The sequence below is a fragment of the Dermochelys coriacea genome, chromosome 13 (assembly GCF_009764565.3).
Source record: "Dermochelys coriacea isolate rDerCor1 chromosome 13, rDerCor1.pri.v4, whole genome shotgun sequence".
Taxonomy (NCBI): domain Eukaryota; kingdom Metazoa; phylum Chordata; order Testudines; family Dermochelyidae; genus Dermochelys; species Dermochelys coriacea.
In genome coordinates this window covers 23030419-23240402 of record NC_050080.1, presented here as the reverse complement: position 1 = coordinate 23240402, position 209984 = coordinate 23030419, and the positions used below count along the sequence as shown (strand labels likewise).

At 42.5% G+C, this 209984-nt stretch overlaps 3 protein-coding genes and 2 long non-coding RNA genes across 15 annotated transcripts; 4 read left to right on the top strand and 1 right to left on the bottom strand.

Moving 5' to 3' along the window:
* The first annotated feature begins 6463 nt into the window (after window positions 1–6463).
* Window positions 6464–23186, top strand: LOC119841893 (protein FAM83D-like). The gene is made up of 4 exons (XM_038369677.2): window positions 6464–7053; window positions 17914–18081; window positions 19465–19589; window positions 20869–23186. Exons 1-4 carry the CDS (start codon window positions 6592–6594, stop codon window positions 21821–21823), a joined length of 1710 nt encoding a protein of 569 aa, XP_038225605.1. The 5' UTR covers window positions 6464–6591; the 3' UTR covers window positions 21824–23186.
* An 846-nt stretch (window positions 23187–24032) lies between these two features.
* LOC122456441 lies at window positions 24033–28819 on the bottom strand. The gene is made up of 3 exons (XR_006275377.1): window positions 28681–28819; window positions 25458–25591; window positions 24033–24328 (listed from the first exon to the last, which is right to left on the bottom strand). It is a non-coding gene; the product is annotated as an uncharacterized LOC122456441 (long non-coding RNA).
* LOC119842310 (protein FAM83D-B-like) lies at window positions 28109–37645 on the top strand. Of its 4 annotated transcripts, none has more exons than XM_038370265.2 (4): window positions 28109–28858; window positions 33338–33505; window positions 34358–34476; window positions 34747–37645. In XM_038370265.2, exons 1-4 carry the CDS (start codon window positions 28397–28399, stop codon window positions 35060–35062), a joined length of 1065 nt encoding a protein of 354 aa, XP_038226193.1. In that variant the 5' UTR covers window positions 28109–28396; the 3' UTR covers window positions 35063–37645. The 4 variants fall into 4 exon arrangements, with proteins under 4 accessions (XP_038226193.1, XP_038226195.1, XP_038226194.1 ...); XM_038370266.2 differs by having other exon boundaries at window positions 28112–28858; window positions 34364–34476; XM_038370267.2 differs by lacking the exon at window positions 34358–34476 and having other exon boundaries at window positions 28111–28858.
* A 3753-nt stretch (window positions 37646–41398) lies between these two features.
* On the top strand, window positions 41399–88859 carry DHX35 (DEAH-box helicase 35). 7 transcript variants are annotated; one of them, XM_043495727.1, is made up of 23 exons: window positions 41521–41675; window positions 43823–43956; window positions 44367–44459; window positions 48073–48150; window positions 54136–54240; window positions 55957–56018; window positions 57834–57903; window positions 58492–58551; window positions 59912–60024; window positions 61740–61836; window positions 63685–63843; window positions 65220–65430; window positions 66577–66636; window positions 68965–69089; window positions 70192–70246; window positions 74291–74386; window positions 75937–76031; window positions 76687–76764; window positions 78088–78217; window positions 78947–79028; window positions 79814–79885; window positions 81678–81789; window positions 87486–88859. In XM_043495727.1, exons 1-23 carry the CDS (start codon window positions 41636–41638, stop codon window positions 87528–87530), a joined length of 2172 nt encoding a protein of 723 aa, XP_043351662.1. In that variant the 5' UTR covers window positions 41521–41635; the 3' UTR covers window positions 87531–88859. The 7 variants fall into 7 exon arrangements, with proteins under 7 accessions (XP_038225900.1, XP_038225898.1, XP_043351663.1 ...); XM_043495726.1 differs by having other exon boundaries at window positions 81678–81816; XM_038369972.2 differs by lacking the exon at window positions 66577–66636 and having other exon boundaries at window positions 41399–41675.
* A 2068-nt stretch (window positions 88860–90927) lies between these two features.
* Window positions 90928–124633, top strand: LOC122456427. Of its 2 annotated transcripts, XR_006275351.1 has the most exons (5): window positions 90928–91046; window positions 92680–92684; window positions 99442–99607; window positions 118316–118734; window positions 122917–124633. It is a non-coding gene; the product is annotated as an uncharacterized LOC122456427 (long non-coding RNA). The 2 variants fall into 2 exon arrangements; XR_006275350.1 differs by lacking the exon at window positions 118316–118734.
* Window positions 124634–209984: the final 85351 nt, after the last annotated feature.

Here is a 209984-nt window from a genome sequence, read left to right as displayed (position 1 = left end):
TTTGACAGCTTGGGATAAGTTTTCAAACAAGGGCATAAGCAACTTGTTGGCTGGAATGCCCAGAGGGCCATGGGACACCAGCAGGGATACATGGGCAGGGCGTAGATAACTTCAACATGTGTGTGAAGTGATGATAGTAAGCACCGAATGGATAACTCGGAGCACAAAATGGGGACTTAATCCACCTGCAGGTATTTATTTGGTAGATGCAAATGCAGGTTTTCAGAGGTAGGATAGGTGCACAGGCACTTCTGTAGATATATTGCAAGTGCCCTCCTTTAATAATATAGTCCTTATTCACTTATAAAAAGCACTATTGCTACAGCAATGACGCTAAATCTTGTAATATCTAGCACTTGGGGGCCATTCCAGTAGGATGCTTTGATTATTTTGTGGCGTACAATAGCTGACACTCAGCTACTTCGTTGGAGATTTTAGTGCCACTAAAAAGTTGAGAATAGAAACCATCTCAGGATTTGCATGTCTAGCACTTAGGTTAGTAGAAATTTTTTCTTCTCTTTTAGCGTTCTGTTCTTGGCCAAACCATTCAAACTCTGTTCCCCCTAAAGCCTACACAGCTGTCTGGCCCTGCCTCTTTGGTACAATCCTCTCCTTCGTGCATGTTCCCTGTAGGTAAGGGCAGCCTGGCTCTGTTAAAATCTGAGTATCAGTGGGGAAGCCAGTCAGACTCTAGCTTTCTTAGACATGAGCCCAGGGTGTAAATTTCAGATCCACCTTTCCCCAAGCTTTTGAGGAGGTTGAATCCAGTCATCATCCAGTTATTAGTCAACACACCCTGAGAGTTGTGTATGGGCACAACCTTACTGCATGCAAGCCTTCATGATACACTGGGGCTCTAGGGCTGCTAGCAAGCTAATGAAGAGTTGGAGGGAGCTCCAGCTGCATGCTAAAGGACCTTCTTCAGATGCATAATAGTGCCTGGGAGCAGTCTCTGCCAGCTCTTGATCCAGCCAAGCAATATGCATAGCTATAGGCCATTAATTGTTAGAGATGGGCTTGAACTACAAATTTAGGTTCTCATTTCAGACCTAGATCCAAACTTTCCCCTTCAAGATGTTGAAATTTCTTGTCCCATTTGAGCTCTTAGAGCAAGGCCTCAGTATGGACCTGGATCTGAATTTCTTCCACAGTTTTGAGCCTAGTGTTCTAGCTTGGGCTCTGATGAGATGTTACACAGGGCAGAGCCTCCCCTGTGTTAGGGAAGGAAGAGGATGTTGGTCACAGGGAGAGTTCAGGTAAATAGCAATAATGAGACAGCGCAATACCCAATGAGTATAATGAATTGTTAATGCAAAGTGGCTTTTCGCTGATAAGTTTGTAGGTAGATGTGAGCATTTATAATCCCCTAAATTGCATTGAGCCTCATTCTTAGCACACTTCACCTTGATGTTGGGCATCTGTTCACGCAGCCTTCTATGTTGAAACACTATCGGTCATATACTGAAATAGGAATACTCCACCGAGAGAAGCACTAGAACTATTCTTTAAAAGTTCTCAGTGGCTTAATTGGGGTCAGCCTGCCTTGAGGTGTTCTCCCTGTCTATGGGTATATCTATGTATTACCAAGCTAGCTAAAAATAGCTAAGTGCACGTGGCTACTAGAATGTGGCTACTCTGTACAGCTGGCTTCAATTGTTTTGACAAAATGGCTTTTCAAAGGAAAATCTTTTTTTTTTTTTTCAAATGTTCACTTCCTATGAAATTTTTCAATTTGAATTGCAAATTTTTGTTTTGCTTCTTTTGTTCCCCCATCTCTCTTCTCTGCTTTTCAAATGAGAATCTTCCCTCCCTCCCACTCACCCACCCCCAAAATTGTATTTGAATTGAAATAAAACAGATTTTCAGCAGTCCTGTGATACCTGGAATAAAAGCATAATGAGTTCTAGTTTTGTTAGTTTGGGGCCATGGTCGAAGTTATACTCAGGCCTGGCATACACCTGAGTTTCAGCTCTGGCTCCTGTCCACTGGCCATGACTTGATTCCAACATCAAGTCTGGTGCCAGCATTAAAATCTTTATTCTTTCTCTAGCTTTGATGTCCTGGTGCAAGCATTATGAGCACTAAATGTTCTTCCTAAAGTATTATCTTACTAGTAACTGGCTGATTTAAAAATGAAAACTTGTGTAAGGTGAAAACTCCAGGTTAGCTTTGGTCTTCTCGGGTCGTAAGGGTACACAATGAGATCCAAGTCCTTGTGTATTTTAACAGATGGTGTTGGCACATCATGTTCTCTCTACAAAAAATGTTTAATTGTTGTACAGTAAGTACCCAAACACAATGGCAGTATTACGAGCTGCAGTCCATTACTACAGGACACTGTAATTTTTCTAAGGCAGTAGAATGGGGTTTGGAGTTACTGAGCAGTTTCCAGGCCTGATCCTACTGTCTTCATGCAGGTAAAGCTGCCAGTGTATAGTTGTCTACACAGGAAGAGTATGATTGGATTCTTTACGGGTGCATCTGCTACTGCAAACTTACAGCTTGTAATTCTCCTCGGTTGCAGTTCTATTGGTGGTAGCAATGGTGGAAGGTCTAGAAAGAAGAGTCAGGCGTTTAAGTTATCTGGTGTTCAATCCCATGCCTGAGCCCAGTCTATACTCCAGCCTCCACCTGAGCCAATGAAGAACAGGTTTTCAAATTGCCAGTGTGGATACTCTGTTAGTTGAGCCTTATCTGACTTCTCAGCATCTAGACTGCAATTTTGTCATTTTTTCCAGGAGAAGGAAGCAGTAAACCAACTTCAGTGGCATCTGTAGGCCTGATACAGCTAGGTTTGGCTGCTGCATATCCAGGACATATCAAAAGGATGCCCAGCCGTCTGCAATAATTCATGACTCCATTGAGCTGTAGTAAATGATGTACAAATAAAACTTGACAAAATGTATTTTATGTGAAAAAATAATGTAAGAGAACTGTATATTGTATTAGCAGCTTTGTGTATAAAAATGGCATTTTGGCAATCAGAGTAATATATTTAAAACTTTTTAAAAAAGGATATTTGATATTGTATGGAATTAACTTCATATTGCTATTGTAAGTATGAAAAGATGGTTTCTTAACATGTTGAGGCAATGCATTAAATATCAAACTGTACGTAAATCTCATGCCAACAGGATATGTCTGACAGTATTAGCATCTGACTTCTCAGTGTCTTTAATAGAATGATTGAATTTTTTAATTTAAAAAAATATATTAAATTTCTTTTGATAATACCAGGAACTGCAGATGGGGTCTTTATTTACTGGCTTAATGTGTTTGAAATCTATGGCATCTGATTTTTAATATAACAATGTACCACCACTGTGTGGACTGTACCTAAATGTGTTTCCTCCTCTGATGCAGCCATGGGCTTTGCCAACATAATCTGTCTGGAAGCGCGAGGCAGATGGATAAAATGTAGTGAGTTTAAATCAACCGATGTTCAACAGAAGTGAGCTCTTAGGATGATGGGAATTGACTAGTATTCAAGCCCATGGCCTGGTGTCCTTAATTACCAGATTTAACATTGCATGGAGCTTTGAGCTCATGGTGGACTCCTCGTTAATCCTGTACATGCAGGTTGCCACAGTAAGAAGGACTTCTTTCATACATCCTCAAATACCCAGGAACCATCACCCTTTTCTTTCACAATTGAGAACTCAGCAGTTATGTTTGACTCAGTGCTTAATTTGTGCCAGGGCTGAGCCCCAGCACCTCTGGGTTTGGCAGTTCAGAACCCAGGCACCTCTGTGCTTGCCACATCAGTTATAAAAGTAAAATATTGCTTAAGCCCCAGAACGTAATTCTTAAGCACCGGCACCTCTTTCATAACAAATTAAGCACTGCCTCAGCTCTCTCTACTGGGGCCTGAGGGTAATCATCACAGGTATAACTGGAGCAGTAAAAATCTGACCCCCCATAATGAACAGGCCAATGTGCAACTGTCATGCTGGTCCTTCATCAATTCCACTGTCCATTTGCTTCAGGAGAGGGGCTATTATCTCTCTGCAAGTTTGGGAACAGACCCTTGCAGAGAGAGGAGGAAGAAAAGGAATTAAGCCTCTTAAGGCTTGTCTTAATAGGAAAGTTTTACTAGTTACACCAGTAGAACGTTCTGTATGGACACTTTTTTCAGATTGGCTTATATTGGAAGAAGAGCATGCACACAGTTACACCAGTATAACTTTCCTGTATAGATAAGCCCTGGAGTGAGGGAAGATGTGTACGTTATCCCTCCCTTGATCACAAATACCAGCAGATCCAGCCACCAAAACGACTACAGGAGTTTTCTGCTGCCACTAAGGACTTGTCTTCACTAGGAAAGTTAGCTTGACAGCTGAAAAATGCACCCATGTTAATTAATGTGTTTAAACTATAGTGAAGACAAGAAATTGTAGATTGAACCAGTGGTAACCTACCTGAGGGGAGGAAGGGTCACATGCCCCTCCTCAATTGTGGGGGGGGGAGGGGGAAGGGCATTGCTAAGGACTTCTGCCCTTGGTGCAGGGAGTTTGTTTATAAACAGAGAACGGGTGATTAAGATAATTTAAGGGCAAGCCTTGTATTAAGGATCCTTAGGTGATCTTGAAAGCATTCCCAGGCACTCCAGTTAAAAGACAGGAAACAAAGGATAGGAATAAATGGCCCATTTTCAGAAGGAGAGAAGTAAACAGAGGTGTCCCCAAGGGTCTGTACTGGTCTGGGGTCAGTGCTCTTCATCATATTCATAAATGATCTGCAAAAAGGGGTAAATAGCGAGGTGGCAAAGTTTGCAGATGATACAAAATTACTCAAGGTAGTTAAGTCAAAAACAGACTGCAAAGAGTTACAAAATGGGTGACTTGGCAAGAAAACAGCAGATGAAATTCAATGTTAAATGCAAAATAATGCACAAGGCAAAATATAATCCCAACTATACATACAAAATGATGGTGCCTAAATTGTTACCCACCAAGAAAGAGATTTTGGACTCATTTTCAGTATTCCGGAAGCACTGTTTCCAGAGTACTGCAAATGTAAGAATCCTTCTCACTGTGCCTGTACCATCCTGAACTCATTCTCCAGCTTCAGAAGACTTAAAAATTATCTCCAGTCATCAATGGGGCAGACGCAACTGAATAATGTAGCTGTCCTTAACATGCAGGTCACCTAGGGGGGCATGTGCCCCCCCTTTAGCTGCTGCCCCCCTTTGTGTCCCTCCAACGTGTCACTGTCAACTGCCTTGTTTTCACTATGATTTTAACACAGGTGAAAAATACACCTCTTTTCCTTGTGAAGGCACAACTTCAGGGCAGAAGCAGCTGTCTGCAGAGAAAGCGTTTGCATTTAGCAGAGTTAGAGCTGGCAGTGAAATAAGAGAGACCCCTTAAATCTGTGCTACCTCTTCCCATCCAACAGTGTTTTCCCCCCTGCAGAAAGGTAATGCCCTTTTCTCCCTACCACTTGCTGCCATTGAAACATTAATTTGCCTCAGTGTTTCATCCGACGTAAAGCTTCTAGCCCTTTCTTCTCTCACGACTTTCCCCCCTACCTCTGCTAAATGCAACAGGCTCATAACAGGGGATGGGCAGTGGGGATTTTGGATGCTCTCACTTCTTTGCCCGTACCCCTCTTTTCAAGTGGCATAGTACAACCGTATTTTCCTTGGTTTATAAAGACGTGCTTGGTCTCTTGTTAAATGCAGCCCACTAAATAAGGAGCTCATCATGAGCTAAACAGGGAGGGATAGGTCAGTGGTTTGAGCATTGGCCTGGTAAACCCAGGGTTGTGAGTTCAATCCTTGAAGGGGCCATTTAGGGATCTGGGGCAGATGGTGAGGATTGGCCCCGCTTTGAGCAGGGGGGGTTGGACTAGATGGTCTCCTGAGGGTCCCTTCCACCTCTGATATTCTATGATCTATGACTCTGCAAAGAGTAATCAATCCACATTTCCAGATTCACTTTTCCCTTAGCCCTTTTCTAACCACCCTAGTAAAAAGCACAGAGAACTGGAAATGATCCAGCGACGAGAGAGCTGCAAAGTAAAGCCCGCAGCCAGCCTGGGAGGGGGGAAATGTTTCAGACTCCCCACGCAGCCCAGCCCCTGGCACTGCTCAGGGGGTCGGGCCCAAAACCTGGCTGCCCCGTGCTGCTGCCCAAACTCAGGGCAGTCCGGCTCAGCGGGCCTCCCAGCAGCAGCCGCCGCGGGGTGACCGGGCCAGGGGCGGGTTTACAAGGGCTCCCCTCGCCCCCCCGGCTGGGCCCCCCGGGCACCTGCGTCTCGGGCAGTCCCTCGGGCGAGCAGGGGGTGCGGAGGCAGGCGCAGCAGCGGCGCTGGCTCGCCCAGTCTGCGGGGCACAGGAGCTGGCGGCGGGCCGGGCCGAGCCGAGCCGAGCCGAGCCGAGCCGAGCCTCCCCCCCCCCCCGCCCCGGCGCAGAAGGGACGGGCTTGGCCAAGCACATTCAAAAGCAGCCAGCCAACCCCAGCGGGGGGAGGAGAGGCAGCGGCCTCCCCAATCCGTGGCGGCGGCGCGGCAGCGCGTTTGGGTTCAAACTCTCTATAAAAGGCCCCCGTGCGGCCTCGGCTCGGCGGTTAGCGGCGGCCGCGGCTCCCCATGGCGAGCCAGTCCCAGTGCCTGGAGGACGCGCCCGGCCGCGGGCCCCGCGGGGAGCCGAGCTCGCCCGAGCTCTACAGCGAGGCGCAGCGGCTGGCGCTGGAGGAGCTGGTGGCGGGCGGCCGGGCCGCTTTCCGCGCTTTCCTGCGCCGCGAGAAGGTGCCCGGCTTCCTCTCGGAGCCCGAGATCCAGGCCGTCCTCCAGGCGGCCGCGCCGCCGGCCGGGGCCGAGAACGGGGCGGCCGAGTCCTCGCTCAGCGCCTCGCTGGACTGCTCCTCGCTCACCTACTTCCCCGAGCAGTCGGACGTGGAGCCGCCCGCGCTGGAGCTGGGCTGGCCGGCCTTCTCCGGCGGCTCGTACCGCGGCCTCACCCGCGTGGAGGCGCTTTTCCAGCCCAGCTTCGGGGAGACCATCTACAGCTGCAAGGAGGCGGTGCGCAGGCAGATCCGCTCGGCCAGGGAGGTGAGTCCCCCGCCCGGCCTCCGCGCCCCCTTCCTGCCCGAGCCGCCGCCTCCGGGCACCGCGTCCCTTGCCCTGGGAAACCCGCGCGATGCTGCGCTGCACAGCGCTCCTCTGTGCCTGGGGAACTGGGGGTGCTGCGGGTGTAGCATCACCACCTGCCTGGCGGTGAAAGGAAAGGAGGACTTGTGGCACCCTAGAGACTAACCAATTTAGTAGAGCATAAGCTTTCGTGAGCTACAGATGCATCCGCTGAAGTGAGCTGTAGCTCACGAAAGCTTCTGCTCTACTAAATTGGTTAGTCTCTAAGGTGCCACAAGTCCTCCTGTTCTTTTTGCGAATACAGACTAACACGGCTGCTACTCTGAAACCTGCCTGGCGGTGGCTTCCGTCACGTAAAGGGGGGTAGAGTTTGGTTTGATGGCGCTCGGTCACTACCCTCGCTATACAAACTGTTCCAGCAGCACCCCATGGAAGCTGGACTGCAGGCGAGAATTTAACCCGCCCTACTCTTGTGTCCTTCAGCGTGAGCAACCTCTAGCCCCTGGCTCTAATGAGCGGGTGAGTGTTTAATCTGGCAAAAAGAAAAGCAGGACTTGTGGCACCTTAGAGACTAACAAATTTATTTGAGCATAAGCTTTCATGAGCTACAGTATCCGATGAAGTGATAAATCCACTGTAGCTCACGCTCAAATAAATTTGTTAGTCTCTAAGGTGCCACAAGTCCTGCTTTTTCTTTTCGCGAATACAGACTAAACAGATTTCAGAGTAGCAGCCCCGTTAATCTGGGAAGTTAGTGAGGATGAGTTGTTGGCAGGGAATGAATAAATCCCTGTATTCATACTGTACACATTATTGCAGTACCCTTTGTACAAAGTATGCCTTGCCAGAGGTATCATTTGAAAACCCATACTTTTCTGGTGGTCAGTGTTATCCCTGGTACAATGTGGCCACACATTCTCTGTGAAGTTATAACATTCCTCTGTGTGGGGGTTAACACATGTTGGAAACCCCACTTCCCTGCACAGGCAGAAAGCAGGCCTGTCCTAAACAGAAGAGGGAATGTGTGCTTGCTTTAATTTGCATTTAAGCCAAAAACCGAATAATTAAGCAGAGAAGAAAACCACATATGTGGGGAAAAAAAACAAGCAGGGCATATCCTTTCACATAGACTGTCTCTTTGGGTCTCTGCTGGAAATGTTTTTCAAGAGTGGGACTGAAACTATAAAAAGGGGAGACAAAGGCCCCTAGACACCCCATCCCATACACAGATCTTGTCCATCACATTCACTGCCCTTAAAGAAACAAAGGAAGCAGCTGTTAAACTCTGTGGGAGGAGTCCTGACCTGTGGATTGGTCCTTATGACTGCAGAAAGCATGTGGTGAGAACTTTGCTTTGAATTTAATATAGTTTTGTTAGGCAGTGTTTTATCTTGTAACCATTTCTGACTCTTATGCCTTATTACTTGTACTTTGTAGTTAATAATAAACTTGTTTTGTTTTATCTAATCCAGTATGTTCAAGTTGAAGTGTCTGGGTAACTTCCTTTGGGGTAGTAAGTTGTGTGCCTAATATTAAGACTATGATTGTGTCACGGAATCTGTGACTTCCAGAGACCTCTGTGACATTTTCTTCCTCGGGGCTGGAGCTATCAGCTGGCAGGCTGCGCAGCTCTCAGCTGCTGCTGGTGGCGGAGCCCCTGCTCCCTGCAGCTCCCACCTGCTGAAGATGGTGAAGGAACCTCCCCCACAACTCCAGGCAGCAAGGGAACCTCAGAGCTGCCACTCCCTGTGGGTGCTGTCCAGCGGAGGCGGGGCCCCCCAGAGCCCCCAGTGCCTGTGGGTGTTGGATCCTCCTTCCTCTCCACTTTCTCAGGGATATTTTTAGTAAAAATTAAAGGTCACGGGCAATATACAAAAATCCATGGAAGCCTTTGACCTGCCTATGATTTTATTAAAATATTCCTGACAAAATCTGAGTCTTGCCTATTATTCTCTTAAAGGAATAATGGACTTAATCTTTTTGTGCTGTCCAGGAGAGGGCTTGGCAGTACAGGACATGTATTCCTGGGGATAAATGTGGGAGTGTGTTGGGATCACCCTGGAGTAATCTTTAAATATGGCAAGAGTCAAGGTGTGGCTGGCTGGCTACAGCGCATACAGACATAGCTGGGAGTGATTTACATTCTGGAAGCTGTTTGAGAGCAGTCTAAGTTGCAGACTGCAGCAGCAAGGCATTGTAACCTGAGGTGCCCTTTACAGGGCAGGGATAACACAGCTACTCATTGGCCTGAACTACACCCCTGTATGTCACACCTGGGGCTAGTCAGACTCTTGGACTGCGTCACCCTTGCCAGTTCTAACTAATGCTCTCCAACATCATGGTTTGAAAAGCATCCCTTAGTGTATTTCAGGGTATGTATGTAAGAAAGGGGAATTTGTGGGGAAGGGGTAAGGCAGCACTGAAACAAACCATGACTATAGGAAGCTGTGATGTACAAGAAAGCAAAACAAATCCTCATAAGCCTCCGAATGCAGGCAAGGGATTCCCTGCAACTTTCATACTATGCTTCCAGCCTGTGCTGCTTGTAAGGAGCAAGGCTGGATTGAGGTGTCTGAGTCAGGGACTTGATCATCACCAAGATGTCCTCTGAGCTGGTTAAACGTGTAGCGTAGCTGGGACCAATACTGCCCCAGTGACTGGGCTAAAACCTTGGACTGTCTGATAAGCTACATGGATATGGACCTGTTGATGTTGACTTCTTCAGTTGATGTGGATTACAGTAGGAGAACATCTTTAGCACTGTCATGGCCTTCGCTATGCAAAATGGAACAGCTTTTCTGCTATGAGGAGAAGGAAACTTCACATGAGACCAGGTATCTAATGTATGCCCAGCCCTTGTCATTGCTGCACTTATTCTTGCAATGCTGTACCAGCAATATGGTTAATTATACCTGTTTAAAATTGGCACTAATGTGATATAAAGGTTGAGGAAACAATGCACTTAGAAGTCAGAAATTGTAGAGTGAAGGTTGAATGGCCCCTTGTGCATATGCCTTACTTAGCATGTAGTGTCTGTCACTTTCAGTTTGTAACTTGTCAAATATCTCACTTTCTATATAAACTGGAAGCTTTTACATAACCATGCATACAAGCTGTACTACTGTATAAAACAGACTATGCATCTAACATGCTATCTTAGCCAGAATATTGGGATGTATGTCTGCACTGATATGACACAAAGTCAAAAGATTAGGAGAAATAAGTACATATTTTTAGTGTTAGGGTCATAATGACTTCTTGATTCGCAATAATTTCTGTATTGTGGAAACGGTAAAATTTAAAAAATGCTAAACCTATTACACAATATATTATGAATGTACTGGTCTCTGTCTGCCTTACCATCTCTTATCAAAAACATCATGTACAAACTTGTCCAGTTTTAAACAGCTTAAAAATTTTTGTAGGGATCTGTTTGGATCTGGGCCACACCCATTAATTCTTTCCCTTCTAGCAATGTTACACAGTTACATAAATATTAAACTACATCCTCCCTTTATACTGCTTGCCAAGACATTCCAAATCTTTTCACCCAACCGTTCCACTGCTCATGAGCTGAAGTTTGTCTTGTCCAAACCAAATGGACCCTTAATTGCTCCCATATCAAGTTCCTAACCAATTTGTCTTGTGTAGCTGTAGTTCCTTAATAAATGCCATGTTGCCTTTCAAAGTTCTTGTACATGTAGCTTCCCTCTCTGATGCAATAGGATTTTATCTGCAAAGACAACCCTCTGGCCATAATGCTGTGATTATTATTTTTTTCCCCCTCAACTCCCTAGTCTGTGAACAGCTGATGTTCATAATTTTTGCTCAGCAGCAGTGGAGTTAAACTTCACCTGATGCTAGCCAGTTTCACTACTTCTAGTGGGACACCCCCCCCCCCCCCCGGCAGCTATGAAACTGTCAAATGTCCATTTTACACTGATGTTTGTGGGGAGCAAAAGAGGCAGGCATTTGGCTGCTTGGTGGGTGGGTCTGAAGATCCCAAAACTGGGAAGCTGGCAAAAGGATGGCCTAGAAGTTCTGTCCTGCTGCATTTGGGGGTGTGTGCTCCCTCCCTGTCCCAGCCAGAAGGCTCTGTGGTGGGGAGAAGAAAGCAAGCTCCATCTTTTTTCAGCAGCTAGTATCGGAGGTAAGGGGACGTCCCTCATCTTTGCCTCCAATTTCTACTAGTGAGGCTGGTAAGCAAGACTGAGCCCCTGTGCAGAGTCTAGGGCTAGCAGGCTTCTCAGCAGCTGAACATGGCACAGTAGCTGGGCTTTGCACTAGAGGCTGAGCCAGTGGGAAAGTATTGGTTTTGTTGGTTAAAGTTAGACATTTAAACCATGCCCTAGACCTAATCTAGTTGATAAACACCACACAAACATGCACTTCTATCAAAAACAATTGCTAGAGGCAATGGGCCAGATCATGTTTTGTCACAGTAACGTAACATCCAGAATAGCTGTTTATCTCTACTGAAGTAGTGCCCAGAACTTTGGGCCCCATAGCTCCTATAACTTGTATCTTAGGCCTGGTCTATACTTAAAATTAGATTGATCTAGCTATGTCACTCAGGGCTGTGACATTTTTCACACCTTGCATGCTATAGCTACATCAATTTAACTCTTGGTATAGGTGCATCTGGGTTGATAGAATTCTTCCATCAACCTAGCTACAACTGCTTGGAGAGGTGGCTTAACTACGTCAATGAGAAACACCCATCCGTCAATGTAGGACGCATCTACTGTGGCACTACAGCAGCATAGCTGCATCACTATAGTTGTTACTGTAGTCTATGCATAGTCTAAGATGTCCTACAATGTTACGAAGACCCAAGCAGCCATCAAACAACCGAAAGAGAATGTCTTGCTCATTTTCTCCCTTGTACTCCAAGGTTTGACAGTGGCCAATACCTGAGAAGACACAGGCAATATCTCCTCTTCTCCCCCCCCCCCCGACCTTTCTATAATTGAACAGTATTTTACAGGCACCTGGAGGAGGGTTTTTTTTCTTGCTTATTGGTAACTTACACTCAAACTAACACCGCCCTCCACCCCACCCTTTTCCAACTTGAATTGGTTTCTGGTTGCCATTTGAAGGTATGCGTATTATGGGAGGGAATACAATGAGCATTTGGACAATGTGTCTCTGGAATGAGCGAGGTCAGGCTTTTTAATCTGGGAGGATCATGTTTTGAATATGCTTCTTTTGGTTGCTAACAAACAACTCTAAAAATACAACTTGGAATTTAAAAAAAGCAACTTGTCAGGTCAGCTGTTGAACTGTATGTGCATGATAACCCACAAAGACTTCATTACCCCCCCCCCCCCCAAAAAAAAAACACAATAGAACAGGAAAGGCCAAGTGCTATGGGGCAGAATTTTTAAAAATGTGTAGTTTTGAGGTCCAGAATTCCATGTCAATCAGTGGTCAGTTATGAAAGACAGAGTAACAGGTAAGATTTTTTTTTTTTTATGCTGCCCTACAATATGAGGGGAAACGGGTCACTTGAGGGGGGAAAAAAGGACAAGAGAATTTAGAATGAATAAAAGAGAATGACTTGAAATGGTGTGTAATCCACCTAAGGAATTTGCAGCCCAAGAAATCAGTCAATTACTATAGCTGAAGTTAATAAAAATAGCCTAGATAAAATTAGGACCAATAACGTATAAAGACACTAAAAGCAGTTACTAAATCTCACACTTCAGGGCATAAATTGAGTTAGGAAGAAAGTTATTTTCTTCCTTTCCCACCCCAGCGTACAACACTGTGTACCTGGCTCAGTACAATGTGCTCTGTATAGAGGTTGGGGGTGGGTTTCCTCTGAAGCTATGGGTATTAACTACAGCCAAAGGCAGGATATAGAATTAGAAGATGGACGAGTGGTTTGACACTTCTTCAATAATAATAGCAGGCTCCTGATTCAGATTTTTCTTGGTGGTTAAAGACTACCTGGAAGGAAGTGCCAGGGGTGGCTGTGAAAATCTAAAATACGTGAATGGAAACATTGCTCTACTTGTGTTTGGCTTGGAGTGCTGGTCTGTCCAGTGCAGTAGGAAAACAGCATCTCTTTTCATATTCTTATACCTGACAGTAATGGGAAGTGGGAGGATTGGAGTTGTGTGGCTTAGAAGTAGAAGTGGACCTACAACAAGAAACTTGACCTTGTGACTAGTCCAGTTGAAGCATACATGTAGCTCACTGAGGAAGGGAAAGTCCAGACGTGGTGGTGGTGGCTAGAAATACATCACAGTACTCAAGAAATTGGCTTAACTCTAGCATGTTACTATAGCACTGATACCCAAATTCTGGAAATCTCAGATTCAGTACAGGCATGGTTACTGCATAATCCTATCTGCTAGGGATAAACCCACTTCTTCTACAGGTGCCAGAGCTACTTGAAATCAGAATTGCCTGCTGTAACTTGCATACAACTCAAACTACTACATGAGACTAGCCTCTTCTTCAGGGATTACCTCTGTCACATAATGCCCTGGGTCTGCATAGAAACTTCCAAATGTTGCGAGGTATTGTGCATTTCTTTATCTTGGGCTTTTATCACAAAGGAAAGTTGCTGATTCAGGACAGGTCTCGCAGTGCCTTCAGGGGGCTAATCAATTCCAGCTGGTGTGGTTCAGTAAAGGTTGCTGATGTAGCATTCTCTCTACTTCTCTTCTGGGGTTTTAATCCCTCCCCGTATAGAATAAACAAGTGATCCAGGTACCAGAAATATCAAGGGAGGTGTAGCTATAAAACTGTATTGTTGTAACGTGCATAGCTGGTGCAATGAAGGGAAACGACAAGAGAATGAATAACTTATACCCTCCTGTGCCTGTACGTGCACCCTTCCGTGGCAGAAACTAGTCACACTGCTCACCTGAGACTAAAACATACTCCTGTGGCCTAAAACACACACTAAAGCTGAGGCCTGGATCATCCTGCAGGGATCAAAATATGGAGAGGGTCTACTATATGCCCATCCTGCATGTGCGCATGCATCCCTCCTGAAGCAGTGAAGAATGAAATTTCATGAGTAAGAATAGGTGACGGAATGCAACTACACAAGTGGGTATTCTACCCTTATTCGGGTGAACAGTCCCTTGGTCTCTCTGAGCACTTAAGATCCTCCGTTCCAAGCTTCCTCTTGAAGACCAAGTGTGGTAAAAAGGAGAAATTGCTTTCACTGGGTTTCTCTTCCCTTCTAGAGTTTAGAGAAGTTCTCTATTTAAAATTGCAGTTCAGAAATGTTTGAAGGTCTGATGAATTCAGCACTTGGTTTAAAGACTTGGATGATAGGGGCCTTTCCAGTCCGTCCATAAATTTGGATGGATTGTGCATTATTTTTAAAAAGAGAGACACACTTACCCCCTCCCAATTTCCAAGCAATTTCTCTGATCTAGTATGTATCTATATCTGCATGTTAATAGCTTGGTATGGTGCACATCTGTAACATGCCATAATTCCATGTAAAACCCCAGGTTCAGAATGAATTTAGCCCAAACTGTACATGTGGTCTTTCTCTTCGTAGACTTCACTTTTTCTTTCCCCTCCTTTCCATAGCCTTATAACGAGGCTTAAATATCTCTGGAGGCATGTGTTCCCCTCCAAGCTAAAAAGAAAGTTAAGGTGGTGGGTAAGTGGTTCTCTAACACTGGTGGATGAGATCATGGTTCCAATGCCACTTCACTTCTAGGTGAGCTCTACTGTTTGCTGAATTGGGGAGCTCATTTGCAGTAGAGGTGACCACCTGGAGGAAGAAATGCTAGCCAAACACTTCATAATCCTCTTCAGTCCAATGAGTAGCCCTGCCATCTTCCTAGTTATAAGGCTATGTAGCTAGGCAGCTTTGATGCATGGCAGAAGGACTAGTGACACTTGTGTATGGGGTGGGGGAGGGGGGAGTGGATGGATAAACTTTCAGCTTGAGGTCATGCACCAATCCCAAATGAGGGAAGGGTGTAAATGTATTAAACAAAATGAATTAAACAGTGAGAGAGATGACAGCAACGGATTGTTATTGTCTAATGACTAGTGAGTCAGTATTTGATTTTGATTGAACCTTGGGGCAGCTAGTGACTGATGGACTGGTAGAAACGCCCTGAAGCCAGAACGTGTGATCGTAATGCATTCACTAGCATCTAGCTTTCCGAAGTAAGTCACTTGTACCCTGTGAACCAGAAAGGTAGTTTCAGTCACTGGTATTTTAGTTTCTGCCACTGTAGTTCCAGGCATACAAAGCAAAAGATGAGGACAGTGCATCAGGAGTCTTTGTCTACACCAGGGGTGGGCAAACTATGGCCCACGGGCTGGATCTGGCCCACGGGATTGCTGGCCCCATGGTGCAGCCCAAGACCTAATGTCTACACCACACCTTAGTCTGAGCCCTGCAAGCCTGAGCTAGCTGGCATGGGTCAGACATGACTTTTTAATTGCAGTGTAGACATACCCTTAGAACAGGGGTGGACAAACTTTTTGGCCCGAGGGCCACATCGGGGTTGTGAAACTGTATGGAGGGCTGGGTAGGGAAGGCTGTGCCTCCCCAAACAGCCTGGCTCCTGCCCCTACCAGCCCCCTCCCACTTGCTGCCACCTGACTGCCCCCCACAGAACTTCCAACCCATCCAAACCCCCCTCCCCTACTCCTTGTCCCCTGACCACCCCCTGGGATTCCACCCCCCTCCCCCAACAGGACCCCCAGGACTCCTACACCAATCCAACCACTCTCTGCCCTCTTCCCATGCCACTCAGAACAGCAGGAGCTCGCAGCCCCACCACCTGGCTGGAGCCAGCCCCGCTGCTGCGCCGCTTGGCAGGAGCGGCGGGCCAGAGCGCTGGCATTGTGGTGAGCTGAGGCTGCGGGGGAGGGGGGACAGCAGGGGAGGGGCTGGGGGCTAGCCTCCCAGGCCAGGAGCTCAGGGGCTGGGCAGAATGGTCCCACGGGCTGTAATTTGCCTACCTCTGCCTTAGAAGCACCTTCACTAATGACACCTTTCAAATTGCAAGTGTTGGTGAGATTACAGCTGGGTGAATAAAGTGCAGCCAATAACTTGTTTGACCGATTTTAGAATGGGCTTTTCAATAGCGGCCATTGTTGGTTTAACTGCTCCCCTTGAATTAAACAGGAGTTTTCTAGCATTGACTTAATGGGAGCAGAAGTAGACCAAAAGGGAATGCTTTTGCTAAATACCTTTAGCCTCCCTCTTCTGGCTGCGCATTGTCACAACACCTTATTGTTTCCTCAAATTATTCGCCAAACTTCTGTGAATAATTCTTGGACTGTAGCTTATTGCTAGTGCTCAAGAGCTAAAATTCAAGCTGTTTAACTTTCACTGGACACCTAAATCATAGGTACTGCTTATCTTCCTTGATCTGATATGCATGACTTTTTTAGAATTGGGATTCTTGTGAAAATGTGGAGTTTTTCAACTCTATCTACTTTCAGTGGATATTTTCTAATATCCACTTAAGTTGTGGTTTCTGCAAATGCTTTCTACGGTAAACTCTTGTTAGGACACATGCAATAAGCAAATCTGTTTTAAAAACACTTGAGTATTTCTGCAGACTCTAATTACCAGTGCTTTGGAACAGAGTAAAATGGCAAACACAAAAAAGTAAATATCTGTACTTGTGGAAAGTAACTGTGTGTGTGAGCAATACCACACAAGTAGTGGTTATGCAGCATGCCTATACACACCTTGGGGCTGGGTTACACCTGATAAGTGCAGCTCTCATACACCTGCATTACTTGTACAGCCACTTTCCTTTGATGTGCCAGTACTTTGGAATACGGCAAAACAAGCCATCAAACTGATATTTTTTTTTTTTTTTTACTCATCTCCATCATCCCCAAGCCAGATGCACTTCCTCTGAATGATGAAGGGCTAGATATCTAGGTCTGTGATGACATTTGGAGTTAGCTAGGTGGGTTTCTAGAACACACATGGCTGTGGTCCTAGTTCTTAGTGGCCTGGAAGAGAAGAATCTTCCTGTCTTGGGCCCTGACTACACTAGAGGAATTAATAGCAGAAAGCATGCAGTGGTGCTAATGCTGGTGGAAGTATGATCTTTTGGCGAAGGCACTAGACTGGGATTCAGACTATTAATACCTGGCTCTATCAGGGTTCAGTTCCCAGCTCTGCCCCAGACTCCCTTTGTGACTGTGGGTAAGCAGCTTCATCTCTGTGTGCATGGGGATGATGTATCTATCATGCAAGGGTATTGTGAGGATACAATCAATGAAGCTTGAGAGATGCTCAGATACTACAAGGATGGAAGACATGTTAGATTGTCCAGTATAGACAGAAGCGTCCAGTATAGATGGAAGCTTTTATGTCTGAAACTCTCTCAAGCCGCCGTGAACTGATCAGCAACTGTAGGGCTAAGACAACCCCCTGGAGCAGGAGGCATTCAGCCCAGAGTATCTGGGAGCAAGGGAGTGGAGCTAACTCTACAAGACTGCTGACTGTGCCACGCCAGCTCCCCAGGTGCTGAAATAAGATGTCATTATTGCAAGGTTGTGCAGAAAAGCAAACCATAATGTGAGAGCATTAATAGGTGTGGGAATAATCCATCTGGGATCATCCTGTATACTCCAGGGCATAGTGAGTTTGACTAAATTGTGGGAACATTTTGCATCTCTCCCTTCCCTCCCCCCCCCCCCCCCCAAAAAAAAAAGGCAGCATGATAGAAACATGTCTGGCTGTACAATACCACTGAATGAGAACTGACTGGGGGAGCTACTGATCTAGACAGGCCAAGTTATGCTTATTTGTGTAATGAGAAAGTCAGGCTCTGGGCCTAATGGCTTCTTCTGTTTCTGCAGGTGATCGCTCTAGTTATGGATTCCTTCACAGATATTGATATCTTCAGTGACCTTCAGGAAGCCTACAGAAAGCGGAAGATTCCAGTCTACATCCTTCTGGACCAAGATTTTCTACCCCACTTCATGGAAATGTGCAGGAGTCTGGGAGTCTGTCCTGAGCAGGAAGGTGTAAGTATTAGAGGAGTTTTCTGTGGTAAATTCTAGCATTGCCTTTGAAAGACACACCAGTATTTCACATGCTGCCTGTAGCAGAACATTTTAGGTACTCTTTTTTTTTTTTTTTTTTTTATGTTTGCTTGGAAGCCTCTGTGTATTCCAAAGATTGGGGATTTAGACTGCAGGATTTGAATATGGGCTCTGCATTAACCCAATGTGATAGGCTCCCAAAACCAGCAAGAGCCATGTAGAAGAAGCATATTGGCCCTTATCCCAACTTGTATGTATTGTATTGCAATACTATACAGAGGCCACAGTTGTAGTGAGCAGTCCCATTGTGCTGAGTGCCATACATGCATATAAGAGACTGTCCTTGTCCTGAAGAGCATGCATTCTAAATCACTACTTGCAAACAGTCTTCTGCTCAAGTGAGAGTTGGCTAAATAGAACAAGCCAGCCGTCCTTCTGCCCAGGAAACAATAAGACATACTATACACACGTGGCTTTTATAGTGTCTGTTCTACCCTCCCTGCATAACATGCACTTCTTTTTAAATGAAGTGTCAATTTCAACAAAAGTGTTAATGTCAGACCCATGTGATGTAGTCACGTAGGTCATGTGACATATTCCGGTTCTTCAGAATCAAAGCTTTAATTATGAATAAAAAAAAAATTGTAGCTCTCATGGTTGATGAATCTTCCAAGCATAAAGCTATGCAGTGTTGCCTTAAGTTTTCAGATATCTTGAAGTGTGAGCTCCCCTGCCACTGATTTACTCTCACTGAGAGGTTGATGTTAAAGCCCAATGAGGACATCCAGGGGACAGAATAAGGGAGGGGGTAGGATTTGGAAGTTCCTGCAGGGCAGGAAATGCAGAGGGACAAAAAGGGTGGTGGGGACAAAGGTAGGGAAGAAATAATGGTATTCCCAAAGATGAGGCTATTTTCCCAATAAGTGTTGCTGAATGTGAAAATCACTAATGATTAAAAGGTCAGTTATTACAGACAAGGCCATTTCTACCTTTGATCTTTGTGCAAACCTTCAGCTGACATCAGTGTGAGTTTCTTTGTAGTCCTAACCTATGCCCTTACTAATGACCCATAATTAAAATGGAATTGGGCCATCTCTGCAGATTGAGTTTGACATCTATGATCTGGAATGTAAGCTGTGTAGAGACAAGGACCTCAATCACATTTATCTCTATAGTGTTTAGCACAAATTTGCTGGTATAAACGGTTAATAATAGTATCGCTTAGTATTAACACTTGCTGGACAGTGAGTGGTATTGACCAAGTCAGTTTCATTCCTCTCTCCTACACTGCATGGTTTATATGTTGAAGAGAATTGTTGACTCTGTTATGAAAATCAGGGAGTTTTTTTGTTTTCTTTTAAACAGCTGATGAGAGTTCGAACTATAACTGGGAACACTTATTGCACGAGGTCAGGAGCTAAAATTGTTGGGAAAGTCCATGAGAAGTTCATGTTAATTGATGGCATTAGAGTGACTACAGGCTCCTACAGGCAAGTTCTGGGGTCCTTTGCATTTCTTTAGGTCTTCGTGGGGAGGAGACTTCTGCAAGAAGTGAAAACTAACTTGAAAGGTATAAGATTGACTCAAAAGCAATATTGGTGGTTCATCTATTTAATGCTGTATGAACTTTTTGAATCTGTATCAGCTTTGAATAATGTTGGGGAATTGATCCAGAAATTGACATTAGTTTAAAGTTTGTCTGTTGGCAAACTGTCTCTAGAAATTCCCTCCAACCTTTGTGGAATGCCCATATCAATCTGGGCTGTTGCTAACGCTGTAGTTGGTTCACTTGGGACAAGTCTCATGGTGTTTCTGCTATATCCTTGGTGGGCTTGTCCCCTCTCCGTGTCTTGGGGATAGTAGGTTGGTTTCTCAGAGTGGCTGCATTTCAATTGAGTACTCAGATCCATAGAGGAGGGTCATGGGGAGGAAAACATTGGTCTCATTGCTTCTGTTTCTGGCAGGCTGTGGTCCCTAGTACGCTATTTCCTGTAACGCCCACCATTTTGGGGAACTTTCTATCATTTTGTATTATTCAAACACCTACAGCCAGTTGTGCAAGGGCAAACATATTTCTCCCTCAGTTTTTGTTGCTGCATCAGAGATGAAACCTAGTTGCATGGTGGGTTCCTGAAAACCAGTGCACAACTACATTACTGTACATTAGCTCAATGGTTCTCAACCAGGGGTATGCATACTCCTAGAGGTACACAGAGGTCTTCCAGCGGGAACATCAACTGATCTAGATATTTGCCTAGTTTTATAATGGCTTACATAAAAAGCACTAGCGAAGTCGGTAAAAACTAAAATTTCATACAGACAATGACTTGTTTATACTGCTATAGATACTATACACTGAAATGTGAGTACAATATTTATATTCCAGTTGATTTATTTTATAATTATAATAGTGTGCTATGACACTTCTGCATTTTATGTCTGATTTTTGTAAGCAAGTAGTTTTTAAGTGAGATGTAACTTGGGAGTACAAAAGACAAATCAGGGTAGAGTATTCTGGAAAGGTTGAGAGCCACTGCATTAGCTCACCAGGTTTCTGTATATTTAATTGCAAGATTAGATGACTATGGCATAAAGTGTCATCAATGGCATAAGGACTAGATATGGATAGCCCTAGTGGAAAGTTATACCTCACCTAAACACACAACCCTCCTAATGTGTACTTGTCACTTGGTGTATATAGTTGTACTATTCATTCTAATGTACCAATTAAAGTGAGTTTAACTGTGAATCTTGGTTTGTTTTCAATAGCTTCACATGGACTGATGGGAAATTGAATAGCAGTAACTTGTTGCTGCTGTCAGGTCAAGTGGCTGAACACTTTGACCTGGAGTTCAGGATCCTTTATGCACAGTCAAAACCGATCAGCCCTAAGCTGCCATCCAGCTGCCGGAGCAGTGGAATATTTGATCACCTGGTCAGTGGAACAAAATCACCTAAAGACCACACTGTGGGAAACCTCTTGAGAGCAGAGTTGGCCAGACTGTCAAGCACCCCCACAAAACCACTGAAAAAAACAGATTTGACTAACAATACTGAAGGAAGCAAATCCTATAACCTGGGTCCTTCCGATACTGGCACAGAAGAGTGGTTTGGAAATCTGGAGGCCATAGTGGAACCAAAGGAGGTGAATAGCATGTCTACTCAAACTGAACCATGGGAAGAGAAGCCCACAGTGACTCTATCTAATGCTGTCACGCAAACCAGTGTTGTAATGGTAGCATCTGGAACCCAAACCTCTGTTGCTGCTAGAATGGCTGGCACTCAAACAGTGGTGCCACGGAAGACAGCTGTGACCCAGACGGACAAGGAGAGTGTGGAAGAGCATCTACTTCTGCGACAACAATCGAAAGAAGGATCTCCTTCATCTGGAAAGTCCACATCAACTTCTTCTAGTCTACGGTCACTTTCTTCATCATCTTCCCAGTGCTCTGCGGCAAGCTCTACCAGCTCACTGTCCTCTCTGAGGTCCATTGAGTACTCTGGCAACTACAGGGCAGAGTACTTCCAAAAACTGCATAAAGAGAGGCAGTTCCACTACTCTGTTATCCGATCCAAACTTAACCATATGGTTGCTATCCTCTCCCGAAGGGGACGTGTGCCTGAAAACTATACGAGCTGCCACGCTGTTAGCTGCAATGTAAAACAGAGGCATGAGATCAGCACCAGCCTACTCAGCCTCAGAGATGTTTCTCTGTTCAAATAAATGACTGCTGAGTTGGCTGTAAGTCCAAGAGCTCCAGGCTCACTGCACATTCCTTTTAACAGCTAGTGATTTTTATAGTCCATCCCGGTACCGTGTGTGTAGGGGCTGGTAACTTACCAGCACTGTAGTCTCATTCTATGCAACTTGTTAAACGATGCACTGAAATATTTTTAGATATTTTTAATGCCATACATGTCTTCACTTGCTTTTTTTTATATGTAATAACACTAAAATTCATTCTATCTATTGATGTTTACCCCTCAATTCCTTGTTAGACCGTCACCGGCAAAATATACTAGTTAGTGCTTCGTAGTGCTGTCAACATTATGGTTTTAACTTATTTATATTTAGAAAAGTTGTTACTGTGTCAGAATGATTCTGTTCAAACTGAGTTCTGAGATCTTATTCTGACTTCCACTTGCTAATGTGAATTATGTTAATGCTGGGTTTTATTACAACTTTATTTTGAAAATAAAACAACTTTAAAAAACCAAAGTGGGGAAATTAGCTTCACATATCTGCACTAAACAAGGCTAACTTTGTTTGTAATCTGAATTCAATGATGAATTTAGATTATTATGGGTTTATCACTCTTGCATGATAGTCATAAGGACTCTAAGAGCTTAAGGGTGTTTTTGTGTTTGATTATATCCCCTCTGTTTAACTACAAACTAATGAAACTCACTGAGTGGTATCTAACTAGCCAATCTTCCAGCTTCATCATTCTTTTGCACATTTTTTTATATAAAACCAAGCTTCTTTAATAACTTAGTAAACAACCCTGATGAACAACCAGAGTTATCAGAGTACAACTCCCATCTTTTGGGAGAACTCTCATAAGTGTGACAAGCCTTAAGGCCTTTTTAGGGTCTATGCTACAAAAAGTGATCCTATGGGGCAGCAAAACCAATAGGTATGTATTAGCATAAAGTTTTCTTTGTGGGATATTCTGCTGAAAAACAGGTTACTCCTGTTAGGAAGGAGAATGTGTCCTTATTACTCACTCTCTGTAGTTGCCCCTCAGAAGAAAATTATTCCTGATGACTAGGCACCTGATTCTATTAAATCAATGAAATCTCTGAGCAATGGCAGCCCTGGCCAGTACTGACAAAAGTTTCTAGTGCAGTAATGTTCAGGGGTATGATTATTTACAATGTTTTTACACCAGCAAAAATCCTTACTGTAGATGCAGTTGTACCAGCAAAACAGTCCTTTTGGCTGTAGTTCATTTTGTTCAGGTAACTGGTATAAGTTTTTTATAAGGGCAAAAGAACTAGTCAGTATAAGCTACTTCCCCACTAGGGGGGTGTTGCTGGTGTAGGCCTTATTTCAATGTGCCTCTAAAGGGCCGCTCTAAACTTTTTTCTCTATAAGGTATATAGGACTGGGGCTGTGTGAGGGCAGGGGGTAGCTCAGGGTGCAGGGAGAGGGACTAGGGGCTGCGTGGGCAGGGTGCAGGAAGGGCATAGCCTCAGGGTATAGGGAGAGGGGTATTGGGAGCTTTGTGCTTGGAAGGATCCCCTGCAGTCCTGTTCCCAGCGGGGTTTGCCAGCCACAGAGCCAGGTGTCCTCACTTGGGCGGCTCTTATTGACTGCCTCTGCTGGAGCAAAGGAGGCTGGGAGCCGAGGAGCAGCTTCAACCTGGAGCACCAGCCAGAGCAGCAGCTGTCCCGCGCTGACTGGTTCCAGCTTCCTATCTCCAACCTGCGAGGGAGCAGGGAGAGGTGTGGATTTGCCCCGGGACTGCTGTGCTCTTGTGCTGCAGTTTAGGGGGTGGAGGGGGAATGCCCTCCATGTCCCCAACTCTGCCCATGGGCTCAGAGCTTCTGCCCCACAGGGAGCATCGGGGCTCTGGGATTCAGCCCTTGGCTTCAGCCCTGCAGGCAATGCCGAGGATAGGAGCTTCAGCCCTGTACCTCCCAGCTACAGCCCCATGGAGGGAACCACAGATTAGCGCTTCAGCCTTGGGGCCCTGTGGCCCCCTGGAATGGGCTCATGGAGCCCAGGGGGCCACAGACCCCCAGTTATAGGGTGTGGCCGTGGGGAAATACAAATAATTGCAGTAGGTGTTCTGTCATCTGTCCTAAAATCTAGCCGACAACCCTGCATAGCAATAAGAAAAGGAGTACTTGTGGCACCTTAGAGGCTAACAAATTTATTAGAGCATAAGCTTTCGTGAGCTACAGCTCACTTCATCTAAGGTGCCACAAGTATTCCTTTTCTTTTTGCGAATACAGACTAACACGGCTGCTACTCTGAAACCTGCATAGCAATGACTTCGCACAATGACATTGCATAACCTTTACATTCATATAACTTAAATTTTTAGGTTGCAACAAGTGGATGCCACATCTTAATTACACTTGTGTGAAGATGTTACCTACTGTTACAAATAATTAAGTAGGAAAAACAGTTTCTTTCAAGCGTGGTAACTGATAGCACTTTATCTGCAGCCAGTTCCATTGTTTTCTCCAGTACAGTTTGTTTCCCGTTTGTGTCTTTCTCCTACCAAGAACCAGAGAGAAACACTTTTTAAAAATTAAATAAATAAATAAAAAAATTAGAAGCCTACAACAATTGGCAGAGGGATGTGGGGGAAGTATAATCCTTGAAAGTACCACACCTCTAACACTGCTGCCCTTGTTTCAGATTAACTGTATTCCATAAATCTTTCAGAAGTGAGGAACTGTTACTAGTTCTGATCTATCATCATCACCTGGAGATATGCTGAGACGGACGAAGACAAGACCTTCTAACCTACTATGGGATGTTTATTCTTGGCAAGCTATAACAGCAGATAGTTACATGGACAGAACCTTCACTGGCCAATCAACTGTACCTTCAGGTCTCAAACATACTACAGCGTTCTCACTTTCAGGGAGTTTGTGTGCAACAGGTGGAATAAGGCAGCTTTCTAATTGCATCCTCTCCGATATGCCAATGCGTGGAAAGATATGCCCTAAATCTAATTTGTCTACAAAATAAAATGGCTCAATGCAGTAGCATTATTTCTCTTTCAGCATTTGTTCTATGATTCTTGTTGGTAGCGGGACCTACACCTATGCTAAAAAGTGGCTACTTTATGCATTTCAACCTTCCTAGGTGGGGGAAGCTGACAATTCATTGTTTTAGACTACCATGCAACTATGAGGAAAGCCCTGGCTGCACTAGCACTTTTTAAAGGAGTGTGGTGTGTGGGTTTTCTTTTTTTAAAGTGGCTCAGTGGTAAGAAGTCCCCTCATCAGTCATTGCAGGGGTTGTAGAGAGCTAGTCAATGCCCACTTCAGCAGCCACGTGAGGGATTTACTCCATGCTTCATTTACGGTAGCACGTCTCCTTTTTAAAGTCTATGTGAAAACCTTCCTTATTTCATGTCCTTCTTACAGTGTTACACTAGACTGCTGCTACACAGTATTTTCCCATCAGCAGAAAATATTTTACTTCACAAATTAAACAGTGACTTTGTAGTGTGGGTTTTCTTAATTATAACTTTTCCTTATCTGTGGTTCTTCCCTTCTATTTGGGATTTTTACTCTTCTTCACTTAATTAAACATTTTCTATCTGGATTATATTTTCCAGCTACCAGGAGAGATGGGAATTAATTCTAGTGCTATTAACCCCCATAAACAGTACCTGGAAGAAGTCAAAGTTACCAAGATGTAGCATATTCTTTAGACACTAGACTTCTTTTGGGGAAAGAACAGTGCTGCCGAAGAGACCCTGGCTTTATTCTTGCTCTTTCAAATGTTCCTCTGATATTGTTCACTCTGAAGAAAAAGGCTAGAAGGACAGTTAACATGACTACAGCTGTGGCCTCTGAAGCTTTAGATTTCACCCAGACAGCTCTTGGCTAAAGGGGGGGGGGGGGAATGCCTTGCTTTTATTTTGTCTCCTTGCTACCTGGGCCATAGGGGCTCACCACCTTTTGGAAGGGCTCCTAAGAGGATGAGAAATCAAATAAAATTACAGAGCCTTTTCTCTCTTCTTGCCCTCCCCCCCATGCAGGTAGGTAAATGCAAGAACAAGATCGGTGCAAGTCTTTGGTAACAGGCCTCCTGTGCTGAGTGTGCTTTGTTTCTACAGGTTTCAGAGTAGCAGCCGTGTTAGTCTGTATTCGCAAAAAGAAAAGGAGTACTTGTGGCACCTTAGAGACTAACAAATTTATTAGAGCATAAGCTTTCGTGAGCTACAGCTCACTTCATCGGATGCATTTGGTGGAAAAAACAGAGGAGAGATTTATATACACACAAACAGAGAACATGAAACAATGGGTTTATCATACACACTGTAAGGAGAGTGATCACTTAAGATAAGCCATTACCAACAGCAGGGGGGGGAAGGAGGAAAACCTTTCATGGTGACAAGCAGGTAGGCTAATTCCAGCAGTTAACAAGAATAGCAGAGGAACAGTGGGGGGTGGGGTGGGAGGGAGAAATACCATGGGGAAATAGTTTTACTTTGTGTAATGACTCATCCATTCCCAGTCTCTATTCAAGCCTAAGTTAATTGTATCCAGTTTGCAAATTAATTCCAATTCAGCAGTCTCTCGTTGGAGTCTGTTTTTGAAGCTTTTTTCTTGAAGTATAGCCACTCTTAGGTCTGTGATCGAGTGACCAGAGAGATTGAAGTGTTCTCCAACTGGTTTTTGAATGTTATAATTCTTGACGTCTGATTTGTGTCCATTCATTCTTTTACGTAGAGACTGTCCAGTTTGGCCAATGTACATGGTAGAGGGGCATTGCTGGCACATGATGGCATATATCACATTGGTAGATGCGCAGGTGAAGGAGCCTCTGATAGTGTGGCTGATGTGATTAGGCCCATTCCACCATGATTTCAACAATTTCCATCCCACCATCAACCTCACCCTGGACCAGTCCACACAAGAGATCCACTTCCTGGACACTACGGTGCTAATAAGCGATGGTCACATAAACGCCACCCAATATCGGAAACCTACTGACCGCTATTCCTACCTACATGCCTCTAGCTTTCATCCAGATCATACCACTCGATCCATTGTCTACAGCCAAGCGCTACGATATAACCGCATTTGCTCCAACCCCTCAGACAGAGACAAACACCTACAAGATCTCTATCATGCATTCCTACAACTACAATACCCACCTGCTGAAGTGAAGAAACAGATTGACAGAGCCAGAAGCGTACCCAGAAGTCACCTACTACAGGACAGGCCTAACAAAGAAAACAACAGAACGCCACTAGCCATCACCTTCAGCCCCCAACTAAAACCTCTCCAACGCATCATCAAGGATCTACAACCTATCCTGAAGGACGAGCCATCGCTTTCTCAGATCTTGGGAGACAGACCAGTCCTTGCTTACAGACAGCCCCCCAATCTGAAGCAAATACTCACCAGCAACCACACACCACTAACCCAGGAACCTATCCTTGCAACAAAGCCCGTTGCCAACTCTGTCCACATATCTATTCAGGGGATACCATCATAGGGCCTAATCACATCAGCCACACTATCAGAGGCTCCTTCACCTGCGCATCTACCAATGTGATATATGCCATCATGTGCCAGCAATGCCCCTCTGCCATGTACATTGGCCAAACTGGACAGTCTCTACGTAAAAGAATGAATGGACACAAATCAGACGTCAAGAATTATAACATTCAAAAACCAGTTGGAGAACACTTCAATCTCTCTGGTCACTCGATCACAGACCTAAGAGTGGCTATACTTCAAGAAAAAAGCTTCAAAAACAGACTCCAACGAGAGACTGCTGAATTGGAATTAATTTGCAAACTGGATACAATTAACTTAGGCTTGAATAGAGACTGGGAATGGATGAGTCATTACACAAAGTAAAACTATTTCCCCATGGTATTTCTCCCTCCCACCCCCCCCACCCCCCACTGTTCCTCTGCTATTCTTGTTAACTGCTGGAATTAGCCTACCTGCTTGTCACCATGAAAGGTTTTCCTCCTTTCCCCCACCTGCTGCTGGTGATGGCTTATCTTAAGTGATCACTCTCCTTACAGTGTGTATGATAAACCCATTGTTTCATGTTCTCTGTGTGTGTATATAAATCTCTCCTCTGTTTTTTCCACCAAATGCATCCGATGAAGTGAGCTGTAGCTCACGAAAGCTTATGCTCTAATAAATTTGTTAGTCTCTAAGGTGCCACACGTACTCCTTTTCTGTTTCTACAGCAGTTTGAAATAATTCATTGCCAGCCCCGTGGGCAAGAGTAGCCCTTCCAAGAGTGCGATGGGGCTACACGAGGGCTTGCTAAGTGGGGCGCATCCGCGTGGGAAGAAAGCAGGCACCCGCAGAGTCCCCGAGACTCTCCCTTGCGTCTCTCTGGCCGCTCCAGCAGCTGCCCCGCCTGAGTCAGGGCATCTCCACCTGCTGAGCTGGGGTATTCGGGAGCCTACCAGCCGCTTGAGCGCAACGACCGTCGCTCCCTTCAGCCCGGGAAGGTGCAAGAGGAGGAGGCAGGGCCCGGCGCTGGTTGGCCGGGGGAGGAGAATCGGGGTGAGGGGGCCTGGTTTAGGGGCCGCCCTTGCGGGCTGGCGGTTAGCGGCGGCCGCGGCTCCCCATGGCGAGCCAGTCCCAGTGCCTGGAGGACGCGCCCGGCCGCGGGCCCCGCGGGGAGCCGAGCTCGCCCGAGCTCTACAGCGAGGCGCAGCGGCTGGCGCTGGAGGAGCTGGTGGCGGGCGGCCGGGCCGCTTTCCGCGCTTTCCTGCGCCGCGAGAAGGTGCCCGGCTTCCTCTCGGAGCCCGAGATCCAGGCCGTCCTCCAGGCGGCCGCGCCGCCGGCCGGGGCCGAGAACGGGGCGGCCGAGTCCTCGCTCAGCGCCTCGCTGGACTGCTCCTCGCTCACCTACTTCCCCGAGCAGTCGGACGTGGAGCCGCCCGCGCTGGAGCTGGGCTGGCCGGCCTTCTCCGGCGGCTCGTACCGCGGCCTCACCCGCGTGGAGGCGCTTTTCCAGCCCAGCTTCGGGGAGACCATCTACAGCTGCAAGGAGGCGGTGCGCAGGCAGATCCGCTCGGCCAGGGAGGTGAGTCCCCCGCCCGGCCTCCGCGCCCCCTTCCTGCCCGAGCCGCCGCCTCCGGGCACCGCGTCCCTTGCCCTGGGAAACCCGCGCGATGCTGCGCTGCACAGCGCTCCTCTGTGCCTGGGGAACTGGGGGCCTGGAAGCTGGTGTTGCACTAAAGACCCCCTGGTTTTGGTCACCTAATCGCTAGCCAGCTAGGATTAAATTCTGAAACCTGCAACTTTGCATTATTATTTATTTTTTGCATTTTTTAAAAAATCATGACTTTAATGTTTTGCTCTTGCAGCAAAAACTTGTGACAGTCATGGTTGTGGTGAGCTTTCTTCTCTGGATAGGCCATCACTACCATCCTGCAGGAGAATGAAGGAAGGGAGAAGAAGCTCCTCAGGGCAGGGATCCTGTCTGCTTTGTGATAAAATCTTTCCTACTTTAGAAACTAGTCTTTCGGCAACATATGTGTTATATGCAGAATAAATGACAGTGTAGTGTGCTTATGGAAACTCATTGGTCTCGGTTAGTTCACGTGGAATTTTGGCAATTATGAGGAGTGTGGTCATCCCAAAACACATGCTTGTAGCACTTTAGTATCACACCATCACATAGTGTGTCTTTTAAATAAAACCTGATACCTTAAGTCTAACACACACTGCATGCTATGTACATACTACACCTGGAGATCACTCATGCCACCTCTAGGATAGACTATAGCAGCCTTCTGCCTTGTAGTCATAGAATCATAGAATATTAGGGTTGGAAGAGACCTCAGGAGGTCATCTCGTCCATCCCCTGCTCAAAGCAAGACCAACACCAACTAAATCATCCCAGCCAGGGCTTTGTCAAACCAGGCCTTAAAAACCTCTAAGGATGGAGATTCCACCACCTTCCTAGGTAACCCATTCCAGTGCTTTACCACCCTCCTAGTGAAATAGTGTTTCCTAATAGTCAACCTAGACCTCCCCCACTGCAACTTGAGACCATTACTTCTTGTTCTGTCATCTGCAACCACTGAAAACAGCCTAGGTCCATCCTCTTTGGAACCCCCTTTCAGGTAGTTGAAGGCTGCTATCAAATCCCCCCTCACTCTTCTCTTCTGAAGACTAAATAACCACAGTTCCCTCAGCCTCTCCTCGTAAGTCATGTGCCCCAGTACCCTAATCATTTTCATTGCCCTCCTCTGGACTCTCTTCAGTTTATCCACATCCCTTCTGTAGTGGAGGGACCAAAACTAGACACTACTCCAGGTGTGGCCTCACCAGTGCCGAATTGAGGGGAATAATCACTTCCCTCGATCTGCTGGCAATGCTCCTATTAATACAGTCCAATATGCCGTTGCCCTCCTTGGTAACAAGGGCACACTGCTGACTCATATCCAGCTTCTTGTCCTCTGTAATCCCCAGGTCCTTTTCTGCAGAACTGCTGCTTAACTAGTCAGTCCCCAGCCTGTAGCAGTGCATGGAATTCTTCCTGCCTAAGTGCAGGACTCTGCACTTGTCCTTGTTGAACCTCATCAGATTTCTTTTGGCCCAAACCTTCAATTTGTCTAGGTCACTCTGGACCCTATTCCTATCCTCCAGCATATCTACCTCTCCCCCCAACTTAGTGTCGTCTGCGAATTTACTGAGGGTGCAATTCATCCCATCATCCAGATCATTAATAAAGATGTTGAACAAAACCGGCCCCAGGACAGACCCTGGGGCACTCCACTTAATGCCGGCTACCAACTAGACATCGAGCCGTTGATCACTACCCGTTGAGCCCGACAATCTAGCCAGCTTTCTATCCACCTTATAGTCCATTCATCCAATCCATACTTCTTTAACTTGCTGGCAAGAATACCATGGGAGACTGTATCAAACTTTGCTAAAGTCAGACTTTGCTAAAGTCAAGATGTATCACATCCACCACTTTCCCCATATCCACAGAGCCAGTTATATCATCATAGAAGGCAATCAGGTTGGTCAGGCATGACTTGGTGAATCTTTGTTAACTGTTCCTGATCACCTTCCTCTCCTCCAAGTGCTTCAAACTGGATTCCTTGAGGACCTGCTCCATGATTTTGCTGGGGACTGAAGTTAGTCACATTAAGTTTTTCAGAAGAGAACTGAAGAACATCTCTACTGAGATTTTATCCCTATGATATCAGCTATGAAGGCAGAGTGTAATTATCCAAGCTGGATCTTGGCCAGGCCATCTAGACTAATAATACTTCCTTTGTTCAAAATGTCGTGGGATCCCACATTGTTAAACAACAGAATACCAATTGAAGTTTATTAAATATTTTTGCTTTTTTCCCTACAGTTTCAAATATATTGATTTTTAACTACAACACAGAATACAGTGTAAAGTGCTCACTTTATATTATTTTGATTACAAATATTTTCACTGTAAAAATTATTAAAAAAAAGAGTGTTTTTCAATTCACCTCGTACAAATACCATAATGCAATCTCTTTCTTGTGAAAGTGCAATTTACAAATGTATTTTTTGTTTGGTTGTTACTTAACTGCACTCAAAAACAAAACAATATGAAAATTTAGAGCATATAAGTCCACTCAGTCCTACTTCTTGTTCAGCCAATCGCTAAGACATACAAGATAGTTTACATTTTCGGGAGATAAGTGTGATTAATTTTTAATCACTTGACAGCCCTACTAATGACAATACATTGAGGATCCTCAGCATTTCTTCTAACCTAAAGAAATGATAGTAAAGGGGAAACCAATTCACATCAGTGAAGATACTTGCTGTGATGAGAAGTTCCTTTTCCTTGCATACTCAAACCCTTTGCAGATAACACTGGTGAAGTCAGCGATCCTTTCCAAGTTTTGGAACTGAAGCAATCCTTCTCTTCAAGCAATACATTTGCAGGAAAAGGACACAATCCCACAATCTCTGATTTAGGATGTGTCTCTCCTATTGGAGGTCGGACAAGATGATCAGAATGGTCCCTTCTGACCTTAGTATCTATGAATCTATCAAAATGGCTTGCATTTGTGTTGCATCTCCAACTTGAGGTACTTCAGTGTAAGAAACTTCAAGATAAGAATTAACCATCTTGCCTAAGTTCTGTTTTGGACTGAATATTTACTCCCCGTTCCCATATCCCAGTTTATTAAGTGACTGAATGGTATCAAAGGTCAATTATTTGATTACGGAAGGCTGGTGGTGAAACACCCATCTTTAAAAAAAAAACACATTTCTAAGTAAGCGTCTTACTAGCCCACTCATCTGGTGTTGGAGAACAGTCAGTGGTCTCTGACTGCCCTGGTGGGTCTTGGGATCAATTTAGAGGTGGGGGAAATGAAGGAATCTTAAGACCTGTATGGCTTAACCTTGAGGGTGAAGTCATGCAAGCAAAAGACGGAGCATAGAATACAAATATAATTAAACAGTGAGCCAGATGCTGCTGAGCAAATGACAAACGGAGATAGTGTTCCCTGATAAGTGATGATACAGTACTTGATTTTGAATGTATATAAGATTCCTTTTCCTGAGTAACTTATCCATTGCCAGAAAGGACTGACAGCCAACAGTCTCTTTCCCAATTCACTGACCTGCCTTCAGCTATTTAATTATGTTGTTTGCATCCTAAGAACCAAAGAGAAGTAGTCCCTATTCACAGACTCTCTAGTTCCTGCTATTGTAATTCCAGGTGTACAAAAGGAAACCATGTGGATGGAGTAGCAAAGAATCTTAGATGTACTTTCTTTTTATGCATTATCAAATGGTAAGTGTCAAAGACAGAATGAATACTCTGAGAAGCGGGCTCCCATCCTCCTATGAGTTCAATATCTGTTTTTCCATTTTACTGTATATGACTTTGTGGAAGCGATGATATGCAAAGATTGATTATAATGGGTATCCATATACCTTAGGTGTACTGTGAAGCAACATATTTGACACCTAATATAGAGGTATAGTACACCTGCAATACCTATGTATTTTTCCCTTTGAAGTGCTGTTAGCTTAACCTAAACTCATTCCCTTACCCTTTCATCCCTCAGTATCATGGTCTCCTCTCTCACCTCTGATACAGAGCAATATAAAAAGCCTTCCCACTGTAGAGCCTGCATATACTGCTCTGGTTCAGCCAGGGATTTGTCTGTCATCAACAAGTTGATTCAATAAGATATTACGCCATCCACCTTGTGTCTCTAATATCCAGGGACTGATGCAGCTAGAACATTGCATATCTAAATTATCCAGTACTTGAGACACTTATGGAATGCTGCTAAGAATGGCAGAACATGTTGACTATGCCACAATGAAATAACACTTAAAAAAAGTAGCAAGGAAAATGGAAGCTTGTCTAGGGAATATGGTATCGATAAAAGAAAACCAACCAGGGAACTACTTAATTTGGAAGCTAAATTGATTCATACACCCCTCTGCCCTTTCTAAATCTTCCCTGGGGTGCTGAGAAAAATAAGACGTAGGTCACAAGGTTTTCTTGAACTAATGGTTTCTTCTGTATTTTTTTCAGGTTATTGCTGTGTTTATGGATACCTTCACAGACATTGATATCTTCAAAGATCTTCAGGAAGCCTGTAGCAAGCGGAAAGTTAACATGTACATTCTTTTAGATTGTGCTTCATTTCCCCGCTTTCTGAAAATGTGCAGAAATCTAGGAGTTGATCTTGAGCAGGAGAAGGTAGGCACTGTGATACTTATGGCAAAAAACAATTTGTTATTGGCCCTATTGCAACCATAATATCTGAGTTTTCAAAAGAAATATGATTTGTGTAGCTCTTGCTCTTTTTTGTAAGTTTTAACTGATCTTGAAAAAGAAGGCATTAACTGCACAAACGATGATGTCTTTAGAGGTGCACTAACACCCACGTATTACATTGAAGTGATTGTTTTGTCTTTAACACTTGTTATGGGATTGCTGAAAGCACTGCAGACACTCTTTTCTTTGTTTAAATATCTGTAGCTTGAACCTTAATTTTCTGGCCATCTCATAAAGTAAATTGACTTTCCTTAGAATGGGAATCTTTCTGATGAATGTCTTAATGTTTCTGGCCCAGATTATTAAAGTTCTCTTCCTTCTTCTAGGAAATCTGTTGAAAGAGAGGTTCTCTTCCCACAAACAAACTATTTAAAGGGGGAGGGGACTCATATTGTGTAAACACATAATCCACTATATTTTAGCCACTCTTTTGTAGGGACACAAAGGAGGGTTCAGTTCAGTTTAATCCATTTCTTATTCCCTTAAGGACAAATATGTTGGGTGGTCTTGTTAGCCCAACTTACAGAGACGGAGACTAAATTCTGGTTCAAATTTTGACTTAATGTTTTGCTCCCTAAGCCACAAGAACCCTTTAGAATGGTCATTTTACTCCTTAGGAGAGTGAATCTTATGCCACTCAGCAGCATCCTGTGTTAGCTGATCAGCAGTGGTCTTAGGACGCTTATCATTTATGTTTATAAGTTTTCCTCTTAGGCAGAATCATTTTCTTTTGATATGTCAAAACTTAATTTTTTTTTCCTCTTTCAAACACATGATGAGAATTCGAACTATATCAGCAAACACTTATTGCACAAGGTCAGGAGTCAAAATTGTGGGGAGGGTCCAAGAAAAGTTTATCTTGATGGCATAAGAGTGACAACAGATTCCTACAGGCAAGTACCCTATTTCTTTTCATGTCCTTGTCTCCTATGACTTCTTTGGATTGTGGGGTGAAAGGGAATAGTACAAAACTGTTTTTCTTGTGAGCTGTTGATCGTATGTGATGTTTGCACTAAAAATTATGTTGCTAACTATCCATAGTATAGTAACAATCTAGTTTCTTGTATTGAAAGAGAACATGTATTGGCACTATTTCAACCTTTGTGTGGGTGTATTATTTGTTGTAATAAATTAACATCATTGTGAATTTTCTCATTATTAAGTTTCACATGGACTGATGGGAAACTAAGCAGCAGTAACATCTTGATTCTGTCGGGCCCAGCAGTCGCACACTTTGATCTGGAATTCCAGATCCTTTTTGCACGGTCAAAGCCCATCAACCCCAAACTGTCATCCAGTTGCAAGAAGAATGGAATGTTTGATCAGCTGGTCAGGAGAACAAAGGCTTCCAGTGACTGGATAAAGGAAAACTTCTTGAGAATGGAGTTTTTCTACCTTAGAGCATTTGTAGAAAACATGAGAAGGAAACAGAGCTTCTTGTATGCCTCCAGGGAGGCAAATGTGAGTCAAATATCATAATGCAGGCATCTCCACTGTTGACTGAGAAGAATGTCTCTGCAATCATGAGGCCATGTTGGAGCATAGAGAGGTGAGCATTGTCCACTCAACTTGAAAGATGAGAAGAGCCCACTGTGCCCATATCCAATGCTTCCTTGCAAACCAATGTTGTAATGGTAGCCACTGGAAAACAAACCTCAAATTGAGAGAAGGCAATACTCAAACAGTGGTTCTACTGAAGACCACTACAACTCAGGCCAGCAAACATAAGACTGTGTTATTGTCTCTGCCTCCTAGGTGATAATATGTGGATATTATCACCAGCATGTGGATAACTCTCTTGTTAACTTCTTCTAGTTTTCAGTCATTTTGCTGCACTTTCACATCCTCTACTAGATCAGTATCCTTGTATCTCAATGGCTCTGGTTATTCTAAAGACTCTTGCTACCGAAAAGAACACTGCTTAAAGAGCTCCTTCTGAAAAATAAATGGGGGAAGGGGCACTCTTCTGCTCTGAAATCAGGTCCAAGCTCAAACTTGTGTTTGGCAACCTCTCCAGCCAGGGACATTTGACTGAAAAATGACATGGATAGCCAAACCATAACATATAACCTCAACTAGATGGAAAAAGATCTATGTCAGCCTACTGGGCCTCAGACATCACACCCTTTCTTCAAATGAATGGCCGCAGCTAGGTGGAGCAAGTTGGTGCATCAGCTGCTTTTAAGCATTGTTGTTTGCAGTGTTGTTGTGGCCATGTTGGTCCCAGGATATTAGACAGACAAGGTGGGTGAGGTAATGTCTTTTATTGGCCCAACTTCTGTTGGTGAAAGAGAGACGTTTACATGGAACACTGTTGTGGTTCTTCCTATGCAACTTATTACACAATACACAGTGAAGTACTTGAAGCATTAAATCATAAAAGTACCTTAATTTGCTATTTGAGTTTTGCACAAATTACATTTTAAATGTACACTATCCTTTTTTGTTTTGTAATAAAGTATGGATAAGGTTGCAAAAAGATTTTTTTATAATCTTTTTTAGATATTCATTTCTCTAGAATACTTTTTTTCTACACTGAAGCTTTCCCTATTTGCTTTTGCAGAACCAAATGAAGGCCTATTTCGTTATATCATTGTACATTCACCATACCTGACCTGACAGACACAGGAGCTGTTGCTTTCAGCCTACTCCTGGGACAAGTTTTATGAGAGGTTTTGAAACGCAAGGGAGAATTCCCCCCTCGCTCCCTCACTGCACACATTTTCCCCAAAAATCAAAAAAGCTCACCTTAACCTAGGCCAGGCAAATCATATGTGCAAAAAAAAAAAAAAAAAAAAATCAAATATCCTGCCACTTTAAGGTCTTCATAGAAATTCAAAGCTCTCATTTAAAACATATCTAACCTTTTCTGTTGCAAAAATAGTAATTTCAACATATATTCTTGCCCTGTGGTCTCATTAATCCAGCCTGGTAGAAAATTCTCTTCAATCAAACAATGGTAGCTGCAGTAAAGTAGGAACATACTCTTAACCCACTTCATTCACTGAGGCCTTGATTCAGCAGAGCATTTAGGCATGGGTTGAGTGCTTTACTGAGTCTGGGCCTGAAGTGTGAATATCTAAACCTAACTGAGGAGTTATGTATGTTGTTAAGCATCGCAATTAAAAACAAAAAACACATAAAACTGGGGGCAACCCTATTTTATTGCATTAAGGCTGTTTTAAATCAGGAAAAATGTAATATTCTAGATTGACATTAATTTGCACTTCATATAGCCTGTTATACGTTATAAACAAGAAAAAATCTGTTGTGCAATAAAGATAACCTAATTTATCTTCTGCATTTATTGTAACTGAAACTTAATTTGCCTAATCTAAGAACATTCAATAATCATAGGTGTCCATGATGGGTTTTTTTTTTAATCCTTGTGTGCTAGTATCTTAAGTGTGGGTTTGTCCTTTGCTATGATATGTATCTCTTCAATGCAATAATCCTCTTAATGCCACTTTTGTGATCTATGCAGAATGTTCCTGTCAGACTAATTTACTCTTTCAGAATTTGTAAGTGTCTGGCATATTTGTGTGTTCAAAATTGATGGTGGACTTTTCTCTTGAATGAGCTTTTTCGCCTCTTTTTCTTATGCAAAGGATTCTAAGTTTACTGTAACAGTGTTTCTTGTATGGGCTACTGTTGCTGTGACTGAAAAAAGCAATATTTATATAATAACTGTTTTTAATAATAGTGGGAGATCTTTTTATTATTTGTAATTTCAAAATGTATCCAAATAAACAGCCAGGATTTTAAGATTACATCTCTTATTACAATCAAGGACATAATTTTTCTCTAAAAGAATTTGCCAAACAGCCATTGGATTATAATAAATAAAAATTAATTGAAAGACCATATTAACCAGGTAAGGTATAAACACATCACTTAAGATTAATTACAACAGTCATAGTGCTGCTCTATCACATTATTTATGTGCACGATAAAGAGTGCTAGAGATTAAGAAGCAAGTGAAATGTGGCTGGGGATTTTGTGGTTCTGTGAGTTTTTCACCCTCTTTTGTCAAAGATTTAATAAAGCATCAGGGTAATTGAACTTAATTGTCTGGTGATTCTTTTCCCAAACCGTCAGCTGCCTGGTATAAAGTGCAATGACTTTGGTGCATATATCCTTGTGGTAGATACCACTCATGGTAGGGAAGATACTTGACTTGGTTGTAATGAATATAATGGGGATTCTTTATTGAAGCTGTTGGATAAAGATCCTGTGGCTCTCCTCAGGTTGAGCCACCACCTCAAATACAGCCTGTGCTGCCTTTTTCTTATTGTACAGCAGAGGTTCTCAAACTTCATTGCACCACGCCCCCCTCTGACAAAGCCCAAGCCTGACCACCCTGGGTGGAGGGGGCGGGGGCAAAGCCAAAGCTCAAGGGCTTCAACCCCAGGCAGGGAGCCTGTAACCTGAGCCCCGCTGCCCACGGCTGAAGTCCCTGGGCTTCAGTCCCGGGCGGTGGGACTCAGGCTTTGGCCCTGGGCCCCAGCAAATCTAAGCCAACCCTGGGGACCCCATTAAAATGGAGTCACAACCCACTTTGGGGTCCCGACCTACAGTTTGAGAACCACTGTGATAGAGGGTTTTCTTAAGGTTTGGCTAGGACTAATGAGTCATGCAAGGGATTATGGCTTGCATCATATATTTGTTTGTTTGTTTTTTTCTTCTGTGAATTTAAGGAAACTTTTCACAAGTCAAGTTTTGGGCATGTGTCTTAAACTGGGCCTTGAGCAGCCCTATCCATCCTGCTGTGCTTCGGTTTCTCCTGTGCTGGTGCTGCCTAAAGTTACATCCTGTGACTGGCAAACATACTGGATGTAGCTTCTAATGCTGTCCATAATACAAATGGTCACAGCAGCAGCCAGTTTGCTAGCTTCCCTGCCTTTTTACCTTGCACTGCTGAATTCATTTTTAAGACATAACAGATGAGATCAAACATAAGGAGCAATGTTGACTATTAGTCATCAAATTTAGGTAGGGCTTAGCTAACATGTGGTAGCTAAGGTGAACCTGAACTCAGTCTCTTTTCCTAGTTGGCCAGGTGAAATGAAATCTTGCACTCAGTGCGGTGGCATTTTCTATGCTTGTCCGCAATGCAATAACTTTTGAATATTGCATTTCAATCAACTCCAAAATTTCAGGGACTGTTGCAGGTATCAGTGGGCAGAACCCTATTGCTTTGGATGAAAATAAAAAAAAAAAAACAGCAGGAAGAAAAAGGGGGTGCACAGATCCTCTGGCATCTGGTTAGCAGACTAAGCAACTTCAACCACCGACTGTGTCTATAGATCAAATAACCAGCTGAAGCCAGCCTTCCAGCATAGCAATACCCCAATCTCAGCTCTGCTGCTGTTCCTAGTACAGTTTAAATATATTGACCCCCTGAATTACTTATCTCCCAGAGAGAAAGAAAAAAAATGGGTTAGAGGTGGGGGTCTGGGGCGTACATACACTGTCCTTGGCATGGGCAGGGGCTCCTGGGATGGGGGCCCATGGAACCGCAAGGGAAGGGGGAATGAGGGATACAGAATCACTAGCAGGAGGAGGAAGAATGAGGAACCTGGATATGGGATGTGGAACACACAGCCCTTGGCATGGATGGTATACAGAGATCCTGCATAGGAGGGATGGGGAATAGGGAGGCACACTAAGCCCTTGCCATGGTGAGGGAGGGGGAATGGGGAGAAGGCAGAAACAGTGCCCCATGCCTAGGGGCTAGGGGAACTATGAGTATACAGAGCTGCTGGTGTGGGAGGAAGAACGGGGGACAGACAGAGACCCTGGCTTGAAGTGAAGGGGAACATAGAGACTCTGGCATGAGGGAAGGGATAAAGGGGTTGAAGAGAGTCTCTACAACAGAGGGGGAGGGGAGGATGGCACACACAGAACTTGTGGCTGGGAAGAGAGAAATGCAAGGACCCTCGAGTGTGCGCAAAGTGCTCAGCCTAGGGAAATAACAAAGTGTGCAACTCTCTAGTTATGAGTGTCATGATGCATGGTATTTTTCTTAAAGCTCCAGCTCCTAGGAGCAAATTCTTAGGTGTGAATATGAGATTTATTTTTTTCTTAATGAATGTTTCTAGCTCACCTGGTTATAGAGGAAATCTTGAAAACATTATCGAAGTGCACCCTAAAGGCTCAGGCCAGAGATATACATAAAACTTTTGCCAATATAGTAATACCAGGTGGGGGGTGGAGGGCTGATTTTTATGACATTTTTATACCTGCAAAAGCCCTAGCGTAACTTGTTTTGCTGCGGGAATCAGTACAAGCTATACTAGCAAAAAAACTCTTTTGCAAGTATAAAAAACCATGCCTACACTAGGCGGCTTTGCCAGTGTAGCTATACTGGTATAAAAACACATGCAACCCTTTTCTAGTCTAGACTACAGTCAGATCTACACTTGGATCTGGTCTATACGAGAAAGTCTTACTAGCATAACTGTTGGTTAGGAGTGTGAAAAGAATCACAGTGCTAACCGACATAGCTATGCTGGCAAAAGCCCTAATGTTGATGCAATTGTACTGGCAAAAATGTTCTTTTGCTGGCATAGCTTTGTTTTGGTTTAAGTTATACCGGCAAAAGACCTGTATAAACTGCATCTGAACTAGAGGGATTTGTTGATATAGCTCTACTGTTATAGCATACCTGTAAAGCACTCCTCGTGTGGACTCAGTATATACTGGCAAATCTGCACTTTTGCATGGATAGTCCCTTTCAGCCCCTCCCTCTGAAATAAACTATACTATCAAAAGCACAATTTTGCCAAAATAATTTTGTCTACCCTAGATGTTATTGCTGGCACAGCTATGTTGGTCAGAGATCACACCCCGTACCTGATATAGATGTGAAAGCAAAACTCTGTAGTGCAGACCTAGTCTAGATCTGAGAAATCAGCAGGCAAATAAACAGAATCCAGGACATAGCATCTGTTTAAAATGTAATGATTTTTTTAAACCATACATGATTTTCTGGGGGCTCAGCACTGGGGAACTGGCAGTATGGGAATATTTTGTCATGGGGTCTCTGAATACAGCATTGTCCTCTGTGCCCCCACTTATTAATAGGCTTGAAATTGATTTAGATTAGAGAGAGAGAGAGAGAGATGGCTAATATCAATGTTTACTTTAAAGCTTTTTTCTTTTATTGCTTTAAATTTTCACAGTTATGGGAAATTATTGGGGGTGGGGAGGCCAGACAATAATTATTTAATGGCAGTTGGCACTGAGATGCAAAAAGTTAAAGCTTCATAACTGTTACACAAATAGCCAACATCACACATCAAAATCTATCAGGCGAATTTCCTTCAGTCAAACACAGGGATACTCAAATTGAGGCTCAGGAGCTGCTAGTGGGTCTTTAATGTATCTCCAGACATGGCTCTTTGCAGCACACATTAAAACACAGTGTGATTTAATTGTTAACCAATCTAAGTTATTAACCAGTCAGGCTGCTTTTAGTATGTTATTAACCAATTGTAGTTGATAAAAATAATAATGCTTGGTCAGTCACTTTGCTGTGAGAATATATATATAAAAATAATGAATTCACACTACTATGGCTCTTTTGGGTACTACTGATTGCTAATTCGGCTCCTGTACCAGGAGGTCTGTCGCTGATCTAACCATATTCCCAAGCAGCATTTTCCTGACTTGGCCCAGCTGTAGATTTCCGTCATTATTGCTTGAAGTATTTTCTCCCAGGTCTGGGGATGGTGAAATCACCACTTACCGCATTTACCCATGGAAGTCCTTCCACGCCCCGCTAATAAAGATCAAGGCACAAAGCCCCAAGGAGTCCGCGCTCCCTCTGCTCCTGCCGCCCCTGAGGGGCGGGGCCTTCTAGCTAGGCTCCTCCCCGGGCGCCCATCACCCTAGCCTCTGGGCGCTTCCTCTGGCGGAGGAGGGAGCTGCCTGGGAAGGGACCGACGCCATAGCAACGGCCGGCCAATCGCACAGCGTGTCACGTGACGCACAGCCCCGCCCCTCGCTGTGGGCGGGGGCGTCACTTCCGTTTTGACCTTTCACCTCAAGATGGCGGCGCCCGTAGGACCGATGAAGTTTTGGAAACCGGGTGAGGGGCGAACGGGCCCTGGAGGGAGGAGGCTACTGGGGAGCAAGGCCGGGGATTGGCACGGCTGGTGCTAGTCCCCTCTGCTTCCCTTCGCCGGGGCCGCGCCGCGCCGCGCCGCCGGGCAGGAGCCTCCTGTGCCTCCCCTCGTCCCATCCCCTCATGGCGCTGCCCGGGGCGGGGCTGGGGGCAAAGCTGGTCGTTTCTTACCCTTCCCCACCACAGTGACCAGGAACTGGTGATTTAATGGTCTGTGATTCTCCCCCCCCCTCCCTCCCTCCCTCCCGCAGAGTCTGAGGGGGGCATTTAAGTTCCCCTTGACCTGGCAGGGTTACAGTCCGGGCGCCCCCAGCATCGGAGCTGCCGTTCTCCCTGCTACTGCCTGGCCCCGGTCAGCAGAGATGCTGAGGGTGGATGGGTCACGGAGTCTGAGCTCTGCTCGTGCAGCTGAGGGTGGGCCCTGGGCTGCAGGGTAAAGGCACATCGGCACGGGTGCATTGAGGGGGCGGGAAGCTTGTGCTTGTGCTCGTGCTCCTGCTGCATGGGTTGAAACTCCCCTGTGGATAAATAGGGTAGTGGGTGTTCAGGGAATCTCAAACAGGCATCTTTCACCAGCACTAAATTCATGTATACCTCTAAAATAAAATAGAATTAGTCATCTTGTAAGCAAGGGATTCCCAACCTTAACTATAGCAGAGCTGCAGCTCCTCTAGATTTGCTCTCTGCTTTGCTTTTATAATAACTGAAACACAAAACTGTTCCTGAAAGAATTATACTATCTTATGCTCCATGTTTTCTGTGACGAGCTGAAAACAACTTACTATCACCCAGAGGCTCCAGTAATGCACTTGCCCGAAGCAGCAATCAGTTCATGGAAGAGCCAGAATTTATATTGATTGATAGTAGAGTGGGGGAGAGAGAGGCAGAAACATTTTGAATTCAAGTAGTCAGTTTCCTGGGATGTACTGAAATCTCCTGTGTGTCCCAAGTCCCCTGTAGCATGGTCACTGTACAAACGCATGGGAATATGCAGTCCATACACTGAAGATTAATGAGAAATGTATACATTGCTGTAAAATTAATCTAAAAATGAGGAAGTCTGGATGAGCCTTGGCAAGTTGAATTAGTTACCTGATTTAAATAAATTATCTGTCGGGTATGTCCAGGAGTGTGGTACCAGAAAGCATATGGGTGATGAGAGGAATTATTCCCTATCTTTCTGTCGGAATCCAAATGTTATATGATACTGATGTTTAAAGCTATGTCTACAATGGGGATTACATTCTTATTGGAACCATTTTTAACCCTTCTTTGAACTGGTCTATGTTAATACAAAATGTAAAGAGTTTGTTTGTTGAATGTGGATGGGACCTGCCTGTTTTAAAGCAGGACTGAGCAAATATCGTTTAAATCCTTCTGTGGACATGGCCAATAATGTGCAACACAGATCCTACAAAATGAGACATCTCAACTGAATAGCGGAGGAGAAAACTGCAGAAGATGCATTACCTTAATGAGAAAATCCCCCCCATGATTGAGCATTTCCTGCTGTCATGACTTTCCCAATTACATGTACTGAGAGTAAATAGATTTGTGAGCTCAATTTAGTGAGTGGCATGGCTCATAAGCAAGTAGGGTTAAAAGTACACCTTAGAATTAATCTCAATCAAAAAGGTTCCATTGGAAAACTTATTCTAGTATTGTGTGTTGATGAAATTGATTCTTATTTCCTGTTGCTGGTTTTAAATGACTAGAGGCATTCCTGGGAAAAACAGTGAGAAATACAGTATGTCAAAAACCTTTCTTTTAAGTGAAAGAAAAGGAAAAAGAGAGGTGCCAAAAGTTAATGCTTTTGTACATTTCTCATGAAATGTTTCATAGAAGTTTTTATAATTTTCTTTGAGAGAGATAGATATATTGTGCCATGTTAGGAGACTTTAAAAAATGGACATTTATATTTAATTTGGAACAAGTTCCTGTTTATTAAGCATTAACTACATATGTTTATGATTATTATGTTAGAGATGCTTAACAGCACATATTAGAAGGCAGAGTTCCTTTTCCTAAAGAACTTATTTGTCTGAGCTAGATTGAGATATGCCATGCAAATTTCTGTCATCCTCCTATTAAAATTGTCTCATGTCATGTAGGCACGGAAGGTCCTGGTGTCAGCATCACAGAAGAGAGGCAGAGTGCTGCTGAAAGTACTGGTGTTTCTGTCATCTATAATCCCTATGCATCTCTTTCAATTGAACAACAGAGACAAAAGTTACCAGTGTTTAAGGTATGAAAGAACTTTTTGATATGCTGAATCTCATGCCTGCTGTGTTTCTTTTATAAATTGTTTTTGATCCTCTCTCTTAAAAATCACTTTACAACATGAAAGTGATGTAATGGAAGCCACCATTCTGATATTTGATGAACTTTATTCTTTGTGTTTTATAGATGTTGGCAAAAGTGAATCTGCTCTTTTTTATTACAATCTTTATGTGGACTTATGTTCAAATATTATATGTTGTGCACTGCATTGATGGATTTTAATGAATTGTTTAGCTGTCTGACATCAAGCTCTACACATAATTCATACCTTATACTGAGTGTATGTGTATATGTGCATTGCTCTTTGCAGAAATGTATTGAAAATTCTGTTGTACAGATTTGTTCTCCTAACTTGAATATGTTCCGCCCTTCCAGCTTAGAAACCACATCCTTTATCTGGTGGAGAACTATCAGACGCTGGTGATTGTTGGAGAAACAGGATGTGGAAAAACTACTCAGATTCCACAAGTGAGTGTGCATGTGATGTAGCAAAATTGTATTCTTCCAAGAGATCTTGCATACGATGACAGCCAACTCTTGGGAGCAGTGTAGAGACCTTATGGGGCAAGGGTGATACCTTAGGCCCAGTCCTGATATTGCAATGTATGAGAGGTATGAGAAAGCCTTACACCTTGTCTCTCTCTTGCTATCAGCCAATAGGTTCTGGCATTGCAACAGCATAAAATCCTTCTGCCACATAACATATTGGCCTACGTAACAAAGGACCATACTCAAAAATCAAACTTGGCTCCACAATTCCCACTGCAAAAAGCTCCTCAACTAGGAGGTCAACTTTTCTTAAAATTATTACTCCTTCAGAATTCTTTTAAATTCATCACCATTTGTAAAGTGTGTTTTTTGTTTTTGTTTTTGTTTTTGTTTTTAAAAAAAGAAAAGAAAAAATTTCAATCAGGATTTTTCTAATTCTTTGTTCAAACAGTGACCATCTTTATTTCCTGTGCTTCATTGCCAGAAAATTGTAACATGATGGGAGAAACATATTGCATATTTGTGTGGCACCTTTTCATATTCCATTAAAATATTGGTTGTCTTCGAGTGCTTGCACATGTCCATTCCACATTAGGTGTGTGCATGCCTCGAGTACAGTATGTGGAAATTTTTCTGTCAGTGGTGCCTGTCAGGTCAGCTCTAGCACGCTCTGGTGCTGCGTGCTCATGGTGGAGGTATAAAGGGAACGGCCAACCCCACACCCCCCTCAGTTCTTTCTTACCACCTGTGATGGTTGCTGGAACTGCTCTTCTTGCTACAGCAAGCTGTACTCAGTGGTCTTCATTTTTCATCCATTTCCCCTGTTTCTTTCTTCACTACTTATTTATTTTTTTGTTTGGACTGTAAATAGCTTTTGTACATCGTTTAGTTGGAGCTTCTTGCTTGTTAGTGGATTTTCATCTGCCCCTGGTGCCAAGGCATGCCTCAGTCACCAGGCTTCAAGCCCTGCACCAAGCCTATGCCTTTGAGCGACCTGCATGTCAATTGCTTAAAGTGCTTGGGTGAGGCTCATGTCCAGGGCCATTGTCATAATTGCCGGGATTTCAGTCCTTGTACGAAGAAGAACCAGGAGGCCAGATTGAAATTCCTATTGATGGAAGAGGCACTCAGACCCTCTTCGGAGCCAAGCCAGTCAGACTCGACACTGAGTATTTCAGCGTCGGTGCAGAGTGCTCCTTCCACCATGAGGGACTCTCGGTACCATTCCCCGTCCCTGGTGCCGAGAAAGAAACATAAGAAGCAGCTGGCCAAGAGGGGGCATTCCCCGACTCAGAAAAAGGCCAAACATGGGGAGCGCAGTGTAGTGCAACCTGAGTCAGGTCACTGCCATGCCTCCTCTCCATGCGTGATACCATTGATTCCATCCTGTTTGCAGTCTGTTGAGTCCAGTACCGGATAAGCCGGTGCCAGAGGGACAGCAAGGCTCTGGCGTGATCGTGGTGTTGGCCACACTGGAAGCATTCATGGCAGGCAGATACTTGCTTGTGTTATTGGTACTGCCGTTGACGGCAGTGCAAGCGCCGGTGTAGGTGGACAGAAGGGAGCATGTCATCTCAAACAGCCGCTCGGTACCTGACCCCTTGGTACCATCTAAGGGGAAACTGTCCCTGCTATCCTTGATGCAGGCCTCCCCGCCTCAGCACTGGTCTCTGGAACTGATGAGTACTGCACCGCTATGGTCCCCGGAGGAAGGCTCATCGTCTGAGTTGGAAGTGGGGTCGGATACCCAGCAGATGGGTCGCTGTTGGGCGCAGGGGTACCTCCAAGTGCTTGGCCCAGTGGGCACTGGCCTGTGTCGATGCAATGGCCATTTTGGAACCTTTGGCGTTTTCTCCTGATGTCAGGGGCACTTTCCAGATGCTTATATTCGGTGGCCTCAGAGAGAAGGGCTCTTCCATCCCATCGCACAGCACCCGACCTGGACTCTGATCCTGGTACCAATCCATAGGACCTAGACTTGCGGGACACGGTCGATGCAGAAGGAGAAGAGGAGGGCCCCTTGCCAGTGCAGGCTTCCTCCTCCTCCCTGGACAAGGCAGTGTCAGAGGCGGGCATGTCACCCCCCACTCAGACAACTTCAAAGCTCATCTGGAGCTGATCAAGAGGTGGTCTTGAACTTAGGGCTGCATGTGGAGGTAGTCATAGACTCCATCCACAGCCTTGTCAACATTCTTGGCTGCGCTGTGGCTGTCTAAAGTGGCTGCCTCTCAATTAGGCCATCATGTGACCAATTAAAGCCTTGTGGTAGACAGGGGCTGCATGCCCTAAGGCGAAGGACTCGGAGACCTATTTGGTAGAAAAGTTTATTCTACAGTTTTAAAGCTCTGCATATCCAACTAACAGGCGTTATTAGGGAGATACAATTTTAATGTCTGGGACTCCATGTCAAAGTTCAGAGACTTGCTTCCCCAGGAGTCTAGGCAGCACTTCTCTGCACTGGTGGAAGAATGGAAGTCGATAGCCAGGGCCTCTCTGCAGGCTGCCGTGGACACAGCAGATTTGGTAGCTAGATCCATGGCCTCAATTGTGGCTGTGTGCAGCTGTTCTTGGCTGCAGTCCTCAGGCCTACCATTGGGAGGTCCAGCAGTCTCTCCTGGACCTTCCGTTTGAAAGGACCTCACTCTTCTCAGGGCAGACAGATGCAAAGCTCCATGGACTGAAGGACTCCAGAGCTACCCTCAAGTCCCTCGGCCTTACACCCTAGTGCCTTCTAGGAAGCATTTCAGGCCTCAGCAGAGCGCCTATTTCTATGCTCCACCATCCCTCCACCACCTGCAAAAGAAACAAAGCAGGAGTTTTAGGCACAGGCAGCTGCCCCCATACACCTCAGCATCTGTACCCGCCCCACCCAGATACTTGGGGGGGGACTCTAAAAACTTTTGACAGAACATCTGAGGGGATGCAGGGTTGGCCGGTTCCGTTATACTGGCGCCATGAGCATGTGGCACTAGAGGGTGCTAGAGCCGACCCAATGGGTACCACTGAGGGAAAATTTTCCGGCAACTGTGCCCGAGGCGCGCACACACACCTAACATGGAATAGACATGTGCAACACATCCGAAGTACAACAGTTTCAGAAACTTAGTGGCTTTTTTTTTGTGATGAGTATTATTAAAAAAAATTGATATTTGCTAAATATATAAAATTAGCTCTTCTTGCCAGACTACATAGCTACAAAACTAGTGAAGTATATTAACTGCTTCAGCATGAATACTTGCTAATGCTATTCAGACATTTTTCCTGAGACAGGACTACTAAATGAGAGGGGCAGGAAAGGAATCAATAAGAAGAAATACTTTACAGCTGTGAATCTTCTCTCATCTGAATATCTTAAAATGCTTTCTAAATGCTAATGTACCTGTGAGGTAGGGGTAGTAGTAGTATACCTATTTTATAGAGGGGTCAACTAATGCACAAAATCTTTGTGTTTTACCTGCGGTGTCACAGAGAGTCAATGTCAGAACCAGGAATAAATCTTAGAAGCCCTGATATCCAGTACAATGCTTTAACTGCTGGATACATTGTGTCATGTATGACAAATTCATTCCCTGTCTTCAATGTTTGTTTGCAGTATCTAGCAGAAGCTGGCTGGACAGCTGAAGGGAGAGTAGTTGGAGTGACACAGCCTCGCAGGGTTGCTGCTGTTTCAGTGAGTTCCTTTCTTTTTTTGCTGTAAAAATTAACCTTGTTGCAGCTTCAAGTTTAAATGATTCTTCTACTGATTTCTCCATAAGCAGAATTTACAAAAGTTCTAAATACAGTATCAGATCTGGCCCTACCACAGAAAATTTTTACTAATCCACACATTGGTTCAGGGTAATTTAATAGCAATTTCCTTTTAATGGATGTATTGATTCAATTTGTATCAGGTTATATAACTGAACGTTAGTTTCCATTTGTCTGCATCACTAAACTAGTAGAGAGACAAGGTGGGTGAGGTAATATCTTTTATTGGATCAACTTCTGTTGCCCTTCTCTGTACTTTTTCCAGTTCCGCTGTATCCTTTTTGAGATGGGGTGACCAGAACTGGGTACAGTATTCAAGATGTGGACATACTGTGGGTTTATACAGTGGCATTATGATATTTTCTGTCTTATTATCTGTCCCTTTCCTAATGGTTCCTAACATTATTAGCCTTTTTGATCCTTTAATGACTTCTCTGTCTTGGATTCTTTCATTCTCTCTTGTATGAAATGGTTGCCCTCGCTGCTAGTTTTGTAGCATCCCCTTTCTCCGTACCACATAGAATTGTATGTACCTCAGTCATGTTCCCTTCCTGAGGTCCTCTTTTCTAATGACTATAAACCTAATTTTCACAAAATCTCAACATATGGGACGTTTTGTTTTGTTGCTCTTTTTCGTGTCATTTCATTCAATATCCTTCCTGTAGCAAGGTCCCCATTACTCAATATGGGCTCTTCCTGTCTTTAATAATGCTTCCATGATCATTTCCACTGAGTTGTGCTCTTTTCTTCTGATATGCCCCTTGTTCTTTTCTTAACTGCTGCCAGACATTGCGTTTCTGTCCACTGCAGCATTCTCCCCTCAGCAACAATCGTTTTCTTCTGTGTTTTGTAGCTTCTGGCCATTTCATACACAGACCTCCTTGCTAGTCTATATCCTGTCCTAATTTCTTTGTTACATTGTATGTGCCACCTGTCAACCTGTATCTATGGTAATGTGCTATCTTAGAAAAATAAATGCTTGATGGATTCCTGTTGCCTTTTCATACTGTATTAGATCATTTATCTATCTAGTCCAGCATCCTGCCTCCACAGTGACCTGAGTCTAGTGCTTCTAAAAGAGAGATTCTCACCTTCATCTTTTCTCTCCCAACCCTCATCTAATATGCCTAACTGACTGTGTAATTCTGTACTTGACAGACTTTGTATATTGTAAAGATTAATGTTAAATTATAGTCCTGTGTTCTCAATGGTACCTCTGCTTTTACCCCCTTTCCTCTTAAGCCTCAGAGACTGCGATTGCTTGATTATACTTTAGCGTATTGCCACAATGGGGTCTCAACCTGGGAACACCCTTGAAATTTCTCCTGATTGCTTGGCCATTTGAGGGGGCTCGGAGGCAGGACTGGTGTTATTTATTAATTTGACTAATTGAAACAAATTTTTTTTTAAAGAAGACTGTTCATCTGCTCTCCTCACTAGAGTATAGACATTGCCAGAGGGAAAAGAGGAAGTTGCAGAACTATAAAGGGGAAATAATTTAGAAACTTTAGGACTTCCATTTGAATTAGCTTTGCATTGTCAGCCCTGGTTATCTGCTTAAATGCTTGGTTTGAGAGAGGAAGGGAGCTGAAAAGATCCCAGCCGAAATAATGGGTTCATGAAGGAATTCATGGAAGAGAGAATAATAGAGAAAATGGGCCATTGAGAAAAATGCATTTTTATGTGCAGGGCAGAGACAAATGTACACATGTGGAGATTATTTTTAAAGCCTGTCAAAACAACGTAAAGAGTGTAATTCAAATGACTGTTAAAAACAATGTAGTTTTGACCAAATTAATAGGATTAAAATGCACATTGTTTAGTTTTTCATGAAAAGTAGGTGTTAGACAGCAAATCTCTGGGTTCAGAAAACCATTAATGTAGAATAGGATCTGATTAATCAAGATTTGAGCTTTCATCCCTAGGCTGTTGGTTCAAAACTGGCTCAAGTTGGTAGTGTCCCATAGTCATTGCCGTCTGATAGTCATTCAGTGACACATGAGAAATATTTAGTCAGTTCAGTTCCTGTGTGTCACTATCACAGAACCGCCATCAAAACTAGTTGATACACAGTCTCAGAAGAGAGACCAATATTGGAAAGACCATGATGACAGAGCTAACCTTTCCCCTTACTTACTAATAGTCCTCTCAGTTGTGTCACATTGGCAAAACAGTAGTGGGTTAGCTTGAATTACTTCTGCCCGTTCTCTATCTGTCCAGTGGGTTGAAGATTCTATACTCAGATTATTTTTTTTTAAAGCAACATTGTCATAAGAAATCAGTCAGTGGTGGGTCAGTTGAGGGACAGATAGGAATAATTGATGATTTATTTAATTATAATACTAAACATATTTGCTTGCCTTCCATTTTGTGTCACTTGTATTGTTGGCCTCTGATCCTGCAATTGATGATGTGCAGCAGGCTGCTGTGCCCGTATGGACATGTGAGGGCACAGCAGTCTGCCTGCATACTCTCAGTTTTCAGACAGGGAGCTTAGACTGCAAGTTCTCTTGGGTAGGGATTGTTTGTTTCTAGGTGTGTGTACAATACGTAGCACAAAGGTGCCTCAGTTCTAATTTAAAGATTTTATTTTAAAAGCTTTTATAAAATATAAGGCCAATAGAAATGTATTGAGAGTTTATGTAAAATTCCAATGCAAGCTATTTTTAATTTAACATTCCCTTGCAATGTTTGAAACACAAATATTACAGCGCTAAGGACATGCAGGTGAAACTGAGCGTAAACAAAAAGTGAATTGCATAGAAATGATTTTTTTTCATTGTCCAACCTGAGAGAAATGCAAAAAGTGTATAAATAAGTAAATTGGATTTTTAAATTAATTTCAGTTTTTTAGGTAGAGAAATTTGGCTTACAAAGTATGATTTTTAAGTTGATCATATCCCTTTTTAAACAAATTGAGTACATGATTTCTAGATTTAAGAAAGAATTTTCAGCAACTGTATGCACAAATTAGGCATGCGTCTAAACTGTTTACAAATGTGTGCCTCATTTTCTGGAGTGATTACTCTGACATCTTTCATGAGCACTGAAATAACTTAAAATATTTCAGCCTTTGAGGGTTTTACTAGATACAATTCTTCTCCCCCCAAATGTATCTGCAATGAATTTTTGTTAACATTTCGGTGCCTGAAAGAGAACTCGGAGCAGAAGGGTAATATTCTTGTCTATTTTGGTGTAAATCAATCTCTGGCATTCTGTCAACTTTTTTCTTTTTCCTCTTGATGAAAGGAAAGGTTCAAGCCTGCACAAAGACATAATTTGGGTCTTAAGTCAACTTACAATTGTGATAGTTTCTATTAACTTTATTTTTGCTTTTTGTAGCAGGCTAATTTTCTTATGTCATCATAGCTGTCTTCCATCTTCTTTATTAAACACAACAGTTAGGGTTTCTCCAAGCAACTTGCTAAAGACTATGGCAGAAATTTTGTTCTTAGTTACACTGGGTGAAACACCCTCAAGACTGAGCCTTAAATGTTGAAAAATGCAGGTTTTAAACTGCACATCTCGTGTTTGTTACTAAATATCTGCACATTGCAAGATAGATGGGACGTTTTAAGTTTGAACCTTACATGAATGTCTTAAATCTTCATCAATAGAAGATTAGATATCAGAAATAAGCGCTCCAGTCCTTCCCTTGGTTTTTGGGCCAATTTAGATCACCCATTGATTACAATAGTAGTTTTACAGCAGGACCTGCCCACCTTCCCTACATACATAAACACGCTTATGTGTGCACATGCTCGCGCATGTGCGCTCTCTCTCTCTCTCTCTCTGTCTCTCTCAAGATTGCAGGCAACCGCCATGAATTTTTCTGAAATTGGCATGTTATAAATATGGTATAAATTGGAAGTACCCATTAAATGTGTGAAGACTTTTATAATAATTATTACTGGAAAACATTGACTGAAAGCATGAAAAAATATTGACAAACCTCATGTCCATATTTACCAGTGTTGATCATGTGGAGAAAAGAGAGACTAGTTGAGTAGCCATGAATGTTGCCACAAACAATAAATTACAGATCTCTTTCCATTTACCCCAATAGGAAATTCAGCTAAAGCTGATATTTCAGAGGTTATAAATGTTTGCACTGGACATGATTGCTGTAAATTGACTCAGCATGTTTGCAAACATAAAATATTTGTCCTTGCAGAAAAAAGATGGTAAAGATGCTGTCCATGTGCATATGATTTTGCAAGTGATAACTTGTTCCTGTTTCATGGCCACCTGACTTGGATTCATGCACACTCTATTGAAATAACTTTTAAAAATTCAGTTTCAAATATTCAAGCATGTTTTCTTTGGTTAATGGAGGTTGTTTCCTTCCATTCTTTAGTGTCTTTATTTTGAATTTGGTAGTGAAAGCTGTAATCTCAGAATTACCAGAGAAAGATTGTGTTTTGATTAGGGAAAAAAACCTCTTCTAAAACCCTACCTGAAATAAGCATCTAAGATTACAAAAATTGTAAGTAAAACAGGGAAATGCGTTAGATTATCTATTGTTTTAGCTTGTGAATTTTCCCTAAGCTAAGAGGGAGGTTTATTCCTGTCTTTGGAATTCTGAAGTTGAGCCAAGAGGGGAATCCTCTGTGTTTTAAAATCTTTTTATTACCCTGTAAAATTACCTTCCATCCTGATTTTACAGAGGTGCTTCTTTTACCTCCAAGTTGCCTTTTCCCTTGGATGTTTTTCTAAATCACTTGGTGGTGGCAGCAATACCATCCAAGGACAAAGAAAGGATTTGTGCCTGGGGGAAGTTTTAACCTAAGCTGGTAGAAATAAACTTAAGGAGTCTTTTATGCGGGTCCCCACATCTGTACTCCAGAGTTCAGAGTGGGGAGGGAACCCTGACATGGTGGTAACACGGTGGGATCATTTTGAACCAGAAGCACAGACCTCAGGATATTAAAAGGACTTTTTTTTTTTTTTTCTTTTAGGCATGAAAACCAGGGAGGATTTTTTTTCTTTTTTTAAAGGACGCTTTTTAAAAAAAAAAGCTGAGGAGCTGGAGGTTTTTTTTCTCTGCCTGAGGGTAGAGTAGTTAAGTTTCTGCAAGAAAATTCAAAAGTTAAAACAAAAGATAATCTAACACATTTCCTTGCTTTACTTACAATTTTTGTAATCTTAGATGCTTATTTTAGGTAGGGTTTTAGGAGAGGGTTTTTCCCTACCTGGTCCCTCTCTCTGTCCCAAGAGAGCACAACAAAGAGAGCACAAACAAAACCTCCCCCACCCCAGATTTGAAAGTATCTTCTTTCCTTATTGGTCCTTTTGGTCAGGTGCCAACCAGGTTATTTGAGCTTCTTAACCCCTTACAGGTAAAGGAGGGATTTCTGCTGCAAGGTGGTTCAGGAAGCCTCTGCCTCCAAGATTTGGCAGCCAGCTGTGTGTGTTTGTTACTCTGTCCTTCCCTGAGCTTTCTGTCTGTTTTGAGGGGCAGTCTCTTTCCCATGTTTTCCGTTTGAGTTCTCCATCACAGAAGATAGCTCCATAGCTTTCTCAAACAAAACCTGAGTGAAACTGATCTGTTCGTTGTTGGTTTCACTATTATCTACAAGTAAAGTGACCATATCCTGTTTTTTTTTCATCTGGTGTTCTAATAATTTATTTTGGAAAAATTGAAATGTTCTGTTTTTTTTTTTTTAATTTAATTAATCCTAATGTGTTTTTTTTTAAAGTAACTACAGAATGTTAGTTCAGGACATATTGCTATACAGAATAGAACTTGAGTCCAGTGGAATCAATGCAAACAACATTATTTTCACACTCCACATTTCCTGACAAACCCCCCTCCCCGACTCCCAAACAAGGATATGAAAAGGAAATATGTTGTAAACCATCTCCATTGTACTGTCTCTGTTGCACTGAAAGACCTCTCTTCTCTTAGGTTGCAGGCCGAGTGGCTGAAGAAAGGGGCGCAGTGCTGGGTCACGAAGTTGGATATTGTATTCGATTTGATGACTGCACGGAGCCACAGGCTACAAGAATTAAGGTGAAACTTAAGCAGAGTGCTGGTATCCTGAAATGGTTAGCTGAAGCTCTTAAAGCACGTTTGTGAGCATTAATTAAGCTTTGTAACACCCAATGAGTGGGATAGATAGTACTATACCCATTTTGTGTATGGTGAAACTGAGGCACAGAATGGTGAATTGCACAGAGTGATACAGTGGGTCAGTAGAAGAATGAGAAACAGGCTCCCAGCTCCCTGTCCCAATCATTATTCACACTGCCTTCAATATTTTTAATGTTTTAATAAAGGAAGTGGTGTATCACTTTATTATAATCCTAATTTCCAGGATGGTGGTTTAGCTTGTTGAAAGGAGATGTGTGTGTGTGTGTGTGTGTATATATATATATTTTTTTTTAGGGATATAACTTGAATTTTCATTCTTAATTTTGTATTTTTTTGCTCATTGTTAAGGACTTTGTCAGCTTATTTAATGTTCTTGATTCTACACTATTTGTGCATTTGCATATGTTTAAAATGTTTAAACGGTTATTTAAATCTGCTAATACCAGCTGCCCCCACTCTAAACCCAAAGGAACTTTTCAAGGTGGTTACGATCAGATATTGCTCCAGTGCTAGTGTAACCTGAGATACAGTAAAATGGAAAGGAAGGGCTGCAATGAATTGAAGCTAGGCTATCCTAGCCAACTTAAAGATAAAATTAGATTGAGAGAATGAACAAACTAGCTGAAGGTGACTTCATGTGAGCTGTAGCTTTCTGGTATCCCCCCCCTCACAGCTTTGTCCTGTTATCACATTGGGGAATATTGAAATTATTTGTACTATGTGGAGAAGAGAGTTTGCTTTATTTTCTATGGAATAATAACAGTGAAAAGGATTTATCTAATACTTTATCTTTATTAAAAGTATTGTCAAAAGCTTGAATAATTCAAAGTAATTTTAAAAAGCAATATAACACAGTGGGAAGATGTGTATTTACAAAACAGTTCTTAAATATTTTTTAGTACTTGGGTGCTTATGGGATTGATAAGGGGAGAAATATGGAGCCTTTTGCCTCAGTCATCAGTTCATATCTACCTCAGGGTCATGTCCAACTCATGAGTAAACTGAAAAGGTTTTGTTTCTAAGTCCTGAGTAGCCAGAAATCATTATCTGCTTGCTGCTCAGAGGTTTTTGTGAAAAGATGGTGGTTTCATTAGCAAATAAGAGGAAAATGTCCATATCACAAAACATCATCCGTTTTCTGTTCTGATCTACCTGACACTTGTTAAGAAGTTTCCTTAGAGGTGCCGACGACTGTATGGACACAGAGAATGAAGAACCTTTTCACTCTACATGTGGCCTTCTTTAAAACAGGTTGAGGCATGATGGCAGGCCAGAATGAGGAATTGCTGTCTTTAATGCTGTCAGTCCATGTTTTTGCACAAGAACTAACTTATTAAAAAATTAAATACAAATTTGTGTAAGAAATTCAATCTGCTTATACGTGGATTGATTTAGAATCCCGTACTTGTAACTCTTACTATTTTTCAGTACTAGCATTCAGAAGCACATGTCTGTAGCTGACACCGTAGAGTGAAAGGCACATAGAAAATGAGTCAAAGGCAATATAAATGGAATTTTGTAATCCGGAATACTTGTTAGTTTCTTACAAACAGGTAATATAAATATCCTATCCAGCTGAGCTTGTTCCTAGAGGTAGGTTATAGATGACTCATTTTTCTTGGTGTTTGATTTTAGTTTCTGACTGATGGTATGCTGGTGAGGGAGATGATGGCTGACCCACTATTAACGAGATACAGGTAAAGACATGTTACATGGAGCAGATCCTCACTAATGCATGCTGATGACTGGCAGACCCATAGCAAATATCTGAATTTTTGCAGACTAAAAGGTAGTTAATAAACATCCCAAAGACTGAAGTCGACCTTGGCATTTGAATGTCAGCCTTATTAGGGAATTATAGGAAATAATTTATATGCAAACAGCGCCCCACCAATGGAAGGTTTCTAAGGTAACCAAGTAAAAAACAGTGTTTCCTAGCCTAGTGTAGGGTTTGCTTTTCTTCATTTAAAGTTGAACATTTCGCTCCTCTGACTACTGTCACAAGCAGCCATTGGACGGATGCACCCTTGCTCGTATCTGAATCTCTGCCTCACAGAACCGCTATACATGGCAGCACCACTTAGCGCCTGCTTCAAGAGGTCAAGAACCAGCAGCACAACTGTGGGAGAAAGTTTGTGTACTGTGACATATGCTACACTAAGTTCAGGGGAGTGCATGAAACAAAGACTTGGCATAAGTACAATTTTGGGCATTTTGTTTCAGTCCAGAGACGTTTAAGCAGAGTCAAGATATAAGCCCCCTGGAAAATGAGGTTTATAGTAGAAAGGGAAAACATTTACCTTACAATGAGGATGTACTTGAAAAAGTCTCTGTGGCTAGGTAGAAAGGCAGTGGTAGAATTCAGTGTAGGTTTGGGGTTTTTTCAGTTTCTTTCAGCTCAAATCATTTTTTCCCCTTACTGCCATCCCTGCAGACACAATCTGAAAGTCAAGCTGGGTTCGTTGCAGCCCGTGCATCAGTAACAATAATTTGCAACCAAAATTTAAGTTAATCTTTATTATCCATAAACCAGAATAGAATACATCTCATGCTTTTATAGCTGTGCTGGCTCTGCAGGGTCAACAAAGAGTAAAAACTTGTTTTGGCTGGTTAACTAAAGAGCTGCAGTTTTTAATATAGTGACTTTTCAGAGCAGAACTGCACTTTTACTGCATAGACTGAGCTACTGAGAAGATGGTGCAAACAAAAAACAAAATCAAAAGAGGAAAAGCAGCAGTCCATGTCCCTTATGAAAAAATAAATATAGATAATGTTGAGAAGCATCTTTGGATGCAATGGCTTTGTTAGTAGGGATAAATGAATCTCAAGGAGTTCTGTTAACTTCTCGTTCTTGTTTGGATTTGCTAAATTAGTTTGCAAACCATTTAGTCTGCTAATTTAAACCCACGTTTCCCCTCAGGATTATCACTAAAAAACAAACAAAATGCCTAGCTCCGAGAAAGTCTGTATTGTGTATTAAGGATAGAAGAAATTCCCTCTTGCACCTCTTCAAAAAACTAGCCGGCACTGACGATGCTTAATATACAGCGTGTGTGCTATTTTCCCCCTCCTGTTTCTTTTCCCTCCCCACTTCATTCCATGTTTCAATCTTTATTTTCCCTCCCCACACACATACACAGGATTGTTTTTTCTCTCTCTGCTTCTCTTCTCTCCACAATCTCACTTAAGCAGAATGTGAACAGTAATATCTGAGTAAACTTTCAAACCCATGATATTCAAGAAGGTTTAAAATTAGGGAAAAGAAGCTTGCCTATCCCTACTTGTAATGCCCGGTGTTATGGTTAGTAAATGAAAGCGTTTATCACTGGTAATTTGCTGCATTCCCTCTGTTTTTGGAGGACTTTAGTTACAAATATATGTTGACTTTAATGAGTGATGTGCCTAAAATTCCAGGCACTCTGAAAGTGTAGGGATTTTGAGACAGGATGTCTTGGTTCCAAAGTCGGTCAGATCTGATTACTGAAAACTTGTCTTTCTGCTTTGATTAACAGTGTCCTCATGCTGGATGAAGCCCATGAAAGAACCCTGTATACAGACATTGCCATCGGTTTATTAAAAAAGGTATTCCTCACTAGCTTCCCTTCTTATTTTTTTGTTTTGATTTTCACCCTTCATCCTTTAATCCTGATGCATGGCTTGGTGGCCCTATTGGGAAAAGTTTCATGAGCAAAGGTTTATAATGCATCTATTGGGCTAAACCCTTTCTCTATATACAGCCTTCTGCCTTCCCTCACTGGCGCTCAGGTTCCACCCTGTTGCCTCCACAACACATAACTCCTCTTTTCTTTTCTCCCACATGGGCATAAATAAGTCTATTTCCATGGCAGCTGATAGTGCTTCCCTATGAGCGATCTGGTATGAAGTGATTGGTATCCTTGGAGATACTTTCGCCTGATTTCTCTGGCATGAGGAATAGAATTACCAAGATCATTCTGGAACAGGCACTAGTTAGCCTATCCCAGTGGTTGAAAAAAAGAGTCTTGCACACTCCTTGCTGGCTGAGCTTTAACTTATTCAATTGTCTTGTGGCTTGTTAAATATTTTTAACTAAGAGTTAATGAAGGTCAGGATGTTGTAGGACATCTAATGTCTGTTAATCATTCCTGGGTGAGTGGCTTTTATCCATTAACTTCTGACTGTCTGTCTTAGATTCAGAAGAAACGAGGGGATCTTCGAGTGATCGTAGCATCAGCCACACTGGATGCAGAGGTACAGTTTACGAGTTTGGTTTAAAAATTAAGTGATCTCAAGTGGAAGTTTCACTTCTAGCAGTAAAGACATCTCGTCCTGCATGGTCTGCTTACTTGGAGAATTGTCTGAATGGTGGTGATGGGCAAAAAGTACCTACAAGTAGAGAAATTGCTGTGTTTCTATTTCTTTGCAGTTTTGTTCATTACGTAAGCTCATTTTTTGGAGGGTTATTTTAATATGAATCAGTTTCTGTCGTGTATTTGTGGCTATTTCTTTCCTAAATGGCTGTTTTTATTTAAAGAAGATGTTCCTTGTGCTTAATCTATCTTGTTTCCTGTCTAATAAAACCAAATGACTTAAGACCTATATTGGTGATGACAAATTGACGCAATCATTGATTATTAAAAATGTAAGATTATTAAATGATCTACTGCAGTAGAACCTTGCTAATTCTCACTAGTGACCTAACCGTCCATTGAGAATTATAGAATTTAGTTAATTAGCAAAAAAACACAAAACGAGACTAATGCATCAAAAAAAAATACATTGTTCATTTAGCCTTTAAAATTAAGTTAGTGCCGATAATGTGCCATACTTGGTAATATTCTACATGTATATTGTAATATATTTTGTAAAAGTAAGAGATATCATTACAATACTCCATTAAATCTTTGAGGAGTTGTATACTATCAAAAAAAGTGTTGAATTTCAAATATTTTGTAGTTGAGATAGAGACATATTAGCCATATATTAATGTGACTAAATGTTATGTATATGTATATTATATCTAAGTATGTTATATTTATATACAGTATATTTGTTACTAAATGGATATATTTTGAAACATTGAGATGTAGTTAACTGCAATAATTACAGAATCCCTTATGTTCTTAATGTTTTGTTGATAACACGTATATAAGAAATTTAATATATTAAATTAATCCATTAATAATTAACATGTTTTAATAAATATAAATCAATTCTTTTCTGAAACTCCTTAACTCTGTTTTTTAAAAAGAGAGCTCCATGTGCTTGATTACTGTGACTGAATGTGTAAATTGTTAGGTCAGCTGTAGGTGTACAAAAGTGTTCATGTAATAACCACACAAAAGAGCTATAGGCAGGGATTTCCAAAGGGTCTCAAGGGATTTAAATACCCAACTCCCACTGAGAGTAAATAGGATTTGGGCACCAAAACCCCAGCCTTAATTTTTTAAAAACAAGGACTTCAACTTTATTAAAATAACAAATTGTCAGATTTGGAAAGATGAAAGATGCAAGTGACATTAACTTGACATTCTTCAGTATTCTCTGGGGTCTGCCTCAGTTCTTTCAAAAACTGACTTCAAACAGAATTTTTTGTATTTGCTTTATCAAGAAATTTAGAGATTTCTTCAATCAAAATGAGACCAACGACCCCAGTAAGGATACCAGCATGATCCTTACCGTGGAAGGGAGAACATTTCCGGTGGACGTTTTTTACATACAGAGGTCTGTTCCTGTTTAATCCTTGTAAGTTGTGACTAGAGGAATGTGCACCTATGACTTCAGATTACCTAGTTAATGTCTGGGGAGTTTTCAGGGGGGAATTGAGTTATTAAGGGGACTTCAGTCATGCTTTCAAAATATTAATACATGGTCTCGATACTAACACATTAAGGTTGTAGAACTGAAATTGTTTGGCAGTTGAATGTGTCTTTTTCCTATTTTGTGAGCATCAGGAGCAGACTTCAGTGGAGAAGGGCTTCCCTGTTCCCTTCTCTGCTGGAGCGGATTTCAGACAAATGCTGCAGGGACTCAGTAGCATCTTCATGCTTTTCCTCCCCTTGAGGGTGCAAGCCCAGTGGTATTTCATTATTTACCTCCCCTCCCACCAAGGCAGGGATATGGGCAAACCTGGCAGAAGCTTCATGCTCCCTCTCCTCCACAGAATGGGATGGACAGGTCTGATGGCAGCAGTCTGCTCTTTTACCTCACATGTATATGGTGCTCAGTTTACATTCTTGTGAGCAAAGAAATGTGGGTGTGATTGGTACATTGTCACATATTAGTGAGTTATGTACCCCTCACCCCGATGCTGTTTGCTCCAGATGCTATTGGTGGATGCTTAAAATCAAACAGTAATAATAATGAACTGCAAGGAGAAGAACATTTAAGAAGTAAAGGAATAGCCACTCAAATCTAGGTAAGTGTTTTCATGCACCATGATGGGGATGAACCACTACACCTTCTAAATATCATCACCACTTCTGCTGCATTTGGGTTTTATCTAAAGATCTCCCATTCAACTAATGGCCATCCCCCATCTTGGGCACAGTGTGGCCTGGCTACCATGATGAGACATACAGTCTAGGTTACAGACAAATTGGTGGGTCTGGATTGTTGGTTTTCCCTCGGTTTGCTTTGAAAGAAATGTGTGTAGCCTCTTTCAAAGAAGTCTTTTCTTAATAATGTCTAAATTTTACAGGCGAGTTACACACTTCTGGGGCAGAAAAGGCAGCCCCTTGATGTCAGTAGGGTCACTCAGGCAGCAGTCCATTAGGATCAGATGTTCAAATGAGCCTTCTAATTTATGCATCTCCTTCTTTGAGTACCTGCTAACTCACATTTGTACAAACACGCCTTGACATGTTATCACATTTAGTATGGGAAAATGTCACTCTTCCTGCATGTAAATGGGAGCATATCCAAATTTTACAAAGGTCCTATAAAATAAAGCCTGTAGAATATTAGGAAATGGAAATGCTTATGGCCAGATTTTCAAAAAATTTGCATACAAGGCTTGGGCAATTAGGAGCCTTTGTGAGTGCATTTTCAGTAAACAGTTTCACCCATGTTTGAAAATTTAGCCCATAGTATTTGCATTATAATTTCACCTGAGTGAGTCACTTGTCATTTGTTAGAAAACAAAATATTTAAAATATTTCTTTTTATGTACACTTTTTTTATTATAAAAAGCATATGTAAAAAAGCTTATGATAGTATGAACGGAACAAATGGGATGCTTCTGATTTGGTGGATATGGGATTCAGGAAGGCCCAAGGGTTGACTGGTTAATTTCATGGAGATACATAATGAATTAAATTAACATGTGACTGATTTGTAATGTCTATGCAAAGTTAGCAGTTTGTTCTTTTCTTACTAAAGAGAGAAGATTGTATTGATGCATGTATTTAAGTCTTGGTTGTTTTTTTTCTCCCTCACAGCCCTGTTCCAGATTATGTCAAATCAACAGTGGAAACTGTGATGAAAATTCACCAATCAGAGAGTGATGGAGATATATTGGCATTTCTAACTGGCCAGGTATAGAAAAAAGGGATGCTGTTCTTTTTTGCTCAAAGTCTCTACTTTGATGTATGCTGGAGTTTTCAAAGCACTCATCCTTGGTGTAATTCTGCTTCCATTAAAGGCACTGGGATTTCTGAAATGAATGGAGCAGAGTTAGGCCAATGCTGAGCCCTTCTGAAAATCCTACCTGAAGAGTAAATTAGATTTCTCAAAGTCAAACACTTGGTGCTATGGTGAGTTATGTCCTATGATTTTACTGTGGACTTTCATTCTTACTATCCAGATAAACAATGCAAAACTTTTACGTACTAGTCTAATCACCAAGTTATTAAAATGGCAGTAAATCCTCATTAATCAGTAGAAATTCCAACTGTGATGACTATTAAGGTTTTAAGTTTGTAAGATTGTGTCAGTTAAGTTAAATATCTTTAAAATGACTTGACCAGTAATATTTCAACCTAGCTGGTACTTCAGGTAAAGAAATATTTTCCAACTTGCTTTTTAATTCCTGCTGTTGTATAGATTTTAATCCCCTTCTGACAAGCTTTTTATTACTCTATATGGGTGCTATGGAGCAACATGACTGCAAAGTCAACAACTGCACGGTAACTATTGCTACCTTGTTAGTGTAGGTTCCTGCTTCAGATATGAGCTCTTTGGGACAGGGACTTACTCTTACTAAGGGCTTATCTACACACAAATTTATTCAGGAATAGCAGAATAGGAGTCCACAAATGAAATTATTCAGGAATAGCTATTGCACTTTAAATTAATATCCTACCTTAATCTAAATTAACTTTCAAGTGTGGTCAAGTCCTATCCATGTGTTTGTATAGCGCTTAGCACCAAGGGGACCCTGATCTCAGGTGGCTCTTCTAAGTGGTACTGTGATGCACAATAATAAAAAAAAAGGTGGTTTAGCCAGTGGTAGGCAACCTGTGGCCTGTGGGTCGCATGCAGCCCGTCAAGGTAATATGATTGCGGGCTGCGAGACATTTTGCTGACGTTGATCGTCTGCAGGCACATCTCTGCAGCACGCCGCTTCCCGCAGGTCCGTTTGGCTGGGAATGGTGAACCACAGCCATTAGGAGCTGCAGGGGGCTGTGCCTGCGGACGGTCGACATCAGCAAAAGGTCTCGCGGTCCTCAGTCAGATTACCCTGATGGGCTGCATGTGGCCCGCAGGTTGCCCACCACTGGGTTTAGATATCCTGTGTTAGGAGTGGGAAAGATTGCAGGTGAAGGAAGCCTGTTGCTGTCTTGCATGCCAAATTTCTTGTTTAATCAGTTTCTTTTCCTGACCATGTAAATAAAGGGCACAAGCAAAGCATTATGGGTAACATATTTACATCTCATTTTATTTCTTTTTAGATTGTTTACATGCTTTTCTTTTAGGGGTTGAATTGGGCTGGCTCATGGAAGCCTGGCAAATTGGTGCTATTTGTAGTGACTGACATCTTGTGCTCCAGATTTCAAGTTTTTTTTTAAAAGAAAAATTCTCTAGCCTCTATTGTTGCTAAATTAAGTTTTGAAAAATGGAGCTAATTGATGCAGTGGCGTTTTGTCTCAGTTTGCAGGCAGCCTGAAACAACAGTTTTGAAAGGAGTCAAATGCCATTAATCTCAGTTGGGTACAAAGTCTGGAGCTCAGGCAGTTCAGATGTCAGTATTGTTACTATTTCACTCCTGATCAAAGCACAAAAGAGAGAAGAGGGATGATTGCAATATGAAGTTCTTCACAATCTAGTAACAAGATATTCGTGACAAACTTTCTCTGTGTACCTTTTTCTTATGCAACTGGGAGTGAGTTGTGCAATCTTAAGGCTAAATCTCTGTTGGTGTCTTCTGGTTTGATATGGTTCTAGGAGGAGGTGGAAACCATAGTTTCTATGCTAATAGAACAGGCTCGAGTCCTTTCTCGCTCTGGGATGAAGAAACACCTTCGTGTTCTTCCCATGTATGCGGGGCTGCCTTCCTCGGAGCAGATGAAAGTCTTCGAGAGGGTTTCACACAGTGTCAGAAAGGTAAGGCTGCCATATGTAGTACGGCTGTAGTGCCTCTCATCCGGAAGGATTCCAAAGCTCTTTATAGATTGTGTAGGCACTGCCCACCCATCATTAGAATGAAGCAATCTCTGATTTTGCTCTAGGCAGTCTTTATGCACCAGCTGTCATTGTCTATCAGTTTTCAGAAGGCAAGTGAAGACTATCAGTATAGAGGGAATCATTTCATGTTCAGCTACTGCAAACTCTTCTGGCTTCCCTCTGTTTCTTCCAGGTTCTCAGTCTTTCCAGAATGTGATGGCTATAATAATCTTTCCCTTCCATCCACCTGATCAGTTTCTCCATTCTTAAGTCTCTGCACTGGCTCCCCTGCTGTTTTGGCAGTCACTTCAAGCTTCTCATCCTCTTTTTTTAAAGTATTCTGTGCTTGCCTACTTTTCCAATTGGATTTCTTCCTTCAGTTTATACAGCTGTGGTGCTATGTCCGTACTAAAAGGAGGCTTGGTGGCACACTGGGATAATGCTATAGAATTGGATTTGAATAAATTAGTTAAAACTTGTTTGCACTTGTTTGACTCCTATTAGCCTGTAATGGACACTTTTCCACATCACAGAGCTGCCTTGCAATTGGGAACAATTGGCTTTTCTGTTTCGGTGAGGCCTATGTCTGAAACTGAGATATATTGGCAGAACTGCCTGGGGTGAGCTATCCTAGCTTTTGCCTTTGCTTGGCTTTAACTAGTGCTATATCATTGATTCGCTGTTGGAGGGAGATGAGCAATTGGAAAGTTGTCATTATGGCTCCTGGATCTGATACTGGTCAGTAACTACAAGGATTTAATTTTTGCTGTTTCAGATGAACTAAAAATTAAACTTCTCTGTACTTTGCTATGGCATTTTCTTGCTGCTCTTTACATCAAAGGTGATGAGTGTAACTTTAAAGGGAAACTGTCAGCTTAAATCAACCATCCCCATTTTTGTTGTTATCACAAGTGACACCTGAGATGATAACAGCCGGAAATTAGAGAGAAACATTTTTTCTCAGTTTTCCATTTGTTTTGTTATTTGTTAGCATTTTGTATATAGTCAATTTCATGATTTTCCTTGTATTGGCAGTTTCCCCATTTTTTTGTTGGGAGAGAACAGCAGTTTAAATAGGAAAATGCTTCTAAAATCATAAAAATCAACAGATTTCAAGTTGTCAATGTCTCTTTAGTGTGATGTGAACTGCTTCATCTATGTATTACCTCTTTTTGCTCTCAGGTGCATTCCGTGTAGCTTCTTTAACTGAGTTATTTCCAAATTGTTCCTATCAAAGTCCTATTGCACTGACTGCAGGTTTTAACACTAATAGGAGTGAAAGGTCACAAAATAATTTTGTTCTCCAATACGTTTAGGTGATAGTGGCCACCAACATTGCTGAGACATCCATCACAATTAATGGGATTGCATTTGTGATCGATTGTGGCTTTGTGAAGCTTCGGGCCTATAATCCAAAAACAGCAGTCGAATGCCTTGTGGTTGTCCCGGTATCTAAGGCATCAGCTAATCAGAGAGCAGGCCGTGCGGGCCGGAACCGCTCTGGCAAATGTTATAGACTTTACACAGGTAGGTGATATGTTGCACAGGAGATCTTGCTTTTGTGGGACTTGCAGCTAGCCTTACCAATTTCTATTCACAAACATTAGATCACGAAGTAAAGAATTGGAATCTATGTTTCAGCAGGAACTATGGACTTCCCTTCACTACTCACGTGGATTTGTTAACCTAGGTCTCTAAACAATGCAGTCTTCACTGGCTCTGACCAAGGGCCACAGACCCCTGTCTGAAAGTGATTCAGCATTTCTCAACAGGAAGTATAAGTCAGTAACATATTCAATCAGTAATAAAGCAAAGCAGTAGCATATGGCAAATACAACATTTATTTTGGTATTTGTTTTACATTTTCTACTCTTGTGATGTGTGCTCGTGCTTCATCCTGGACACCTTTATAAATATTTTAGTTACAACAGCTGACAAAATTAGGTCTCTTCACATCCCACCAATTCATTTCCAATTTACGCTTCCCACCAGACCTTCACCAGCAAAAACCTTGCAGCATGACCTGAACGTCAGCAGATTTGTTGAACAGAGGCAGGAAGCAAATTCTGTAGTTAACTTCTCACCGAGAATGCACTATCTCCATCTCACTCACAATTAGACCAGGGTGATGTTAGTATAAAGTTCCTTAACTAACCCTGATGGTCTTCGCATCATGTGGACAGAAAGGTAATCATCCACCAGAGGCCTCATACTAGTAGGTGTTAATCAAATTCATCAAGTTATACTGTATTAAACTGAACAGTCACAAAGGAACAAATATGTAATAAATAATTAAAACTTTACAGTCAAATTTTCCAACAGCTTCAGAAAATCTTCCCCACAATATATACAGGCACTCCCCTTTGTATGCAAAGAAACCCACCCTTGCATGCATGTCATACAGGTTTATAGACATAGTACCCCATTTGTGCTGCACTTTCAGAGTCTCTGAAATTGAGGCCCTTTAATAAAATGCAAAGCAGGCTGATAGGGAGACATGCCATGAGACCAGCAGTGATTGCAAACCTAAGGTGCTGCTCTAAGTCTGGACCACAAAGTCCACTAAGCAATGCATTCTTGTTGATATCTCTGGGCTGCTGTATGCTGAGAATTTACTCCAACTCATTCTACCTATTTATGTTATGTTTTTTGTTCTGTATTATGTTTGAAAAGGCTCTTTCAGATACTGTGTCTACCAAAGACGCATGTCTGGAAATCGTCCGAATAATAAAGGTAAAATTCCCTGCTCATGTGATTCTTCTTGCAACATTAGCTGTCATAAACAAATGCTTAGCTTGTTGAGTGAGGCTCAGTGGGACTGGTGTAGTGAGATTAGTTGTTATAAATGATTCAGTTAGTCAACTGGTAAGATTCAAAAATCTGCAGTCTAAATACCTTAGCTCTTGGCTATTTCCTTTTGTGAGGGAAGGCTTTTCAGTAAAACAGAATAGCTACTTGCATGTTTCAGATTTCCTCTAGTTTTACTGAAGCTTTAAGATTTAAATAGGCCGAGTGTGTCTTTAAAATTTCTTTAAAATTTCTAGGCTATTACCTACAAATGTAAACCTTGGTCTATTCTGTGTATTTATAAAGAGCCCACTCCTTGCAATCAGAGTACTACCATGGTTACTATTGCCTTATTTCTGACGAGAGTGTTCCAGCACTGTGTGGGAGTAAGAGTAGGGGGCACATGTTCTGTGTGCGGTTAAGATTAATTATCATAGTAAGGTTTATGTAATACCATATTAAAAGGCATCTTTCCAGTAGTTTGTCTGTACACTTCACTGTGTTAGGTCTCTGGTTATGCTGGTCTGTGATTTAAAACGCTCCATTATTATAATGTATGTCTTGTTAACTGTAGAATGTTTTTTCACTAATGTAGCCCTCATTCTTTTGAAAATCAGACACCTGTTCCCAGATTCCAGGGGACAGCCATATTGAGAGCTCTTTCTCATCTGTGATCTCAGATCTGACTAATGATTTCTTCCATATCTGAAACAGCATGTAATGCACTAACTGGGGAGACAATCAAAACAATACTGTGGATCCAAGATCAATAAACCATAGTTCTTAGTGTGTTTTATCAATACTGTGACTTAGTAAGCTCAGTGGGGAGAGCAACTTTTCAAAATGACTTGTTCTCCTTTTGTGTTTTTTCTAGCCACATGCAAAGACTGTCTTTTTTCTTATGTTGAACAAATACTTTCTACCTCTTATATATTTGTTCCACATCGTATGACTTTTGAAGGTTGAGTGTACAGTGGGGTTGGTTGTACTCATATCCATGCTAAATTACATTATTGTAGTTTACTTTTGAACTTTGAGTTGATACAAATGTCCACATGGCTGCATACCTGGCTGGAGTAAGCACTATTCTACTGTGAAAGCCAATTGTGGGAGTCTTGAGTAGGAATTCTGAAGCAAAGATCTTTATTTGCATGTCAATATACAGTGTAATGTTCCAACATTTTTCATGGAAGCGCCAATATCTGGACTCTGCACTCCTAAATATACTCCAAATCTTTCAAGTTATTCCAGAGTTCTTTTGGATGTTACATAGATAGCTCAAACATCATGGCTATTGTAGTGATTTTTTTTTTAAGGGAGTAGTGCTGGCACAAATGTGTAAAGTTCTTATTGCATATGAATTACTTTGTGAGCTGGGAGAGCTAGTTTAATTCTGATAGTTTTAGCTAAGTCTTCACTGCAAAAAAGGTTTGTTTTTTACATCAAAATAGAGAACTGGATGTAAAATCCTAATGGAGACAAGGCACAGGTAGTTTTTACTTTGATGTAGCTAGTTGAGGTTAATACCAGGTGTGGGCAATAGGTTTGATGAAGTCACAGCATTAGAATGGCAAGTTAACTGACTAATGTAAAATACAGCTTTTTTTTGACCTTGTACAAAATATTTTTCCTGATTTGGGCCTTATAAGAAAAATAATTTAAAAGGGGGGCTGTAAAATAGCAAGTGGGGGTTAAAATACAAAAACCCAATAGTAATGCTGAATATACTTTTTAAAAAACTCATTGCCCTTGTATTAATAACAGGACCATGAGTTATTCTTCCCAGTGTGAACAAATATATTTTCCTCTTTGTAAAAAGCCTTTGCAAGCTTTTTTCCGTTTAATAAAAATGTTTGCTTTCAGAATGTGTGCACACTTGTTTGTTATTGTCTGACTGCTTAGAAACACTGATCTGTTAAGAAAAAAAGTTTAAATATTTGTTTTGAAAATGTGTATAAAGTTATTACAAAGTTAATTAAGAAGTAAGTCAAATGTGGAGCCTATCAACCCTGACAGTCCCTATTTAAATAGTTTTATTTTTATATTTAATAATCATTTTGCCTACTAGGATTCAAATTGCATAAATGGGGTAGTCAGAGGTATATGTTTATTTTATTTGACTTCCGGTCACTTTTGGTGCAGTTAGCACCTCAGTAATATCTACACTCCCATTAACAATGCTAAACTGGAGACAGTGAGAGGATATTGGCTCAATCTTATCAGTGTTTGAATCGGAAACATCATCACAAGGAGCTTTGACTTCTTCCCCCACAGAGGAGGACTTTGAGAAGCTGCCGCAATCTACTGTTCCTGAGATGCAGCGCAGTAACCTGGCCCCCGTTATCTTGCAGCTGAAAGCTTTGGGGATAGACAATGTGCTCAGGTTCCCCTTCCTGTCTGTAAGTCCTGGATTCCTGTTTGAAATTCTGTATTACAAGGGTTGTCAAACTTCTTCATAGTGTAGACCACATAACAGAAATCAAGTAACATTTCTGTGGCAGCTACAGTAGTGGCTTACGTGCTTGGTTGTCTCTTCCTTGTTTCTTGTTGATTCTACAGATATCCAGGCTCTTCTTTGCAATAAAGATCCTGGATGCCTGTAGATGCACCTGGAAACCAAGACAAAGATCCCATATTATGTGACGTACCTGCTCTCTGTGGACCATCAGCAAGTGCTGTACAGACTATCTGAGGCCCAGGGGTCATTGTTTGCTAACCAATACTCTTACTTTGGAAGAAGCAATTGATGACCTATTGCTGTGTTATGGAGGGAGTATCAGGCTTCCATGATTCTGCCAGCACTACTGAAATGCCATTATTTTTAGACTGTTGCACAGTTTGTATTTGAGAACAAAGAATGAGCAAGAATGTCTTTGAACAACTTAGAAGGTGAAAACCCTCAATTTGTAAAAAGTAGAGTTGTGGAGGCCTTTCCGTGAAGTGGAGAAAAAGATAAATCAACAGTATCAAGTCTGTGCACTTGCCATTAGTTAATAAAAATTAAAGTAAGTGACAATCATTAGACTGTTTAGTGAATCTCCTTGTAATGTTTCCAGTTGCATCTACATTGATAAACCCCATACAATAGAATTTAAATAGAGAATTCAGGAAGCAATCGGTCTGACACTATAATAGTATCATTATGTTTGACAATCCAAGTTTGTGTTTTTAGCTTGGACTTATTTCATGTGGTAACAGGATCTTGAAAGCATCATAGTGGGGATGCAGGAACCTGGAGCAGGTTTTGAGTTGTGGGTCTATTGAGCCAGGCTGATCAGTTGAGGACATCAGGTGATGCTCTGAGACATTTTCCACCCTTCTGTAGGAGCAGGCTGGGGGGAAATACTGCATCTAGGAAAAAAGGAATGTCGAGGGCTAGAATTGGTGCCTTTGAGGCAGGAATACTCCTTGAAGATGGGTGGACTTAAAAATTCTTACTAAGAAATTTCACGCATTCCCATATGAGTGACAGCTTAAAAAAAGTTTGTTTTTTCTTCACAGCCGCCCCCTGCGCAGTCTATGGTGCAAGCATTAGAGCTGCTGTATGCTTTAGGAGGTGAGCATGCTACACTTTCATTGTTGTATTTATAGTATGTTACTAGAGAACAAATGCAAATCCATGTGTGTTTTACAAAGTCATTTTTTTAATGTGTGCGTGGATATTAACTTGAGTATTAACCAGATCTTTATTTTCGAGACTACTGTTTGTACTAGATGCTATTGTGGTCTCAGTCCACGACTTTGTCAATGTACCTCAGTCTTGACTTGTAAGTATCTTCTATTCCTTTTCCAAACAAGAATACCCCAGGAATTTTAAAGGCTATAAACTCTCATGCACCGAGTGTAAGCCAGTCTTTAACTGCTGTGATTTAGGAAGGAAATATTATTCCATTATTGTCTAGTGCATAGTTTCTTGCATTTGCCTCTGAAGCATCTGGTTGGGCTAGACAGACCACTGGTCTGGCTCGCAATGGGAGTTCTTGTGTTCCTGATTTTACAATATTACGAAGTGCTCATTAGGAACTAGGTTGAAGATACTAAGTTGATCAGTACCTAAAGTTAGGCACTTAAATTGACATTTGTTCACGTGGATAAATTGCTTGGCACTGAAGTTCTTAATTGGTACAGTGGATATGTCTTTCATTTTGTGTTGCATGCTATAGCAGTAACAGAAACCTTTTTCCAGTAAAACGATGCCACCTTCACACTAGCATTAAGAACTTTTGACAAGAAACCTAGGCAGTAAAACAAACCAAAACAAAAACATACCTGTGCTCATTTCAGAAGTATCTGAAACAAAGACTATGTGCTTCCCAATTGAAACATTGGGAAGCGGGCAGTAAATTTGAAATACATTGTGCAGGCTTTTGCGGCTCCAAGAGGCTTGTGTTTGTTTTTTTTTTCCTTGGACTCATGGATGCCATGCTGTGACATACAGCAATAGAGCTGTAAAGTTCTTTTGTGATTGTTGGCAACCCTTTTGAGCTGGGAGCCAGTGCTCTCCCATTGGCTCAGAAGTGTAATGCAAGGGTAGATACACAGCAAAACCACCTTAGGGAGGACTGAGACTGAGAGGGAGAGGTAGATAAGATTCCTTATTAGCTCTTTGATGTTCTGCCAAAAATCCTGCACCCTTGGACAGAATCACAAAAAGGTGCAGAGATGTTCTCCACTGGTTTCCCATATGTTTTCTAGAAGTGCAAGAAATGCTGCTAATGCTGCCATTGGAGCAGGTTGTGTGTTTTGTTCAGATTGAAACTGTTACTCTCAGATATCCAAGGGTTTTTTTTTTTATTTTATTGTGGAGGCAGTAACTACAAAGTTAAAGTTATGTTGGCGTCTGCAGTTATAGTAGGGATTAAATCCTTTTGTTATGTGAGTAAACTGATGTATATCTGCACCACATTTATATTATTAATTTTTTTTACTGCGGGAGCATCAAGGAGCCCATTCATGGATCAGGACCTCATGGTGCTAGGCATGGTACAAATACCAAACAAATAATGGTCCCTGCCCCCAAAGAGTCACAATCTAAGTAAAGAGGGTAGAGAATGAATTTTAGTTCTTCAGGTAGAGCAGAGGTGGGCAAACTACAGCCCATGGGCCACATCCGGCCCAGCCTCTGAGCTCCTGGCCTGGGGGGCTAGCCCCTGGCCCCTTCCCTGCTGTCCCCCCTCCCCCGCAGCCACCCCGCCGCCCAGGCAGTGCTCTGGCGGCGGGGCTGCGCGCTCATACAGGACAGTGCGGCAGTGTGTCTGGCTCCAGCCGGGCAGCACGGCTCCAGACAGGCTGCTCTGAGCGGCTTGGTAATGGAGCCGGAACCGGGGGGGGGTTGGATATGGGGCAGGGGGTCTTGGGGGGCAGTCAGGGACAGGGAGCAGGGGGCGGTTGGATAGGGCAGAGGTTCTGGGGGGAGACGGGGAACAGGGGGGACTGGATAGGGGGTGGGGTCCCAGGGGGCAGTTAGGGACGGGGGTTCTGGGAGGAGGCAGTCAGGGGACAAGGAATCGGGGGGGGGGGTTGGATGAGTGAGGGTTCTGAGGGGGGCAGGAAGTGGGAGGGGGTGGATGGGGGCGGTGGCCAGGCTGTTTGGGGCGGCACAGCCTTCCCATATAGTTTCGCACCCCGATGTGACCCTCAGGCCAAAAAGTTTGCCCCGCCCTTGAGGAAGACAGTACTTAGATTGTAAGCTGCAAGTCTTTTTTCTTTTTGTAAAATAACATAACTCTGTGCTCAATAATAATAATTTGAAAATCAAACAGTCATCCTTCTGTTCTGTGCATCATCACCAACAACTACTATTCTTGAGCTAGAATGTAGCTGCTTATTTAGCTACTGATGCATGAGGCAGAACAGATTGCAGCTAACTTTTCCCGTAGCTGGAATAGGTGCTGTAGTGCTGATGGTATAACATTATTTTTGTCAACGAGCCAAGTAGATATGACTCAGAAAAATCACCCCAGAGACTTGTTCTGTATCTGCTAGCTGTGACGTTCTGCTCTGGTGTTGTCTGGACCAGTGATCTGCTAGGCCACTCCAGTCCTTGACTCTGGGAGCCAGCCTTACCCTGCTCTGCTGTGAGAACCCCCACTCCTGGGCTGTTTACGCACAACTTCTGGCATGAAAGCTGCTCCCAGCTACTTGCAAGCGAATGACACTAGCCAATATCTCCGGTCCCAGATGCAACCCTAGGAACCTTGCAGTCTTGCAGTGTTCAGTAATGCCCGCTGGATGCTGCAAACTTATATAAGTTCGTCAGTTTTACAAAGAAATTGATATGTACCAGGCTCGTTATCCCAAAGGGAGTCTGACACGCTTCAAACCAAATGTACTGCTTCAAGTAGAATAAACAAACAGATTTATTAACTATAAAGATAGATTTTAAGTGATTATAAATTAAAGCATAACAAGTCAGATTTGGTCAAATGAAATAAAAGCAAAACGCATTCTAAGCTGATCTTAACACTTTCAATGTCCTTAAAAACATAGATGCTTCTCACCACAGGCTAGCTGGTTACTTTAAAGTCAGGCTCTCCCCTTTGATCAGCGTTTCAGTCACTTGGTGGTGGTGGTGGTGTCTGTAGATGTAAGTGAAAGAGAGAGAGCATGGCAAATGTTTCTCCCTTTTATCATGTCCTTTCTTTCCTCTTGGCTTTGCCCCCCCTCCCCCCTTCAGATTCAGGTGAGCATTGCCTCATCGCAGTCCCAAACTGCCCAAAGGAAGGGGGTGACTCCCTCGAGGGTCTTACAGATTCTTTTGTTGCTGCCTAAATCAGCGTCCATTGTTCCTGTGGTGAGGCTGTGCTGGGTTTGTTCCATTGATGAGGTGTGAACTGCCTCTCTGTTCTAGGAGATTTTTTGCACTTTAAGGTTGCTTTAAGCCATGAGGATACGTTTTCAGCCTCATAACTATATACATGAAATTATAACCTTACTATAACATTACTATAACAATTACTGTAATATCACTATAACAACCATGCTCTGTGCATTATGAGCCTTCCGAAGACACCCAACATGACAAACTTTGCATTGGATAGCATGCAGTCATTTTATAAAGATGAACATGGGGGTGTAGGGTGTTCTCACGAGGTACAGAGTGTCATGCTAGCCATTCCCAATCTTTTCATCTCTTATCAATGCTCCTTTTTTCTAATAACTTGGAAGCAAATTCCAAAAGGGTAGGTGGAAGTTTTCCTGCAAAACTTACTTTGTAGAGTTAAATGGTTTCCAAATGGTGTTTACAAAATGCATTATAGAATGTATTTCTGTGACCATGGTATTGCTGCATTGACCTTGGTGGTTATATATTTCCTGAATGACTGGAGGTGCCAGTAGAACTTGATCATGAATCGAGTGGCTTGTGTGTCTGGCAAGAAGCCAGTGTTTATGTAAATATAGTGTTTGCTAAAGAGTATTGAGGACTCATGGGAAAGTTAATGGGTATTTATAAGAGCTCTTGATTTCTCAGTTGGCTACTTGCTAGCTCAACAAACTTTTCTGTGAGTTTCTGCTACATATTAGCTGATGGCACAAAGATTAAGATAATTTTCTATGCTATTTTGGTCTGCTTTCTAAATACTTAGTATTATTCTTGCAGGTCTGGATAAACATTGTCGCCTAACAGAACCTCTTGGTATGAGAATAGCAGAGTTCCCTTTGAATCCTATGTTTGCAAAGATGCTGTTGGAATCAGGTAGGTAAAAGGCAAGGTGCCATCAATAGTCTTGTGCTGAGTATAAGATACTGTCTACCCAGGAACAATAATACTCAATGTATCTAAAAGAAGCTATAGTCAATTTTGGTGTGATACATAGTTAAGAAGTCAAGAAACCATTTGGTACATCAGTGCATCCCATGGGCCTTCCTGTAATCTTAACTTCAGAGTTAGTCTATCTAGTATAATTTGGCATATTTATATTCTTGACATGCAGTATTGCACCAATGTACCTTACAGCGTTTGAAAGTAATTGGTCCCCTTGCCAGCAGAATAATGCTTTGGGGTTGGTTGTATTTTTGGATCAGGACAACATCTTTTACAGATTTCAGAGTAGCAGCTGTGTTAGTCTGTATTCACAAAAAGAAAAGGAGGATTTGTGGCACCTTAGAGACTAACAAATTTATGTTTTTCCACTGAATGCATCCGATGAAGTGAGCTGTAGCTCACGAAAGCTTATGCTCAAATAAATTTGTTAGTCTCTAAGGTGCCACAAGTACTCCTTATCTTTTACAGAGTTGTTCAGCTTCCACAGGGCTACCTCTTAGGTAATAAACAATAAATAATAGTTCCCAACTGCAGGGCTCAGTGATATAATAGGATGCCCAAAATCCTGCAAAGACTCATGGATATGCGTAGTTTTATGCATTGAGAATAATCCTATTGAAGTTAATGGGACTAGTTATGACGATAATTTTAAGAACATGTATGAGTCTTTGCAGCGCAGTGAGTTAATGCTTTAACCTCTTATTTCTGATTACCTGGTTTGAAGTGCTTGCTAAGGCCACCAGTGAAATAAGTTTATCTTCAATTTAGTCTTCAGTGAAAATATATATTCATCACAGAACCAACATACATTTCTTTACAGTTCATGGGCTGTTTTCAAGAGGGGCCTAGGACTGAAATATAGAGAATGGGGTATATTAGCAAAACTGTGCATTGGAGTTAATTTGCCCACACTGTACTGCAGAGCTGATTTTTGATATCTTTCACAAGCTCCATAATTTGCCAAGTTCTCTTTTAAAGGAAAAGAAGGAACAAACCTTCTTAAGAAAAGTTGTTTTTAACGTATGCCCAGTACAGACAAGCGTACTTTGTAACAAAGGTCTCTCGTAAATATGTAAAAAATCATACACATTCTTTATTTCTGTACTTTAGTATAAGTGCAGACAAAAAAGTAACAGGCATTTGCCAATCCTTGATTCTAAGGTCTATGTATGACAACATGCAGATGTGATGGCAGAGCTGATTGCATGTACCTGATTGCTGCTGCAGGGACTGAGTGATCCACTGCTGAGAAATTCCTAAATATCCCCCCTCCCCATCATATGTTACGATAAGGGGTTTTTTTTATCAGCAAAGTCCTCCTTTGCAATGAAATAAGGGTTTTTTTTCCCCCATCGTTGCTGTAAAATACTTTCTTCTGGAAAATCTAAGAGTAAATTCCTCCTTCCTTTTTTGTGGTATTATTTATGTTTCATAATCTTGAAAGCAAGAAACTTCATTTTCTTTCACCACTTATTTTACAGGAAACTTTGGCTGCTCCCAGGAGATCTTGAGCATTGCTGCCATGATGCAGATTCAGAACATCTTTATGTTCCCTCCAAACCAAAAGGCTCAGGCTGTAATTCAGTCTCATAATTTTCTTCACTTATTCCACATCTTTGAGTGTCTGCCAACTCTGTTATTAATATCTGTTAGGGACATGCAAAGTCTGATGTGCTAGATTGGAACTGAGGGTTTCTGTCCTTGCCCATACTGTTTGGTAATGGAGAAAGGGGAAGCTGTATGGTAGTGAAACCTGCAGATAATCCTTTGCTAATAATGGAGGCCTTGTACTACAGAGTGTTAGGAAAGTATTTGGAAATGTTAGGATCATAAGTTGGTATTAGTCAGTTTTGGGGTGCGTGGAAAGGAAGTTTGTTCATTTTGAGCTTCCCTTTGAGAGAAAAAGGTAAATTTATTTTCAAGCTGATAATTATTATTTAATATGAAATGGTTAATTCAGAGGTAGAAATACTACTGAGTCTAACCTTACATACAGTAAGTAAATCCCATTTCCTTTGTGCAAATGAGTTTTAATTTCAGTTTTAGAACTCTGCCTTGAAAATATAGTATGTTGGATAGTGAAACATTCCATATCAGTTAGGGGAGAGTTGTAATATGATAAGAGTTAAAGGTCACTAAATACTCAAGACAGTAAGAACTGAGGGTAGCAGGAACGACCTTTGAAAAAAACTAATTTCTGTATAAAAATACATTTCTTCTCTTGTTTCCAGATCAGGAAACACAGAAAATTTGCTGTGGAAGAGGGAGATCATCTCACTATGCTTAATGTTTATGAAGCTTTTATTAAAGTAAGCAGGTTAGAGTGCATGTGGAAGGGGAGAGGGTGGGTTCCAGTGGTTTTAATGCCTGATGCTCAAAACTAAGGGCAGGTCTACACTAGAAACCCTTCTTCAGTGCAGCTGCAGCGCGTCTGCTGAAGACTCTCTATACTGACACAGGAGCATGCTCCTATCGGCATAATTACTTCACCTCTGCGAAAGGCGGAAGCTATGTCAGAAGGAGAGCATCTTCCCCCGATACAATGCCAGTGTGGACGGCGCCTAGGTCGCTGTAACTTGCGTCGCTCCAAGGGTTGTCTTTCACACTGCTGAGCAATGCAAGTTAGATCGACTTAAGCGGTAGTAGACCTGCTATAAGAATCCTAGAAGCTTGAGCCTATGTAACCCAATATGGACCCAAGCGTCTAATATACCTTTTTGTTTAATTAATTAATTGTCACAGATGCTCACATAATCCCACTGAGGTTGGCAAGAGATAAAGTCTGTGGCTGTGTAATGCACAGGCCCTTAGCTATAACCTCCATATCTTCAGTTATCCTGGGACATTCAAAGGAATATGAGAAATTCATGTTCTCATTTATTTTCTGTTGATAGTTTTGAATTTCAATGAAAGTTGGGCACCTAACTCCTGAAGGCTCCTTTTGAAAATCCCATCCCTAATTATTATATAAAGTCTTGTCAATGGCTTAGAGTGCTTGGTGATCAGTGAGGTTTAATTGAAATCTTAGTGCTTGTCTAAATACTCGGGTTGTATATCTTTAACTATACCAGGATAGTATATGTGTAGGGAAAGGTAATAAGCAATACTAATGTAAAGCACATAAATAGCTGTGTCTGCTCTAGAAGCTCTGCCCTAACCGAAGTTTGTTACACTGGTACAAAAACTGTGTAGACCAGTCCTTAAAGGTGTTTTGAACTGATTGCCTTTGTGCATGTTGGAAAACAGAGTACAGAGATGTCTACTTATGTCTTGGGCCCCCCCAAAAAAAAGTATGGACTCGGATTTAATTTATATTGAGATAAAACACTTTTATGTGATAGTATGAAATAGCTGACACTATTCTTCCTCGCCACATCCGAGGAAATGACTCAAATATATTAGTAGGAAATAAGTGCTGGAAATGTTTATGAACTGGAAGCCATTATTTCTATTTGAAATACACTGTGCAGGCAGTGGCAGTTCATATGCATGCTGTCTGCAGTTAACTTCCCACTGTAAACAGGCAAATACCAGAACAAAACACAGTAGTTGGGGAACAGAATTAGACTACACTTTGCAGTAGGGAGATTTAGTGTGGCATTTGTAACTGTTCTTGTATTGTTGCTATACAGCACAGCAAGAATTCTCAGTGGTGTCAGGAACACTTTCTAAACTACAAAGGGCTTGTCAGAGCAACAACTGTGAGGGAGCAGCTGAAAAAGCTTCTTGTCAAATTTAAAGTACCAAAGAAATCCAGTGAAGGTAGGAGCCACGGAATGAGGATTTTTTTGTCTCATACCTGTTGGAGTTTATCTGAATATTGAGTCGCCCAACTGTCAGTTTATTTTCTTACTATATTCAAGAAATACTGTGTCTTGTCAGCCTAAAAATAATGTATGTTAAATAAAACTGGGATTTCAAAATATACTTTTCAAGAGCAGCCCCTGAGCTCATTTTTACAATTAGAATTTCTTCAAACCTGGGTGGCTTAATTGATAGCAGCAGTGTTGTGTAGTGATAGTTAATAATAACTTCATAGATATAATCTAATGGGAGATTTTCACCCACCCCTCATTTATACCTTTGAAAATCTCTCATTACGATCAAGGCACTGTATAGACATTCTGGAGCTGACTTTCGATTGTGCTGAAGACCCCTAGCTCCTGTTGATTTCAGTTGGAGTTGCACGTGCTCAGCACCTCTAAAAATCAGGCTGCAGCCACTTAATCCTTGTGAGATAGCTGTGGTTGGTACTATCTCCAGGGTAGGTAATCTGGCACTTTTGTTTTTTACATAGTAATTGAGATTTATTGTGAAACCAGAGAGAGGAAAATAAAGAATCCTGAGTCTCTTGTCTTAAGCTTTTCCTCTGAAAGCCCCAAAATTGCTTTTGAAGACAGAGCAGTATTTAGGGGATTTTTTTTGTCACTGCATCAGCTCTTAGTTTATCAAATACACTTTGCAGAATAACATGTCAATTCCCTTCTTTAGGTGACCCAGATCCTGTTCTGAGGTGTATAGTTTCTGGATTCTTTGCTAATGCAGCTAAATGCCACTCCACTGGAGCTTATAGGTAAAATATGTATGTAGATCTATATAATTCCTTAGAACTGTCCTTTTATTTAGCATGCTTCTATGAATTGACAGATCTGGATAGTCAACAAACAGATGCTTCTCTAGAAAGACTAGCAAGAAAAGTTTTGTCAGCTCATTAAATTAACGAGGTCTTGCAGTGTCACATGTAACGGTTTCCAAATGCTATTTGTTTGTTTATCGCCTCTCTTGTTGGTTAATTGATGACCATTAGTGAGGTTGATAGTGTGGAATTGTTAATAGTTACTAACTAATGTGCTAATGTGAGCAGGAACTATAAATGCTTCAATTCCATATCACCTCCAGTGCACCTTAATCTAAGCCTGCAGGACCCTGTTCTTGTGATGTGGGCAGAACACCATTCAGTGTTAGGACTTGTCTAAAATACATGAAAAGTATTTTGGAATGATGTAGGATATGAATATAAAGTGAATTAATTATTTCTGATTAATTCCATTTGTTGATATTCTTATTTTGGAATAAGAATGTCTATGAATGGAGTTAATCAATCAGGAATAACTCCTCCTGTAGACAAACCCATAGAATGATAACTCCAAACTTTTTCACTGGTGTCTTGGCCAGAATTTGGGATGAACTCTGCAACTGAAAGATCAGTGCATTAACTTTGCACCTCTTTAACTTGCTCCAGCTCTTTCAGTACTCAAATTTATTAGCATTTTGACTGGGGCTGAAAGGTCACAAATAAATACATTTTTAAGAATAAATTTACAATTGATAAGTCTGAAATAATACCCTCTCTTCAAGGACTATCCGTGATGACCAGGAACTGCACATCCATCCCACCTCAGTGCTGTATGCAGAGAAACCTCCTCGCTGGTAAGCTAGAGCTGCTTTCGCTTGTCTGCCTAGACCAGGAGGCACTCCATACCAGGCATTGTTAGGAGATTCCCATTAATAACTCTGTTATGCATCAGTGTAGCAACACACCTGGAAGATCCTGATTCCCAGATTGTAAGTTCAAAGGAGGCTTCCTCTGCAACAGTCTTTAGGTAACACCCAAATAAAACTGCTAGGTGGGGAGCATTTGGAAAAGTGGCATTAACATCATACTAAAAAAGTGTTAAGAGCTGTGAAGGCGAGAGAGGGGAGCCACGTGGCCCCTTCCTAAAAAATACCAGAATCAAAAGCCTTATGATGCAGGTAAAATCACTCACAGGAATTGCTCTCTGAGGAGGGTCCCTCAACCCACTGGGAAGACTGTCTTAGTTCAGTGATGCTGAGGTTAATGTGGAGGCTAATGATGCCATCCCACTGAAAGACATATTTGAACAATACAAGGTGGTAGTTGCTTTTATTATACACTTTTATATAGTTCAGTAAATGTACATGGCAAGCTGGGACCCTGTTCCTCCTCCAGGAAGCTTACGTTTGTACAGTTGTAGCTGATTTGGAACTGAGCAATCAATTCTGTTGATGTTCAGAATGGAGATAGAATTCAGATCGCTCAGTTTTAACTGTGCTGGTTCTATTAGAACTTACCTCGTCCATCTTTCTTCCACCTCCACTTGTTTAGTTGTGGTTTTAGGGCACGTTCATGTGTGAATCAATATACTGGGCATGGACAGTATTCACTGGGTTGATTTGGTTTTACTCTTCCTTGTTAGTAAGGAAAAGTGTAGTCTCTTGCTCTGTGTTTTGTCTATCAGCTGTGAGTATAGTGACTTCTCACTTCTTGTTTTAATTTGGTTTTCCTCAAATTTTAGATGCATTCAAATAGGTCAGTGGTTGTCTTGGGGAAGAAGGGAAGAGTGAGAACTTTCCTCTTGCTTCAATTCACTAACCTTCTGCTCTCAAGAGTTCCCCCCCCCCGCCCCGCCCCCCCAAGCAGCATGGCGATTGCTTTGTCTTTTTTGTTGTGTATGGAAGATGGCTCCGCGTGGTGGGGTTATGAACTGGATGAGTGAGAGAGCAGGGTGTGGGTCTGGAGATGCTTTAGTCCCTGTGGAGGGTGATTGGAACAAGCCTGAGAGAACTTTCCTGCATTCTTGGCTATGGCTGCCAAGGATGTAGCAGATTATTTCTAAACTGTTGTGCTTGCTGTCTAAAGCTCAAAGCAGAGTGTGTCTTTGCCTTACTCAAAACATAGTCTTCCTCCCGGAAGCCTTGTCCTGACTAGTATCTGCAGTCAGGGATCCCACTGTCACATTAGGTTGTGGATCGTTACTAAGCTCTGATAGGCCTAGGATTTTGCACTCACCCCTCGAGATCCTGCTCAGTCATGCTCTGCCCACAGCACCTAAAATCTCCCCTTCCGAGGTGTTTAGTATGAAAGCTCTTGGCCCCATATTTACAAGTGTCCCCTCCCTTTTCTTCTTGTTACACCCTCCCCTTGGTCTGTTCTTCCAGATAGCTTTGTGGAGATGTTTTTTACTGGAATTTTAAAAATCTTTTTATTGCCCTGCTATACAATACTCTGAGCACCTTGGTGGGAGTGGGTCAGAGGGCATTTTATAATTGACTCTCCTCCCACACAGCAGAGAGTACCCAATGACATCTTACATATCAAATAACTCTGTAATCTTTATAATGTGGAATGTTCAGACAGTCAGAGCCAAATTCCTCTCTGCTATATAACATGGTCTCGTTTTTTTTTCCTCTGTGTTTTCAGGGTCATCTACAATGAAGTCATACAGACCTCCAAGTACTACATGAGAGATGTGACGGCTATTGAATCCACTTGGCTATTAGAACTGGCACCTCACTTTTACCAAGAAGGAACGGTACGGACTCGACATAGACACCAAATGGTATCATTGCTGTATTGACAGCTCTTGTACTTAAAGCTTTTTTTTTTTCAGTATTTTTTCTTTTGTTTGATGGGAATAGAAATGAATTGGGGTGTAAGTCACTGAAGGGGATTTAATATATAAAACTCTGCTTTGCAGTACCCTTGAAAGAACTCTGTTTGTCATACAGGAGTACAGCCTTTCTAGACATTAACTCAGAGTTGCAATTCTCTATTTGAAATCCATTTGGAAATTCAGCACAGAGCTAGTCTATCCTCAGATATGTGTTCAATAGCACTTCTCTCAGTGGTTCTGTTGACTTGCTGTAGGTAAGTGTAAACTTGAGATGGCCCGAGTCTTATGTGCGTTGCAACGTCTTTCTGGGCAGTACCCAACACTTCATTATTTCAAACAAATAAATGATAATTGCTCTTACTTAGGAAAATAAATTAGAGGTTAAAATTCAGAGTCATGGAGAGGAGCGTCTTTTTATAGATAAACTTTATACAAGTTCATTTTTGTACTTAGCACCTTTACATTAAGGAGATTGGCTCAAGACCTGAGGTAGCTGGATGTATGGTTATATAATGTGTATTCCTGAGGCCCCAAGGCACCATAACAATTAAATAGCAAAAATTAGGCTTCAAGCGGTTAAATTGGAAGTTGATTAGAGCCACAGGACTTGAATGAGGAGTACTGGCTTGTTCTTTCGCTGTGACCTTTTAAATAGTATATCCTTTATTTTAGTTTAGTTTATTTTAAAAGGGTTATTGTTTTGCTTCCCTGTACACAAAGTGGCTCAAATGCACAAAGTGAAATAATTGAAAAATGAGCCAGGTTGGCAGGTACACATAATGATAACAGGCACCACATTTTCAGACAGATGTTCCTTATTTTTTCCAGTTGATGCTATCCTTCTAGCTAAAAGCCTATTTAAAAAAAAACAAAAGCTTTGCTCTGGGCCTGAAAGTAACCAAAGTCTGGCCCTAGCCCCCTGAAAGGAGTAAGTGCCACAGGCAGGAACACTCAGCAGAGAGAGCCCTGCCACCAGTTCTGAACAGCAAGAGCATCCAGCAGATAACTGCTTCAATGGGGAACAGAGGAAGAGGCGAATTCTTAGGTAACAGGGTCCTAGACCAATGGCACATCCTTGAATAGTATCCAAAAGTGAACAGGTAACTAATGCAGAACATGAGGCATTTTCACAATAGCCTTGTAGCATCTCAGAGGCAAGTTGCTACATTGTGTTACAGTTAAAACTTCTGAATCCTCTTCAAGAGTAGCCCTAAGCAGAGCTTGTTGCTGTAATGTAGCTTGGGAATGATGGGTATGTATCAATCACTGTGGCAAGGTCTCTCTTAGAGAGAGGAGATGCTGCAGTCTCTTGATTGACTCTGCGTGAATAAAGGTCCTACAAGTTCATGCTATCTGGGAACATAGAAGCAGTGACGATTGAATGTGGCCCCTAACAGTCATGAGTCATATCCACAAAGAGCATACATGTACATCTTCAGTCACTGCCACTTGTTCCTGCGAACCTTCATCACCATGTCTTGTTTAGACTTTGCTCTCGTTCATCTACCCACCTTCATTAGGCACAATCAGAGCGGGCTCGATGGAGAGTGGAATATTATCTCTGTGCTTGTGACACTGAAGCTAGTCTCTGCAATAGCAGACTATACATAAACACTGAACAGTGGGGATGACCAAATGGATGTCACGTGTGTGATCAAGCAGGAAGGAAGACTAATTACTGAGTCCTAACCTTAGTGGAATTTGAGCGGTACTAACTATAAAGCAGTGCCAAACAGCCTCATTCCATGTGCGTCATGAGATTCTTTGGGAATCTTCATAAAGCTCTTCTGTGGGCAACATTCCAGGAAAACAGTGATGTGGGAGTATCAGTGGCAAAGAGTTACATTCTGGTACTCCTCGGGGTGGCCATAAAATAGGCACACAAAGAGCAGTATTATTGTGAGGCTGTATTCAGGCCAGCCACTACCATCTGTGCAGGAGTAATCTGCATGGAATAGGAATATGCAGCTCCCCTTGTGGAACAAGTCTCTTCTGATGTGGAGGGATCCAGAATGGAAACCTTCTGTGTTAGTCTGTATTGGAATGAGATCTGGTATTGCGATGCTCAAATGCAGGACAATACTGTAATAAAAGCTTCAGACATGATTTTTCAAAAGATCAAGTGAAAATTATGTGCCTAATTTAGTTGAGCAAATTCCACAACTGCACAGGCAAATAAGAGAATTGGATGTGGAAATGTAGCTAAATAGCCATGTGTGTTTGGTGTGGGGGTTTTTTTTTGGTGCACATAGTTTTGCATGTATATTTGTGCGCTTGACCTCTTGAAAAATCTGATCCCTATTGTCCAGATCTCTTCCTTGGCGACACTGAAGGAGTTTTAGGGAAGTTTATCCTCTTAAAGATTTGATATGTCTATGAGAGCCTCTTATTATTAAATGACCTTGCAAGTTCATTTGTTAGCTAGACATAGCGATGTGATTACAGCAGAGCATTGGCATTATGTTCATGTAATAGATTTCAGAGATTTTTTTTAAAATGTCAAACTTGGATAATTCATCTGTTATATAGGATACTTACCATGCTATAGATTTCAGAGTAGCAGGGACTTCTCAGGTAATTTGTAGATTTCCAGGCCAGAAGGAAGCATTGTGATCATTTAGTGTGACCTCCTGTGTAACACAGGCCAGAGAACTTCCCCAGAATGATTCCTAGATTGAAGGGTTTCTACCTGGTATTCCATAATGCACTTGGCTGAGGTGGTAACGACACTGCAAGGCAGGCCTTGTGCTTCTGTTGATGCTGTTCAACACATGTGCCTCAAGCATGGCATTAGAAGGAAATGAGACAACACTCCCACTGTACCAAATCTGCCTGTGGAATCCTTGTGATTCAGATCTTTACATGGATTATGTACATGGTGTTTTAACACCCTGTAATCTAACATCTCCATGGGACAAAGCTTTGGGACGAGATTTCTTTTTAAGTGGGAGTTGGTTGGAAATCTGGTGTAATTCTCAATGGCTTGTGCAAAGGACTGTTCCATTTTAAAAGGTTAAATTATTTTTGTAAATTAAGCTAGTTTGGAAGAGTTGTTGTTTTACACTATACCGATGGTTTAGGACCTGCCTATCTGGAGTGACCATCTCTCTCCCTGTATGATACTGCCATCATTATGATTGAAAATGCTTGATCTAAAAGCTCCTTTGGTTTAATAGAGAGGGAACTGCTAGCAGAGTGTTCTCAGGATGACTTTAGGACTTCACCACCACTCTCTTCTTTGGTCTTAAAGAGATCAAATCTGTTCAGTTTTGCCACATGCCCTAAGAATCATTTTCATCCTCAGAAGGGGAAGGTTTTGTTGTTTTTCAGCTTGCCTTTCCCCCCTTGCCCCCAAAGACTTAGGTGAATTTGTTGAGTGTATAAAAGATAAAAATTGTTTTATATTGGATCTGTGGTGCCTAGAGCCATGGTTTAGTTTCACGTAGCTTTTTTTGGTAAAAATCAGAATAAATGAGGTACTTAATTTTGTTACAGCATATTTCACTAAGGACGAGTCTACACTGCCCTTAAGTTTGAGCTATGGGAGTGTGAATAGCGTGCGCACCAAAGTGCTGTGCTGTAACTTCTCCATGTTGACACTGTGAGCACCAACTAAAAGGGGTTCCTAGTTTGCATGAATGTAAACCTGTGTGAAGAGGATTGTTATTGTAACTAGGAACCTTTTTAATTGGCACCCGCAGTATCCACACGGGGAAATTACAGCACAGCATGTTGGTGCATACTGCTGCTCACACCCACTGTGGGACAGTGTAATCATAAGCCTAATCTCAAACCCAGTGCGCAGTTCATACAGAGTTAGTAGCAGAGGAAGCGAGAAATTACAAGCAACAGGCAAGGAATAAAATACATTAGTTATTTGAAGGGGAAGGAAAGACTTGCTATGGCCCTGTGTGTGTGTTCTGTAAGACAAACAGGAGCTGCAGGGGAGAGACCGAATGAAAGGACAGGGTGGTAGACAACACTAGCTGAGCAGGGAAGGGTAGAGAGAGGAGGTTTGTGAGGTAAGATTGGGCAAATCCATGGAGGGTTTAAAAAAAGGAGCGTGAGCATGCTGAAAAACTCATGAAGCTGCAGAACGAGAGGGGCGGTCGCATCTTTTTGCAGGACATCAAGAAACCAGATCGTGATGATTGGAAGAATGGGTTGACAGCAATGGAGTGTGCCTTGCACCTGGAAAAGAATGTGAACCAGTCACTCCTTGATCTGCACAAGCAGGCAACGGACAAGAATGACCCTCATTTGTGTGACCTCTTCTGTTAATCATGAAACATGTTCGCATGACACTAATATAAACCCACTTAGGTGATCTCTGCATTTTTTCTGTTCTCACATAAGTGTGATTGTACAAGCTATTTGATCCCACACAAAGACAAGTGATTATGAACTGCGACACACTCATGTGAAAGAGTTTTTGTTGGCTGCATATATTAACATACAGTTAACTATGGATGTTTGAAGAATAAGTTAAACTTCCCTCATTTTTAAGGAATAACAACATTTCCCCCACTGGTGGTGATAGAAGAGTCCACAAGGGTATAGGGAAGAACGTCTTTCAAAGAGTGCACTAGTGAGCTTTCCCAATGCCTATCTTGCTGAAGTGTCTTAGATGCTTTTTAAGACATGCAAAGGACAGATGTTAATTTATAAATAGCTCTGCTGCTTTCTCTTGGATGGACTAAAGGTACCAGAACCTCTGTTTTACCCTTGTTGCACCATAAAAACATATGAATGGATGCTTGCAGAGGCAGTGCTATTTGAGTACTGCAGGCAAAGAAAAATAAATCACCCAAACATCTGTAAAGTTGTCTCATGTTGAAAGCACTTAGGTCAAGATATCATCAACTGAAAGTGCTTAGCAGAGAAATCTCTGCGGCACACTAAGAAGTTCCAGAAACATTGGAACCTTGATACCTTCAGTCACTAGATCTAAAACAAATTATCCCTGATCAAAAAGCTAATTTATGTTCTTATTTTTATTTTTTTGTTTCCTGTGGTTTGGGCACAAGCATGGGCAGTAATCACCCATGCTTCACTCCTTAAAGTTAATGTACTTTTGAGGGATTATACCCTTTCTTGGGTCCTCTTCAGTATGCACTTTCTCCATGGCACTCTTTTCCTTCCTATTAGATTTTAAAGGTGAAATATTCAAAGGGCCAACAGAACTGCAGCTTCAGCATTAGTAAATATATCGCTTTGCATGCACACATCTGGTAATTGCACCTTCAGGCAGGTAGCTAGAGGTAAATACTATTTTGTGCATACAAAATTTACATTAGTAGACACTGACGAGTTGCTTCCTCTTGCAAATTGTTTAAGTACTAATGTGTGCACTAGGACCAATTAAATACCTTAGGGAAAATTTGGTTTTGGAGTTTCTGCATTTATTTCCAGAGGAGCATTAAGATTTGATGCATTTTAACAAAACTAACAAAAAAAAAACCACAGGATTTACTTTTTGTTGAGTCTATAAAGTATTCTGAAATACAGATATGGAGACTGATTTAACTAGGAATTAAAAATTCAATACACTTTACTTGGATTTTTATGAGTGTGTGCCATATGTACTAAGCACTTTTTCTTTCTTTCTCTTGCAGCATCTTTCCTTGAAAGCAAAGAGAGTTAAAGTAGATGACCACTGATTTGGTGTGCCTGTTGAGCCATGTGACATCAGATGCAAAACCTACTGCTAATTCAAAGCTGGCTACAGTCCATTCAGCAGTCAGTTCATTAGCAACCTGACCCCACATCAATTAAATGTTTAAATGCCTGCCAGGATCCTGTAGGGGTTTATGCATGACCAATACATTGTAAACCTAAGTAGAGCTTGTGTTGTGGACATATTATTCCTTGGCCTAATTGACCACTCTCTGTAACCTGGATATGTTGCTCTTTTTAATAGGTAGACAAATGATCAGAATATAAAGGGGGGGGACACAGGACCACAAAGAATCAGAACTTCCAGAAAAGAATCCAAATGCTTAGCGTGGTACAGCACCCTTTGAGAGAGAGGACCAGGGTTCAGGATGCCCTGTTTCCCATTCCTTGGAGCACTGTGAATATTACTGGCCATCCTGAGACTGCTTGCTGAAAGTGGGTAGATGGAGGGCAATGAGTTGGCCCTTAAAATGTAAGGGGCTGCCATGGAAACCTTGATACTGTGTTTAACTGTGCCTAATTGGTATGATGATGATCTGAAGCAGCAGAATCCTCCTCTCTGTGAGTCAAGCTTTCCCCATCCTGTAACAATTGTTCTGTAGATAGTGCTGTATTTGAAATTAATGGTTTCCATACTTCAGAAGCACTATTCACCAGTGGGGAAATCTCTTTGTGTTTGCTGCTGCTCAACCGTTTAGGAAGCGGCTACATTTTGATCAATCATGTGGGATGTTTGCATACGTTCTGTTGTGGAACAGGATTTATGCAGACTCACAGATGGGGCTTAGCTTTATTTTCTGAGTAAGAATAAATGTGTCAGCCTCTCTTAACACTTAGAACCCTCATGAGATTTCAGAAGGGACACCTCATAGGAATGCTGCTTTTAGCAAGATTCAGCAAGATTAAAATGCTCTGTACTTCCCACGATCAGGAACATGGTCCTTTATATATTTTTATTAAAACAATCTGCTCTTTGCTGTTGAGGATTCTCCTCCTCTTATGCCAGTGGGATGGGTATTGTCAGCAGCTAGTGGTTTAACTGGGACCCCATGGCTGTCTTTCATAAAGAACGTTACCCCCTTGTGTTTAAACACAGTCTCTTGGGTACATGTGTATTTATTTTTCTTACCCTTTTGATGATATTTATTTTAGAAATGTGTTTGAAAGTTTTATTTTTGTAAGGACATTGGTTTGGTTGATGTGCTTCTTTGGAACATGTTAACTATAATTTTATTTCCATTTCTAAGAAGTGTGTAAATAAGTGAAACTTTCTACATAGAATAAATGTCTTCTTGCCATAGGACTACCTTGCACATAATTTCTGAAAACTTCATTTACATTGCTGCTTCCCCCAAAGCTTGTTCTGTCATGGGAAATGTGTGGTCTGTGCAGTGTCTAGGTCCTCATCACCAACATAAAAAATAGATACGTTAGCCTCAATGTATGGCACTGGGAGTATGACAAACTGTCATCCCCACCCTCCTGGATTTCCCAGTGCAACCCATCTTCTCTGTATCTTTCTCTTAGATTGTAAGCTCTTTGGGGCAGGGACTGTCTCTGTGTACTGTACAGTGGGAAGAACACAAAAAGCACTAAATAAAAAGATCCAATGTACTTTTTTCCTCTAAAAGGGGTAGAGAGAGAGAGCTGAGTACAAAGACTTGTAAACTTTCCATGTTGCTCTGTCCTCCAGAAACAGTCTCTAGAAAAATAAAATCATTGAATCAAGAAGGCTTGAGAACGTATCCCTTCCCACGCATCCAACTAGCTAGCTAGTGATTATTGCCACTCTGCCGTGATTGTAGCATGCTGATCTGCCTTGTGATGTGGCCGTGCAGTAAGCATCCAATTAATTTGGCATTTCTCGGAATACCAGGTGCACTTGAACTCTGTGCTCCAGAGACTGACCCTGCTACGTGGCCAACGTTTCTTCCTGTTGCAAAATAATTTGATTCTTGATCATTTGAGTCCTTGTACCCAGCATGGCCTCTGTGACTCATGCAAAGTTAGGGGCATAGAGATTTGAAAGTGGTGTTACAACATGTAACCAGTTACATCTTCAGTTAAGCAAGTAGAATAGGTCTGTGTAAGAAATCCCAGTCTCCCCAGTAGAAAAATTACTTAAGTTTCCTCTGTACTGACAGTGCTAGAGGCAGCACCCTGTCAGAACAGACACACTTGATTCTGAAGATTTGGGCCAAGAGTGACTAATGATACTGGCTGCCTTAATATCTTGGTATCCAAACTGAGACAGCTTAACAGAAAAGAATAGAGTATAACACCCCACCTGTCTGAAAATCAGGCCCTTTTAAAGGGCTTTCACCCACAGCGTGAAGCTACTAAAATCACTAGTTGATTTGTGAAATTCAAGCCTAAGGCTTTGCCTGCTTGATTCATAGCACTGTGTTTAAAGTAAGTTTGGTTACAGAGACTAATAATGCTGGCTTGTAGCAGGCTCTGCAACACAGAGAGTCTTAGCAGAAACATCATTGGTGCTGAAGGGAGGGTGATTCAAGGATGCTGCCATGTGTTCATAAAGGGATTTACTGAAAAATGCTAAGATTTGACACCAGTTCTCCAATGGGATGATGATAGAGTATTATGCTCTTGCATCACCAAAGCTGTATTTGAAGAGATGTTTTCTGTAAAAATAAAGCAAGTTATAGCTCACTCACTACCCGCTGAAGTTAGATGTTAAATCACCCTAAAGCAATAGAAGGTGCTGTTAGTATTTCTGCATAAGACCGTCACTGAACTGATGGCTTACTATAAAAAGGATTGCCAATGGTAGAAATAATATGAAGCTAATTGGAGTAGAAATTCAGTCAAAGCAATAGTAATTGAAATGCAAATCACTTCCCAGAGATTAATGCTGGCTGTGACAAACTGATGGGGAAGCAGTCACAGCTGTGGCCCATTCTTCAGCCAGTTGTGGGAAGAGGCCTGGGCTAAGATGAAAATGAGAAGCTCAGGCAGACAGATTTAAAGTGATGCAGTTTCCATTAGTTCTGTAGCCATGCCCTGTTACACAAGTGCCCAGTATATTAACCAGATTGCCTGCAAATTCTAATTGGCTTATTTTATTTAAAAAAAAACCCAACCCACTAGAATATTCCTTTAATTTCAGGATACAGTGCTGTACCTTAACTCCATTTTGTGCCCTTGTTCCTGGCCACGACATTCACCATCCTTATGGGAACTTTACGTAATCTGTTCATTGCAGATTGGTTTGCATGTATTCTTAAACCAAAAAAAAAGGGGGTTTTGTGCATTGCTAGAATCAAAGCAGTTGAACTCTACTCTATTTCTATATGCCACCTGACTAATGAAACACCAGGATCTTCTCTACTCCTCTATCTAATTGGTCAGTGCAGACAGTGCATGTTTATCCTGTGCCAGCAACTGGAGACACAAGACCAAGAAGTGAAGGACTGGCAGCATAGGGAACCCCTCCAAGCACTTCTGTCTGAAGGGAGACAGGCCTGCAAGAAGTTGAGGTGGTCGATAAAGAATTTTAACATAACACCAGCCTGACCCTTTTTGAAAGGGGGAGTATTTCTGAATCCTGAGAGAAAGCTAAGAAGCCATCTTGTATTGAGTTCAGTGAGGAGAATGGGAGAGTCAGGAGAAAGGAAGCAGTGAATCAGGAGATGCACCTGAGGGGAACAAGATTAGCTTAAGGGTGCATAAATTTCTTCACACCAGTCAAATAACTAATAATTAATTGTGTACATAGAGGACGAAGGCGGCAGATACCCTATTGAACCTGGACATAAAGGCTGTCCAGCTGATTGCACCTTTGTTATGAAAGTGTTTTAGACTCCCTAAACCGGATCATGATTCAATGGCTCTACCCTCACACTAAATAGGTCCTCATTGTTTAAACTTGGCATTTTGTAATAGCAGAGGCACTCCACTGTTAGTCAGCTGGCAGAGAGCAGGTAGCAGAGCAGTATCATTCTGGACACTTACAAAGGTGTAGAAGTTGCCATCATTTCAATGCTATGCTTTGAGGAGCCTGTTTACCAGAAACAAAGCTCTCTGATTCTCCTCTGTTAAGTGAGATCAGTCATTCCCTGTACAGTGAGGATCAGATGTTTCTAAACAGTATTTTAAAGATCTAGCACTAAAGAAATGCTAATGATTACTACAGTACATTGTTTGGGGGAGGGGACATTACTACCCTGTACTGTAATATTTAATTTAGGAGGCTCTTCATCTAATTGATTAGAGGCTGTTTTGTCATCAATCAACACAGAGCCTGGCTTGTGGGGAATTCCCCCACTCTAAAAATGAAGCAGGTTTGCAGCCTGTCGGACATATCCACAAAAATCCATTCTGATCTGAAAGTGTGGTTCTGCTATGAAAATTGCAAATTCTAATCTCCTTACATTGCAGATCTGCTCCTTTGTGCATCAGTGTCTAAGTTGCTTTCTTTAGTGACTAAAATCAAGGTTTTTTTTATGTCACTTTACTGCTATTAACTCTTCAGATCCAACTCAGCTATGCCAGTGAGCTTGCAGCTGTTCCTTCTCAATATTGTTATTACTAAGTATCAGTTACCAGGCCAGACAATCATTCTTGAGCAAACCCAGTGTAGGCAGTAGGTTAGGATAGGTGTCATTAGGAGCTTAATTGGATGAGTTTAGGTTGCATTGGTTTTACCTGAGGGCTGATTTTGGTAGCAATCTGTGAGAAGGAAAGAAGCCAGCTTGACTCTCAGATCTAAGGATGAGTTTACAGGACTGGCACTTATGGGAAAAAAAAAATCACGTGCAAGCTGAGCGCATTTGACGGGGAAGTCAGAGAAACAGCCACACTGTCGATTTGTACAGTCCCTTTTCGGAGAAATGAACTCTGGCTGCAGTTTGAGAAATTTAACAATAGGTGGCAGCAGATCACAACTTCCAGAGCTAGTTTCTTACTGAAAAGGTTTTTGGCCAATTTTTTAATCTCTACTTCTGCGGCCCCCCCAATTTGTTGAACTTTAGAAAAATTGACAGGTTCAAAACAGTTGAGTGATAAATAGAAGGAGGGGAAATTGAAACAATTTCATGGGTGCAGGTAGTACTAAGGAGTAGGAAACCAGTGGAAAAGATGGCCCAGATAGCTAGGTAATACCTCTGGCATCAGACAGGGTAGGGGGAAAAGTCCATAAAACACAATTTGTTATCTAGGTGGACTCTCCCAACTATCCAACAGGTCATTAAAATGGCAGCTGTCATAGGCTGTGTAGGGAAGAATATGCTGGTAGAGGAGTGAAAGCTTTTAGTACTGCTCATTTATAGTTGTTGGCTTGTTTGACTTATTAAATACCCAGAATGTTTAGCCTGCACAGAATTAAAAAAACAAAACAACACATTGTTCTTTTGTTTTAATACCTTGGACTTCTATGGTGGCTTCTAGTCCCAGATCTCAGAGTTTACAATGCATTAAGCTTTGCAGCCTTCCTGGCCAGAAGAGGTGGTATTCTCATTTTACAGATAGGGAAACTGATCCATAGAGAGGTAAACTGACTTCCTCAAGTGCCCAATTCCTGAAATTAGTTTTATGGAGCTGCAGGAGTCCCCCTGTGTGGAACTCATTGCAAGAGCTGGACATGCATGAGGGAAAACCAGAAGCAGAAATAACTCATGGGCTAGGTATTTACTAGTATATTGATGTAGTACCAAGCTCAGGCTCCCATATGTTTAACTAGGCCAGTCTTCTTTGTCTGTGTTGAGATAATTGGTTTCTTTTCTCTCACAGCCCTTAACTTAGTTACAAAATACAGCAATACGCTTGTAATGTTAGAATGGTGAAGCTATTTTGTTGAGAGCTGAGCATTAACCCCCTTGATTCACCCATGAGGCTGAATTAATTTTGTCCTGTAGAGCAGTGTAGTTATCTTATTGCTTCTGAGTCCTACTTGCCTCGCTATAGCAAAAGAGAGGCAATCCAGCTGATCCCCATAGGACTCCCTTTATCTATTGCTAACCTCTGCAAAGCCCTGTAGTATCTAGTGTCTTTCTTCTGAGAATCTCAGTGTTTATCTCAGCAAACCTTAATTGAGGTGTGGATCAGCCTGGACTCAGCAACAGCAGCCCCACCCAGTTGCATCTGTTGTGGTAGATCACACAGTTGGTCATCCCTAGGACACGGAATCAGGTCCAAAAGTGGATGGGCAGGTAATCTAGAAGGCAAAGCATTGGTACAACATGCCCTTTTCCCTTTGTCGCTAGGTAGGCAGGCTGCTGCGAGTTGGACTATTAGTTTATATATAACCTCCACTGTCAAAGCCTGGTAGAAAATGTTTTGTATTAGTCCAGCCTAGAGATGATGGCATAAGTTGCTATGGCTAGGTCTATGTATGAACAGAAGGGGTGCAATCTTGTAGAGAAAAGGCATTATTGGCTATGGCTATGTATGTTGTTGGTAGTGTACATGTACAGGTACAGCCAAGTACTACCAAATACATTGCTCTAGTACTACCCTGTACTACCCTGTACATGTTTCCATAGTGACTGGATTTTCAAGTGTTCAATGTATTGGATACTGAACTGTGCAGGTGAGCACCCCAAACATAGGAGGGTAATTTTTGTTAACAAATTTTTCCAGTGCACAACCTTTGTCTCTTTAGCAGTAAGGTGCCCTGCCCTACAGAACAAACTTTTGTAGGACACTTCCCTAAAAAGCCAATAACCTGTATGAGGGCAAAAGTCCACTTATACTTATTTGTACACATGCATATTCAATCCTACACAGCCTCAAGTTCCTATTTCCCTGCAGTACTGCCCTCTCTTTCATCTATTTCATACAGAAGAGTTTAGCGTGTTAGCACAATAGAGGCTTCCTGTACAGTACACTAACTGAAGGATGCATGAATAAAACTAAACTTGACACTAAAGTCCTTTCACTATTGCTCTTCAGTGACCCAAATGTTGAGCTTTGAACCCTCCTACCCACAAGAACTTTTCTCCCAGGCCATTCTTCCTGCTTGTGCAAATTCAGGGCTTGTATGAGGAACCAGGCTAACAGCTCTGAAAACAGCTCATTTATAGCTCAGCAAATTTAATGGCAGCACAAGCTCCTCTGTTACTCCTTACCAGCAGCCCTCAATCCCAACCTAGAGAGGGTACCTGTGGAGGCTGAGTGGGGAGTTCAATCTCCATGCACCATTTGCTGCATGGCCTCTCCCCCTGGACTGCCAGCAAAGGGGTCAATTACTACCAGCTGTGATTGTTTTGGAGCTGTGGCTCCTTGACCATTGGGAGCTATACTGAGACCCACAGAACTCATTCCATGTGGGTTAGGTCATCTAACAGCCAGCAAATGCCAATGTTTTTCAATCCCTAGTAACTTGACTGGGTAACTAGAGGTGAAAAGTTATTATTAAAACGAATACAAGTAGATCTTTAAGGAGGTCAAATGTAAGGCAAGGAGTTGCAAAGGTCTCAGATTTTCTAAGCTTTTTCAGATAGCATGAGACTTTTCCTGCACACCTGGTGGCCAACAGATTGATCCCACCAGTTAGAATGGAGCAAGCTTCACAGAACCAGCTGAGATGGATAATGCTTAAGAATCAGATATTGCTCTCCTTCCCTTCTCCAGGACATAACAGGCTATCAGGAGTTTTTAAATGACCCAGAGACTTAAGTGGCTAGTAGCCCTACTTATCTGGAGCCTGCTGGACAGAGCAAGGATAGTCGGGGTTAGGGCATTGGCCTGGAGCTCAGGAGATCTAAGCTTAATTGTCACCTCTGCTGCAGATTAAATGTGACCTTGGCAAGTGTGACTTAGTCTCTGTGCCTTAGTCCCCTCCCCCCATCTGTAAAATGGGGGTAATCCCTCCTCTCCCTCATCCTTTGTCTTGGTTATTTAGGTAGCAAGCTTCCTGGGGCAGGGATCTTTGCACTGTGTGTTTGTACATCTCATGCCAAAGGGCTGGGATCTGAGTTGAGGTCTCTAGATGTCAGCGTAATGCAAATAAGTACTGGGTGTAGGAGGTGTGCACAGAGTCACTGAGGAAACTCCTATCTTCAAGGATAAAAAGAAAATGAGTAAAAGTGCTAAGAAGTTACTTAGTACTAAATGAAAGAAATCAGAAATGTGGTGTCAGCATCTCCATCTCACACAGCCTAGGAGCTCTTTGGCATTTTAAGGACTGACTGTTAGTCAGGGAGCCAAACCCTGAGCCAGAGACAACAGGCCTCTGATGTTATGAACTTGCCATAGATTAGGGTTAGTGTTTCTGCAAAGCACTGATCGCAGCGGTAGGCCTGAAGTGAAAATACAGGCTCAGACAATATGAAGTAGTGTTGCTAGTAGCCACTGGTAACCATCCAATTGGTCTGAACACCAAGAGGGGCTCTTCATTGCTCCCTTGGGAAGGTGCTGGTCGGGGAGGAGAACCAAGGGACGTATTTCAGAGCTAAATTACATGTGTGCAGAGCTGGAGAGCAGGCAGGGGATGAATTTGTCTTACTAGAAACTGTTTCCGTTTCTTGGAAATTGCAGCTATTGATCACTTAACCCTTGCATGGCAGGAAGAAAGGGACTTTCCAAGATCAGGTGCCAGAGAGGGGGTTGATCAGAGTGGCTGCAAAGTCCTCTGGTTTTAGAGAGACTTATGGTTAGATGTGAGGAGGCTAGTAGGGAAAAGTGTCCTGTTCTGCTTGAGTGTAAGTCTTAGCAGAGCTGTTAATTTCCAACTACATGTAGGATAAGAACTGCATCCCCAGTCTTGTAGATCTCCCTTTCCAGCTCTAAAAAAAGCTCATTCTAGCACCTCTATAGGCATACTTGGGGTGTACTTAACTTCAGCTGACTTTGGGGGTGGTGTGCACAGGCCTTTGTGCTCTTTAAGTTCTTAAAGACATTAGTGCTGGTGGAAAGGCTGGGTTACCAGCTCTGCAGAGTGAAGCCGTCTGGGTTTCCCCAGAACAGGTTCAGTGTATGCAGTGCTAGTACCAGCTTTGCATAGCACCCTGCACCTACAGCTTGGATCCAAGCTGCAGGGACCATGTATACAGAGGGGAGGATTTAGGGGCAGTTCAGGAGGAGGGACAGCTGGGGGCCACTTCACCAGCCCCTATGTGTAGCAGAATCACCGATTCAGTCGAGCTACATTTCCCTGGCCCCAGTCCCCCCATCTCTGCCCCACACCTAATACCTGGATGCTGCAAGGTGAGAAATAGAGCAACTATGGCTGTCATATAAGAAGGTGGGTGTGACCAGTGTTCCCTCTAATTTTTCCCACCCATGTGCAGAATGAATTTTATAATGTGCACCAATATGGACACATCACCTCCACATTGGTGCACATAACAAAATTAACGTGGCAGGGTGGGGCCGAGGGATTTGGAGTGTGAGACAGGGCTCAGGGCTGGGGCAGAGGGTTGGGGTGTGTGCGGGGGTGAGGGCTCTGTCTGAGAATGCGGGATCTGGGGTGGGGCTACAGATGAGGAGATCAGGGCAGGGCCAGAGGGTTGGGGAGGAGTGTTTGAGGGCTCTGGCTGGGGGTGTGGGCTTTGGGGTGGGGTCGGGGATGAGGGGATTGGGGTGTGGGATGGGGCTCAGGGCTGGGACAGAGGGTTGGGATGCAGGGGGCTGAGGCCTCTGGCTGTGGGGTGCGGGCTCTAGGGTGGGGCCACCCCAGGAGCTACAGCGGGGAGAGAGGACTCAGCTTACAGGGAACCTAGGGCGTGACTGACAAGGCCAAAGATCACCCTCCAGTTTGGGAGGCGGGGATTTGGGCTGCAGAGGAGAGAACTGAATGTGACTGGCTGCGGCTCACAGCAGGTTCTTCTTTGAGTTTTGTCCTGATGGGTGCTCCACTTCAAGTGTGCGTGTGCCTCTCAAGCCCTTGATTAGAGATTTTTAGTTAGCAGTGCCTGTATGGCCCACGTATGCACCCTATGCATCTTCGTGCTGGATACTGAAGCTATATAGGGGTGCGCAGGCAAACCGTCCTCAGTTCCTTCTCAACTGCCTCGTCCTGAGACAGAGCCCTAGAGTGTCCATCTTGAGTGTGCCTCAGTTTTTCTAATATTTCTGTTGTGGTTACAATTGTTTTTATTATTAATAGCTAGTTGTTTGTATGCCTATAGTTAGTCAGATAAGTAGTGGGATGATTGTTGTCCTCTTCTTTCCCTTGGAGAGACATATTGTTTTCCTGTCAGGGCATGCCTAGCTTGCTACATTTCAAACATTGCATCTTCTGCTGAGAGGCTATACCTGTGAGCAACGGCCACTCTAAATGTGCCTGTTGCGTGGGGGAATCCCACATCACCCAGAAGTGCGACTTCTGCCTGGCACTCATGTCCAGGGCAAGGAGAAACAGTGAGATTAAACACAGACTGCTAATGATGGAACAGTCCCTTTGGCCAGCTTCTGAGTCAGGTCAGGAGACATGTCCCCCTCTTGTACGTCTGTCTCCAGACAGATCCAGTGCCCCTCCTACCTTGGCACTGGCTTCCCCTAAGAAAGGGAAGACTCTGGAGACTTCAGGGAAGACTTCCAAAAAGAGGAACGTTGACTCTCACCTTAAGGAGCCAGCTCTGAAGAAGTCCAGGTCCCTGCCAAGTTCTACAGTCTCTGGAGCTGCGACTTCTTGACTCAGTGCTGTTGAGTTGAAGGACTCCTCCTCTGATACCAGCAGGTCTGTAAAATCCCAGAGCATGAAGGAGAAACATGGCTCTGATAGGGCCTTGTTACCTTCTACCAGCAAGGAAGGCAAGCAGAGACATTTAGGACTGGGATCCGAGGGGTCTGGGTCTGCTCTAGGGGGTCTGGGCCATCATTCCCTGGGAGGTGCCTTTCTTCTGTCTTGGAAGAGGGCCTGTTCTATGCATTTCTTCCAACACTGCTTACAGTAAGGGTGACAAACAAAATCAGACAGGACAGAGCCAGACTTATCCTTACAGTCCTGATGGGGCTGAGACAAGCTTGGTACCCTTACCTGTTTCACCTATGTGTCCAACCATTGTTCAAACCTCCAACCATTCCTCATCTCCTGTCACAGGGTGCGAGTTGTGTGCTGCATCCCAACCTAGCAGTTCTCTGCCTCAGGGAATGGCTCCTTGATGGTTCATGGCGTTAGAATCCTCCTGCACTATAGAAATACAGTGGGTGTAAATAGTAGAGAGGGCAACCCGCTCTACTTACGTGCAGAATTGGAAGAGATTCACTGGTGGTGGTGTCACTGCCTCCTGCCTGATTCAGTTCCACTTTCAGTCATCCTGGATTATCTGCTGTATATAAAGAAATCAGGGTTATCAATTAGTTCAGTTAAGGTCCATTTGGCCGCAATATTGGCCTTTCATCCTCTGGTAGAAGGATTCTCCATATTTGCTCATCCAGTATTGTCTACACTTATTAAGGGTTGGGGAATCTCTATCCACAGATTAGAAACCTTATCCCCGACCTGAGGCCCTAGCCTTGTACTCATTTACCTTATGAGACCTCCATTTGAACGAATGCCAACCTGTTCTCTGTTTCATTTATCTATGAAGATGGCCTTTTCAGTAGCCATCACATTGGCCCATAGGGTTGTAGAGATTGGAGCCTTGATGACAGATTCCCCTTTTATGGTGTTCTTTAAGGACAAGGTCTCTTTACATCCATACCCTAAATTCTTACCTTATGTTCTAGCAGAGTTCCACCTTAATCAATCCATTCACCTACCAGTGTTTTCCCCCAAAGCCACACAGTTCTCTACAGGAATCTTCTTTACATACCCTGGATGTTAGAAGGGCATAGGTCTTCTACCAACCAAGTTAGGAAGTCACCTAGGCTCTTCATTTCCTTTGAGGATATATCCATGGGGTCCCTGATCTCTTTCAAGATGGATATCTGGATGTATTATCATTTGTTATGATGCTGCAGATATGTGTCCACCACCCAAAAGAGTAATAGCCCTTTGGAGAAGATTTCTTGGGTGGGGCCTGCATCATGGCTTGTCAAGACAATTGGTGCTTTGGAGCCCCCTGCTTGGAAAATGCTGCTGACCCTCTTCAGTGAGTCTTCATCTGGTGGAGTCTTCATCTGTTCTTACACTGAAGAGCAAAGAGCAGGGATAAAGGTAAGTTTGTACCGAGATTCTGTTTTCAGTTTTGAGTCGGGGCTGTTTACCTGCTGCCTTAATGTCAGTGCTTCTGTAACAAGTCTGGGGACGGTCATCCATGCACACTTGAATTGTGAAGGCCAGCTGTAGAAGGTTATATTGTAAAGCTTTCGTGTTTCAACAGGTTACCCAGACTGCTGGGAAAGACCCCAAATGGTCAAAATTGGTGCTGGGAATACTACGGTTAGTGAAAGCCTTCTCTATAGCTCCTGCCCCCTGCTTTTCCTCCTCACACATTCTCCCTCTGAGAGTCTGTTACCTGTACCTTTTAGTACCTGTCCCGCTGCCACAATTTGCTCTTAACTCTATTTAACAGAGGTTACAGTTTGCATGAAGAGTGCTCTAGAGGGGAAAGATGTATTGTACGGGCCAGGAGGAGAGCCAGTAGACTGGGAAATATAGTAGACTGAAATATATGGGAAACTACTACTCAGTTCTTGGTCATTTGAGTGAAGTTTCCATTAAGGCTTGGAATTCTTCCAGGAGACCTTGTACCTAAAGTGAGCAATAATTCCTGCCAAGGCAGGTGTTTCAGGCTGAACTAGAGTCCCTGCCTCAGGTGCATTGTGAGTCACAGTGTCCTGGACAGGACAAAATTTGTCCATTCCCAGGCAAATACTGCAACTGGACATAGTTACATAGAGAACTCCAGGACAGCTTCCATAAAAACAACTATGGATGCCCCATTGGTCTGCCATCCCCAAGGCTGGCCCTGAACTGTCAGGCAGTTCTACAGCCTTAGAGAGCTTTGCGGTATTGATTTCTATGGATCATGCCTCGCTTCTTGCCATTTCATATGTACACAGCCATGTGGAAGCTTTGATTACATGGGGTCCTTCTTCCACCTCCCAAGAGTTTTAGCATAGAGGCTGGGACCTAGTTAAGAATTCTGGGTTCTCACCCTGGGTCTGTTACTTAGTGGGCCATTCATTTGCCTGCTGTACCTTATGTTACTCAGCTGTAAAAATGTGTGCAATATTTATCTCCTAAGGGACTGGGGGACTTTAATGTTTGTAAAGTACTTTGAGATCTGTGGATAAGATGCCTTATGGAAGAGCAAAGGTTTTTTTGACAAGTTGGCCTGAATTAACAATGGTTCTATTTAGAGCTGGTTGAAATCGTTCAAGTGAAGATTTTTCTTGCTGAAAATGGGATTTTGTTGAAAACTAAATTTTGTGGGAAAGTGTCATGGGACAAAACGTTTTGATTTTAACAGAAAAATGGAATGAATGGTTTTGTTTTGAGTTGCACTTTTTGTTTGTTTTTAAAACGTTTTTGTTGTTTGAGATTTTTTTAAATTTTTTTGTGGGGAGGTTGAATATGTTTTTACTCCCCACCCTTTCCCATTATAGAAAGGGAGGGAAAGAGGAAAAAAACCACTCCCTTGTGCCCCTCCACCCTCACTTTGCTCAAGTGATAGAAAAATGGGTGCAAAGACTTTTTTCCATTGGAAAAGTATGGAAAGATTTACAGTGAGAGACAGTGAGGTTTCTCTACTGCTCACCTATGTCCACCCCTTCCTTCTCCCACTGGAAAAAAAGTGATAGAAACAGGGAGAACAATGACCATTTTAATTAGGCACAACATAAAAATTTCCTGCTTAAGACCTAACCATTTTGAATGAAAAGCTTTCATGAGCCAGCTCTAGTTCTAGTGACTGAAGGCATTGTATAAGGCATTCAGATTGCTGAGATTGTAAGCAGCTGTACTATTACAGTGAAGCAATACGAGCAGATCCATGTATGACCTGTTGAATTGCTCTACTGATTATCTACAGAAAATCAGGGTACTAGCAGTTAGAATTACTAGCTGGGCATCTAATCACCTATTCTGATCAAGGCCCACAGGCTTCAGCTCTGCAGGTTTTCTCTGCAGCCCCACATAACCAACTCTCCACAGCCACCCGCTCCACAGTCCTACTGGCTACAGCCCTTCTGGCTTCAGCTCTCCACAGCAACATTCTTCACACCCACACATGGCGCGACAGCCCTCCAGCTATTTAGAAGGAAATGAGATTCTAGGCTGTGGGAATTTTTCATTTACTGATTCTACATTGGCTGGATTGGTCCAAATTTGTCCTGTGAAGGGGCCTCGGCAGGAAGTGCTGAGAAACTCCTTATTATTAACTGGCTGCTATAAAAGCTTGGTGTTTATCACCCCCTGGTGTACATATTTATCATGATGCATTCCCTATGTTCCTAAAGGAGGAATACTGCCATACTATGGAAAATATAACTAATGAACGTGGCCAGTGTATCAGGATTAGCAGTAATGGCCGTAGGAGTTTTTGTTAAAGGGCCAGCTTGTTTGTGAAGCTCAGTCCCCTGGCTATGAGAGGAAGAGTGGTCCAGGGGTTAGTGCACCAGGGACTTGGTGGACCTAGATTCAAGCCCTTTCTTCACCACCACAGACTGTGTGAACTTAGGCAAGTCACTGAGCTTCTCTGTGCTCAGTTCCTATTTTGAATAGGGGGATAATAGCACCTCTCTTGTTCATTAAGAATACTGTGATACTATGGTGATGGGGCCATAGAAGTACCTAAGATAGATAATTTGCCTCCCTTTGTGTGATCCAGTCTTACTGGGTGCTAGGATGCTTTCCTGGAATCACTGGCTCTCACCACTTTTTGTGCTGGCTCTGATCCCCTTAGACTTGGGGAGTTAAACCCAGGCACTCTGGGAAAAAGTGAAAGCTACAGAGAGTCTGGGATGCTGACAGCAGAGACAGCCAGGCTCGGAGGCACTCAAGTAACAAATTGAACAAATTGAATATCTTAAGACGACTCTAGTTTATTGTCCAGATCAGGTCAGCAGAAAATATATTGGGAGGCTGAACAAAGAGACAGGCTTCTTTAGTAGATAAATGGACTGATCATTTCATATTGAGGAACAATCTCTAAAATGTAGTTTACTGCGCAGTTGAGGGCTGAGGCATTTGCTGATGCCAAGAGCTCCTCCTCTGACCCTAGGCACAAGTGGAATTAACTAGCGCAGTGTTTTCTGATGGTTAAACTCCCCGAAGAAGACACTCCATTTGTTACCAAGGCTCTGATGAAGTAAAGTGTGGTTCATATGTACAAGGCTAGCCTTCAACTCAACTCAGAATGAATGGAGAGGTAAAATTGAATTTTACACTCCTGCTGCTATGATTAATGTTCAGGATGCCAGGTGCATGAGCCGACCACTAGGGGGCGGTGAAGGTTCACTTTGTGCCCTTCTGTAGAGACAAGAGCCCTGCCTTAGCCCATTTATGCACAAAGATGCCAAATAAAGGGGAGTCATAAATGAATAGCTGGTGTACGAATAAACCTGTTGGAGCAATAAATTCTCTGCACACTCGTCTCACCAATGCCCTTTAAGAGGAGGCTGCCCCTGACAAAGGAATAAACTTGTTTGGGGAATAAAAGAGCACATCTACATTAAATCAGAGAGTGTAATGCCATGCCAAAGATCCAGGGCCACAAGGTGCAGGCTCTGCAACATGAGTGCCACCCCAGACAAGAAATATTAAACCCAGTGAAGCCGTTCAAGGGAAATGCCAAGTGTTTCCTGTGGATGTGCTACATGGGATGGAAATCTCCCTCTCCAAGCCGGGTGAGCCATGCCCATAGTGAATGGAGAACTCTCTGCAGAGGCCTGTTTGAGGGTGAGCACTTAGCGCTTTTCTAGCCCCAGAGGATCTCTGTGTGGTAGGTCTGGTTCTAGGAACACTTTAGAGAAGGGTAAAAGAGGGCACAGAGAATGAGTCATTCTACAGTGGAAAACACTATCCCCTAATTGTCCCTTCTCTGCCCCCTTCCTCCAGCCTGCCTGGTGAAGACTCAGCTAGATGACCTATGAAGTTCATCCCCTGAAGCTCTCCTTCAGGTGTTCCCATGGGAGATGAGATGATCTGGTCCCAGTCACAAGAAAGTGTTCCACATACCCCTTTCCTATTAAACAACTATCTGTTTATCTAGTTTTTAGTAGCATAAACCCCCAATCACTATATACTGAAACACGATAAGGTTAGTGCAAATGGGTACTCTCATACAGGAGTAAACTCTCAGGGCACCAATCAGTGAAATGCAATAGAAAGTTGACCTAAGATAACTGATCTTCTCTGAGCCCCAAGACACAAGTTTCAGAGTAGCAGCCGTGTTAGTCTGTATTCGCAAAAAGAAAAGGAGTACTTGTGGCACCTTAGAGACTAACAAATTTATTAGAGCATAAGCTACTACAATACCCACCTGCTGAAGTGAAGAAACAGATTGACAGAGCCAGAAGAGTACCCAGAAGTCACCTACTACAGGACAGGCCCAACAAAGAAAACAACAGAACGCCACTAGCCATCACCTTCAGCCCCCAACTAAAACCTCTCCAACGCATCATCAAGGATCTACAACCTATCCTGAAGGACGAGCCATCGCTCTCTCAGATCTTGGGAGACAGACCAGTCCTTGCTTACAGACAGCCCCCCAATCTGAAGCAAATACTCACCAGCAACCACACACCACACAACAGAACCACTAACCCAGGAACCTATCCTTGCAACAAAGCCCGTTGCCAACTCTGTCCACATATCTATTCGGGGATACCATCATAGGGCCTAATCACATCAGCCACACTATCAGAGGCTCGTTCACCTGCGCATCTACCAATGTGATATATGCCATCATGTGCCAGCAATGCCCCTCTGCCATGTACATTGGCCAAACTGGACAGTCTCTACGTAAAAGAATGAATGGACACAAATCAGACGTCAAGAATTATAACATTCAAAAACCAGTTGGAGAACACTTCAATCTCTCTGGTCACTCGATCACAGACCTAAGAGTGGCTATACTTCAACAAAAAAGCTTCAAAAACAGACTCCAACGAGAGACTGCTGAATTGGAATTAATTTGCAAACTGGATACAATTAACTTAGGCTTGAATAGAGACTGGGAATGGATGAGTCATTACACAAAGTAAAACTATTTCCCCATGGTATTTCTCCCTCCCACCCCACCCCCCACTGTTCCTCTGATATTCTTGTTAACTGCTGGAATTAGCCTACCTGCTTGTCACCATGAAAGGTTTTCCTCCTTCCCCCCCCTGCTGTTGGTGATGGCTTATCTTAAGTGATCACTCTCCTTACAGTGTGTATGATAAACCCATTGTTTCATGTTAAAAAAAAAAAAAAAAAAAAAAAAGGCATCCGATGAAGTGAGCTGTAGCTCATGAAAGCTTATGCTCTAATAAATTTGTTAGTCTCTAAGGTGCCACAAGTACTCCTTTTCTTTTTGCCAAGACACAAGGTATTTCCAAGCAGCATCTCAGACCTGCCTTACCTAAAGGAACAGGCTTGTTAAGAAATAGGTTGTGGTTTGTAAGTTTAATGGGATTTTCCTACAGTGCTGTGTATCAAGTCTTTGCTAACAAATACAGGGACTGATCCAGGAAATGTTTGCTAGTGATTGTAATGCTTGCTACTACCACTAACATGCTAGATAGGTAATCCATCCTATATGGCAATGGTGGGCAACCTGTGGCCCGTGGGCTGCATGTGGCCCATCAGGGTAATCTACTGATGGGCCACGAGACAGTGTTTACATTGACCGTCCGCAGACCCGGCCGCCCGCAGCTCCCAGTGGCCTCGGTTTGCCATTCCCAGCCAATGGGAGCTGCGGGACGCGGTGGCCAGCATGTCCCTGCAGCCAGTGCCACTTCCTGTGGGCAGCCGTGCCTGCAGATGGTTAATGTAAACACTGTATTGCAGCCTGCCAGCAGATTACCCTGATGGGCCACAGATTGCCCACCACTGCTTTGGAAATTCACATGAATAGAGGTGCATTTAATGTGGGTGTTGTTTTTTTCTAATAACAAAACTCGTCTAAATGAAGGATGTGTGAGACTCTTTCTGCAGGTGCCAAATGCGGGGAGAAGAATCTGCAATTAAAGATCCCGAAGTTCTGGGAAGCAGGAGCATTTGTGGGCGGTGACATTCGTGCCCTGGGATATTTCTCAGCCAGACATATTTCATGAGAAATATTGATTTGATTCTCCATGGGCCAGCACCTTATTAGTTTTAGAACCAACTATTTAAAATTGATGATGTAGCGTGATAGGTAAAAGTTCTGCCATGCTCCAACTGTCTCAGGACAATATACAGTGCGATTTAAACAGATTGGGGCTTGGAAAGTCCTGTGGGAAGATCTGTGCTTTGTGAGTTTCCCAGGAGATCCTTCATAGTTGGTTTAAGCTTAGATTACTTTAAAGTAGAGAGAGGAGCTTGGGAACAATTTGCCAGGAGGTTCAATATTTTTCATGGAACTTGAAGTGCGCTTTATTTTGCATATAATGTTGCAAATAATGTTGCAGGAGAAAGGTGAATGTAAGAATTCCCCTCTTGGCTAGGAAGGTAATTCCCCCACTGTTCATCTTTGATTAATTAGCTAGATGATGTTTAATCCTATGCAGTATCTGCAACTGGGCACCTCTGCTAGTACTAGACAGATCAATGTGTCAAATGACATTAGTGGATCTTTTTTTTGAGTATGTGGTTTTAGTGCTAGTGTAAGTTACAGTCCTTGTGAATCAAGTCATTTTGTGGTACAACACTAGCAATGGAAGTGCAAGCTTCTCCCATGCCCTACCACAGCAATGTGGTGCAGAGTGAACCCTGACCAAGAGAGTCAACTCTCATCCTCTCAAGTCTCAATTATTGCAACATCTCTCTCTCTGGCCTTGACAAATGCCACCTTGTCCTGCTCAGATCTGTACGGAATGCTGCTACTGCAAAGATCATTCTCCTATTCTGTCACTCTGGCCACCTTGCCCCTCTTTTTGCATCCCTCCACTGGCTCCCCCTTCTCTATCGCGTTAAAGATAAGCTGCTTGTCTTCGCTTTCAAGGACATTTGTGGCCTATCCCCATCCTACCTTCTCACATTCAGTATCAAAAGATTGACTCCCACCTCTGATGGGCCCTTGATGCCTGCCTCCATTATTAAATTTTCGAACAAGCACCTTCGTGCTTTCTCATAAACATCCACAAATCTCCTTCATCCTCCTCCTTCAAAACTCTCTTTTGCTGCGATGCCTACAAAAAAACATAACAAGGGTTAGGCCGCTGGTGTGCGGAGATCACTGTCTGCCATGCTGACCAGTTCTGTCTCGTTGTTTTCCCCAACTGTTGTCTCTTGTCTTATAAGGAATTGTAAACTCTTTGGCTGCAGGGACGTCTTTTGTTCTGGGTTTGTACAGCACCTGGCACAGTGGGGTGCTGGTCCACGAGTGGGTCTCTTAGGTGCTACTACAATAAAAATAATAATAATAATTCATCATCATCATAAAAAGGCACAATCTCTAGGCATGAGATGGCAGTTCAGTCTGCAGGCCCATTTGGTGTTTAGTCTCTGCTGAGACTGCTAACAAAGGTGTCTGCTTGAGACAGGATATTTCCAAGATTGAAACTATCAGTCCATTTGTCACAGATTCCCCCAAGAGGGATTTCTATCATTTACATTTGACATTTACATGGCAGTGGTGTAATGTATGGCAACAGGCAGTCCCTGCCGCAAAGAGCTTACACCTAACAGCTTGTGCTTACTACAAACCTGGGCTGGCATCCAGCTGGGGGTGATGGGTTCTATAGTCACTACTTGGCCTGACCCAGCTGTTACCATTACACCGAAATTAATAGCAAATCTTAGCATATTAATTCTAGGTAATGAGGAACCCAGAAGCATCTGAATCATGTGGTTTTTCTCACAATAGAGCATATAACAGGGCAAATCCTGTCCATGATAATCTCTCCCGGCACTCCCAGAGGTAGTTCTTCACTGATAGTTTTCAGAGTAACAGCCGTGCTAGTCTGTATTCTCAAAAAGAAAAGGAGTACTTGTGGCACCTTAGAGACTAACAAATTTATTAGAGCATAAGCTTTCGTGAGCTACAGCTCACTTCATCAGATTCATTCAGTGGAAAATACAGTGGGGAGATTTATATACACACACAGAGAACATGAAACAATGGGTTTTATCATACACGCTGTAAGGAGAGCGATCACTTAAGATGAACTATTACCAGCAGAAAGGGGGGAGGAGGAGGAAAACCTTTTGTGGTGATAATCAAGGTGGGCCATTTCCAGCAGTTAACAAGAACGTCTGAGGAACAGACGGGGGTGGGGGGGTGGGAGAAATAACATGGGGAAATAGTTTTACTTTGTGTAATGACCCATCCACTCCCAGTCTCTATTCAAGCCTAAGTTAATTGTATCCAGTTTGCAAATTAATTCCAATTCAGCAGTCTTTCCTTGGAGTCTGTTTTTGAAGTTTTTTTGTTGAAGAATAGCCACTCTCAGGTCTGTAATCGAGTGACCGGAGAGATTGAAGTGTTCTCTGACTGGTTTTTTGAATGTTATAATGCTTGACGTCTGATTTGTGTCCATTTATTCTTTTATGTAGAGACTGTCCAGTTTGACCAATGTACATGGCAGAGGGGCATTGCTGGCACATGATGGCATATATCACATTGGTAGATGCGCAGGTGAATGAGCCTCTGATAGTGTGGCTGATGTGATTAGACCCTATGATGGTGTCCCCTGAATAGATATGTGGACAGAGTTGGCAACGGGCTTTGTGGCAAGGATAGGTTCCTGGGTTAGTGGTTCTGTTGTGTGATGTGTGGTTGCTGGTGAGTATTTGCTTCAGGTTGGGGGGCTGTCTGTAAGCAAGGACTGGTCTGTCTCCCAAGATCTGTGAGAGTAATGGGTCATCCTTCAGGATAGGTTGTAGATCCTTGATGATGCGTTGGAGAGGTTTTAGTTGGGGGCTGAAGGTGACGGCTAGTGGCGTTCTGTTATTTTCTTTGTTGGATCTGTCCTGTAGTAGGTGACTTCTGAGTGCTTTTCTGGCTCTGTCAATCTGTTTCTTCACTTCAGCAGGTGGGTATTGTAGTTGTAAGAATGCATGATAGAGATCTTGAAGGTGTTTGTCTCTGTCTGAGGGGTTGGAGCAAATGCGGTTATATCATAGAGCTTGGCTGTAGACAATGGATCGTGTGGTGTGATCTGGATGAAAGCTAGAGGCATGTAGGTAGGAATAGCGGTCAGTAGGTTTCCGGTATAGGACGGTATAAAGTCACAAAGTTCAGCCACCAGGTTTGCCGTGACATTATTGGGGATACTGTTCCTGACGGCTTGTAGTCCATCTTTGTGTGGAATGTTGGTGTAGAGGGCTTCTACATTCATAGTGGCTAGGATGGTGTTTTTAGGAAGATCACTGATGGATTGTAGTTTCCTCAGGAAGTCAGTGGTGTCTCGAAGATAGCTGGGAGTGCTGGTAGCGTAGGGCCTGAGGAGGGAGTCTACATAGCCAGACAATCCTGCTGTCAGGGTGCCAATGCCTGAGATGATGGGGCATCCAGGATTTCCAGGTTTATGGATCTTGGATAGCAGATAGAATACCCCCGTTCGGGGTTCCATGGGTGTGTCTGTGTGGATTTATTCTTGTGCTTTTTCAGGGAGTTTCTTGAGCAAATGGTGTAGTTTCTTTTGGTAACCTCAGTGGGATCAGAGGGTAATGGCTTGTAGAAAGTGGTGTTGGAAAGCTGCCTAGTAGCCTCTTGTTCATATTCTGACCTATTCATGATGACGACGGCACCTCCTTTGTCAGCCTTTTTGATTATGATGTCAGAGTTGTTTCTGAGGCTGTGGATGGCATTGTGTTCTGCACGGCTGATAGTGTTACAGAAACCCCAGCCCTTTTGCATTCGCTCTTTAGGAATGAGCAGGCGCCAGCAGGCTGAGTGACTTTTGGACTCTGTTGTAAGTGGGGTAGTTCATGGTATTATGGCAAGCCCGTAGCCTAACACAGTAGAAGAGTTCAGCACCCCTGGTTTACTCCTGGTGTCAGTGAGGCAATATTTGTGTGGGTGCTTAGAGCAAAAATGTGGCCATTGTAAACACTACCATTTTTTGAAGGAAGGGTCCTGAACAGTGACTCTTGCGCTAACTGCGGCATTGTGAGCCATTACTGTAGAGTCTGAAGGAGCTGCTGGATCATGTGGATGGTGGGGGGAAGTCTGAATGTACGGCAGAGAGATCTAAGGGACAAATGTGAAGAACGGAGTCCTTCAGAGTAGGGTTCTGTGGTGGCAGAAGGTTTTGCACCCCAGCATGGAGAACTGAGGATTAGAGTTATGTGGGGGAATGGCTGGATGAATTTCTAACAAAGGTTTCAGCCTACCAGTCTCCCCATTTCAAGCGTGCGGGGGTGGGGTAGGGGAGAAAGCAGGAGCCCAGATGACAAAGAATAAACGGGCTGAAGGATAACAATGAGTCAGGCGAAAAAAGGAAATTGTTTTTCTGACAATCTGCTATTGTGTGTGTGTGGGGGAAAATCCCTGTAAGAACGAGGCACCCGAGAGAAAGGGATAAGTTAACATTAAATGGGCATCCAGTGACAGGGGAGGAAATGGTGGGACAGCTGGAAACGCAGTTGGAGCCCAGAGAAAATCGATACAAGATAAGCATTCCAGGGGTAGCGCTGTTCATCAGGTGACAAAGTTAAAGGCAGCCAGACACTAAAAGTGAGAAAATATCACTGACCCCCGCAGTATTGATCAAAGAGCTGAGATGCTCAAGGCCAAACTCACTAATAAAGTGAGACGTATCAGCAAGGAGCCCATCAGAGCAGATGAGTTGGCTTGTGAAGATCATAAAAATAAAATAAAAAAATAAAAGCATAGAAAAAGCTTAGCTTGTGAAAGTTCTTGTTAACCACCTTGTTCGTCTTGTTAAGTGCAAAGGGAAGAAACAGAGCCTGGTGGAGAGGCTTAGTCAGTGGATTTAATCCTCCTCCCCCAGATTTCAATATGTTAATAAAACTCTCTGCAAATTGGGTGGATCTGATGTTTGTGAAACAGAGGAGCTAATAGCAATGTCTAGAGTCAGGCACTGTGCCAGCTTCTCCTGCAAAGAAGCACCTGTCTGAGCAGAGCTAAGCCATTTTGTCCAATTTTGTTTACGGAGCCTCTCTGATTGAAGTCCCCCCATCCTAATTACTCTTGCCCATTTAACAACGGTGTTGGTCAAACACACCCAAGTTGTGGCGTGGACATTGGGGCTTTCACATGGAAATGGTTAGGCTGGTGTCCCATACACAGCAGGGGACATACCCACAGACAGGAGCCCTATGGTTGTCATGGAAACTCAGGGTAGACTAACAGTCACAGCTCACTTGTACCAGCCCAGTAAGGATAACTTTTAGACAAGTGTCCTGGACAGAGCCATTCTATGTTGTCTAATGGGACTAGTCTGGGGACTTCCTGTCTTGCGCTCAAGGTTCTTTTCCTGAAGGCCATGCCCTTGGATTTTGGGTTTGTCACTACACCTCTGTCTCACTTTCCCAACCTGAGGAACTGGGAGAGTGAAGCACCTTTATGAGTGCCTGCAACTCCTTTTGGGAGTTCCAGGCCACACTTGACTTTGTAAAGCTAAAACCCTTCCTCCCATTTTTACCCCTCTCTAAGAATGGGAGCATGACCCACACAGAGGCTAACTTTGGAGAGCATTAGGTGATGACTACCTTAAAGGTTGGGATCAATGGGCTTTGAATCAGGCCCTTGGTTAGTGGGCTTGTCATTCAATTATGAGTTGTCATGTAAGTAGTTGGGCATATTTTTAGTTTCCTAAGAGTAACTAATCTTATGGTGATTGAAAGATTTATTTAAATTTCTCAAACCATTTCTTCTTACAATCTTCTTAAGACTATCCAGCTCTGCTTGTGATAGTGATCGTGTGTGTAATGATAGGTCTGCCATAGAAAATGGGTACAACTTCCAATGGGGCCAATGAATCAGCTAACGTCGGTACAAATCTCTTGTAAGTGTCCTTGGATGACTGGATCTAGAGTCATAGCGTTTAAGGCCAGAAAGGACCATAAGATCATACAGCTTCCTGTGTATCACAGCCACAAGTGCAACAACCAGAATTAGATTGAAGACAAACTGCTATGTGCCACAGGCAGAAAACAGGAAGGACCGAGGTGCACCAGGGCCTGAGCTCCCTGAAATGGCGGGGAATTGATTTAGTGAACTTTGCTCAGATGATTCTAGAAAGTGACCCAATTCATTCCTTCCATTATCTTTTTGATAGGGCTGTCTTTGAAGAGACTAATTAAGCAGCAATTAGGAATACCTATAGAAGCTGCAGCACAGAAGGGGATGGATGGGACAGAAGTGGCTGTAAGCCACCTTAGCATTCTTGGGTTTCTAGGCTTTTTAGGGACCTGAATAGCCCCCGTATAAGTTAGAGAAGCCTTGGGGCTGCTCTAATTTATGACAATGTCCTGATGGCTGCATATTGGATGCTGGAATGTCTAGAGCAGCCCGGAATATCCCATAGCATCATGTGAAATTACTCCTTTTCAACATGTCCCTTACCATCCCCTGTTCTGGGGCTTGCCTGGAAGCCTGCATAGGGTACTTTTGGCAGCTCTGTGCTGGGAGAATACTTCTTTGGATCTTTGAAGCCTGGGTCTGGCATCTGAATGCTACTTGCAATTTATGTAGCGGCCCTGGAGCAATCTTTTTTTTCCTTGCAAAGCCCCATGTGTCCATCTGAACTAGCATCCATTTGGCTCTGACATTGATTTTTCTTAAGGAGGAACAGGTAGAGAAAAGAGGTAGGCTGAAGAGGGAGTAGGGATGTGCTGGGAGCCAGTGAGGGTAAGGTAGAATCAGGTATGGAAAATGGCTCTGTAGTGAAAGGTGCAAAATGAAACGGGACGGGTCTGTGACACACTGGCACCCCAATATTCACCACTGTCATGTAATTAGGATATGTTTTGTACAAAATATGCCTTGTGAGGTATCATTCTAAAAATCTTGATCTGCTAGACATTAATAACTAATTGGATAGTATGTGCTACTGTCATATGTAACGTTGTGAAGTTCGGCTATGTATGTATTACTGAAACATGTTGTGAGGTTGAAAACATCCACAAGCAGCCTTTCAGGTACAACAGTAAAAAGGCCAAACAATGTTAATGGCTTATTGAGGAAATGCACACAAGCACAATGATTACCCCAGGAACTGTCTGCAATTGAAACCTCTCAGAGATAGCACTACACAATGCAACTGTCTCACCCAGTTCACAGCAAAAGAGCTTTCCAGCAAGTGGGAAGAAGGTATAAAAGGGGTAAAACAACATCATGATGGAACCTCAGTCTCCCTACAACAACACACCGAGGGCCAAGGACTGAACTGTGGGAAGTAATGGCTCCAGGCTACAGGGATTTTTATCCTGTATATGAAAACCTGGGAAAGCCAAGGCAACTTGTGCCTTAAAAATCTGCCAGCGGATTTATCACTCAGGGTGAGAGTTTGCTAATTCATATCTATCTAGTTTACGGTTTTGTTTATTTACAAAGGTAATCTGCTTTGATCTGTTTGCTATCACTTATAATCACTTAAAATCTATCTTTTGTAATTAATAACCTTGTTTTTGTTTTGTCTGAAACCGGTGTGTGGAAATTATAACATGGGGCAGAAGCTGTTGTATATCTCTCTCCACATTGAGGGAGGGGGCAAATTTTATGGGCTTACACTGTACAGTTCCCTTTGCAGTGCAAGATGCTACAATTTTGGGTTTACCCTCTAGAGGGGTGTGTGCACTTGAATACTGGGCAATCGTTGGCTGAGCCTTCCCATGCAGAGCTGATCTCAGCATCTGTGCATATAGCTGCAGCTGGGTGTGTCTCTATCTGTGTGTATGCTGGTGAAAGCGCAAGCTTGGAGAGCTTGGCAACTTATCACTGCACCACAGTGTGAAAGGGAGCCCAGGTTGGTAAGTCAGGCGGGCTCAGTGGTACCCCAGTTCCAAGTGGCACCCTGGGGAGAACCTATCCCAGCGTCCATTTTCTGATGCATATAAAGAGACTTGGATGGGTTTTCCTCCTGCTTTCTTGGTTTTAGAAAATTTAAGAGTATCTAATCTCCCTCTGGAGGACACCTTGGCTGACTCAGATATGTATTGAGAGGTCTCTGTCCCTAATTAAAGGGGGAGGGGTACCAAATCCTCAGAGCTTTTCTCCCAATTGTCAAATTAAATTGGGGTAATAAGAAACAATTGCATGTAAACAAGGCCATGTCTACTAGAGCTGTGTGAATAAGTGACTTGTTTCAGTTTGCTGGAAGTTCCAAAAAATTAAAGAAAAAATTTAGATTTGAGTTGAATAAAATGTTCCATTCAACCCCAAACAAAATCTTTTGTTTAGATTTTTTTAAAATAAGTACTCTAGTCTCTTCACATGGGAATCTCTCTACCTGTCTCAATTATTCAGCTGCTTTTCTTCCGGCTGCTGTTATGTGGACACACTCAGGACTAGAGGCAGCACTGGTAACCATGCCTATAGTTAGGGGATTGTCTGACAATTCTCATTTTAAGATTATTTTCTGTTACCTACAAGTTTGCCAAACTTTAACCTCCAGGCTGAAATTTTCCATGCTGGGGGTTTGCATCTGGCTGATACATTTGGAAAAAAAAACAACTTTCAGAAAAATCCTGCTCAGCTGTTTTCTAGAATCAGGAAAAATATACCTTGTGCATGTTAAATTCTTACAACAGTTTAATTTAAAAGCTTTAGTGCCTCCATTCCCTGGAGTGGGGACTCAACATTTGGCAGGGAGAGGTTGTCCTGCAGTCAGAGATGTGTCTCTTGCTGTTGCTGTGAAAATGTGCCTACATTTGGCCAAATTACAAGCCTCCAAAAATAGCACTTAGCACATGCTCATTAGAGGTTAGCAGCATTATTCTCTGAAGATTTCAATGGCACTGAGCATGCTCCATTCACACATACAGCTCCTGTGCACTTATAGGATTATACAGTTCCCTGTGCAGTGCAAGATGCTACAATTTTGGATTTACCCACTAGAGGGGTGTGTGCACTTGAGTACTGAAAACGACATCATGTACAACCCCTTGTTCAGTTGTTGCAGGGGTTGGAAGGTATCTAATGAATGAAGCAGGGCACTGTAGGAAGAGAAAGGAAGGTGCCATGGTTAAGGATGTTGAATGTCTCCCTAGAAAACTGGGTTCTATCTTTGCATCTCCCAAAGGATTCCTATATGATGCCGGGCAAACAACTTAAACCAAAATTTTCACAGGTGGCCACTATGTGCCTTGTTTTCTGGATGCCGAACTTGCATGAAACAGCTTGGGGCCTGATTTGCAAAAGGGAACCATTCAGATACTATGGTGAGGGGTGCCAGAGAAAAGTCCACAAGGAAAGGAACACTTCTGTATTCAGTATAAGGTCTGCATAGTATTTAGATTCAGATGCTTTAAAGTGGGGAAGGAGGAGTGGGGGAGAGAACCCTTTATTTTAAGACAGCCAAGACAACATAATCTTTCTCTAGGATCTCCAGCTCGTTGAGCTATTTACTCAAATTTTGCCACAAATCAGTTAAATAGCTTTTTGGAAAAACGTTCCTAGAAGTGGATCAATGTTCATTGCAAATCAGTAGCAGGCTGCCTGTGTTGTAGGTTAGTTGCAGCTGTCCTCCCTTCTTCCACCTATGCTTCTAAGGCAAGCTTGTTTGTCCAGACTTGTTGGTTAATATCTGATTGGGAGTGAGATTTTTCAAAAGTGATCTCAGGGGTTTCCATTTTTCGTTACCTGACTTGAAACATCTTGAAGGGGCCCGATTTTCAGAGGGTAGGGGCTCAGCACATTCTGTTAATCAGGCCTTTTTCGAGATGTGTGAAGTTGGGCACCCAAAAATCACAAGTCTTCAATCTTGAGCATTGCATTTTGTTAGGAGAAGTAAGGTACGGGGGAACAAAGACCACACAGGCCCCTTTGGGGTCCCAAAGGGTCTGTACTAACCATCTCAAGAGACACAATTCTCCTTTACTGAAGTAATGGTGGCTTGTCCCTATGACATCATCTAGAGGTCTTACAATTCCACCAGTTAACTAAATACACAAGGAAAAGTTGCTGATCTAGTTCCCAGATCACCCTTAGCATCATCTTTAAAGGAATAGCATGAACCTGCCTGGCCACATTGGTCAGTGAATCGGAGTTTACAGCTGCTTTGCATCGCCACCAGAGCAGTGCATGTCAGCAAGTGTAGTAATTAATCTGTCTCTTAATTTGCTATTAACTTAATAGCTTAGTTATCTGAGATGCAGAGTACATTGTTTAATATTTAATTATCTTAAATACACAAGTAAACATCCAGAACATGAAACTGGAACTCATCTGTCATAGCTAAAGGGAATATCCGTTTCCTTTTGATGGGGTTATCTATAGAAATCTGGCCACTGGCTGGGCAGCAGAGAGGCAGGTGGTGGGGAGAGCAAGGCTGTAACTGAGTAGCATTGATGGCAGGGGAGGAGCTGGTCAGGGTGTGAGAAGGGATGGAGTGGCATGCAGGGGACTGAGTGGTAATACTGGGGGCAGTGGGGGAGGCCAGGGATGTATATGAGCCTGGCAGGGAGTGGGGAGAATGTCATGTTGGGAAGACCAAGGCTATGCATTGGGCAGAGGGTGGGCAGCCCAGTCATAAGGGTTCCAAAGACTTGCCATGGCACTGTTACTTCAGCTGCATCGTGTTCCCAGGTAGCATTGCTGAGGCCACAGCACAGTGAGTATCCTTGAAGTGCAGAGACATCAGCACTCAGAGACTGGGCTCCTTCCGCCCCCACATTTTTAGACTATGCTGGACTTTCCAAAGCAGGGGCAGATCTACCCCTCCAGCTGCACACCCCAGAACTTGGGTGGAATTTTGGCCACGGGCTTCTCTTGATTGGGTTTCAGCAGTTGTTCGTGGGAAGTTCCAACTGGGGTAAGCTACACTGGTGCAGTGCAGGAATCCTCAGGGATTTCACCAGTGCAGAAACCAAGTGCAGAAAACCCCTAAGCCATCCAGAATTCTGCTGGGGGTGCCAACGGCAAGGTGGCCAAGGCTTGTTTAACACAAAGCCCCTGGGTGTGTCACTGGTCATGAGAATCAGTCCAGGATCTCTGGATCTAGAAGGATGAGCTTCTATTGCCTGAGCTAAGCGACTTCAATCTGTTAGCTCCAAGACTGTAGCATACTCAAATGTCTCGCGTGGCCCAGCCACTAGAAGGGGACAGAGCACCACACTGAGTAAGCGTGGGTTACATTTGCATTCCCCCTCCATTATGCACAATAGACTTCAGCAATCCAACCCAGCAGGCTGAGCCTGTGGTTAACCACCTGAGCCCCGGCCAACTCCTGCCTTGTCAGCCCTCCGATTTAACAGGGCATTGGCATTAATGTTTGCTAACTGCCTGGGAAGAGCCCAAGATGCTTAATCCTCCCCCCCCCCCCGCCCTGCGCAGCGCTGAACTTCTGCCTAATTTGCTGTTACTACAAAGGCTTTCCCAATTCTCCATAATAGGAAACAATAGTTCCCCTCGACTTAAACTGATGGGGCACCTGGACATGGGCAGCGTCTCGTGTCTCCGAGAGGCCAGACCAAGTTGTTGGATAACGGATGATGTGCCACTGCCTGAGCGCCTGTGAGCTCTGTTAGATCAGCACCCTGCCCGCTTGTTGGTATGGTAACGGCCCTTTATTTAGTGGAACACGCCATCCATATCACCATCTGGCTATTTGTACTTGTCTCATTATTATTACTCTTTGCATTTTCTTCCAGTGGATGAGTAATGGAGGAGGGTTAGAGGGAAGGGAAGGTGCAGAGGGAAGAGAGCGGTGATTTGTGGGATAGGTATCTCATCTCTGAGAGGAGAGCATTTATCTTGCTGAGCTTCAGCTACAGGCAGGACAGTCCGGGAACACCAGTGTGTGTATGTGTGTGTGTATGTGTATGTGTACATATGTACATGTCAGCCCCCTGGTGAGTGACAGTGCGGGGGAACTGTTTTATTTACGATTATTTCATAGCATGAAGCAACAGACAATATTCATTCACATTCTGTTTTCTAAAGTTCATATTCATTTACATAGAACCTAGGAGGTGTTCTGAACAGAGCGGTACAACATTTTTTGGCTGAAATATTTTTTCAGCAGAAAAATGAAAATTTGGAAACATCAAAAAGTTTTATGAGTTCTTGTGGTTTCACTGAATTGTTCATGTAGCAAAACAAATCAAAACCATTTCTGAATTAACGGAAACGTTTCAGTTTGACATTTTGGGACAAAACAATTTGATTCTTTTTTGTTTGAAATGACTTTTCATTTAAAAACTTCCTTTAATTTTATATAGAAAATTGAAAAATGTTTAAAAAATGGTCCAGGTCTAAGTGAAAAACACTTGATTTTGTTAAATGAAACATTTAAAAAATCTGTTTATATGTACAGCTTTAGTTCGGAAAGTAAACCACCACCTTCTATCAAGATCCAAACAGTTGCAAACTGTATGGGATGTTCTGATCCTTATCCAAATTGTAGTTTCAAGCCCCTTCCTCCCAAGTGTTTTATTTTTAATTTATTAGTTTAGTAGACCTTTTAATAATAATAATTAATAATAAAAACTTTGAGATTATTCAAGGCAATACTCTGGTGTTAATTGGGACAGTAGAAGTAGTTTTTTAACCAGTCTTGGTGAAGTCAAGTATGTCATCATGCCCATTACAGCATAACCAATTACCTACCACCCTTTCTCCTAAAGTTGTGTGAAGGTATCTCACTGTTTTCTCCTTCTGTGCAGGTATAATGATAGATGGATAAATGGTACTTTTACCTTTCTTTATATGCCATGAGGAACAGACTGCAGGGTAGTTTGACACCTGACAGATTTTGGAAACCATTATTTCCTATTACACAAAGGGCAAGAATAAATAAGCATAATGCTGTGCATGTCAGAAGGAAGCCACCAGGCTGTGTCAGCTGTACTGAGCCTGCAATGTTTGATCACGCACTAGTCATCAATGGTACCACGTAACACTGCAAGCTGTTGCAACAAGTAGAATCTATCTGGGTGACACAGATAGTCCAAAGCCCCATGTTGATTGGCTGGTTAGGCCTGTGTTGTCACAGCAATGAACCAGTTCTCTCCAATGCACAGTGGGACATTGTCTCTGATACCAGAAGATCGCACCGATTGTGAGCAACAAATATTAGGAATGGGTGAGTAGTATTTAGCACTTGCTATTATTTTCTTATCCCAGTGGCCACAGTTCGCCGTTCCTGGCCAATGGGAGCTACAGGAAGCAGCGTCTGCCGCAGCCATATGCTGGTTGAAAGGGGACGATACTGTCCCCACATTGTTGCTGCATTGGAATTGGGCTATGGTGCTGGTCTGTGTTCTTTTTTTGGGATCCACCCTACTCTTGCTTGTGGCCTGCACCAATCTTTTATCAATATCTAAAATCTGCTTTGCATTTGGCTTGATATTCAATTATCAGTGAACTCCACCATCCCCATTGTGCTGGGCCTTGAAGTTCTCTCACTTGGTTGCAAAGATCTGTTTACATTTTTGTACTGAAGTGAGGGTTTTCAATACTCTGAATTAACTCCTTTATGTCAGAAAGATCTTTACTTGGAGTTAATAAAGAGCAGAAAAACAACTCTCTGTCTCTGTGTATGTGTGTGTGTATAATATAAAATATTATATTATTAAAATGTTAAGGATTAAGAGAGATCTCCAGTGTTTGACATCAGAGAGCAAGTAAATGCAGTACCTGGTCTCAGAGTAGCAGCCGTGTTAGTCTGTATTCACAAAAAGAAAAGGAGGACTTGTGGCACCTTAGAGACTAACAAATTTATTTGAGCATAAGCTTTTGTGAGCTATAGCTCACTTCAGCTGTAGCTCATGAAAGCTTATGCTCAAATAAATTTCTTAGTCTTTCAGATGCCACAAGTCCTCCTTTTCTTTTTGCGAGTACCTGGTCTGACACTCGACTTGCATGTCCAGAAGATTAATGTGTACTGTCTGTATTTACAGGATTTCATGCAGAAGCATTGGAGGGTACTTGGCAGCCATTGTAAGTGAAAATCAAAATAAGCCACTGCTGCAATTAGAGCAGAAGAAACCAATGTATTATCAACTAAAATGGAGACAACAATGCTCAAGGAAGTTACAAATGTGAAAACCCAAGCTCTGAATTTATGCATTGTATTTCCAACACGTCTCAGATTCCACTGCAACTCAGGTGCCCAAATTCACAGCACTGAGGGCCACATTGGCAGCTTGCCTGGCCCCTAAAGCATGCTCTGAATTTTTATATACTGGCTTGGAGTCTTAAAAATTCACCTTCAGGATGCGCCTACAGGGATTTTCCTTGGCTGTAGGGTCAATTGCATTGACTGACAGAGTTCCTGTAATATGAAACCCTCCCTTCCTGCAGGGACAGGAGGAGTTTTAAAGCTCCACGACTGTAAAGCTATATTGTCTATTACAGTCAAAAATCAATGCACTCGACCGTAATATCTGCTTGTACTTGTATGTTCCTTGGTAAATGAATTAGAACTTGCTTGTTGACTGAATTTGCAAGCAATTACAAGTCATAGCTGATCATTTTTGTCCTCCCCTTGCACTGATGCATAGAGGGGACCTTCATCTTAGAATTCCAAAGGCCATGCTTTGCCTACCCCTTGGGTTGCAAAACTCAACAGGGGGAAAACCAAAAGACCTCAGATAAAAAGGCCACTAGAACAAGCCAATCAGAGGGCAAACTGTGATAACGGCCAATTATGGCAGTATTATAAAAGATGGCATTACAGCACTGAAAGTATTGATTGAACCTTTGGCTGTTGCAGACATTGAAAGAGAGGAAAAGAATGAGGGCAAGATCAATATATGCATCTTTAGACCTATTTATCTCTGGATGATTTCTCCATTCCCTTCCTGTTCGATATGGCATAATTTACCTTCATAAACTGTTCAGCGTCAGGGGTCCATTATCAGAGTAATCAGTTTTGATTAGTAGAGAAAGGGTACAAAATTGTTTAGCCTCTAGATAGAACTGTGAAAAGTGAGTAAACTATGCTTGACAGCACCTAATGCAGTTAGAATGTAGACTTAATTTGATTCCAATTCTTTATGGCTTTCTGTGATTTCAAGCATCTATTGGTTTGTTAGAAAAATATAATAGGAAATGGGCCGTGGCAGGTGGGAGGGGAGAGGGAAGAGAGAGATAATTTAAGTTTGCAGGATGCAATTTTCCTCAGTATAAACATTCTAATGCAATTTGATGCCCATTGTGTTTTGGTGCACCAGGCGGGGAGCTTTTATTCTGCTTATTTATTTTTAGAGCTTTGAGTGTGTACATGGGATAACCCAGGCTGGATGGTTTGCTTTTTATTTCCACACTGCTTGCTGAGTTTTAGAAATGCTAACTGACCGTACACGTCTGGGAGTCAGGACTCCTGTGTTCGCTTCTCATCTCTTCCAGAGATTGTGCAACACATTGAGTTAGCCTCTATCTGCCTCAGATTCACCATCTGAAAAATGGAGACATGAGGCTTAATTCATTGTTTCCATAGTGCTCTGTGATCCTTCATGAGGCTTGTAAGTCATTCATTCATGGGAGAGTGATTAGTCCTATTGAGTCTAATATCAGTGGAAGAAAAGCCAATTAAGATTTCATTAGACACAGTGACTTCTCAGCAGCTGATTCACTCACTGCTCCAGTTCTTGATACTTGGAGGCAGAATCAGAATAGTGGCATATTGGAAACATCCATTCATTTCTCTCCGTTCCATAATTGATTGGTCCAAATCAGCAGGCCTATCAATCTAGTTATGAGGACAAAACTGCCTGCCTAACGCAGCCACCACATAAATTACTCTTCTGCCTGCTCCCCATTAGAGCCTATATGTATAGTACGTTAGCGAATATGACCCAATCTTTTCCCATCTTTAATTCAGTTTAAGGGTGTTTTAATTGGATTAGTTCATCTGCAACCTCCTTTTGTCCTTGTGAGTCAAGGAATGTCAGAATTACTGTTTAAAAAGTTTGTAGGCAACTCCAATCTGTTTTGAACTGGAGGCATGTCTGTTTGAGCATTTTTCATGTACTTACTGCAGCAGGAAGTCAAATATTGTAGCAGGATTCATAACAGGAGAGGGTAATTTTGTTAACAGTAGTATCACTAGTATTGATATAAAAATTCAGAGCAATAGTAGTATTGCTATTTATACATGTAAGGATAAGAACTATTAAACCAGATGTAGGAAGGGGGATTGCATTCCTTTGAGAAAGGCCAGAGACAAGATACCAAGATGGGCCAACCTGGGATATGTTAAGATCAAAGGACTTTTTTGTTATTCCATACTCCTCTGTGATAAGAACATCTGTTCCTGTACAATTCCTTTACTGCCTGTTTTGTTGCTTGGCTTTTACAAGACAAACAAAAGTGGTAAATCCTTTAAATACAGAAGGAGATTAGAGGAAAGGCAAATACTGACAGATAAGAAAAGTCTTTGTAGTTGTCCAGCGGAGTCCCCTATTTCAATCTCATCTCAAATCACTCCAAATATGCCACCTGGCACATGGCAGGCTTGTGAGAGCAGTGGTGCCAACTAACAGCTGGGCACATCTGTTACATGGGGATAAGACTATTCCACTAGCAGTCCGTCCTCCACTGCATTTTGCTTGCCCCACAGCGTCCACCCTCACTTTCTTCCCCTGATCTGGAGTCTTTACCCCTCTCAAACTGTGGGAAGTTCTGGTGACTGCAATCAGTGTGTATGTCATATAACATTCAATCCCTGCATGCATAACATTCAGCACCTGCTGCAAATTGTTCCGCTTAGTTCTACAGTAACTGGTCTTTGAACAGCTGGTCTAGTGAATGAGGAGACAGTCCTTTGATGCTGTGTAACTGGCTTGCACTGGGCTGGGCTGTGTTGCTGGTCCTTGCAGGTTGGCAGTCAGCACTGATACCTGCATGCAGCTCTGCTTGCTCTATTGGAATTGATAAGCAATATGTTAGGGGCCATTAGCCATCATTTCAGGGTTCAGAGATTAGGTCTATAAGACCATACATCCAATGGTGAAATCCATTCTTTATTAGATGTGTTCCAGTCCTCTCCACCCCTTTCTCTCCTCTTACCGTAAACTGACATGAAGATTTAATTTCAGCCTTGCATTAGATAAATAATCAATTACGGAGAGAGGCAGGGAGATGTGTGAGCCGAGCTAGGGTGGCGGGTAGGTCATGGCTGGTGTGTGAGCAGTGCTGTGGCACAGACACACACGCAGGGTTGCCTGCCACTGTAAACTTTTAGGTGAATGTAAAATTGACAATAAAACCTGAGTGCACCAACTCCCACTGTATTTAACTGAAGCTTTTAAACCCTTTCCAGATACCCAGGTTCTCCTCTCTCTCTCTCTCTCTCTCTCCCTCTCTCCATTAAGGACATCAGCAGCTAGAAGGAAAGGAAACAGACCTGCCTAAACAGACCTGGAGAGAGCTGGATGTTACAGCCAAACCAAGAGTCTGTCTTGGCTTCTACAGCTACAGAGACTTGTTCAGTGGGAGTGAGATTTACCCCATGTAGTAAGCCAGTGTAGGTCTATACACCACTACACTCTTCCTCATCAGCAGAAAGATTACTTCCCCAAAGTGAGTCAGAGAATAGTATTTTACCAGGCATATTTACCTATAGAGCTTTAACTATATAATTAGAGCTGGGCAAATCAATTTGTGTCATAGGTTTCCTAGTCACAACTCCTTAATATTTAGTGTACGTCCTCTTGTGAGCAGAACTTTCAGCAATGTTGCCAACTCTTGTGATTTTTATCAAGAGCTTTGAAATATTTGGTGATGTATTTATAATCCCAGCTGCTGGAGGCAAGTGATTGCAGGAGAAGTTTTGCTTTCGTTTTAAAAAGCTTCCAGCCTTTTTGATTGTGGAGAATAACTTGAAAATGCTATCCAAATCCACCCTAAAGGCTCAAAAGCCAGATGGCAAATAAAAACCTAATGGTGACAAAAAAGCCTCATGATTTTTAAGCCACTTGTAGTTTTTGGGGTCCAGAATCATGTTTTTTGAACATTTGCGGTTGGCAATAATGGAAACTTGGCTCCAAGGAATGAAGTGGCCAAGAAGTATAACTGTTCGTTAATGGTGTTAGAAAGTCCTCACTTTCCACCCTCTTTGTGTTTCTATGCTATCTCTGAAATCAGGATCTGCTATGGTAGCAGCACCAGGAGTCTTGGAAGCTGCCGTTAAATGGTGAATTTATTTCCACCTTGAGAACAACCCAGAGTTGGCTATTGGACTTCTACAGTTGGAATTTAGTCCAATACAGTTACGGTATTAAGAAATGAGCTACATCCATGGATCAGAATTGCTAACTAGCTCAGATTCAGAATCCATTCTTGAAGGTTAGACCTGGCAGAATACAGGCAATATTTTTTCCAAATTTCCTTCAATGGTATCCATAACCCTTTGAATTTGCTTTTCACAAGTGTGTGTCAAATTTGTATTTGCATAAGTATGTGCTCCAGTGCTAATGTGGGAATCTTAATATTCTTTAATTAGACTAGCTCCTGTAGTCAGGGAACAGAACCAAGCAATATAGGTAACCTATCACTGCTCAGATATCAAACCACAAATACTAAATACTTGAATTTTTGAAGTGAACCATTCACAAAGCAATCTATAGGCAGGCTTTTGTTTGATCACAACATGGTATTTATGGATGCTGTGTATTACTGCATTTTTATCTATTCATAGTGAGTTTTTAGACAATTCACAAACCAGGAAAAAGGCTACATGTATCTAATGAATAGTTCACATGAGTTATGCTCCCAGCTCTAGAGATTAGCAGAATAGAAAAAACAGAACTTGATTTCTGGAAGCCATTGTGAGTATACAGCCCAGACAATAAGAAAAGCCTTGCCTGATTCCCAAATTTAATCTGGAAGCTGATGTTGGAAGAATAAGTATCAAGAAATTCTTACTGAGGTACTAGTTTAAAAGCAGCAGGACTTTGGTTTTGGCTGTGTCGATAAACTCTAATGTCTTAACAATGGTTGTTAACTCAGCAATGGCAGAGCTGTGCTGTAACATTGTTCCTGTGTGGGTATGGAAGAAAATTGTTAAAACAAGCGTTGAGTGAATAATGAAATAATTCATGTGACTATTCATGGGGCTCCAGTTCAGAGTATTTAAGCACGTGTAACTTCAAGGACATGCTTAAGTGCTTGGTTGAGAAGGCTTAGTATTTTAAATGAATTTGCTTCAGCTATGTGCAAGCCTTTTTGTCAAGCACTTTCCATGAACATTTGGACTATAACATTTTGCTGGCATAAAAGTTTACAGAAAGCAGAGTTCAAAGTCACGTTCAGGAAAATTGCATGTACCAAATTAATAGTTGTCAGGTGCAAGTTTTCATACAAAAAATGTCTGGGCTTAACCAGACAAACACTATGTTACTTATCTGATCAATCACAAAACTGTTACATTTTAAAGTTACAATCCATGGAATAAAGAGGTACTGGCTTGCAGGTGTTCCCATGAGAAGAGGCTAAATTAATGGAGTAAGTTATTCACTGTAAATTACTGGCTTATCCCTAGTTATAACCAGGTGAAAATCAAACGTGTTTTATTCACACTTGAGCAAAAGTTGATTATAAAAAGCTTGTTTATATCCAGAGGTGCACCCAATTCCTGGATTTGAGGAGGTTCATCTCTAGTCCCAAACTTCATAGCTTTCCACTCTTTAGAATGGGTGAAACCCAATTCCTGGATCTGAACACCCCCACGTTTGAGGGAAATTTGGATCCAAACTTTGAGGCTGTGGCCTATCTCTTGCTCTATCACAAGACCTACAGATGGCTGGAAGTCACACTTATACTGAGCAGTGGTCACCAAACCTATCTTCATCAAGAGTTACTAGCTCTGACTGTAGGCAAACATTCATCTCTTGGCCTGCAGGACTTAAGAGAGGTAACATTTTTCAGTAGTTATTTCAACATGTCAACAAGCCACACCACTTGCATCTCTCTGACTTGCCAAAGTTCATCTGTGATAACATGACTCGTGGCATTTGGATAATAAATCCATAAACTAAGGGCCCCCATAATCAGGTTCAGGAATTCAGAGAGAGACACTAATGATACAAATGTAATAACCTTTGAAAACATCTCTGGAACAAACAAAAAGCAATCAAGTGCAAGAGTGAAGCAGCATAACATCATCCGCAGAACCCTCCATACACACTCCCCTTGTGCATCAGAACCCACTATTAGTTTACTTGGTGCCAAAACTTTGGGAAAAAATCCATCAACTACACATCTAAGAATGTATACTGGGCAGTATGCGATAGGAGAGAAAGGGACACATTTTCCAAGTGGTATTTCACCTGAATAGAGTTTTGTGTGAGACTGTATCGCAAGTGAAAAATAGCATTGGCCTTAAACTGAGTATTTGAGGGCTTATCTGCATAAGAGTTGTACTGCTTTTACTATCCTGGTATAATTAAAGTGGCATCACAAACCCCCAGCCCCCCCAAGTGTGAGTGGAGTTATACCGGTATAATGGTGCTTTATACTGATATAGCTATTCCCATATAGATATAAGGTGCCTTTATTCTGGTATAACTGCATCTGTACTAGGAGCTGTACTGCTTTAACTTGTTTTTAAACTAAAATAATCCCCCTCTGCCCCCACCAAAATAGTTACACCAGCACAAAAACTGTGTGTAGGCCAGCCTGTTAAGAGAAGTTTCAGCCAGGGGGAAGGGGCGCTGGGGCTTGGGGCTTTAGCTACAGGGGAAAAGCTGGGGCTGAAACTGGCACCTCCCTTGTAGCTAAAGCCCCAAACCCCAGTGACCCCCCACAGGGCTGATGCCAGGAACAGAGCTGCGGGGCTGAAGCCCCGAGCCCCAGCACTCCCCACGGGTCTAAAGCCATGAGCCCTGGTACTTCCGAGGGTCAGAAGCTCTGAGTCTCCTCCTCCCCACCCAGAATCCTGATCCCCCCCCACTCTGCAGCTGCAGCCCCAACTCCCCATGGCTGAAGCTCTGAGCCCCAGGGCTAAAGCCTGGAGGCGCAGTATAGTACTTGCTGTGTTGGGGGTTTTTTGGTCTTTTCATTGCTGCTGTGATTAATCACTTCCAGGGCCACAGTTGACCGGTAAGTCTGTAACTCTGGTGTTCATATCTTTGAGGTTCTACTGTATTTCCAATGCCAAGTGTTAAATATGATACACAACCCATAGGATCAGTGACAAGCAGTGTAATAATCATAAGTGTACAAATGTACATAAAGCACTGCAAAATTAATAGGTGCATTGATAGTGTTATATTCATAGACATCCATCAAGCAGCACACAATTCCTAACAGGCTCAAAAATAGCAGGGCCAGGCAGAACACAGTACACCACTCTGCATTACTGTGGCTCACTTTCCCCCCTTTTCTTCACAGACATTGTGGAGGACAGTGTTCAAATAGTAAACGTAGGGTTCTTTTTATTTACCTCCTCATTTTTGAGCCCTTAAGGTGCACTTAGGTCACATTGTCAAGCTTTTCTTGGCAACCATAAGACCTAGATCCTTTTATGAAACACGTAAATTGAGATTCTCACATAATCATGTGACTCTAAGAGGTGGGGCTTTGAGGAAAAACACCAAATGTCACACGACTTGAAATCCCACAAAAGATAAAAACCAAGCCCTGCCTATTCTCGAGCACCAGAGTTTTGGAAACAGCATACTCAACCCATGGAATGGAGAAGGTAAATGGAATATTGCAGTTTTTAGCAGTCTTCTGACCTGATCAACTAGTTTCAAAGGAAGCTAGACCCAGACTGAGGAGGGTGGGGGTAGAAATAAAGAGGGAGGAACAGCTTTTTTGATATAGCACCTTTTGAAATCACTTTACAGAATGTATAGTTACATGCAGAATACCAGCTCTCTTCACTCAGTACTAAAATGCAGCCATTTCTGGGATGAAACATGGCAAGTGTTTAACTGTCCACAGCAATGTTATGTAAGTGTAGGATAGAGAGGGAAGATGACTATCTTTTGTAATCAAAATTGAGGGGTGTATCAAGCTGTCTGGAGTGGCTCCAGAGCATGAGTACGAAGCTCAGGGCAGACTGTTACAAACCCCAAACTGCTTGGGAGTTCTATACTGAGCCCCGGTCTACACTACAGAGTTAGGTCGACACAAGGCAGCTTATGTCTACCTAAATATATAAGTGTCTACACTAAATTTTCACTCCTGCTGATGTAACTCGCGTGCTACACTGACTCAATAACTCCACTTCCATGAGGCGTGTAGAGCCAATGTCGATGTAGGTAGGCTGATGCAGTGTCAGTGTAGACACTGCTTTGCTTACATTGACTATTGCTGGCTTTCAGAACCATCTCACGATGCCCCACAGTGACAGTTCAATCAGTGTAAGAGCTCTTGGTGAGGACATGCACTGCCGACACAAGGAGCAAAGTGTAGACGTGCACAAGTGATATAATTATTGTGGTGACTGTATGCTGATGTGAGTTAGGTCAACTTAATTGAGTACTGTAGACATGCCCTTCGATTTCACCAACCAAGTGTCAAGTGTGAACTTCTCAAGCACTATAACAGCTTTAACAGTGGAGTCACACAAAGTCCCCTTGGGTACTCTGGTCTATTTTGCCACTTTGACAAGCTTGCCTTTGTGATAGATGGTCCCTTATACTAAAAATCACAACAATATTTAGGTTACTCCCAGACCCAAAGGACCAGTCACTTAGCCCAGGTCAATTGCTCTTTAGATTTAGTCATGGGTATTTTTAGTATAAGTCATGGACAGGTCACAGGCAATACACAAAAATTCACGGCCTGTGACCTGTCCAAGACTTATACTATAAATATTCCTGACTAAATGCTAGCGGGGGGTGTTGCTGGAGGGGGTACCTGGGGGTCTGCTGCTGCCGGGGGCACCCCGACACACAAGCAGTAGGTGCGGCTGGCTGCAGAGCTGCTCCAGCAGCAGCCGGCATGGCTGGCCCTGGTGTCAGCCATACTGGCCGCTGAAGAAGTCATGGAGGTTGCGGAAAGACACAGAATCCGTGATTTCCGCAACCTCCGTGACAGACACGGAGCCCTACTCTTTAGATCTTACACTAAAGACAATGTTTGTAGCCAATCCTATAATTAACTAAAGATTTACTAGCTAAGAGAAAGAAATGAGTGTTATTTATAAGGTTAAAGCAGGCAAACATACACATACAAATGAGTTACAGTCTTAGGTTCCAAAAGGTAATAGAAGTTGCTGTAACATGAAGGCTCTATATGTCTTCTAGGGCTAAACAGCTGGGAATCCCTTCCTTATGATTAGACATCTTGCCTTCCCAAAGTCCAAGCAGCACAAAGATTCAATTTCTTCTTGTCAGGGATTTTTATTTCCTTCCCCCAGAGTGCAAGCTGATGGGATGAGTCCACATGGACTCCTCTTCATGGGGATGAGGGGGAGCAATTAACATACTTTTTTGTCTTCTGATGTTCCACAATGGTTTGTTTGGTGGGCCTCTGGGCCTTCTGTTGTTGGCCAGGATATACAACTGCCTGTGGCAAATAGTATTTCACACCTGGCAATGCTTCTCTCCTGACTTGTGGTTTACAGTTTCAGAGCAAACACTTAAAAATTACCTTATAACATGGGTTACAGTGGTTATAACATGGTTACAAGTGAGATTAATGCATGCAGCAGCTTACAAGCATTCCATAAAGTCTAAACACTAAACACATTTTTGTAAATCTAATACCTATTTTAACAATGCTAACATACAGGTGAGCCAGACTGGGTTCCAGCTATGCATTTGTCAATGTTGAGTTGAGGCCTAGGGGCCTGGGTGTGAGCCCAGCATCACAGGGAGTATTTCAGGTGGCATAATGGAATTCTGAATTGAAACTGTGCCAGATTAGGGTTTGCCTCCCATGAGATGTGCCATGTGCTTTTTTTAATATCCACAAGTGCTCAGGGTCTTGGATTTGTCTCTTTGAAAAAGTGATACTGAAGCACTGTGCAGTTCCTTACTGACTCAGAAGGAAGAGCTGCAGCAAACTGGCTTTTCTTTAGAAATCTCCCATCCAAATACTGGCCTGGTCCAAACCTGTTTAGTTTAAGGGAGAACAAAATGACAGCTCTAGGTTACATGGTTGCAGAAGAAGGACTTACTCCATTCTCCCCCACAATATGTGTAATAGAGCAAACAGAATAAGTTAAAAAAGCATTGAACTCTCTAGTGATAGCGCAGTATGCACTAAGGGGTCTGCATTGAGTTAAAAGGATGTCTCATATTCGAGTGAACAGGTCTTCTCTGATTACTATGCTCTTGCAGAGCCGTTATCCACATATCTGGAGCTTATGACCACACAGTCAGTGTGAACGTAGCACCTGGAATGAGCCCATCATTTCACCCCGTGTTTCAGTCACACATTCTTGGCCTACTGCTTGGTCTGTAGTTCAGGAATTCTAAGACCTAGGTGGGGCTCAAAGGAAATGTACAATGCCAGAACGTCCCCTGTATTTTGAAAAATAAGGAAACTAAAGGGCCTTGTCACAAACTAGACTGAATGGCACAAACTGAAACCACAAATTGAAACTGAATCTAATTTTGGGTTTCTACGATCTGTTGAAACATATTAGCTTTTGAGTGTGAGCTAAACAAACAGCCACCCTTTCACTCCACCCCCAAAATACAAAGAACTTAAAGCAATTCAATGGTTCATTTTAGGACAGGTACCTAGGCAGTTTGTGCAGCTACTATATTTCCCTCATAAAACTCAGTTTCCACACCTCAGTGCTGGCATCCTCCCCTTTTTAGTTCTGGGTATCTCTAAAGCAGGCTACAATGGCACCAGCATTTTATGATGTGGACAGAACATGTGGCAAAGGGATGTAGAATGGAAACTCCATAGGGACCTGCACACATTTCTGCCGAGTCATTTCAGGGTTTGGCTCTGCTGTTGCAATGGGAAAGGAAAGCTGTGTTATGACAGCCATACCAAAATGGATGTCTAAAATCTTCAGAAGGGGTTGGTAGCAGAAGAAAGTCTTAGAATCAAATTTATAGGAGCATTCCCTCTCACTGCTGAGAATGATAGGGCATCAAACTCTACTCCTCTACTTAAGGACAAAGTACAGGTCTCTAGGAATTCAGCAAGCCTTCAGATGAGTGGCTCAGATGCAATTACTAGAAGGTAGGCTAGTGGGGTTTACTGTAGGATGGTTCTGAGATAAACCAAAGCTGTCCACTCTCAAGCGAATAGGATGTGGAACATGCATGTAGGGATTGGCTGAAGACACAAAGTATGGATCTGAACTGCGACCCCTTGACTCTGAAGCAGAGTGTTTATATCAGGAAGCTCGTTTCTGCTTGCTGTATGCTTAGTACTGTATATACTCGTTCATAAGCCAAATATTTTTGGTAAAAAAGTGACGCATCAAAGAGTGGGGGACGGCTTATAAACGGGTCTACACCAAAATTTGATGATTTTAAACTCTGTGAAATCATTGAATTAAATATCTAATGCATTGTCATTTTGTTTACCTGGAGCGTCTGCAGGCATGGAGCCCCTCAGTTTCCTGTGACTCTCTTGGGCCCATAACTGGGCAGAGAATATCCTGCCACTTCCCGAAGCTCCCATTGGCTGGGAATGGCAAACCGCGGTCACTGGGAGTTCTGTGCCTGTGAATGCTTCAGGTAAACAGAACGTCCCGACCTGCCACCGGCTTACCCTGATAGGCCGGGAGCCGAAGTTTGCCAAACGCTGAAATATAGGGTCGGCTTATGAAAGGGTCATACAGTTTTTACTAGTTTTACCTATCCATCTTGGGGAGTCGGCTTATAAACGAACCGACTAATGAACAAGTAGATACAGTAATTACTAACTCCTAGGAGGAGAAGCTGATGAAACAAAAGTAGCTATAGCAGCTATATGTTAAACTCGAAGTATTCTGCACGAGGTAAGGAAAAGACTATGGAGAGTGTCCCCACCCTCACAATCAAACTATTTGCCACTCTAAGTGCTGGAGATGGTTTGCTGTGGTGAGTCAGATGAAGATTATCTTCCCAATACTGGACCAGAGGAGGCAGTAATATCTGCTTCTCCAGAAATCTGGAATTCTAATGTTTCCATGACTAGTAGAAGAACTGAAGATGAGATTAGTGGCCAATGACTCTTGAAGGGTTCAGATTTGGGATTAATTTGACCAATCAATAATTTGTGATCTTTGTAGATGAAGTGAGCTGTAGCTCACGAAAGCTTATGCTCAAATAAATTTGTTAGTCTCTAAGGTGCCACAAGTACTCTTTTTCTTTTTGCGAATACAGACTAACACGGTTGCTACACTGAAACCTGTAGATTATCTGACTCTCTTGGGCCCATAACTGGGCAGAGAATCTCAAGAAAGCAGGGAACAAGGCAATTTCAGATTTCCTTTGGACCAGAAATGCAGTCACTGTACTTAACTGACTTTATCCACAGCTCCCCGGTAAGGGTGGTTGAAAGTTTTCTGTTGAAATGTTCCTTCAACAAACAATTGAGCTGGACAAATCATTAATTTTTCACAGGAAGTATCAGCTTTCCTCTAATTTTTGTTTTTTATTGGAAAGCCAGAAACCAAAATGTTTTGACTGAAAACCAAACTTTTTGATGATGAAAAGTCAAAGTTTTCCCTGGAAAAGACTCATTTTCCAACCAGCTCTACTTCTGGTTATTCCATTTTGACAGATTGTAGTGCAATGCCAGGGAGAAATTTACTCTTCACTGCATTTCTGGTTCCCCTACCCTGGAGCGTGCAAGAAAAGCCTCTGATTGGCATGTCCAAAGTTAGACAATGCTGAAGACATGAGCTGAGTTTCTCACATCTGGAGTACAGTGAAGGCTACTTCTCATCTGGCCTGGTCCCCCATTTTACAAACTCTCATGCTACTACTGATGTTTTGCTTTTTTCAAATCCTCTGGTGAATCAAGGCTGGAGTGTACTCCCAAGAAAAGCCTTTGCAAACTCTGACCCTCTCCAGGACCTGAAAGTGCAGAGATTGAGTCAATGTGAACAAAAAACGGGCTGTGGAGAATTAACCCCTTTTGTTTCAAATATCTAAATAGATTGATTGAGTTTTGGATGGGCTCTTATTTTAGCCAAGCTTGTTTTTGAATGAGTTAATATTCATGCAGCACTTTGGAACTGCAGAGCTCTGTAGAAGTGACAGAAACCTTGGTTAGCTCTACTTGCAAAGATACAGTAAGATGCAAATAGGGGAAAGCAAATGTATAGCTGCCCCTCCAGTGGAATGTGTGTAGCCTGTGTAGGGCTATCCTATCACTGCTGAAGCAAAAGAGAGAAAAATCGGAATTCTAGCCCTGTCTGAAAAGTAAAAGGGACAAATTAGTTTCTTGTCACTGTGTTGCAATAAATACATTGTCATTTTTATACCCCAGTGAATCACATTCTCCATTTCCCCATAACTATTATACAGTCTGCTGGCAGTACATCATTTTTTGGTAATTTTATTTTCACCAATTGTTTTATGAAATTTTTGAGTTTTATGGACACTAAAACAAATCTAGCCTGCGAGTGTTATAGCCCTTTAAATCACCAGCAGGAAATCTCAAGGTTCCTCCAGACTGTGAGAGAAGAAGGCTTTAGGAAAGAAAGATTGCCCCTGGCTTATAAACTGAGCAAAAATCCAGAGATAAGTTTGTAAAAGGGACATACATCATCACTGGCAAAAACTGGGACGTAAAACAACATCTCTCTGCTCAGCTCCCTTAAGAATAAAAATGGATTTTTATTTAGCAGAAGCACTAAAGTAGTTGGGAGAAAGGAACATACAAGCTTTTCCATGCTTTCTTAACCATAACAATCCTTATTTCCTATGGCGCCAAAGTGTCAGGCAGCACTTTGGTCAAATTGTGGATGGTCGTAGTCCCAATTCAAAGAAAATAAAGCCTGGGAAAAAATTCTCTCCCTCCTCACTCTTATGCATATAACAGCTGGATGAATTTGGTCCTCATGAAAGTGAGGGCCTGGTGCACCTGACTACAGCGGGCATGCAGTAGGCAAAATTCTGTTTGTCTTCCATCCCAGTCTCTGCTAATGCTTTTCTGAGTTAACCTGTGATTGGGTTCTTCCTTGAGCAAAGACTGCTAACCACACACAATTTCATGGTGGAATTAATAAGGCTGAGACCAGCAGACTCACATTGCTTGTGACTGGGTTAGATTTGAACCAGGACCTGCAGCAATGAAGGGACAGGGCATTTCATCAATCCACTACGGTGTTCAGCTACCCATTGTCCATCAGAAGAAGTCTACTTTCCAGGTGTTCGCAAAAAGAAAAGGAGTACTTGTGGCACCTTAGAGACTATCAAATTTATTTGAGCATAAGCTTTCGTGAGCTACAGCTCACTTCATCGGATGCATGTGTAGCTCACGAAAGCTTATGCTCAAATAAATTTGTTAGTCTCTAAGGTGCCACAAGTACTCCTTTTCTTTTTGCGAATACAGACTAACACGGCTGCTACTCTGAAACCTGTCATTTTCCAGGTGTTGGTTCTCCCAGGTAAAGGGAACATGGTTCTCCATGAGAGCAAGAGGCTGAAATGGAAAAGTTAAAATCACGGACCAAGAACAGGATAGGGTAAGATTTACCATTTATCTCCATGTGATATTATAATAGCCAGGATTATACGATACAATGTTATTAGAGAAACCAGGTTGCCATTTTACTATTTGTTAGGATAGAATATATAAATATACACTATACTACTTAAAGTACAGGTAGAGATTTCACTACAGAGCATGTTCCAAAGTTCTATGAATGTGGGGAACAATGTAAAGAACAGTCAGGTTTACCACTTCATATAGTCCTTCTTTCTGTCTCAAAAAGGGGCCATATTCCCATTCTTCTTTAAAAGAGGTTAACCTCCAAGTTAACAGTAGTACCTTTCCATAAGCTCCACCAGTTTCCCTTTTATAGGATATTTTCCCAGCATACCTATTAAGCATACTTCAGCATACCTATGTTATTGAAAAAAAATTTGGGGGGGGGGGGATAAAAATAAGAGTCCACTAGAACTTCTACACAAAGCTTAATCCAAATGGACCTCTATTAAGAGTCTGACAATGGGTAGTTATTTTATTTTTGTAAAGCCCTACTTATGAATGTATGTTAGTGCTTTCTGGGTTTATCTGGAAATGGAAAAGTAAAATTTTATGAGGAGGGCCTGGAATGTGGGGAAACATGTCTGGGGCCAATGAGCAGATATGCTTCTACATGCTTGAGAGTTAGGGCATCCTGAGTTCCAATTCCAGTTCTGACAATGAGTGACTTTGTAGCCATGGTTAACTATCTTTCCCCTGGGTCTCTCTTTAATGATATTTAATTTTTTGGGACGTTCTGAGGATGAATGTTTGTGAAACTTTCCAATGAGTCATAGAGTTTAAGGGCAGAAGGACTGCCAGATCATCTCGTTAGATCTCCTATATGTCACAGGCCTCTAAACACTATCCAGCACCTGCACATCTAGCCCAGCAACCAGAATTAGGCTGAAATATTACAGCCCTCAAGAGAGTAAATTACTGCATGTCGTAGGCAGAGAACAGCAGGGATGGAGGTGTACCATCATCCAAGGTCCCTGTGTAATCTGGTGTAGGCTAGAGGGCCTACGGCTGGCCAGCCCTGATTGTGAAGAAGCCATACCTGGGCTGGATAAGAGCATCAAAAAGCTGCAGTAAAGGGGTGTGGGTTGTAAGAGCTCCTGATATTCCCACAGGTAGGAGGCCTGGAAGTAAGCTGTGGAAGAGATACCCCTGAGGGGATCAAGAACAGCAGGGTAATGCTGTGTTGTTGGTTCAGTTTTGGTTGGCTGTACTGGGAAAATGAAAAAAAAAAAAGAATAAAAGCCTGGGTAGAAGGGTCTGTGAGACTGTTTGTTTGGCGGGAGAGTAAGGGGAGATCCCTGAAGATGGGAGAAATTGTTAGCAGGGCACTATCCGGGCTGTGAGGAGGCATATGGGCAGTCTGACCCTGCTGTACCTTGCAACGGAAAAAGCCAATCTGAACACAATTTATCACTGTTACAATGTATAAACTTCTTTGCCAAAATTGAGCTATGTTACATGCACACCCTGACTCATAGTTCTCTTTACAGACTGGTTCCATTTCACAACAAAGTTAAGTGCTATGAATTTGGGTGGTAAAAGCAGAATAACAGGAATGGTATTGCTTGTCACAGATCACAGGCAGTCTAAGGCCTGCTTCTTTAGCTGCCTATTGAAGAGTAACTACCTCATGTGAGGAGTCCCACTGAAATGAAACCAATGAGACACTGTAAGGAAGGGTTGCAGAACCAAACCCTCTGAATAGCAATATTATTTGGAAATGTAAAGTCCTTTTTGCTGAGTTATTGAACACACTGTCTCAGGGAGGCCCTTGGGCAGCCTTACCATGAATGCTTATAAATGCTTAGATAGGTAAATAGAGGGTTAGATGGGCAGGAATGAGGTTGCACCCGTTACAAAGAGAAAAGGAGTACTTGTGGCACCTTAGAGACTAACAAATTTATTAGAGCATAAGCTTTCGTGAGCTACAGCTCACTTCATCGGATGCATCCGATGAAGTGAGCTGTAGCTCACGAAAGCTTATGCTCTAATAAATTTGTTAGTCTCTAAGGTGCCACAAGTACTCCTTTTCTTTTTGCAAATACAGACTAACACGGCTGCTACTCTGAAACCCGTTACAAAGAGAGTTTCAGAAGTAGCAGGTGACATTGGGTGCCTAAATTTCTGGCTGCCTAACTTGAGATGCTTTAGGCCTGATTTTCAGAGGTGCTATGCACCTGAACTCACCTCTTTGGAACTGTTAATACTCAGGGCTTCTGCAAAATCTGGCTCAAAGGGGTTCCAATTGTGCACCCAAAACCAGTAGCTGCTGCCATAAATGTTGACTGGAAAGTTTCTCTCTCATATGACACGTCCTTCCCTTGCTCTCTTGTCTCCACTACTCATTCATGCTGGGTATCTCAGAGGTAGGTATATATTACGTTATATACATTTAACTGTCCAACATAATGTCATAGGCTAGAGGGGGGGATATTTTACTGACCACAGACAGTGAGCATCTTTTATCCTGAAGCATGAGGATTTATATAGCTCTTATATTATTATTATTACCAAAGGTGCCAAAGTGTGTTTGTTGTGAATACAAGCCAGTAAAAAAGTAACGCCTTTACTATTTAAATAGACAATGAGCAGATGAGGGACAAGGAAGAGGATGCTACAAAACGAATGGCTGAGTGAGTGGAGATGTCCAGCATGTGTCTTGTGTCTCCAAGAGTTCTCAGAATTTGGGTTTCTTTGAGCAGTTTGTGTTTAGATAAATCCTAAGTTTGAACAGTTCAGCTCTCGAATGGGGATGTAGCTATTTTGGAATCAAAGTATTTATACCTGTTTATTCCTGTAAGGAAAGGTATATAAGCTATAGCTGCAAAAGGAACCTTCTTTATCCTGCATCCACACTATGGTCTTGTCTATAGTACAGATGCTTTGCTGGCATTGCTATACTGGTATAGCCTCTTAGGGGAGACGTAGCTAAGCCCTGGCAGGAGGATTTCTGCCAACATAGCTAAACCACTTCCTTAAACAACATTAGCTAGGGGCAGTGGAATTGGGACAGCAGGGGATTTAGCACCCCTGTAATGGAAATATTCAGGAATAGGAGTGACCAGACATGGAGCTATGCAGGAATAGCTGCATGCGCAGACAAGTCCTTAGTCTTTCCTTCCTTCTGCCTCTTCCCTCTCAGCTCCTTGTGGCCATGGGCAAGCACAGGTCTAATAGGTCTTGTGGAAGAATTGAGTTTTAAAGAAGGATTTGGCGGAGGGGACAATTATGGTGGTCTGAGCTATAGATGGCATTCCAGGTCTAGTTACAACACATGGGGGACAGCAGGGAAGAAGCAGAAATATTTATCCTAGCTTGCACAATTACAGGTGATGTTGATTAGCTCTGTGAATGTGTAAACCTTTGTAATTTACCCACGGCCATATTTTGCCATCATTGAGTAGTAGGACCTTATTTTTCAAGTAGTCCCATTGATTTCGAACTACCCACGGAGTAAAGCTATTTAATGAGAGCAAGGGTGGCAGAATTTGCTCCAAAGCTATTTGCTTCAGTAACATCCAGCTGAGTGAAATGATAATCCACAGCATAACCCTCCCTGCTCAGATGCACCATGCAGGCACTTCTCAATTATACTACTCACTCATATTAATTGTTTGCCACTTTCTGCTTTATTCTCTCCCAGTGGGGGCTATTTTTATTCCTGGTCACTGCTCCATCTATCTCTACATTTTTCCCCATGCCTTTTAATCTCTAACTTGGAGCCCCAGAGCCAGCACGGTGTTACAACAGTTTTGTCATGTTGGCTGTCACATCGTTGACAGCCCCGTGACAGGTGGCAGATGTGCAGATGATGGATGTTTTCTCCCCAGTGCAAGGACGATGGGATAAAAGTGCAAACAAACCGGGTAATAGATGAGAAAAGCAGAGCCATGTTGATAAGGCCCAGTCCACACTCTGTGATGTATGGGAAAGCAAGCTGTGGACAATTTGTTTCAGAGAAATGAGAGACTCTCTTTTTAGAGAAAGGGATGCAAGGAAACGACAAAAAGGAAAAGAAAATAAAGGAATTAAAAAGAAAAAAAATCGTCCTCTTTGGAGCACCAGCAGCCAGTTGTTATGACAATGGGTATATCCAGTTTCAAGGACAGACATGGGGCCTCTGTTGGGCAACTCTGCCTAGAATGAAATTAAGAGTCCACGGAGGAGAGGAAGACGTATGTTGTACCTGTTTGGGGAAGGGAATGGCTGGGTTCGGGTTCTTTTGCTCATGCCACCTTCACTCACTTCTCTGCTGGTTTGCTAATAATTGATATCTGGATGCCTCTGTGTACCTGAAACTTAATAAACTAAATAATTACACTGAGCACAATGAGCAGCTAAACTGTCAAAGCTGGCTGCCTAAATTAGACACTTACATCTATGTGAGCATTTTATAGTAGCCACTGAGGTCATATGACAAAGCTGCTGACCTTTATAAGCAAGACTCCAGTCTTGTGACTGGGGCTAAGGCATAAAGAGCACTTCCTCACCATTGGTCTTACAGGGAGGATTCTTTGAGCTGAAGAGTTTGAATCCAGATGGGAATTTTCCCCAAAATTGCAGGGTGTTGATATCCAAGGTTTCGGTTCAGGCTCATCTCCAACACATACTTTCCCTTGCAGGCTTTTGATTTGGGGACTTAGCTGGCTCCTTGAACCCCAGGTAAAATTTTACTGCTTGAGGCTTCCACCCACTGCCAAAGCAGTCTTCTTGTGAGTTGGCTAAGCAGCCTGACATTAGGTGTGTAAATAACAAAGGTTTGCAAAACCAGGTGGGATTGTATCGGTTTCCAGGGGATACATTGTCCTGCGAGAATCAGGCAGTCAGAATGGGGAGGCAGCAGCCCCTCACGAAATGTCTTCAGTAGATCTGTGGACTTGTACCTGAGCAATGTAACCGTGGAGTTCAGAGTGGTCCTGAGCAGGACCTGGTCGGACGAAGATGCAGCTTCTGCGGAGCAGACAGAATGCTGGATGTGAAAGCAGCAGTGATAAAAGCAGTTTTATTTTTATTGTTAAATAGGAAGAAGTGGAAGGGGGAGAATGGCGAGATCCTCATTGGGGGAGGGGAATGAGGATGGTGGGAGCCTGCTGGGGAAGGGGGATTGAAGCAACTCCTCTCCCTCCTAGGGGATTCCTGCACTACACAGCTCTGAGTCTGAGCTCCATGCGGGTTAGAGCATGCACAGCCAAATGGGAGGTTGCAGCCACCAGCTGGTTCAGAGGAAATCTCAGCCTGGGAAACTGGCGCAGTTGCATGAAAAGATTTGACTCCACTCCACCAAGGGAACCTTTGGAGTATGGGGAGAGGGACACTAACATGACAGACTCTGCCACTTATCTGCTTAGGAACAACTTGGTGGTAAGAGTCTGTCTCTTTAAAATGCAGGGAATGTCTTATGCAGGTCCCATATGGATACTGAATATTAATACCTCAGTACTGCTATTACTAACATGGATATACATGCTTTCACACACCCATTTACTGGCATGTAAATTTCCAAGACTTCATCATTCCTCCCCATTCTGCCACTGTCAGGGACTTATTTAGGCCTGTAATGGTGATAATTTATTGCAGCATACTTCCTACTTTGAGTAAACAAGTCTGTCTCCTTTAAATTCCCTGGGCAATTAGAAGAATGAAAGACTATGCCACATATTAGCATTTATTTCCTCCTAGCATTTATCCAAGGCCATTTTCCTGCTGACAAATTGTGGGGCAAACTGTTCTCGAAAAAGTGTGTCAGATGAAAAGGTGTTATGATTAAATTGCTGGCGTAAATTTGGGTGACAATAAATCCTTTTATTGCATTAACTGAATTTATTTGCTCACAACTGCCATTAAGGAGTCAAAGAAATAATAATAAACGGGGAGGGGGGCGATTTTGCACCTGCATAAGGGTAATTAATATGAGTTCTAAAAATAGAATGAGTCTTTTTTTTTTTTTTCCTCAAACCAGTTAGTGGTTTAGAGGCTGATCAGGAAATGGTCACAGAATTCTCTCCATGTGTGTGTTAGTGTTGGGTTAGCGAAAACCCTACAACATGATTGCAATGTGCCTAGCCCAGAAAAGGCTCAGTTCAGATGCAACACAATGGATCTAATCCTGTAAGCCCTGTTGATGCGGGGGCCCGGTTATCTGACCTAATTCCCTGTTATGTTTGAATGGAACAAAAGGCACTGTGAGGTCAGTGGACCTGGTCACTAGGAATACACTTGGTGTACAGGAATACCTCAGCTGCCGGAGAGGGGTGTAATGGTTCGGCACTCATCCACTTGATTACTCCATGGCGCAGGAGGTGCAGCCCAGGAGAATGGACGTGGCTTCAATACTACTGGGATCTTGTGGTCTCGGGTGTTGGAACTACCCCTGGTGGTCGTAAGCAGCTGGGTTTAAGTTTGTTCTTGTGGCTGCTGTAAATTACGGAGGGTGTTAGCCTGTTTGCACTCCCATCACTTCCTGGGAAAGGTCAGCCTCGGATGGAATTGGTAATTAAGCCTTTTGATCTTAGCAGGTGTGCTCATGCTAGAGACTCTATATAGGGGTGAGATCTAGCAGGAACAGGCATCTGTGTTTCAGTGAGTTCACAGGACTCTATCTAGATTACCCATGTTTCCACATTTCCCTGGGTCAGCTGAAGCAAAAGCAGGTTGAGGGTAGGGTTTGAATTGGGCTGGTATGCAGCTGTACATGTACCTCTGTCTCTCTCCAACAACCTTTCTTGTTCTCTGGAATTGCAGCTTTCATTTTCAAGTCTCTAGCTGTTATGCTCGCAAAGACAACCTTGAAGACATGAACTGAAGCCTAGTCTAGACACAAAGTTGCACTGGTCTAACAAAAGGTGTGATTTCCCCCCCCCAATGACCCCACTGAAATCAATAAATCGACGCAACTTTGTCTGGACACTCTTAAGTTCAAGAGGGTCCTAAATCAGTTTAGTTAAGTCAGTTTGTAATCAGCTTAAACTAAATTGTTTTAAAATACTTGAAAGTCAATTTGAGTGCCCACAGGAGGTGGTGGTGGTGTGTGGTACTGATCATAGCTGTTTAAAAACTGATAAAAACTGTTCATAACTGATGTAGTTAAACTGGTGCAAAAACTGTGTATAAACAAGTTCTGTGTGCCAAATGATGCAGTGACATCTGCCTGAGTTTTCAGAGAGCATGAAATATTAGCTCTGAGAGGTCCCTATTCATCTTAGTGGTTGTTAACACAGATGCCCAGTATAAATACCAGCATTAACTATCATTACTATCTGATTGCGTAGAAGGAGAGGAAGTGGCAGATTAGAAGATCTACACAATCCACTCTAGGTGATAGCTCATTTTGATATTGGGTGAGCTTGGGAGATCCACCATCAAGTTAATTTTTTTCCCAGTTGAGAAGGAGCCTAACCCAACAGGCCACTTGAGATCCACTAAGGGGAAATAAAGCCTAAGGAGGCCAGCAGGCTCTATGGGTGTATTGAAACCCCAATATGACCATCAGAGCTCAGAGAATGTGTAGATGTTCATGAATAATCTGTTGAGAACAGAGTCTCATTTTGGTGTCTCACATGGGTGGGGCTTGCTTGCAATGGTAGCATCACCTTTTTTTCCAGTATTGCTGATAGGGGGGCTGATCCAACTCCCACTAATGTCAACAGAAAGGCTCTCTTTGTCTTCAGTGGGATTGAGGATGAGAAATCCCACCTAGAATCACCTTCTAGTAACTCCTGAAAGTCCATCGAATAGCACCCACTAAAATGCAATATGACACTATGACCCAGCTGCAACCAGCACCTGAGATAACTGGCCTCCCTCTATATGTTACCCAGATCCCCTTCCAATAGAACTGATCATAGTCACACGCAGATATTAGGGGGCCCTAGTACTCCAGATAGAATTGCTTCCAGTCTCCAGGCTCCCCAAGACTGCCCCATGCATCCCAAGAGGCCTCAATTCTGTATCCAGTGGTCCCAGAGTCTTCAGATGCTTTCCCCACTGGAACTGTAGGGGGAAAAGATTATCTTCTGAGAGCTAAGGGGGCCCAGTGCTTCTGCAAAGCTGTGCTGCTGGATTGCTTTACTGGCTGATGACCTCTCCCCTGTCGCTGTGACGAACAGTGTAACATCGTAGGTTATATTCAGGTTCAGTAAGGGAACATGCTTCAGAGACTGGCTTTTCCCTTTCTCCACTTTGTCTCCTATGTCCGAGTTCATACAAAGGCCCAACCCTATAGAACTTCAATGGAGGGTCTTCTACAAGGTGTCAAAGATGGATATATCATGTGTACCTTTTGCATGTATCCTCTCTCCCATGACCGCCGCTGGGTCCCATTTATTTTGTTTCCTTTGTCAGCATTGTCATTTGTTTGTAGTTTTTTTTTTTTGTTCGTACAGAGGGTCAGTCTGCAGGGCTGTCAATGTGGCATCTTTCACCAGCACGAAAAGAACATGAAAAAAGTTACACCAAGAGGTGTTAATGGCTGCCATCGGTGGCGTCTTGGATCCCAATACAATTACAGACCTTGTTAATGCCAGTGGGTTCAACAGAAGGAGCAATCAAGCCCCTTCATGTGGTGGAGATGGTTGCAAACAATAGAGCCTACCACCCTTGGCACTTGGCCACATGGCAGGTCAGAGCTAAGCCATGAAGAATAAGGGGTTTTTGTGGCTGCAAATGCAGGGGCTGGGATATTGGTTTGTAGCTTGTATGCTGGAGACAGTGAAGGATGCCAGGACAAGGCATTCAGTGTGACTTTGGGAGGAAGCAGAAGGATAAACCTACTTGGGCACAGAGCTAGCTGGATGGGCAAATTTGAGGATTTCAAAGCCACAAAACTGCCTGCTGTTTGTTTCTACTTGTGTTCAGGACAACAGGGCTGTGTGGAAGGAAAAAAAGTGCATAAGATTACACCAAGAATTACCTAATTTGTTTCACCAATTTTTCATCCTAATGGAAACAACCCTGCAAGACCCTGAAATTTGGCTATCTGCATAGGTCAAAGGGTGGCAACACAAGACTTCAAAGTGTCCGTGTAGATCAGAGAAGACAATGCTGGTTATGGGAGCTTTTGGGTTGCAGAAGGCAGTGCTGGTTCTAGGCAGCAGCACCACAAATGTTGGGGTTTTGGTTAATATTCAGTGTACAAGATGCTAAAAATTCATCTCCTGCTTCCAAAATCTAATTTCATGTGTTACATTTGTTTTGATTTTTTTTTGCAGCCTTGCATGCTAATTTTTGTGTCAAATAATTTCCTTGTGGTTTGTTGACACTGAATGCAAAGAGATTCTAAGTTCCTTGCCATGGGTGTAATATCTGCTTTGGGCCTTGTGTTTCCCTGGTTTGTTGCATCGGCGGCAGGCTAATAAAATGATGTAAATAATTTAACGTAGCTTGAAATAGCCTTTTTCGGGAGGGGAGTTGTGGGTGCTTTTATTATTACTGTAGAATTAGTATTTCTTGCATGGTGGCGTGAGGGATTTTAATAAATTCCAGATGCCATTTTACAGCGCTACTCCAGCTGCCGCTGGTTCTGCATTTGCTGCTGTGCTGTATAACCAGCCGCATCTTATCATGATGCCTGTTCTGACTGGGGACCTGGGAAAATGACAGTGCATTACAAAACTCCCTGTTAAAAATCCACCTCTGATCTTGGGTTACTTTAGCTTCACTTCAATCCAACATAGCTCCTTATAATAAACAAAAATGAATATGTACTGGGGGATGCAGTATATATCAGTGTCTCCTTTTAAGTTGTCTGAGTATGATATAAAGGTGCAGAGTGGCTCAGAAAGTGAGGATATTCATCTCTCTCCTGATTTTGATTATAGTGGTAATCACCTTCTTTGTTCTTGCAGTTAGGATTCTCAGCTCTTGCTTTTCCCTTGATTTATATACTGTTGTCACAGAGAACCCCCTTGTTAGAATGGAATATTCTTCCTGAAGGCAAGCTGGCTACCTTCTAGGTCAATCAAAATCCCTCCACTCCACTAGTGCTCTGAGGGCCTGACCTTGCAGAGGCCCACTGGGAGTTGAGGGCACTTACACCTTGCAGGATCGGGATCTCTACTAGATGGTATTGTATAAATGAGGGCTTCCCACAGAGCTGGGCACACAGTGCAGAAGAGTGTTCATGCATATTCGTTTGAATAAAACATGCAATTTTGCTTTGACTGGATCCATGATTCCCCTTTCTTTGCCATCTGCAACATTTGTAGAAGGGCATTTCTGTTCCCAGAAAGGAATGTTGTGAATACTCACATGCATATGTGTCCACATGCATTTATGCATGCTGGAAGTGGCAGCACAAGTATCCTGACAGCTCTTTGCAGGTTGAGCCATCCAGTCAGGGAGCAGCAAATAACCCAGTATGACTAACAAATTGGTAATAGTGACTACTGTACTTGAAGCTCCCCTTGCAGTGAATACTATTTGATTAATCTTTAGACAAGAGTGCATGCATGTCAGCCATTCAGAATTTATTCATAGGCAAAAATATATGAACATCCTCCATTCACTAGATAGCTTCAACTCACAAGCCAGTCCTGGAAAATCAAAGTTAGCCTTTGGATACTTTGAATAGAAAGAGGAGCTTAATTCTATTCTTTGAGTAAATAATTTGCAAATAATTTGCCCAATGCTATTTCAGACTATTGGGGATTGATTTCTGATTGCCTCTCTATATATCATGACAAAAAAATTACACTAAAATAGAGGTAAGGTTGAACCATCTAGTAATTTAGGGTAAAAAGTATTACAATGATGTTGTAATTTATCCCCAAACCAAACACTAAAACCCCAGTGAATTCAGAGTTAAGACTGTACTTAAGAGAAACTCAAACATGTTAATGCATGGAAATGCATGTGCCCACCCAACCTTAAGTCTGCCATGGAGAGATGTCATGGAATAATGATTGAGATATTTTAGTGTTTGTGTTCCTAGATTAGAGAGAAATTGTTGTTTTTTGTTTTTTTTAATTATCATATATTTTCCACTCATGGTGTCACTACAGGGTAGAGTTAAGGCTGTTTGGGGCATTTTCACCGTACCTTAATATGTCTGGATTTCTCTTACATGTAATGGTAACAAATACCAGATTTTTCCCATTGTCTTATAGTTCCAAAAAATCAACAACCCCAAAACCAAAACAGACTCCCCCAAAACCACTTTTGGGTCAACCCAAAATGAAAATTTTTAAAACATACAGCAAACTGAATAGTTGGGGGGGGGGGGGCATGAATTGTTGCAGGTCAGGTTGTTTGACCCAAAACATGTTTCCTTTTTGATTTTGAGCATTTTTTATATTTTATATTTTTATACTTTATATTTTATATTTTTGAATTCTTTAATGTCAAAATGAAAAGTTGTTTCTGCTTAAAAAACTGAAATATGCAATTTAAAAAATGTCATATCTTGTTTTGACCTTTTTCAGATTTCTTTTTCAACAGACCATTCAGCAAAATGGACATGATTTCTTAAAATGTTTTGGTGATGCAAAATCTGCATTTTTTTTTCTGAAAAATTTCATTCAGCTCTAACCTAATTCTGAATTCCCTGAGTTTATAATGATTGTTTTGGGGATAATTACTGCATTCTTGAGCCCCTACTCCACAGGCCAGTAGCAGTGTAACAGGGCCAGCACCACCCCAAACAGCCCAATGGATCAAGGGGTGGGCAGAGAGGGGAGAGGGCCCCATAGTTCCCTGGGGTAGAGGGCTAGGAGGAAATCCCTCCCATGACTATCTGCTGCTAAATAGATTCTTATTGGAGAAGAGAATGCCACTCCAAAGCAGGAACTCAGCCCTGCCGAAGTAGGAACATGGGATCGGCTGTAGACTCATGGACACATAGACTTTAAGGCCAGAAGGGACCATCATGATCATCTAGTCTGACGACCTGCACGTTGCAGGTCAAGAACCTCATCCAGCCACTCCAGGAACTCAGCCAGAGGTTATGGGTCTATTACGGAAGTCCTCAGATCATGATTTAAAGACTTCAAGTTACAGAGAATCTGCCATTTATGCTAGTTTAAACCTGCAAGTGGCCTGTGCCCCATGCTGCAAAGAAAAGCAACCCCCATCCCTAACCCGACAGTCTTTGTCAATCTGACTTGGAGAAAAATTCCTTCCTGACCCCAAATATGGCGATCAATTAGGCATAGAGTGAGGCTGGAGAAATGCCTTCTGCTAAGTCCTGAGCACATAACATATTGCAGCAGCTGCTGCTGGGACACACATTGGGAATCTGGGTGGGAGTATGGGGAGCTATTATCTGTGAGCCACAGAGCTTGCACCGCATGTAAGAATTAGCCAGAGCCAAAAGGGAAGGAGGCTCAGGCCCCAATCAGTGACTGAGGGACTCATGCTGGGGGGTACCAGTCTGTGTGACTGAGGGACTCATGCTGGAGCGGGGGGCTCAGTCTGTGTGTTTGCTAATCAAGGTGTTGAAGTCATTTCTCAGTCGATTCCTATCTCCTCAAGTCTGTAGGAGAGTTCTCTGGCAAGGCAAGGGGTTGGGGGTTTAGAACAGGCTATGGGCAAAGGGAGCTCCTGCCATGCTTGTAATATTTCTATGCTTACATTAATGAATTGTACTCTCAGCCTTACCTCTTTTCCAACCTAGCTTTTTGTCTTGGAATTTCCATGGGTTGGTTGGATGTTTAAATAATTCATACATGAACACTAAACAAGAAGCCCAAAGAGAATGCTACCATGTAATATTAATGATATAAAAACATATAGAGGCTTGGAAGGATTACGGGTAAAAATGTTAGTAATCATCTATTTCACTGTACACAAATCAACACAAATATTTCCATTGATTATAATTGAAATGCACAGACAGACAAAGTAAGAAAAGTGCTGCTTGAGACCTTATTAGAGTTTGAAGGATATTTACTAGGTATATTTTGACATGATGTTAACAATTTGTGTTTTAATGGTTATAAAGATTTAACTTCTTGAATCTGAGCTTACTGTCATTAAATAATTATTGTTGGACCTGCCCATCAAAGGGCAGACTCACCACTATAGCCAGAATACACTGGCTAATGGAAGTTGAGCTTACAGCCACTTTGCGTCACTAGAACAGGGCAAAACAACCAAAGTGTACTAGTGAATCTGGCCCTGGATTTGCAATTCCCTTATTGGTTTAGAGACCTGTTAGTGAGACCAACTGTATGTGAAGGGAGCCCAGTCCCCAAGTCCCAGTGTTTGTGTTGCAAGGGCTCACCCTATGCGCTGGCCTCGGCTCCCCCCAGCCTTGCTGCCTGGCTGCACAGTGGAGCAGCAGTGCCATGGAAACCTTTCAGATGCCAATTCCCAAGCAAGAATGCAGGTATGGAGCTTTACTTGGTCCAACCTTTGCTTCTGTTTAACCTACCAATGCGAACTCTTGACACGTATTAGTCTTCCTCATATTATTGACTTGTTACAACCAATAGAATTGTTGCATGCAAGTTACTGTAGAGGAAGAGTGGTGACTGACTGAGTTTCGGTCACTGTTGCCTCATTAAAAAGTAACCCTATATCGTAACAATTAGATAAAACAATGTTAACAATGTAGCTTACTTACAAACTAACTTTCTCAAACTTAGCTCATGTAGCTTCAATATTAAATATATGGGCAGCTTGAAGCTTCTCCATTATTCTGTTAAGATGAATTGGGACAAAGGAAAAACTACATTTCATAAACACCATCTTAAATTTTGGTTTAAACTAGGCTAAAGCCAGCAGAGTAGCTGCTGAAGCAGTAGCTGCTTCACCAGGGAAGGGGGTGAAATGGAGCTGCCTCTCCCACAAACCATCCAGACCCAGAACTGTGTGGGAGAGACCCCCCTTAGGGCATACTAGAACCCCTGCCATGTCACCCTCTCCCTTAGTCCTGTGTCCCTGGGGAAATAAGCAATAGGAAGGACCCATCCAGAGACTGAAACCAACACAGCAGCAGCAGAATTAATTTAAGCAGGGACCATAGGACACTGATATCTTCTACAGTTCTGACTCAACTTTTTCTCACTTTGCTGATTAGCTGTTTGCTCCAGCCCTCTGTATCCTTACCTCAGCCTCATTCCATACCGTCTCCTCATCCATCCCCTTCTCCCTTGCCTTTTCTCCCTCATTCAATTCCCTTGCATTGTCTTTCCCCCTAGCTAATCCCTTCCTAACTAAACCCACCCCATGCCCCCCGGAAAAATCATGAAATTCTCATGCCCTTGGCTGCCATTCCATCACACTGTTCACTCTGCATGTGTGTTCTGTCTCTTCCCCGTGTTTGTGTTATCCGTTGAGGTTGTGAGCTCTCTGGTGTGAGGACTCTCTCTCCTACTCTGTTTAGACAGTGCCCTACACACTGGGGCCCCATTCTTGGTTGGACCCTAGGCACTAGCATAATAAACACAATTCATAACTTAATTCATAAACTAATGGATTTACTTGTAAATCAGTAAATTTCATTCTGTATTCTTAGTGCTGTAATTTTGGGGAGGATGTGCTGTCTGTTTCATACATAAGGAGGTAGAATCCTTTGCTTTAGGTGTAAAATGAAACTCAACCTTAACTACCTCATAACGTAACATTCTTACATTGCAGCTAATGCTGGGAGAAGGAGGAAAATGACTTTTATAACAGCTGATGGACTTTGGTTTAAAAGCCAGGGCTTGACTCTTTGTTGCTTGTCCCCTGAAGGACACTAAATCATCACTGAAGCCTGTCTAAAATGGGGAATAATGCTTACTTCCTCTTGTAAGGAGCTTGGAGAAGTTAGCAGGAATTGGTCATTTTCTGGGGGCAGGGGAGAGAATCACGCCACTTTTTTTAAACCTGAGGTCTGATCTCTTTGTGTAACTGAAGTCCAAATAGACTTCAGTGGGAGTTACTCACATCCGGCTGGGGAGAAGTCGGGCCCCGGGTTTTGAAGAACAAGTCTATACAAAAGGCACACCAGATTTTCAGGTGGGGACTTGTTTAGGAAGGATGAGCACTGCTCTGCAGGAATCACGCAATGAATAGCAATGTGTGCAGCATTATAGCATGCTGTAGGGAAGCAATGCTCTTGCTTGTATTCAATAGCCAGTAATAGCCATCGCCAGACTTTTTTTAACAGTCAAAATCCATTCCTGGTACATGAAATGTTAAAAATGTCATTTCTCCAGCACTTCCATCTTCTCATTCACCCAGTGGTTTATGGATGGGACACAGAGTCTTTCTGTTAATTCTTGGTTTCCCTTGCAAATGGGAGTGATCCATGGATATCTAGAACTGAAGCTACATTAAATGGGAAGACCCTCCAGCAACTCAGCTCAAGATCAGTTGAACTTCTGTATATTTAATTAAGAAATGCTGCTCATATAGAACTGAATGAGCTAGCCTAATTTATGGCCATGTCTGTTTGTCTCTCTGTCTGGCCTTTTGTCTTTCTCTGCATCCTTTATAATACCCTGGCATCTTATTACTCAAGTTAGGTAGATTCTTGCTTGGCTGAGCCGAGATCAAAAAGTAATTTTTCTTTTTGCAACAGCCGATTAGAAATTCATTTATTTTCACATTAGACATTTGGCCAAAAAAAAAAAAAGTCTTTGGCAATTTAGCTCCATTTGTATAGTCTGCATAATGGAAGACACTGAGGCTGCTAGAAAAATGTGGCCCAGGGCACAAATTAAATGCAGAATCGTGTATCAGAAATGAGATGTATGTACTATTGTTTTTGAAAATTAATGGTGCATTTTTAGTTTTTATAATGTAATTTAATGATGCAGTTCATCTAATAAAAAAACACATTTTAACCCAGTCGTACAGACCCACTGGGGCAGGACAAAATGTACCTTTCAGATGTAAGACTTTTTTATTTTTTTTAAATGCTTGGGGCTTCCCCCCAATACAGAAAAGAGAAACTCTTTACGTGTGTTGGCTTACAGCTGGGGTATCAGTAGGAGTCCAATAAAAAGGACATTTTTCTTTCTAAATATTGGTGTTTGCACTGGATACAATAATATTATAAATGCAGCATTGGGCTTGAAGTGCAATGCTGCGGCTGATTATGGAATACCATATGGTGTTGGTATGTTAAACTGGTACATATTGAACATATACTGTAGCTTTAAATGATGTGGGCCAGCAATTTTGCTTAACTAGAATAAATATACCATAGTCACATGCAAAAAGAAAACCACATCAAAATAGTGTGGAAGGCTTGGAGAAAACCCACCAAAGCCAGAGTGGAGTACACACTTCCCTTACCATCATCCCTGTTGCATGGTCACTCATGGGAGATGCATCCGATGAAGTGAGCTGTAGCTCACGAAAGCTTATGCTCTAATAAATTTGTTAGTCTCTAAGGTGCCACGGGTACTCCTTTTCTTCATGGGAGATGCTATTCTGTGCAGAGGTTTTCTGGGTAGAGAGATAAATTGAGTTCAGTACGGTAAGAGCTAGATGGGGAGAGAGAGGCAGTATGTTCTAGTAGATGCTGAGTGGGAGTCAGGAGTTCAAAGTTCTATTTCTGGCTTTGTGACTGAATTTCTGTGAGAACTTAAGTAAGTTACTTACCAGGCCTCTCTGGGCCTCAGTTTCCCAATCTAGACAATGGGGTAACATTTGTAAAGTTTTATGTTTTATGGTGCTATGTGTAAAGTGGATGAAAAGCACTGAGACTATTAAATATTGTATGTCTATTGCTTTGTAGACCCTTGAACAATTTTTCAGTGGACATCAAAGAGGCCTGATGTTTGGTGTTGCAAGAATGTGTATGCAGGTATTTGCAGCTTCAAATTGTGCACACACCTACCTTTGTGAGACCCTATTTTGCTCTTGCATGTACTTGTGTACAAAATTGGAGGCTGTGGCTAAATGCATGGCCCTTAATGTTACTTCAAGGTAGTTCAAATTCTATGAGCATACAAATGTGTATTTAGGGGGGCTGAGTGATCCTGTTCAGGTAAATTACGAATCTGAAACTGCTGAAAAATCAATTAATCCTGACAAATGTGTAGCTATTTAAGAATTCTCTTCACTTTTTGGATGGATTATATTTCTGCTCATTTCTTCGCTTCCTGATTCTAGTTGCACTGTTTCTGCAGAACCAAGCAAGGCTATTCCTGTGGCATTTGCAGCCTCAGTGAATTCAAACAGTACAGGAGATCTCCTTAGATTCGGAGACTTTAAGGTCAGAAGGGACTATCATGCTCATCTATTCTGACCTCCTGCACATTGCAGGCCACAGAACCTCACCCACCCACTCCTGTAATAGATCCCTTAGAGAGCCTCCCCAGGGTACTTTCAGATCTTCTGAGATTTGCCCATCACTGGTCATGTGATGTTGAATAGTAAGGATGTATGAACCAGTTAGGATACAATAAGGACACCCCATGGTTGAGTTCATGTTAATTCCATGGAATACACTGATAAGATCCTCACATCTAGCCCTCCATCTAGAGAGATTTCTCCCACTTTCAATGCCAACCCCACTGAGAGTCCCCATGTTTCAGCCACTCTGCCTCTGCACAAGGAGGACTTGATTTGACCCATCAACTTTCCCTGACATGACAGAAGCATCACTCTCCCTCCTCAAGGCCTGACTATACTGTCTCCATGGTCTCATCCCCTTCCACACTAGGGGATGATATACAGCACTAGCAATGGAAGTCAGGGCAAGGCAATGACCATTAGGCCAAAGAACCAGCTAAATTAAAACCACCAACAGGCTTGCTGATGCGTTTTCTTGTTTTATTAGGTTCTATTCATAGAGCACCAGTGAGTAGCAAGAAGCTCTTGGTAATAAAACAGTGAATGCAAGGATAACAGTACACGTTCAATAGCTTCTATTCTAGATTTGGCTTTGAACCAGTGGCAAAGAAGTGAAAAGCTTTGTTCTCTTTCTCTGTTCCCTGAACCATCTAGTCCTGTAGCATATACTGTATAAGTAAAACACGTCTGGGGTTCTAAGACAATAGCTGGATTGTAAAAGGAAGTAAATTAATTTTATGACCAGTAATAGATAGATATCCTAAAATAGAGTTAATCCAGTCTCATGCTTAACAGTGGCAGCTAACTGCTCAACCCCTGCTAACAGTTTCCCACATACCCATCTGGTTGAATTATGCATGTTTTCCTTTCTTCTAAAGTAGTGTGTCTTGGTCACTGGATTTAACTCCTAATGGATCAAGTATCTGATCCAGTGTGGCAATCCTATACAGGGATTTATACTGATCAGCAAATATATGCAAGTTATTTATTGTTTGTATTTTGTTAGTGCCCATGATCTTCAGCCAGGACTCAGGGCCCCATTGTGCTAGGTACCATGCAAGCATAACAAATAGAACATTCGTGATCCACAGAGCTCAAGATCTAAGTAAAGAAAAATACTCAGGGCTTGTCTTCACTACGGAGCTAAATCGGTGCTGCTGCAATCAATTCAGCAGCATCAATTTAGCAGGCCTAGTGAAGACACGCTCAATCTATGGGAGAGCGCTCTCCCATCAATTTCTGTACCCAACCTCAATGAGAGGCAGAAGCAATGTCGACGGGACACACTTTCTATAGCGTAGTGTGGACCCCACGGTAAGTAGATCTAAGCTACATTGGCTTGAGTTACTCTACTAACGTAACTCAAATTGCGTTACTTAAATTGACCAGCAGCTGTAGTGAAGACAAACCCTAATAATAAGTGTATTGTGTATACTGGAGGTATACAGGATGCTATAATGATGTGTTCAGCAGATGGGTAAATCCCTAGCATTTTTTGAGCGGATTATCTAACATTTCGAGCTATGTGAATAACAGATTTTTTTGGTTCACTGGCTGTTCTGAAAAGTTTTAAAATGGTCTTGGGTTGAATCAAAGATTTTGTTTTTGAGAAAATTGAAATGTTTTGTTTCAACTTTGATCATTGTAAAGGTTTTTGATTGTTTTCAATAATTAAAGAATTTTGAAATGAAAAAACACTTTGAATTGAAACACTTCGTTTCAGAAATGTTGAAACAAAAGCATTTTGATTTTTTCAGAATATTTTTTTCAACTGAAACAGCATTGGTGAAACCAACTAGAATTCGGGAAATGTTTTGGTGTAGTTGAATCTGCATTTATTACTGGGGATGGGAAGGAGTTTCACTTGCAAATTTTACACAGTTCTAATTATATTTTATATCATGAAAGGAAATACAAATTGAAATCTTTCCTCCTCCAAACATTGGCCAATTTGCAGTGATTTCTGTGTACTAAGATCTATAGAAACTTTCTGGACTGTACCTCAAGGCTTCAGGGAGTGATGGCATATAAATATCTAGGAGATTGTCTACATGGCACTGCAGTCCAGACGATGGGGGGAGGAGTGAATTGTAGAACATTCTAAAGGGTTGTGCTCTAACTGCAGGCCCTGCTGGTGCGAACGAAAAGGTATGTAGGGCACATTAATGTAGTCCTGTTTGAAGCTAGATGAACTCAGACTGGAAATAAAGTGTGTTTTAACTGTGAGGGTAATTAACTATTAGAACAATTTACCCAGGGGCATGGTGGATCACTGGCAATTTAAAAATCAAGATTAGATGTTTTCCTAAAAGATGTGCTGTAGGGATGATTTTGGGAAAGTTCTCTGACCTGTTATACACTGGTCCCTTCTGGCTGTGGAATCTACGAAAATATGAACTAGCCACCTTTTAGTTTGTGCCAGCGGGATCTACATGGGACAGTTAAAACTTTAGAGTTCTCTACAGTTTGCCTTCCCGTTGTCTGGACTGCAGCGCCATGTAGACAAGCCCTAGGATAGAAATTAACAAATGAGACAATCACCATTCAAAGGAATGCTAGAGTGAGTTACCCAGATGTTGCAGATAGAGTAGGCAAATGATGAAATAAACACATTTCTTAAACCTCAAGCTGCAGTTGAAAAAAATCCATTGAATTTAAACAGGGGAGGAGGGGGGAAAGACCTTATTTTATTTGTTTTTAAACAATCTTATTTTTAAAAGGCTAACGCTAATTTGCTGAAAGCCAGTGTGTGTGTTTGGTGTGTACTATGTATCAATAACTTCGTATTGGGTTTCCAAAAAAGCATCACATAATTTTTCAGTGAGAAATCCAAGAGCCTGGGAGATGATGTTATGGTGTGAATTACATTGCAATACGGTTGTCAGCTGTCCCAGTCAGCACTTTCTCAGATGCCGTAATGTGTAGTAAATGCTGTGGCTGCAGCTATTAGGTTTATGGTGGTGGTGGGGGTTCTGTGGGGGGAAACCACAAATTAACAGACAGTGGAACATGCCCCCTCTTCTTGAATTGCCCCATCCCTAAAATTGCTCCATTGCCTCAAGCAATCATTTCTTTAGCATATGACTTTCCCACCTCCTTCACTGAAGTTTTGCCTATTCACAGGACTACTCTAACCTGTCCTCTGCAACCTTACTGAGAAGACTCCCCTGCTTTTAAATGCTAATGCCCCTTAGCACAATAGCACAAGGGATGACAACCATGTCATCCCATGTTCATTGTAATCAGAGAAGCAGTGCAGTCCAGTGGATAAGAAGTTAGATACTTTTCCCAGTCCTGCCACTGATTGGCTGTATTACCTTGGGTAAGTCACTAGATTTCAGTGTTCCATATGTAAAATGCGGGGACTGGTTCTTTCCCCTACCCATTTTGTTTATTTCAACTCTTTTTTTTTTTTTTGGAGCAGGGACTATCACTCCCTATATATACAGTGCATAACACCATGAGGTCTGGATTTCAGTCGTGGGTCTCTGAGTGCTTCTCTAGTACTGGTAACTTCCCATATCTATAGAAATCCCTCTCTGAATTGGTTATCTAGGTCCAGGTTTCCTCTTTTCTGTAACATTGGTTGATAAATAATGATCTCCTGGGCCACTTGTTTAAATTCAAAGGGTGACAATGACTAGGAAATAGTTTTCATTAAAACTTTCCCAAGTTTTAATGAAAAGGCAGCAAAGTGCAGTTGCTTTTTCCTTAGCTGAATCAGTCTCAGCCTTTGGAAAACCTTTGTAGGCACCAAGCACAATTTTCATTCCTCTAAAGTTGAGGTGGAACGTGACCATATCAGGACAATTCTGTGGTCCCTTGCTACATGCACATCACCTCTGCTGACTGCCTCATTTGTAGCTGTGACCTCTTGAAGTTGCTGGGAATCAAAAGTGAGTCTCAACTCAAAACTTACTGGCAAGCTCAGTAGGTAGGTAGACAGTATTACTTGGCGGTAGGACTACTTGTGCTCACTTTCTGCTTATATCTTGTGATTGATTGTTCCTGCTGAGTTACTAGTTACCTAGTTACATATGGGGTTGGACACAGCCTTTCTCCATGTAATCACCCGTGTGGGCACTGTGACGTGTAGATCATTACTTGGCAGCTCTAAAGCCTTCCGGCTGAGGACCTCAAAACGTTGTAGCCGTACTAATGAATAAAGCTGACACATCAGCAAAAACTAGGTGAATATTACTTGCCCCATCTTACAGGTGGGAAAAGTAAGGCACAGAGGTGAAATGACTTGTCCCAGGGCAAACAGTAAGTCAGTGGCAGGACCAGCAATCAAACCCAGGAGGCTGTGCTGCCAGTCCCCTGCTCAGACCTTAGGTCACAGTCCCTGGTTTGATTGAATGCTATCCATATATTTATCCCACGCTCTCTTTGAAATCTCCCCTCCCTTGTGGTCAACTTCAGAGCAAGGAAGCTTGTCTGTCTCCTAGAATCCTGACCATGGTCTTTCTATACTGGCTCTTGGGCTGAGCTTGCTCCTTCACTACACGTCTCCCAGGTTTCATCTATGCTAAATACTGGCTATTTGGCCCCAACATTGTGCATGAGTTTCAGCATCTCCTGTCAGATTCATATGAAAATGAAACTGCTCATGTAGCTAACCATGTGCCTATGTCAGTCTGAGGCTTGTGCACCCAAAACGTGTTTGCTCCAGTTCAGAGACTGCTATAAGGCCCTATGAAATATTGGCACTTCTCTTGCAGGACAGGACATAATAGCAGAACTAGGTGGGAGAGAATGGAGATTGACTAGCTTAGAAAGAGCCAGGAGCTTCTGAATTCTAATTCAAGTGAGCAAAAGTGACTGGTCATTCAGCTGTGCTCTGGCCAGCTTCAGATCACATAACGTGTCTGCAATACAGTTATTCCAGTTACCTAGCACTTAGAGTTGTAACTTTCCCTCTTCCCTGTAGGTGACACTGTTTGACCATTTTGCAGACACTTGTGTAGATAACAGTTACTCACTGATATTTTCCCTTTAACAGGCTTATTTTGCAAAGCAGCATGGTCCTGGAGTCTCTCTGACTGGGACAAGGGCAGATTTCTTGCCATGTCAGTGGGTTCCATGGAAATCTTTCAGGTGTTCTGTAGCTGATGTGCCTAAATCTCACTGAGAGGAAACTAGCCCAGATTTACCAATAGCAATACCAATGAGACCCAACATGTTGCGAAAGAGACAGTCTGTGTGTCCATCTTCATGTCTGGAGGAAGGGACACAATAGCAAACCCCTGTAGAAGAAAATGGAGAGTGACTAGTTTAGAAGGAGCCAGGAGCTTCTGAATTCTACTGCTGGCTCACTAAGCGGCCTTAGGGAAGTCACCTAATCTGTGTATTTTGCTCCATCTGTGTAATGGAGATAATACTTAGCGTAAGCACTGGAAGGGTTGATCATTGACTCTTTGTACAACACTCTGTTCAGGTCTATAAAGTGCAAATAACATGTTACAGGAGGGCTATCGGTGGGCGTAACTCCCGTGTCTGACTTTAAATTGCCTGTGGGCAAGACCCACCAGGCAGATACCTGAGAAAGAATTCTCTGTAGTTACCATGCTGGTCTTGAACCATAGTGACTGCATTGACTTGAGTCAGTACTGACTTCTCTTGATTTAGGAGGAAAATCCAACACTTCGTTCTTTCCTGGTGGGCCCTGCTTTGAGTACTTAATCTGAGTACCTATGGTTCTGGTAGATACTCTCCATATTGTCAAATGAAAGCCTGGAGAGTGATCCTAAGTTACGTGCCTTCAACTCCCATTGACAGGAGATGCTCATCTTCTCATCAGTCTCTCTCTGTCCTGCATTTTTAAAAATGTAGAAGAAACTAACTCTATCCATGTTTACTACAATACCAATGTGATAATCCTCCTTTAAAATCCAGAGAGAGGGAAATCAATCTCTTTCCCCCTCTGTTTCTGGGTCTGGTCTGCAGAATCACTTCCATCAACGAGAGAAAGAAAATTACCTGAGCTAAAATATCATATTTGATATGGCAAGATTCTCTTCCCTTACTTATGTATTGTATGGGTAATACATACAGACATAGCCAAGGATAAAAAATCAGCCTCAAATATCCATGTACCCACTACCTAAGCACGGAACCATAATCCAACCAGTATTTCAGTATCTATCAGTGTAGAGCAATCCCAGATGACTGCATATGGTTATGTTGCACAAAGTACAGCATACTGTATTGTCTTAAGTAAAACAATACTGCACCAAGTGTTGCTGAACAATTTATGTATTACCACCACATGTAATCCCTGAGACAATCCTTGGGGCACTGAGGACTCCGTCTTTAGGTGAACATGGGCCAACTTATGGCTTTGTCTGCAATTCAGACTGGGTGGCTTTGGCTGTCTCATTATGTGCTTTCTTGGGTTCACTTATGCTCAGAATTCTCATCTAGCCTCAGGGGAGAATGAAAGGAGAGAAGTTCCCTGCAAACAGAACTTACTTGGACTGACCTGACTGTACTAAAACTAACCCAGCAACACTGAGGAAACAGTTACTTCTGCTTGGATTCAGCCAGGCAGCTTCAAGATAGTCTTCTTGTAGGTCTCCCCTTCTGTCTTGTTGCCGGGTGCTTCATGCTTTAGCCTTCATCAGATCAATTTTTTTGCTTCAAAAGAAAAAATAGCATGTTAACCTAAGAGAGAAATGAAAACACTCCTCTGCCTCTCTCAAGCCTGCTGGCCAGTGTAGAGAGGCTTAGAACAAGCAGTAAAAGCAACCAGGCATCTGTGCAATTCAAGGAGGAATCAAATCCAGTTTGGGGTTTTGTTCCTACTCACTATAAGCCCGTTAAAATCTTAAAGGCCCTTTTAACTACTGCATGGGTGCTTCTATGGAGGGGCTGGGAGAGTCACACATTTCAACTTGTGGATTTCCCTGTGGGCTCCCCATTCGGGCAGGTGAGGTTAGTTCCCATTTCTCTGCAGGAGAAGGGGACCTCACCCCATTATAGCACATCTCTAGAACTGCGCTCTTACTGGCTCCTGTGCCTTTTGGCTTTCCTCATCGGGAGACTTCAGTGTGAGGATGCGGATAGGTGTGGATAAGATAATGCAGCTTCTGTCAGCATTGACTTATTCAAGTCTTGTGGCCTATGACTGGTAGAAATGCCACAGAGAGGAGCTCTGCCCTTCATCCATTCCCTCATGCATCCTCTCAGCGGTGGATTATGAAAAGGAAGCAGCAGAAGAACAAAGCTATGGGGGTGGCATTCCCTCTGGCAGAGCTTCCTTGGAAGTTTGCCCCCTTCTGTCCGCAGATAATCTCCATATTATTAGACAAAAGGCTTCTCTGACAATAGCTCTTAATTTCTCACCACTGATCACTTATTTCTTTAAAACTCTCAGCGGAGCAGAGCAGCTGTAAGGAAGCGAAGGGACTGGAGGAACCACTTTTCCACAACCCAAATGGCTAAAATGTCTTTATTCAAGAGAGAGAGACAAAGCAAAAGATAAAAGAGGTTTAGGCAGCAAGCCACAAATAAACACCATCAATCATAGCGTGGTCAAATGTTCACGTGCTTGTACCTGCTAGTTATTGGCAGGACTTGGGAAGTCTCGAGAGTGCAATCTTTGGGGCTCTTAAAAAAATTCCATATTCCTCTGAAAAACTGCTTGTCAGCATTGGAATGGCAGGTGCATTAACTCCCTAAGAACCAGATTATGTCCTGCATAGCAAAAAATGCAAACACAGAGAAATAAGACGTCAGTCAACCCCGCTGTTTTCTTCTTTTCTCCTGAAAGTAATTTTAAAAAAACCCTCCAGTGTACAAAGGATACTGAGAAAGAGGTAGGTGAAAATCCACCTTTGGTCCAGCCATTCTGCTGCTTGTTTAGACAAGAACAACTTCCTGCCTGTTTCAGAGTAGCAGCCGTGTTAGTCTGTATTCGCAAAAAGAAAAGGACTACTTGTGGCACCTTAGAGACTAACAAATTTATTAGAGCATAAGCTTTCGTGAGCTACAGCTCACTTCATCGGATGCATTTGGTGGCATCCGATGAAGTGAGCTGTAGCTCACGAAAGCTTATGCTCTAATAAATTTGTTAGTCTCTAAGGTGCCACAAGTACTCCTTTTCTTCCTGCCTGTGTTAGTCTATTGCCTTGCTTCCCCACAAAGATAGCTGTAGTTTTCAGTCCATGCAATAAAACGTCCCTCCCTTGCTACTGATGACCCAATAAAGCAAACATAAAAACAGAGCTCTAGTTACAGATCTTACCCCATGCAAGCCTCTTTCTGTCACATGCATTGAGATAACTGAGATCAAGAGGCTAGTAAAAAATAAGCTGCCCTGAAATGCCTTCCTTAATGTCTGAGAATCTGATGCTCTGCCCTGGCTGGCTTTAGGTGACGCCAGGTGATATGTAACTGTGCTGGACAGCATCATGGGAGTTTATTCCCTTCTCCTCCCCACCACACACAGTTCTACCTTTGCATCATCTTCATAATATCCATTGACCCCGAGCTATTCCAAACCCAAGAGTCTGAGCAGAAACATTCAGTTTGCTGCTGTTCTTTGGATGGCTACAAATTGGCCAAAAAAGAACTGGCTGACCCAGAGCTAAAAAGTTTCAGGGAAGGGCTAAAGACCATATTCCCAAACCCATTTACCTTACACCGCTGGATTGTGCAATCCTATACCTCGTAAAGGTCTTTACTCCTTGAGTAGTTCCATTGAAACACCTTTATTATACAATGTGAATGAGGGTGTTAGAACCAGGCCCTAAGGGCCCCAGAGATGTACATGGTGCTTTACGCAGCTATAGTAAGACATGTCCCTTTATGCTCGAAGGGCTTACGTCCTATGAGTGATATGGATAAAGGTTTGGCATGCACTAATAGCTCAGGAAAGGGAAGGTGTAGGGGGGTGGGGGAAATGACTTTTAGGGAGAGGTAAACTTTCAGGGTTGCATGAGAGAGGGATACAGGGAGCAAGAAAGTAGATTAAAAAAGTGTTGAGGGAGGGGAATAGGAGGAAGGGAGAATAGAGAGGTAGTTGGGGGTGACATTTGATAAAGCTTGGAAGGAACAGATGATCTTGAACAGAGAGATGAAGGATATGGAGGGATTCATGTAGGGGATCTGAGCAGCAGGAGATGACTTTAGGTGACTAAACGTACAATACTTTCCCTTTTGGGATATGCTACTACAGCTTTGTCAGGTCAGCAGAAGCGTTGGACCTGAATTGTTAGGTTAAGTTTTGTGCTGTGGATTCTGGATGGCATCAGATGGAGAGATGAACTCATTTCACATCGGTGACTGAACAACTGCCAGATGGTGGTATGGCTGCCAACATTGTATTTCAAAAATAAGGGATGGTTTCCTTAGCACCCCTGCTCTACTCCTCCTCCTGATATCATCATCATCATCATCCTTCTTATTAAACATAAGTATTAATAAGCAGCAGTCACCTACATTCACCGGGGGTATTTCTTGCTGCTTTTTGCAGCACTCAGCAACTTCTGATCTTGTACAGAGATGAAAAAATTACAAGGGATGTCCCTTGTAATAAGCGACTGTTGGCAACCTTAGATGGTAGTGACTTTGGGTGACAACTGAGCCAATAACCTGGAGACAAAAGGCTCTGTATTTTATTACAGATTCTGGGAGCCAGTCAGTTCTCCACGAGGTGTATTTTGATAAGGTGCACCAAACAGACGAGTGCAGCCAGCTTTTATCTGACAGGAAATGGAAAGGTTGTATTTTCACAGCTTTGCTCTGAAGGGCTTATCATTACAGTGGGGGTAATGTGCCACAAGGGTGTGATTTCTAAAGTGCACTTAAGTGGTGCACATTAATTGGTTCATGTAAACCCTGCTGGTGAACTTTAACATAGAGCTGTTTGAAACTGTGCTATGTTAAAGCACACTAGGGACCCTTTTGTGTGCACCAGCAGGGTCTACATGGACCAATTAATGTGCAACATGGCAGTGCGCTTTAGAAATCACACCCTAATAGTGTGCATTATCTCACCATATAGACAAGCCCTTATGTAGTCATTTTATTCTTGTGCAAAACATTTAAGACTACTCTGCTTTAATAGCATTTTATGCTCATTTTGCACCGAGGTAAATGACTATACAGAGTGAGAGACAGTGGAAAATCCTACCCTGAATAGCGCCCTTGTTGAGAAAGGAGTGATGAAGTGAGCTGTAGCTCACGAAAGCTTATGCTCTAATAAATTTGTTAGTCTCTAAGGTGCCACCGGTACTCCTTTTCTTTTTGCGAATACAGACTAACACGGCTGCTACTCTGAAACCTGTGGCTGAACTAGTTTGTGGAGAAAGAGTTAAAGAAATAATACAACTAACAAACACAAATTGGTTTGATTCAGGAACCGTGTAGCCTCTTCACTCTGTTGTGATATGTCTTTCTCTAGACTGGTAACTTTCTCTTCCAGAAATGCAGATATGGCCGGGATAATTGAGGGCCCAGTCCAGGCACTAGTTCTAAACAGGGCTGTGGGTTAAGGAAAAAGGAGAATTTGTCTCTAAGGCAAAATTGCATGTGGACTTCACCAAAGTATATAGAAAAAAGAGTAAGTCTGGGATTTTTTTGCATCTCAGCCTTGACAATGCTCCTTAAGTATATTTGGTACCATCAAAGAAAACCGATGCAAAATTTAACCTTCTTTTAATTTGTTTCCCTAATCCCTCCCGCCCCCCCCCCAAAAAAACAAAACTAAAAACCCAAATAGCCACAAGGTGGCACTCTGGGGCTTTAGAGCCCAGTTTTCTAGTTGGAATACTCAAAACAAGCAGGTTTGGAGACCTTGAAATTGTTTTTTGTTAATTTTAACTGTTTTTTGTATTTGTTTAGAAACAAAAAATTGCAGATTCGTTTCCCTCCGTGCGGGAAACTTTAAAAGTGACTTTGTCATCTTCTGAACAATCTAACTATAAAATCTGACCTGAACTCTTTATTCAAAGGTATTTTCAGCTCGCAAGCAGCTGAACTTTGCATTTAAATTTTAAACAAGGTAAAATCTCTCAATCATCTTGGAGCCTGAAATTCCAAAGACTGTATATGAAGAGCTCTATAAACTAAATGACTCACAAACATGGACCTGCTACTCTGAAACATGGACCATGATAAGGGAGCACCTGAGCTAAACAAGCTTGTATGTGACTACTAAGCACTGGCCTTTCCGTGTCTGTAAGAGAATAAATGATGTTCTAAAGCACTCTGCTTTTCCTCATCAGTTAAGCTGGTAGAGTTTAGACCAGTGTTAGGTGCTCAGGGTTCTAAAATTAAAACAAAGATTTCCAGGTCCTTATCACCCCTATGTGATAAGATGAAAGGGTCTTGACGTATTTTTTCAGAGCTAAAAGTTGCCTTTTGTTTCAAGGAATGGACTCTCTCCTGCAATGCACCTCTGTTTTAAGCAACTGGTGATAAATTTGTCAGATCTGTTTAGCTTTGACTGGGTGTTATGGCAGGGTTTGCAAGCATTTAATTATGATTCTTTTGCTAGAGACAAGGTGATTCTTTGAGTCTCAGGAGTTTGGTTGTAGTAGCTCCATGCACGTGCAGTTTTAAATGACAGGAGAACACATACACATACTGAGACCTCAACGGTTGATGATCTCACAGAATATACTTTAACTGACCCCAGTAAATATTTTATGAAAGTTTTTTATGAAACACTTGCAAGGCTGGGTGAGAGGGGAAATATTAGTTACCAAAAATGTATTTTATGGCTCACGGAAGTTAAATATTAGGTGTTTGAACCATCTGGTGGAATCTAGGAGTGAAATGCATCTTTGGCACAGGCACTTAAATACTATGCTGATGGGCACTATAGCAAACCCTTCTATAATAACTGCCATGTAATTCACTGGGAGTTTCATTCACTCACATTGAACATGCATATTTGGTCCAAGGTAGAGCTGACAGAATAGTAAATAATTAATTCATTCTATTTACAAACTGTCTATACGCAGCTTGATTTTTGTGCATGTATATTTATTATTTGCTGGATACTTTTGTGACTAATCCTTGCTCTGTAGATTGTTTGGGAGCTATTGATGGTTGGCACAATATTTGAAATCTGAGTTGTGTAGATTAGGCTTAATTGGACGTGTAGATCAAAAGGCATTATTTCTGTTCCCTGATAAGACAAATGAAAATTGAAATACTTGTGTTTGAGTTTGAAATATTCTCTAATTTCCTTAAAACTTGCTATTCCCAGGAACATTCCTGTTAGTAATCTCTAAGACTAGAGATTTGTGATAAATTATCACAAGCAGGGTGAGAACACACCTGAAACAAATTCCAGAAAATACTTGAGGACACTTTTGTGAGGTACTTTGTCCTACTGTAGTCACTGGATTTTTTGTTTGTTTGTTTCTAATTCAAATACCAACCATAAGAGTTCTGTAACCCAGCCCACAATTCCCCTTTGGGCTGAAATGCAGCAAGGAACGTGTATGTACTGAGCAAGTTTCCAGCAGGCAGTGGGATGAGCAATGAAATGTATTAAAATGTGTGCAAAGCTGGTTTTTGAGGTATGTGACCAAAAGAAAAATGACTGTCACTTTGCTTAATGAGTTCTCGTACAAAACAGAATTGGCAGCTGACTTTGGCAAAAAAAAACCCAGTTCATCTGCATTAATATACTAATCTCTATATAATATAGATAGGCAGACTGGGCTATACTGAGTTGTGGAATAGTTAAACTCCATTGCTATGTGAAGTAAAAAGGAATTCCCAAATTGTTCCAATACATCTTCATGGGAAGTCTGTTGCTCTGATTATAGAGAAGTTCCTCTGAGAAACAAGATTTCACGTTGTGGGGTCCACACTGTATTCAACACAGGTACAAGTTTCTATTACTCACCCATTGCTCAAAGGGATTCAAGACCTTTTTTCTTTCTCTCCTCTGTCCATTTTGCCCCTTGAAGAACTATGTCCCCCTGCATGTTCTCAAACTACTGCTGAGACTAGGAGCCAATGTGGCCGTTATACCATGTTTCTGTTGGGAACATGTCTGGCTCATCTGCTGTTTATTTTTCGCTGTGGGTGTACAGGCTGACATGAGTGCTCTGTTTGCTGAAACAAATAATTCTTCAGTCCTTGAAAAGGAGGTGGTGGGGGGGAGACGAAGACTCAAAACAGCCCTTAAAACGGTAATAACAGAGATTTTGTAACTTGTTTAGAAATGACAGCGGGGAAAATGAAACGGATGGGTGTCTTGATACATTTATTTTCTGGCATTTTGATCAAATGTCCTGTTGAGGAAGAGGGAATATATGTTTATAGTTAAAACATTGGCTTTCATTGTAAACTTTTTCCTCTCTAAAAAGAAAAGATATGTATAACATATATAATATGGAGTTTTTAAACATGGGATTTTCCATAGCAGGGATTATTTTTTGGGAAAGAACATTTGACATGAGTGGGGAGAAATTGTTTACTCATAGTTGCTTGGCAAAATACCCACTGATAATCAAGGATTTTGATTTCAGAGTTATCTAAAAATTGTTTAACCCAGGAAAAGTCATTCTTTTAAAATGTAATAATTATAATGTAGATAATTAATCTTCTTTTAGGAACATTTTTTCTCTTCTTTTGTGCTCAACAATTCAAACGCTTCAGTTATTGGTTTTGTAACATGCATTACAATATTGTGACAAAGAATTTATTTGTTACTCCTTTCAAGAAGCAAGAGAACTATTCATTGTAGCCTCATTCAGAAGTCATGGTAATGCTTTAAGTTAACATTCCCTAATAGGCATTTAATTCTGATTTAATAAGACCATTGCATGATAAACAAATATCAATTGATTATTAAACACATTTATTTCAGATTAACAGCAATGCCATAGATACAATAGTCATTAAACATCAGCGAAGGGGTGTTCATTAATAAACTGATTTATTTACCACGGCATAAGTGTCCTGTTCAATCTAAATTAAATATCTATTTGGGAATCTTCATCCTGTAGTATTACCAAAGGCATCTTCATGTTTGAACACTGCACAAAAAGCATTTTTAGTTCAGATTTGCAAGATGCAATCTCAAAAATAATCAATCCATATAAAGGGCTTTGGATACTGCTAGATAACTAATTATACAGGCAGAGCCTTTGTGCATTTCTGTACTAGATATTCTTTGTTATTCTCTTTCTTCTGAACTTTGATGCTATTTAAAAAATAAATTTAATTACCCAGTGGTTATTTACATTGCATTTATTTTTCCTCTCTAGAATTCCTTTCAAATTTAAAACCTGAAGGGTCACTAGCATTTTGGAGCATTTTATTATTCATGTCTGTTGTAAAATTTCAGGGAAGAAAAATTATTTTCTTGCATCAGAATTTGAAATAAAATAATTGTAAAACTCAGTGCATTGGGCCTGATCCTGCACTATTTAATGGGTTTTTTTTTGCTGAATAAGGGCTGCAGGATTGAGATCAATATTTTCCCCTATTAATAGCAGCCATCTAAAAAATCTTCCTTTTAAAAATTTTATTTAATTTAAATGATCCGTGTCTGTATAATAGTGCTGGAATGTCTATACATTTTGTAAAGATTTTTTTCCTCACTCTTTCATACTCTATGGGCTCAGTGTTGCAAATGCACACACAAAAGTAAAATTACTTGCATGCATAAATGTTAACAGGATTGGGCCCTACGTCCATTTTGATTGATTTGCTTTTTACAAGGCCAGACATCTTGTGCAACTACAGACTTACATAAATAATTTTAAATAAAAGCCCCCACAAATTGTTCTAAAGTGTTGATGATTTTAAAGTTACTTTCCCTGCTGTGACAAGATTGTAGGTACAATAGTTAGAGACATAGCAGACTTTACAATGAGCAAGCGATTTTCATAATCTAGGTTTATCTAGCCTGGGAAATAATATCAGAATTGCTGTACTGGACCAGGTCACAGGTCAGTCTAGTCCAATATCTGCTGTGGTGGCCACTACCAGTTGTTTCAGAGGGAGGTGCAAGAAACCCTGCAAAAGGTGGCTATGGAATAACCTGCCTGTAGGTGAAGTTTCTTCATAGCCCCGGCTAGGTAGAGGCGGTTTACACCCATAACATGAGGGTAAATGGCTAGGGGGATTTAAGATTTTGAAAAGTAATGGAGAACCAATCAGTTTCTGCTTTTTCTGCTGCTTAGTGCCATATGCACAAGGAGCATCACTGGAAATTAATGTGAACAACTAAAAGGAAATGCTTCTGCAAACAGTGTGCAACCAGCTTGTAAAATTTGCAACTGCACGGAGGATCAGAGACTCAGTGTGGCTGGGTATGAACAGGGTCTGGGTCACTTAGTGACATTTGTGGTCATGCAACCTTAAATAAAAGGTAACTTTAATCCTAGTCTTCACGGTATAAACTGTTCACTACGAAGGCAAGGAAGAAATTTCCCCCTTTGTTCAAATGCTGAATATCTGCTCAGTAGCCAAACCCAGTGATGGAGTAAGCAGGCATTTGAGGACAATGCAATGGAAATGCTGTGTTTCTGCCATGCCTAAAGCATTCTACAACACCATGTCAGCTGCACTGGTTGAGATCTCAGCAAGCCAAAGCAGCTGGGGGATATGTCTGGCATACCCAGCTACTCTATGCCCACTGTGAATCTGCAGGACCAAAAAGCATCTTATTGGGGGGGTTGATGGGCCTCATCTCTTGACTCTGTCCCTTGTCTATGGCATTGGTAACTGGCTGTGCACTGGGTGCTTGCATTCCCACAGCCTTCCTTTGATTTTGGCCATGTGGATTCCATCCACCAAACCCTGAGTTTTTTGTGGGACCACAGCCATTTAACTTGGAGTTTCTCCCAGAGTTTCTTGATGAGGCCATAGGATGAAGTTATTTTCCTGCTAAGCAAGTAGTATTGGCTGCTGCCAGAGGCAGCAAATGGGTTTAATGGAGCAATAGTCTGATTTGGTATAGGACTCTTCTCTCACATATAACCTAAAGCACTCCACTAAACAGAATCTGGTATAATTTTTAAGTATATTTTTTATACAAATGAATGCATTTTTTTAAAGGAAATTATTTCTTTTAGAAGAGCTTTCAAATATTTTGCAAATGCATAGACTAAAAGCCTAATGCAGTTTTCTCTAGGGCAAACTGTTTTTCTTGCCTACTCATCTATGAGAAGCAAACTTTGACAATGGATTTTAAAAATAAATAAATTAATGACTTTTGGATGGAAAGTTCAGCTCTTTCTTGGAGTGTTTCCTCCATTTGGGGGAAATGGGGATTGTGCATATTTAATCATAAGAGTCGGAAATCACAATAAAGGTATCAATTAAGAATGAATCTGCAGTTGGTACAATAGGATGGAGAAAACTGTTTCTAACTAACAAATGCAGCCCAATGAAGTCAATGGAAAGACTCCCACTGAGTTTAATTGGCTTCAAATCAGACCCATAAAGGGCTTTACAATGGTGGGGACAAGGAGCTGGTCTTTTCTCTCCCCACCCGCAGTGGCTGCCCATGCTACTTAAATGCAAGATGGCCAGGTTAGTGCTGCCAGAGGGATACATTTATGTGGGATGAGAGAGTGGCCTGGACCGTAAGCTCCACCCTATGCCCATTGGCTAGTCCCCAGTGAATGGCTCTGGGGTAAGCAGGCCCTACCCCTTCAGACAGCGAGTAGTAAATGTCATGGCTGAACACGTCCTCCAGTCAGCATGCAGTAAGCCTGGGGGAGGGATGGAAAGCTATAGGACCTAATGGAGGGGAGCCATAGCTGAGTTGAAGACGCTCCCATATATTTGGTTGCTTATCTGAACCAAGTTTCAGAGTAGCAGCCGTGTTAATCTGTATTCGCAAAAAGAAAAGGAGTACTTGTGGCACCTTAGAGACTAACAAATTTATTAGAGCATAAGCTTTCGTGAACTACAGCTCACTTCATCGGAATGCATCCGATGAAGTGAGCTGTAGCTCACGAAAGCTTATGCTCTAATAAATTTGTTAGTCTCTCAGGTGCCACAAGTACTCCTTTTCTTTTATCTGAACCAAGTTCCCAGTCATTTGGTGTTGCTCCTTCCCTAGATTTATCTATAGATTTGCTATAGTGAAACTGGTTTGCTGCAGGCTTTCATACGAGGGGTGGTATTTTAAGCTTATTTCTGTGCTGTTGAAGTCAAATCTGTGGGACTTGAGTGGGAGCTAAGACCACTTGGTGCTTTGCTGGATCAGGTGCACGTTTCTCACAAGGTTCTCAGCAGATTAAAATGTACCAGGCCAAATTGTGTCCTTGGGCATTTGTACATGGCTCCCCTGAAGCCAATGTGAGCTGTGAATGTTAATCTGTAGGCAGAATTGGACCCACTCTGTCTTGGGCTTGGGGTTTCTTGTTCAGCTAAAGAGTAGAGTGAATCCTTCATTCCTTACTCAGGCAAACCTCTTCCTGAGGTCAGAGAGCCTTGCCTGAGTGAAAAAGTGTAGGGCTGAGCCCTTAACTTTTTTCATGGCTGCTTATGTGTTTGTGTATTGACAGTCTGTATCAAGCTGCAAGATTTGTAGTGGGATTTTGCACACAGATTCTGAGGGGGATTACGCTGAGGCTGCCAGGCTCATTGCCCTTATGCCCTCAGTCAGATTTGACCTGCAGTCACGGGCTAGGCAGACTACTGCTCTATTCTGTAGATGACTGTAGTTCTTGTACAACTGCTCATTGAGTGGTCTCCTTTTCACACAATAAAATGCCATTACAAAGGGAGAGGAGAGGAGATTAATTTGAAAATGAGGCAGAGACACCCTGCCAAACAGACATCTGAGAAATCCGGTATCTAGATTTCTTGGTTCCTGTTGTGTTCACCTTTGGTTTCATTTAACTAAGCCGGAGGGGCAATTTATGGTTGTGGAGTTGGTCAAAAAGGAGTTGAACACAGTGAATGTAAAGTAATAAGTTATGACAGGCAGTACCTATATGGGTGATTATAACTGGAGTTAGGGTTTTTCCATTAAAAAGGTTTTCTGACTGAATGCTCCCTTTTTTGCAAAATCAAAAAATTCTGGCAAAATTGAAAATTTCCCTTGGAAAATCAAACTGATGGCTCCCCAGCTCAGCAGCTGGGGGACATTGAAATTGACAAGAGCTTCCAGGGGGACACAGTGCCTTCCTGTCTTCCCCTGTCCAGCTGCTAGGGAAGCAGTGAGCTGCATGGGAGATGGAGTGCCAGGAAACTCCGACACTCCCATGGCCTGGCTGCATCTCTGACAGCTATTGGTGGGGGGAGCTATAGAGCTGGGGTGCTTAGACTCTGCCAGCCCACCTGGAAGGCTCTTGTCAATTTTGTTTTCTAGGTGGGCAGCTGGCAAGCTGAAAAATTCTTCTTTGGTTCTTTCAAAATAGAATTTTTCTGGAAATCCTTTCATGTGAGGTTTGCAGTTTTAACTCTTCATCCCAATTAGAGACAACATTTTTTTAAAAAAACTTTTCATGGGCAGGAATTTCCATTTTCTAGCCAGCTGTAATTATAACTCACTTTGGGTGGTGTGATAAAGCCTGAGGCCAAGAGTAGAACCTGCATAGAACTGTTAGAATTACCTGGAAAATCATTACCTGCTTTCATATTACTGCTCTGAAATGAAATTCTTGCCCAGAAATGGGAAGACAGTTAGACCCATGCATTTAGCTTGTTATTGACATGGGTATATTAGGCTGATATCACTGCTTGACGGCTCTGTTTTTCTGCATGGAATTGAAATTCGTTTCCCCATACGCTTTGTACATATTTTGTGTTATTGCTTTTAAATCACTCTTCCTTTAATTGGCTCAGGAGAAAGGACTAATTCCTTTGCCTCTAACTTTGTTTTGTTTTTTTTCCACAAAATGTTTAGGAAAAAAAACTGCCGACTATGTAAACTAGAGATCATTAGAGGTTGTTTTTCTTAAAGAATGGATTCAGCAAAATGTTGTTTTCTCCCAGGCTCTGGGTCTCTATTTAGGGGATTTTAAGCTCTGTTATTTATTTATTTATTTATTTATTTATTCATTAGATAGGCCCACAGTCAAGGGGAACGCGGGGTTATTAATCTTTCCTGTCATCCATTCACAGATGTGAAGTTCACACCACAGCAAATGTGAAGTCAGCAGTACGCAACCACAAGGTGGAAATTTCAAGCGAAACAAGCTTAGAGGAATGGGGGCAGGGAGAGGAGAACGGGAGGGAGAGGGAAAAGAAAGGAGTGTTGTGGCGGGAAGGGGGGGAAGAAACACGAGGAGAACAGTGAATGTAAAAGGAGAAACAAACGAATTAAGAGAAAAGAGCAGACAAGAGAAAAGAAAAGATGAATGAAAGCGCATGCATGAAATGAGAGATGCCAAGACAGAATATTTAAGATAGAGTATTAATGTGTCAGTGGTTTATCTGGGTGTTCGGATATCCCAGAGATGTAAAGGGTAATCACTCTCCCAGCATGTATATGCTATTGATATGTTAATATGATTTTCTTCTCCATCTAAAAACAATGAAGTTTTCAAACTGACTGATTAACTAGGTCTGGCAGTTTCTGTGTCTGTACACACTCAGAAGTACACATTATATATAAATATTTATACGACATACACAAGTGTCTGAAAATTCCCATAGAGCAGCGGCCAACATGAAAAGTCCTATTAGTATTGATGTGACATCAGATGGGCATGTTTGTGCTGATCTAGCTCATAGCATTATCAATCCTAATATGGCTTTTTGGGAATACAAAATGTAAAAGGATAACATTCTTAATAGAAACATGGAGCAAACTTACATTAAACAAACCTGCAGTAATGTTGTGTGAAGGAATCCCATCTCGAGTTTACTTTTCTATAACATGTTCTATCTCCGAACCTCAGAGATGAATGAATTATGTACCTTCTAGGTGTGTTGTGAGACTAACGTATTAGAGCTTGTTGCATAGTACACGTGGAAGGGCCAAGGGACTCTAGTGCTGACAGTAGTTCTAGAAACTCTATGGGGCACTGGGAATAAGACTAGCCAAGGGCAAGTTAATTGCCCTCTTGCTATCCACATCAATCAGCGGAGATAGCCTGGCATTCTGGGGAGCATGCTGTTACCCTCTAAAACGGTTGTAACAGTTCCTGTTGTGTGCACTGCCAGACCCGTTGTGCCTGTGTGAGGCTTAAGCTAGAATCTAGCGGTAGAGTAACTCTCGGAAAATGATCAGCTTGCCTGCAAGCTGGGCAAAGTAATGTTTACAGGCATCTACATAAAACTTAGTATTTTCACCTGGATCTGACAGCAGAACATCTCTGAGAAGCTTCCCTGGAAGGCTCCTTCCTTCAAGTCTCATCAGCTTTGAACCATCTACCCAAAGAGGAGTGGAACTGAATACCAAGCAGTTGCACATGTAGCTAGCCTATTTGCATATGCATATTTAGGCCCTGATTCTGCACTTACATATGCATGATTGATCCCCATTATTATGCATGGGTCTCAGCCTGGTGAAAGGGTCCGACCAGTGAGGAATCTCCCTGCAAGGGCTGGGATGTATTGCGTGGAATTTGGATACCTATTTAAATCTCAGAGGTTTTGTCTGGCATGCACAGTATCTTCTTACAGGAGAGGGCAAACATTAGATTTAAGGAAATGAGGTCTTCTCCCCATAATCCTTGTGTGCATTGGATTTTTGGAGCAGCAGGGAGACGATCTGCACTGCTTTCAAAAACTACTGCACATCTATGCTCTACAAGAGCCTTTCTGGTCTGAAACAAATCTAGGGTCAGCTTCTGTATGTTCTCATGTACTCGTACTTGCTTTATTCTTAGATAAGTTCATAATATTTCTCAAGCTCAGTTAAATAAAGGTCGCCACTAATGTAGACGGTACAAACTACCTACTACTAATTGTTGTCTTGGGTCCTAGCCTTAAAGGGTACGTCTATACTGCAATAAAAACCCCATAGCACTGAGTCTCAGAGTCTGGTTCAATTGACTTGGGCAGGACTCGGGTTGTGGGGCTAAAAATCGCAATTTAGACTTTTGGGCTCAGGCTGGAGTCCAGGCTCTGAAACCCTGTGAGAGGGGTGGGTCTCAGAACCCAGGCTGCAGCCCCAGCCCAAAAGTCTACACAGCAATTTTTAGCTTACCCAGGCCAGTTGTGGCTGTGCCACAAGTCTTTTATTGCAGTGTAGATGTATTCAAAGTGACCAAGTCTGTGGTTGCTGAGCTCACACTGGTAATGCCATAATACAATAACCCCTCTCTTTCTGATGTATTAATACCAAACTAATTCAGGATTTCTTTCTCCAAAACCATGTGAACAGACAGCCAGTCTAGAAGTTGTAGTAGAAGACTTTGATAGATGAGAAAGTGCTGTTTTAATGTCTAAAAATTCCCCCCTACATGTTCCTGTCCAGGTCTCTGGAACTACTGAAAATCCATCTCTGGTTTGACATCAGAATAATCTCATGATGGGAGTCCCAGTCAGTGCAATATGATGTCTGTTCAGAGTGGACATGTTCAGCATCCCTGGCTGATGTAAATCAGTATATTTGCTTTGACTTCAGTGGCACTAAGCTGATTGATACTTGCTGGGGATCTGGCCCAGTTACTCTAATACTGAGTTTCAGTGCATTACTTGGAACACAGGACACTACATCCTCTTCTCTTTCTTGCCTAGCCTATTTCTGGAACTCAGAATAAAATGCCAGTTTCATGTGAATTTCTGTCTGTGGTCACTTGTATGTGACACCAGTGAAATTGGTTTTCTTTTTTCTATCAGAGACAAGACAAACTCCCCCCACTTCATCGAGTTCAAGGGAAAGGAAAAAAAGAATAAGATAAAAATATAACTAGAGTTTTCCCTTGGAACGACCTCCCACTGACTATATCATTATCTGGCTCATGGTGGGTATTGGATTCATGGTCCATAGCAATGAGGTATGTTAGTTTTGAATCTCATTTGGTTTAATAGTAAATCTCTCTTTGCCTGATTTCCTTTCTCTTTCCCCATCTTTTTCGGACTAAGGTTGTTGCTTTCCCATTTTTCCATGAAGAGATCTGGAAAGCAATCCTCCATTAGCATTTTATTAGGGAACCCCCAACCTCCATTGGAACTTGGATGCACATGGGTGCACACCCACCCACACATACACAGTACCACTCATCTAATATATAGTCCACTTGCACGTGGTTATACTGTATAGCTGGACACACTTGTAGTGAACTCTGTTCTAATGAAACTGTGTCTTGAAGCAGAGTGAAATTAAGGAATAGATTAAAAAACCCTGCGCTTCTGGAGATGCACCTCATGAGTTTCTCCTCTGTGTGAGTTTCAGAGTAGCAGCCGTGTTAGTCTGTATTCGCAAAAAAGAAAAGGAGTACTTGTGGCACCTTAGAGACTAACAAATTTATTTGAGCATAAGCTTTCGTGAGCTACAGCTCACTTCATCGGATGCATCGGAGCTGTAGCTCATGAAAGCTTATGCTCAAATAAATTTGTTAGTCTCTAAGGTGCCACAAGTACTCCTTTCCTCTTGGCATGCATGTGCAAATCTGTGTGTGCACACTGGGCCATATTTTCCTCCAGCAGGGCTTGAGTAACTCCTCTTGAGTAAACCAATAGGAGCTACACTTGTGTGGGGAGAACTAGGCTCTGTGTCCATATTATACTCTAAAAAGGCAAAATGAAAACCAGCTCTTCAATTTGCATGTGCTCAGCGGAAGGTGACTTTGGGGAGGACACGAGAGGGGGGATTTAGATTTCATTGTGTTAGCTAGAAAAGAGTGAAATTCCTCTGCAGAAGGTGGCAAGTTCGATAACTCTTCCTCCCACCGCTCCCCAAGATAAAATGTTCCCTGCTGCCATGGGAATGGGGGTAGCCAAACTTCAGCAAAGACAGTCTTTTGAGTTGGTTTATACAGATCGGGCTCAGAGTTACCTGTTTTCTGTAGATAAGACACAGGCCTGCGAGGGAAAAGCAGAACTCCAGATTGCCCCCACACCTTCTACAGCTTTGGTAGGTTTGTCAAGAGGCCCACAAGTGACTTTCCTGGGTCACTTGTACCTCTTGCCAGTAGCAGATTGTAGCTTGGTGGGGAGGGGACAACTCTGACTGGAGTTACTGAGATTCCTTGGGCCTTGTTCCTCTTCTCACTTAAAATGGGTTAACTCCATGGTTTACTCCTGATTGTGAGAGGTCAGAATCTGGCCGATTGTCACAGTGAAACATTGACATGTCTCACTACACAGGGACCATGGTACTGTAGAAATCCTGTTCTGTGTATCAGAAGGTACTGAGGTTACTGCAGGTACCTAAATGTTGATTTTTTAATTGTATCCATGATATAATGGCAATAAAAGGAAAGAAGGTTGCTAGTGTACGCTCCATAGTCTCTTGGTGGAGACTATGGGGGCAAAGGTACCACGCCCTCCTAGGTGCCTTTGCCTTCATATGGCATATTTGCTTCAATCTCAAATGACTACGTACCCCTTAAAATATAATCCAGTGATGCCAGGCAATGGAAAAGCCGAGAGCTATCACTTTGAATTGCAAAGTTTGTATATCCATAATGCATAAAAAGAACTCTGCTATAACACAAGGATTCAGTCCTCCTGCAGCTCTGGAAAATTGGACAACTTCATAGTCCTTTATGAAAATGCAATGTATTTTCTTCTCCTTTTCAGTAGTAAATTATGCATTTGAGAGTGACAAACATTAGGAAGCTGCCTTTATTACTAACAAAACTGGGCAGGAGGGGACAGGGAGTCGGCAGAACCCATGACAGAATGTTTAATAACTTTTGAGATTACTATTTCCTAGAGGTGATATGTATAATATGTATTTCTCCCCTTTCATTTTATCGCAACACTTATGCTGGAGATTGTTTCATTTATGCATCTTAAACTTCTTCCTGGGTCAAAGGTTAGCATAGTTTGGAACAACCGCAATAAATACTTCATGTGTAAGTTGTGAAGCCTTCTGTTTCTTTTAAGGGCAAAATACCACTAGTTTTCTCAGCCTAGCAGTATGAAAGTTGACAAGAGAAGTCCTCCATCACCTTGAAATGAATCAATGATGACATATTTGAAGCTTATAAAACTAATCGGCATTTGAAAATATCTCTGTGGGGAGCCATTTTGCTGAAGACTGGTCATGTCTCTGCAATGAGGTGCCAAAATGAGCAATTTCTTGTATGAGATTCGGAGAAAATAGTTTGAAATTTTATTTTGGGTCATTTTCTGGCCAGGAAACTTGACTCTTTGAGGAAGTTTCTCTCAAATGGCATCAAAACATGGACGCTTAAATTATTTTTGCGTATCTTGATACAAAATTTGATCTTTGGCTGGATGAAATTTCAAGCTCTGACATTTTTAATTTGAATTCTTTTGTTTAAAAACAGAATAATTTTTGAGTGAAATGCAATATTTTGTACTCAGCATCAGTTTTCATTGATGGAGAGTGGGGGGAAAAATGAGGAGGGTAGAATAATGGGATGCATGAGCCCTTTCAGGGGAATCAGAACAAGGGAATTCTCACTGTTTGGTGCAGGAGCCATGAGAGTATGTGTCAGCACAGCAAGGCATGCTGGTAAGGAATGACAAGGAGTATAAGTAGCAGTCTTCCTTCAGAACTGAAAGACCAGGGATGAGGCAAGAGCTGGAGTGGGACTGTCCAACAAGAACTTGGAAAAGAGCCCGTGGCCAAGGCTTCCTGAGTGAGGGAGAAGTCCATATTTAATCCTTGCATCAACAGGGGGTAGTGTAGGGCAGAATTTCCCACAGGAAAGGACTAGTGACACTGCTTAGCCCAGGAAAGGGAGGGCAAAACTACAAACTGTTGAAGCATGAAGGTTGAGGCCCGGGGTGCAACAAGGATATATTTTATGTCTGGACTCTTACTTGTGCTAGAGGGTCAAGGCAATAAACGCTGAACCACAACAAAGTATACTTCCCCAAGAGACTGAAGACCATGTGCATCTGATGAGAGGTAAGAACTTGCTACAGTGACAAACATTAAGTACAGGCTGTTTTCCATTTATTTTTCCTCAGGCCAATGGGGCGTAAGGTTGATTTAATCGAGTATTGAAAGATTGGGCCCAATTATTTGTGGTGATGAGTGCCTGTGCTGAGGTACTGAGCAACTTCAGCTCCTCACTAGATTTAGTTGGATGGCTTCAGTGATGTATGGCCAGAAGCAGAACGATGCATCTGAATTCAGGACTGAATTTGTAGCTTGACCTGCACTATGATGACCAGATCTGAACACTCTGAACTTTGAGAGGGCTCCAGCTTGGACCCAGACTTTCAAATGTCCAAGTTTAGGAGAGTCTGACTCTAGGGCTCCACTTCTCCTCATAGATAAGATAGATAAGAAGTTCAGATCCAGCGTGTTGTTTTGGGCGTGCCCAGCCCAGGGGCCTATACAATCTTACCCTTTTTACACCTCTGCTCTCATTCTCCCTACTTTCCTCCCAGTCCTTAGTCTCCTTTCAGTCATGACTTTTGCAGTTTCAGTTCTGCTGCTGCTTATGCTTAGAACAATTTCCAAATTCCTATTTTCCAAGTGCCTCCCCCTGCAAATCCTGTCTTAACACCTTGTCACAAAAATCCTACCTTCTCCTTCTCACCAATAGTTTTCCCTAAGGTCTCCTTTTACTCTACTGTTGTCCCATGCTTTAACTTTGTTTTTTGTCTCCCTTCGACACGCTCCCCTCATCTCCTTTACTGTTTAACTCCTTGTTCTAGGAAGAGCTGCTTACATTTGTGGCATTATTTAGAGAGTTTTTAGAAACTGTGTTGGGTAAGGTGGCACTATTTTTTTCTATGAGCAGTCTTTCTGAGAATTGCCTCTCCTTCAGTATGCTCCAACTAATTCTTGCTTTCACTTGGTACTTACACATTGGGTTACTGTGAAATGGGGTGGAAAACAACTTGCATTTGGGGGCAACTCAGCATTGCTGGCTGTAGAGTCTAAGAAATGGCTGAAGCTCAAGGTGCAAAGTGCACATTGTAAGCCTAGGAAGCACAGCCAGGGGGCTGACATTCTCTAACTGGCTAAGTGTATCCAGACATGTGAAGCCAATGGTTAGCGGACAGAGTAAGTAAATTAATTTTTGTTGTTACTGTTTTGTCTATCCTGGGTACTAATATGGACCCCACTGCTATAGTATCAGAGCACCTTGTGACACTGACAGATCAGGTGCCAGCTCTTGTCAAGGCTTTAGACCTCAGCTGAGCACTGACAAATTCATTGCAGGAAACCAGTCAGTTTCACCTATGTGTTAATATGGTTGATGGATATCAAACTTACAACAATGTGTTCAGTGTTTAGATTTTGTGAAATCCTTGTAAATTGCTGCATGCATTGATCTCTCATATCTTTATTGCATGCTAAAAGTATCATTTAAATTTTATGACTATAAAAATTTTTTTGCTCTGAAACTGTGAATCTAGTCAGGAGGGATCATCTTCTAACCATCAAGAAACCCAATCAATACTAAATGGGCCATTGTGGGACATCATAATACAAAGACTTTGTTAATTGCCCCTTTGCACCCAGAAATGGTAAAAAGGGGGCTTATCCCATCAGCTTGACTTCTGGAAGAAGGAAATAAAAATGTCTGACAAGAAAATTTTTCATCCTTTTTTTTCCGGATTGGAGCTACAAAACAGAAGCAGAGATCTCCCAAGGTCAGTCTGGGTTAGCCACCCTAAAAGACCTTGAGCTGACAGATTACTACAACTGTCACATTTTAAAACCATAGACTGTAGCTCTAGTATATATGCTTTATCCTTGTAATAACTCTTTAATTTCCTTTTCCTAGTTAATAAATTTTAGTTAGTTGATGGAAGGATTGGTTACAAGCTTGGTCTTTGAGGGATCTAAGGTAGAAATTGACCTGGGGTAAGTGGCTGGTCTCTTGGGACTGGAAGTAACCTGAATATTGTATGATCTTTGGTGTATAGCAGCCAATTATCACTAAGCCCATCTTGCCTGGGTGGCAAGATAGACTGGAATGCCCAAGGTGATGGTCTGTGATGTAAAGCTACTACAGTGATTTAGGAGTTCACACTTGTTACTGGGTTGATGAAATCTAATTATAGGACACGTGACCAGTTTGGGGTGTCTGTCCTGCTTCTTGACAGTCCATGCTGAGGTTGGCACTCCGTCGTGAACCACTGCAGACAGCATGACAAACCTCAAACTTTAACGTATTTATCCTTGCAACACCCCTCAAAGCTAGGGAAGTTCTCTTATCTCTATTTTACAGAAGGAGAATTGAGGCACTGAGATGAAGGGTAACATCAGAGTTGTAACTAGGCATTTTAGCATCCGGGATGAGTAAGCATATTTGCCCTTACCATTTTTTGTCATTTTTCCGCCCAGAGGTGATGCATGGGGGAGGAGATGCAGTGTCACGTGCCCTCTCTCCCTCGATATTTTGGTTGCGCCCTCCCACAACCCAGACAGGCTGGGGGGCTCACTGAAGTGAGTCAGGGGGTGGAGGTGGCTCTCTATCCCTGACTCCTTCCATGACGGCTGGCCTGACTGACCCTTGCAGCATGTGTCACCTCTGTTTCTGCCCCTGTGACTTTGCACCCTGGGCAGTTGCCCTGATTGCCCCACCCTGGTTACGGCCCTGGGTAGTGAGTTCAAAAGCTCCTAAGTGACATAAATGCCTATGTCATGTTTTGAAAAGGGCCTAAGTGACACTGAAAGTCAATGGGCTCCTCAGTGCATAAATCTCTTTTGAAAATGGGAGGCAGGCACAAAACGTTAGAAAAGGGGACTCCAAGTGGCTTACCCAGTGCATCATGGGAAGTTTTTGGTGGAGCAGGGACTTGCACCCAGATCTTTCAACAGCTAGGCGACTGCCCTAACTACTGGACAATCCTTCCTGTCTGGAAGCATCTCCTCAAACTTACCTGCAATTGAGGAGTTGCCAATAGCCGCAGGAGTTCCATGGCAGCACAATTTGGAGATTGTTATAAAATGTAAATAGCATTTTATCATGAAATATTTTGCATTTTAAAAACAGAGACAGTGTTATTTACTGCCCCCCCTTCCCTCCCACTCTCCCCCCAGCAGATGGGACATGGATCATTTTAATTAGATTTTATTGGACTGTTATATGGCCCATAATTGTAATCATTACTCATTTTCACTGCAGTTCAGACAGATTCTCTATTTAGACAGGATGATATTTTGATGAGACAAGTCCCATGTAACTTGTTATGTTAGGGGCCAGTAGCCAAAGCAGTGGCATTAGGTGTTTTCATAGCATTAAAAAGAATTGGAATAGATTAATAAAGATATAATGGGCAATTTGTGTTTCTAGTTGTGCCCAAGCTGTGGGTGCTGCAGGCAACATATCTCTTTGGCCTACTTACACAACAACAGGTCATGCTGAAAATTCAGGAAACAAATTCTCCATCCACTGAAATCCAGAATAGCAGGTATTGGAAGTATAGCACAGAGGGCTAGCGCTATGCCAGTTCATCATCTGTGTGGTGGATTCAAATAATGGGTCAGAGTCATAGTTTAAGGCCAGAAGGAATCATTAGATCATCTAAATTTCACTCAGTTATGCAGTCAGTGCTTGTTCCCCCAGTTGCAAGTATTGAGCCCAATAACTTGTGCTTGATGAAAGCATAACTTTTGTGTTCACTATCCTTAGTTAGTGGAAATCAGTGTAGCCGCACCAAAGTCAATACAGCTGTGCTACTTCATGCCAGCTCAGTATCTGGCCCATTGCACTTTGGTCTCATTCCAGTCTCTATTAGACACTTATTCGCATATGTGCTGACAATGATTCACACCTGCTGCTAAGAGGTTAGGGCTGGAGGCTGAAGAAATCTGAAACTGTCTATGTGAATCTGACAAGCTGTAACTATTCTATTTAGGTTGGGTCCCTGTTTCTCTCCTTTTTGTCTCATGGGGTCACTTGGGCAGATTACTGAGGCATTCTCTTCCCTTCCTAGACTGAGTCCCTTCTGAAGAGCAGAGGGTATTGTAGGTCATGAGTGGTGCTGAATATGTTGGCAGATACCCCTACAGAATGTCTCCAACAGCCATCCCTGCTGTTAAGCTCTGGTCTAGTCGCTTCTTTTGGTTTAACTACTGCAGCCTCCTCCTATATATGGCTTCCGTGATTTTCACCATTTAAGTCTATCCAACATGCAGAAGCATAAATTGTATTTCTCCCTCCATAGCTCCAACCAGATCAGTCCCTCCTAAATCCCAGTCCTCAATTTCCTCCTTCTGCTTCACACACAAATGCTTCACACATTTTCAAAGTGCCATACAGTTCCCTTCTTGCTTAAATCTTGCTCCTTGTCTCTTCCCCCTTGTTGCTCTCATGATCACCTTCTGTCAACAACTCACCCATCCCCTGTACCTGGTAGTCCTACCTAGAGCCAGTGTGAAATGCAACCTCACTCTAACTTCCCCTTCACTTCTTTGGTTGTTCTCCTAACACCCCATGCAGCTACTCCTGCCTTCTAAACTGGCCTTGTTCCTTCAAACTCTCACTAAAATACTCCAGCATATTTTTTTTTAAAAAGCAAAACTTTTCTTACCAGCCACCATGTCCTTGTTTGTGTCACTGAAACTTTGGCACCTAAGAAAAATGTAAATTAGAACTTGGTCAAATATTCATTGTGAATTATTAGTTACTAAGTTAGCCCTCTTCTCTCTTTGGGCATGAAAACAATCTGACTTCTCTGCATGAATTCATTATTTCTGTGTTTTGGTAGAATTTTCATCTGGAGGACATTTACAAATGGTTACCTTCGAAAATGCCATTTGTCACTTGGATTATGTTGTCGGACGTCAAATTCACGTGGCACTGTTTCTGCTCCCTGGCTGGATGAGTGAAACATTCTCAGCAGGAGAATAACTAGCCACAAACTTCTGGTATGAATTCTTCATACAAATAATTTACATTAAAATGGGTGAAACCTCAGGCTTCATTTTCTCTCAGTCATGGGAATAATTGCAAGCAATGATAAGCACCACCCCACAAATCTGGCCCTCTTTCTTGTGAACACATTCATGAAGTAGGTTTTAGTACTATGCAACCAGCTCTAATACCTTCCTGTAACCCTTATCTTTTACAGATCCCCCCCCATGATTGACACTTTTTTTAGCTTGCACTTTTTCTATCTTACATTTAGGGTTGCCAACTTTGGACAAATTCCTGGAGATTTCATCAAAGGACATAATCTGTAATTAAAGATTAATCTTTAATTCCTGGAGACTCCAGGACAATTGTGGAGGGTTGGCAACTCTACTTACTTTATGTGTAGAATGCCAGGGATGCTGATGGCACCATAGAAATAATATGTAATATTGCTTTGTTTGTGTGAGCTGGTCCATTTCTTGCTAAGGTCCCGCTGGGTGTCCCTGTGCCCATATAAAGTCTCACCAAAAGTCACTGGGATTTTCCTACATACCTCTCACTGCAGGATCCAAGACCGATTTTATGTTGCTCTGGGCAAGGGTAAAATTAACATTGTATAATTATGAGGGCAGGAAGCGAAGGTGGAAGTCCTGTTGAGGAGATCAGCAACAAGAGAAGTCCTACTCCAAAAAGGAAAGAGAATAGGATATGGAAATGGCTGGCAGGGTTCACTCTACCACAGATGTGGTCCCAGACCTTAATTACTGGCATAGGCAACCATGGCGATAGTAGGAGGGGGGTGGATCTTGTCTGTGCTTTCCATCTGCTGTCTGCTGAGACAGGAAAGTTCCAAGCCAGGTGTAGCTGCTAACAACAAAGCAATGCTCAGCAAGTTAAGTTTAATTAAAGGGCTAATTATTCCCACTCTGGAATGGACCTATCACTGTACCTGTATTTACATTCTGAATCTCTGGTGTATATGCTTATCTTCTATTGTTTCTGTAATGTCTTATTTTTCTTAAGCAATGGATGAGTTGTTGATGCTCGTGAAAAGTGAGAGCTAAGAGAATTAGCTAGAGCCAAGTCTAGGAGGATGATTTTCACTATTATGGCATTTCCCAACAGAGATTCTCATAGCACTTTACTTGAGCCTTCCCGCCCGCAGCAGACTAGGTGTTTCCACTTCAATGACATGACAGTAACTGAGCATTAGACAGAGACTTGCGCAGGTTCACATAGTGACTGAGTAGCAGAATTAGGACTTGAACTCAGGCATCATTACTCCCAGCCCCCTGGCCTAATCATTAGATCACTCAACAAAACTCTTTTTTCTTATATACACCATTGTAAATCCAGAGGAATCCCATTGACTTCTATGGAGCTACTGGATTTACTCCAGCATTAACAGCAGAATATGGCCCTCCTTGGCACTGGCATTTCTCATACACAGCTCTGTCAATGCAACTTCAGGCTGCCTTTGTTAGTTTCCTAAAGACTGGTATAAGCTGTGCTTACTATGTGTGGCTTGGAATCTTCTACTGGTTTTGCACTAAGAGACCTGGGTCTTTCAGCTCAGGCAGTAGAGACTCATGCTTTTGGATCCAGACGTCCTGAGTTGATCTCTGCTGCCAATGAGCCACCCCTGGGTATTGTGTCACGAAAACATTCTTTCATATCAAAGATGCACTATGCAAAACAAAGCATAGAGAGGCACACAAAGGATTCCAGTAACGTAACATGCACTGTCTTAAAGCCTGTGCAAGCCATATAGGATTATTACACCATGGGAACAATAACAAGAACTTGTAGAAGACCCTGATGCATAAACAGGACTAAGCTATACGCCTTAAGTGTCATTGAAAAAAGAATGCCATCAATGTTACAAATACTAGCTTTCTTGAGCAAAACATTTGTGGCCTTTAGGAGTTGTCTAAAGGCTCATTATCTGTACTATAGTAGCACTGAGAAGCTCCAAATAAGATAAGGGGCCCAATGTGTTTTATGATGTATATATATCTAACACCAACAAACTCTAGTCGTCAGGATTGAACCTGGGATCTCTGGAGCTTAGTGCATGAGCCTCTACTGCATGAGCGAAAAGCCATATGCCTGTTAGCTAAGGCTGTAGAGCAGACTCATTAATCTCTCTAAGTGATCTCGGTGCCACTAGAGAAGACAGAAGACCACATATACATATAGAAAAGGAGTCCCTGCCTCAAAGAGCTTACAATCTAAGTAGACAAACTATAGGAGAAAAACATCATATCTCGCCTTGAACAGTTGGAGAATGGAGACACAAATATGCAGTTTGCCCAGTGTCACAGTGGGAGTCAGTGGCAGATCTGGGAATTGATCCCAGGTCTCCAGAGTCCATGGCTTTTACTACATGCCCAATTTTTCTCTTCCTGGATATGAATATTGTACATGCTATATTTCCTATTAAAATTTTTCTCTCCCCTATCTGCTCCTTTTCCCAGTCTCTTCTAACTGGGTCATGAACCATAAAGCTGAACTTCTGAACTTTGAACTGTTGAAGCCACAATGCTAGAAGGGGTTTGAATTAGACAAAATGAGTGAACCCACCAGTAGTTGTGACAATGGTATCTGTTGTGAGTAGACTGAGACCCAAGTGCTTTGAGGTCCTTGGGTGAAAGGTGCTGTAGAAAGGCCGAGTGGTGCTGTGGTAGTCCACAAATTAAGAAAAATGACTCTTGTGCAGATGCTATAGCTTTAACCTTTTTGTTTTAAGCAGGGAGTACACTGTCTTGTGAGCGCAATTTGTCCTTTGAAACTCAAGGCACTAGTTTGTGACTGCAAGCCAGGTACATGGATGGCTAAAGGACATGGAATGAGTGTGCTCCTGGTATACAAGTTTCAGCCAAAGGCACTTTTTAAAGCTATGTTATGAACTCAAAGGAGCCATATAACCTATGTTTCTCATCAAAATGACCTGCCACAACTCAAATTACTCAATATTCATTGAGTTACAGGTCAAGAATGGCTTGCTGAAATTATTTGGTGAATAATTTCTAGTAGCGAATCCACTCCATAAATATATAAGCTGCCCACAAACAGAAAGAGGTAAATTTGGTGAATAAATGGTTCACACTAGCAATTGTTCACCCAGTTCTAGCTGTGGTTATGACAGCCCGAGATCTTGTTTACTTAATCTGAATATTTGACCTTTACTCTTTTTGGAAATGATATTTTTCCTCTTAATGATGTTGAAGGGACACTTCCGTTTCAGTGCTCTGATGGACATGTCTATAAATAGCTATTGCATGTACTAGAACTTAACACTGAAGCCTTCAGCCAGTCAGCATTGCTAGGATTTTCTAAGCCTGAGTTAGAAACCACGTGGAGTTTAATCATTAATCACCAGTCCTTTAATTAACAGCTCTGAGCTTTGAACAAAAGGTGCTTGCTGCAAGGCTGCCGAAGGGCCCTGAACTCTTCAGGGTGTCTTCATGCTGAGGACCCAGTGGCCTTCAGAAAAGAGGCTGATGAGCAAGCTACTCCTAAAGGGTCAAGGGTCACCCTTCAAAGGAAGAGCAGATGTTCATGGCTTCATCTTCCTTCTCTTGCCTGCCCTGTTGGCTCACTGCAGTTTTGAGCTGACTCAGGTCTCTGAAGCAGGCAACCCGCAGTAGCAGTGCCATGCTCAGAAGAGGCCTGGTTTGCTGCCAAATGGAATCCAAGTTGTCTGAAGTCTTATTGCCTCCATCAGGCCAGATGAGTTTGAATGGAAGAAGGGGGAAAACTGATGCAGGCTTGGCAAATTGTACACGGGGATGCTCAAAATGGAGCATGAGGGAGGGGAAGAAAACACTGCTATAGGACTTGGCCAATAGTTTTCTGCATTCTCTTTGCTGTGATTGAAGATATTTATGTTTTAATATGGGCTTCTCCCTTTCATAGTCTGGCTTTCCTCTGATCCTGCAGTAAAATCTGAAGGCCTGATCCTCAGCTGAGATAAATTGGCATAGCTGTATTGGAGTTAATGGAACCATGCTGGTTTACACCAGCTGAGGCTCTAGCCGTAGCCTGGTGTTTTTGATATCATATTCTTTGTTGCTCTGATTATGATGTTAATTTAGGATAATGACTTCACAGTGTGTTAAAATAAGCCGAGGGGATGGGTGATGAAGGAACACAACTGGGTTCAAATAAACGATTTGAGTAATTAGCAGGCAGGGTAAGAAAAGTGAATTTTAAAAAAATGAGACTAAATGGATTGTTTAGGTATGATACACTTGGAGTTTTTTCATTATTATCAGAAACCCTCCTGAGAAGCAAAATACTTGAGACTAAAGCTTGACTAGTAGCTGCTTTGGTAACGTGTTCATGGTGCAACAGAGAGCATGCGAGCCTGTGTCATGCACTGGGCTGATGCCAGTGCACTGCTGTCCTCTCTCATAGAGACTGACATTTGTGATCTGTGTGTGTGAACCGGCTGTTGCACTATACCAAAGAAGATATAATCTCTCTTCTCTTACTAGCAGTCAATGCAACTGAGACTGCACACTTGGTGATAGAGGCCTGAGGAACAGTCACCTTTTCAAGTCTGGTTTATCTCTATAGAAGACATCTAGGGTTGAGGATTGTTCCCAGTGGTGTCTCGTTATGCATAGTTAAGTTAGGGAGAGATTAAAAAATCCCCACAGTGATGTGCAAACTGGCTTCTCTTTATTAATTTCCTCCAATCATAGAAGACCGAGGGAGTACATGTGTTCTGCACACTTTGGGATTGGAGCAATGTACTCAACATGTCTGCAGAGTATTTTGTTAATGCAACAGAGAACAAACAAATATAAAATACCAAGGGACCTGAAGCAAAACCCTAGATCCACATCCCCATAATTCTAAATTTAGCAGTGTGTGTGTGTGGTCGTGGTGGTGGGGGGAGGCAGGTATTTCAGAATCCAGACCCAAATCCTAATTTCATATCATGCTGCTCTCTCTCTGATGGGATGAACCAAAACTCTGGACCTGCAAATTTTGGGGGTTGGAAGGCTTTCAAGGTCTGGTTCCAAAGTTTGTGGCTCAGGATTATATCTAATAAAATATGCTGCCTTTCTCTGTGGAAGATAACTAGCTAGGTTGGCGGGAGCAGATGAGACTTTTGCGAGAAAATGAATGGGATATTTAAAGGGAAGGGCTGATACCACACAGCTGTTGAACCCCTGCAGTAGCCTTGACTTCTGAACAATAGGAGCTGTCATGCTCTGGTAGAACATTGATCATTTACTAGTTCGGTATCCGGTCTCCTGCAATAGGCTTGTTCCTGATGCATCAAAGATAGGAGAAACACCCAATACAGTATAAAGCTGTATCCTTTTCTATCCCTGCATGATGTTAGTTTTTCCCCTTGCAATCCATTCTTCTACACTAGCTGGAAATTGCCAGACGGGCTGTGTTCTAGAATGTTGGGTATTGTTGCCCATACTGCCTCACTGGCTGGTGCTACTAGGCACTGAAATGATTAAGAAGGCACAGAGTCCTGAATAAAGCCAGATAGATGCACAGATAGAGCCTAAGGATGAAATACGTTGTTTGTTGTAGCATTCCTGAATGGCACACACAGGCACACACATTTTCTGTGCCGAGAGGGATTTTACGGGGACACTGCTAAATGGAGGCGGTAAATTTAACTTTAAAGGGCTACGAATTGAAACTTTTGGAAATCCCGTTACTCATTACTGAGCCCTTTTCACTTCACTTGGAACAGGACAGTATTTTTTTTTTTTACCTCTAAAGCCATTGGAAGCTGGAGGTCCTAGATGAGTCACTTGTTGCTTGGCTACATGTGGTAGTGATGTTCTAAGGTAGTGGGGGCCTAGCAGGATGATAGCTGAACCCTGCAGTGCATCTTTCAAGGTGAGTGAGGGCAGTCAGGGTTATTTATCCCGGGGTGGAATGCTAGTCTGCAGCGTGGCCACAAGTCCGGTGGGAACTGGGACTTGTTGATGTCAGTTTCCACCTAGAGAATGGGCCCAAGCTGCAAGATACAGATCTAGAGTAACATTTTTGAAGCACCAAAGTGACTTAGGCTGCTGAGTCCCCTTTTCACTTATGAGATGGAAGCCTGTGTTGTGCTGTCTTCACTGCTATTGTTACCTGTGCTAGCTTCACTCAAGCTAAATCGGGCGGGCTAACCTATGCACAGCTTTGCTATGGAGACATACCTCTGTTCTTAATTCACCTCTAGTCTGGATGCCAACATTTCAACCCAGCTTTTTCACAAATGAAAAGGATCTACTGTCTCTGTAGGCCCTTAAGGAGGATATTTATCCGCCTCACAGAACCCCATGTGATTTGGCAACATTAGCAGTCTCTGTCCAACAGAAGTAAATGACTGGAATAACAGAACAGGGGGTTCTGAGGGTCAGAAGTCGGGAGTGAAGAACTATGACTGGAATATCAGTAATATTTGCAGGTCAGGGTTGGGGACACTGGCTGAGCTGTCTGTGAGGTTGTCAGGGCTGGAATTGTAGAGGATGCTGAAGATCAGGGATGAGGTGCATTGGATTAGTAACATTGTGGTGGAAAAGTAGAAAATGCTCAATGTTGGCGAAACCCCAGGCATATTGCAGGTTATTAACCCTTCACATTCACAAGCACCTAATTCACCAACACCAAAATTTAAATTGTGACGGGGGAAAGCCCTTTGTTCACAATCATCCACTGGAAGGAGCTGAGCATTTCCCATGCACGAATGAATAGGAGGCTAATAGAAGTTGATATTCCCATGTAAGTTTAAAGGGAGAGAAGAACAAAAAATCCCCCAGATATTTCTTCCTTGCTTGCTTTTTCCATCTTATTTCTTTTTCCTCCATGTCAACACCAAACAAGACAGGACTAAAATTAATGGGGAAAGCAGCAATTAGCAAATTAGGTTAGCGGCATGTTGCAGTGTGCCATGGCTGCCAGGTGTGAGGGGCTCTGGCAGTATATTTATTAGCGGCTGTCAGAAAAGTGACACTTTGATGAATGAAGCTGGGTAATCAGCACCCTCCGACAGTGAGCACTGTGAGGCCTCAACATGCTAAACTGCAAAATCAAACCTTTTTTTAACCCCTCTGTACAAAAATAAAATAACAAAAAAAAACCCTACAAGAAAAACATGTTTTTTCCATCAGGAATTAGTGATAACTGGGGGGAAGGCGGGGAAGGATGGGGGAAAAGCAATTTGCTGTGGAAATATGGGCAGGTTCTGGAGTTCTTCTGTCCTTGGGAGATGGAACTCAGGTTAAAAATTCATAATTGTAGACAGTTTAAAAAATATGTGGGACAGGACTTTGGTGTAAATTGCCATAGCTGCATTGAAGTGAATGGGAATGTTTTGTTTTGGTGGTGGGCTGCACCCATGTGATATACCAAGCTACCAATGCATGACATCTGGGAGCTGACATTAAATTCTTGATCCAAAAGAAGAGGTAATTTAATGAAATATATATATGAGAAATGTCTGACTCTTAAATTTTTGCCTGTGGCGGTATCATATTGTGATTTTATTCTTCTCTGTAATGTTGACTTTGAATGATTCCTTCCTGTTAAATGTTTGATTTATTTCCAACAGGAATTAATTAGTGGTCATTTAGGAACATCACTATGCCACACGCCACAGACCTTCAGAACTTTGAACTGAATGCAGGGACGGAAATTTAATTCTCCAGTGTAAATTAATATGTAAATATACAGTAGTCTAAACTGTCATTTAATGTTGGTGAAAGGAAACTTTTTTTAAAATGCTGTTGATAATTAAGTTCATAGGAGACAAATCCAACTTAGCTGCACTAAATGTTCTTGGACGGTAAAGTATTAATGACACTTGTAGCATCCAGATAACAGACCACTCTGTCCAAAATAAAATGATTAAAAAAAAAAGATGTGTGAGAGCATCTGTCATTTTTCCAAGTTCTCTGGCCTTGAGTCCTATACTGGAGATTAGCATCTTGCCCAAAGCTAGTTGATGATAGTTAACGGTTCTAAACAGAGCGGGTTGAATATTCCAATTTCAGTGGAAAAACTGGGCCAGCTTTTTCAGTAGACCTGGTTAATATTTTTCAAATGCAAACAGGATCTAGTTTTTATTTACTTTCACAAATTTTCACTCATTTTTCTAGTTTGAAGTGAAGCTTCCTGATCTAGCTGGAATCACTGGTCAAAGCCTGCAGCAGCTCCATTGTTAAGGCACTAGAGGCAAAACTGAAATTGCTCTTTCACACTTTAATGACTTAAATTACTGAGCCAGAATAAGAAATTAATCAAAAGATGACTGAATTCTTAATGTAATTTTTAAAGTCAAATATTAACTGACTTTATCAGAGGAAATGTCTTATTATACACTCCCTCCCTGAAATGTCATTCTGTTTTGTTTAAGCTAAATAATCCAACACCACAAACTCCAAACTTCATAAGCATACATTCTTAAACATAGGTTTCAGAGTAGCAGCCGTGTTAGTCTGTATTCACAAAAAGAAAAGGAGTACTTGTGGCACCTTAGAGACTAACAAATTTATTAGAGCATAAGCTTTCGTGAGCTACAGCTCACTTCATCGGATGCATTTGGTGGAAAAAACAGAGGAGAGATTTATATACACACACACAGAGAACATGAAACAATGGGTTTATCATACACACTGTAAGGAGAGTGATCACTTAAGATAAGCCATCACCAACAGCAGGGGGGGGAAGGAGGAAAACCTCTATCATGCATTCCTACAACTACAGTACCCACCTGCTGAAGTGAAGAAACAGATTGACAGAGCCAGAAGAGTACCCAGAAGTCACCTACTACAGGACAGGCCCAACAAAGAAAACAACAGAACGCCACTAGCCATCACCTTCAGCCCCCAACTAAAACCCCTCCAACGCATCATCAAGGATCTACAACCTATCCTGAAGGACGAGCCATCGCTCTCTCAGATCTTGGGAGACAGACCAGTCCTTGCTTACAGACAGCCCCCCAATCTGAAGCAAATACTCACCAGCAACCACACACCACACAACAGAACCACTAACCCAGGAACCTATCCTTGCAACAAAGCCCATTGCCAACTCTGTCCACATATCTATTCAGGGGATACCATCATAGGGCCTAATCACATCAGCCACACTATCAGAGGCTCGTTCACCTGCGCATCTACCAATGTGATATATGCCATCATGTGCCAGCAATGCCCCTCTGCCATGTACATTGGCCAAACTGGACAGTCTCTACGTAAAAGAATGAATGGACACAAATCAGACGTCAAGAATTATAACATTCAAAAACCAGTTGGAGAACACTTCAATCTCTCTGGTCACTCGATCACAGACCTAAGAGTGGCTATACTTCAACAAAAAAGCTTCAAAAACAGACTCCAACGAGAGACTGCTGAATTGGAATTAATTTGCAAACTGGATACAATTAACTTAGGCTTGAATAGAGACTGGGAATGGATGAGTCATTACACAAAGTAAAACTATTTCCCCATGGTATTTCTCCCTCCCACCCCACCCCCCACTGTTCCTCTGATATTCTTGTTAACTGCTGGAATTAGCCTACTTGCTTGTCACCATGAAAGGTTTTCCTCCTTCCCCCCCCTGCTGTTGGTGATGGCTTATCTTAAGTGATCACTCTCCTTACAGTGTGTATGATAAACCCATTGTTTCATGTTCTCTGTGTGTGTGTATATAAATCTCTCCTCTGTTTTTTCCACCAAATGCATCCGATGAAGTGAGCTGTAGCTCACGAAAGCTTATGCTCTAATAAATTTGTTAGTCTCTAAGGTGCCACAAGTACTCCTTTTATTCTTAAACATAAACCATATCTCCATTTTAAGAATTAAATGTATAGTTTTCCACTTTACTCAGTATAACTCAGGGAACATCTGCACTCTGAGCAGGAGTTGTAATTGCCAGGTAGAGTAGACATCTCAGCCCTATCTCTGATAGAGCGAGTGTGCTAAAAATAGAAGCGATGCTGCAGCAGTGCTAGGGCTAGTAGTGCTGGGAAGAGCTAACTGCCCAAGTACTCGTGCTGCTGTGGCTACACTTTCGTTTCTTGTGCATGTGCTCAGTCAGAACTGGCATGGCTATATTTGCGTGAGCTGGAAATCACACCTTTGCACGAGACATAGACACATTCTATATTGATCTCTACCAAGAAAAGCCAATGGGACCACCATGTTCACTTGGCTACCTCTGTTTGCTCAGTGATGCCAGCTGTTTCCCTGGCTCTCCACATGCCCTTCTTGTACATATCCCTACTGCTTCTTACTTGGTTTAGGTCTCCCCGGTTATCTCCTTGGCCCAAATGACTCCTCAGTCTTGCTACTGAGTTGAGGGGTTGGGGTAAGTGTTTAGCTGGTTGGCTCTATCAACCAGCCAGCTAATCTATGTATTTACTATTTGTTCTCTCAGCCTCTGGGGCTGCTGGCTTGCATTCAGTTCCTGTTCTGCCTGTCTCCCTAAGGATGCACACGTCCAATTCCTCTGAAAAAGGGGCAACTTTCTCTTTTCTGAACTTCAGGAAAGGGTTATTTTTAATCTACCTTAGGTACTTACATGGCCCCCATTACAGTAGTGTCTGGGTATCTTGCAGACCTTCCTGTATTTATCCTCCCCACACCCCTGTGAGGCAGGGATGTGTTGTTCTCCCCACTTCACAGACAAACTAACGCAAAAGCAAACGCAGTACTCTAACGACGTCCCCAAAGTAGCCATTATTACCCCGCCATTATTACCTCTTTAATAAAGAGGGGGCATGCTGCACACCACGAACTAGGAGTGCTGGGTAACAGGCCACATCCTCAGCACAGTCACACCCCCTTGAGGGTATGGAGTGCTAGCCACTCCCTTTTGCGCTCTGTGTTAGTTGCAGCATTGTGCTTCCTGTGTGAGTGCACGGGCGAGGGGGTGAAGGATGTGGGGAGGAGGCTTTATGCATTCTCTGGTCTGATTCTTTGTTACATGTATGCCCCTTTAAGCCGCTCTGCATTGTGAAGTGGCCTTAAAGGGGGTGCAAACAGCTCCTGACCCTGTCCAAGTCTTCCTTAGCTGTTCCCAGCCCTGGTGTGGGAGCATGTTGGGATGAGTAGGGGCTGTGGCTGGAGTGTACCGGACTGTGGTTGTTTGCTTCCTGGGGTTTTAAGTCTGCTTTAACTTGTCCTGGGGGCCAGGGTTGGCCCTGGAATGACTCAGCATATGGGGAGCATTTGCTACCCCATACATTCCTGTTCCCAATGCAGGAATATATTAACTGAGAATCATGGTCTGATGTTCTCCAACCTAAAGGATGGTGCAGCAGGCTGCTCCCCCTGTGTGCTTGGGAGCTCTGGGAGGCTGCTCTCCCTGAAGCTCAATTCCTCTTGGGGCTCCCCTTGGAGCTGGTTGCCTTGGCATTGTCCCTCATTGAGCAGGTGTCTCCATTATGCCTTATATTGTTAAAGTTTTGGACATCTGTAAAAGAGAAAGCACAATAAAATGTCAAGATCTGAATGCTTCTTTGCTTCATTTGTTTAGATTGCTGCCTCCATTGTCTACATTTCTGGGGGGCTTGATTCTCTGCTCCACTGACCCCAGCTTTACACCAACATACATCCACTGATTTCAGTGCAGCTACTTTGGGGTAAAACTGCTTTCACAGAGTGGAGATATGTAGGCCTTCATTTTGAAAGAGCAACTTGGCTTCCCTTCAGGAATGGCACCAGGAGTTTTTGCTTCTAGACTGTTGTCAACAGTACTGACAAGGTGAACTTTGGTGTAATTCTTTGTCAGGGCGAGTTTGCAACATGTCCCATCATTTGCCCTCAGTTAAATCAAAGGCCAACGTTAAACAATTTTAAGACTGTTTTGAAAATCCAGTTGCTTCTGTGACATTTCAGTGTAAATGTTTGATGTTAACTCTTTGGGAGGTGCTCATTGGCTGGATAGAGAATGTTGAAAGGTTGCGTATGTTCTCTGCTTGGTACACAAAGCTTTAGCTGGGCAACTGCTTTTAGTATTAATGGGCTAAAGCCCCACGCACCAAGCAAAAAATCTACTCCTGGTAACTGTGTACCTGCTGTCCCTTGGGATCTTTAAGGGAATGGCGCATCTCAAGAGATTCTTCCAATGATGCAATATGTCAGGATAAAGAAATAAAGGGGATAAAGTTAGACACAGATTCAGTGAAGTTGAGTCGGTGCCAGCATTACTGCATGAAGAAAGCAACGTATAGTGATACCAACCTTTATTCTCCTGGTCATGGCCTACTCCACTCCTGAAAGGTGCCATCTTCTGAGCAGTACATCACCACTGTCTCAGCTTGATGATGTATGATGCCCATACATACTTACAGCGGGAGTGCATTGTGATGATGTACTGGCGTAATACATCATGGACAGAGTTCACCCAGGTAATGTATTAGTGCCCTGAGACTGTATTACTCAAATGGTGGTATTGTTCAGGGATAAAACCAAGCCAAGGAGTGGAGTCAATTTAATTACAGTGCAAATGATAGTCCAGTGCCAGGAGGCACTTTGGCACCAAAATGCTGGCATCCTGCGGAAATATGAGTCGTGGTTCTCTGTGCCATTGAGTTACATCACAATGTACCGTGAGAAGTGCCATAATTAAAAAAAAGTCATTTTTCAGAGAGGAAAACATAAGAGGACAACTTGGAGCTGTGGATAAGGCAGAAGCCCAGTGTGCAGAAAAGCACTTCAGTGGGCAGTCCAGAGGACTAAGGTATAAACAGGTAGTTTCTAGCTATCCACAAATTCTGTACGTATGTGGGCACTACTTCAGCATCTTGGTAAGGGGAATGTTTCTCTCTGGGTGGGTGGGTTGTATTCTCTTTCTCTGTCAGGAAAGCTAAGAATTGCTTTGCTTAGTGATGAAACAAAGAATGAAATATCCCTTTGACATAACTACCCTTCTTGCCCACCAGTATTAGAGATGGGCCTGGAACCAAACCTGACATACACATACTCTCCCTGCAGCGCCTGAAATATTCAGATAAGGATTTCACAGTTTGATCCCACTATTAGGTTATAATGCCTTTTCCCATTGCTCCTTTCAGTGTCTAGAGTGAAATTCTGGTCTTATCAGAGTCAATGGCAAAACTCCCATTGACATCGATAGGGCCAGTATTTCACGCAAGTGCTTTGATAAAACATTTAGACCTGTGATCAAACAATCTCTCGGGCATCCTCCCATAGAGAGTTGATCAACAAATAGGAAACATTTTGACCATTTAAAAAATCCTCTCTTCATCAATATAAAATTTCAAAATGATCAAAGTCCCACTTCCTAGGTGATCCAAAAACAGGAAAAAGGAGTTTACAGACATGTTGGTGTATATCGTTCCCAGTTAGAAATTATTTCTAAAATTAACAAAAGATGTCAATGATGTTTCAACCAGCTCTACTTGAATTTAAGGTTTTGGTAAGATTGTCCCTGTGCCCAGTAATTTTTTGGTGTCTGTCCTTCAGAAAAACAAGGAAAACAATTTGCATCTATATGCTCTTTCTGGGCAGCCAGATGATACATCAAGCCAAGTGAGGTCTTTGTTTTTCCATGGCATTCTTTCTCTGCAATGGAAAAGTTCTCCAGGAAAGTCTATATACGGATTTTACTTTGCCTTGGAAAGTAAACACACCAATCATGATAGTGACTCCAGTTTAGCAAGCTCCTCTGAAGACTTGTATGTTATGTTGTTCTGACTTTCATCCAAGAACTGCCTTTTGGACCCACTAAAAAATATTGATCCCACTGCAGTGCAATGGGAGTTTTGTTCTTGACTTCAGCATGGCCAGATTTCACCTAATATCCCTATCCCAGAGGCTTTTGATCAGTGGTTAGTTGGGATAGTTGGTATTATTTTTTTAAAAAGCGAAATGTTTATATTGATTCAGAGCCAATTAGGTGGCAATAATAATTTGCTGTTATACAGTGCGTTCGGTTTATAGATCTAAGTATTTTATTAAAAAAGAAATATATTATCTTACAGATGGGAAGATTGGGGTGCAACGATGTCAAGTGACTTGGCCAAGGTCACACATGGACAGCAAGTTGGCACCAGGGCAAGGAAAAGAATCTGAATCTTCCGACTCTCACATAACTATCCAATGCACCTGCGTGATCTTATTATTCTATACCCACTTCTCTCCTATTTTTTTCCCTTAGGTCATGCCTATGTGTTCGTTTACTGCACAGCAAGCTGTGGTGGAAACTTACAGCAATCCAATGTGCCATACAGTGTCTGTGTAGACCCTACTACTGCACACTAAAAGTTCCATAGTGTGCGTTGATGTACTGCTGATTCAAACTGCAGTGCTTCAGAGTGCACTAGGACAATCTCAGTGTGCATCACCAAGTGTGTGGCATGTTGAAGTGCTGTAGATAATTCCCCCACCCCCAGCTTGCTGCACAGTAAGTGTATGTGTAGACATGCCCTTACTCATTTGTTGTATTGTTTCATTGCATGGACTTACCCTAGAAATAATGACTATGGTGTAATTGTGGGAGGGATAGCCTGCTGTAGATGAGTACAGGGTAAATCCCAAGGCACTTGGGCTGTTTGCACATCAGGGTTCTGCTTTGACCCTGAGCATTCCACCTCCCACTTCCCCCAGCACTGGCAGCACACAGGTTGGCACACATGCTGTGCTGTCTTTGGCCGCTGCATTCATTTAAGTCTGCGCTGTGGCTTAAAACATGCAGGGGGGAAGTACCGCTGCACAGAGCAGCAGTGCCTTAGGCTGCCTTTTGCAACTCATCGGTGTGATGTCTTGGAGGGGAATGTGCACAGTTCAGTATGTTCCCAGAGGACACATCCCTATACACGCACTACCAAATATATTGATGGCTGTGTAATGGTGGAAGTGGCTTTTTCCCTGATGCCATCTTCTGTGACTTAGTCCTTCTCCACACTGCTCATCTGAGGAGCATATGGCTCAGAGCGATCAGTACACTCTCGTGATAGCTGTTGTAATTGATTCTATAAATAGGGTTTCCTCTTGCCCAAGTCTTGGCCAGCTCAGCTGTTTTTATTTTTAACAGGAAGCCAGGTTGATGCTTAGTAGAAATAATTTTTTTTAAATTCTTTATTAAACATAAAAAGATGCCACATCTGATTAAAAGGGGAAGGTGCCCCTTGGATATTTTTAAAGCTTCCAAAAATAGTCTCAAGTCACAGACAAAGCTCATGTAGCCAGCAGAGTTGTAGGAAGCACGGTAGTACGGAAAAGATTATGCCAGCTAGTGCCATCGGCTGGCTTCTTTTGGGAGGGAGACCAGGAGGACATGTGGCACAAAGACAAGTAAGAGAAACAAATTGGAGATTGTTCTATCTAATGCCATTGAGTGACGCAGTAATGAGCAAAAGCAATACTTACTTGAGAACACTAGAGGGACATCAGAGATGGAATCGGGAGTAGGAGAGCAAGAATTACAAGATAGTGAGAGATTTGCCACTGCTTGCATTAAACATTCAGTAGCATTGGATAGATTTTTTTTTTTATCTTGCTTCAATCAATGAAAATACAATTGTGGACATCTCACTCAACTTTACATGTAAACGTTTGCTATTTCATTTCAGGGGACTCCCCCCACCCGGTTTAATTTTTCAGGGAGATTTGACAAAATGACTCTTGTCGCTTCATCTTTGATTCCACTTTTTGCTTGGAATGAGTCCCCTTTTCTCAAAATTTGCACTTTTACCAAAACATAGATCCACTTGCAAACAAAATATGGTGAATTTTTCAGAAAAATGGGCCCAGTGTTCAAGCTCATGCTCAAATCTGTTTTTTTTTTTTAAACCAAACTTGCCTTTCAGCAGTTTCCCTAGTCCTGCATCTTTCTCCCACTTCTGACAGGGAGTGTGAGAGGGTGCTTGCAAGTGGCTAAGAAATCCAGGAGGAAGGATGGTTTTGTGGGTAAGGTGATGGACTAGGATCAAGATCAAGGTTCAGTTCCGGACTCTGCCACAAACTTCCTGGGTGGCCTTGGGAAAATCAATTTACCTCTCTGTGCCTCAGTTCCCCATCTGTAAAATGGGAATACTTCCTTTCTCCCATCTTTTGCCTCCTATCTATTTAGATAGATAGCTCTTCAGGGCAGGGACTATTTTCTTTTTACAGTGCTGAGCACAATGGTGTCTGACTACATAACCATTTTATATTACAACAACCCCTGCAGGCGCTTCTGTAATCCAGATAATAAAAACAATGGAGATGGACTTAAACTACTTCAAATGTTGGTGCTTCAGATAAAACTGAATGTGAATCTTACCTGCTTTTTGGTGGTCCCTCTCTGCTCATTTCAGTAAACATGCTCTAATGAATGCCAGGACAAGTGATGGATTAACTAAGGTGTAACCATGAAGTCCTTTATAGGGTTAAGTAATGCTGCCTGAGTATATAACATGTCACCCTCCTTCTAGTTGGGTGCATTGTTGTCATGCACAATGGCCTTTGTTCTTGACCACTAGAGAAGGCACTACAGAATCTCTTGGTTCCTCTGCAGTCATTAGGTTGTGTATACATGAACCCTGGAAAAAATCTGATCAGAGTAAGATTGAGTGTCCATGTTTTTTGGCTTGATTGCATTTTTTTACTAAGGTGGAGAGGAGGTTATAGTTTGGCAGGAGCATATGAAACCCCAAAAGCCCCGAAGGCCCTGGGTTTGTTTTTTCAGCTGATGTTAGGAAGGGACTAGCCGGACTCAATGGACACCACAAGGTACTTGGGTTTATGGATGAAGCCATGAAGATGGAGATCAAAGGCTGTGAACAGCTGCTGTGGCATGCAGTTGGGGCTGAGAGAGGTTGGGTACTGGAGATTAATTTCTTGGATGATTAGAGCCAAGGTTTAATAGCAGACTTGGAATGTATAGTGATTGAGTTGGCTGCTAGCAAAACCTACAGTTCAGGTCAAGTAAAAGGAAGGAGCTAAGGGTTTTTATGTATCAGTTGCAAGAGAAAGTCTAATGGCTTAACAATATACAGCCTCAACAAGACACATTATAGCTTCAGCTGCTAGTGAGCTACTTGCTGCTGTGCTGGTGTAGGGGGTAGAGACTCAGAAAGGCACACCTCATGTACTGCTACATTACTTTTAACAAATGATATATTTCCAGGGCTGGACTGTTGCATAAAATGAAGAAAAGAAGTAAACATGCAGTGGAAGCCTTGTTAATTTTAAAGTGGACTAGAAGAAACTGAAAAATCAGTGGTTGCTGAATGGAAAATGACACATTTCGGGCGGGGGTGTGTCTGTTCGGGAACAGGGCACATACATATATATATATATTAATTACTAAACAATCAGATAAAATATTTATTGTCCTGGAAGCAGGGCTGGGGGATCCAGTGTGTCTGGAGCAAGAACTGACTTAAAGTTTTGAAAGATTAAACTGGGTCCTTTTAACCCCTGTTTTTCATTTTGATATCCGTCTGTGCCTCAAAGTTCCAGGCATTCAAGCAGCCTTTGGGATTAGAACTGCGATGTCCTAATGATGCAGATTTAATTTAAGTGTGATCTTGTTATGAACTTACCTTAAGTTTGATAATTTATCTAGAACTTTCCTTAGGTTTTCTAGAAAATGATTTAAACCTGGTTATGAGAACTTATTGTAGTTACACTTTCTTCGAATTGAGAATACATCTTTTACAAGTAATACTTAGCACTTAAAATATTTTGAATGTCAACTATTCTATAAGCAATATTTAGTCCTCCCAACTGCACACTGGAAGAGGCAGGTAAATAAGCATTCTTACTTTACCAATTGGGACCTGAAGAAGAGAGGCCGTGACCTGCTGAAAAACCAGAGGGAGTTAGTGGTACAGTCCGGATTGGATCTCAGTAGTTCCTGATTGCTAGTCAAACCACTACATGCGCCTCTTTAGTAAGTGTTGTGGAAATATGCTATCTATGGTTCTGTTTTCACAGAAGTTGGAGCAGATACTCCCCACAGTGGAATCTGCAACCTTCTTGAAGTGGAGCTGTTCATCTGATAGTCAAGCAGTTCTGGTGGAGTTTGTAACCAGAGGCATCCTTCTGGTTTTGGAGAAGTCTCTCTGAAGATCAGAAAGCTTATTGGAACTCTCCCACCCTGCAAAAAGTAATCCAAAGGTTCAGTTCAGGGGTCAAACCACTGAAGTGGGACTTGGTTGATCTGAGCTTAATTCATGGTTGTACTTTAGACTTCCTCTGTGGTGCTGGGCAAGTAATTCAATCTCTCTGTGCTGAGTTCTTTGTCTGTAAAATAGGAATGATACTACATGTCTCTTCCCTTTGCTTGTGTTGCCTATTTAGGTGGATAGCAAGTCCATGCCCTGAAGAGCTATGTGTGAGGTTACAGCACCTAATGCAGCAGGGCCTATGGGTGTTATCGTAATATGAATATAAAAAACAAAAACTGGTCATTTCTCAAGAGCAGGCTCTTTCTATATTTGTTTTTCTGTTCCTAGTCCCAGTAAGGGTTCATAATACTGAGCCCAGTAAAAGTAATACTGATAATACTGTAATATATTGCAGCCATGCAAAAAGTATTAGGCTGAACTCAATTTTAAAAATCTTCCATGCGTGGGCTTTGGGTAAGAGATCTCGTCTGGATTTGCTTTAAAAGCACCTTCCCCTTATCCTTATCCTCTTGAAAATTCCCTTTCTTGGCCATTTTCTGGAATGATCTGAAGCTTTGGTTTCCTTCTCTGTAATATAGTTCTTTCTCAGCAAGATGCAACACCTCAGCCAAAGTTAATTGAGTGACACTTTGTCTGACTAGAGAGACACAGGTGCTTCTCTCTCCCCACCTCTTGTTGCTTGCTCTGTCCACTAAATAAACATTTTATTTGTGCCCTCTGGGGGGCAGAAGCAACAGTGAAAGCCTCATGGTGGTCTTCTGTTTGGGGACAGTCCCCCTCATTCAGTGAGTTCTTGACCCTGTCTGGTAAAGAGCAGTGTGTGTATGTTATGGGACAAAAGACAATATAAAAACATGCAGCTACTGAATGGGGACCCACGAGGGCTAAAGTTTGGTTTAGTGTTCTCCTTGTAAAATTTTCTGTGCCTGTGGGTGTCTTGAAGCTGAAGCACCAATAGTTCTGGCTGGGAACTGTTCAGCTTCCCTATTAATCCTTACTTGTAGCACACCATTTAGTTTCAAACCCAGGCGTCTTATGAGTTGAGACACTGATTGTGGTGCTAAATTGTGCCAGCTTGTATGCTGGGCTCCATTAGGTGGACAAAAAAAAATCATGATTGTTTACTTTATAAAGGAGACCAAGAAGAGAGATGTAAATGTATATGAAAAAATGAACGGTGCAAAGAAAGTAGATCATGAACTTCTGTTCTCCCTGTCTCATAATACAAGAGCAAGGGGACATTCAATGAAATTAAAAGATAGGAAATTCAAATCAGGTAAAAGGAAATAATTTTTCAAATAGCACTTTATTGGCCCATGGAACTCATTGCCACATGAAATCATCGAGGCCAAGAACTTCTCAAGATTCAAGAAAGAGCTGGACACTTTTATGGATATAATTATGATAACTCTGATATTCTTTAATATATTTTGAAAGGGATATTAGTTGTGCTTTGGGGTTTTAGCCAATGTCTTTAGACATCAGGATGAGACCTAATGTAGGGGCCAGATTAAAACAAATCTGCCTAATGTGGGATGATTCTTTCCCCCAAGCGTTTGGGATTGGCCATTGTCAGACAGGATTCTGGACTGAATGGACCATGGTTCTGAACCAGTCCGGCAATTCTTGTGTTCCAAAAAAGGACAAGTGAAAGGATTTAAACATGGTGTCTTCTCCTCAACCCAACCCTATTTTCCATTCCTTCTTTCTCCCTCTAGAAACTTTGAGCTTGCTGTTGGCATCTATATCAAAGTCAACATGTTCCTTCTCCAAAACAGTACAAAATGAATGAGTTCATAACAATGGTGAGCTGTAACAGTTTTAGTAAGGCATGCAACAGCTCACTGGCACACCTTAGTTGGTCCAAAATGGCATCCTCGATGGAGCATGGTGTAGTGCCTTTGAGGTCACACTGTGTAGTGGATACCATTTTGCTCTACAAAATGGTGTTCTCCAATGGGTCTAGATGGAATCATCCCTCAGTCTGGATCTGGCTCATGGGCCACCACTAGTTGGCCAATATGCAGCCTATTGGACATGCAATGCATGTCTTGCGTGCATAGATGGCACGCCATTGGTTCATAGGAAGAAAAGGAAAAGTGTCCCAAAGGCAAACAGGTGAATTACTCCATTCTAGCATATAACCCTGCTAACTATTTATCATAACTGGTAGCTTTGCGTGGTCATTATTTTTTCTCTACTTCTGCCGTAATATTACATTTTTTATTCTTTAAAAAATTCTTTATTTACTCCGCCGAATATTTTTACTCTGCCTTCACTAATCTTTCCATCAAAAGATCATAACAGAGATGGAAGATTCTGAGCATGTTCCACAAGTTGCCAACTACCTTTGATGCTTGATTGTACCCATCTAACTATGCTGATATATGTAAAGTGGTACGGCCCCCCCCCGCCTGTCAGGATGTAGTTATATTAATATAAAGGTGCCTTATACACTGGTTCTCAAAGCTGGTCTGCTGCTTGTTCAGAGAAAGCCCCTGGCAAGCCGGGCCAGTTTGTTTACCTGCCGTGTCTGCAGGTTCGGCCGATTGCGGCTCCCACTGGCCGTGGTTCGCCGCTCCAGGCCAATGGGGGCTGCAGAAAGTGGTGCAGGCTGAGAGATGTGCTGGCCATCCTTCTCGCAGCCACCCTTGGCCTGGAGTGGCAAACTGTGGCCAGTGGGAGCTGTGATCGGCTGAACCTGTGGACGTGGCAGGTAAACAAACTGGTCCGGCCCGCCAGGGGCTTTCCCTGAACAAGCGGCAGACTGGTTTTGAGAACCACTGCCTTATACCATATAGGAAGGGGAATAATTTATGCTTCTGTAAGGTACCTTTTTATACCAATATAACTGTGTCGACACTAGGGGATTGTGGGATTGTACAGCTTTATCTATTTTGATACAAATTTGCACCCCTAACTGAAATAGTTACATCAGTACAAACTCTGTGTATAGGCCAGGCCTTAGCGGTCACAAAGGAAATTAAGGGTGCTCTACATCTTCCAGGATCAAGTCCTAAATAATCACGTCTCAAAACTGACAAAATTGGGATTATTTAATCTCTCTTTATTCCATTCACCTATTCCTCCACCACAGCTAGCCTACACTTGAGTCTCAAGCTTAACTAAAAGCTTTTTTTTCAAACAGGATGATCAAAATGAGAATGCATAGTCCAAATATGGACTAATCATCCATGCTGTATAAAAACAGAAGTCATTTGCATTGCTCTGTCGATTGAGCATGTTCCCTCAATCTCTGCTTGTCTCCCATTTCATGAGCAGGTTCCTAAACTTGGGATCCAGCCTTCTTGTTGAAGTTCTTGGCCATAGGAACAGAATAATTAAGACTGCCTTCCTGCAAATTCTCCTTTAACTACACCAAGCGTTGCAGCCATGAAGTAGAAATCCAGTCAGTGAACTCTGCAGCTTGCGGAAAACTTTTCTTGCCAAACATGCATTACGAAGGACTAATTGTAAGAGTGGCGCACCTGCTGGCTCCCCTGGTGGCTGGAGCCAATGAGGAAAAAATGGTAATTTATTAATGATCGAGTCACAAATAGTAATGAAAACCATAGGAGCATCTGAAGGAAGCGCTGCCAGGGGCAGAGGTGCAGGTGCTCTGTGCCCTGAACAGGCTCGTCGGCACTTTTATAAAGCTGCTTTACAGTCCTTATCAATTTCTTATGGCTTCCCATGTGCCTCCCTCCCCCTTTGCAAATGTTTTGCCTGCATAACAAGCACAGCATTCTTGTTATCGGTGATAAAATACCTGCCACCCCAAGGAGGGAGAAAAGAACAGAGGCAAAAATGTTAGGCCGAAGAAACACAACAAAGAAAAGTGAGTTTCAGCTGAAACAAATGAGTGCTAATGGGGCCGCTGAGCCGGCAAAGGGAGAGAGATGATGTGATTTTTAACTGAGGAATATTTAAAGGTTTTGGGTAACAGATACTGGTGGCCAAGAGGAATCATTCTTCAGTGTGTGTGTGTGTGTGTGTGTGTGTGTGTGTAAGAGAGAGAGAGAATAAATATACATATATAAAATATAGTGTGTATGCTGGGATCTTTAAAGATGTCTGTCTAAATTAGGCATCTAATTCCCATTAAATCTGACTGGGATTTGGACACCTTAACTCTTTTAAGGTCTCTTAAAAAATCCCATCCATTGTAATATAAATAACTGCATTATATGTGCAACCTTAGGGTTCTTTTAGGTAGCCAAAAGAGAGGACCTCCAAAAAAAAATTATGCATAATCTAATTCTGCCCCCTTATTTGTGTGCATTTCAAGAGCCTTATAAGTGATCACAACATCTCTCGGATAGTAAAACATAAGCACAAAGATAATATAGCTGTATGCATATGCATAGATGAGTCTTTAAATGCATTTGAGAGATGGCTAGGGAACTAATTTACTTGTAGACCAAGGTGCCAGCTTTTACCATTGCTGTGCATAGAGCATAGTTCAGCAGTTTGCTATGCCCTTTTCATAGTTTGTGATCATATGATTAAGGGTGACATTATGCCTACACACTAGGGCAGAGTTAAGGTTATGCATGCAAGTTTACTCCTTGCCCTGTCTTTTGGCTGATTTTCAGTGCAATCATCTTAAAGTTCTTTTTAGGGTTCTAAAGCTTAAAGGTACATGGAACAAAAGGCTTCGTCACTTTATAAAATATGGACAAAACCACAGGTTACACTGATTGCTGTTTAGTCACTGCAACTTAGTTACTCAGTATTGCTACCTTAAGTCTTCAAAACTAGGCAGGCCCCTGAGGAGTGGGTCTCTCTCTGGGAAAAGGGATATATATCTTAAATATGTGTAGTTCTTAAAGAATTTTTTTTATAAATTGCTATGTAGATGGTATATGACCGCAGTTAAAATCCATCATATTTTTTGCTACTAGGGAGGTGCTCTGTTGGAGGGGTTGCAGGGAAAGTGCAATGTATTTGCAGTATGTGGTAGCGGTGTGCAGGAATTAGAGGGTTTTAGGAGAAAATTATTAGAGCGTCATCTTATGACAAAATGCCAGCTTCCTAGCAATCTCCTGATCTGCTTACTGAATGCTCCAGTAAAAGATATACATTTTAAACAGAACAAATTAATTTCTTTTTTACTGTTATGCAATACAGAGTGTAGTTGCTATTATTGGAAAAACGTGACCCCCCTCCTCTTATTTCAGAGTAGCAGCCGTGTTAGTCTGTATCCGCAAAAAGAAAAGGAGTACTTGTGGCACCTTAGAGACTAACGAATTTATTTGAACATAAGCTTTGGTGATCTACAGATCACTTCATTGGATGCATGCAGTGGAGATTTTATATACACAGAGAACATGAAACAATGGGTGTTACCATACACACTGTAACGAGAGTGATCAGGTAAGGTGAGCTATTACGAGCAGAAGAGAAAAAAAAACCTTTTGTAGTGATAATCAAGGTGGGCTATTTCCAGTAGTTGACAAGAATGTCTGAGGAAGAGTGTGGGGGGGGGAGAATAAACATGGGGAAATAGTTTTACTTTGTGTAATGACCCATCCACTCCCAGTCTTTAATCAAGCCTAATGTAATGGTGTCCAGTTTGAAAATTAATTCAAATTCAGCAGTCTCTCATTGGAGACTGTTTTTGAAGCTTTTTTGTTGAAGAATTTCCACTTTTAGGTCTGTAATCAAGTGACCAGAGAGATTGAAGTGTTCTCCGACTGGTTTTTGAATGTTATAATTCTTGACATCTGATTTGTGTCCATTATTCTTTTATGTAGAGACTGTCCAGTTTGGCCAATGTACATGGCAGAGGGGCATTGCTGGCACATGATGGCATATATCACATTGGTAGATGCGCAGGTGAATGAGCCTCTGATAGTGTGGCTGATGTGATTAGACCCTATGATGGTGTCCCCTGAATAGATATGTGGACACAGTTGGCAATGGGCTTTGTTGGACGGATAGGTTTCTGGGTTAGTGTTTTTGTTGTGTAGTTGCTGGTGAGTATTTGCTTCAGGTTGGGGGGCTGTCTGTAAGCAAGGACTGGCCTGTCTCCCAAGATCTGTGAGAGTGATGGGTTGTCCTTCGGGATAGGTTGTAGATCCTTGATGATGCGTTGGAGCGGTTTTAGTTGGGGGCTGAAGGTGATGGCTAGTGGCGTTCTGTTGTTTTCTATGTTGGGCCTGTCCTGTAGTAGGGAACTTCTTGGCACTCTTCTGACTCTGTCAATCTGTTTCTTCATTTCAGCAGGTGGGTATTGTAGTTGTAAGAACGCTTGATAGAGATCTTGAAGGTGTTTGTCTCTGTCTGAGGGGTTGGAGCAAATGCGGTTGTATCGTAGAGCTTGGCTGTAGACAATGGATCGTGTGGTGTGGTCTGGATGAAAGCTGGAGGCATGTAGGTAGAAATAGCGGTCAGTAGGTTTCCGGTATAGGGTGGTGTTTATGTGACCATCGCTTATTAGCACTGTAGTGTTCAGGAAGTGGATCTCTTGTGTGGACTGGTCCAGGCTGAGGTTGATGGTGGGATGGAAATTGTTGAAATCATGGTGGAATTCCTCCTCTTATTGAATCCTTAGCCAGGTGCTTTGAACAGTAACCTGATCCTGAATAAGTAATGTACAATGTAATATGTTAACATTTTATTATAATTTTGTCTTAATGTTTTTAAAAAATCATGAGCTTGGATTCTTTTTATTTGCATTCTGGTTTTTGAGCCTTTTAAGGTTCATGTTATCAGGCTAGAGACTTGTCTTTGAAATGAAACTGAAATTGTCTTTTAATAACATGACTCCAGTAGTTGGGGCTTTGAAAACTTAATAAAAAAAACCAACAAATCCCCCAAATCCAATATTATGAGATGAGTGATTAAAATTGCAAAAGTTGGCAACACTGGTTACTGCACAGGGATTGACGAAGGGCTTCTATTTATCAGTACAAGTGCTAATATGAATATTAAATTATACTGGCTAATATCAAATTCCTGTGGCTCATCACATGCAATAGCGCTACCTTGTTGGCTGTAAAATTGATCTAGTAGTCACATGGGAGAAATCTATTTAGATCCTCCAGTTTACTGACCAAGTACATGGATATGGAATTTTTTAGCTTCTCTATATAGGATTGTATACGTGCAGAGTTGTCCATCAGGACCCCTGCTGCCTTCCTTAGAAGGCTATTAATAAGTTCACTGGAACAGAAACAGGACCCTTCTAGAGCTCAGATTACTTTTTCCCTGTGAGTCAGCTGGTCTGCTTGGTGTGTGGATAAATTCAGTGATGAATGATGGGTCAAGGAGGGAGCAGGCTGATTTTGCTCCAGGCTTGACCTTGTCTCTGGTCTGACATTTGAAATGACAGGTGCATTAAAGAGTTGTTTGTTTAGGGGGTCTGCAGTGCATTGTGCTCTTTGCAACATAGCACCTGCCCTTGTAGGAGAGTTGGAATAAAGGCTTCCTGATCCATCACCTCTCAGCCTGCTGGTGTCCATGTCCACATACTGTTAACTTTACACAGGCAGCTGCTGTGTAAACACACCAACAAGTGCTGTACACTTAGTCTGTGACAGCTCCAGCCCTGTAAATAGGAAGGCAAAAATGAACAGGGACTGAAAACAGGTAGAGGTCTTTCTGCCACAATCCTGTGCAAATAACCTGGGTCTCTGCAGATCACCCACCTCTTCAAAGGCATTAATTAACTATAAATGTGCACTGGTGCTGCGTAAGGTACCATTTTGGGGGTAATATGAGCACCAAGATGCCTGACAACTTCGATCCTTAGAAACTGCATGGCACTTCTACCAAGAATGTTAGTTCCTGATCTTCTATCCTTTCTAGATTCCTAATTGGATCAGGTGCTAAATATTTGGACAAAAACTCTGGGCTGGACTCCTGTGTTCTGGAACAGTGGTTTTCATTGTTTCAACTTTTTTTCTCACAACCCAGTTGAAGAAAATTGTTGATGCCTGTGATACAACAGAGCTGGGGATGTGGGGTTTGGGGTGTGGGAGGGGCTCAGGGCTGGGACAGAGGGTTTGGGTGCGGGGTGAGGGCTGCGGAGTAGAGCCGGGAATGAGGGGATCAGGGTGTGGGAGGGCGCTCTGGGCTGGGGCAGGGGGTTCGGGCATGATGGGGGTGAGAACTCTGGCTGGGGGTGCAGGATCTGGGGTGGGGCCTGGGATGAGGGGTTTGGAGTGCAGGAAGGGACTCTGGGTTTTGGGGGGGGCTTAGGGTTGGGGCAGGGGATTGGGGTGCAGGCTCACCTCGGGTGGCTCCCAGTCAGCAGCATAGCGGGGATGCTAGGCAGGCTTCCTGCCTGTCCTGGGACCGCGCTGCACCCCAGAAGCGGCCAGCAGCAGGTCTGGCTCCTAGGGGGAGGTGCGCAAGCGACACCGCATGGCTCTCACCCACAGGCACCCCCCCCAGCTCCCATTGGCTCCATTGGGAGTGCAGAGCCAATGCTTGGGGTGGGGGCAATGTGCAGAGCCCCATGGCCCCCCCCCGCTTAGGAACCGGACCTGCTGCTGGCCACTTCCAGGGTGCAGCATGGTGTCAGAAGAGGTAGGGACTAGTAGCCTGCCTTAGCCAGGCAGCACTGCTGATGGGACTTTTAACAGCCCAGTTAGTGGTGCTGACCAGAGCCGCCGTGACCCAGTGCCTTCCATTCCGCAGCCCAGTACTGGGTCGCAACCTGCAGTTTGAAAACCACTGTTCTGGAAGACTGTTGCCCCAGATCTTCTCTGACACCTTGGAGTGTTTCAGAGTAGCAGCCGTGTTAGTCTGTATTCGCAAAAAGAAAAGGAGTACTTGTGGCACCTTAGAGACTAACAAATTTATTAGAGCATAAGCTTTCGTGAGCTGCATCCGATGAAGTGAGCTGTAGCTCACGAAAGCTTATGCTCTAATAAATTTGTTAGTCTCTAAGGTGCCACAAGTACTCCTTTTCACCTTGGAGTGTAACACTGATGCACTGAATGCGACAGGGCTGTGCTGAGCGCGAATGGTCTCTGTATTTGCCTCGACTCATCCAGAGCAGCTTGCGGTGGCCGGAATTCACTCGCAAAGCAGAAATGTGACATCTTCATCTCCATTTCAGTTCTGTTCACGTGCTCTGCCTTTAAACTCCTGGAGAGCGGGGGAGGGTTGGTGTGAAGGATAGACCTGCAGAACATTGTCCCTACGGAACAGCAAACAAAGGGGGTGGATTGTCCATTTTCACACTGGGCAGTTTAACATTATAGCTTCCTCTTTCTATCATGAGCCTCAGCCTAAATCTACTGCCCTGGGGTAGAAGAATTGGCTCTTAACAACTTCCTGAGGGGCTGCCGTTCCATCAGTGCTGCCATCAAATATTGTCTCCATGATTAATATTCACCCTCTTTCTTCATTAATCATCAATCTTCAATCATTTTATATCATTTCCTTCTGATGGGGGCGGGTGTTTGGGGAGCAGCTGGTAGGGAGGACTGGAAGATCTGAACTGCTGTAGGCTGGTTGGAAAGGGGCAAACAAAACTACCCTAATGCATCATACAGCTCATGGATTCTTAAGACCTGATTGTACCAATCTGAGAACCAATGGAGATCCTATTTGTCTAGTGTTGTTGTGGTAGAAAGCCTCAGAGGGTCATCTTGTTACACAGTCACCAAGGGTTAGGCTTTGGGCCATATTTTCAACAAACTTCATGTGAAACTGTAATGGTGCATCCATTTAGGACCACTTCGGTGCCTTAACTTGAGAACCTCAGCACCACTGGTAGTTAATTTGGAGCAGGATCTGGGATAGTAAGGGGCAGACTGCTGCAGCTTTGCTAATTGTATTAAACCTGTCATGAAAAGATAGCTGTGTGGTCAAAGCATTGAATGGTGACTTGGGAGATGAGTTCCATTCTTAGCTTGGCCACAGACTTCCTCTGTGGTCTCTCTAAGTCACTTAAGGTATGTTGATATTTACAGCAGCATGTAGATTACTGGTACTACATGTACAGCTACATTCTGCAGTGAAAGACTGGCAGTGGGACATTACGCTGCTAAAAAGTAGCAGTAGAGATTTGGGAGGAACTGCTTTGGTGTGTAGAAACCCCATGCAGGGTATGTAACCTAGGTTCAGGCATGAAGAGCACTTACCCTACGGTATTTACCTAAGCAGTGTCTCACCATATACACCACTACTTACACCCAGGCTAGCTGGGAATGCAGTGTCTGTACTCTACCCACTGCCATAAGTGTAGACGTACCGATAATCTCTGTACCACAGTTCCCCATCCCCTTTCTCTTCCCTTTTGTCTGACTAGTCTATTTTAAATTGTAAGCTCTTTCAAACAGGGATTCTTACTATATGTTTGTTCTGTGCCTAGCACAACAGGACCCCAATCTTAGTTTGGGCCCCTGAACACTACTGCAATAACTGGCATCCCTGGATCTACTTTCTGCAAGACTGTATAGCAATACCATGATTGCACATACAAATCAGGTAACCTTACAAGCAGATGTGGAGATCACACACCTAAGGTACATGCACAAATGCCTGCCTTAAACTTTAGCAAATCTGACCCCTCCTGTCTGAAGGTAAGTAAGTACTCAAGGAGCCACTCTTTGGAATATTTTG

Excerpts from the sequence above, each read along its gene's own strand:
- LOC119841893 (XM_038369677.2), top strand. The coding sequence starts at position 6,592 with ATGGCGAGCCAGTCCCAGTGCCTGGAGGACGCGCCCGGCCGCGGGCCC. Across the intron at positions 7,054-17,913 it reads AGATCCGCTCGGCCAGGGAG|GTGATCGCTCTAGTTATGGA; the intron begins GTGAGTCCCCCG and ends CTGTTTCTGCAG. Across the intron at positions 19,590-20,868 it reads GTGACTACAGGCTCCTACAG|CTTCACATGGACTGATGGGA; the intron begins GCAAGTTCTGGG and ends TGTTTTCAATAG.
- DHX35 (XM_043495726.1), top strand. The coding sequence starts at position 41,636 with ATGGCGGCGCCCGTAGGACCGATGAAGTTTTGGAAACCGG. Across the intron at positions 57,904-58,491 it reads CCATCGGTTTATTAAAAAAG|ATTCAGAAGAAACGAGGGGA; the intron begins GTATTCCTCACT and ends TGTCTGTCTTAG. Across the intron at positions 78,218-78,946 it reads ACCAAAGAAATCCAGTGAAG|GTGACCCAGATCCTGTTCTG; the intron begins GTAGGAGCCACG and ends TCCCTTCTTTAG.
- LOC119842310 (XM_038370265.2), top strand. The coding sequence starts at position 28,397 with ATGGCGAGCCAGTCCCAGTGCCTGGAGGACGCGCCCGGCCGCGGGCCC. Across the intron at positions 28,859-33,337 it reads AGATCCGCTCGGCCAGGGAG|GTTATTGCTGTGTTTATGGA; the intron begins GTGAGTCCCCCG and ends TATTTTTTTCAG. Across the intron at positions 34,477-34,746 it reads GTGACAACAGATTCCTACAG|TTTCACATGGACTGATGGGA; the intron begins GCAAGTACCCTA and ends CTCATTATTAAG.